The following is a 288,358-nucleotide window of genomic DNA, read 5'->3' as shown; positions in this document are numbered from 1 at the left end:
CTCATGCGACGAGTTGACTCACTGGAAAAGACTCTGATGCTGGGAAAGGTTGGGGGCGGGAGGAGAAGGGGACGACGGAGAATGAGATGGCTGGATGGCATCACCGACTCTGTGGACATGAGTTTGAGTGAACTCCGGGAGTTGGTGATGGACAGGGAGGCCTGGCGTGCTGTGATTCATGGGGTAGCGGAGAGTCGGACACGACTGAGCGACTGAACTGAACTGAACTGAATGAAGAAAGAGAAATATATAATGGTAAGTCACAGATATAATAGTAAATTCACAGAGGAAAAAAGAGAGATGTCCAAGAAATATATGCAAAGATGTCCAACATCTTTAGTAATTAAGACATGTACATTAAAATGAAGACATACATTTTATATTAATAGATCTAGTAATATAATGTCAACTGTGAGTGATAAGGTAGGGAAAAAATAACTTTAATACTTGGCTGAGGGAAGGGACTCCAAATAGGAAAAGGAGTACGTCAAGGTGGAATATTGTCACCTTGCTTATTTAACTTATATGCAGAGTACATCATGAGGAACGCTGGGCTGGAAGAAGCACAAGCTGGAATCAAGATTGCTGGGAGAAATATCAAGAACCTCAGATATGCAGATGACACTACCCTTATGGCAGAAAGTGAAGAGGAACTCAAAAGCCTCTTGATGAAAGTGAAAGAGGAGAGTGAAAAGGTTGGCTTGAAGCTCAACATTCAGAAAACAAAGATCATGGCATCTGGTCCCATCACTTCATGGGAAATAGATGGAAAAACAGTGGAAACAGTGTCAGACTTTGTTTTTTTGGGTTCCAAAATCACTGCAGATGCTGATTGCAGCCAGGAAATTAAAAGACGCTTACTCCTTGGAAGGAAAGTTATGACCAACCTAGATAGTACATTAAAAAGCAGAGACATTGCCAACCAAGGTCCGTCTAGTCAAGGCTATGGTTTTTCTAGTAGTCATGTATGGATGTGAGAGTTGGACTGTGAAGAAAGCTGATCACCGAAGAATTGATGCTTTTGAACTGTGGTGCTGGAGAAGACTCTTGAGAGTCCCTTGGACTGCAAGGAGATCCAACCAGTCCATTCTAAAGGAGATCGATCCTGGGTGTTCATTGGAAGGACTGATGCTAAAGCTGAAACTGCAATACTTTGGCCACCTCATGAGACGAGTTGGCTAACTGGAAAAGACTCTGATGCTGGGAAAGGTTGGGGGCAGGAGGAGAAGGGGACGACAGAGAATGAGATGGCTGGATGGCATCACCGACTCTGTGGACATGAGTTTGAGTGAACTCCGGGAGTTGGTGATAGACAGGGAGGCCTGGCGTGCTGTGATTCATGGGGTCGCAGAAAGTCGGACACGACTAAGCGACTGAACTGAACTGAACTGAGGGAAGAGAAAATGGGTATGACCACTTTGGAAAACTGTAGAATTAGCATGTAAAGTTGACAGCAGATATTCTCTGTAACTCAAGTTTTACTTCTGGACCTTGTTTATCAGGGAGAAATTTTTAGTGGGCATGTACAAAGATACTAATTTCTGAATTGTTTGTTGCAAGGCTAAGAAATCCTGACAGACAATAAGAGAATCAAAAAATACATTGTGGTTTGTTGGTCCCATGAAAAGCTTAAGAATGAAAATGAATGAACTAGATTTGAATATATCAACACAGATAAGTCTTATAAACATAATGTTGTAAGTAAAAAGAAATGTTGAGTATAGATATAGTGACAGATATTGAGGAAGTTTACTCAAAGAAGGACCTGAGTTTGAGCATCTCTGGGAGATGGTGAAGGACAGGGAAGCTGGTGTGCTGCAGTCCATGGGGTCACAAAGAGTTGAGCAACTGAACAGCAACTCAAAGGAGAACAAAACATGTATGAGTATGATAGCATTTATTTCAGAGAAGGTAGATAGGGGTGAACAGGTGCTGGAGTTTGGCTCTGTAGCTGTATATATAATATTTTGTTTCATTCCACGGGGATTTTCCAGGCGAGAATACTAGAGTGGATTGCCATGCCCTCCTCCAGAAGATCTTCCTAACCCAGAGATCCAACCCAGGTCTCCTGCATTGCAGGCGGATTCTTTACCATCTGAGCCACCAGGGAAGCCTGAAAATAAAGTAACCTAAAGAAAATGAATCAAAATACTAATACAGATTTAATTGCAGTAGAGAGTGTCTTGAATTTCATACATTCCCTGTAATTTTCTGTTGGGCATAAATATAATCAGATGTAAAAATTATGATATGGAAAATTAGAATGAACAATGAAAATAATAAAGCTTATAAAGAATGCTTAAATTGTTTGTGTTAACATGACTGTAGAACACCAACTAAAATTTTGTTGACGGAAAAGACACTTGATGTAAAGAATTAATATATAGCTTGATTGCCTGAACTCCCCCTCTACCAAAATCACATATATTGACCTTCCCCCACTATCTCTTTGGAACAGTTTCTTGGAGCTATCTGAGGTGCTGTCTTCTGGGCCGCAGTCTTCACTTTACCCCACATAAAACTTAGCTTGCAAAAAAAGGAAAGAATTTATGTATATAGTCTGGGTCTTAAATCATTTTTCCTCAAAGTGAAACATCCTCGTGGTGTTTTCATACTACAAGAACTCCCCTGGGGATGAGGCTGAGGGACGGTTATACCTGTAATCGCTTGGGACAAATATATTAATACCTTGTCCTGTATGATATTCTGTATCTATATGGTCCAACATGATCTACACTGCCACCCTGGTTATTGAACACTTGGATGTGGCTTGTGCAACTGAAGGATTGCATTTTAAATTTTATTGAATATTTAAAATTTTCAATGTATATAGACACATGTGGCAAGTGGTGACTGTAGAAGACAGAGCAGATCCTGACTATCAGGGATCAGCAGTGGCCCTCGGGTTAGACACTCTTTTCAGTATTCTTTTACCTTTTGAGATGAACATTTCTGCTTTACCCTTTTGGTTTCTGGGATTTAAAAACAAAATCTCCATTAAATTATGATTAAAAATATTTTAAATTCAAATTGATCCTTGAATAACATGGGTTTGAACAGTGTGTCTCTTTTTTTATGTGGATTTGTATTTTTTCGATCAATATTATGTTACTATAGCTTCTGAGGTTTGTTGAATCCTCAGGATGCAGAATCAGGAATAAGAAGGAATCAGGGCTACAGACTAAGGACTTGAGAATCTGCAGATTTTGATATCTATGGCAGGTCCTAGGACTAATCACCTGTAGATCCGAGGGATGTCTGTGTTTTATAGCATTTTAGCTAGATAATATATTTTTAGAATATTATAAATGTAATATTTAGTATTTATAATTATATACATATTATCTAGCTAATATAAATATTAAATATACTATCTATAAAATAGAAAATTAATTTTTTCTTGATAAAAATTTCTTCATTAAAATAATTTTAAAATATATTGCTTAGCATTTTTAGCTAAACCAGAAAGGTTCTTTTCCAAGATACTAGGCTGCGCCATTGCTGGAAATGGAAGTTGGAGGTGATACATATGCAGATAACTTAAATGTGGAAAGGAAACAGTCTATGCAAAAATGAGTTCCAGGGGAAGAACTGTGGCAGGAGTAGCTTAGAGTATTCAAGGACTTTCAATACAGCAAGTATAACTAGCCTGAAGCAGCAAGGGAGAAGCGTAGGGGACTTTGTCAGAGAGGCTGGAGGTAAGTTCTGTTGGAGTCCCTTAGGGCATTGTAAGGATTTTCGATGATTCCAGTGTTGGTGGAAATCCATTAAGTAATTTGATTGGGGAAGGCTGTGATTTGATGTTACATTTTTCAAAGATTATTCTGTTTGTTCTATGGGCTATAGTAGGGGGATCAATTGGGTTTTGAAGTGGTGTGGGTGGGAGATGATAAAGACTATGTGGATTATCATCTCTGTTCTTAAAACAAACATGAAAGCACTGAACACCTTGGTACAGGAATATTATTACCATGTCTTTTATTGCCAGCATCTTCCATGCCACAGTGCTCTCTTCTCTTCTACAGCAGCTGTGAGTCAGGCCACTTGGAAGGTGAATTATTGTAATGGGAATTTTTAATGCCATAATTTTACTTCTGAAAACTCTGCTTCCAGTAATTATTTTCAACATGGTATATTTTAGTAAATTCCAGTTAGTCTTCTCGGTTAAGGTAATTTCTCATCTAGTTCCACAAATTACCTGGAATATATTATTGAATTAAATAGAGTATCTGGGTGGAAAGGCTGTTTATGGGCAGGGCATCAGTTATTGCACATAAGTACCATTATTCATCATTATGCTCATTACAGTACAAAGGCTTTATCTGCTTTTGACATCTTGCCCTTTAAAGCAACCCTATTTTGGCTGTATGTGGAAGGTTAAAAAGAAGAAGTACAGCCCATTTCTCTAATGATGGTGCTGTAGAAGCTAATGGCAGTATAAGCCATTTTAGACGACTAAGAACAACTTGAGTAGTACTTTTAAATACTTTCAAAGAAAAAAATGAAAACCTTTCAAGAAGGAAAAAAATGTAAGTTTACTTTATAATCAAAGAGCTTCTACTTCTTCTTTTTACTGTCATAGAAGGAGAGAAAAGGAAGCACACCTTGATATGGATAGAATATGCATGTGTGTGAAAGAGAGAGAAAGAAAGAAGAAAGAGGGAGAGGAAGAATGGGTAATCTTCCTTAGAGAGACCTTGATAGCAGAAATTTTGTATTTTAAGGACTCAGAAGTTGGATTCAAGTATGAGTTCAAGTACTGATTGGCCTTTGTTGAGTGATCTTAGGCCAATCAGTTTATCTCTTGGGCTTTATGCCTTAATATGTCACAGTTCTGCAAGCTGTCTTTCCTTAAAGAAGGGAGGTGATCCTTTCCCACTGGAGAAGTGTCTCAGTTGTGGATAAATACTTGACAACTGTGATGTTTGCCTCTGCAACTATGATCCCCAGAGGCACTGGCCACAAAATTTTCTGTCTCCTGCTCATGGTATGTCATACGCTATAATCACAACTCTTGGAGATGAAGGTGGTACTAATAGTGAGGTTGAGAGTGCATGAGCTTTAATGTTTATCGTATTTTAAATCTCTTTATTAGGGGACCTTCTAAGAATGTCTTAAGAAATAATTTTATTATAAGATATTTGCAACTGATATCTCTGATAAGGGGTTAATATCTAAAATATACAAATAACTCTTACAATTCAACAACATACAAAACCAAACACCTGATTAAAAATGGACAGAGGACATGAATAAACACTTTCCCAAAGAGATATACAGGTGACCAATAAATACGTGAAGATATGTTCAATCTCATTATTTACCAGGGAAATTCAAATCACAACCAAAATGAGATATCATCTCACTCCTGTTCAGTTCAGTTCAGTAGCTCAGTCCTGTCTGACTCTTTGCAACCACATGGACTGTAGCACACCAGCATCCACTGTCCATCACCAACTCCCGGAGCTTGCTCAAACTCACGTCCATTGAGTCGGTGATGCCATCCAACCATCTCATCCTCTGTTGTCCTCTTCTCCTCCTGCCCTCAATCTTTCCCAGCATCAGGGTCTTTTCCAGTGAGTCAGTTCTTCATATCAGGTGGTCAAAGTATTGGGAGCTTCAGCTTCAACATCAGTCCTTCCAATGAATATTCAGGACTGATTTCCTTTAGGATGGACTGGTTTGATCTCCTTGCAGTCCAAGGGACTGTCATGTCAAGAGTCTTCTCTAGCACCACAGTTCAAAAGCATCAATTCTGCAGTGCTTAGCTTTCTTTATGGTCCAACTCTCACATCCATAAGGACTACTGGAAAAACCATAGCTTTGAGTAGATGGACCTTTGTCAGTCAAGTAATGTCTCTGCTTTTTAATATACTGTCTAGGTTAGTCATAGCTTTTCTTCCAAGGAGCAAATGTCTTCTAATTTCATGGCTGCAGTCACCATCTGCAGTGATTTTGGAGCCCAAGAAAACAAAGTCTGTCTCTGTTTCCATTGTTTCCCTATCTATTTGCCATGAAGTGATGAGACTGGATGCCATGAGTTTAGTGTTTTGAATGTTGAGTTTTAAGCCAACTTTTTCACTCTCCTCTTTCACTTTCATCAAGAGGTTCTTTAGTTTCTCTTCCCTTTCTGCCATAAGGGTGGTGTCACCTGTGTATCTGAGGTTATTGATATTTCTTCTAGCAATCTTGATTCCAGCTTTTGCTTCATCCAACCTGGCATTTCTCATGATGTACTCTACATGTAAGTTAAATAAGCAGGGTTACAATATGCAGCCTTGACATACTCCTTCTCCAGATTGGAATCTGTCCATTGTTCCATGTCTGGTTCTAACTGTTGCTTCTTGACCTGCATATGTATTTCTCAGGATGCAGGAAGGTGGTCTGGTATTTCCATCTCTTGAAGAATTTTCCATGGTTTATTGTGATCCACACAGTTAAAGGCTTTGGCACAGTCAATAAAGCAGAAAGAAATGTTTTTTTTTCTGGAACTCTCTTGCTTTTTTGGTGATCCAACAGATGTTGGCAATTTAATCTCTGGTTCCTCTGCCTTTTTAAAATCTAGCTTGAACATCTGGAAGTTCTCAGTTCATGTACTGTTGAACACTGGCTTGGAGAATTTTGAGCATTACTTTGCTAGTGTGTGAGATGAGTGCAATTGTGCGGTAGTTTGAACATTCTTTGGCATTGCCTTTCTTTGGGATTGGAATGAAAACTGACCTTTTCCAGTCCTATGGCCACTGCTGAGTTTTCCAAATTTGCTGGCATATTGAGTGCAGCACTTTCACAGCATCATCTTTTAGGATTTGAAATAGCACAATTGGAATTCCATCACCTCCACCTTTGTTCATTATGATGCTTCCTAAGGCCCACTTGACTTTGCACTGCAGGACGTCTGGCTCAAGGTGAGTGATCACACCATCGTGATTATCTGGGTCATGAAGATCTTTCTTGTATAGTTCTTCTGTGTATTCTTGCCATCTCTTCTTAATGTCTTCTGCTTCTGTTAGGTCCTTACCATTTCTATCCTTTATTGTGCCCATCTTTGCATGAAATGTTCCCTTGGTATCTCTAATTTTCTGGAAGAGATCTCTAGTCTTTCCCATTCTGTTGTTTTCCTCTATTTCTTTGCATTGATCACTGAGGAAGTCTTTTTTTTTTTTTTTTAATCTCTCCTTGCTATTCTTTGGAACTCTGCATTCAGATGGGTGTTTCTTTCCTTTTCTCCTTTGCCTTTTGCTTCTCTTCTTTTCATAACTGTTTGTAAGGCCTCCTCAGACAACCATTTTTGCCTTTTTGAATTTTTTTTTCTTGGGGATGGTTTTGATTGCCACCTCCTGTACAATGTTACCACCCTCCATCCATAGTTCTTCAGGCATTCGGTCTTATTAGATATAATCCCTTGAGTCTGTTTTGTCACTTCCACTGTATAATTGTAAGGGATTTGACTTAGGTCATACTTGAATTGTCTAGTGTTTTCCCTGCTTTCTTCAATTTAAGTCTGAATTTTACAATCAGGAGTTCACGATCTGAGCCACAGTCAGCTCCCTGTCTTGTTTTTCCTGATTGTATAGAGCTTCTCCATCTTCGGTTGCAAAGAATATAATCAATCTAATTTTGGTATTGACCATCTGGTGATGTCAGTGTATGGAATTGTCTCTTGTGTTGTTGGAAGAGAGTGTTTGCTATGACCAGTGTGTTCTCTCGGCCAAACTCTGTTATCCTTTGCCCTGCTTCATTTTGTACTCCAGGGTCAAAGTTGCCTATTTGATTCACTCCTGTTAGAATGACTATTATCAAAAGACAAGAAATAAAAGTGTTGGTGATGATGTAGAGAAAAGGCAACTATCATGTACTATTGTTAGGAATGTAAGTTGGTAGAGTCATTATATAAAACAATAGGAAGGTGCCTCAAAAAAATTGAAATTACAACCACCATGTAATCCCGTAATCCCACTTCTGGCTAATTTTCCAAAGGAAAAAAAAAGCACTAATTTGAAAAGGTATATGTACCCCTATGTTCATCGCAGCTTTATTTACAGTATCCAATATATGGAAGCAATCTAAGGGTCCACTGATAGATGAAGGGATAAAGAAGATGTGCTATACACAGTGGAATATTACTCAGCCATAAAAGGAATGAAATCTTACCATTTGCAACAAGATATATGGACCTAGATGGTGGTATGCTAAATGAAATAAGACAGGGAAAGAAAAACACTGTATGGTTTCACTCTTATGTGAATTCCAAAAACAAACGAAATAAACATAACAAAACTAAACACACTCATATATATGGAGAACAATCTGATGATTACCAGAGGGGTGGAAGGTGGGAAGATGAATGAAATGGGTGAGGAAGATTAAGAGGCACAAACCTCTAGTTATAAAATAAAGAAGTCATGGGACGTAATGTACAGCATAAGGAAATTATCAATAATATTGTAAGAACTTTGGTGACAGTAACTAGATTTTTCCTGGTGATCATTTCGTAATGTATAAAAATACTGAATCACTATGATGTACACCTGAAACTAATATAATTTTGTAAGTCAATTATACTTCAGTTACAAAAGAAAGACTTACTGCTACTGGGAGACAACCTATACTCACTCACTGTCTTTGTCTCCAATTTTTTTGGTGACATACTTCTGCAGAATATTGTCTCCTTACAGAAAGGACAGGGTAAAGATGAACTCTTAGATAGTTAATTTCAGTGCTGTTTTAAGCTTTCTATTTGTACTTTAGAAATCAGTTCCTGTGATTGCTTTTTTAGGATTAATAAGAGGCAGGAGTGGAAGTTGTGATTATAAGAAGGTGTGGGTAAAGGAGAGGGTAACAATAAGTTTCAAGGTTCAGGTGGGGGTGTTTGGAAGAAGAATGAGAGTCGACAGTGTGAATGGGAGAGGGGAGGACTCATTCTATTTATGCAATAACTGTCTTCTTAATACATACTTATGTCAAGTCATTCATTCATTTGTTCATCAAATATTTATTAAATTATATTATGCTAGGTGTCAGGGAATCAAATACAAATAGTATATCATCAAATAGTGAAAAGAGATCATAGGTGTTCTAGAAGAGATTAAAATAAAATTCTCTGCGAGTCCAGAGAAAGAGGAAAGTTCTTTGTTATTTTGGAGTAGGTCAGGAAAGATTCTGGGAAGGGGTCGTAAAGGATGCATACAAGTTTTTTTCCACTGGCCAACAAATATTAAGTGAATTCCTACTCTATGTCAGGCTTTCTTCTTGTGCCAGAAATATGACATTAAAAGTTTAAAGTTTTTGCGCTTGAGGAGCTTTCATTCTGGAAGAGGAAGACAGGAGATTAGCATACAGTGTTTCCTTTTCCTTGGTAAGTGTTGTAGAGAAAAGTAAAGCAGAATAACACGAGTTGAAAATAACAGATAGTGCTATTTTATATGAAGTGTAGAAAATGATGGCTTCATAAAGAAGACGATATGTGAGCAGAAAAATGACAAGATGAGGGTGTAAGCCATATGGATATCTGGGGTTTGAGCACTGCAGACAGAGGAGACAACAAGTACAAAGACTCAGAATAAGGTGCCTGCTTGTCATGTATTGTGTACGTGAAGGAGACCCGTATGGCTGAAGCAAACAAACATGAGGGAGAGTGATAGGATATGAGGTCATAGTGATATCAAGGGGTATATGATGAAAGGTCTTGTAGGTCATGTAAGAATTTTGGATTTTATTCTAAGCAAGACGAGAAATCACTGGAAAGTTTTGAAGAGTGACATGATGATTATGTTGCTGAGTAAAGAATAGCTTGTGGGTGAATTGGAAAGGGAGGCGAGTGATGATGGAAGGTAGGGTAGGTCAGGAGACTCTCATGATAATCCAGTTAAAGGATGATTGTGGCTTAGATCTGAGTGGTGGCAGCAAACATAATGCAACGTGGTTAGATTTTGGATGTAGTGTAAAATTGGAGCCCCAGGGGTTTGCAGTTGGATTGGGTACAGGATGTGAGAAAAAGAGAGAAGTCAAAGATGAATCCTAGGTTTCTGACATGGATCAACTGTAAGGCTGATGTGTAATCTTATGGTGAAGATGCAGAAAGAGCATGTATGGAAGGGAGACATGGAAATTAATACTTGTATCTTAATATGTTGCGGTTTAGATGTCTATTTATTAGGCATCCATGTGGAGAGGGTGAGTGCTTATTGGCCCTATGAACATGGAGCTCAGGGCAGAAATTAGCCAGTGGCTCTGGATTTTAGATCAACAAATTCCAGCTCCAGCTCTTGGACGAGGGTAATCTGTTGAATCACTTTAGAGAATATGAAGCCTTTAAACAAAATTTTATAAAGTTCTTCTTGAAGCAGAATTTTGAAATGGTTAGTACAGAAATGTGATAAAGGATATTTGGCATGGAGAATAGAGAAGTGGTTAATAGCAGAAGAACCATTAGAAAAACTGAGATTTAGAGATCTAATAGGTGAAAAACTAGAAACTTTTTTATTAATGGAAAGGAGACAGGATCTGTTTAAAAGATTGTAGGTGACAGTACAATTATGCTACAATATCTGCTTTGGAATTCCATTCTCAGTTCTGCTTTTTATGAAATATTATGTAAAAATGGTGCTCTCTTTCCAAATGTCTTTTAAGTATTTGACAAAATAGTTGAGCAAAGTCTTATATTTTAAACCTCCTAGAGTTATTTAAAAAAATTAACTTTTAACCCCTTGAGAGTTTTTTTTTTAAATTTTATTTTAAATCTGCGCTTCCATGGTGGCTCAGACGGTAAAGAATCTGCCTGCAATGCAGGAGACCTGGGTTCTATACCTGGGTCGGGAAGATCCCCTGGAGAAGGGACTGGCTATCCACTCCAGTATTCATGCCTGGAGAATTCTGTGAACAGAGGAACCGGTGGGTTACTGCCTATGGGTTGCAATGAGTAGGACATGACTGAGCAACTAACACTCTAATTCACTTTTTCATGAGCATTTTACTTCCAGGGTTGATTTGCCTTGCCCAGTCCATAAGGAGATATGTGACATAAAGTAAGAATAACATAGTAATGTTTCAGTTAGTAAGTGGATGATTTTTATCTCCTTTAAAATGATAATTTATATTATAATGCTTGGAAATATTTTTCGGCATTAACAATGTTAAATACAGACTTCATTATGTTATAAAGATTCAGTTCAGTTCAGTTCAGTCACTCAGTTGTGTCTGACTCTTTGTGACCCCATGAATCATAGCACGCCAGGCCTCCCTGTCCATCACCAACTCCTGGAGTTCATCCAAACTCATATTCATTGAGTCAGTGATGCCATCCAGCCATCTCATTCTCTGTTGTTCCCTTCTCCTCCCACCTTCAATCTTTCCCAGCATCAGAGTCTTTTCCAGAGAGATAACTCATCGCATGAGGTGGCCGAAGTATTGGAGTTTCAGCTTTAGCATCAGTCCTTCCAATGAACACTCAGGATTGATCTCCTTTAGAATAGACTGGTTGGATCTCCTTGCAGTCCAAAGGACTCTCAAGAGTCTTCTCCAGCACCACAGTTCAAAAGCATCAATTCTTCGGCGATCAGCTTTCTTCACAGTCCAACTCTCACATCCATACATGACCATGGGAAAAACCATAGTCTTGACTAGACGGACCTTGGTTGGCAAAGTAACGTCTCTGCTTTTTAATGTACTATCTAGGTTGGTCAAAACTTTCCTTCCAAGGAGTAAGCGTCTTTTAATTTCCTGGCTGCAATCAGCTTCTGCTGTGATTTTGGAGCCCAAAAAATAAAGTCTGACACTGTTTCCACTGTTTCCCCATGTATTTCCCATGAAGTGATGGGACCAGATGCTATGATCTTTGTTTTCTGAATGTTGAGCTTCAAGCCAACCTTTTCACTCTCCTCTTTCACTTTCATCAAGAGGCTTTTTAGTTCCTCTTCACTTTCTGCCATAAGAGTGGTATCATCTGCACATCTGAGGTTATTGATATTTCTCCCGGAAATCTTGATTCCAGCTTGTGCTTCTTCCAGCCCAGCATTCCTCATGATGTACTCTGCAAATAAGTTAAATAAGCAGGGTGACAATATACAGCCTTGATATAATCCTTTCCCTATTTGGAACCAGTCTGTTGTTCCACGTCCAGTTCTAACTGTTGCTTCCTGACCTGCATACAGGTTTCTCAAGAGGCAGGTCAGGTGGTCTGGTATTCCCATCTCTTTCAGAATTTTCCACAGTTTATTGTGATCCACACAGTCAAAGGCTTTGGCATAGTCAATGAAGCAGAAATAGATGGTTTTCTGGAACTCTCTCGCTTTCTCCATGATCCAGCAGATGTTGGCAATTTGATCTCTGGTGCCTCTGCCTTTTCTAAAACCTGCTTGAACATCTGGAAGTTCACAGTTCACTTATTGGTGAAGCCTGGCTTGGAGAATTTTGAGCATGACTTTACTAGCGTGTGAGATGAGTACAATTGTGCAGTAGTTTGAGCATTCTTTGGCATTGCCTTTCTTTGGGATTGGAATGAAGACTGACCTCTTCCAGTCCTGTGGCCACTGCTGAGTTTTCCAAATGTGCTGGCATATTGAGTGCAGCACTTTCACAGCATCATCTTTCAGGATTTGAAATAGCTCAACTGGAATTCCATCACCTCCACTAGCTTTGTTCGTAGCGATGCTTTCTAAGGCCCACTTGACTTCACATACCAAGATGAGGAATTGCAAATATGCAGTAGATTCCATTTTATGTTGGGTTTGTTCTGACTGCATGTTTTTGGAGCTCATCCATGTTGTTTCATGTACCAGTAGTTTTTTTTTGTAGTTGCTCAGTAGTGTTATATAATGGATATTCCACATTTAACTTGCTTTGGGTTATTTCCAAAGTATACATATACCTCCTCCCTCTTGAGCCACCCTCTCACCCTCCATCTCTCCCAGCTAGGTTAGCACAGAGCACCAGGCTGAGCTCCCTGTTATACAGAAGCTTACCACTAGCCATCTGTTTTACCCACAGTAGTGTATAAGTGTCAATGCTACTCTCTCAATTCATCCCACTCTCTCCTTCCACAGCTATGGCCACAAGTCCATTCTCTACATCTGTGTCTCTATTCCTGCCCTGCCCGTTTTCCTAGATTTCATATCATTGATGTGATACTTGTTTTTCTTTTCCTGACCTGTTTCATTCTGTATAACAGGTTCTAGGTTCATCCACCTCACTAAACCCGACTCAGTTTCATTCCTTTTTATGGCTGATTAATATCTATTTTATATATGTACCACACCTTCTTTATCCGTTCATCTGCCCGTGGACATCTAGGTTGCTTTCATGTCCTGGCTATTGTAAATAGTGTTGCAATGAACACTGGAGTACATGCATCTTTTTGAATTGTGGTTTCCTCAAGATATATGCCCAGTAGTGGGATTTCTGGGTCTTATGGTAGTTTTATGCCTAGTTTTTTTTTTTTTTAAGGAATCTCCATAATGTTTTCCAGAGGTACTCTTTTTTTTTAAATATATTTTTTATTTTTATTGGAGGCTAATTATTTTACAATATTATATTGGTTGGTTTTGGCATACATTGACATGAATCCGCCCCAGGTGTACATGAGTTCCCCCTACCAAACCCCCCTCCCACCTCCCTCCTCCCCTTATCCTACCAGAGGTACTCTTAAGAAGGCCTTTTAAGAAATGCTTTTAAGGAAATTTAATTTATAATTAAAAGCTTTTCAACAAAGAACCCACAGGTCCAGATGGCTAATTGTTCAAAATATTTATGAAAAAAACCCCAAAACTTTTATAAAAATATTCAAGAGAATACTCCCTATTATTTCATGTATTCTGCATTACTTTAATACAAGTATCTCCAAAAACATTATAGAAAAAGAGTAAGTAAAATAGACTGCTGGAACTGGAGGAGTACAGAGTTTCATGTATATGTGACACTTGTCACTTGTTTCATTATAAATGTCCCCTACTGTAATGCTTAGTAAATCTAACATGATATATACAATTCCATGTAGACAAAATGTTTAATAAATTTTATATTTTAGAGCAGCTTTAAGTTTACAGAAAAATTGAACAGATTGTATAGCGTGCTTGTAATACCCTATCATCCCTGCTCAGTTTCCCCTAGTGTTAGCATCTTGCATTAGTATGATAATTTTTTACAATTGATAAACCATCGTTGATACATTATTATCAACCAAAGTCCCTAGTTTACATTAGAATTCTCTTTGTGCTGTGCAATTCTATGGTTTCAACAATGTGACAGATAACGTAATGTCCCATATGCACCTTTACAATATCATACAGAATAGTTTCACTACTCTGAAGTTTCCCTGTATTTCAATTGTCCATCTCTTCCATCCCACTCCATAAATCCATGGCAACCACTGTTCTTTTTTTTTTTTTTGTCCCTGTAGATTTGCCTTTTCCAGAATGTCATGTAGTTGAAATGAGTGTGTAACCTTTAAGACTGGCTTCTTTTATTTAGCAATATTCATTTGAGGTTCTTCCTTGCCTTTTTATTGTTTGATAATTCATTTATTTTTAGTGCTGAATAAATTTCCACTGTGTGGATGTGCTTTGTTTTATCCATTTATCAATTGAGGGACATCTTGGTTGTTTCCAGCTTCAGTTCAGTTCAGTTCAGTCGCTCAGTCGTGTCTGACTCTCTGCGACCCCATGAATCACAGCACGCCAGGCTTCCCTGTCCATCACCAACTCCCGGAGTTCACTCAAACTCATGTCCATAGAGTTGGCGATGCCATCCAGCCATCTCATTCTCTGTCGTCCCCTTCTCCTCCCGCCCCCAACCTTTCCCAGCATCAGAGTCTTTTCCAGTGAGTCAACTCGTCGCATGAGGTGGCCAAAGTATTGGGCAATTATGAATAAAGCTGCTATAAACATTTATGTGAACATAAGTTTTTAACTCCTTAGGGTAAGTACCTAGGAACACATTGGCATTTGTATGATATGTCTATCTTTGTGTGTGTGTTAGTTGTGCAGTAATGTCTGACTCTTTGTGACCCCATGGACTGTAGCCCACCAGGCCCCTCTGTCCATGGGATTCTCCAGGCAAGAATACTGGAGTGGGTAGCCATTCGCTTCTCCAGGGGATCTTCCTGACCCAGGGATCAAACCCAGGTCTCCTGCATTGCAGGCAGATTATTTACTATTTGAGCCACCAGAGAACCTCCAAGTCTATCTTTAGCTTTGTAAACAAAACTACCAAAGTGTCTTCCAAAATGACTGTACCATTTTGGATTCCCTGCAGGAATGATTGAGAGTCCCTGTTTCTCCATATTCAGCATTTGGTGTTATTGTTTTAGATTTTGGCCATAGACATGAGTTTGAGCAACTCTGGGAGTTGGTGATGGACAAGGAGGCCTGGAGGCTGTGATTCATGGGGTCACAAAGAGTTGGACACGACTGAGCGACTGAACTGAACTGAGTGACATCTCATTGCTTGAATTTGCAACTCCCTAATGCCACCTCATGAGACGAGTTGACTCACTGGAAAAGACTCTGATGCTAGGAAAGGTTGGGGGCAGGAGGAGAAGGGGATGACAGAGAATGAGATGGCTGGATGGCATCACCGACTCTGTGGACATGAGTTTGAGTGAACTCCGGGAGTTGGTGATGGACAGGGAGGCCTGGCGTGCTGTGATTCATGGGGTCGCGGAGAGTCGGACACAACTGAGTGACTGAACTGAACTGAACTGAATGACATATGACATTGAACATCTTTTCATGTTTACTTGCCATCTATATATCTTTGGTAAGGTGTCCATATTTTTTGTCCATTCTTTAATTGAATTGTTAGGTTTTTTTGTTGTTGAATTTTAAGAGTTCTTAGTACATTCTGCATACAAGTCCTTTATCAAATAAGTGCTTAGAAAATATTTTTTTCCAAGTTTGTGGCTTATATTTTCATTCTGTTAATAGTGTCACAGAGCAGAAAAGTCACAGAGCAGAAAATTCTGATTTTAACAAAGTTCAAATATTTCCTTCATGAATTATGCTTTTGAGTTGTATCTAAAAGCTCATTGTCAAGTTCAAGGCCATCTAGATTTTCTCCTATGTCATCTTCTAGAAGTTTTATAGTTTTGTGTTTTACTGTTAGATGTATGATCAAATTTTAGTTAAATTTTGTGAAAAGTGTAGGGCTGCGTTTAGATTATTATTATTACTTTTTGCATCTGGATGTCCAGTGGTTCTGTAACCATTTATTGAAAAGACTATCCTTCCTCCATTGGGTTGCTTTTGCTCCTCTAATTTTCCTCTCTTGTAATATCTATGTCTTTGTGTGTCACTTCAGTCATGTCTGACTCTTTGTGATGCTATGGACTGTAGCCCACCAAGCTCCTCTGTCCATGGGATTCTCAAGAAAGGAATACTGGAGTGGGTTGCCATTTCCTTCTCCAGGAGATCTTCCCAACCCAGGAATCAAACTTTTGTCTCCTACAGCTCCCTCGTTGCATATAGATTCTTTACCACTGAGCCACCAAGGAAGCCCAATGTCTGGTTTTGGTATTTGGGTAATGCTAGCCTAGTAGAGCAAGCCACTCCAGTACTATTGCCTAGAAAATCCCATGGATGGAGGAGCCTGATAGGCTGCAGTCCGTGGGGTCACTAAGGGTCGGACACGACTGAGCGGCTTCACTTTCACTTTTCACTTTCCACTTTCACACATTGGAGAAAGAAATGGCAACCCACTCCAGTGTTCTTGCCTGGAGAATCCCAGGGACGGGGGAGCCTGGTGGGCTTCCGTCTATGGGGTCACACAGAGTCGGACACGACTGAAGTGACTTAGCAGCAGCAGCAGCAGCAGCCTAGTAGAATGAGTTAGGAAGTGTCCCCTCTGCTGCTTATTTCTGGAAGATATAGTGGTGAATCACTATCATTTCTTCCTTAAAAGTGTGGAAGAATTCACCAGTAAAGCCATTTTGGCCAGGTTCTTTCTGTTTTGAAAGGTTATCATTTGTTGATTCAATTTTAAAAAAATACGTATAAACCTGTTTTGGAGAGGGAAATGGCAACCCACTCCAGTATTCTTGGCAATTATGAATTGCCAGTATTTTAAATATGTTATTTAGAAGTATGTTATCTAACCTCCAAATATGAATTTTTTCCCCGGTATCTATTACTGATTTCTGTTTTAATTCATTTGTGGCTGAGAACATACTTTCTATGATTTCTAATCTTTTTAAATATGTACAGATGTATTTGATGGCCAAGAATGTAGTCTATCATGGTGACTATTCCACATGAGCTTAAGAATAATGTTGTTTTGTTGTTGGATGAAGTATTTATTTTATAATATTTTTGGTTTCTAGCATTTTCTTTTGTTTTTTCCTTAGAGTTTCCATCTCTCTGCTTACATTAACCTTTAAGTTGTTCACGTTGTCCATTTTTCCTATTAGAGCTCTTAGCATACTAATTGTAGTTATTTTAAATTCCTGGCTTGATAATTTTAAAATCATGTCATATCTGAATTTGGTTGTGGACCTTGATTTGTCTCTTCAGACAAATACAGACATAACGTATTGGGAAATAGAAACTGAGATAAATAGACCTTTAAGTGTGAGATATTGTTTATTTGGCTAGAAGATGGAATGTGTTTACTGTGTTTAGCTGTAGGTATCAGAAGCTTCAAGTTATTCTAGTATCTTTATTTTTGCACCTCTGTCATGTTCAGGTTTTCCTAGAAACTTCTTAAATTGTCAGTGTCTTGCAGCTCTCTTAGTTGTAATCCTGTTATTATCCTGGAGCTTTGTCGATAGGTGGTAAGATGTTGGGAAGGGAAAATGTTCTATTATCTTATGCTTAGATAGCCTTTTAACTTTTTTTTTAATGGTGAAAGTGCCAGGGCTGTGACTTTCAGAATTTCTTAAGCTTTTTTCCCCTCTCTCCTGTGACTGAAAGACTAGCAGAGGCTGCTATTGGCTAATTGTTTGTCCTTTTCCTGGGTCAGAAAAAGTTTTAATAATGTAGTTTCCCTTGAGAGCTGGCCTTTTTTTTTTTTACAAAGACTAGAAAGAAGAATAGAATGCCATAAACATATCACAAAAGGGGTAATTTTTCCCTGTGTATATTTCAAAATGATAACTTTTCCTCCTCTCCCTGTTGGAGGCAAAAGGGGAGTTTTCTCAGATCTTCACCAAGACAACCCAATGGGTCTCTTGGAAGTAAAACTCATGAAAGTGTGGGTTCTCTCTGAAACTGGGCCCCCTGGCATTTTTAACTTTCAAAGTCAGTTAACACTGAGTCTCCAGCAACTCATAAATTATAAGTATACCTATGGGTATTGGCTCCAGACATAACTTCTGCTCCTATTGTTGTTCAATCACTAAGTTGTGTCCGACTCTGCAACCCCGTGGACTGCAGCATGCCAGGCTTTCCTGTTGTTCACTGTGTCCTAGAATTTGCCCAATTTCATGTTCATTGAGTCAGTGATTCTACGTAGCCTTCTCATCCTCTGTCGCCCCCTTCTCCTTTTGCTTTCAGTCTTTCCCAGCGTCAGGGCCTTTTCCAGAGAATCAGCTCTTCACATCAGGTGGCCAAAGTATTTGAGCTTCAGCTTCAGCATCAGTCCTTCCAATGAATATTCATAGTTGATTTCCTTTAGGATTGACTGGTTTGATCTCCTTGCTGTCCAAGGGACTTTCAAAAGTCTTCTCCAGCACCACAGTTTGAAAGCATCAATTCTTTGGTGCTCAGCCTTCTTTGTGGTCCAAATCTCACATCTGTACATGACTACTGGAAAAACCATAGCTCCTGTCAAGTGGTTATTCTCTGTGTTTGCCTGACTCCAATTTTGAGGTAGTGGTTTGCTGTGCGAATTCAGTTTTCTGATGAATCTAAGAAGAGTTATTGATTTTTAGTTTGTTCAGAGTTTTTCTCCTGGTAAGGAAGGAGTGACTTCAAATCTCTTAACATGTTGGAGTTAAGATACATATTCCACAGGGATTTTAGACCTAAATATGAAAAAAAAAAATAACAGAACTGCTATAATAATCACATACAAATATATCTTCATGACTTGAGATTGACAAATATTCTTAAACAGAAAAAGCACTAAACAGAAAGTAAAAGATGGATAAATTGGACTTCATTAAAATTAAAAACTTCTGTACATCAATACATCATTAAGTTAGTAGAAATACAACCACAAAGCAGGAAAAGATATTGCAGTACAAATAAGGATTAATATCCAGTATGCATATAGAAATCCTACCTCAAAGACTCAAATTCAGAATTTTAGAAGAACTCTTACAAATCAATAGGAAAAAGAACATTCAATTTACAATAATGGCCTAAAGTCTTGACCAGGCACATCCCAAGAGGATATCCAAACAGCCATTGAGTCTATGAAAACAACATTAGGCATTTGAGAATCACAAATTAAAAACACAATAAGCGAACTCTGCATGCCCATTAAAATGGCAGATTTAGAAATAAAAACAACTAAAGCCTACAATGTTGACAGTGATGTTGAGCAATGGAAACTCTCATAAGCTTTTAATAGGAGTTTATTTGTACAACCACCTTGGGACATTGTTGGGCAAACTCTACTAAAGCTAACATATGCACTCTTTGACCTAGTAAATCCACTTCTAACTACCTACCCAACATAAATGTATCCAAATGTGTTTTGGTGTACACCAAAGACACAGGCAAGAATATTCATAGCAGGATTCTTTGTAATAGCTGACAACAGAAACACCAAGATTCCAATAAAAGTAGAATGCATAAATACATTTTCTTATATGTGTGCATGGTATACTCTATTATGAAGATGAGCAAATGACTCCTATAATGTTAAGTGAAAGAAAATAGGAAAGAAAGAAAACATACTGTATGATTCCACATACTTAAATTGAAATGTGTGTACAAAAATAATGTTAGAATAGTGGTTACCAGAGGTATTGAGAGGGAGAGGACAAGAGAAGGGCTTCTAGTGAGTGAGTAATCTATGTCCTGATCTAGGCGGTAAACACTTGTATTCATTTTGTAAAAATTGATCAAGCTGTTAAATTAGACTTTGTATGTGTGTCATTCTTCAGTATGAAATTTACTTTAAAAAACCAATTATATAATAATACGTAAAGTGTTCTCCAAAACTGCACATACACAAGCACAGGCACACTGGAAAATTACACACCAAAATGTTAACAGTAAGTATTGATGCATGGTAGGATTTTCATTTTTGTGAGATTTTTGTTGTTGGTGGTGGTGCATTTTACAAATTTACTCCAATGAACCAAATTTCTTTTGTGGTCAGAACATATTATAACTATTACTGAAGAAGCTGTGCAGGATGAGTTGGGCAGTGGAGATCAGAAGGCATTAGTAATAGCCTTTCGACATGTGAAATGGCCTTGAACTGGATGGGAAACGAGTTCAAGAGGAATATCAGGAGTTCAAACTATAAAGAGTTTCAGTTTGAAACATGTTGGGTTGAATTCTCTTTGGCGCAACCAGTTAGGGATGTCTTGTAAACAGTTCAAGCTGTTACCTAAGATGTCCATTTTCAATGTTTTCCACGGTTATCATTTGATAGTTGACTCTAATTGAATAAAAAGTGAGTCAGCAAGTGGAATAATTTTACGTGTAACAAATTCCTTCACTTCCTGGCCCTTTGCATTTACAAATAAGGGTTTTTTTATATCATATAAATGAGAATCAAGAAACTTAATGAGCATCATGCTCTTTACCGGTGCTTTATCCCCCTTAAGGTTAATTTTCATGGCATAAATTACCCCTCAGAAAAAAAGCACATATTCTTGCAAGAACTATAGAACTACAGGAAATGAAGATTAATTGGCTGAGAGGTATAAGTGCATCATCATTAAAGAATCTGGAGTTCAAAAACAAAAGAATTGTACTATTGGAGTTCCAAGGTAATTATATAACTAAGAAATACTTTCCCTCCTTATCTATATGTACACCCAATGTGAATCAAGAAAAAAGATGCTGAGATAGAAGAAAGAGGCCTTAATAACATTTTTGAGGTTACACAGTAAAAACCTCTCTTTATCAAGAAAACCTAACTAGGTGATTATATATGAGCTACTTTAGGTGTGTGAGTAGCTACAGAACTCCCCAGGAGTTCATGAGTGACTCTTTAACACATACATTATTTTTTTATATAACATTAGTCTTTAAATAACAGTCATTTGCAGCGTAAGAAGCAATCTGAATAGACCATTGTCCTTAAATGTCACATGAATAAAGAATGTATTAATAATAAAAGTCCAAATATTAATTCATTGCACAGTTGAGTGTGCCAAGTCTTATTGCTAGATTTGCTTGATTGAAAATCTATTCCTCTTTCTTAGTGTCCCGTACAATTTCACAACATAATCCCTAGACTTGATGACCAGAATGGTGGCAGGGTCAGTTAGGATTTGGTTGTTAAGTTTGAATTTATGACCAAATTGTTGGTGAAAGCATTTTGTATTTCTAGTTAGTCAGTACACAACTGATCACCTTGTACTTTTTTTGGTTAAGATGTTATCACTGTCCCTGCTTTAGGCAGAAAAACTAACAAAGAAATTAAGTAGTTTCTAAAACCATGTTATGAGTTATTCAGTGATGGAGTTTGGACTGGTACCGGGAACTTCTAGGTTTTGATTCAAGACATGTTGTTCTCTAATAGAAATATTTTTAAGTTTTTCAAAATTGCAATGAAGTGGAAACAATGGCAGACTTTTTCTTTTTGAAGAAAACTTCAATAGTCTTTACATAAATAGCTGACAACTTAAAAATGAAACCAGGCTGAAACCTAGAGCAAGAGTGCATGTCCAGGTTTGTTGTACAAATTGAGTGAAATGCAAATAAAAGTAAGCATAAAAATAAAGCATTAAAAAATAAGCATAAGCAGGGAGAAATTAAATGGGGATACTAAAGAATATGTCACTAACCCCCACATCTTTCCTGCTCTTCTACTCAGCTTGTAATTTTCAACTCCTTTTTCCCTTTTACCTGATGAAATTCAGCCTCAACAATGGGAATGGAAGAATCAATCAATCAGTTAAAGAAAGACATGGAGAAGGAAATGGCAACCCACTCCAGTATTCTTGCCTGAAGAATATCATGGACAAAGGAGCCTGTGGGCTATAGTCCATGGGTTTGTGAAGAGCCGGACATGACTGAGCAACTAACACACATACACAGGAAGGAAGAACAAGCAAATTAAGTAATTAAGGAAGAAAGGAAGGAAGAAAACGGAAGGGGGGAAGCAAACAAAAAAGGAAAGAAGGGAGAGAGGGGAGGAAGAAAGGAAAATCCGGATATAACAGATCTGATATAATAGAAGTGGACTAACTTCCAGAGGTCGAGGTCACATGGACTGAAAATCTATTTGGGTCCTGATTTTAGAGGAATTTCGTCCACTCCTTGAGAGGATTTTGACTAAAAAGTATAAAGCTTAACATTCTATTGTGACTGTTCAATGATGCAAAGGAGTTTTAGCAATGTATTAAAGGTCAAAAATGTTTCTTTTAAAAATATAAGGATATGACTCCTTCTTTGTCAAGCTCATTAACAGAAAATGATATCTTTATTATTTGTCAGGGAGTTTCCAATCAATTACCATCTAATGCAAAAATAATTCCAGGAGCTAAGATTAAGTATTGTTTAAATTATGGAACGAAGCCTTATAGTCAGACATGACCTCAATAATGCAAATTTATTTGTGAATAGCTGGGAACACTGATTCATTTATAACAAAAGACAGTGTCAGGAGAAGATTAAAATATATATGCACCACATAGATGAAATAATTGTAATCAGGACAGTGGAATTACCACAATCGGAGAATTTCACTGAATAGCTGAATTTCGTGTATAACACAATCAAATCTTCTGTCTCATTCAGTCTCACCAGTGATCATTTCCTGGATGTTCTGATTAATTTAAACTATGGTTAATTGAACACTGAAATATTCGGGTAACTATAGACAGGAACAACTTACTATGGACAATTTCCACCTATATTCTAAAGACTCAGACACCATGTAGATAGAATAAGACAGGTGAGGTGAATTGTGCTTTTACTAAATGTCTGTCATGGAAGTAGAGATTTTATCTGTGAAGATGTCAAAGCAGGAGCTTAAAAAACACTAAGGTTAAAGCATTCGTTTGAAAAAAAGAAATATAAGTAGTTATGAATGACCTTTAGTGTTCTTTGGTAGAAACGATTTTAAACAATTTTCAAGTTGCCATCCTGAACTAGGTTTTCATTCATGTATTATTTTTTATAAATGGAATTTGCCTATTCAAGTGCACTTTAAAAATGAGTCATTCTTTTCATCATGCTAAATTAGAACATTTTCCAGTAAAAGGTTTTAAATTAGAAATTTTTATAAAATAAGTATCCATACTTAGGCGTTTGTAGATTTATTGATTCTCAGTTTTCAGATGGAGACAGATAATTAAAACACTGGTGACTTCAACTCCCACATTCTCCCACATGTGGACCCCATGTCCATAACTCCTTTCACTAAATTGCTCAGTAGTTCTACTTTGCTCACGGAGACATCAGACAATATTTTCATTGTGTAAATAACTGGAATGTTGATATTCCCATAGTGTTAGCATTTAATGTTGATGAAGTTAGTGGCATAGGGCAAGTTATTTCTTCAAGTAACATATCTTCCTTTGACCAAAATGTAAAAGCCAGTCCCAGCCAGCTCCCTCTATTACTGGAGCAATATATTGAAAGTCATGGAATGACAACCCCTAAGGATCTATTAATTAAAGCTGTCTTACATGAATTCACACAATTCTGAGCCTACATAATGTTTAGCAACCCTTTACAGGGTTTAAAAAAAACTAAAACCCTTTACTGTTTAAATGGTGATGTAACTAATGTAAACATTTATCAATAATATCAATGTGTTATAACATGCTCACATATATTATGCTTTCATCCTTGTGAACATAAGCCAGTGGCATGTTTTCCTGATTGGAGTCAACCATCATTGGATACTCCAGAACATCTGAAATCGTTAAGACAGGATTTATTGAGGACTCTGAGGTCTGCCAGTAGTTATTAAGGAGGTTATCAGCAAGATGAGAGATAGGGCACTAAACAGCGGTAAGTCTTGCTGTTTAACTGAAAATAATAATTCTACAAAAGGCATGAAAATATCGAATGTGAGAGCTGGAAGTAACCTTGGTCTATCCAGGCTAATATGCCTATTTTACAGGCAAGGAGCCAGAGTGTTTCGTTGACTACTGCACAGTCACGCAACCAGTGAGGGAATGGTCTCTAGGATCCCAAGTCAAAAACAACATGGCTGAAAATAGAGGGAGTGAGAAGTAGATGAACCAGTTCTCAAGACTATAAGAAGGCTATGATGAAAGGACATTAGAAGAGCTGTGAAAAAGTAACAATATGTGGCACTCAGCGGAGGTTGTCGGAGGGTGGGGTCTTTTTTATATCTGCATGCTTTCCCTACCACATCAAGCATGGCTGTCTCTCCGCAGTATTAGCATCTGGCCATGTGTTTGTCTCAAGTCCTGCAGTCTTTCTGTCTTTAGGACCTCTCTGGTCACTTACGGGCCATGTGTGTGTGTGTATGTATGTGTGGTTATTTTTATTTTGACCATTGCCCTTCTTTACTTACCTCCAGCATAAGAGCACTGGGGCTTCCCACGTGGCACTAGTGGTAAAGAACCCACCTGCCAATGTAGGAGATGTAAGAGGTGCAGGTTCCATCTGGTGGGGAAGATCCCCTGGGGGAGGGCATGGCCACTCACTCCAGTATTCTTGCCTGGAGAATTCCATGGACAGAGGAGCCCAGTGGACTACAATCTACAGAGTCACAAAGAATCAGACACTACTTAGCAACTAAGCACATATGCACAGCATAAGGGCAACAGATTGAGAGTTTAAAAAAAATCCTGTAACATGCAACAACTTGGGTGAACCTAGAGAATATGATGCTAAGTGAAATAAGCCAGTCACAGAAGCACAAATATTTCCGAATTCCCCTTCTATGAGGTATAATATCTAAAATAGTCAAACTCATAGAAGCGGAGTAGAATGGTGGTTTCTAGAAACTTGGATATAAAGTTTGTCATGCAAGATGAATAAATTCTACAACTGTGTACAACATGTGCTCCTAGTTGACAACCTTTTATTATACACTTAAAAGTCTGTGTAAGAAAGTAGGTCTCATTTATTTACCACAATAAAGTTTAAAATAAATAAATATACAAGCAAGTAAATACATAAATTTCTTCTAATCTCAAAGAAAGTATTCAAATTTAAGGATGGATCAAAAAGAATACTACCACCATTATTTAAAGAAAAAGTAAAATATTTTAGATATTTTGCTGATTATCTTTCCATTAACTTAACCAGGGTTTGAGCTGAGGAGGTTAATGAAATATTTATACAGTGTTCCCTAATCTGTTTATTTCCTGTTTTTGTTTTTGTTTTGTAGGAACTAATGGAATCTTTGAATAGCTGCTTCAGGAAGATAATGAAACTCATGATTTAGGGTTGCAGAAGAACCCACGAGAGGAAGTTTCACTTTTGGTGAGTCAAATAAAATTTTTGCAGGGCTTTCTGCTTTCAAAAACCCCTGAAATTTGCTTATTGGTTTTGTGATTCAGAGGCATATAAAATATTGAAAAGCTCCCAGTGAACAGAATGGTAATTTCTCTCTCAAAGGCAGTCGGAGGCCCTCTAAAAACTTGGTATTCTAAACCTACTGCAAAATCAAAATTGCTCAAAAGAACAACCATTCCCAAATGTTTGTTTCTCTTGTTAGTGAGCCAAGATGAATGGTAAGTTAAAAAGGTCTTAGTGTTATTGCTTTGTCCATCCATCCGTTTATCCGTTCATCCAGCCACAGTCTATTTTCAGCATGATTTGAGGCTGAGTGGTATCCTGGAATATTCTAGACACAGTAAAGCAACAGAATGCTCACAAATTTCCTTTGACTTAAGACTGCCTAAGTCTTTGATGCCTTTTCAATAAAATATGCTGTAGAGAATACAATGACTAAACATAGTCCTGCTAAAGCAGAGCAAAATAGGTATGAGTTATTAAGTCTTGGCTGTCTCTGAATTTTTAGTGCCATATGTTGTTGTTTTGTTTCAATGCAAGTGACTACATTGTTTGTTAAAAATTTATATTTTTCTGACAAACCAGAAGTACCCTTTCCAAGTCCGAGTGTTTGGTGCATATTCTTCCCAATGGAAATATATACCTTGTCATAGTTTTTATGTCCATAGGGTCATAATTCATGTTGTTCTGTATGTGGCTTTTTTCACTTACTATATTCAGCTGATACTTCCTTGATCATGGTAGTTATTCCCCAAATCTCTCTGTGATTAATAAGGGATATACTTTTATCTTTGGTTTAATAATCACATTCATACATTAGGCAGAAAGAGGAACTATATTAATATTCATTTTGTCATAATAGTGAATATTGTGAGGCAATTGTGGAGGGATTGCCAAATTGCCACCCTTTACTGAAGAGTGGAAGAAGTAACATAGGCAAAAATGTCAACCTCATTGTCTGTGCTGAGAAGTTAAAATGGCAGTTCTCCTGTTAGAATTGTCACTGGGGAAAACACTCTCTGAACTTTATAGTGACTGACACGTGGGATTGAGACAGACAATTCAGATCCTCTTGTGGGCTAACTTTCAGGTCTGATTAGTTCCGTGGCTGAGAGGGTTAACCTTTACTGAGAACAAATGCCTCAGTAAAAGAGAGACCATTTGAAACACAGCAATGCTGAGTGCAGTTATTTCAGTACTTTTCCTCCTCTTTTCAGCATGATTAATCCTGTTGTTATTTCACCCATATATTTTATATTGAAATCTTAATAGTTTTCTAATAGATTGCCAAGAATGAAAGAAACTAGCTGACCTGTTTCCTTCGTTTTGTTAATTCTCTTGCCTGCTTTGCACTCTGGTGAAAAGATGTTGATGCCTAACCTCTCCAGATGCCCTGATGAATTATGTCATTATAAATGGCATATTATAACTGGGCCTCTGAAACCACAGGGGGAAGAATTCAATTTCATTCACAAAGAACCCTGAGGCAGTTTTAACTCTTGCCTCAAATGCTTGGAGTTGGTTGACTTCACCAGTTGTGATCAGTCCTGGTTGGAATGCAGTCTCATTACGCAACTTCAGGACCAAATACTGGCTTCTCAGTGTTAACCAAAGCTGCCCTCTTCCTCAGAGACCTGAACCCCCTCCCACAACCCAGGGGAGTGTAAACAAATCCCTCTCTCTCAGAGTTGCATGAAAAGCCAAGTCATCGTCTGACACAATAAAAATAAGCCAGTGAAGGAAAGAACCAATCAAACCACTTTGATTTCTGCGACTTAAGGAAAGCACTTAGGAAACCTCATAGTCTGCCCATCAGAGGGGAAAAAAAGGCTCCAATTAAATGGGAAGAGTACTCATTTTAAGCACTCTAAAATGTTAAGATTTTTAAAATACAGTGCTTAGCGTTCTGTAGAGCTACAACAAAGAATACACTAACCTTAGTATTACACGCCGTTTCTGCTAAACCATTTTGTAACATACCTTAGAAAAATGTCATGCTTTCTCACAATAAAGTGCCCCCACCTCCCTTTCTGATGGCCCACACATTCCCAGGCATGTGAATTGTTTAAGTTTGAAGTTTCAGTGAGGCTGGGAGCTTGAAGGTAAAGCTCATGCCAATAATGTTGTTGCATGATGCTCAGAACTATTACTACTGAAAGGCTTATTTTCTATCAGGATATTTTCTCTGTACGACTTTGGCAGAATAGACCACTTTTTGTCAGGTCACTTTCATCTATGTTATCTATGTTCTGGAAAGTAGGATTAATCACCTGTTGGTCCTTTTTCTTCTGTTTTTAGCCATACAACATGATGTTTCTTCTTTAATAAACCATCATGCCCTTGCCTTCCTTCCATTGAAACCTGTTATTGGTAGTTTAATCTATTTATTCTGGCATTTCACTATATTAATTTTTTCTACTTTTTACATGGCTGTGGAAATTCTTTGCTATTCCCTTCCTCATACATTGAAGCTAGAACCCTTCCAAAACTCTTGAATAGAATAACGAGAGCACTGTCCACTGGAATGAAATGTTAGGAAAAAAGCCAGAGATATTTTTTAAAAAAGAAAGAAGAGAGGTTTTAAGAATAGTTTAGGACTGTAGGAAAAAAAATACGATTACCATAGCTACATTGGAATTATAAAACTTTAGAGGTAAAACAGGAACCCGAGAGACAATATATATTTAACCCTTCGTTTTACATGTTAAGAGATAGAAGCATAAAGAAAGAAGTCTGCTAAATCATATACCTAATGAATATCAGAGGGACTGAACCTGCTGTTTGGTTGAGTCAGATATCTTCCAATTTTACATGTTGAATTTGGGGTGTGGCATTCTAAAACTCAGCTGTGGGTCAAGCATAGTGTTTTAAAGTATATATTTTGGGGTTTTTTTAAATCTGTGGGTAATGTGTCCTAAATACATAATTGTAATATAAATTTAGAAAAGCACTCAAAGGACTATTTATGCCGATCGCATAAATGATCTACTCTAAAAAATTTATGAATATGTATTACCATTATTAATGGTGTCATAGGTCTCTAACGAGAATTGTTTTTTGTGTGTGTAAGTACACAAATTCCTTTGTGAGAGACCATGAAGCAAATGGATTTAGATACAATCAAAATCTCGCTCTTTTGTCTATTTCTGGCGTTGGCTTTGACCAGAATAGCTTTTTGAAGTTTAGAAGTGTTTGCTCTCTTTGCCTAGTTGGTGATTATGTATCCAATGACAGTTTAAACTGAAGTAGGAATGTGGGGCAGGTTAATTGGTCTGTTTGGGCTGTCCATCTTTCTACCTACAGATCTGCTCGGGTTTGAGGGAGTAATAAATAGCACCAGCACCTGTTGTCCTCCCCAGTTTCTGTACAAAATAAATAAGCAGAAGAGCCAGAGCCTTCCTCCTTTCTGAGGGACAGGAAAAGTGCCCAGGAGCACTAGAGCTAGTGGAGCTCTACGCTTTTGGCAGGAAACTTACAGTTTGGGAAAGTGTTGCCACTTCTCAGTTAATTGACCTCCTACTCTGGCCCAGGCACTATGCAAGGCACTGAAGACTACAATAAGTAAAACACAGTCCTTGTTCTTTGAGAGCTCGTAGGCAAGTGGATGCAATAGATTTAAAACAAGTATTTATCATATTATGCATTAACTGCTATAAGAGAAATATGCAAAATCTAGGACCATAATGTCTAGAATGTTAACTGTTCCTGGAAATGATGATGCATATGCTGGGGAATCAGTTCAGTTCAGTCGCTCAGTCGTGTCCGACTCTCCGCGACCCCATGAATCACTGCACGCCAGGCCTCAAGGAAGTGTCATTTGAGATGCTCAGCTTTATGCTTGTGTCTTCAAAATGCTGGAGATTTTCTGATGCCTGGACTGGTATTATCTATGCTTACTCATTTTGAAAATGTATCTTTTTTGCAGTTAGAAGGCTTTCAAATACATACTGAATGACTGATAGTTTGAGTTCGGCCAAATTGTCAGCAGTGACAAGCAAAGAATAGCCTAAGTTCAGTGTTCTGAACAAAAATTCCAATTAGTCTCACAATTGTTTGAACCAGTTTCTTTTAATTAGATTTTCATTTGCTCATTGGAGTTGATGGAAGTAGACATTAATTTTGATACCCTTTAAACAACCCTAATCCTACTATTTTATATACTACAATATATATATATATTTTATGTTTTGCATTAAATTATAAGTTGTTAGATCTCAAAATTAATATATTTAATATCTGTTCAGTACAGTGGCACCTGTCATGTTGTATGCACTCAATATATTTTTATCAAAATCTTGAGTTTAATCAGCTGGAAAGAGGCCATTGGAATCAGAAACTAGTCCTTTGTTTGAAGTGAGAAAGAGAGCTTCCACTGGGATCCTGGATTGAAGATTTTTCGATACCAAGATGCCTTTTTGCAGGCTGCCCCATGTCTATTGAGGTCTATTGAAGACTTCCCTGGTGGCTCAGATGGTAAAGCATCTGTCTACAGTGCGGGAGACCTGGGTTCGATCCCTGGGTTGGGAAGATCCCCTGGAGAAAGAAATGGCAATCCACTCCAGTACTATTTCCTGGAAAATCCCATGGACAGAGGAGTCTGGTAGGCTACAGTCCATGGGATTGCAAAGAGTCGGACATGACTGAGCAACTTCACTTTCACTTTCCATGTCTATTGTGGTTTTTGGGAAATAAAGGAGAAAATTGCCTATGTAGTGGGTTGCCAGTCAGTTCCTTCTGAGGGTCCTGTGTTTTTGAATTTGTAAGGTTTGTGATTGTGAGTTTCCTAGATCTTGGAGTGGTTGCCATGGAATTGTTAAGTGTTACCAATGTCCTGAGTACTGAGTTGGGGCTATGAAGAGAGATTTGGCTAATAGGTTATCCTATAAAAGTTTATTTACCCTACTATGTAGTTAAAATACCATATATTTCCAACTGAATAGTTTCTGGCACTGTAATTTCTGTAGTTCTTGTATTTTCAACTATATAAATAAATAAGCTATAATGGGCTAGCCTAGGAACCTAACCATCAATTATAATAGTGTGTTTCTATGGAAATGTAGATTTATGTGTTCCACAAAATAGCCCAATAAATGAACTTTTGGATCACAGCTTTTTTGTAGGTGAGGAATTTCCTATGTTTGCGTTTTTATTTCTTTTTGCCTTCATTCCTATCATCTCTTTTCAGGATTGAGGTCTGATGGTGTTAGAGTGTGATTATAAAGACACTACCCAGCTACCCTTCTTTAAAGGTAGTGAATACTAAAATAGCATGGTGTGATATAATAGGAAATGGAAATGATAAGAGCTATACATTTCCTATTTTTCAGCAATGATAGAAAAATAATTGAGGTGATATTTGTGAATACTAGGAAGCAATGTGCTGTATAGAAATCTGAATGTCTTTATTCCTCCACATGCTGTATGAGAAAGAAAAATGTAGACATCATTATTGTTCACCTCACTCCTTTTATTCCAGACTGAGTGACCTCTCAGAGTCCTTTATTTTGAACAATCTAATGGGCATTTCTCAAATACCTATGGATTGCTCCTATAATCCCATTGCTTTCACACATGAAATATATAATATCACAACCAATCCCCAATATGATTTTTATTTGTAAATTTAACAGGGTGGAAAAATCAGTTTCCACTCCTAGGGAAATAACTTTTAAAGGCAAGAAAACCGCATTCTTGGACAAGAAGCTGGCGAAAGCAGGAAGGTCACTGTTCAAGGACTATTAACCTGAGAGGGAAGACCTGTCACCATGTGGTATTTTAATGGCCAACATTAAACATGTACTATTTTGCTGTAATTTCACTGTAAAACACACCTTGGTAGAGAAACCTTGATTGTATTTTAGAAGTTAAGTCTCTTTCTTATGAAATAAAATAGTAACAACATTTTAGGAAGAGAAACACTAATACGGATTTCTTTTTCAGAAACTATTCAATTCAGTAAATGTTTAAACAAGCTCTTGCTGAGTTCGTGGCACTGTACTAGGTACCAAGGGGGTATAAAGAGGAATTAAACGTAGCCTTTGATCTCCAAAAAAAAAAAAAAGAAAAATGTTTTGTCACGTCAAGAGGCCGGCTAGGTGGTGGGGTGGGCAGGATCAGAGAACTCTTGACTTTTCCAGTAAACTCCTGACGTGCACACTGAGGGAATATGAACAAGTGTGGGGTATTTAACATGCTCCCTCTGCCTGTTCTTCCTCTATAACTAGAAGCAATAGGAGAAAAATAAAAGCTGAAAGTTCTAATCAAAACTCTAATCAGAAAAATGACAACTGGTGAAGATTATTAAATTTTCTTTGCTCCCTTGATGAATTTAATAAAGAACTAATCAAAGATCATTAGAAGGCTTTTGTGCCTGGCTTGCATTGTAACTGGATTGCAATCTGAATTTGTTTTAGTGGGTTTCCAAGGTTGAATTGAACGTGTAAATACATGTATAAGTATAGGTGGTTAGACAATATTTTTTTTAGTATTTTTTAGTTAAGATACAAACCTATGAAAATGTATAAGCTGTTTATTGTGCTCATCTACTATGCCAACTAAAAATATAGAGGATTTTGATTTGATCTTTAGTAATTAGAATTTTAAAAATTTGTATCAGTGTCTAGCTCAAAAAATTTCTAATGATCTTTGATTAGTTCTTTTCTTAAATTAACAGGAAAATAAAAAATGGTATCATTTAATTTCTAGAGCATAAAAATATGTAAATAACTCTAACTACCAGAGCCACTAGAAATTTATAGAAAATTATGGTAATATCTAAAGAGCTTTCTCACTCTCCCTCCACCCATTCCTGAACATTTGCTTAATGTTCCTTGTTTTCAAATGATCTTCTCGTAGTCTTCCAACTCCATTTTAAGTACGGCATTTATAGTATCTCATAAAATCTGCATTTTAACTTATTTCTTTTTGACATTGTGCCCCTTTCATTTCTGGTGCTCATTTTTTCATGGCTCACAATCTGTTAAGTCTAATGCAGTCTGCACCCCAACCCTCAATACCACAGTAACTCAGGAACTTAAGATTCCTGTCAATTCTTATGTTCTCCCAGGTCAAGAAGCCTGCTAGTTATCTGAATCTATGACATTTGATTTCGATTTGTCTTAGCTGCAGAATACCTCTATGCTTATCATAAAATAGTCAGCTTACGTTACTATTAAAAGAGCTTAAGCTGTGCTTTGAGCTTTTTTATTTAAGTCTGGTTATATCCTTAGTAAAGTAGTTCTTGGGCTTCTACCATTCTATTTGCCAGAATAGTAAAAGTATTCTGAAATTACCAGGGTGAGTAAAGAAAACAAAAAAAATAGTAGGTGCTTTCAAAAATGAAATAAAAATACTAGACTCTTACAATGTACCTTTTATTAGATTCTACAGTTAAACTTGATGAATTTTATGTTTTTTATTTACAGCAAAATTAGGTATTTAAAGGGGTAACTCAACTCTGAGTGTATATTAGAGAAAAACCTGTTTCTGTACTAGTTCTTACCTTTCTTTTCTAAGTTAAAATATCTTATGACTATTTCAAGCTTATAGAAGAATTTTAAAAACTGTATGAGATGGGTAATATAAAACTCTACATCCATTACATGCATGAAGCTCATTGACTAAGTATTTGTAGAAGCAGTCAGCAATTTAAATCTGGGTTAGAGCCCCTGTTTCAAAGGAAAGTAGATGGAAATGTGAAACTAGACTCTGAACTCTTTATATTCAATGTTAAATGAAATTAAATGATAAATTCCCAGACAGCACTGGAATGGAGAAGAATGCTTTATTTAAAAATCACCAGCTACCTTCTAGCATCATCCTGATTACAAGGGCCATGTATTATGATAGTTAACCCGTCAGTAGAAGTAACATGAAATGATGTCTGTGGGAACTGCAATTACATAATTATCTCTTTCTTTAGCATGGTTCTGAGGAAGTTTGTCTATCTCTTCATGTTTTAGCTGCCCGCGTTCTCTTATTTACTCCTTCTATTCTCTTATAAACCCAAGTTTCTTTGGTCTGAAAGCCATCCTTTAGGTAGTATAGGCTTGCTTCAAATAAATCCTCTCAGCTTTTAATCTTTAGTAAGTGTTTTTATTTATTTTTTGTTTGTTAAGGCTATTTTTGCTGCATATGAAATTCTGAGTTGACAGTTTTTTTCCTTTCAGCACTTTCAAGAAGTCATTTCATTGTCTTCTGGCTACTATTATTTCTGATAAGAAGTCAGTGATAATTTCTATTTTTGTTCCCCAGTATAGAAACTGCCTCTTTTTCTATATGAAAGTGACTGCTTTCAAGATTTTCTCTTTATCTTTGGTTTTCAGTAGTTTGGCTGTGGTGTGCATTGGGGTGATTTTCTTTATTTTATATGGATTCACTGAAATTCTTGTATCAATATGTACATGTTTTGCTTGATGTATGTGGAGTTTTGGCCATTATTTCTTCAAATTTTCTTGTCCCTATATTATTCTCTTTTTCTGAGACTCAATTACTCTCTTCCTAGGTTGCTTGATATTGTCTCATGGGTTGCTCAGCCTCTTTTTATTTTTATTTTTTCAGTAGACTATTTTAAGAGCCATTTTAGGTTCACTCAAATTTAGAAGGTACAAAGATTTCCCTTATGTTCTCTGCTCCCAACCCAATAAAGACTTGGGCATTACATAAGTTCTGAATGTTAGATAATAACTTTCTGTTGAGCATTTTTTTAAATTGATAACTGGAAAAAAATGCACAACCTAAAAGTTGAGAGTTATGTTTCATTTGGTGGACAAAACTAGAGTCCTTAAGCCCAGGACACAGCATCTCAGATAACTCTGAAAGACAGTTCACAAAAGGCAAGTGGGGAGCCAAGATATATAGAAGCTTTTGCAACAAAGACCAGGTAGATGGAACATTTTAAAATATTACCGTTAATTAGAGAAAGCCAGATATCTTTAAGGAATGTAGCGTTTTTCTATATATTGGCAGATTAAGAGTCCAGGTTCACCAAAATCATTCCTTTGATGTGGATATCTGGGGCCAGCATCCTGTGCTTTCTCATCCTGTGTCTCCTCAGGGTTCACGGAGTGGGTATGTGTGTGTGGGAGCTGCAGCAGTTGACTGTTAGATGCGGGGCATTTGTTTCTGTCCTCATCTGTCTCAGGGCTCACCATTGGAGCAGCTACAATGTGATGGCTTGTTGCCTGAAACATCCTTTGTTTTATTTTTTTCATTTATATTACATATGTAAAGCTTCCTGCCCTCACTGTCATAGTATAATGGGACAGGCTACAAGCATAAAGCCCCTCCTCACTTTCTGTGCCCATTTATCTGGGCTGGGTCGTTATCAGTGAATACTCAAGCCTATTGTTTTTGTGAAAATTTGTGTTCCATATAATGAATTTCCATGTACCCCAAAGTCCTTAACTTCTCTATCCTTCTGAGCCACCCTTTTATTTACTAACCATTCTATATATTGTGGAAAGCCCAACATATTCTGTGATTCCTCTGCAGATTCTGGAGTTGAAACTTAGTTGAAAACTAGTTCTTCCTAGTTTTTCTTGCTCCAAACTCTTGCTCCTGACTTTTCTTGATTTCTTCTCTCCCTCAGCTGTGACTCCTACATGCTGACCCAGGTTATTCTAGTGGCTTTTAGCTTCAAAATAGGGACTCACTGCTCTCTTCTTCATGATGATTGCTTTGTGACTAGCAGGGTTTTATTACGTTTTGTTGTTTTGTAAGCATAATACAGGGGAATTCTAGTACAAGATAGGGAACGATTTAAAGTTGAACATACAGTGGCACTATTGCTAAAGTTACCTGAAATCTCTGGCTGGAGGAGCCCCTTATCAGCAACCCTCTCACTACATTTCTGAGACCTGCTGTCTAGACTCTTAAGAAAGCTTTCTGTTTTCAATCCCTCTTTCAAGGTCTGAGCCTCCTTAGCTCTGCAGTGGTGGGAGGAACCCACTCCAAAATTCCCAAAACTTTGTGATGCGGAGAAATCTGGCTCTCCCTCAGGCTCACCCTCTCCAGCTGGGCTCTCCTAGAGTCCTTAAAAAAGCACACTGGATGCTTTCCCAAACCAAAGAGCAGTTTTTCTCTTCAAGAGGAATTCTGTTGTTCTCCTAGAGTAACCAGTGAAAATAGCTGTCAGCTTAAAAATTTTTTAAGTTATAGCCATAATTTCTCTGAAAATGAGTTTACATAATATTTTAAATAAAATGAATTTATGGCAGATTTCATAATGTGATGGATAAGGATGAATGGCCCAGTTGAGGGAGGGTGATTCTGAGGCAGGAAAAGTCATAGGTAGAAGAAGAGAAAGAGTTAGTGATTTCTCTCTTTTCTCCAGCCATCGATGGAAGAAGATGGGTTAGACAGGTGGTGATAGTTGTCTTCCTGTGTGCAGTTTCTCAGTCCAGAAGCTAAAGCAATCACAAAGTTGTCACTGTGGAACCAGTGTCCATAAAGAAAAGATGAAGCTTCAACTGAGGCTAGGGAGGCTGAGAAGGAATTTCTGGTGACTTCTCATATCCAGGAATGCAGTTGAGGCCTAGGGAGCTGAAAGGCTGCTTTCAGAGGTAAGTACATCCCCAGTATCACTTTAGGACTCCACTCAGGACAATGATGGCCTTCAGCGGGCAGGGGATTGGGTTTTGTAGGCTGAGGTTTGGCTGCAGGTCATCTGCATCTTCAGTATTATTTAGTAAAGATACTGAATTCTGTTTATCACGTTGATTAAAATATCTGTGAAGGGTGCTCTGTAGTTTAGGGATTTCTGGGAATGTTGGGAAAGGGAAACATATCCCATTGCAACAGTCTACTAAATAAATTACCATCAGAAACTTATGAAAATTTACAGTGATGCTTATAGAAGGCATATAACTGTTACAGAAATATAAATAATATATGACTACTTTTAGGTATAATTTTCTAACAAATTTCAACATTGTAACTACATGCTTTGTATATAATGCTTCATTTAAAAATAGATATTAAATAGAGTGTAATGGTTTGTAAAAAGACTTTTTGGAGTCAGAATAAGAAAGCTATTCTCTTAGGATAAGCTGTTCAGTAACAGTAAAGTGATATGCACGGTTTTTTATTTTTTTCCCAATTTCTCATATCACTGATAGCAAAACTTTCTACTTATAACTTCACTTTCATACACATTGTTAGCTGAGTTACTTTTCTGTATATTTCTACAAAGGGGTAAGTATTCTTTAGATTTTAAAGAAGCCCAACAAAGCTCAAATTTTTCAAAAAGTCTGTTCATAGCACATATTTATTCTAGTTGCCATTTCTATAACATATTACAATGTAACATGGTATATGGATATCATTATTTTAGCTAGGTGGTATTGCATAATGGCAAAAAATTGGCCAAGAGACATACACCAGATGTTTATAGTAATATCTTTGGGCGATGCATTGCCAGTGATTATTTTTCTTTGTTCTGTTGTCCTTTGTTTTCCAAGTTTTGCACATTGGTCATTGACTTAGGTTCAAGTATAGAAAGTAAAATCATAAAAGTACTAGAGGGGGTCGGGAGGAACAAGATGGCGGAGGAATAGGACGGCGAGACCACTCTCTCCTCCACAAATTCATCAAAAGAACATTTGAACGCGAGTAAAGTCCACAAAACAACTTCTGAATGCTGGCAGAGGACGTCAGGCACCCAGAAAAGCAGCCCATTGTCTTCGAAAGGAGGTAGGAAAAAACATAAAAGATAAAAAGCAAGACAAAAGAAGTAAGGACGGAGCTCCGTCCCGGGAAGGGAGGCTTTAAAAAGAGAGAAGTTTCCAAACACCAGGAAACATTCTCACTGGCGAATCTGTGGCGAGCCTTGGAAGCTCAGAGGGCCACATAACCCTCTTTTTTTTTTTAAGATTTTTTTAAAACCCACAGATTACCCGCCAAACGGTAACTCCCAGCGAAGAAGCAGCGCAGACGCCTGCATACGCCATTAGCAGCGGGGGCTGGGCAGGGAGGAGCCGGCTGAACTGCTTAGAGAGAGGACTGGGCTTGAATGCCGCGAGAATAATATGAGAGAACTGGGGAGAGCAAAGCAGACTGTGGGACAGCTTCCCCACGAAAAGGCGGAAAGCTCTAACCTATGACTCGGCCAGCCCCGCTCACAGAATAAAGGACTGAGCAGAGTGAGCCGGCTGCGGTCGGCCCATCCCCCATCCCCCGCCGAGACAGGCAGGGAGCGCAGCCAGAGCCGGAGCGGGCAACTGCGGCCCCAGAAAGGCATCTGATACAATCTGCACACAGGCTTGTTGCTAATTAGGACTTCTTGGGCTCGGGCCGGTCGATATCCCCCTGAGAAGGTACGCCAGTTGTACACCCAGAAAACTGAGTGGCAGGGACTGCGGAGGCGATAAGTCTCAGAGACTGCGCTCGCCAAACACCTGGTCCCCTGAGCTGCTCGGACCGGGGAAGGCACAAAACGCAGGCCCAACCAAGTCTGCGCCTTTGTGGAGTACCTGAGAACCTGAACTTGAGCCGCTCAGACCTGGGAAGTGCATACAACCCGGTGCTGGCCTCGGACAGTTCCCGGCAGAGCAACCTAGAGCCTGTGCAGTATAGACTGGAACAGCATACGTGCTGTGAGCGGGGGCAAACCCAGTGTGGCCGAGACGCTGCGAGCACTCCCCACAGACGCCAGAGATATTCGACTGCAGCGTTCCTCCCTTCCCAGAACAGGACTGAACAACTGAGCCTTAAAAAGTGTCCACCCACCCCCTAGTATCAGGGCGGAAATTAGACACTGAAGAGACCAGCAGACAGAAGCTAAAACAGAGGGAACCACCTTGGAAATGACAGATAGAGATGTCTAGAGACTACTCCAAGAATAAGACCAAAAACCAGAGGCAAGAGGCTTAAGCCCGAATCCTGAGAACACCAGAGAAGTCCTGACTCCAGGGAACATTAATCGATAGGAGCTCATCAAACGTCTCCATACCTACGCTAAACCCAAGGGTCAACAAGTTCCAGAGCAAGACATACCACGCAAATTCTCCAGTAACACAGGAAACTAGCCCTGAGCTTCAATATACAGGCTGCCCAAAGTCACTCCAAACCCACTGACATCTCATAACTCATTACTGGACACTTCATTGCACTCCAGAGAGAACAAATCCAGCTCCACCCACCAGAACACCGACACAGGCTTCCATAACCAGGGAACCTTGACGAGTCACCTGTCCAACCCCACACACAGCAAGGAAACTACATAATAAAGAGAACTCCACAAACGGCCAGAAGAGGGAAAGGCCACCCCAAGCAAAGCATTATAAGCAAGATGAAGAAGCAGAGAAATACCCAGCAAGTAAAGGAACAAGATAAATGCCCACCAACACAAACAAAAGAAGAAGATATAGGGAATCTACCTGATAAAGAATTTCGAATTTTGGTGGTGAAAATGATACAAAATCTTGAAAGCAAAATGGAGTTACAGATAAATAACCTGGAGAAAAGGATTGAGAAGATGGAAGAAAGGTTTAATAAGGACTTAGAGGAAATAAAAAAGAGTCAATATACAATGAATAATACAATAGATGAGATCAGAAACACTCTGGAGGGAACAAACAGTAGAATAATAGAGGCAGAAGACAGGATAAGCGAGCTAGAAGATAGAATTGTAGAAACAAATGAAACAGAGAGGAAAAAAGAAAAACAAATTAAAAGAAATGAGAACAATATTAGAGACCTCTGGGACAATGTTAAACGTTCCAACATTCGAATCATAGGAATCCCAGAAGAAGAAGACAAAAAGAAAGACCATGAAAGAATACTTGAGGATATAATAGTTGAAAACTTCCCTAAAATAGGGAAAGAAATAATCACCCAAGTCCAAGAAACCCAGAGAGTCCCCAACAGGATAAACCCAAGGCGAAATACTCCTAGACACATATTAATCAAATTAACAAAGATCAAACACAAAGAACAAATATTAAAAGCAGCAAGGGAAAAACAGCAAATAACACACAAGGGGATTCCCATAAGGATAACAGCTGATCTTTCAACAGAAACTCTTCAGGCCAGGAGGGAATGGCAAGACATACTTAAAGTGATGAAAGAAAATAACCTACAACCCAGACTACTGTACCCAGCAAGGATCTCATTCAAATATGAAGGAGAAATCAAAAGCTTTACAGACAAGCAAAAGCTGAGGGAATTCAGCATCACCAAACCAGCTCTCCAACAAATGCTAAAGGATCTTTTCTAGACAGGAAACACAGAAAGGGTGTATAAACTCGAACCCAAAGCAATAAAGAAAATGGCTATGGGATCGTACTTATCAATAATTACCTTAAACGTAAATGGGTTGAATGCCCCAACCAAAAGACAAAGGCTTGCTGAATGGATACAAAAACAAGACCCCCATATATGTTGTCTGCAAGAGACCCACCTCAAAACGAGGGACACATACAGACTGAAAGTGAAGGGCTGGAAAAAGATATTCCATGCAAATAGAGACCAAAAGAAAGCAGGAGTAGCAATACTCATATCAGATAAAATAGACTTTAAAACAAAGGCTGTGAAAAGAGACAAAGAAGGAAACTACATAATGATCAAAGGATCAATCCAAGATGAAGATATAACAATTATAAATATTTATGCACCCAACATAGGAGCACCGCAATATGTAAGACAATTACTAACAAGTATGAAAGGGGAAATTAACAATAATGCAATAATAGTGGGAGATTTTAATACCCCACTTACATCTATGGATAGATCAACTAAACAGAAAATTAACAAGGAAACACAATCTTTAAATGATACAATAGACCAGTTAGACCTAATTGATATCTATATGACATTTCACCCCCAAACAATGAATTTCACCTTTTTCTCAAGTGCACATGGAACCTTTTCCAGGATAGATCACATCCTGGGCCATAAATCTAGCCTTGGTAAATTCGAAAAAGTTGAAATCATTCCATGCATCTTTTCTGACCACAATGCAGTAAAATTAGATCTCAATTATGGGAGAAAAACTATTAAACATGCCAACATATGGAGGCTGAACAACACGCTGCTGAACAACGAACAAATCATAGAAGAAATCAAAAGAGACATCAAAATATGCATAGAAATGAATGAAAATGAAAACACAACAACCCAAAACCTCTGGGACACTGTAAAAGCAGTGCTAAGGGGGAAGTTCATAGCAATACAGGCACACCTCAAGAAACAAGAAAAAAGTCAACTAAATAACCTAACTCTACATCTAAAGCAACTAGAAAAGGAAGAAATGAAGAACCCCAGGGTCAGTAGAAGGAAAGAAATTGTAAAAATTAGGGCAGAGATAAATGCAAAAGAAACAAAAGAGACTATAGCAAAAATCAACAAAGCCAAAAGCTGGTTCTTTGAGAAGGTAAATAAAATTGACAAACCACTAGCCAGACTTATCAAGAAACAAAGGGAGAAGAACCAAATCAATAAAATTAGAAATGAAAATGGAGAGATCACAACTGACAACACAGAAATACAAAGGATTATTAGAGAATACTATCAGCAATTATATGGCAATAAAATGAATAACCTGGAAGAAATGGACAAATTCCTAGAAAAATACAACTTTCCAAAACTGAACCAGGAAGAAATAGAAAATCTGAACAGACCCATCACAAGCACGGAAATTGAAACTGTAATCAAAAATCTCCCAGCAAACAAAAGCCCAGGTCCAGACGGCTTCACAGCTGAATTCTACCAAAAATTTAGAGAAGAGCTAACACCTATTCTACTCAAACTCTTCCAGAAAATTGCTGAGGAAGGGAAACTTCCAAACTCATTCTATGAGGCCACCATCACCCTAATCCCAAAACCTGGTAAAGACCCCACAAAAAAAGAAAACTACAGGCCAATATCACTGATGAACATAGATGCAAAAATCCTTAACAAAATTCTAGCAATCAGAATCCAACAGCATATTAAGAAGATCATACATCATGACCAAGTGGGCTTTATCCCAGGAATGCAAGGATTCTTCAATATCCGCAAATCAGTCAACGTAATACACCACATTAACAAACTGAAAAATAAAAATCATATGATTATCTCAATAGATGCAGAGAAAGCCTTCGACAAAATTCAACATCCATTTATGATAAAAACCCTCCAGAAAGTGGGAATAGAAGGGACATACCTCAACATAATAAAAGCTATATATGACAAACCCACAGCAAACATTATCCTCAATGGTGAAAAACTGAAAGCATTTCCCCTAAAGTCAGGAACAAGACAAGGGTGCCCACTCTCCCCACTACTATTCAACATAGTTCTGGAAGTTTTGGCTACAGCAATCAGAGCAGAAAAAGACATAAAAGGAATACAAATTGGAAAAGAAGAAGTAAAACTTTCACTGTTCGCTGATGACATGATCCTCTACACAGAAAACCCTAGAGACTCTACCAGAAAACTACTAGAGCTAATCAATGATTACAGTAACGTTGCAGGATATAAAATCAACACACAGAAATCCCTTGCATTCCTATACACTAATAATGAGAAAATAGAAAGAGAAATTAAGGAAACTATTCCATTCACTGTTGCAATGAAAAGAATTAAATACTTAGGAATATATCTACCTAAGGAAACAAAAGACTTGTACATAGAAAACTATAAAACACTACTGAAAGCAATCAAAGAGGACACTAATAGATGGAGAAATATACCATGTTCATGGATTAGAAGAATAAATATTGTAAAAATGAGTATACTACCCAAAGTAATTTATACATTCAATGCAATCCCTATCAAGCTACCAACGATATTTTTCACAGAACTAGAACAAATAATCTCACAATTTGTATGGAAATACAAAAAACCTCGAATAGCCAAAGCAATCTTGAGGAAGAAAAATAGAACTGGGGGAATTAACCTGCCGGACTTCAGGCTCTACTACAAAGCCACAATCATCAAGACAGTATGGTACTGGCATAAAGACAGAAATATAGATCAATGGAACAAAATAGAAAGCCCAGAGATAAATCCACACATCTATGGACACCTCATCTTTGACAAAGGAGGCAAGAATATCAAATGGAGAAAAAACAGTCTCTTTAACAAGTGGTGCTGGGAAAACTGGTCAGCCACTTGTAAAAGAATGAAACTAGAACACTTCCTAACACCATACACCAAAATAAACTCAAAATGGATTAGAGAGCTAAATGTAAGACCAGAAACTATAAAACTCCTAGAGGAGAACGTAGGCAAAACACTCTCCGACATAAATCACAGCAGGATCCTCCATGACCCACCTCCCAGAATACTGGAAATAAAAGCAAAAATAAACAAATGGGACCTAATTAAAATCAAAAGCTTCTGCACAGCAAAGGAAACTATAAGTAAGGTGAAAAGACAGCCTTCAGAATGGGAGAAAATAATAGCAAATGAAGCAACTGATAAAGGATTAATCTCCAAATTATACAAGCAGCTCCTGAAGCTCAATTCCAGAAAAATAAATGACCCAATCAAAAAATGGGCCAAAGAACTAAACAGACATTTCTCCAAAGAAGACATAAAGATGGCTAACAAACACATGAAAAAATGCTCAACATCCCTCATCATCAGAGAGATGCAAATCAAAACCACAATGAGATACCATTTCACACCTGTCAGAATGGCTGCTATCCAAAAGTCTACATGCAATAAATGCTGGAGAGGATGTGGAGAGAAAGGAACCCTCTTACACTGTTGGTGGGAATGCAAACTAGTACAGCCACTATGGAGAACAGTGTGGAGATTCCTCAAAAAATTGGAAATAGAACTGCCATATGATCCAGCAATCGCACTCCTGGGCATACACACCGAGGAAACCAGAATTGAAAGAGACACGTGTACTCCAATGTTCATTGCAGCACTGTTTATAATAGCCAGGACATGGAAACAACCTAGATGTTCATCTGCAGACGAATGGATAAGAAAGCTTTGGTACATATACACAATGGAGTATTATTCAGCCATTAAAAAGAATACATTTGAATCAGTTCTAATGAGGTGGATGAAACTGGAGCCTATTATACAGAGTGAAGTAAGCCAGAAAGAAAAACACCAATACAGTATACTAACACATATATATGGAATTTAGAAAGATGCAAATGATAACCCTGTATACGAGACAGCAAAAGAGACACAGATGTATAGAACAGTCTTTGGGACTCTATGGGAGAGGGTGAGGGTGGGATGATTTGGGAGAATGGCATTGAAACATGTATGTTGTCATATGTGAGACGAATCAATAGTTCAGGGTCAATGCATGTTATAGGATGCTCGGGGCTGGCATGCGGGGATGACCCAGAGGGAGGATAAAGGGAGGAGGGAGGTGGGAGGGGGGTTCAGGAGGGGGAAGTTATGTAAACCTGGGGCAAATTCATATCAATGTATGGCAAAACCAACCAATATAATATTGTAAAATAATTTGCCTCCAATAAAAAATAAATTAATTACCTAAAAAAAAAAAGTACTAGAGGGAAATACTAGTGAGTACTTTTATAATCTTTTGTTTAGGAAGGTCTTTCAAAGTATTACAGTGAAGTCAGAAACCATAAACGGAAAACTCACACTTTAGACTTCATGTACAATATTAATTCAACATGTTAAGTGATCACATAAAGTTAATATAACTAATAACTGTTGTGGAAATATTTGTAAGATATATGACAAAAGTTGGTATAATTCCTAAATAGTTACTATAAAACAGCAAATAAGATGAATAATCCAATTGAAGAATGCCAAAGGATAGAAATACACATTTAGCAAAAGATATGTAAGTGACTTAAAACATATGAAAAGATACATGCCCTCTCTGATAAATAGTATATGCAAAGGAAAACTCCAAGATACTACTTTTCATCTTTAAATTGACAAATTCTTATAGAAATGAAAATGCGCAGTATGAGATAGTCTTAACATCACTATAGGTAGAGTATTAGTTGGTTCAATTTTCATAGATAATAGTTTGGCATCAAAGTGTTCATAACATTTGAATCTGCCTTTTCTAAAACCAGCTTGAACATCTGGAAGTTCACGGTTCACACATTGCTGATTCCTGGCTTGGAGAAATTTGAGCATTACTTTACTAGCATGTGAGATGAGTGCAATTGTGCGGTAGTTTGAGCATTCTTTGGCATTGCCTTTCTTTGGGATTGGAATGAAAACTGACCTTTTCCAGTCTTGTGGCCACTGCTGAATTTTCCAAATTTGCTGGCATATAGAGTGCAGCACTTTCACAGCATCATCTTTTAGGATTTGAAATAGCTCAACTGGAATTCCATCACCTCCACTAGCTTTGTTTGTAGTGATGCTTCCTAAGGCCCACGTGATTTCACATTCAAGGATGTCTGACTCTAGGTGAGGGATCACACCATTGTGATTATCTGGGTGGTGAAGATCGTTTTTGTATAGTTCTTCTGTGTATTCTTGCCACCTCTTCTTAATATCTTCTGCTTCTGTTAGGTCCATACAATTTCTGTCCTTTATTGAGCCCATCTTTGCATGAAATATTCCCTTGGTATCTCCAGTTTTCTTGAAGAGCTCTCTAGTCCTTCCCATTATATTGTTTTCCTCTATTTCTTTGCATTGATCACTGAGGAAGGCTTTCTTATCTCTCCTTGTTTTTCTTTGGAACTCTGCATTCAGATGCTTGCTTATATCTTTCCTTTTCTCCTTTGCTTTTCACTTCTCTTCTTTTCACAGCTATTTGTAAGGCCTCAGACAGCCATTTTGCTTTTTTGCATTTCTTTTCCATGGGGATGGTCTTGATCCCTGTCTCTTGTACAGTGTCGCAAACCTCCGTCCATAGTTCATCAGGCACTCTGTCTATCAGATACAGTCCCTTAAATCTATTTCTCACTTCCACTGTATAATCATAAGGTATTTGATTAAGGTCATACCTGAATGGTCTAGTGGTTTTCCCCACTTTCTTCAATTTAAGTCTGAATTTTGCAATAAGGGGCTCATGATCTGAGCCACTGTCAGCTCCTGGTCTTGTCTTTGCTGACTGTATAGCGCTTCCCCATTTTTGGCTGCAAAGAATATAATCAGTCTGATTTCCGTGTTAGCCATCTGGTGATGTCCATGTGTAGAGTCTTCTGTTGTGTTGTTGGAAGAGGGTGTTTGCTATGACCAGTATGTTCTCTTGGCAAAACTCTATTATCCTTTGCCCTGCTTCATTCTGTACTCCAAGGCCAAAATTGACTGTTACTCCAGGTATTTCTTGACTTCCTACTTTTGCATTCCAGTCCCCCATAATGAAAAGGACATCTTTTTGGGATGTTAGTTCTAGAAGGTCTTGTAGGACTTTATAGAACTGTTCAACTTCTTCACTATTACTGATCGGGGCATAGGCTTGGATTACCATGATATTGAATGGTTTGCCTTGGAAACAAACAGAGATCATTCTGTCTTTATTGAGATTGTACTGAAGCGCTGCATTTTGGACTGTTTGGTTGACAATGATGGCTACTTCTAAGGGATTCCTGCCCACAGTAGTAGATATAATGGTCATCTGAGTTAAATTCACCCATTTCAGTCCATTTTAGTTCGCTGATTCCTAGAATGTTGATGTTCAATCTTGCCATCTCCTATATGAGCACTTCCAATTTGCCTTAATTCATGGACCTAACATTCCAGGTTCCTATGCAATATGGCTTTTTACAGCATTGGACCTAACTTCTATCACCAGTCACATCCACAGCTGGGTGTTGTTTTTGCTTTGGCTCCATCTCTTCATTCTTTCTGGAGTTATTTCTCCACTCTTCTCCAGTAGCATACTGGGCACCTACCGATCCGGGGAATTCATCTTTCAGTGTCCTATATTTTTGCCTTTTCATACTGCTCTGGGTTTCTCAAGGAAAGAATACCGACGTGGTTTGCCATCCCCTTCTCCAGTGGACCACATTCTGTCAGACCTCTCCACCATGACCCGTCTGTCTTGGATGGTCCCACATGGCATGGCTTAGTTTCATTGAGTTAGACAAGGTTGTGGTCCATGTGATCAGATTGGCTAGTTGTCTGTAATTGTGGTTTCAGTCTGTCTGCCCTCTGATACCCTCTCTCAGCGCCTACCATCTTACTTGGGTTTCTCTTACCTTGGACGTGGGGTATCTCTTCACAGCCGCTTCAGCAAAGTGAACATCAAATCGCCAACATCCGCTGGATCATCAAAAAAACAAAAGAGTTCCAGAAAAATATCCATTTCTGCTTTATTGACTATGCCAAAGTCTTTGACTGTGTGGATCACAATAAACTGTGGAACATTCTGAAAGAGATGGGAATACTAGATCACCTGACCTGCCTCTTGAGACACCTGTATGCAGGTCAGGAAGCAACAGTTAGAACTGGACATGGAACAACAGACTGGTTCCAAATAGGAAAAGGAGTACATCAAGGTTGTATATTGTCACCTTGTTTATTTAACGTATATGCAGAGTACATCATGAGAAATGCTGGGCTGGAGAAAGCACAAGCTGGAATCAAGATTTCTGGGAGAAATATCAATAACCTCAGATATGCAAATGACACCACCCTTATGTCAGAAAGTGAAGAAGAACTAAAGAGCTGCTTGATGAAAGTGAAAGAGGAGAGTGAAAAGGTTGGCTTAAGACTCAACATTCAGAAAACTAAGATCATGGCATCCAGTCCCATCACTGCATGGCAAATAGATGGGGAAACAGTGGAAGCAGTGTCACACTTTATTTTTTGGGGCTCCAAAATCACTGTAGATGGTGACTGCAGCCATGAAATTAAAAGACGCTTACTCCTTGGAAGGAAAGTTATGACCAACATAGACAACATATTGAAAAGCAGAGACATTACTTTGCCAACAAAGGTCCATCTAGTCAAGGCTATGGTTTTTCCAGTGGTCATGTATGGATGTGAGAGTTGGACTATATAGAAAGCTGAGTGCTGAAGAATTGATGTTTTGAACTGTGGTGTTGGAGAAGACTCTTGAGAGTCTCTTGGACTTCAAGGAGATCCAACCAGTCCATTCTAAAGGAGATCAATCCTGGGTGTTCATTGGAAGGACTGATTTTGAAGCTGAAACTCCAATACTTTGGCCACCTGATGTGGAGAGCTGAGTCATTTGAAAAGACCCTGATGCTGGGGAAGGTTGACGGCAGGAGGAGAAGGAGATGACAGAGGATGAGATGGTTGGATGCCATCACCAACTCAATGGACATGAGTTTGGATGAATTCTGGGATTTGGTGATAGACAGGGAGGTCTGGTGTGCTGTGGTTCATGGGGTCGCAGAGAGTCGGACACAACTGAGCAACTGAACTGAACCTTTAACTCAGCAATTCCATCTTTATGAATTTATCCTATGGTGTAAGTTTATAGGCTTCCCTGGTGGTGCAGATGGTAGAGTCTGCCTGCAGTGCCAGAGAGTGGGGTTAGATATCTGGGTTGGGAAGACCCCCTGTAAAAGAGAATTGCAATCCACTCCAGTATTCTTGCCTGGAGAATTCCATGGACAGAGGAGACTGATAGGCTACAGTCCATGGGCTCATAAAGAGTTGAACACGACTGAGTGACTAACACTTTCAAACTTTCAAGTTCCCAGGTGGCGCTAGTGGTAAAGAACTCGCCTGCCAATGCAAGAGACATAGAGATTTGGGTTTGATTTCGGGGTTGGGAAGATCCCCTGGAGGAGTGAATGGCAATCCACTCCAGTATTCTTGCCTAGAGAATCCCTTGGACAGAGAAGTCTGGCGGGCTACAGACCATAGGGTTGCAAAGAGTTGGGCACGACTGAAGTGACTTAGCATACAATCATGCACATGTAAGTTTAGTAAACATGTCGTGAGAGCTATTAGGGATAGCCAATGCCTGTGCTCTTTTTCTTTCCTGGTTTTTGCCTGGACTGCGTGTAGATAGAGCCATGTGGCTAGTTAATCCAGTGGAATATGAATGAAAGTGATGTAGGTCACCTCTAGGCTTAGGTGATTGTGAGGGGATGTGTGAGCTTTTTGAGAGTCTCTTGATTTCCCCACCCGTAGGCAGAATGCAGAGGAGGGCAAGGACCAACAAAAGAGCGGAGTCATAAGATGAAGGATGTTGAGGCCCTGAATGAACAGAGCCCATCACCAACCTGTGTGAGGCTATGATGTGAACAAGCAATTACTTATTTTGACTTAAATACCTGAGATGTTGAGATTGATTGTTACACAGATATCCTACTCAGACTAACTTACATGCAATTTAATTCTGTTGAAATATAGCCATTGCATAATTAAATATAATAGCCAGGAATTTAAAAACAATCTGGTGGTTTTAGTTATTCAGTTGTGTCTGACTCTTGCAATCCATGGACTGTAGCCCACCAGTCTCCCCTGTCCATGGGATTTTCCAGGCAAGAATACTGGAGTGGTTTGCCATTTCCTTCTCCAGGGGATCTTTCCGACCCAGGGATTGAACCCAGGTCTCATGCATTGCAGGCAGATTCTTTACTGACTGAGCTACCAGGGAAGCCCAATAATCTAAATGTCTACTAATAAATGAATTATAGAGCAATATGTATAGTATAGTCTAACTTTTTATAAAAATTATACCTGTCTAATAAGTAGAAAGGGATAATTGAAAAGATATGTCAGTCTACTAATGATGATATTGCTGTACAGTGGGACTATAAGAACTATGCTTTTCCCGCTAAGTATATTTTTAATTATTTGAATATTTTACAGAGCTTCTTATTAGTTTTATTATCTATGAAAAATAGTATTTCATAAAAACATCATGAATGTAGTTAGAGACTTAAGTTGCCTTGAACACTTCCTGAAATAGGAACATAATATAAGTAATATAATATCACATAGAAATATATAAAATAAAAGCAAATAATAATTATTATGTGTAAAAGTGGGTTTCAGATAGAGGTAACTGAAACACAGCAAACAAAAACAACATATATCGAAAAAGCAATAGCATTTGTCTCCAGTGGTGGAATGATAGGTGAATTTTGTTATTTTCATTCTATGATTTTCTGTGTTTTCCAAATGTTCTGCATTAAGTATGCAAATTACTTTTGTAATACGTTGAAAAGTCAAAGTGTAAATCTTGCAAATATAAGCATAAAATGAGAAAGCTTTCAAATAAGACTACCCTTTTTTCTGTGCTAACCTGTCCTAAACCAGTGATACATCTTCCAAAGATTTAAAAGCATGAACTTGATCTTCAGCAGTCCCACCCACTAGAATAATCTTTTAGCTCATAATGATAGATCAGGACCTCAAGTAAACAACAGACCTAACTGTCTCCATACAGGAAGAAGTGATTCTTACAGGATTTCAGGAACCCTTTTTGCTTAATGGATTACTATAATGTGTTTGTTACAGAATAGAATATGGCAGACTGATAATTGTTAGTATCTTCCTGCCAATTGCTTGCTAATTAATTATGCCTGATCTGAAGGAGAGAAACCAGGTAAGTAAGGTAAATCACATGCTCAATCGCTTTAATTGTGCCCAACTCTTTGCTACTCCATGGACATTAGCCCACAGGCTCCTCTATCCATGGGATTTTCTGGCAAGAATACTGAAGTGGGTTGCCATGCCCTTCTCCAGGAGATCTTCCCAACTCAGAGATCAAACTCATGTCTCCTGCATTTCCCGCATTGCAGGCAGATTCTTTACTTACTGAGCCATCAGGGAAGTTCAAAATCACAAACAGAAGTTAAAAAGCAAACTCTCATCTCCTGTGTTCAGCAGAGTGTGTCTAGTACAGAGGCTGGTTCACCAAAGTCATTCCCTGAGAGAGTTATGAAAGAGTGTAATGTTGAGAACCCAAGAGTTAAGAGCTGTTGCAGTGTGAGCTATTAGTTGTCTCTCCGAAGCAAGCACCATTCAGATGTGTGTTAAATGAAGGCTGGTCACCATGCTAAAGGTGAAGTTTTAAGTGTTTGAAGAACCCTATTCTCTGTCATGTCTTAGACAAGCAGAAAAAACATGTTTCTCAGTAGAAAACAAAATGAAGTGCAAAAAGTTTACAGCAATAAGGAAAAGGAGATCAAAGTTGGTGTTCAGGAGCGGGTGAAAGGACAACTGGAACAAGGACAGTCTTTCCATTGAGGGTAAGTCTGAGCATCCCTGTTCCATGTGGGAACCTTGAGGTGCTGAGGGCAATCAGAATGACTCCTTTCTCCTTGGTGGTATTGGCGAGAGGTACCTGAAGATGCAGATAGAAGAAACCTCTTCAAAATTAGGCCCCAGTCAGAAAACTGTGGTTCCCCTAGGTCAGTGATTTTTTTTTCATCCAGTATTTAATTTTTAAAAATACCAAACATAAAGAAGGTAGAAGAAGTTCAGACTCTCATATAGCCACTGTCTAGGTCTTACCATTAACATTTTACTGTGATGTTTTATCGTGTGTCCAACCTTCTATTCACCTAAAATTTGGGGATGCATTTCAAAGTAGTTTCAAACTATACTCTTTAGTATACTCTTTAATATTTCAGCATAATACATCATAAAGTAGAATTGAATATTGCTTTGCATGTTTTCTTTTCAGGTGAAATTTTACAAAAAATAAGATGTGCAACTCTTCAGTATACTATTCAACAAACTTTGACAAGCTTTCATCTTAGTAACTCAAATGCTTAGCAAGAAACAGAACATTACCATCGCACCAGAAAGTTCTGTCATACCCCTTGTCACTTAACCCCCACCTCCTTTCTGACAGAGAAAAGCACTGTTTCAGTTTTTTCACCATAGAGCAGCTCTTGTTCTAGAACTCCAAATAAATGAAATCATACAGTGTATACGCTTGTGTGTAAGACTTCTTTCTCTGAGTGTGTTTTTGAGGTTCATCGTGTTGTTGTCTGCATCAATGCTTCATTCCCTTTGATTGCCAGATTATATTGCCAGTGAATAAATGCATGATGGTTGGTTGGTCCCCGTTCTGCTATTGACAAATACCTGGGCTGTTTTCACTTTGGGATATTATGAGTAAAGTTGCTGTAAGCATTCTTGTACAAGTCTTCATGTGAACAGAAAATTTTCATTTCTCTTGGCTGAATACTTGAGTGGAATTGCCAAGTGGTAGGGTAGGTGTCCGTCTAGTCAAGGCTATGGTTTTTCCCATGGTCTTGTATGGATGTGAGAGTTGGACTGTGAAGAAAGCTGATCGCTGAAGAATTGATGCTTTTGAACTGTGGTGCTGGAGAAGACTCTTGAGAGTCCCTTGTACTGCAAGGAGATCCAACCAGTCCATTCTAAAGGAGATCAATCCTGGGTGTTCATTGGAAGGACTGATGCTAAAGCTGAAACTCCAATACTTTGGCCACCTCATGCGACGAGTTGACTCACTGGGAAAGACTCTGATGCTGGGAAAGTTTGGGGGCAGGAGGAGACGGGGACGACAGAGAATGAGATGGCTGGATGGCATCACTGACTCTGTGGACATGAGTCTGAGTGAACTCCGGGAGCTGGTGATGGACAGGGAGGCCTGGCGTGCTGTGATTCATGGGGTCGCAAAGAGTCGGACATGACTGAGCGACTGAACAGACTGAACTGAACTGAGGGTAGGTGTATTTTTTTTTTAATGTTTAGTTTTATAAGACACTGTCAGGCCTTTTCCCAAAGGCCTTTTGCACCATTTTGTACTCTCATAACCAGTGTGTGAAAATTCCACTTGCTCTGCATCCTCAGCAGCATTTAGTGTTGTCAGTCCTTTTTAATTTTAGCTACTTTAGAGGGTGTATAGTGATATTTCATTGTGAATTCTAATCTGTATCTCCTTGGCCAGTGGCTTTCAAACTTTGGTGTGCTTAAGACACACCTGTGGGCTCCTGAGCCCCAATTGGGGCAATTTTATTTGTATATTTTGTATTTGTATTTTTATTTTTAAATCAGGCCAGCCAAACCCCAACACGGTTTTGAACTCAATGGGTCTAGGCTGGGGCTGAGGTGCTGCTGTGCATGCTAAGTCACTTCAGTCATGTCTGACTCTTTGTGACTGCATGGACTGTTGCCCGCCAGGTTCCTCTGTCCATGGGGATTTTCCAGGCAATAATGTTGCCATTTCCTTCTCCAGGGGATCTTCCTGACCCAGAGATTGAACCCACATTTATTGTGTCTCCTGCATTGGCAGGTGGGTTCTTTGCCACTAGTGCCATCTGGGAAGCCCAAGGTCTAAGGTATCTGCCTCTTAACAAGTTCCCTGGAGATTCTGGTGAATGTGGTTCATTGATCATCTGTGAGGAATTAGCCCCCTGGGAACTGAAATTTTACATTTGATATCTGATGTCAATGTACCTTCATTTCTCTCTGGCAACTAGAATTCATTTAATTCCTTCCAGTGGAAGTGTTTGTGGACTTTTCATACTTAATAAAACATTTAATCTATTTACTAAAGTTTTAATCTTAAAAAATTGAGTGTTCTATTGTTTTATGTAAAATAAGAAAATCTAGATGATCTGAACCAAATTCCAGAAGAATGATTATTTGAGAAACTGCTCCAAAAGGGAAAAAATTCATATTTTCAGGTGTCTACGATCAACATAGTACTGTCAAAAATTACCTTATGGATCAAAAATTAAGAAAATAAATAGTATAATTTTATTTTCATTAGTGGATTAATGTATTTGCCAGTTCTGTGTTATACTAATATTGTTGTATGTCATCTAGCGAATAAAATATAGGCCTGAAATAGCCTACTGGTAATTGGAAGGGAAAATGTTGAAAATACATAAACATTTTATCATTACTGCATTGGATGTTAACAGCGAGGGGGAAAAGGACAAAGCTGCTATTAACCTAAGGAGACAATAATAACATGTTATATGTAGACCTTCGCCAAAGGATAGGTGTGAATAATGAAAATAATAACTGTAATATTGAATTTATCTAGCGCCTTTTTATCAAGAGCTCAAATGCTTTCTTCAATAATAGCTCTAATAATCTTGCAACATCTCTGTAAGTTAGCCAGGGGAGAGCATTGCACAATATATATATATATATTTTCCAGTGGAGAAATTAAGGGATAGAGCCTTTAATGTGAGAATTGGCATAAAGACAGAACAAAAGACAAGAACAGAACTAAGGATAGCCACAGGGCTCATAAGTTTATCTAAGTTCCAGTTCCCAAGACCTGCTTGGCAAATTCATTTATTCCCACAGTACATCTTGGATTGAAGAACAGACACATTGAACACACAGATAGGATTCTTAGATTCAACTGGCCATAGGAAAACAATAGCACTGGTCTTCATTTGAAGAATGTTGACAGACACAACTCTTCTCTTGAATTATTTAGTTAATTTTCTTTTTCTTTAAATAAGCTCTTAACTTAAGATGCTTACCCCTTGGAAGGAAAGTTATGACCAACCTAGACAGCATATTAAAGAGCAGAGACATTTCTTTGTCAACAAAGGTCCGTCTAGTCAAGGCTATGGTTTTTCCAGTGGTCATGTATGGATGTGAGAGTTGGACTGTGAAGAAAGCTGAGAGCTGAAGAATTGATGCTTTCGAACTGTGGTGTTGGAGAAGACTCTTGCGAGTCCCTTGTACTGCAAGGAGATCCAACCAGTCCATTCTAAAGGAGATCAATCCTAGGTGTTCATTGGAAGGACTGATGCTAAAGCTGAAACTGCAATACTTTGGCCACCTCATGCGAAGAGTTGACTCATTGGAAAAGACCCTGAATCTGGGAGGGATTGGGGGCAGGAGGAGAAGGGGATGACAGAGAATGAGATGGCTGGATGGCATCACCGACTCAATGGACGTGAGTTTGGGTAAACTCCGGGAGTTGGTGATGGACAGGAAGGCCTGGCGTGCTGTGATTCATGGGGTTGCAAAGAGTCAGACATGACTGAGTGACTTAACTGAACTGAACTAAAGAGTAAGGAGTCAGACACGACTTAGCAAGTAAACAACATCAAAAAAGTGTAAGATGAGTAAAGCAAAAGCAACAGACGATGACATGGTTGGATGACATCACCAACTGAATGGACATGAGTTTGAGTAAGTGATGGTGATGGACAGGGAAGCTTGGTATGCTGCAGTCTATGGAGTCACAAAGAGTTGGAGATGACTGAACTGAATTGAATTGAATCTTGGTTCAGTTCTCAGGGCTTTACAGATAAGTGTCTTAACTAAACGGGAAGTCAGACTCTCCATTTCTGCCCTGAGGGATTTCTTCCTCTTCCCCCTACAATGAACCCCTGTGTGTCTCTTTAAGAATTTGTCTGCCTGGTGGATAACATGGCCATTGAAGACTGCAAATCAGCATAGCTGCCTTTTTTTTTTTAATTGGAGGATAATTGCTTTACAATGTTGTGTTGGTTTCTGCCACACATCAACATGAATCAGCCATAGGTATGTATATGTTCTTTCTCTCCTGAACCTCCCTTCCACCTCCCCCCCCACCCCACCCCTCCAGGTTGTCACAGAGCACCAAGTTGAGCTCCCTGTGTTATATAGCAACTTCCTGTTAGCTATCTATTTTACATATGGTAATGTATGTATTTCAATGCTACTCTCTCATTTGTTCCACCCTCTCCTGCCCCTGCTTTGTCCATAAGTCTATTCTCTATGTCTAAGACACCCTTGCTGCCCTGCAAATAGAGCACTGCTGTCTTTGCTAAGGCACTCAGCCTGCTTCTTGTAGCCTCCTTGGCTCTTAGACACCTGCAGTTCTGGCTTGGTTATCCCTAGACATTCCACCAAGAATTCCCTCTAGATCTCCAAGAAGAGAAATCCTTTTAAGGTGTTTGATTTGGCAAGACATCATTTTACAGAGAGGCTGTATTTATAGCTATCTGTGGAAATGTTTGTCTTGATTCTGAAAATTCCATTCAGCAGGTGGGCAAGTGTGTGTGGTTTAAAGATAAACGTCTCTCTTGTTTGAAAACCTTGATAGCACCTCTTCTTCCAATAGGAATATCTAACTCTCTATCTTTTTTTTAACCTCATTCCATCTTTTTTATTACCTTGCTACTCCTTTCTTTTCTTGAATCAGATTTATACTTCTCTATTCTTTTAATTTAGTCAGTTTTTCCAACCAAGTTTCGGAAACACCATGTTAACTCTGGGCCATGCTATTTCCTTTCCTAAGTAGAAAGAGGAGCATTGAATCTCTATCTTCATTATAAAGCCTCTTGGGTCTCTTGCTTTTTTTCTATGCTTAAATTATCTTTGTTGCTCTGTATCGAACCTCTCCCAGGTCCCCCTGACCCCCTTAAGACAAAAACTAGAAAGATTATATCTCCCTTGTCAGGGTCTGTTTTCCATTATTATATGTTGATATTGATTTTGGTTCAGAGATTACTAGTCACAAGTCAATTAATCTTCCCCCAGATGGAAAACATTTTAAGGTACATCCCAGTGCCTCCTCCTCCTCCATGTCACCTAATTTAGTTTTGCTGTCTATTGGTCATTAACCCTTTAAGAAAGAATACTGAGTCAGTGTTTCTTGTTCAATTATATTTGACTCGCAATGGAAAAAGAACCATTTAGTGAACAAATGGGGAGGGAAACATTAAAAGCAAGAGCTATTAAAGAATTATAGACTTAAGAAGCCTCACAGTACCTGTGCATTTTGCCCTGTAGTCAAGGAAAATTGTGCACTCACGAGGAGAAAAGTTTTCACCCAGCATGCATTGATTTAACGTTTTAACTCACAGTAATGTAAAGTATGGACCTTGATTCTTAGGGCACATTTTGTTGTTATTGTCTCTTTCTCAATAGGACAGGGTTTAAAAATATGCTACTGTGCATACACAATAGCTGCTTTTCACTTATGCTTTTATCTATGCAGGAATTATTCTCTGGGCAAGATATTAAAATAAATGCATAACAACTTTTTAGAATTACTAATCCAGAAAAACTCCTCAGAGAAAATTCAGCCTTAAAAAAAAGTCATCTCAAACCTTGACATAAACAAGGAACACTAATAAAATTTATTTCTTCCTACAGTGGACACGATGAAAATTAGATAGACATATGATTTTCTTCCTTAGGGAGCCAGGTTGGCACTGAGAGAAGCCAATGTATGCATTACTGTTTTATATGGTACCGATACTTTTGTTTCTAAGCCAAAACAGGGATCAGATAAGGAAGATGTTTTGACATAAATGGATAATAGGAAGATGGATGTAGGTTGGTACTGTTGGAAAGGAGTTCTTTGAGCCCTGAGGCTGGCATTGGGTCCTGGTTCTGACTGTGACCTTGGACAAGTCACTTGTGGAGGAGTTGGATGGGAAGCAGAGAAAGGGGATACTTTGTGCAAGGAAATGTGTCAGAGACTTCAGCTGTGTCACCTCCTTTTGATCTTGACTTAGCATTTTTTGAGAGGAAAAAACCCAGGCTCAGGACACATGTGAATTGTTCTGAGTTGCTCAGCAGAAAGCTGTTTGCTTTGCTAGGACTGATATAGTTAATGCTTGATTTTTTGTGCTTTTTCACTTCGCTCTGTTGCACCTCTCCTGCTCCTTCAGCCTTCTGCAATGCAGGAGACACAGGTTGGATCCCTGAATTGGGAAGATCCCCTGGAGGAAGGCATGGCAACACACTCTGGTATTCCTGACTGGGAAATCCCATGTACAGAGGAGAGTTGGACATAACTGAAGCAACCAAGCACACCCTCACGCATCTTCACCCAGACTTATTCACTCAGGAGTTGAAGCTCTAGCTGTAAAGCCTGGACTGGGATTTCTTCTGTCCGCAAGTTCCTTTTTCTCTTTCCTCTAGTCCTTGCCAGAACTTGCCTAACAATACAGGTCATCTCCAGTCTTTCCTTTCCTGATGCTACATGTCTTGGTTTTTAAAAATGCTCTTTTCTGAGAGTCATGACTTCCTATAAAAGGAGCTCTTTCCAGTCCATGCCCTGATGACCACCTGGTAGGCTCCATCCCCTATTTAAAACCTCAAAATCTGAAGGGTAGAGGAGGTCAGGGTAGTTTTAGGTCCATTTCAAGGAGATCCAACCAGTCCATTCTAAAGGAGATCAGTCCTGACTGTTCATTGGAAGGACTGTTGTTGAAGCTGAAACTACAATACTTTGGCCACCTGACGCGAAAAGCTAACTCATTTGAAAAGACCCTGATGCTGGGAAAAATTGAAGGCAGGAGGAGAAGGGGATGACAGAGGATGAGATGGTTGGATGGGATCACCGACTCAATGGACATGGGTTTGGGTGGATTCCGGGAGTTGGTGATGGACAGGGAGGCCTGGCATGCTGTGGTTCATGGGGTCACAAAGAGTTGGACATGACTGAGCACCTGAACTGAACTGAACAAAGAGTCTCATAGGATAACAGAGTATTTGTAGAACTAGATGTGATGTGGAGAAGATGTAATTACCACTCATTTTTTAAATGAAGAAACTGAGGTCCTGACTTGCTCAAGGTCATAAAATAACTGACCAGCAAAGCTGAGACTTGAACTCCAGTCCTCTGGTTTCCAATCTGGGGCCCTTTCTACCACACCAGAGAGTAATTAAAGCATTAATGACAGCTTCTATAGTCCCTTAAAAACCCCAGTATGATCCTTTTACAAATTTAAAAACTGAGAATCCCAGGGACGGGGGAGCCTGGTGGGCTTCCGTCTATGGGGTCACACAGAGTCGGACACGACTGAAGTGACTTAGCAGCAGCAGCAGCAGCCTCTGACTAATCCGGAGGAAGTCATAAGAGAAGGGATTAGTAAATGATCAGTAAGAGGAGAGTAGGATCTAGATACCAAGAGAAATGTTGAGAAAGAGAGAGAGCAAGTGCATCTGAGGGGCTTTCATGAAACAAATGAACCCACACTACCTAGAAATGATAATTATCATTTTTCAGGATAATGTTGTTAGTTCTCTGCACTGTATAGTTGGAGCTGTTGGAACCCACGAAGGACTGGGTTCTTTAAGGAATCTTTTTCACTTCTACTCTTCTTTTTCACTCTTACTATGAAAGCAGGAGAAACACAGCATGGGTTCTAAGAGCCCTGCTATAGGATTTACATATAGGAAGGACTTTAGGGTGAGAGTCTGAATAGAACTGGGACAACCAGATGGACTTGCTGTGAAGTATTTGCTTAGAAAGAGACCTTTTATTTTGATTGTTTGCCTAATAGGTGTGACTTAGAAGTGCTGATGGAAATTACAGGTGGATGGATAAAGGAGTCCCAGTTGACACCTGGTCACTACCATTTGTTTTTAGTAGGGAAAGCAGCTTCAAATGTCTCCCCTTGCCTTTTCTGTTCCTGCAGATCTTATGCTGTCATCCCACACCAGGGTCCTTCGACTTCAGAGGCCCTGCACGGGCTCCCTGTGACGTGCCTCTTCTGAAGGCAAACAATATGAATAGCCCTGTTGTTATTGAGGACTTTATTTTTAATGGATCTTTAGGGGCAGATATAATGTCATAATTCTCTTGGACATTCTAGTTCTTTTCTCACACAGGGATGACCAGGTTATTATGATGAAATTTCCACCAATGATGGTGATCTTGAAGATTTAAAAAAGAGACTCAGTCGGCAATAATGGTTAAAGTACAGTGAGACAGGGACCACTGTCACATTCTGAGATGGTCCACATTCTGTCTATGGGATGGGCTTTAAATAAACTTGCTTTCACTTAAAAAGATATGGTGAGATAAGCACTTTGACATCTTTCTTATAAGGTGGCATGACTTTCCTGGAAATCAATCTGGCAATCAGTTCAGTCACTCAGTCATGTCCGACTCTTTGTGACCCCATGGACTCCAGCATGCCTTACTTCCCTGTCCATCACCAGCTCCCAGATCTTACTCAAACTCATGTCCATTGAGTCAGGGATGCCATCCAGCCATCTCATTCTCTGTCGTCCCCTTCTCCTCCCATGTTCAATCTTTCCCAGCACCAGGGTCTTTTCAAATAAGTCAGTTCTTCACATCAGGTGGCCAAAGTATTGGAACTTCAGCTTCAGCATCAGCCTTTCCATTGAATATTCAGGACCAATTTCCTTTAGGATGGACTGGTTGGATCTCCTTGCATTCCAAGGGATTCTCAAGAGTCTTCTCCAACACCGCAGTTCAAAAGCATCAATTCTTCGGTGCTCAGCTTTCTTTATAGTGCCATTCTCACATTCATACATGACCACTGGAAAAACCATAGCTTTGACTAGACAGACCTTTGTTGGAAAGTAATGTCTCTGCTTTTTAACATGCTGTCTAGGTTGGTCATAGTTTTCCTTCCAAGGAGCAAGCATTTTTTTAATTTCATGGCTACAGTCCCCATCTGCAGTGATTTTGGAGCCCAAAACTATAAAGTCTGTCACTGTTTCCATTGTTTCCCCATCTATTTGCCATGAAGTGATGGGACCGGATGCCATGATCTTAGTTTTCTGGAAGTTGAGTTTTAAGCCAACTTTTTCACTTTCCTCTTTCACTTTCATCAAAAGGCTCTTTAGTTCTTCTTCGCTTTCTACCATAAGGGTGGTATCATCTGTATATCTGAGGTTATTGTTATTTCTCCTGTCAATCTTGATTCCAGTTTGTGCTTCATCCAGCCCAGCATTTCACATGATGTGCTCTGCATATAAATTAAATAAGCAGGGTGAAAATATGCAGCCTACTCCTTTTCCTATTTGGAACCAGTCTAATGTTCCATGTCCAGTTCTAACTGTTGCTTCCTGACCTGCATACAGATTTCTCATGAAGCAGGTAAGGTGGTCTGGTATTCCCATCTCCTGAAGAATTTTCCACAGTTTATTGTGATCCATACAAAGGCTTTGGCAAAGTCAATAAAGCAGAAATAGGTTTTTTTCTGGAACTCTCTTGCTTTTTTAATGATCCAGCAAATATTGGCAATTTGATCTCTGGTTCCTCTACCTTTTCTAAAGCCAGCTTGAACATCTGGAAGTTCACACTTCACATACTGTTGAAAACTGGCTTGGAGAATTTTTAATATTGCTTTGCTAGCATGTGAGATGACTGCAATAGTGTGGTAGTTTGAACCTTCTTTGGCACTGCCTTTCTTTGGGATTGGAATGAAAACTGAGCATTTCCAGTCCTGTGGCCACGGCTGAGTTTTCCAAATTTGCTGGCATGTTGAGTGCAGCACTTTCACAGCATCATCTTTAAGGATTTGAAATAATGCAACTGGAATTCCATCACCTCCGCTAGCTTTGTTCATAGTGATGCTTCCTAAGGCCCACTTGACTTCACATTCCAGAATGTCTGGCTCTAGGTGAGTGATCACACTATCGTGATTATGTGGGTTGTGAATATCTTTTTTGTATAGTTCTTCGGAGTATTCTTGCCACCTCTTCTTCTTAATATCTTCTTCTTCTGTTAGGTCCATACCTTTTCTGTCCTTTATCGTGCCCATCTTTGCATGAAATGTTCCCTTGGTATCTCTAATTTTCTCCAGGAGATCTCTAGTCTTTCTCACTCTATTGTTTTCCTCTATTTCTTTGCATTGATCACTGAGGAAGGCTTTCTTATCTCTCCTTGCTATTCTTTGGAACCCTGCAGTCATGTGGGTATTTTTCTTTTTCTCCCTTGCCTTTTACTTCTCTTCTTTTCTCAACTCTTTGTAAGGCCTCCTTAGACAACCATTTTGCCTTTTTGCAATCCTTTTTCTTGGGGACGGTCTTGATCACTGCCTCCTGTACAAATGTCATGAACATCTGTTCATAGTTCTTCAGGCACTCTGTCTATCAGTTCTAATCCCTAGAGCTACCAGAATTTACACAGGATTGGGGAAACAGACTCTTGGAGGGCAGAAACAAAACCTTGTGTGCACTAGGACCCAGGAGAAAGGAGCAGTGACCCCACAAGAGACTTCCCCAGAGTTTCCTGTGAGTTTCCAGGAGTCTCTTGTGGAGGCATGGGTTGGCAGTAGCCTGCTGTAGGGTCAGGGGCACTTTGTGCAACAGTGCATGCATGGAACCTTTTGAAGGAAGTCACCATTATCTTCATTACCTCCACCATAGTTTGGCCTCAGGTGAAATAACAGGGAGGGAACACAGCCCATCAACAGAAAATTGAACTAAAGATTTACTGAGCATGGCCCCGCCCATCAGAACAATTTGGTAGTATATACTATCAAAAGTCTAAAAATTTCTGTTCTTTGATTTAATAATATCACTTCCAGGAATCTACCCTAAGGAGGTAAACAGTGATTCAGACAAAGATTCTTGTCACTGCCTTATAGACAACAGTTGTGGTAGACTTAGTGGTTAGGGCTCAGTGTCCTTCCAACCTTGTTTTCATTGGCCCCTCTGCTCTGCAGAGACTGAAGGCTAAAACCAGCAGGAGTCTAATATCCCTTACATAGAGGATCCACATGCAAATCAGGTGGATGCACTTATATAGAGAGGGTGAAAGTGAAGCAGAGTTCATCTTCCTGTTGACCCTGGGTGGTGGTGTTTGCTTGCTTTTCTGTCAACACACATGGTGGGAACGTTGAGATTTCCTGAAGAAGCACCCAATGTCCATCACTCATGTGGGGAGTCTCAGGAAAGGCAGTGGCAGTGGTCCTGCTTCCTGGATCACAACCAGAGTGGTGTGAGGTCAGCAACCCCAGCAGGGCTCCCCTGATTTCCACATGTGTTTCCAGAGTTCTAGGAATCATTCCTGGGATCTATCTTAGAGTCCACTCTTTCATACCTACAATTTTACAAGCAACTAGTTCCCTGTTCAGTTCAGTTCTGTTCAGTCACTCAGTCGTGTCCAACTCTTTGCGACCCCATGAATCACAGCACGCCAGGCCTCCCTGTCCATCACCAACTCCCAGAGTTCACTCAAACTCATGTCCATCGAGTCGGTGATGCCATCCAGCCATCTCATTCTCTGTCGTCCCCTTCTCCTCCTGCCCCCAATCCTTCCCAGCATCAGAGTCTTTTCCAGTGAGTCAACTTGTCGCATGAGGTGGCCAAAGTATTGGAGTTTCAGCTTTAGCATCAGTCCTTCCAATGAACACCCAGGATTGATCTCCTTTAGAATGGTATCAAGTGCCTTTTTGCATAACAGAGGCTTCTGGTTCTTGACTCTTGATTAGGATTAGGATTGACTGAAATCTCTAGTAATAATAAAAGGTTAGATATCTTGCAGTGTATCCATTTGATAAAATATATTAATATGCAGATATTAAAAACAATATTTTTAAAGGAAGTGTAATGATAAGGGTTTTTTTCCCTTGGGGGAAAAAGAAAGGAATGAAATTTTAAAAGGGAAAGAACACCTGCTGATGAAACATGATCCCAAAGATGGAGAGGAAATTGACTCAAAATCGTTAGTAGTAGTTACCTGAGGGTAATAGGAATATAGATGATTTTTATTTTATTTGTTATAATTTCTTCTGTTTTCTAATTTTAACAATAAAGCTTATTATGAAATGGTTTTAGTAAGCACATTTTGTGAAATATAAGGAGTAAATCAGTATAGGAAAGAAATGATGGTTGTTATAAAACTAGTGTAACCAGAAGGAAATGGAAATAATAAATAGACAATTTGCTAACTCATAATAATGTTCATTTTTAAAGTGTCACATACACTTGTTGACCAAGCTTATTTAGAAGCTATTAATTGGAACATTTTTGTACACTGGTTTTATAGCAACCATCTTTTCTTTTCTGTACTGATTTCCTCCTTACATTTCCCTGGGGGCTCAGACAGTAAAGAATCTGCCTGCAAGGCAGGAAACCCTGGTTCAATCCCTGGAGTAGGGAATGGCTACCCACTCTAGTAGTCTTGCCTGGAGAATTCCATGGACAGGAGCCTGGCGGGCTGTAGTCCGTGGGGTTGCAAAGAGTCAGAAACAACTGAGCAACTAACGCTTTTTCATGAAATGTGCTTATTAAGATCATGTTACAATACATTTCATTGTTTTTTGAAAGTGGTATTTGGCTGATATCCAAAAGGACTTCATATCATTATATTTAAAGTATTTTCCTTTGCTTTCTATCCTGTATAAAAGATTAAAAAAAAAAGAGGTACTAGGTGACAGATAATAGAAGGTACTAGTATTCCACTTAATAAAGATAGAATCAGTTGACAGTCTCATTTATATCAAAGCTGTAACTGTACTATACAGACTATCTCAATTTTGGAGGAAAGTAATTATGCTTTTATTTATTATCTCAGTTTTAGAATTAATGTTGTGATCATGATACGTTGAATTAGACATTAAAGTTCTGATTAGTCTGTCATCGGAGAATCATAGATTTTTAATCTTAAAGTTTTGTCTTGCATATTGCCCAGCTCTATTTAAACTATTTCCAGCAGATGAAAACTCACCCTGTTGAACACCAACAATGAAGAACATTCTACCTTCTGGGTAATTTATTTCTATTACAGTTAAGAAAATTACTTCTCGAAGTTTAATTTCTTACTCCACTGTTTCAGCTTATTTCTTTTGGATCCAGTTTTAATATTGATGGCGAGTAATGGTCTAAATGCACTTCTTTAATAGTTAGCATTTATTTTTCTATTATTCCTGACTTTTCACACCCCAGGCTAGGAAATCTCACTTTCTACCATTGTTTCTGTTACCGACCCTCTCGGATCTAGTAAACCCCAAACGGGTCCTTGCCTTGCCTGGTGATGTTCAAGACAATTGAACAAGACCAGGTTCAGCAAAGCAGAGGAGAAAATTTATTCATTGATCAAGGAATGGAAAAGGGAGAGCTTATGCTTTAAGACAACTTCTCCTCAAAGGGAGGAAAGTGGGGGACTCTTAAGGGGTAAGAGGCATCATCAGCAACTGGGGAAAGGGTCGGAGATTTCTAAGAACAGCTGGGACACGCACAGCCTCTCAGGCTCTTTGCACAGGGCACTAACTGTGCCTAGCAAGGTGTCAGTCCCTCCTTGGGGTGGAGATCTTAGCATGGTAATGAAGCTGAGGCAACTTTCAAACACTTGGGTTTCCTTTGCCAGGCACTGCTCTTACAGTTTGGCTGGAACTGGTTCACAGCAGTTAACTGTCACATTTCCTTCAAAGGGTAACTGAAAAACATCTTTGACAAACATCAGGTGTTTTGAAATAAAAGTAGAAATTAATTAAAGTGGAGATTATTTTTTCTACTCCCTGGGATACTTATGGGTGACATTTTCACTTTTTTTCCCCATTGCTATCACAGTCCATGGGATATGCCCCTATAGGATGATCCCCACCAGAAAAATACATGAAGGTCTGAAGGACCAGGTTCCTTCTATCAATCAGTGTCTGAGAAGACCTAAACTCTTTGTGGATCTGAAGAGGAGGAATCGGTGCTGGGAACTCTTTCTTTGTATTCTTCCTTGGAGATGAAATAAAGTGAGAACTGATAAGGGAGAATGTAAGATTTCCAAGTACACCAGAAAAAGAGCTATCTTTTGCAGGCTAGAGGAGAGGCAAAGAAACCAAGTCAGCTGTGAAGGTGGTAGTTGGTGGTTTAGTCACTAAGTCACGTCCGACTCTTGCAACCCCACAGTTTATAGCCCACCAGGGTCCTCTGTCCATGTAATTCCCCAGGCAAGAATACTGGAGTGGGTTGCCATTTCTTTCTCAAGGGGGTCTTCTTGACCTTGGGATTGAACCCTGGTCTCCTACATTGCAGGCGGATTCTTTATTGACTGAGCCACCAGGGAAGCCCCTCAGCCTTGTAGATCCATAGCTAAACCATGGTTGTCGTGGGTTTACAAATGTGTGCCTTGTGAATAGGCCTAGTTCACAGTTTTCTGTTCTCCAGAGTGGAGGCTTGACTTTTAGGATTTAAAGTGAGGATGTAGGGACTTCCCTGGTGGTCCAGTGGTTAAAAAAGTGCCTTGCAATGCAGGGGACACAGGTTTGGTCTCTGGCTAGGAAACTAGGACCCCACATGCTGCCGAGCAGCTAAGCCTGCACCACAGCTATTGAGCCCATGCATTCCAGAGTCCACACGCCACAACCGAGGCCCAGTGCAGCCAAGTAAACAAATGTTTTTAAAAAGTAAATAAAATGATGGCATATTTTGAGGCAGTTTTTGCTGGGAGTGGGGACCTCTCTGCAGCCATCTTTCTTCCTGGAGTGACTTCTCACAGATTCTTCACTGTTGGTCTCCTGTATACCTGTACCAAGTATGGCAACAGTTTGCTGATTGGTGCTGATAAAACTGACTGCTAAGGAGGGAGAAGGCATGTTGCCTGGGTTAATCAAGGGAAGTGTCACGGAAAAGGAGAATTTGAGTTGGGCTCCTAGCTAATGGGTATGATTTGACTGGGGAAGATAGTGACTTGCCTGAGCAAGACAATTATATTCCTCACGTTGGCCATGAGCAATGAATAATGCTAGAGACAGACTCTAGGTCATGTCTTCCTGGGTGTGTATGTGAGGACCCCACCAGAGTTTGTGGCTGAGGGATCTCAATCATATCTTTAATTGGTTAATTAAACTGTCAGCTTCTTTCATTTTTCAGATAAAAATTTTAGAAATCTCATTTTGTTAACATGACGAGAAAACACTCTCTAAATGTGGAAATGCAATCCTATAATTTTATTGGCTTATCTCTAAAATCCTACTTTTATACTCATGAAACAAGATCGTCTACTATGAAAAATAATCCCAGTAAATGCCTTTTGTTTTTGCTGTTTTTCAGTCATTCAGTTGTGTCCAAGTCCTTGTGACCCAAGGACTGCAGCACACCAGGCTTCCTTGTCCTTCACTATCTTCCTGAGTTGTTCAAACTCATGTCCACTGAGTCAGTGATGCCATCCAACCATCTCATCCTGTGTCACCCCCTGCTTCTGTGCCTTAGTGTCATTAAGAAACGAGCGTGGGAGGGAGGTTCAAAGGAGACATGTGTATACCTGTGGCTGATTCATGTTGATGTATGGCAGAGATCAACACAATATTGTAAAGCAATTATTCTCCAACTAAAAGTAAATAGATTTAAAAAAAAAGGAAATGAGCAAACTGAGATGGTGAAATGAAGGTGAAATCTATCCCTTAAAGAGGAATAATGAGACCAGGAGAACAAATACAACTGGAGCTGCCATACATGGAGAAATGGTTCTGTGACAGACTATGTGGCGATGAGAGTAAGCAATGGCTGCCCGTTTTTACAGAGGAAAACATGAAACTGATGTCAGGTAAAGATTGATCCAACCAGTCCATTCTAAAGGAGATCAGTCCTGGGTATTCATTGGAAGGACTGATGCTAAAGCTGAAACTCCAATACTTGGGCCACCTCATGCGACGAGTTGACTCACTGGAAAAGACTCTGGTGCTGGGAAGGATTGGGGGCGGGAGGAGAAGGGTACGACAGAGAATGAGATGGCTGGATGGCATCACCGACTCGATGGACATGAGTTTGAGTGAACTCCGGGAGTTGGTGATGGACAGGGAGGCCTGGTGTGCTGTGATTCATGGGGTCGCAAAGAGTCGGACACGACTGAGCGACTGAACTGAACTGAACTGAAAGATTGATCCATGAATTTGGAAGAGGTAAAAAGCCATGAACTTAATTCAGAGCTCAAGGGTGGTCTGGATTATAAATACCACCTGACAGAATTATTTGGTAACTAAACACAGAGACAGGCTTTTCTTACATACTCTTTAACCCTCTTATTTCCAACAAGAGTTAGTGCAGCATGCCCTTGCTAGTAATTCCAGAGCAAATTTGTCAGAAGAGTTCAGAAATTGAGACGGGGAGAAATGGCACCTCTCTGATGTGTTTTCTAAAATTTATGAACTTTGACTTACCTAAACTGTAGCTTCTGCTTTTTATTGAAAGGCAGAGTGTGTTTTAGCAACACTGGTGATTTTCAGTGACAGCTAAAAATACAGCTGAAAAAGGAGATAGGAAAAAGTACTTAATGTTTGTGGTAAATGGAATCTAAATCATCCTTTCAATGAAAGCACCACAATTTCATGTTTTTGAAAGAACGAACACAATGCACTCTAAGCTCAGACAAATGAGTTTACCTAGGGGAAATCACAAGCAAGCAGTCAAAGCCTGATATCATTTATTTCTTGTAGACTGAGCAAACTATTCTCTAAAAACAAGTTAGACTTGCCCTTGGCAAGCACTTAGAGTGCTTGGGGTCTATATCATGTCAATATTAGGTGTCCCTCCAAACATCCCTTGGTGCCACTGTCAGAATTGGAAGTTGGGGCTGGATAGACTATTGTTTCTAGTTAATAAGAATGGTCTCATGAATCTTTGTTTGAATGAGGGAAATCCAGCAGGAGAATCTGGCCAAAGTTTGGAAAGGACAGACATGACAGCACAGCCCCATTGGAGTTCTGTCCTCATTTTTGCTGGAGGGTGCTGGCAGCAGATCCCACTATAGCCTCTGAAGTTGCAGGAGTAAACCCTCCATGCAGCACTAGGTATCTCTGTTCTCTTTCCTTCACAATTAGGGAGAAAGGATGAGAACCCACCAGAGAGTACATATTATTACAACAGATCTGGATTTCAGTTCTGCAATACTTCCTTTTAAAATATTCTATCTACTGTTCTAGCAGCTTCTCTGATGATTCAGAAAGTGAAAAATCTGCTTGCAATTCAGGATACCCGGGTTTGTTCCCTGGGTTGGGAAGATCCCCTGGAAAAGGGAATGGCTACCCACTCCAGTATTCTTGCCTGGAGAATTCCATGGACAGAGGAGCCTGGCGGGCTACAGACTATGGGTCGCAAAGAATTGGACATGACTGAACAATTAACTCTTTCTTCTCACTGTTATATTCATCACCCCACTATGCTCACAAACTTCTCATATAGAACTGAAGTTGCATTTATAAATGTGGTGGCAGACGGACTGGATCAAAAAATTTAAGAATCCGCCATCTGCAAGATTATTACCTCGCACACAGGTGATGCTTAAGAAACACTTATGGAATGAATGAATGAACCCTATTTGCATGACACGTGAAATGTGCCCCTGAGAAGCCAGAAACCAGGCTTCTGGGTTTCTGCAGTTCATGTAACTCTATTACTTTCTGGTGGGGATTGGCAGCCTCACATTCCTTAGAGTAGCTTTGCTACATTGAGGAAGAATTTCATTTCGAGCAGTAAACACCAACTATTAATATAACCCAGTACAGAGCTCTGCAGAAATAGATTTATCTGATGTTTTTGACTGATCTAGCATCTAAATATTGGCCAGCCAGGGCACCATTTTTAGGTTTGGGTACACTACATATATTCTTTGGCAAGGATGGTTTATTTGTGTTTTACCTTCTTATCATGCATTATGGTTTGTGAGACAGTAAATTAAAATTATAAGTGAGCAAAATAAATGAAACATTATAAGTGAATAACACTGTGGTTCTCCCAACTCCTGGATGAAATGTTAAATGTGGCGTCCAGGGCCCTATATTCCCCAGCCCCTGACCCAAAATTCTTATTCAGCCTGGGGTTAAGGCCTAGGAATCTTCATTTTAACAAATGCAAGAACTCAATGCGAAAGGTCTATGGATCTTACTTTAAGAAGCATCGGTTGTGTGAATCTTGTAAAACATGTGCAAAAGAAAACTTTAATTGTTAGTAAATTTTGCATAGAAATAGCAAACAGTTATTGACCAGCTTCTGTGCTCTAGTCTCCTGATCTAGCTAGGTCACCTTGTTTCCCCTCTTTCCAGATGAGGAAACCAAGACATGGAGAGATGAGCAGACAGCTGAGTGGCACAAGGTGGTCTGACCCACTGTCCACTCTCTTGACCTTGTGTCAAACTGCCTCTCCCATTACTGAATGCCTTTCAGTAAATGCCTGAGAAGTGACCCCTTGATTCTTCCAGGAATTCTACCTACTACTGTTCTCTCTGTTATTATTCAGGTTTCAATAGTCATGGATGGAAAGTCCTCAAAGTGAAGAGAAGTTGTGATGTCAGGACCCTGCGGGGTACCAATCGGCAGGTCCACAACATAGCATGTGCTTCTAGGTTATAAGCTGACCCTCGGCTGGTGGAAACATGGGTTTGATCCAGTCTAATGCTTTTACATTTTGAAAAATCTATACATTGGTTAAAGTTTTTGCCTGTTCAGGAGGAAATAAATCTCTTGCCTGAGGTGTTATCTCTAAAATTGTTTGGAATTAGGTGGCTTTGAACATTAGTGCTGCTGAAACAAATATAGATTAAATTTCGGTTGACAGAATTTTGACTAAATCAGACATTTAAGCATTATGAAAACAGCTATTTTCCTTTAACAGTCAAGTATTGCCCTTAAAATGGGTAAACTAATGTGAAAGTAACAACTGAGATTTCATGAAAGACTGTGATAGGTAACGCAAATACATATGCTATTATGGTCCAGACAAAAAGAATGACCAGTTTACACATAAAAGGATTTTATCAATTTACTTGTAATTCACTCTTTAATCTGTAAGTTTTTAAAAAATTAAAGTATATGGATTACTTCAAGGAAGTCTCAGACTTCTCCCTTATTTCTTGATGTATTTTTCTCCTCTTTCTTTTCCCCCTCTCTTTTCTTTCTCTGTAACTGCTGGCACTTTAATGTAGAAAATAGGCTCATTCATCTTATCTTCTAACGAGCTTTGATTGTACAGTGTAAGAAAACCTACAGTCTGGAGAGGCATGTTAATGTTGGATTCTAAGAGCCCCAGCATTTGTACTTTTGACTCTATCATCTTTTATCACGTAACAAAAGGCATAAAAACCAACAGAACACGCTATCTACAGAAAATACCTGTAATTGTTTTGTTAACCCAAGAGTTGACCCCTTAGCATGTAATTTCAGGTTTAAAATAAGATCAAAGGCCACAGTTTGGGTTATGTCTGCACTGTGACCTGCCCCACCATCTGAATTCCCTACAGAAAGCATCAGTTTTTTTCATTACCATCTCCTCATGCCCGGCAAGCTGGGGCACAGAGTATTTGAGGATGAATTGTTTGCTCTATGAGGAATTTGGGAGGTGTGCACAGCACTATCTTAGCTACCTGATATGGCACTTTGGAACCTGTGATGTGTGATCTTTTCAGAGTCACTGTGGTTTGTTGAAAGGATACTGGATGGTGAGTCAGGAAATAGGAGTTCTTTCATTGCTTCTGGGATTTTAAACAGTTTTCCTCGGCACTTTAGGCTACAGTTTCCTCATAGATAAAGTAAAATGGTTGGGCTAAATGGTTTTTTTCTGTCTCTTCTGGCTTTAAAATTTATGTTTTAAAATGTTTCTACCATTATTTATTTCTTTTTTATCTTTAAATTTTGAAATAAATCTTCCCGAAAAGTAGCAAGAACAGTACCAGACAACTCCTGTTTACCCTTGACTCAGTTTCACCAATTGTTAATGTTTTGGTTCGCCTTTCATATGTCTGTGCTGTGCTGTGCTGAGTCACTTCACTTGTGTCTGACTCTTTGGGACCCTGTGGACTGTAGCCCTCCAGGCTCCTCTGTCCTTGGGATTCTCCAGGCAAGAATGCTGGAGTGGGTTGCAATGCCCTCCTCCAAGGGATCTTTCCAACCCAGGGACTGAACCCGCATCTCTTATGTTTCATGCATTGGCAGGTGGGTTCTTTACCACTAGTGCCACCTGGGAAGTCCTCATATATCTATACGTATATATATTTTTAAATATTAGTTGAGAATTCCTTCAGAAATACATTTCCAGGTACAACGATGCTTTCTTACATAACCATGATAAAGTTATCCAACTCTAGAGAGTTAACCTTTATTCAGTACTATGATCTAACAAGTAGCCCATATTTAAATTTTGTCAATTGTCTGATGATATTTTCTATGTCAGTTTTTCCCCTATTCCAGGCTGACACATTGCATTTAGTTGTCATGTCTCTTTGAATCTGGAACAGTCCTTTCTTTGTCATGTAGGGCTTTGACATTTTCAAAAATTACTGGCCAGTTTTTTTGTAGAAAGTCTTTTAACCTTTTTTTTTTTCTGATATTTCCTCATAATTAGATTCAGGCTATGTCTCTTTAGCAGGAATACTGTATTCAGTAATATTGTGCTCTTCTCAGTACATCACATCAGGAGGTACATAATGCCATGAAGTTAAAAATATTTTTGAGATATAAATTTATGGAGGAGTGTAGTTTTTCCATTCTCATTGGTTTGGGGATCTATCTAAAAGACTATTAACAAACAGAAATCAGTTCAGTTCAGTTCAGTTCAGTCGCTCAGTCGTGTCCGACTCTCCGCGACCCCATGAATCACAGCACGCCAGGCCTCCCTATCCATCACCAACTCTCTGAGTTCACTCAAACTCATGTCCACAGAGTCGGTGATACCATCCAGCCATCTCATTCTCGGTTGTCCCCTTCTCCTCCCGCCCCCAACCTTTCCCAGCATCAGAGTCTTTTCCAGTGATTCAACTTGTCGCATGAGGTGGCCAAAGTATTGCAGTTTCAGCCTCAGCATCAGTCTTTCCAATGAACACCCTCAGTTCAGTTCAGTTCAGTTCAGTCGCTCAGTCGTGTCCGACTCTCCGCGACCCCATGAATCACAGCACGCCAGGCCTCCCTGTCCATCACTAACTCCCGGAGTACACTCAAACTCATGTCCACAGAATCGGTGACGCCATCCAGCCATCTCATTCTCCGTCGTCCCCTTCTCCTCCCGCCCCCAACCTTTCCCAGCATCACCCTAGCAGTTACTAAATTACCCAAATTCTGGAATTCTTTAGATTAAATAAGCTGGTTGCCTATATTTTTTAGTTTTCATTGAAATAATTTTATTTGCATGTTAGAGAACCTTAAGATAACTATTTCTACTCTCACCTAAAGAAATCTTGTAAGCTTGAAAAGCGTTTTGAAGAAGATTCAGATACCTTTATGCAGGAGCCCACATGATGTGTTTATTATCTTGAAAGAAAGAAATCCTCAGGACCATCTTGCTAACATTACGCCAGATAGGCTTGTGAAGGCTAACCAGAAGATGAAGTCACACAGTAGAACAAGAAGAACAAGAACTGTGTTCTCTTGACCTTCACTCTAATACTTTTTCACTACATTGTTGTTCCCATTAATCTTTCTTTGGAAGCAAGTCTGGCTAAAAGAAGGAAAAAGAAAGTGGTTAGTCAATGACTATCTAACATATTTCACAGTGCCCCCAGAGTAGCACCATGGACCAGTTCTAGTGATGTCCCTGATGAAAAAGTAGCCACCTTGGATTCACTGGGTCATTTTGGGACAGTGTAGTGTTACTGCCCAGCAGTAGATGGCATTGTTAAGATACATTGATTTCATTATGAAATCTGGAAAAGGGAGGTAGTACTCCAGAGAATTACTATGCGGTTGTTCCAACTAAGGGACTTCCCTGGTGGTTCAGATAGTAAAGAGTTTGCTTATGACGTGGCAGACCTGGGTTTGATGGCACCTGTGAGGCTGAGGGTTGCTGAGTATTAGTCTCCTATTACACAAGCTCCAACCTGGCTTGTTCCTGGGGTTGACAAGGTCTATAGGGTTTATGTTTAAGATCATGGATTTGGAATCAGATCTGGATTCCAATCTACACTGTGTAGGAGACTTGCTTTCTCTGAGCCTCTGTTTTTTTCAACTGTAAGTTAGAAATACTTCATTCACTTGGTAAAGTTCCAGCAATTCTATCATCTCTCTGATGTTTGTTTTATTCTCCTCTAACATGATTTAACTGTGGTTTTAGATATTTTTGTTTGTTTGTTTTTTGCAAATAATGTAAATCTTAAACTTTGCTTCAAGTGTTTGGTAATCCATTTAGCATTGGGAAAGCATTTATTATTTACCTCACTCTTAATACTGGCAACTTGGGAATATATATGATCTTTCTTTATATTTCTTAGCTAAAGAAACCTTTATATTTCTTAGCTAAATATAGCCTTTTATTTCTTAGCTAAAGAAATATATTTTAGAGCATTTCTTACCTTTGATCTGTTTATATGATGTTTACATAAGAAAAAAATATCATGCATTCAATTTTTCTGATGTCTAATTTAGTTTAAATATTTGATTTTTAGTTTAAAGTAACTAGATAGTTGGTAGTTTTCATTTAGATAGAAAATATCATGAAAATATAAGTGTCTTATTTCATGAACCCGTTTTTTGTTTTCTTAGAATGAGTAGGTAAGATAATTTATAAATCACATACCTAAGAAGCCTCAAAAAATCTGGAAATAGCATCATCTCCATAATCCTTGATGAATTCAGGCCTTGATTATTTGCATTGAATGCAAACTTTACTGGCTCATCATAATACTGTTTAAACACCTCACTTAAATTATGCAGATAAAAATTGTATTCTGTCCCTTTACTTTAAAAAAGCCTTAAAGAGATAATTAAAACTATGTTTAACGAAATGCTTTAGATGAGAAAAATCATAAATAAGGGAATTTAATTCATCTTTGCTTCTTTTAAAAAAGAAAATAATTTACTTTTCTATCTTGGGACAGAAGTTTGTACCTTGTAGAACCGTGACATCACATGAAATGTTGACATCTGTTATCAACCTAATTAACTATTTGCTGTTCAAATTGTGGTGAAAGTACATTGAGACTTCTTTTGTACTCTTATCGGTTGTTTAATACCAAATTGCCTGGCATCTGTGTATCAAGGCTTTGATCTAATACTCTCTCAGTTGTTGGCTCAGGCACAAGAGACTACAGAGTACACAAAACTGTCGCTGCAGACTCCAGGGAGAAAAGAAGCCTGGATATACAGCCCTGATTAGTTAAGTCAGTCAATATTTGCATGATGCAATGATAATGCCTTCTTTATGTTAGACTGTTATTTTACTGAAGCAAGTAGGAAACTTCTTTTCAAGAACTTAGTGTAGTTTTTAGAAATTCTCTGCTCCCTCCCATCAGGTACATATGTGGCATATTTTCTTTCATCTCTGTCCATTTTCCTTCCTGCCTTCAACATTTGACCATATACAAATTCAACCCAATACCTATCCTTGAGGAGTCTACATTATTTTTTAAGATTTATATATAAAAGAATTTTGATGAAGTTTGGATCATGCCTGCAATATGTCAGAATCTTAAAATCAGATTTATTTAATACCTTAAATACAGAAACTGCTTATTTTATTCCTATTCTCTAATCTTCAATTAGTTGATTTGTAAACTCAAAACTCTGGTGTATTGATTCTGCCTTCTAGAATAGCCCCCAGGCTTCTACGTATTTTAATATTACTCAAAGGATACGAGAAATAAATCTTATAAAATTGATATTTGAATGAAGGGAATAGAAAGCTGTAATATGTTGAGCTCTAAGCAAAAGTCAAAATTTTCCTTATCATCTCCTTTGTCTTACATTATTTTAGAATTCTTGGCCTTGACAGTGAGGATTTGATACTATGAGGTTGTGTTTATACCCAGCAAATTCTGTTATCTGAGATATTCTTTCTCTTTCTATCCTTCTTTCCATTTTTCCCCTGTTTTTAATATACGAAAAGGAGTCAATGGTGATAAAACCACCAGACTGGTATTCCCTTTAAAGTCTTTCAATTAACAACTATGGAATAATCTGAGGGAACAAGCACTGTGCCGTTTGCTGGAAGGGAATGAAATGAGATACAGTCCCTACCCTCAGAGAGTGTATAGTTCAGAACATGAGTTGACCTGCAACTTCAAGTAAGGAGCATGAAGGAATATAGGGATTATGATCAAGTTCTGTATAATGTACTATGGATGTTGAGGAAGAAGTGATCAATTCTGCCTGGGCTGGATGGTCTGATGGGCTTGGAGGCAAAGGGAGCACAGGAAAGGCTTTGTGAAGGAGCATCCAGGCAGAGAAAGCAATATGAGCAAAGGTAAAGAAGTAGAACAATAGGGACAATTGAAGTATTAAAATTTTATCATGAGTTGGGATGTAAGGAGGAAGAAAATTGAGATACAAATGGCTGTAGAAGTCAGTAGAAACTAGATCATGGAAGGCCTTGCAAATGAGTTTGCGTTTTATCTTAAAATGGTAAGATATCGTAACATTTGTATAGCAGGCCATGATTGGATTTATAATAGAAAAACATTATGGAAGTAGGATGAAGGATAAGCCAGAAGGGTGAGATGAGAAGCAGGAAGAATAATAACTAGGAGACTATAGGAGCAATTAGCCTGTTCTGGGACCTCTGGTCCCTCTTCAGAATAATGTGTGTACACAGACAGGCTTTCCAGGTGGTGCTAGTGGTAAAGAATCTGCCTGCCAATGCAGGAGACATCAGAGACAAGGGTTCAGTCCCTGGGTTGGGAAGATTCCCTGGAGGAGGGCATGGGAACCCACTCCAGTATTCTTGCCTGGAGAATCCCATGGACAGGGGAACCCGGTAGGCCACTGTCCACAGGGTTGGAAAGAGTCAAACATGATTGAAGTGACTTAGCATGCACACACACGTGTACAATCACACATACACTGTACATGAAACATCAGTGGCTCACAAATCTCTTGAAATCTATTCATGGATTCATGCAGATTCCATGTTAAGAACTTTAATAGATGATAAGGGAATAAATGAATGCAGTAGCATGAAGATAGAAACCGCTGGACGGGAGAGGTATAACTATGAATTTCTAGAACTTGTTTGACAGATTGAATATGAGAGTAAAGGATAGCAAGGAGTCTCAGATAACTCCCAGGATTCTAACTATGGTTACTGGATGGACAATAGAGCTTTGATCAAGAAAAAATACATATAGAGAGAGGAATGTTTGGGGGATTATTGGAATATTTGTGGAATATCCTGGTGGAGATATTAGAAGGTAGGTATAAATAAGGATCTTGAGTTTAGTAAGAGGGGAGGGTTAGACTAAAGATACTGATATTCTAGAATCTCAAATCGGTAAATAGAGATTAAACCCATATGTTGAGGGAAGAGCATGGAGATCACATAGAGTAAGGAAGAAAGGCCAGGCAATAGTCTGTGGGGAGCACCAATTTTGAAGGATCTATCAAAGAAAGAGGAGTGAGTGAAGGAGACTGAGAGGCAGAAGGAAAAGATAGAGTGAAGAGTCTTAGAAGCTAAAGGAAGAAATAACATAAAGGAAAGAATGGTTCACAACATCAAATTTTTCAAGGACAAAGACAGTAAAGTTTTCATTATACATGACAACTAGGTAGTTAGTTATGACTCCTGTCAGAAGAGTTCCAATGGAATTGGGGGTGGGTGAAGGTAATAAGCCAAGCTATTGAAAGTCACAGTAAAGGGGAGATGAGAAAGTGGCTCTGGACTATTCCTCCAAGGACATTGACTGTGATGGTAAGGTGAATGATGAGTTTACAGTTTTTCTGGATCAAAATACATGTCCATTTTCGGTGTAGAGAGATATAACTGATTCAGTTCAGTTCAGTCTCTCAGTCATGTCCGACTCTTTGTGAGCCCATGGACTGTAGCACACCAGGCTTCCCTGTCCATCACTCCAACCATCTCATCCTCTGTCATTCCCTTCTCCTCCTGCCCTCAATCTTTCCCAGCATCAGGGTCTTTTCAAATGAGTCAGCTCTCTGCATCAGGTGGTCACAGTATTGGAGTTTCAGCTTCAACATCAGTTCTTCCAATGAACACCTAGGACTGATCGCCTTTAGGGTGGACTGGTGGGATCTCCTTACAGTCCAAGGGACTCTGAAGAGTCTTCTCCAACATCACAGTCCAAAAGCATCAATTCTTCGGTGCTCAGCTTTTGTTATAGTCAAACTCTCACATACATACATGACCACTGGAAAAACCATAGCCTTGACTACATGGACCTTTGTTGGCCAAGTAATGTCTCTGCTTTTTAATATGCTGTCTAGGTTGTCATAACTTTCCTTCCAAGGAGTAAGTGTCTTTAAATTTCATGGCTGAAGTCACCATCTGCAGTGATTTTGGAGCCCCCCAAAATAAAGTTTGTCACTGTTTCCATTGTTGCCCCATCTGTTTGCCATGAAGTGATGGGACCGGATGCCATGATCTTAGTTTTCTGAATGTTGAGTTTTAAGCCAGCTTTTTCACTCTCCTCTTTCACTTTCATCAAGAGGCTCTTTAGTTCTTTTTCACTTTCTGCCATAAGGGTGGTGTCATTTGCATATCTGAGGTTATTGATATTTCTCCTGGCAATCTTGATTCCAGTTTGTGCTTCATCCAATCCAGCATTTTGCATGATGTACTCTGCATATAAATTAAATAAGCAGGATGACAATATACTGCCTTGATGTACTCCTTTTCCTATTTGGAACTCAGTCTGATGTTCCATGTCCAGTTCTAACTGTTGCTTCCTGACCTGCATACAGATTTCTCAGGAGGCAGGTCAGGTGATCTGGTATTCCTATCTCTTGAAGAATTTTTCACAGTTCGTTGTGATCCACACAGTCAAAGGCTTTGATATAGTCAATAAAGCAGAAATAGATGTTTTTCTGGAACTCTCTTGCTTTTTCGATGATCCAACAAATGTTGGCAATTTGATCTCTGTATCCGCTGCCTTTTCTAAAACCAGCTTGAACATCTGGAAGTTCACAGTTCACGTACTGTTGAAGCCTGGCTTGGAGAATTTTGAGCATTACTTTACTAGTGTGTGCTGCTGCTGCTGCTAAGTCGCTTCAGTCATGTCCGACTCTGTGCTATCCCACAGACAGCAACCCACCAGGCTCCTCTGTCCGTGGGATTCTCCAGGCAAGAATACTGTGTGTGAGATGAGTGCAATTGTGTGGTAGTTTGAGCATTCTTTGGCATTGCCTTTCTTTGGGATTGGAATGAAAACTGACCTTTTTCAGACCTGTGGCTGCTGCTGAGTTTTCCAAATTTGATTGCCTCTCCTCAAAATTATTATATTTTTGAAGTATTATATTACTATAATATTACCCACTTCTACAATTGTGTAATAGAATAAGCAATTTTCTACCCTTTCACAACTGCATGTTAACATGCTTTCTACCTTTTGCTCATTTGGTGGCAAAAAGTAACTTTTAGTTTGCAATTTCATGTTTTTAAATAAGGTTAAACAACTTTCCATATATACCTTTTTAGCTATTTGTATTTCTTCACTCTTGTTTAAAATGTTTGTCCATTCTACTATTGAGTTTGTCACTTCATTAATTTGTAAGAATTCTTTATACTTACTCATATGGATCCTTAAGTTCTATATATTGAAAACACTTTCTTCTTGGCTGTAGTTTGTGGGTTTATTTTTTAGCATGTTTCTTTTCTTTTTTAATGAATTTATTTTAATTTTAGGCTAATTATTTTACAATATTGTGGTAACTTTTGCCATACTTTGACATGAATCAACCATATGTGTGCATGTGTCACACTGTCCTGAAAAGCCCCCCGCCACTTCCGTTCCCATCCCATCCCTCTTGGTTGTTGCAGTGCATGAACTTTGAGTGTCCTGCTTCATGCATTGAACTTGGACTGGTTATCTATTTCATATATGGTAATATACATGTTTCAATGGTAGTCTTTCAAATCATCCCACCCTCGCCTTCTCCCACCGAGTCCAAAAGTCTGTTCTTAACGTCTGTGTCTCTTTTGCTATCTTGTATATAGGGTTGTCATTACCGTCTTTCTAAATTCCATATATATGCATTAATATACTGTACTTGTATTTTTCTTTCTGACTTACTTCAGTCTGTATAATAGGCTTCAGTTTCATCCACCTCATTAGACTGACTCAAATGCATTCTTTACTATAGCTGAGTAATATTCTATTGTGTATATGTACCACAGCTTTCTTATCCATTCATCTGCTGATGGACATCTAGGTTGCTTCAATGTCCTGGCTATTGTAAACAGTGCTGTAATGAACATTGGGGTACACGTGTCTCTTTCAATTCTGGTTTCCTTGGTGTGTATGCCCAGTAGTGGGGTCATATGGCAATTCTAGTTCCAATTTTTAAAGAAATCTCCACACTGTTCTCCAGAGGGGCTGTACTAGTTTGCATTCCCACCCACATTGTAAGAGGGTTCCCTTTTCTCCACACCCTCTCCAGCATTTATTGCTTGTAGACATTTGGATAGCAGCCATTCTGACTGGCGTGAAATGGTACCTTATGGTGGTTTTAATTTGCATTTCTTTGATAATGAGTGATGTTGAGCATCTTCTCATGTGTTTGTTAGTCATCTGTATGTCTTCTTTGGAGAAAAGTCTATTTAGTTATTTGGCCCCTTTTTTGATCGGGTCATTTATTTTTCTGATATTGAGCTGCATGAGCTGCTTGTATATTTTGGAGATTAATTCTTTGTCAGTTGTTTCATTTGCTATTATTTTTTCCCATTCTGAAGGCTACCTTTTCACCTTACTTACAGTTTCCTTTGTTGTGCAAAAGTTTTAAGTTTAATTAGGTACCATTTGTTTATTTTTGCTTATATTTCCATTACTCTGGGAGGTGGGCCATAGAGGATCTTGCTGTAATTTATGTCAGAGAGTGTTCTGCCTATGTTTTCCTCTGGGGGTCTTATAGTTTCTGGTCTTACATTTAGATCTTTAATCCATTTTGAGTTTATTTTTGTGTATGGTGTTAGAAAGTGTTCTAGTTTCATTCTTTTACAAGAGGTTGACCATTTTCCCAGGACCACTTGTTAAAGAGATTGTCTTTTCTCCATTGTATATTTTTGCCTCATTTGTCAAAGATAAGGTGTCCATAGGTGTGTGGATTTATCTCTGGGCTTTCTATTTTGTTCCATTGATCTATTTTTCTGTCTTTGTGCCAGTACCATACTGTCTTGATGACTGTAGCTTTGTAGTATAGTCTGATGTCAGGCAGGTTGATTCCTCCAGCTCCATTGTTCTTTCTCAAGATTGCTTTGGCTCTTTGAGGTTTTTTGTGTTTCCATACAAATTGTGAAATTATTTCTTCTAGTTGTGTGAAAAATACCATTGGTAGCTTGATAGGGATTGCATTGAATCTGTAGATTGCTTTGGGTAATACTCATTTTCACTATATTGATTCTTCTGATCCATGGAAATGGTATATTTCTTCATAAATTTGTGTCATCTTCGATTTCTTTCATCAGTGTTTTATAGCTTTCTCTATATCAGTCCTTTGTTTCTTTAGGTAAATTTATTCCTAAAGTATTCCTTTAGGAATTCCTAAATTTATTTAGGAATTATTTATCCTAAATAAATTCCTAAATTTATTCCTAAAGTGTTCCTTTAAGTATTTTATTCTTTTTGTTGCAATAGTGAATGGGATTGTTTCTTTAAAAATGTAGTTTGTGTTTTAACTTTGTTTATGGTGTCTTTATGACAATCACATATGTCAGTCTTTATGGAATTTTTTAAATGTTCTCCTTTATTTTGATCCAATATTTTAAAGATTTTGTTTATTATCTACGGCTCTTTATTCCATCTGGAATTTGTTTATATATGTGACATAGTGCCCACATTTTATTCTTGTAAAATGGATACTTTCCAGTATCATTATTAAACATTCCTTCTTTTTTCTGATGGTTTGAAGTGCCACCTTTATTATATTCCAAATTACATGTATACAAGAGTATTTCAGATTTTTTTTTGCTTCTTTGATATATTTGCCTATTCCTGCACTGAGTTTATACTCTTAGAATAGAATTTCATAGTATGCTTGATATCTGATAGAAGAAATATTCTTTATTTTTTACTCTTTTTTTTAAAAGAGTGTTAAATTCAATTTTTGCTCACTTTATTCTTCACATGAATTTTAGGATCAGCTGGTAAAGTTCCATTTCAACTGATATTACAGTAGCTCATAGAGTAAAATATTTATAGGAAGTCTTCCCAATCCAAAGCTGTTCCTTCCATTTTCTTGAGGCCTTTTTAAAAATAGTTTTCTTTATATGGGTCTTGGAAATTTCTTGTATTTATTTCTAATGTCATAGTTTTTATTTCTTCTGGGTTTGAAAATATTTTTCCATTGCACTGTTAGACTGTACCAGTTAGGAAAGTATATGGCTACAAACAACAGAAAGCCAACTGCAGCTTAAAGAAACTGGAGTGTATTTTTGTCACATAACAAAAAGCCAGATGTAAGCAGTTGCCAGGGGATCTGTCTCTTTTGCATCTTGTATCCTTATCTTCAAAAAGATGCCCACTGCACCACTAGCCCCCAGTTAGCATTCAGACCAGAAAGAGAAGGGAGGGGAAAGTTGAAAAGTCTGTACCAAGAAGGCACAAGCTTCTCTAGAGACATGGCCCACCTCTCAGTAGCTTGTCACTCCACCACCTCCAGGTGGCAAGGGAGGCAGCAGGGGTGAAGAGGGATGAGCGTGGGGGTTAGGTCGGCCAAACAGCAGTTACTCCACACCTGGCTTGTACTATAGCTACTGATTTGTGTCTGTTGATCTTCCATCACCTGCCATCCTAAGCATTCTCATTAATTTGAGGAACATTTCAATTGACTCCCTTGCATTGTCCAGGTATATGTCTACAAATAATGACTGTGTCTCTTCCTTTCAGGAGCTGTACCTCCTTTTTTCAGAATATTTTTTATTTTTGGTCTAATTGCACTGGGTAGTAGCTTATTTTGGTCTTAGGATGCAATTGCCTTTTATGTCTTTTTGAAGATATTCATCAGAATAAATTTTTTTTCTTTCATTCACTTAATGACCTTTAATTCTCAGGGAAGCTCTTCATTATTGTTTCCGTTGTTAAATGCTGCTAGTTTTCCTTCAGTATCTGGTAAGCCTCAGTTGTTTGTTTAACATAAATAATGATAAAAAGACTATCATTAATATAAGCAGCTCATATAGATCTCTGAGGCAGAATCCACCTGTTTCCCCTGCCTGAGGGGGCTGACAGACCAGCAGGCTTTGTTTGAAGTGTACAGGCTTGGAGCAGCCGGCTACAGGAGGGTGGCACCTTCAACCACTCCCCATGCCTAAGAGAGGGGGGTGGGCCACGTTCTGATGCTGAGGGGGGCAGTGCATTTGCCTCCAGGCAGAGGCCCTTCCCCATCATATCTTCCCCTTCCCTGTCTGTCCTAATGGTCTGGAGTTACTTATATTCCACCTTTCTCCTTTTTCAGTGCCTTGCACCCACATGGGACACCCATAGATAGGATATTTCTTGAGAGAGATGTTCTGAGGGTTTAGCCGGGAGGTTAAAAGCAGCTCCTGCCAGTAGCTCTGCATAAACAGGAGAAAAGGGACACCTGCCAAGGGCAGTTCTTTAGTGGACTCTCAAGTTCTCTCCAGGGCCTCCTCTTAAGAGTGAGACTTCTCTGAATTTGTACTTCTCTCCAGCTCCTGATTTGGACTGTTGGTTTCCCTTGGATCCTGTTCTCAGTCAATACCATGCATCCCCTTTGCCTTTCTATCTTCTAGGGATTCTTCGGAATTTCTTATCTGCCGACAAAATTTTTATTTTATTGTTTTTAGCATGCTCATGAATATATTCTTTTAAAATATCTGTCTTTTTAGATATTTCAGGGATTGTGGCCAGGAGTAGATGTGTGCCTTTTGTCCTCCACCTTGATCCACACTTCTCTGGAGAGATACTTACAAAATCATTTACATGTGACCAATTGACTGTCCCTCCCAAAGCAAACAAAATGCAGCTGTGTGGTGATTAATTGTTAAGTAACCATTCTGTATGCTGTAAGTCTTTCAGTAATAAAAACACTGTTCATTCAGATTAGCATATACACACTACTACATGTAAAATAGATAACTAGCAAGGACCTACTATATAGGACGGGGAACTATACTCAATATTTTATAATAACCTAAAAGGGAAAAGAATCTGAAAAAAAGGATATATATGTATGTATAACCGAATGGCTTTGCTGTATACCTGAAACTAACACAACATTGTAAATCAACTCTCCTTCAACTTCTTAAAAAAGAATCTGAGTTTATCTCCAATATTCTAAGATCTCACTGATCCTCTAAAATTCAGCTGTCAGCCAATTTTTTTCTTAAAACCCCCCACAAAAACAACAAAAAACCCGCTGTCAGTTTGATGTACAGTGATGAATTTTTAAGCTTCTTTTCTTTTAAGAAATAAATGTTGATACTTTAAAACGCTGATTCAATATTTCTCAAAATGCCACCCCTCCCCCCGCCCCCCAATTTATCTTTATTCTGTGTGCTTGTCTCACCTTGGGGACAATTTTTTCCTAAAAAAATTTTTTTTTAAGTAGGCATTTTCTGACAATACAAAATTTCCCAATGTGATGTTTAAATAACATTGATGCCAGGGAATTATTAAAAGAAGTTTGGTTCTCTGTATTTTGTTATTGTTTTTTCTTTTCCTTTCTTTTGGATGGGGTAGAAGAATCTTCTGCTTTCTTCAGAAATGAAGTGGTCCATTAAAGGAAGCTGTTGTATTACCATAGCAATATAGTTTTATTTATGTTCAGTTCATTTCCAGAAGTGACTGTCTGTCCAGCAGGAAAGCCCTGGAAGCTCATCTAATGACCAGATTGAAAAATTTCACTGCAAGATGAGGACTAACTTCCTTGTTGACTATGGGGATGTAGGATCAAGTTTTCATCCCCATAAACTCATGGCAGAATCTGTAGAGTTATATTTGAAAATAAAAAGGAATGGAACGTGCTTGTTTCAGTGATGGTCTCTGGTTTCTCATCCTCAAAAACATGATGCTCAAAAAATGCTAAAAAATTATGCCACATGAAACAAGCATCCAAAGATTCTAAGCAGAACACCATACCCTGAAATTAATAAAATTAAATGGCAGCTATAATTCAAAGCTTTCTAGTATAATTTTGCCAAAGATTCTACACCACCTTCTTAATTCTCTCTATTTTATTTGGAATGGGCAGTAGCAGTATAACCTATGGTATAGATGCGACTCAGCTGGTAAAGAATCCACCTGCAAAGCAGAAGACCCTGGTTTGATTCCTGGGTTGGGAAAATCCCCTGGAGAAAGGATAGGGTACTCACACCAGTTTTCTTGGGCTTCCCTAGTGGCTCAGATGGTAAAGAATCCACTTGCAATGCGGGAAACCTGGGTTCAATCCCTGGGTTGGGAAGATCCCCTGGAAGAGGGCATGGCAACCCACTCCAGTATTCTTGCCTGGAGAATCCCATGGACAGAGAAGCCTGACAGGCTACAGTCCATGGTGTTGAGAAGAGTCGGACATGACTGAGGGACTAAGCACACAGAAATTATTAAATAGCTTAGTACAACAGACTTACAAATAGTAACAAGTATCCCTTAGCTTTTACTTCCAGGACCTATTAGTTTACCATTAGTGAGTTAGAAATATATTTCTAACACTTTCCTAAGAGGAAGGGAAGTTATTAAATACATGAGTATGACTCAGCTCATGTTGGCCCATTTTGTAAGCTAGAGTTTGGAGGGAGAATAAATTGAACTATTTGCTAAATGGGGTTTTAGAATTGTTCTAGAGGAAACAATAATTTCACATGTGGTTTTCACTCTGATAAATTTTCGATTATGGATTCTACATTTATTACCAAGGGTTTTGTATACTTAGAACTGGACACCCCAGTGGCCAAGAGAGAATGAGTGTTTGGACAAACACTCTTATTGGGTCAGATATACTGTCAGAATTTCCTTAAAAAAGCAATCTGAATGTTTGTCTTTATTCTAATTTAAATCACATGGTGATTTGCTAAGGCTTTAAAAATGCAATTTAATCCTGTTCAATTTCCAAAGAGGGGTGAACATGTAATGAAATGAATTAACTAGGCCAATCATAATGAAACACTGGAGAAAACCAGACTCACTCACCATATGTCAAGGGTTTTGCAAATAGATCTCATCCTGCCTGATCTGTGTGTAGGGGCGGGGGTGGGGAGGTGGTAACTGGGGGAGGTAAGATATCATTTAAAGAAGGAGCATTACTCCTTTTAGGAGATCTGTTCATATGACTTTCAACAAAGCATCAACCCAAGATGTTGTATTGTGTGAGTAGCTAAATTTTTCGGGGAGCTGAGGACAAAATTTGAAGCCACAATACAGAAGCCTCTTCTCATCTCATACTTGGCTAGAGGTGACATTGTTATTCTCTCGGGGAATAATTTGTTCATCTGGAAAAAAACAAAACAAAACAGCATTGTATCTGGAACAATCACTGAGCATCCTCTAAACTCAAGTTAAGAAATGCTGCTTTGAAGCAGGGTGATAAGAAAGCATTAAAATGAGAGGATCCAGAGTAAGCCATCATAGCTCTAAAGGCTGGCTTTGCTACTGATTACTCATGTGGCCTTGGAGCTAAGTGAAGTTATGAGTGACTTAACTTCAACAAACTTTGGTTTTTCTCATCTGTAAAATGGGGATAATAACCTCACGCTGTTGAGGTCACCCTGACCTCATAGCGCACTGCATGATCCATGGTTAATGTTTGGTGAACATTAACAATTTTTAGTCTTGTTCTTAAAGTCATCAAAAATACTACAGTTTTCTTCATGCAACAAATACTGTGCATTCACTATGTGTGAAACCTTGCTAGAGACTGGGAATCAAGACTTCCATCTCTGTTGGCTACAGATGTCAATTTCTGCTCGCTGATCTTACCTTAAAGACGGCACTTTACGGTGCATCGTTCACTTTTACAGATCAGCCCATTGCCACATCGGAAAAAATGTGAAGACTCATGCATTTTAGTTATGCTTAATGAACGACTGAGCGACTGAACTGAACTGAATGAACGATTACAGCAACAACCGAGAAACTGAAGTCCACTTTGACTGACTTCTGTCTTTTATAAAATATGGGTAGCTGGGTTTCAGTCAGCATTGTGAAACGAAGAAAGGGACTGGTGTCACATGCTTCTGTGATTTTTTTGCACAGATTAGGACTTTTATTTTTGTTCCCCTCGCCCTTTTAAACATGATATGCACTAAGATTTTCATGTACATAGCTCCACCTTCTAAGACGCAGGGCTTGCCTCCATATGAACGTGGAATCCCCTTGCCAGTTATGTTTGCTCATGCATCTCTAGCAGCTGGAGGAAGAATCTGATCAGGCTCTGGGGGGCAAGCTATGTCCCACTCATGCCCCCCAAGAGACTGCACTTTGAGGTCCACCTTCCCACAGAATGTGCTTTAGAGCACGGTGACTGTGGGCTGGGGACTTGTCTCGGCTTCCCATTAATCTCTGAAGATGGAAGGGTAATCCTTTCACAAATATGGGAATGGGGGCTGCTCTGAGGCTGGCAAATAATAAACAATGAGGGTTGTTTTTTTTTTTTTTTTGTCCTGGATTCCTCCAGCCCTCCTCTCTGCAGTCCTTAGCCCTCGTCTTCCTCTCTGAAGGATTTAAATGGAATGACCTTAATTCTCGCTTTGTTTGCACTCTATCTTTTAAGGAGCTGCAGTGAAGACCAAATCAAACAGTAGATTAACAGTGGTACCTTTTATAAAGCTGATTAGTTCCTAAAATATGCTGAAAGGAAACAAAACCAGAAAGGAAAAAAAAAAAGAGAGAGAAAGTGGAATGGGGGCTGAGACAGAAGCCTTTGTCGGTGAGTTTGAAATAGCTCCGTTCTTTTCTGTGGCTACAGATATTGACCTTCCAGTAAAATATTTCCTTTGTATGCGAAGGCTTTGCTAGGATAGAATTTATAGTACTAAGCAGGTGCCTGGTAAGTGTTTCTAAACAAATATTACTTCACTGCCTAATTTTGGTTTAAGGGGAGACTGGTACTAGGGATGAATTCAGAAAACATTTGATGATGGCTCATCTGCTGCTCCTGGTTAGCAGGGCCTATCAAGTGGCTGACAGCATGAAATCAGAATTCCAAAGTTGCTGTTCCATGTGGAGGCATTAAGAGGAATACGGCCTCCTAAAATCTCCTTCAGCCCCTCTGGATTTGAAGGAATTTACAGAGAAACTTCCCAGACACCTCAGCTATATCCAGATGAAAGCCAAAGCAGAGTATGGCAGATTTGAAAGTGGGTCTCTGGAAAGAAAAAGACTATACAAAGCTATGCAGAAAATATTTTAGGGCTTCAGCTTCTGTTTCCTTTAAGGGATGAGAGAATGTTACTGAAATTGTTCGATTTAATTTAAAGTTAAATAAAACTGTGAAAGGCTCGGGTGCATTAATAAGATGATCCATCTGCTTATAATAATAGGATAATTCACATCTTCATTGTCAGAGCAGAAAGCCTCTGATAAGGTCAATCATTAAACTCAATATGTTTCATTCGTTGGTGCTGTGTCACTTAGATTCTCAGTGCCACTTGTCTGCCCTTCTTTTCCACTATGCACCTATATTGGAAATTTAGCTCCATTAGGTAGATGCTTGCACCATTATGAAGCCTGATTCCATCATTTTCCAAGTGCCAAGCCATTTAAATACGGTGCAGTCTTTGGTCATATTTAATCCAAACATTTACACACATCCAGCTCCTTCTTATCTTTTTAAATAGAATGCAGGGCTTATTTTTAAATTACATCCTCATTCATGTTCTATGAAAGCCTCAAGAGAAACCATCCATGGGATTTAAATTCTGGTCTACAGGTGCTGCTTCCTGTTCCTGGCCTTTAAATCCTGGCGCCAGCATAATTCTGGGCATGACTCCCCTGTGATGAGGTAGAAAAGATATAACAGAAACAGCCATTTTTTCCCCTTCTCCAAGAAATTATACTACACTGAGGTATACTGTAGCTTTTGCTTTCTTCTCTATTTATACCCAATTTTAAAAACATTTAAAAATAAGAGTCCCCAGAAAAGGGACATCAGTGGGAAGTTAGGATGCTTGAAATGAGGCAAGTGCTCACCCAAAACTGAGGTGTGCATGATTTCTTTTACCACGTGGGGTCAGTGAGACTTCTATGTGTTGGAGGTTTCTGATGTTACAGTGAGTCCCTCCATGACTTGTGTGCTATGACTAATACCAACCTGTCCCACACTCCTGAATCATCTATGGTTCCCTTTAGGCCCTTGAGACTATCTTTTCCACCAGTTTCCTCTCCTGCTGGTTTCTAGTATCAGCTGTTCAATTCAGCTCTCGTAACCAATGCAGAGATGCCCCGAAGGAATAGACACTAGCTTTTTTCAACTATTACTCTCAGATACTCGTTCAATAAAAAATAATCTTTTGCCAATTTGGAAAAGCAGTTGGACCAAATGACTTTTTGCCTAAACAACTTGCTCTCAACCTACTTTATCTTGCTCTGTACTTTAAAAAAAAAATCCCTGACAACACAGTAAGATTCCCCAAATGATCAAAACGGTGTGCTTGTGTTGGGTGCACATCTTGGCTAGGCCCTCGCTTGTTCCCACTCACCTAGAGACCTCATGGCTAAGCCTGAGAGGTTGGTGTGCGTGTGCGCGTTTTAACAAATTTTCAAAAGTTGCCATGGGGAGAGAACAGAAAGAAAGCCCTTCAGAAAGAAAATTATTTTCACAGCATCGTCACCAGAAAAACACCCCCCGCAATGGATATCTCTGAAGGTCGGCTGCCCTCTGAACTAATTGGGGGAGGAGGCGGGGAGCGCTTTGAGATTTGCTCACCTTTTATAATGGGTCTCAGAGAAGTGATCAGTAGCCAAACGCTTCCTGCCATGAGTGGTTTGGGCACTCTCTAAGCAAAGGAAAAGGCTCCTCCAGTTTCTTCTTGTTCATGTCCCTGAGAGAGGTCACCACCTTCCCTCTTTTACTTGCCACTTCTGATTATTGGGTAGGTTCTGCTCCAAAAGTCATCTTTTGTTGCAAGGACATTCATCTTCTCCCCTGTGATGAAATGCTCGCTGAGAAGGAGGGGTGGAAGCAGGAAAACTGATCTCAAAAGCCTCAAGATCACGGGCGAAGAGCATTATTTATAGACCTGTACTGAAAATCAACTTCAATCTGTGTGAATGCACTACATTAAACCAATAACAGACAACAAGCTTGTGAATATTTGGCAGGATGATGAAATCGGCCACAGCCCGTGTGCAGAGGGGAATCGGGGGGAGCACTGTCTGGGAAGGGCTGGTGCTCTTCCTTTGGAGTGTGTTGTGATTGCTAGTTGGTTTCCACAGATCCTTACTGAATATTATGCCATTAAACAGTATGACAGAAAATCAAAATATATGTTTACAGGGGTACTAAATAGTAAGTGCCCTTTCAAATGCTCTTTAATGGCTAGGCTTTAAAGTCGTCCTGGAGCACCCTCAAAAAGCGAGAGCAGCAGGTTTTGCAGATTTCTGTGGCTGTAAACCACGAGATGCTGAATGAAAGTGTGCTGGGATTTATGAACACCCGCACTCTGTATCCTTAAAGGCATATTCCCAAAGACAAAACAGCCCTCTGCCCTGTCTGTTCTTTTTATTACTATTATTGAAGTGTAGTTGATTTACAATGTTGCATTAGTTTCAAGTGTACAGCAAAGTGATTCAGTTATATACACATACATTTTTTCAGATTATTTTCCCTTGTAGATTATTACAAATACTGAGTATAGTTCCCTGTAGTAGGTCCTTGTTGGTTATCTGTTTTAAATACAGCAGTGTGTTTTATATACAGTATATAAATTCTTGAATTTTAGTTTTTAGCTTTCATTGAAAAACAGTGATTTCTCACTCTATTTCTCTGTGTATTTTTCTGAGCTGTATTTTTCTCAGAACTTGAGTAACAATTGATGTTTGGCTTGACATAATAGTGAATATACTTCCTGGGGCAATCAAAGAAGGAATATATGTTTGGATAGCAATAGATTAAAGCAATTTCTAAATAAGAAAATATATTTTGCCATGTAAAAATATAGATATAATTAAGAGCATTTCTAGACTAAGTGCAATTCTTGTAGTATATTGTAGATTGTATATTTGTTATGTTAAATGTACTGGGGCTCCATATATGAACCCACACCCAGGCCAAGATAACAGAAAAGGAAGTCCAGAAATAAACCAAAAACGTAATGTACTTTAACATCTGGAAAGGAAACATCTCAAACCAGTGTAGGGGAGGGCAAGGGAGAGATTTTTTATTCTATAACTAGTATAGGATAATTGGATAGCCATCAGAAAAAAAAAATCAAAAGTTGCATCTGTCCCTCATACCATGCTCAAGGATAAAGTTAAGAAAAGGTAAAGATTTTTTTTAAATGAAGAAAAGGAAAGAAACCAGACAAGCACTACAGAAAATGCATGGGAGAGCTTCTTTGTTGGAGTTTTCTTCTTGGCATGGGGATGGGAGAGAAGAGACAGGCAGAAACCATAAAAGATTTGTATGACCACATTAAAGCCAGAACTTCTGCGCAGAAAAGTCCTTATGCAAAATCAAAAGACAATGAATTGGGGGAAATATTTGCAACCCATAACACAACATAGCATACATTTTTCAAAAACATAAAGAGCGCGTAGAAATCAATAAGAAAATATCAATACCTGAAATATGGGCAAAATATCTCAAGTGAGGATTAACAGGGAAATAAATGCAGTTGGCTTTGAAACATATGAAAGATATTTGACTTCACTAATAACAGAAATTTAAATTAAAACTGTAGGGTTGCCCTGGTTTTTTTACCTATCAGATTGGCAGAATTTCAAAAGTTTAATATTACCCTTTGTTGGGAAGGTATGAGGAAATGCGTACTTTTGTACACTGTTGATGGGAGTGTAAATTGGAATTGCTCCTATAAAGTCAATTTGACAATATTCATCAAAATTACAAATGCAAATTTTTTTAACCTAGAAATTTCACCTCTGGGATTCTATCACTTATAAATATTTGCATACATATAAAATGACATACACAAGGTTATAAAAGCAAAATAATGAGAATAACCTGAGTATCCATCAAGAGATTGATTAAATGAATTACAGAACATAAGGGAAATCAGTCCTGAATATTCATTAAAAGGACTGGTGCTGAAGCTCCAATACTTTGGCCACATGATGCAAAGAGATCACTCATTGAAAAAGACCCTCATGCTGAGAAAGAGAAGGGGGCAACAGAGGCTGAGATGGTTGGATGGCATTACTGACTCAAGGAACATGAGTTTGAGCAAACTCTGGGAAATAGTGAAGGGGACAAGGAGGCCTGGCATGCTGCAGTTCATGGGGTCACAAAGAGTCGGACGCGACTTAGCGGCTGAACAACAACAATGGAATATTATACTATTATAAAAAGAAAAAGGAGGAGGAAGGTCTCTATGTTCTGATACAGAAAGACAACCAGATACAGTGTCAAGTGAAAAGTGCACAGCAGTGTGAATAGCAAGCTAACATTTGTGAATGCAAGAGGTAAGAGAAGAATCTCTGTCAGTATTTTCTAATATTTGCATAAAGAAATTCCAGAAAACTACAAAAGAATCTAATAATAATGACAGTGGAGGATTAAGAGAGAACTACATTTCAAGGGTGGGAGGGAAATTGGTCATAGTAAACCTTTTAATCTTTTTAAATTTTCAAATTATATTTTACCAAGTATTCCTACTTAAAATTTTGTATCATTAAGAACTAAATTAAACAGTTAAATAAAAATTAAATTAGATAATTTCAAGTTCAAATAAAACAAATGAAAAAGTTCACAGGAAAATTGTACCAATACTAATGAAAGTAATTGTTGATTTGGGCAGATATATGTCTAGCAATGCAATGATGAACAAAGATTAAGAGTGGGTTGTTTTTTTTTTAATAGAAACTGTTATTAATTTGGTCCCTGTCTATAATGTATCCCTTTATTTATATGCTATATCTCTCCATTTTCTGGTTAAAAATCTAGAAAATTAAAAATTAAGGAATGATTGTATTTATATTGGTTAGCTTCAAAAAACCATTTAAATAAAAAGTTCTCCTCTTTAGTAATCCCTCATCTTTAAAAACTTATATCCGCATTCCAAAGTAGAAATTGACCCCAACACTATCTCACCACCAAAAGAAAATTTGCCCAACTCTTCCATTTGGCTTCAGTCCTAACTTCCACCATGCTATCTTTGGGTTAAACAGAACGTAAGGTTAAAGTAGCAGAGCCTCGAGAATCAAAGAGTTGATGCTACAATTGTATAGTTAAAAACTATATTTACTCTAAATTGCAAAATGGTAGGTATTGTATGTGATGTTTAAGTTGCAGCGATTGTTCTAGTAATAAATGTAATATTCAGCAGCATTTTTCATAGATTACTCAGTTCATCATTAGTGCCATTTTGCCTCTTTATAATAATGTGCACTTTCCTTTAGAAAGAGCTTGGTTATTTCTTTGGTTGGGCCTATTTGCTCCTTTTTTATGTGAGATTTTTCAATACTATGAAATGATGCAGAGCAAAAAAGGTCCATCCACTTCACTTGTGTTGCCTCCTGCGTTACCTAAACCACAACAGAACAATGACAGACAACAGAGCCTTTCTCCTCGCTAACAATTCAGTCACCATGACAACCAGCAGAAGAACGTTGGGCCAGAAAAAAGCATTGAGCTTGAGGGACTAGACTAATCAAAAAATGGAATAACATGGCAACAATTACACTGATGAGTGAGAGGGAAGCTACAGATGCATTCAGACACCTATGGCACCACAGACTCAACGCATTCAGCATTTCATGTTTAGTGTCTTGTGTTTCTGAGAGCAGGTAAATAGACAAGATCGAATTGTGTAACAGAATGTCAGTGCTCTAGTTAAATAGAAAATTCCTTTCCTTTGGCTGTGCTACTTCAAGCACATTGAAGAGGGTTTAGGGGAGATGAGGTTTTGAAGTGAAATGTGTAATAGATACAATATGAGTGCCACAAGGCAACATTATTTAGTTTTAAAAAAGTAAACTGGGGTATGTCCCCCCCCACCTCTTTTTTTCAAATATATAGGCACAAATAAAGGGAGAATGCTGCTGGATTGGTGACTGACACTGTCTTAAACTCAGCTTCTTGTCAGGAACATACATGGTTCACCTCCCTTAACATGGTTCTGCGCTATGTTGATTCCTATTGACAAAATCAAGCATCATGATTTTTAAAAAATTGTTTTATTGAAATATTGTTAATTTACAATATTGTGTGAATTTCTTCTGTACAGCAAAGTGATTCACCTCGACATATATATGTGTGTGTGTGTGTGTGTGTATGTATATATATATATTCTTTTTCATATTCTTTTCCATTATGGTTTATCACAGGATATTGAATATAGTTCCCTGTGCTATACTGTAGGACCTGTTGTTTATCCATTCTGTATATAGTAGTTTTCATCTGCTAATCCCAAACTCCCAATCCATTCCTGCACATACCCCCAACCCCCAGCAACCATAAGTCTGTTCTCTGTGTCTGTTAGTTCAAGCACCATGATTTAAGCTGTGCAGTTCTGATGTCTGGAGGAAGTTAAGCTGAAAGGGACAGGATGGTTCTGTGGGTCAGATAACAGGAGCAGAGGTGTATATTCTACTCATGTCCTGCCTTAACCACATTAGAATTCCCTCCATCCTTAGAAGGTTAGTATAATGTATATGTATATTTCTTTTAAAGTATTTACCCTGGCCTCACTTATGCATTGTGTGCAGGTGTAATTGTTGGGTTGTAAATCAGTTTGGCATGCACTGACCTCTGCTTCAGCTTCTCTGATTAAATTTTCTCACAGTATTTGTACTTTTTATTATGTGTTGTGCTTACTTACTTTGGTGGGTGTTTTTTAGTGAATCACATTATCTGGTCTTGATTTATCAAAAGCAAATTTTCCTTCCCCTCTCCTAAGCAGGAAAAGTTCAAATTAGGACAAGTTTATTAAATCATAAATAGTACCCGATAACCTCCTCTCCAAAAAAGGGGGGAAATTTTGAAATATTGTCATTTCCAGAGAGAAATTCCTCATAGAGGAATAAGATCTAACTTTTAAGTTGCTCAGTTTAAGTCATTTGTGTTGTGGTGGGGTTGTAAAGCTCCAGTCTGCAGACATTGAGCTAATTCCATCTCCACAGATTTCATAGACTATAACATTTCCAGTTATCTGTCCTATAACTTAGTATGTTTTCTTAGTCTGACTCCTGTGACTCAGTTTGCCTATCTAAAATGGGCTACTTTTTTGCTTTCTGCTAGTTTTTTGTTTTTTTTTTTAAGTATGGACAGGGGCAGGGTAGAAGAGGCAGCATAATGAATTTGCTTTGAGTCTATAAATGTGTATTAACGAACTTTTCTATATGAATGAACAATTTATCCTCTTTACTTTAGTCTTGGTGAGGCCAAAAGCTTCTAGGTAGAAATCGCTCTTTGGGAAGATGACTCTATTTTTCCTATGGTATTTTTCCTGTTGTTCAGGCGAGAGGATCAGCATGGTTAGAATTGGAATGATGACAGCCCACTTTGAAAATGTTCATTTATTCATAGGTCATCTACTTCTGTGAAGGCAAGTTACACTAGAAATGGAGTTCTGGAAGACAGCAAACAAACATGAAGTGATAGTTGAAGAAAAATTTGTATCAAGGAACCCTGCACCCCCCCACAAAGAAAAAAAAAGGAGTCCAGTTTCCAGCTCTGGGCTTTCCAGCAGCCAGGCAAAGAAACTGTCTGAATTACACAGCCCTCCTTGGCTAATCATAAGCATTGTGTTGGTTCTTTAAGAGGAGCAACCTTTTTCTGTCCCTGAACTCTTCCAGGTGGAATTTGTCCGGGAGATGGTGTGTAGGAGGCAGCCAATGAATTGCCACCAGAAGTGGGCTTGCAGCAGAGGTGGGGACAGTTGCTCTGGAGGAGGGTTTGTCCTTCTGACTTTTGGCTGATGTGCCTTCTGAGTCAGGAGCAGAGAAGGGCCATTCTTTTCCTCTCTGTGATTGGGGAGGGATGAAGAAGTGGAAAGGAGAAAAGAACAATTTCTCCTGAACAGAAAAAAAGAGATCCAGGTCACCCGGAAGGAACTTAGAATAAGGAACTTATTTGGAAAGTACCATGTAGAGAAGGACTTGAATTTGGCTAAAGTGGTACTTGGTTTCACCGACGACCTTGTTTTAAAGGTAAAGCAACAATGACTAGATAGCAGAGGGGCTCAGTCCAGGGAGGGCTTCTTCCTTGAGGAAGTCCAGTAGAGCTGCTGCCAGATTTCTTTCCAATCTTGAATGAAAAGCAAGGGTTTTCTATGAGATTCTTGTGAAAAAGGTGAGAAAACTAAATCAGCATTATAGAAGATAAACAGTGGCATCTTGAGCCGACCACACTTTACAAAAGCCAGATTTTATTTTAGACAACATAAGAGTGTTTGTTCTTTCCATACAGACTGATATTACTGAACTTTGAAGAAAATCTGCTTATCAGTGTTAACAGCCTTGTCTGAGTTGCCAGATAAAAGGCCACAGCAATTGGAAGAAAGTTATCTTTAAAATGTTTCTATTATGCTTAGTGACAATGCTGCCTCCACTGAAGATTTCTCTAGTATGTATTTTTTTTCCCCTTTCCTATGGATGAAGCAAGAATCAAAAAGGACTTTTATCTCTGCCTCGGGAGAACAATACAGGCAAGTAAACACTGAGCCTGGCATTGCATTAAGCTCTGAAGATGCTTTAGGGCACTGGTGACACCATCACGTGTATCAAGGCAAGAGTCTTTATAGTCTAGGAAATTCAACACAGTATGGTAATTCTTGCCTGACTCCCAAACAGAGTTTCTTCCTGTTTAATTCCTGCTCTTTTATTTCTCTCAGTGGCTCACATACTCAGGAGTATGTCTTAAGGGGAGAAATTCACTGAGGTTACAGATTAAGGGAAGACACAGCCCACTGGTTCCATTCACCCTTCCCCATGCCAAGGCTTCATTGTAGGATAAAGGCCAACAGTTAAGGGGTATTTACACTGCACAGGTGCCAGGTGAGTGCCCTCTTTCACATCATGTACCCCTTACTGCAGCCCTATGCCAGAGTTCCTATATTAATATAGCATTCCTTCAACACAGTTTTGGAGGACCTGTGCTACAAGCCAGCTAACATAGTGCTAGATATTGGGGAAGGAAGATATGATACCCTAAGGAAGAAGTAGTATCCGAATGTGAAGTCGCTTGTATATTTCTGAAGGTCGTGCCCTTTCCTTCACATGGTGGTACTTTTCTCAGCTGGTTCCTGCCTTCTGATTTGTGAGTTTCCTGAGGCTAAGAGCACTGATTTGGGGCTCACATCAAAGGTTGCCATATCTTAGCTGAGTGACCTTGGGAAAATCATTTAACCTCTCTAGCCTCAGTAATTTTTATCTAAACAAGAAATCTAATACCAACCCTATCCTTACATTCTGAAGTTTAAATGAGATTTCATGCAAAAAGCCTTTAGCACTGTGCCCAGCACATAGTAAATGCTCAGTAGATGTAAAATTTGATTATTATCTTCTTCTGTATGACTTTTACGCTGAGGGACTTCTGGGACTGTTTACTTTCATCTAGAATTAAAGTCTCTTCCCCTCCTTCCCTGGCTGGCTTTGCCTCATGGCTTGTCAGGGTTTCTGCTCTGTCCTCAGGTGACATTTGTCATGATGTAGCCATTCACACTGGGGTCCACAGGAGCAGAGATAGAGAAATGTACATGTAAGACCTCATAGAATGTTTCCAGGAAGAGAGGAGCTACAGAAGAATTCTGAAGACTTGAATTTTAGCATCTCTGATTCTTGAGACTCACACAGGAGTCCATCACCATGTGTCCATGTCCATCTTTCTCTTTGGGCTGGGTAATACATCGAGGAAATAACAGGCCTTGTCATTTCTCATTGTCTCATCCTTGTCATTTTAGAGTCTGTCATGGTTAGCATACAGTAAGTGCTCATTAAATATTATGGACAGGGGTTCCCTCATAGTCCAGTGGTTAAGACTCCATGCTTATGCTGCAGGGGACGTGGGTTCAATCCCTGGCCAAGGAACTAAGATCTTATATTGTGGGATCAAAAAACAAGTAAATGAATGAAAATTGACCCCAAATTTCCATTTGTTTGTTTGTTGCCTTTAAATGGATGCATTTCTGCTTTTCAAAAGAAACAGAAAACGTCTGTCAAAATGTAATATGAACAATGGTTTTCTCTAGGTGCTGAGATTGGCAGGTGATATTTTTTCACTGTACTTTTAGAAATTTGTGAATTGATAACATTGACAGCAGTTAATGGAAAAGCTTGATATTCCTTGACCAAAGAGTGACATGATGAGAGCTGGAGCCTCCAGAAGTTTAATATGATAGTGGAGTGCAGCATGGTCCTTGCCCTATACTCTCCAGGCACTGAGCAGACTACAGTTAATATCCCTTTGCAGTTCAAATTATATCTGTCTTTCAGGGAACTCTCAGCTCATTGAAGCCATCATGGCATTCAGCCTTCATTTAAGGGGCTGACATGCCAGTCCCATTGGACTGGGATCAAAAAGATTATGCCCTTGACCCAAGTTTAAGGTCCCATATTCTGCTCTCCTGTAATCTAACCTTCTATACCATCGCTCACAGTGATGACTTAATTTTCCCACTCTCCACCACTGGTGCAAATCCTCATTGATAAATGCAATCAGTAGGAGCCAGGATACATAATTATGTTTACAAGCAATGTCATTCTTAATGGCTTAAGAAAGTTTCATTCTTTCTCCTTTCCTCACTGGCAATTGACTCTCTCATAACTGGTGTTTTTAGCAATGATTTGCATACTCTAATCTCTTCTTCAAAATTAGATGGGACATGAAGATACGTTATGTAGACTGAGCTCTGTTGCTTCCAGACTGGGCTGTGGAGTTGCTGTAAAGGTTATGAGACACTGAAGAACAAGTTCAGGCCAATCCTTTCCCCTTTGACCCCACAGGTTATTTTGAAAGCTGCTCGCTAAATCATGCTGTCAGTTGGGTCTACACAGGATAACAGCTGTGCCTCTGAGTGCAGGTTCAATGTCTGGCCAGTAGGTTATTTGGCTTATTGGGGATCAACAGCACAAGGCTTACTCTCTCAGGACACCATGGTTCTTTATCTGGCCAGAACTATTGTTGAGGAGATAGCACTCTAAATTAGGAAGAACAGGGTTGGTCTCACAGGTGTAGCAAATTTATAAATGGAGTTAGTCTTGAGATTTTCAGTTCAATTCAGTCACTTAGTCATATCCCACTCTTTGCGACCCCATGGACTGCAGCATGCCAGGCCTCCCTATCCATCACCAACTCTCGGAGTTTACTCAAACTCATGTCCTTTGAGTCGGTGATGACATCCAATGACCTCATCCTCTGTCGTCCCCTTCTCCTCCCGTCTTCAATTTTTTCCAGCATCAGGATCCTTTCAAATGTGTCAGCTCTTCACATCTGGTGGCTAAAGTATTGGCGTTTCAGCTTCAGCATCAGTCCTTCTAATGAATATTCAGGACTTATTTCCTTTAGGATGGACTAGTTGGATCTCCTTGCAGTCTAAGGAACTCTCAAGAGTCTTCTCTAACACCACAATTCAAAACCATCAATTCCTCGGCACTCAGCTTTCTTTACAGTCCAACTCTCACATCCATACATGACTACTCGAAAGACCATAGCTTTGACTAGACAGAGCTTTGTTGTCAAAGTAATTTCTCTGCTTTTTATTATGCTGTCTAGGTTGGTCATAACTTTTCTTCAAAGGAGCAAGTGTCTTTTAATTTCTTGGGTGCAGTCACCATCTGCAGTGATTTTGGAGCCCCCGAAAATAAAGTCTGTCACTGTTTCCACTATTTCCCCATCTATTTCCCATGAAGTGATGGGACCGGATGCCATGATCTTAGTTTTTCTGAATGTTGACCTTTAAGCCAACTTTTTCCACTCTCCTCTTCCACTTTCATCAAGAGGCTTTTCATTTTCTGCCACAAGGGTGGTGTCATCTGCATATCTGAGGTTATTCATATTTCTCCTGGCAATCTGGAATCCAGCTTGTGCTTCATCCAGTCCAACATTTCTCATGATGTATTCTGCATATAAATTAAATAAGAAGGGTGACAATATCAGTATATTGTCAGTATATTGTCTTGACGTACTCCTTTCCCAATTTAGAACCAGTCTGTTATTCCATGTTGAGTTCTAACTGTTGCTTCTTGACCTGCATACAGATTTCTCAGGAAGCAGGTCAGGAATTCCTATCTCTTTAAGAATTTAACACAGTTTATTGTGATCCACACAGTCAAAGGCTTTGGCATAGTCAATGAAGCAGAAATAGATGTTTTTCTGAAAATCTCTTGCTTTTTTGATGATCCAACTGATGTTGGCAATTTGATCTCTGGCTCCTCTGCCTTTTCTAAATTCAGCTTGACCATCTGGAAGTTCATGGTTCATGTACTGTTGAAGCGTGGCTTGGAGAATTTTAAACATTACTATGTTAGACTGTGAGATGAGTGCAATTGTGCGGTAGTTTGAACATTCTTTGGCATTGCCTTTCTTTGGGATTGGAATGACCTTTTCCATTCCTGTGGCCCCTCCTGAGATTTCCAAATATTCTGGCATATTGAGTGCAGCACTTTCACAGCATCATCTTTCAGGGTTTGAAATAGCTCAACTGGAGTTCCATCACCTCCACTAGCTTTGTTTGCAGTGATGCTTCATAAGGTCCACTTGACTTCACATTCCAGGATGTCTGGCTCTAGGTGAGTGATCACACCATGATTATCTGGGTTGTGAAGATTTTTTTGTATAGTTCTTCTATGTATTCTTGCCACCTCTTCTTAGTATCTTTGGCTTTTGTTGGGTCCATACCATTTCTGTCCTTTATTGAGTCCATCTTTGCATGAAATGTTCCCTTGGTATCTCTAATTTTCTTGAAGAGATCTCTAGTCTTTCCCATTTTATTGCTTTCCTCTATTTCTTTTCACTGATTGCTGAGGAAGGCATTCTTATCTCTCCTTGCTATTTTTTGGAACTCTGCATTCAAATGGGTATATCTTTCCTTTTCTCCTTTGCCTTTCGCTTCTCTTCTTTTCTCAGCTATTTGTAAGGCCTCCTCAGACAACCATTTTGCCTTTTTGCATTTCTTTTTCTTGGGGATGGTCTTGATCACTGCCTCCTGTACAATGTCATGAACCTCCATCCATAGTTCTTCAAGCACTCTATCAGATCTAATCCCTTGAATCTATTTGTCACTTCCACTGTATAATCATAAGGGATTTGATTTAGTTCATACTTGAATGGTCTGATGGTTTTCCCAACTTTCTTCAATTTAAGTCTGAATTTTGCAATAAGGAGTTCATGATCTGAGCCACAGTCAGCTCCCAGTCTTGTTTTTGCTGACTGTATAGAGCTTCTCCATCTTTGGCTGCAAAGAATATAATCAATCTGATTTGGTATTGACCATCTGGTGATGTCCATGTGTAGAGTCTTCTCTTGTGTTGTTGAAAGAGGGTGTTTGCTATGACCAGTGCATTCTCTTGACAAAACTCTATTAGCCTTTGCCCTGTTTCATTCTGTACTCCAAAGCCAAATTTGCCTGTTACTCCAGGTATTTCTTGACTTCCTACTTTGCATTCCAGTCCCCCATAAAGAAAAGGACATCTTTTTGGGGTGTTAGTTCTAGACGGTCTTGTAGGTTTTCATAGAACCGTTCCAATTCAGCTTCTTCAGCATTGCTGGTTGGGGTGCATAGACATGGATTACTGTGATATTGAATGGTTTGCCTTGGAAATGAACAGAGATCATTCTGAGATTGTACCCAAGCACTGCATTTGGACTCCGTTTCTTCTAAGGGATTCTTGCCCATAGTAGTAGATATAAAGGTCATCTGAGTTAAATGCACCCATTCCAGTCCATTTTAGTTCACTGATCCCTAAAAGGTCAATGTTCACTCTTGCCATCTCCTGTTTGACTGCTTTCAATTTGCCTTGATTCATGGACCTAACATTCCAGATTCCTATGCAATATTGCCCTTTACAGCATCAGATTTTATTTCCATCACCAGTCACATCCACAACTGGGTGTTGTTTTTGCTTTGGTTCCATCCCTTCATTCTTTCTGGAGTTATTTCCCCACTCTTCTCAGTAGCCTATTGGGCACCTACTGACCTAGGGAGTTCATCTTTCAGTGTCCTATCTTTTTGCCTTTTTATACTGTTCATGGGGTTCTCAAGGCAAGAATACTGAAGTGGTTTGCCTTTCCCTTTTCCAGTGGAATACGTTTTGTCAGAACTCTCCACCATGACCCGCCCATCTTGGGTGGCCCTACTTGGCATGGCTCATAGTTTCATTGAATTAGACAAGGCTGTGGTCCATGTGGTCAGATTGGTTAGTTTTCTAACCAGAAATGGATTGTGGTTTTCAGTCTGTCTGCCCTCTGATGGAGAGGCAGAAAAGGCAATGGCAAGCCACTCCATTACTCTTGCCTAGAAAATCCCATGGACGGGGGAGCCTGGTGGGCTGCAGTCCATGGGGTCGCTACGAGTCTGACATGGCTGATCGACTTCACTTTCACTTTTCACTTTCACACATTGGAGAAGGAAATGGCAATCCACTCCAGTGTTCTTGCCTGGAGAATCCCAGGGACAGGAGAGCCTGGTGGGCTGCCGTCTATGGGGTCACACAGAGTCGGACACGACTGAAGTGACTTAGCAGCAGTAGCAGCCCTCTGATGGAGAAGGATAAGAGGCTTATGGAAGCTTCCTGATGGGAGAGACTGACTGAGGGGAAACTGGGTCTTGTTCTGATGGGCAGGGCCATGCTCAAATCTTTAATCCAATTTTCTGTTGAAGGGCAGGGCTGTGTTCCCTCCTTGTTATTTGACCTGAGGCCAAACTACGGTGCAGGTAATGAATATAATTACCTGAGTGACTCAACTCAACTGAACTGAATGAAGATACCTGCCTCCTTCGAAAGGTCCTGTGCAGGCACTGCTACACTCAGTGCAGCAGGCCATCACCAACCCACACCCCAGGCAGAGACTCCTGGACACTCACAGGCAAGTCTGGGTCAGTCTCTTGTAGGGTCACTGCTCCTTTCTCCTGGGTCCTCGTGCCTACAAGATTTTGTTTGTGCCCTCCGAGAGTCTGTTTCCCCAGTCCTGTGTAAGTTCTGGTGGCCCATGGTGGGGTTAATGGCGACCTCCTCCAAGAGGACTTATGCCTTACCCAAGTCTGCTGTACCCAGAGCCCCTGCAGCAATCCATTGCTGACCCATACCTCTTTACGAGACACTCAAACACAGTTTTGTCTCAGTCTCTGTGGGGTCTCTGGGTCCTGATGCACACAAAGTGTGTTTGAGTCCTCTGAGCATCTCTGGCGGATATAGTTTGATTCTAAATGTAATTCCACCTCTCCAACTGTCTTTCTGGGGCTTCTCTTTTGCCCTTGGACATGGGGTATCTCCTCAAAGTTGCTCCAGCACCACAGATTTTACATCTCATTAAAAAATTATTAGTGATAACAAGAACTGGATTGTCCCAAATGTATAGTTTATTGTTTGGTAATAAGTTAGGCAATTTGGGAAGATAAATAAATCAATTAAATTAATCTCCACTATTTTCTCAGTCATGTATTTTTGCTTAGTTTGTGTCTGTACCTAAGGAGACCCTCAAAGAGTGATCCTAATGGTGGACTTCCAAGTCCCTGATCTTTAATCAGAAGGCACTTTGGGAGGCACCAAATCCTACCCTACAAGGAACTCTCTACAAAAACTCCTTACCTGACATCAGAAAATTATCTTTTCTGGCAGGTCTTTCAGAAAGTCCAGAGTCAAGCTCCCTGTTACTTTAGATACTTTTTTCTTTTCCATTATGGTTTATTACAGGATATTGAATATAGTTCCCTCTACTATAGAGTAGGACCTTTTTGTTTATCTATTCTATATGTAATTGCCTCCACTAATCCCAAAATCCCATCTTGGGTGGCCCCACATGGCATGGTTTAGTTTCATTGAGTTAGACAAGGCTGTGGTCTGTGTGATCAGATTGGCTAGTTTTCTGTGATTATGGTTTCAGTGTGTCTACCCTCTGATGCCCTCTCGCAACACCTACCGTCTTACTTGGGTTTCTCTTATCTTGGACATAGGGTATCTCTTCATGGCTGCTCCAGCAAAGCGCAGCCGCTGCTCCTTACCTTGGACGAGGGGTAGATACCTCACGGCTGCCCCTCCTGACCTTGAATGTGGAGTAGCTCCTCTCAGCCCTCCTGCACCTGCGCAGCCACTACTCCATGGACATGGAGTTGCTCTATCGGCCACTGTCCCTGACCTCAGACGTGGGGTTGCGCCTCTCAGCTGCTGCCCCTGACCTCGGACGTGGGTAGCTCCTCTAGGCTGCTCCTGTGCCGTCGCAGCCTGGCACTCTCGGTCGCCGCCCCTGACCTTGGGCGAAGTGTAGCTCCTCTCGGCCATGCTTCTGCAGTCTGCCGCAGCCGGCGCACTTCTGTTCGGTCCTATCTGACAGAATGTGGTCCGCTGGAGAAGGGATTGGCAAACCACTTCAGTATTCTTGCCTTGAGAACCCCATGAACAGTATGAAAAGGCAAAATGATAGGATACTGAAAGAGGAACTGCCTGGGTTGGTAGGTGCCCAATATGCTACTGGAGATCAGTGGAGAAATAACTCCAGAAAGAATGAAGGGATGGAGCCAAAGCAAAAACAATACCCGGGTGTGGATGTGACTGGTGATAGAAGCAAGGTCTGATGCTGTAAGGAGCAATAATTGCAAAGGAAACTGGAATGTCAGGTCCATGAATCAAGCCAAATTGGAAGTAGTCAAACAAGGTGGCAGGAGTGAACATCAACATTCTAGGAATCAGTGAACTAAAATGGACTGGAATGGGTGAATTTAACTCAGATGAACTTTTTATCTACTACTGTGGGCAGGAATCCCTTAGAAGAAATGGAGTAGCCATCATGGTCAACAAAAGAGTCCGAAATGCAGTACTTGGATGAAATCTCAAAAATGACAGAATGATTTATGTTCATTTCCAAGGCAAACCATTCAATATCATGGTAATCCAAGCCTGTGCTCCAACTAGTAATGCTGAAGAAGCTGAAGTTGAATGGTTCTATGAAGACCTACAAGACCTTTTAGAACTAACACCCAAAAAAGATGTCCTTTTCATTATGGGGGACTGGAATGCAAAAGTAGGAAGTCAAGAAATACCTGGAGTAACAGGCAAATTTGGCCTTGGAGCACGGAACGAAGCAGGGCAAAGGCTAATAGAGTTTTGCCAAGAGAACGCACTGGTCATAGCAAACACCCTCTTTCAACAACACAAGAGGAGACTCTACACATGGATATCACCAGATGGTCAACACCGAAATCAGATTGATTATATTCTTTGCAGCCAAAGATGGAGAAGCTCTATACAGTCAGCAAAAATAAGACTGGGAGCTGACTGTGGCTCAGATCATGAACTCCTTATTGCAAAATTCAGACTTAAATTGAAGAAAGTGGGGGAAACCACTAGACCATTCAGATATGACCTAAATCAAATCCCTTATGATTATACAGTGGAAGTGAGAAATAGATTTAAGGGACTGTATCTGATAGACAGAGTGCCTGATGAACTCTGGACGGAGGTTCATGACATTGTTCAGGAGACAGGGATCAAGACCATCCCCATGGAAAAGAAATGCAAAAAAGCAAAATGGCTGTCTGGGGAGGTCTTACAAATAGCTGTGAAAAGAAGAGAAGCGAAAAGCAAAGGAGAAAAGGAAAGATATAAGCATCTGAATGCAGAGTTCCTAAGAATAGCAAGGAGAGATAAGAAAGCCTTCCTCAGCGATCAGTGCAAAGAAATAGAGGAAAACAACAGAATGGGAAAGACTAGAGATCTCTTCAAGAAAATTAGAGATACCAAGGGAACATTTCATGCAAAGATGGGCTCGATAAAGGACAGAAATGGTATGGACCTAACAGAAGCAGAAGATTTTAAGAGGTGGCAAGAATACACTGAAGAACTATACAAAAAAGATCTTCACAACCCAGATAATCGCTATGGTGTGATCACTCACCTAGAGGCAGACATCCTGGAATGTGAAGTCAAGTGGACCTTAGAAAGCATCACTACGAACAAAGCTAGTGGAGGTGATGGAATTCCAGTTGAGCTATTTCAGATCCTGAAAGATGATGCTGTGAAAGTGCTGCACTCAATATGCCAGCAAATTTGGAAACCTCAGCAGTGGCCACAGGACTGGAAAAGGTCAGTCTTCATTCCAATCCAAAGAAAGGCAATGCCAAAGAATGCTCAAACTACCGCACAATTGCACTCATCTCACACGCTAGTAAAGTCATGCTCAAAATTCTCCAAGCCAGGCTTCAGCAATACATGAACCATGAACTTCCAGATGTTCAAGCAGGTTTTAGAAAAGGCAGAGGAACCAGAGATCAAATTGCCAACATCCATTGGATCATAGAAAAAGCAAGAGAGTTCCAGAAAAACATCTATTTCTGCTTAATTGACTATGCCAAAGCCTTTGACTGTGTGGATCACAATAAACTGTGGAAAATTCTGAAAGAGATGGGAATATCAGACCACCTGACCTGCCTCTTGAGAAACCTGTATGCAGGTCAGGAAGCAACAGTTGGAATTGGACATGAAACAACAGACTGGTTCCAAATAGGAAAAGGAGTACATCAAGGCTGCATATTGTCACCCTGCTTCTTTAATGTACATGCAGAGTACATCATGAGAAACACTGGGCTGGAAGAAGCACAAGCTGGCATCAAGATTGCCGGGAGAAATATCAATAACCTCAGATATGCAGATGACACCACCTTTATGGGAGAAAGTGAAGAAGAACTAAAAAGGCTCTTAATGAAAGTGAAAGAGGAGAATGAAAAAGTAGACTTAAAACATTCAGAAAACTATCATTATGGCATCTGGTCCCATCACTTCATGGGAAATAGATGGGGAAACAGTGTCAGACTTTATTTTTGGGGGCTCCAAAATCACTGCAGATGGTGATTGCAGCCATGAAATTTAAAGATGCCTACTCCTTGGAAGGAAAGTTATGACCAACCTTGATAGCATATTAAAAAGCAAAGACATTACTTTGCCAAAAAAAGTCCATCTAGTCCAGGCTATGGTTTTTCCAGTGGTCATGTATGGATGTGAGAGTTGGACTGTGAAGAAAGCTGATCCCCAAAGAATCGATGCTTTTGAACTGTGGTGTTGGAGAAGACTCTTGAGAGTCCCTTGGACTGCAAGGAGATCCAATCAGTCCATTCTAAAGGAGACCAGTCCTGGGTGTTCATTGGAAGGACTGATGTTGAAGCTGAAACTCCAATACTTGGGCCACCTGATGCGAAGAGCTGACTCATTGGAAAAGACTTCATTCTGGGAGGGATTGGGGGCAGGAGGAGAAGGGGATGACAGAGGATGAAATAGCTGGATGGCATCCCCAACTCAATGGACATGAGTTTGAGTGAACCCCGGGAATTGGTGATGGACAGTGAGGCCTGGTGTGCTGTGATTCATGGGGTTGCAAAGAATTGCAAAGAGTCGGATACGACTGAGTGACTGAACTGAACTGAACCCCAAAATTCCAGTCCATCCCTCCCCCACCCCTTTACCATTGGCAACCATAAGCTTGTTCTCTGTGAGTCTGTTTCTGTTTCATAGATAAGTTCATTTGTGTCATATTTTAGATTCCACATATAAGTGATACAATATTTGTCTTTCTCTTTCTGACTTACTTAGTATGATAATTTCTAGTTCTGTCCATGTTGCTGCAAATGGCATTAGTTCATTCTTTTTATGGCTGAGTACTATTTTGTTGTACATATGTACAGTATCTTCTTAATCCATTCATCTGTTGTTGGATATTTAGGTTGTTTCCATGTCTTGGCTATTGTGAATAATGCTGTTATGAACACAGGGGTGCGTGTATCTTTTAAAATTGTAGTTTTGTCTGTGTATATGCCCAGGAGTGTGATTGCTGGGTCATTACTTTAGATAGTTTTAAAATGCATTCTGGAAATACTGTTTTTTTTCCCTTCAATATGGGCATAACTGAGCTTGCTTACTGCATGGGCTCGTAGGAAGTTTCAGTGGTGAGGTGAGTTGGATGGTAAACCCTCCCCCCAGAACCTCTAAAAGTGACCTTACTTGGGATGAAGGTCTTTGCAGACAAGATCTCAAGATAAGATCATCCTGGATCATCCAGGCAGGCTCTGAACCCAATGACAAGTGTCATTATAAAAGACCGAAAGAGAGAAGAAACAGAAATACAGAGGAGAATGCCATGTGCTGACAGAGACAAAGATCGGAATTTTGCTACCACATGCCAGGGATCCCATTAGAATCTGAAAGAGGCAGGGAAAGATTCTCCCCTAATTCCTTCAGAGGAAGCTCCATTCTGCTCACACTCATCAAGTTCAGTCCTTGATTTCAGACTTATGGCCTCCATGATCATTGAATAAATAAATTTCTGTTGATTCGAGCCACACAGTTTGCGATAATTGGTTACAGCAGCCCTAGGAAATGAATGTAAGCACATTCTTTGAGGTTCATGATCACAAGTACTCTAAAGGGTGGCAGAAGGATTTGGGAGTGGGTGTTACCTAGGGTTGTTTTCTGAAGGGTCTGGATTTAGTTCATTTGTTACAATTATATCATATTCTGTCGACATCTGATGAGGCATTAGTATGTTTTAACATAAAATCCAATACACGGTTGTTTTTGGTAAAGAACTGATTAGGAATGCAATATGTTCTTTATGCATTTTTTAAGTAAACAAGTAGTCCCTGACACCTTTTGCTCAGGGAGTTCACCTTCTTGAACAACCTGAGGTTAGAAATACCAAAGGCATGGACAATAATTAACTCCTGATTGCAGTGTACTGCCAAAAAGTCCTGTTTTGTTATCGGTTCTTGAATCTCCAGGAGATCAAACATTTGATTAAACATATTTCAGCAACAGAAACTACTGAAATGGCTTTTGAACTATTTTAGTCACGTAGCTGTGTGTTTACCTTATAAGCAATGAAACAGTATCTTATACTCTGATCATTTGTTTATGTGTTTGAAGGAACACGGCTTCATCTGTTCATTCCACCCTTTAGTGAACAACAAGGTACTGATTCAATTCAAAAAATATTTGTCCAGTGACTCCTATATGCCCTGGACACTTTTAGAACCGGGTGGATTACAACAAAAGTAACAGGCAAAGGCTGCTTCCTTGTTAATCAAGGAGGGAGAATGGATAAGTAGTCCTTGGGTCAGAGATACCTGCAGTAACTAAGAGGCACATGGAGACACCCAAGCAAGGTGTCACTGGGCACTGCTGACTTCCGCTTTTTCTCTGGCAGCCCCTTCTTTTGTTTCTGTACCAGGTCTCTACCTTCTCCACAAGTTTATTAATTGAAGGAGCCCCTCCAGGTTCAAACAGAGGCCCCTTTTATGTTTATTTATTTATATCTTCCTGCTGCTGCTGCTGCTGCTAAGTCACTTCAGTCGTGTCCGACTCTGTGTGACCCCATAGACGGCAGCCCATCAGGCTCCCCCGTCCCTGGGATTCTCCAGGCAAGAACACTGGAGCGGGTTGCCATTTCCTTCTCCAATGTGTGAAAGTGAAAAGGGAAAGTGAAGTCGCTCAGTCATGTCTGACTCGTAGCGACCCCATGGACTGCAGCCTACCAGGCTCCTCCGTCCATGGGATTTTATATCTTCCTATCTTCCTTTATTATGCTTATTTATATCTTCCTCTTTTATATTTCTCCCTGAATAGGAAAGTCCATACACACTAAGTCTTCAGTTACTAATGAGATCCCCCCAAAATATCTCTTCTGCTCAGATATTGTTTCTGAGCTCTGGACCCCTATGCTCAACCACTTGATATCTTTTGTATATCTCAGATTCAACATAGTGGTGCTCAGTTGTGTCCAACACTTTGAGACCCCATGGACTATAGCTGGCCAGACTCCTCTGTCCATGGAACTTTCCGTCAAGAATACTGGAGTGGGTTGCCATTTTCCTCCTCCAGGGGATCTTTCTGACCCAGGGATTGAACCTGCATCTCCTGTGTCTCCTACATTGGCAGGCAGATTCCTTACTACTGAGCCACCTGGGAAAGCTGTGTTCAAACAAAAGTCATGATCTTTGACCCCATATCTCAGATCTGTCTTTCAATGTTACGCATGCCCAAGAATGACCAAGATAGAAACCAAAGAGCTGTTTTCGGTACTTCCCACATTCATACCCTCGTCTCTAAACCATCACAGAGTCCCATACATTTTACCTTCTGAACTTTCTCAAACTCATCTGGTTTTCTTTATTTTCACTGCTCTAATCTATGTTAGAGCTTAATCATAGGACTGCCTTCCCATCACCTCTGCCGCGTTCTATTATAGATTATGAGTGAATCACAGGTTCTGCCCACACTGAAAGGGGAGAGTTTATAAAGACACGACAACAGGAAGCCAAGATCATGGGGCCATCTTTGAATCCTGACTGTCATTAAGATCTCAACTCTACCTCACTTCCTCAGGAAAACCTTCTCCAACCCAAGAATTGGGTCTAATCCCATTCTTACAGGTTCTCATAACACTGTACATCTCTTCTTCACAGAATTTATCATAGTTCTAATTTTAACCTACTTATATGACTATTTGATTACTATCTCCCCCCTACTTGTCAGTCTCATGAAAGGATGTTTTGTTCACCATAACACCAGGCCTGGAACATTATAGAAACTCAAAACTGTCGAATAAGTGGACAGGAAAAACCAAGGAAGCTGTCTGTACTTTGTTGCCTTGATCCCTCTTGCAGAAACCAGAGAAAATCTTGCTTCTGGATTTCATAATCAATGAGTTGCCTTCTACCCTTCCTGCAGGAATGCTGTCTAATGGAAGTTTTACTGAAAAGAGAGACAGACAGACAGAGACATGCTAAGCTTTTATCCACCATCATGGAAACAGGCAAATCGTGGTTTCTCAAAGTCCTAACTATGATAAACATCTCAAATTGACAATAAATGTTCAAGGATTTCAAGGACAGAGCGATGAGCTGGAATCACCAATACAACTCAGTGTTACAGATTTATTTTTGTTTCTTGGAATTTCTGATTAACTTGTGTTCAGAGGATCCATGCTAAACCATTGACAACCACAAGTTGATACGACTGTGTTCCATACAGATTCGTGTTTGAGTAATTTCAGAAAGCAAACAAGCATTTGCTTGGTTACCGTGTGAGGTGCCTGGATAAGAACAGTGTTCTCTCTGGCGGCTTGGTATCATGTGTGTGAGTGTTAGTCACTCAGTCATGTCAGACTCTTTGTTACCCCATGGACTGTAGCCCCCAGGCTCCTCCATCCATGGAATTCTCCAGGCAAGAACACTGGAGTGGGTTGCCATGCCCTTCTCCAGGCCTGGTATCATAGGACCTTCTTAAAGTGTGTTGTGAAGGTGGTTACCACTACCAGCTGCACAGTCATCTCTGGCAATGATGAAGCTCTTAATCTATGCCAAGCCTGCTCCAAACACTTTAGGTGCATTGTTGTGTTTATTTATTACAATCTTCTAAGTATGTAATATCTACCCTGTAACAGTGGTTCTTAAATTCTCTCTAGCAGCAGAAATCACCTGGAAGTCTGTTAAAACAGATTTTTCCACCCTGCCAGCAGAGGTTCTGATGTAGTAAATTTGGTGTGGGGGCCTGAGAATTTGCATTTTTAACAAGTTCCCAGCTGTAGATATGCTGCTGCTGGCCTAGGGACCACAGCTGAAGAACTACTGACCCATGAGACAAGTATTAACTTTCTCCATTTTATTGATAAAGAAACTGAGGCTTTGAGAGGTGAGTGAGGGCATGTGGCCAGTAACTGGTGTAGCCAGGATTCAAGTTCAAGTTTGTTGGCTCCAAACCACTAGGTAACACTGCCAGAATCAAACATTCTTTTACGCCCATGATCAAAGATAATTTCAAACATTCTTGATCACATTGGTTTGGTTTAAGTAACTGCTTATATCATCATGTTCTCAATGCTTATTTCATTACGTTTCAGTACATTAAAATCTAAAATTATTTGAGTTCATTAAAAAGACAGTTTGAAAATCTTGACCAAGAAACAGAAAAGAAAAAAAAAAAGGACAGAATCTGAAAAGAATTTGTATAAGTTGATTCCAAAAGGAAACCTCTCGTTCACTTCTCATGGAAGATAAAAGTGGATTGATTAAAATAAGACACAGGTCTAAACAAGTCCTTTTTTGATGGTTTAAAAGAGGTGGTAAGCAGAGAGAAAAACTCTGTATCACTGTGTCCATTCTTCTGGAAGGTACCAGTTTTGAAGTGATGGACAGTGGAGATCAGAGATAATTTTCAGGTCTGGCTTAAATAAGCCCTGGCATGAAAATGTTTGTATTCAATGACTAGAAGTGGAGTCTCCTTTTTGTTCACGTTTCCATTTCTTTCCTGCTGCTCACCTTATCCCAGAGGCTGCCAGCTGGTTTCCAACCCTAGGCTTACCTCCCTAATGACAACCAATAGAACAGCAACTTCCTCTTTCTTCAAACAGTGTTTTCACAAGTTTCTCCCCAACTTATGAGCTGTCAGAGGCATATTCAAGATTTTTTAAGATATACTCCTTTTTCTTCCTCTCATCCTGCCAACCTTACTTTCCATTAATCCTTAATGAAGTTTTTGCTCCCGTGAGCAAATTTGTTATTCATCAGCCTTTGAACATTTTACTCCTGATTTCTTTTATCCCCTCTCTTTCTATTCATCAGTTACTATAATTCTCCACCTTCAAACCTAGCTCAAAATCCCCTTCCCCTAGCTCATCTTTCATGATTGACTTCATCTAACTCTGCTTTTGCTTAGTGGCCTTACTGGGCCAAGTCGGTACTCAGTTAGTTTATACGTGTTGGAAAGAAAATTGTTCTGAAAGTATTTTTCAGTCATTCAATTAGTGTTTTCTATCTCCTCAAACAGACCACAGCCCTTTGATAGCAGAGATTGTCTGCATTTCTTTTTTAAGTACCTGGTGGATCTCATTTATTCTTTCCACATTCCACATACTTTTTATCAAGTTCCTCATCCATTCCAGACACTGACTCCACCCTGTTGCTTTCAGTGGGAGCTGGATTGCTTTCATAAGCCCTGCACTGCCCAGGAGCTTTCTATCTTTGGATTTGGAGTGGGTAGGTGGGAATTCCTGCCAATGATTTGTCAGGAAGTCTGAAATAGAGGGCAGGAAGGGAAATAGGAGGAGGCTTGCTGGGAAGGCAGAGTATTCTTGCAGTGGGGTCTCAGTTGGAGATGGGTGACTCTGTATAATGTTCCTCTCAGGAATCCTTTTGACAAATATCAAAGAAAAGGGTTCATTTACATTAGTTCTGCCTAAGGCAGGGACAGTTTTATTGTGTTTTCAGTAGGCAGAGGCTAAGTAGGTAATGGAAATCAAAGTGGGTTTCTGAATTTAGCCAACTCGGGAGTTTGATGACTCTGAGTAGCATATCTGTTCCTGAGTTTCTCTCATCTTTTAAAAAGTAGAAATTAGAATTGGCACACAAATGAGCCTAAGCAATTCACAAGAGTAAGTTCCTTACTCTTAGACATTGACATTTTCTATGCATATCTGTATACTTGGCATTGTCTGTAAAAAATAGGTACAAAGGCAACAAAATTAAAAGCTCAGTTAGAAATTAGAATCAGTTAGAAATCTACATTAGAACTGGTATATGTGTTAAGGCTCATATATAGAAAATAGAGGTATAATTCTATATTTTTGCACATTCTAAGCAGTATTTTCGGCAAGCTTAAGGCAAACCATCCCAGTATTAGAGTCCCAAGCACTGCCAGACGATTTCAGCTGCATTGTTTACCTGTCCTGCTGTGTGTCTCAGTCAGGCCACCCCATCTCCCTGAGAGTGGCTGGAGAAGCCAGAGTGAGGCTTCTCTGGGTTTGTTCTACACAAAGGGGATTAACAGAGATCCCTGGGAGGCATCTCGGGAGTCGGAGCCAGGCAGCGTCAGCCCTCGGGGCTGAACTTAGGGCTAAACTGACGACTGATGTTCAACTGAAGGCTGAACATCAGCTACCGAAAGATTAACTTTATATAGAGAGAATTGGGATGTCTCCCCAATGTTTTCTCAGCCTTCTTTTTTCTTTCCTTTGTCTTTTCTGCTCCTATGCTGTTGCCAACTTCACCTCCCTCACCTTGCTTTCACTTGCCCGAAAACCATGCCAAACCACATGGTCACCTCTCCTTCCCTCATTCCATTTCACCTAGAGGAGCTTTCTCAGTGTTAACTCTTTCCTTTCCTAGAACCCATTATTTAAACCCACCAAGAGGCAGTTCTCCTTGGGTTGTCTTCTCCTTCCCTTCCAAGAATGAGGGAAGGAGATAAAAATCCTGGTGCTCACAGAGACATCATGGCCAACCCCAGGGAGGAATGGGCTAAGGGATACAATAGTTTCGCTTTCCCCTCATGGCTCCCAAGCAACAGGGAGATATCTATGGAAGGTTCTCAAACAACCTACACCACAAAGACCCAGGGTCAGTCATTTTACACATAAAGTCAGTTGACATGGTGTAGTATGGGGACAATATATTTTACTTGGTAGATAATCTTGCAAAGAAAATGACATTAGCTACTAAGCCAGCCTTGTATCTCCTTGACAAATACTACCAAAAATACCAAGTAAAACTTGAAATTCTCTTACTTTAATAAATTCCAAGTATGCCTCATCATATTTGATGTAAATATTTTAGGTAATTTATTATTAAGAGGTGAAGAATATATTGCTATTAAAATTACATTGAATTTTAAAAACTTGATGTTGAAAACTAATCTTTGGAGATTGGGGCAGAGGTTAACTAGGAAGGAACATGAAAGAACTTTCTGCAGCAAGGGTCAGTGTCTTAGATCTCGGTAGGGCTTCGGTCTACACATGTGTCTGCATTTGTCAAAATTCAGTGCATGTACATTTAAGATTTGGGCATTTGGCCATGTATAAATTTAATTCAAGAGAAAAAACATAAATATTGAACTTCAGTTAATGATATGCATGCTGAAGTATTTAGAGGCAAATGTACTAATGTCTGCAATTTACTTTGAAATGCTTCAGAAAGGTAAAATGGATTGAGGAATGGGTAATAAATTGATATGTGATCAAGAATGTGTAGAAATATATTAATGGCAAAATCCAGATGGTGGGTAGATGGGTGTTCATTATAAACATTTTAAAGCTTTGCTTTATGTTTGAAAATTCTAGTAATGAAACATTGGAAAAATTATTGTTAAAATAAATTTATATCATCTATCAGCCAACTGTTGTCATTTTAGAATATCCCACTTATTCTGACTGATGAACAAAACCAGCATAATACACAGACCACTAATGTTTTATTTAAGAAATATGAGCTGGCCGTGGATAAAATAATTTGTTTATGGAATTAATGACTTTTCTTCCATTGTTTACATGCTGATGTTGTTGTGGTTTAGTTGCTCAGTCATGTCTGACTCTTTGTGACCCCATGGATGGCAGCACACAGGCTTCCCTGTCCTTCACTATCTCCTGGAGTTTGCTCAAACTCATGTCCATTGAGTCGGTGATGCCATCCAACCATCTCACCCTCTGTCGCTCCCTTCTTCTGCCCTCAATCTTTCCCAGGGGATAGAGAACACTATGAGGAAAGGGAAGCCACATTTAATCATGCACAGTATTAATTATTTCCTATAATCACTGCTACATTAATCATATTATTTTTTCTCTTTAAGATACATCTGTAACTTTCTCCTGTATAATATGAAAAAATTCAAAGGAGGTAACATTTGAATCGAGTCCCAAAGAATGAATAGGAGTTCACCCAGCATCAAAAAGAGGGAAGGAGAATGACTTGTTTCGTTTCTATGTCTCATAATACCTGGCAGAATAAATGCTGCTGCTACTGCTGCTAAGTCACTTCAGTCGTGTCCGACTCTGTGTGACCCCATAGACGGCAGCCCACCAGGCTCCCCCGTCCCAGGGATTCTCCAGGCAAGAACACTGGAGTGGATTGCCACTTCCTTCTCCAATGTGTGAAAGTGAAAAGTGAAAGTGAAGTAGCTCAGTCGTGTCTGACTCATAGTGACCCCATGGACTGCAGCCTACCAGGCTCCTCCGTCCATGGGGTTTTCTAGGCAAGAGTACTGGAGTGGCTTGCCATTGCCTTCTCTAGAATAAATGCTACATGCATGTTTAGTTCAAGTTGCCAAAGTTCAAAGGTCAAGTTCCTAAACAAATTAAAAGTGAGCCCACCTTTTTAGAAATAAACTGCCATTTTACCTGGTCATCAAATTTCAGTGTAAGGAATTCTGAGATGATGAAAAAACTTGGAGGTTTTTCCAAGATGTGTGACCCTCCTGGGAGAAAAGAGTCCCTCTGTCAGGAAATCAAATGTGGTTTGCTTGATTTTTCTAAAATAAATATTCCAGTCTTAATCCAGCCAAATAAATTAAAGCAATATTCCTGGAGACCTACTTGCTGTAAATCTCAGCAAACTTTTGGAATCCCCTTCTTGAAATCAGATCCAAAGCTGATAGTGTTAGAGGAAGCACACTGATAGAAACCGCCCACTCTGGCCAGGCACCATAGTAACCATTTACATGAGTTGTTTTATGACAGAAGATCCTGATAAGGAATATGGAACTAATAAGCCACTCCCAACCAGAAGAGTTCAGGAAAGGTGGAAAGGAGATACTGGGTGTCCGTCCACTTCCCAGAATCCCCGTCGCTAGCATCCATCTTGGCTGAGTGATGCCTGCGCCTCCAGGAAAGACTCTGAATTAAAATGATTGGCCAAAGACCACCTGGAAACTAATCCCATCACCATAAAACCCGAGACCGGGAGCCATGCAGCAGAGCAGTTCTCCTGGGTTGCCTTACCCTACTGCTCTCCACCGGGGTGCCCCTTCCCAATAAAATCTCTTGCTTTGTCAGCATGTGTCTCCTCGGACAATTCTTTTTCGAGTGTTAGACAAGAGCCCAGTTTCGGGCCCTTGAAGGGGTTCCCTTTCCTGCAACAATAGCACTTTTTTTTTAATATCTTCAGAGAAATTAGATTTTATTTATGAACTGAGAAATTCATGCAGAAGCCAGCTCAGTTGAGCAAGACTAGCTTTGTAAAGCGGTACAGCTGTAAACCAATCATGACTTTCTTGACATAAATTTGGTCTCCAAATTACCAAAGAATAATTTCAAAAATGTGCTTGGCATCATGAAAATACACGTATAAACTTCTGCCGTGACTCCTTAAGGGCGAAACTTAGATAAGAATAGACAGAAACACCTGGAAGCATAAAAAAGCATGAAAACACCTTCCCACTGGCCAGCATGGGCTCAGAGAGCAGCAGGGTAACTACATCTATGACCCCATTGGCCCCTGAGAAGCGAGCTTCTGAGGCAGTTCATGGTGGGTTTTCCATGGATTACTCAATGCTGGTTTCTAAGAAAAGCAATTCCTAAAGTGTGTCTGCTTAACATTTTACCTTGTGGTAAAGCTCTGAAAGGAGGCAAGCTGAGCCCAGTGGGAACATTAGAAATGCCCCAGAACTGAGCAAGAAAGAGAAAGCAGTCATGTACCCCGTGACCCTGGTCTCCACCCTGAGCCAGCAGCTGCAGAGGAGCAGGCAGGCGAGGGTCCTCAGGTGGCAAAGGATAAACGTGGAAAATGGAAGCAGCCTGATTCATGTGTGCTAAACTGAAGGCTGAAGTAGTGGCAAGAGTGTATTGTGCGGGGAGGTTCAAGAGCAAAATGAGGTGTAGGATGAGTCACGGCCAGTACATTGAAAATACAAGAGGGGGTGAGAGAGTGTGGGTGGGGAGACTCGAAACTCGTGTTCTGTAGGTAACAAGTTAGGCAACAAAAGAATAGGAGGAAATCGGGGCCTTGAGCCTTCGTGAATTCTCCCTTGCTATCTAAGACACTCCACTCTTACAGAACAACATTTTTCAGGGTCTAATTGCCTTGTGTTTGAGCACTTATATTTATTCTGACTTTTGGTTTATCCAGGCTTATTCTTCTTTAGTGACTGGTTCCTATCTGACTCCTAGACATAGCAATTTACTCAGTGACTCATGTTGAAGAGACATTTTATCACCTACTATTTTCCAGACAACTATCACAGCACCCTAGATACCTTGAAAGACCACCACCACCTCCTCTTTATCACCACACCCTCTTATAACCAAAAATTTGCAACAACAAAAAAGTATTCTCATACTCATTTTTTTTCTTTGCAAGGTCAGCATTTAACATCATTGTATTTAAAACACCAGAGTTTAGTGGATGAACTCCAGAATAATTTGCCCTATTCTTGTCATCCTTCCTTAGAGAATTTTCCTCTTCCTCATTCTTTCCCTCTTTGTTTAAGGGTGTTATTCCTTGCATAGAAGCGATCAGACAGTAAGTGCATGATAAGTGTGTCATGAATGAACAAATGAATTGTCACTTGATAGCACAAATCTTCCCAAGTGGTTCAACCACCATGCTTTCTAGCAGATGATGGATGACTTTCTAAAGTCCCTTTAGTGGCTAGACCTTGAACATTTAAAGACATGCATTCAGAGAACTTTGAAAAAGTGATATTATAATTCACTGAGAGCATCGTCAGATGTGATTTGGAGGAAGAAGGATGGTCTGTGTAAGTGTGTATGTGTGTGTGTGTGCATGTATCTGTTGTGCAATCTACTATACACACACATAAATCTAACCATTCCTCACATTACTATGTTACTTGACATAAATTCTTCAATAACCAATACACATTACATAGCTCTAACGCATCCACATTTCATGGTGAGTTGAATGTTTTTTCATTTGTAAGTGTAATTGCAACTCATGGACAAGATGAAGTCATGGGTTATTTTGTATAGGAAGTAGGGTAATCTGTAGTAGGGCCTTAATTTAGGGATAAGGAAACTCATGCCTGGAAAAGTCCCATAGGCTCCACACAGGAAACTGATGGCAAAAGAGAAACCAGTCTCCCCGGTTCCTGCCTCCCAGGCCAGCCATCAGTGAACAGCTCCTCCCTTCTGGGGGATGGTCACCGTGCTGAGAGCGAGCTGTCTTGGGATGAGCTGCAAGAAACAAAATACCTAATAAACTATTTCCTTTCCACACAAGAGGCTTAGTGACTTAAAAGGGTGAGAGAAAAAATAAAGATAGACTTTCTTTTAAATTATAAATGCAGAACATCTGCCATAAGCAATGTCTGTAAAGACTACACATATCTAAACAGGTGGGTTTTGCTTTGCATTTAAATTAATTAATTAGGTATCAGTTCAGTTCAGTTCAGTCGCTCAGTCGTGTCCGACTCTCCGCGACCCCATGAATCACAGCACGCCAGGCCTCCCTGTCCATCACCAACTCCCGGAGTTCACTCAAACTCATGTCCACAGAGTCGGTGATGCCATCCAGCCAACTCATTCTCTCTCATCCCCTTCTCCTCCCGCCCCCAACCTTTCCCAGCATCAGTGTCTTTTCCAGTGAGTCAACTCGTCGCATGAGGTGGCCAAAGTATTGGAGTTTCAGCTTTAGCATCAGTCCTTCCAATGAACACCCAGGATTGATCTCCTTTAGAATGGACTGGTTGGATCTCCTTGCAGTCCAAGGGACTCTCAAGAGTCTTCTCCAACACCACAGTTCAAAAGCATCAATTAGGTATAGCTTGTGGTTAATTAAGGATTCCCTTTTATATTAAATATTCTTGGGAAATGTCCTTCAGTCATTAGCTCACACAAGGAACAAGAACATGGACTTAATAAAAGTTGGAATTTAGAATATAAGTTGCAAAGGAAAATAAGTTTTAAAAAAATATGTCATCAGCATGAAGAAAAGCAATTTCAAAACTACAGGTTTCAAAGAATAACTTATTTTTTAAAACTTGCTCCTATTTTTACATGTAACTTTTTAATGCATTCTCTTCTAGGTAAACAGTATTATTTTAGTTTCTATTGCTATAATAAAATATTAGAGCTGACCAGTTGGTGGAGCAATTACATTTCTATAGCTCTTAATGGCTATTTTGCTTAGTTACTAGTCACTTAATTAGAATCAAGAAAAAGACTATTAATATTCTAAGGACTAACTAAACTGATCACAAACTTTTGGAAGAAACAATAGAAAAAAATCACTTTAACAACATCCAGCCCATTGAAGACAGGCTATAATTCCACTCATGACTGCTGGAGAGTCCCCTCTTGACTCAAGCTCCTTGCAAAGTCACAGCTAGAAGTAGGTATGGCTAAGGAATGGGAACCTGTCAGCCTTAGTGCTCTAGCTCCTGGAAGTGTGAAGTTAATGCAATTATAATATTTAGTGACAAACCAGATACCCTTTTACAAGACCATCTAGTATGGATTTAAATGTAATTATTGGCATCTTTGACTTAAGCAGATGTCCTAGAAAGATAGCCTCTGGGAAAGTACTTTGTTTGATCCAGATTTCCTCCAAAAGAATGGTTAGCTGACTGTTTGCCAATCTACTGTTTAAGTCCCTCAAAATCTTTGTAGTTACTTTGCAATACTTAGAAAATGTAACCTTCACCTGTGATATATTCAAGTGAAAAATGTAGGAATTAGTACAGATATGGTTACATGAAAAACAAATCCTTTGAGTAGACAAAAGACTGTAAGAGAATATAAAACGCTAACCGTGGTTGCCCTTGCATAGCGAGATTGAGTGATTTTTTTTCTTATTTTTTTTAACTGTCAGAATTTTCTAAAATAAATGTTTATTGGTTTACCTTCTGAAAGTATAAAAGTGTTATTCAAAAAATAGGAAATTAGTGACAGTGAACTTAAAAGAATGATTATGGGTATAAAGGGTACTATTTTAAAAACTATCTAAATATATCCTTGTAACAGAGCCCAGGCAGTACAGAGGCTGGCATCTGCTTTTCACTAAAATCATGGACTAACAGACTAACCTGCACACGTTAAATAAGTTATATTGCCTGGCAAGCTGAAAAGAAAGGGGTCTGACTGATGTTGATTAGGGCAGGGTGGGAAGTTTTATTTTCCTAAAATCCACACTTCTTGCAAACGTGTTTTTAACGTCAGCTTTAAAACAGATATGTATTAAGTACCTATGATATTTACACAGGTCTGTTTTAGATGGTAAAGTTAAAGCAGTAACAGACTAGTGATCCTTGCTCTCTTGGGGCTTACATTTTAGACTACAGTATTTTAGATGCGACAAGAACAACAAAGGAGAATAAAGATGAGAAGAGAGATAAAGAGCATCTGGAAAGGGAAGAGGAAGGTCACTTTCTCAAAAGATGGCCGGGGAAAGTCTCACTCTGATAGTTCAGTTCAGTCCAGTTGCTCAGTCGTGTCCGACTCTTTGCGACCCTATGAATCACAGCACGCCAGGCCTCCCTGCCCATCACCAACTCCCGGAGTTTACCTAAACTCATGCCCATTGAGTTGGTGATGTCATCTAACCATCTCATCCTCTGTCATCCCCTTCTCCTCCTGCCTTCAATCTTTCCCAACATCAGGGTCTTTTCAAATGAGTCAGCTCTTCGCATCAGCTGGCCCAAGTATTGGAGTTTCAGCTTCAACATCAGTCCTTCTAATGAACACCCAGGACTGATCTCCTTTAGGATGGACTGGTTGGATCTCCTTGCAGTCCAAGGGACTCTCAAGAGTCTTCTCCAGAACCACAGTTCAAAAGCATCTATTCTTCTGCTTCTCACTCTGATAAGGTGATATTAAGCCAAGACCTGAAGTTGCCATGATGGTATCTGGGGCAACAATTCCAGGCAGGGGAAACAGCAAGTCCAAATCTGTATGGTGTGTCCCAGGGTCACCCAGGAGGCAAGTGTGGCTGGAGCAGAGTGTGGAAAGGGGGATTTGTTAATTAAATTAGCAATGTAATGGAGTACTGGGCCATGTAAACCTTGCAGACCATTCAAGGAGTTTTGGCTTTTACTGAGAAGGATGGAAAGCCATTGAAAGGTTGAGGACAAAGGAATGAGTTGATATGAATTTGAAAGGGTTGCTCTGGATGTTTATTGAGAATAGATTTTAGAGGGAGAAAGCAAGGGCAGGGGCAGGGAGGTTAGGTAGGAGGCTGTTGAAATACTCAAGACAAAAGATAGTGGTGGCTTGGACCAGAAAGGTAGCATGGAGGTAGTAAAAGTGACAGGATTCTGAATAAGTCCTGGAAATCAGAGTCAACTGATCTGAGTATGAAATAAAAGGAAGAGAGGAAGAGAGGGTAATGTCAAATTTTTGGTCTGAGTAACTGAAAGAACAGAATTGACAGTCATTGAAAAAAGGAAGGCTGGGTGAGGGTGAGGGTAAGGGTGAGGGCTGAGATAAGATTTGGTTTTGAGCATATATGTTAAGTGTGAGTTGTTTGTGTGCTCAGTCGCTCGGGCATGTCTGACTCTTTGCAGCCTCATGGACTATAGCTGCCAGACATCTGTCCATGGAATTTTGCAGACAAGACTACTGGAGTGGGTTGCCATTTCCTACTCCAAGAGGTCTTCCTGACCCAGGGATAGAACCTGTGTCTCTTAAGTCTCCTCAATTGCCAGTCAGATTCTTTACCACTAGCGCCACCCGGGAAGCCTACAAAAATAAAGGGGAAGTTGAAACTGAGCAGCCTGAGTTATTATTAATAGTTATCCAGATGGACGTTTCAAGTAAGCAGCTGGATATACAAGCATCGAATGGAAAGAAGTCTAGGCTGAAGGTGCAAGTTGAGAAGTTGTCACCATGTAGGTAGTGTTTGAAGCCATAAAAGTGGTTGCTACGAACATAGTGAGTGTGGATAGAGAAATTCGAGGACTGACCACTTCTACTCTTGGGTACTTAGAGACTGGAGAGATGAAAAGTAATCACCAAAAGAGACAGAGGAGTGGACAGTGAAGTAGAAGAAAAAACAAAACAACAACAACAGCAATAAAAACAACCCAGAGAAGGTGAATAAAGGCAAAGCTGGAGACTTGTTTGTTCCAGACCCTTAAGGAAATCCCTAACCAGTTATTAGCTTGGCCACTGAGCAAATGAACAGAAACTTCACTGACCACACATGGCAAAGAATACAGACTTTATAAAACTAGTTCATGAAAATCACTAACAAATGTTACATAAATGAGCCAAAAATGACCTCTGTATATTGGCCTCCAGGTTGTTTATCTCAAAATATTGACCTGTTAGCTCAAAGGCCTGGGGAACCAAACTCAGATTTGTATGCATTCAATTGTTTTATTTCTATTTCTTAAATTGAAGATAGTAGATGTATGGTAATATTCTATGCTACAGGTGTACAATATAGTGATCCTCAACTTTTAAAGGTTACATGCCATTTATACTTACTACAAAAATACTGCCCATATTCCCCATGCTGTACAATATATCCTTGTAGCTTATTTTATACCTAATAGTTTTCCCCTCTTAATTCCCTACCCATGTTGCCCCTCCCCTCTCCCCTCTCCCTACTGACAACCGCTAGTCTTTTCTCCGTATTTGTGAATCTGCTTTTCTGTTATGTTTCTAGTTTTTTTTTTATTTTTTGCATTTTTAAGATTCCATATGTAAGTAATTTCATAAAGTATTTATCTATCCCTGTCTGACTTGTTTCATTTAGCTTAATGCCCTTCAATTATTTTAAAAATAGCCAAAACAAGCAAAAATTTAAACCATTTAGAACCTGCCTGCTTCACAACCCTGCAGAGACTCACTTGACGGTTGTTACCAATTGATAAGATAAAGCCTTGTGGTTGTAAGATCTCAAGTTACTATGGCCCTTCAAAGCTCTCTGACACACAGACTCCTTGCCATGCTGCTGAACCATCTTTTTGGAAAAATTTGCTTGAAAATGGACTACAACCAAGAAAATATGATTCAACAATAGCTTAAAAATAGAAATTGTACCATGAAAGCACTAACAGTAAACATCTGAACCATTTAAATAGCGAAGTTTAAATGATTAATGAAAATGTGATTCTTGAAATAAAATACATAGAAGATTTTTGGAAGAAATATTTCAAAAAATAATTTTTAACATCTGGGTCTAAAGCCACAGAAAATACAAACAGCTAAAGCATATACCATTCTAAAGGAGATCAATCCTGGGTGTTCATTGGAAGGGCTGATGCTAAAGCTGAAACTCCAATACTTTGGCCACCTCATGTGACGAGTTGACTCACTGGAAAAGACTCTGATGCTGGGAAAGGTTGGGGGCAGGAGGAGAAGGGGACGACAGAGAATGAGATGGCTGAATGGCATCACCAACTCTGTGGACATGAGTTTGAGTGAACTCCGGGAGTTGGTGATGGACAGGGAGGCCTGGTGTGCTGTGATTCATGGGGTCGTGGAGAGTCGGACACGACTGAGCGACTGAACTGAATTGAACTGAAAGCATATACTGTGCTGTCAATGTAACAAATATCAAATTCTAATTATATGCTTCTTAAAAGACATGTATGTAAAACAAAATCGGTAAACCTCTATAAGAGGATGGATTCACATATAAATATCAAAACAAAAATCCTGACTAAAATACCAGCAAATCAAACCCAGCAGTTTAAGAATTGTTTAATCTGTACTATTTATTTCAAGAATACATGACTAGTCTAATATTAGGAAATTGATCAGGGCTATTTGTCACATGTACAGGTTAAAGAAGAAAATAACATGGTTGTATTAAAAAAAAAACTGATAAAAATCGTCTATTCAAAAAAGTAAATTATTAGAAATAGAAAATTTTGTATTTAATATGATAAAGAATGTCTCTGTCAAACTGAGGGATGTGACAAAAATTCTAGAACTATTTTTATAAAAGTAGGTGTCAGAATACTTACTATTAACAGTGTCCACCAATTTTGATGGTCTTAATATGACCACAAATTCTTTGAGATTTGTCTTAGAAGCAGAGTCTCCAGTCCAGTCAAGCCTTAGGATGACTTGCAGCCCCAGCTGACATTTCAACTGCAAACTCTGAGATACCTGGGTCACAACTAACCAACTATTTGCTCCCAGATTCCTGACCCTCAAAAACTGTGCAATAATAAATGTTTGTTGCTTTAAGTTCCTAGGTTTGGGGGTAATTTGTTACACAGAAATGCTTGACTAATATGCTGTTGTTCAGACTGTTCTAGTCAATCAATATCAAAATCAATTAAATAATTCACAAAATGACCTATGACGGTGGAAATGGAGAAGACAAAAACAATAGTTTTTGAAGATTTTATGAAGTGGGTTGGATGAGTTAAAATTTTTTAAGTAAAAATCTAGAAGATGTAAGTGAATATTTCCTTGATCTTGGAATTGGTAAAACTAACAAATGAAAAACTTAAAAAATACAGTATCAAGGTACCTTGATAAGGATTTGGGTTACACAGGTGTTGCATTTGTCAAAACTCAATGCATGTGCACTTGAGTTTTATGTATTTCATTGTATTTAAATTTTACCTTGAAAGAAAAGTGTTAACTAGTGCAAAACTTTAGTTGAAAATAGGAATGTTGAAGTATTTTTCAGAAGAAAATGTTTGAAATGCATCAAAAAGATAAAATGAATTAATGGATGGTTGGAGGGGTGAGTAGACAGGTAAATATGTGATTTAAAAAGAAAAAAACAGTGAAGTGTTAATGGTAGAATCCTTGTAGTAGGTTTATGGCTGTCTACCAAAAAATTCTTCCAATTTTCAATTTCCAGTGAAATGTTTTGTAGTAATATGTTTAATTCGCTAAGAGTCGGACACGACTGAGCAACTGAACTGAATATGTTTAAAAAAATCACATTTTCAAAGAAATTACTTCAGATACCTTGTCAGATGTTTTGAAAAGCAGGATTGAATGTTGCATATGTAAGATGCTGTCATTTAGCAAGAGTGTGAAAGAGCATACCAAAATAGAGAAAAGCAAAGCGGTTATGCTGGTGGCTCAGAGGGTAAACCGTCTGCCCGCAATGTGGGAGACCCAGGTTCGATCCCTGTTTCAGGAAGATCCCCTGGCGAAGGCAATAGCAACCCACTCCAGTACTTTTGCCTGGAAAACCCCATGGACAGAGGAGCCTGGCGGGCTATATATAGTCCATGGGGTCACAAAGAGTCAGATACAACTGAGCGACTTCACTTTCTTTCTTTATGCTGGAGTGTTGAGATAACAGGTGATTTCTATTTTCTGTTTTAAAATTTTCTTTACATTTTCAAAACTTTTAACAGGAAGTGTGAATGACTGTTATTATTACAAAATATATGTTTTACCCTTTAGCATAGTTAAAAATAGTTTCAAGAAGGCAGGTTTTAACTTAGAACACAGAACAACAATTTCTGACAGAGTTACATTTAGATGAATAGACCACTCAAATGGTGAGATTGCCCATCTCTCAAGAACTAGTGTTCAGGCTGCTGCTGCTGCTGCTAAGTCACCTCAGTCGTGTCTGACTCTGTGCGACCCCATAGACGGCAGCCCACCAGGCTCCCCCATCCCTGGGATTCTCCAGGCAAGAACACTGGAGTAGGGTGCCATTGCCTTCTCCAATGCGTGAAAGTGAAAAGTGAAAGTGAAGTAGCTCAGTCATGTTCGACTCTCAGCGACCCCATGGTCTGCAGCCTACCAGGCTCCTCCGCCTGTGGGATTTTCCAGGCAAGAGTACTGGAGTGGGTCGCCAGTGCCTTCTCCGTGTTCAGGCTAGAAGACCACAAGTAAAAATATTTTTGAAAGGGTTTAATAAGATATGGGGGGATTATAGGGCATCCTCAAATTCTGAGACCTACATGTGAAACAGAAAATACTAAAGAAATGAGAAGACCTCTGGCATTTTCCTAATCTACTGCAAACTGTACTGTGTGTATATGTTCAGTTGCCAACTCGTGTCCTACTCTTCATGACCCCATGGACTGTGGCACACCAGGTCTCCCTGTCCTTCACCATTTCCTGGAGTTTACGCAGTTTCATGTCCATTGAATCCATGATACCATCCAACCATCTCTTCCTCTGCCGTCTCCTTTTCCTCCTGCCTTCAATCTTTCCCAGCATCAGAGTCTTATGCAGTGAGTCAGCTGTTCACATCAAATGGTCAAAGTATTCGACCTTCAGCTTTAGCATCAGTTTAGTTCAGTTCAGTCGCTCAGTCGTGTCTGACTCTTTGCGACCCCATGAATTGCAGCACACCAGGCCTCCCTGTCCACCACAAACTCCTGGAGTCCACCTAAACCCGTGTCCATCGAGTTGGTGATGCCATCCAGCCATCTCATTCACTGTCGTCCCCTTCTCCTCCTGCCCCCAATCCCTCCCAGGATCAGGGTCTTTTCCAGTGAGTCAACTCTGCATGAGGTGGCCAAAGTATTGGAGTTTCAGCTTCAACATCAGTCCTTTTAATGAACACCCAGGACTGATCTCCTTTAGGATGGACTGGTTGGATCTCCTTGCAGTCCAAGGGACTCTCAAAAGTCTTCTCCAACACCACAGTTAAAAAACATCAATTCTTCGGCACTCAGCTTTCTCTATAGTCCAACTCTCACATCCATACATGACCACTGGATAAACCATAGCCTTGACTAGATGGACCTTTGTTGGCAAAGTAACATCTCTGCTTTTTAATATGCTGTCTAGGTTGGTCATAACTTTCCTTCCAAGGAGTAAGCGTCTTTTAATTTCATTGCTGCAATCACCATCTGCAGTGACTGCATCAGTCCTTCCAATGAGTATTCAGGGTTGATATCCTTTAGGATTAATTGGTTTGATCTCCTTGCTGTCCAAGGGCCTTTCAAGAGTCTTCTCCAGCACCACAGTTTGAAAGCATCAGTTCTTTGGTGCTCTGCCTTCTTTTATGGTCCAACTCTCACATCTGTACATGACTACTGGAAAAACCATAGCTTTGACTATATGGACCTTTGTCGGCAAAGTGATGTCTTTGCTTTTTCGTATGCTGTCTAGGTTTGTCATAGCTTTTCTTCCAAGGAGGAAGCATCTTTTAATTTCATGGCTGCAGTGACTGTCTGCAGTGATTTTAGAGTCCAAGAAAAGAAAATCTGTCACTGCTTTCACTTTTTCCCCATTTATTTGCTATGAAGTGTGATGGGACCAGATGCCATGATCTTTGTTTTTTGAATGTTGACTCTTAAGCCAGCTTTTTCACTCTCCTCTTTCACCCTCATCAAGAGGCTCTTTAGTTCCTCTTTGCTTTCTGCCATGAGGGTGTTACCTTTTGCGTATCTGAGGTTGTTGATATTTCTTCTGGCAGTCTTGATTCCAGCTTGTAACTCATCTAGGCCTGCATTTCGTGTGCTGTGCTCAAACTCAGTACTACTCCATGAAAAAAAAAAAATGCTAATCCAAGACTTTGTGTATCACCATATACACAAATTTATTTGAATATGCCACAGGAAAGTCATTCTAGGCACCAAATGAGAGTTGTTTCAAGATCTTAGCTGTGCTATAAGCATTGTGGAGTCCTAAGCAACATTTTATATTTATGAAGTGAGAGTGAGCAGAGTGCTTCAGTATATATTAATATTATTTCATCCAAGTCTGTGACAAGCCTGAGATGCAGTAGGTGGAGACGGACTTTGCAGAGCTGAAGGCAGCCAGATGTCTCAGGGGTACCTGGGCATGGACTCTGCTTTCTTCCCTCTTTTGTGGATGTGCTACAGTTATTTTAAGAACTAAGAGAGCCTGGTGTTTCTAAACATTTCCTTAAAGAGATGCACCGAGTTAGTTCAAGTACTTTTTCCAGTTAAGTAGTATAATCACAACTGAGTTTCTCTTATAATCCTTTCGTATCCTATCTGGCAGGTATGCTGCCTTCACTCCTGTCTGGATGAGTCTCTCTTCCATGGCTATGTGAAAGCAGTTGGGCATGTTGGTGTGAAGAGGCTTAGGAGTTTATCTTCAATGATGTGGGGCTTCTCTGGTGGCTCAGTGGTAAAGAATCTGTCTGCCAAGGCAGGAGACACTGGTTCAACCCCTGGGTTGGGAAGATGCCCTGGAGAAGGAAATAGCAATCTGCTCCAGTATTCTTGCTTGGGAAATCCCATGGACAGAGGAGCCTGGTGGGGTCACAAAAGTATCAGACACAACTTAGCAACCAACAACAGCTTCGATCATGCATAATCATACAGTGGCCTCTGTTTTTCTGTTGTTTTTTTTGTAAACAAAGAAACTGAAGTTCAGAGAGATTAGGTAGAAGAATTAGACTTTGTGACACCAGAGCTGGTTGGGGGCACCTAGATGAAACTTACATTTTCCGAGCATTACTCAAATGCATTCCCACTCGAACCTCTAAAATCCTTTAGATTTACCAGCAGATGTAAAACAAACAAACCAAAAGAGCACTGATTAGCACCTTGAATTTATTTAAAACTTAAAATTTTTCTGAATGCTATTAACATTTCCCTGAGCATTCTGAAAGCTTTTACCCAGGAGGACAGGACTGCGTGCATCCAAGGTGATACATTAAGTGTTCTCTTTCTCCCAAATGACTGCCGTGGACAACTGGGAGAAAGAGCTTTGACTGTTGCACTTTTGATTGATACTCTGTTTAAACTGGGACTTTTTTCATCTGGGCCACTCTGGCTGCCTGTCCTGTTCATAAGGAGGGACAATTACATCCATGATAAGCCATGCAAGAGAATTTAGAGTGTGTGCACAAATCCATTACCACAAGCCAAATAACAATACAATTACTAATATAGCATTTCTGAAAACGTTTTCCCAATGAATAACCAGAAGGGGTTGGAGGCATAAACATACTTCAGGAATCCAAAATCTGTACTTTGGAAAGAGATTCTACACCAAAATTTGGAGAGCCTTCAACCCGAGCTTTAAAGCTAGGACTAGCAGACAAAGCTTTTCCCAATGCCTTCATGCCTTCAATACAGAAATGAAAAAAATGAGTTGAAATAAGAAAAAGGGTCTGAGAGCCCTCTCCTGTTACTACCAAGCCTGTACTTTCCATGAGGAAAAGACCATGTTTGTCTTGTTTACTCTGTGTGTTCAGCATGAAGGATGATTTTCAACCAGTATCGCCACTGGGATGGTGCCGCAAGTCCCCGCCAATTAGAGTCCATGGTGGTCAGGATGCTGTAGCCGTGGGTTCCAAATGATGACCGAAGTCCAGAGCAGGGCGTGATGTAGGCTACATGCTCTATCAGCAATTTTTGAATGAACAGATGAATATAATATGTGTTTCATAAACAAAAAAGTCCAATATAGCATATTTCTGTTTTTTGACTCAGTTCTGTTAAGTGAAGTAAATCCTGTCTTTACTGAGCCAAAGATCCCTCACATTTTAGCCTTGGAACTACGAGCCCAAGCCCACTGCCTCTTCTTCCATCAACAGTGATTTGAGTATTAAGGGCTTGTACAACTTTTCAGGTTGCCGCAGCCTTCATTAAACATTGCCAAGAAAACTCCAGGGGAGCAATATCATCCCATTTCTCCAAATATTGAAGCCTATCCGGTCACTCCTAGATCTGCATTTCCAGATTATCTATCTAGTAAACTCTTCATGCAACTCTAAGCCAACTTGAGGGAAAGCCTGACTGCTGAGGGCAGAGATGACTGGAAGGAGGATGCCCCTTCCAGAATCTCAGGGCCCTCAGAAGCTGCCTTGCCTCTTTGCATTCACTTGCCCTAAACACTTCTCCAACCCTAGGTTTGCCTGAAATTGTTCAACTAGGAGGTTTATTTCTTTAACTTGGCTTCCCTTAAAATGTGATACCCCTGGGGGAGTTAATAGCACCTTTCAACTCAGTGTGAAGATGTTTATCAGATTCCTGTATGAGGAAGATTGTGATTGAACAGAAAAACCCTCAGTGCCCCTCTGGGAAAGCAGGAAAGCAACAAAGAGGAAAAAATACTTCCCAAAGGGGAGGCTGGGGATACAGGCACCATTGGCTTGCACGGTTTTCTCTGACTGTCCCTGGTCTTAAGTGCTAAAATGCTGTCCATCCCTGTCATGAAATCTTACCTATTTATCTGATAAAATATTGCAATCAAAAAACCACATCAAATTCGTGTGTGCCCAACTTTTCTCTGTCTTGACCAAATACAGGAAATGAATCACTTTGCAAAGCACACGGAGATCAGCCAAAGCAATCTGCAAATTGAGTAACTCTGTACCAGCTCTTAGCTCTCTGGATTCAGTAAGAGCTTCAAGTGAAACCTCATTCCTGTTCACCCTCTCAAATGCACACACCCAGATTTTTTGGGGTAGACTCGTGGGCTTTGATTTTGCAACATCCAGTTTGGGGAACAAGCTGAAAATAGTAACACTCCGTCTGTTCTGTGCTTTTTTCATAGTGTTTTGTCCTCTATTGAGATACACTGAAATAGTGTTTTAACTTGCAAAATATAGAGGGTACCTCCTTTCCTTGTGTACACACACACACACACACACACTTATAAAAACCATGTGACCGTGAATTGATAGCCCATGTAACTCTATTCTGAGCATAGGATGAAAAGCTTTGAAGGACAGAAGAAAGAACACATTTTCCTGAATCACTCAGTCAAGCTATTGTCAAAACTTAGAACTAGACTTCAGTTTCAGATACTCTGTTTTATTCTTGTTTACTGAGTTGTACTAACTATAGAGACTCACCATGCTTTCTATTTCTGAAGCTGTTTTAAAAGCCACCAAAGTAAGCAAGGATATTATCTTTAGGAAGAGATGGTCTGATGTTCTCTCTAACTATACTTATCACTGAATTCAAGTACAGGATCTTTATAAAGTCTCTGTGCCATTATTAAACTTTTAACTTCAAAAGCATATGAGGTAGACATGATAGTAAACTATAAATGGGATTTAAAGGCAAATTCAATTATCTTCTTAGAGCTGTCATGAACTTCAATTCTGCTGGCCATATTTCATTTTTCACAGGATCTGAAATGAGTACATATTGTGTGCAATTGTGTAAGATAGTTGTCCTAAACTTTAATACATTTACTTTTGAGTACCGTTTATAGATTGTTTCTCTAACACGCACAACCTGAGTTATTAAAGTTTAAAAGTGCACAAGGCCCTTATGAAGACCCTGTTTATAGCTCAAGTACAGAGCACAGGAATTCTGGCTAAATTACCTCTTTTTGCTGCCAGTCCGTTCTCCTTCATTTCAGACAGGCCACAGTATCCAGGGAACTGAATGTTCCTCTGTAATGAAAAGGAGATATTCTTAAACTCTAGTATTTAGTGATTAACAGGTGATAAAAGACTTCATTTTTAAATTGCCTTTCTTCTTGGGCTTTGCTTGTGGTTCAGTTGATAAAGAATCCACCTCTTATGTGGGAGACCTGGGTTCAATTCTTGGGTTGGGAAGATCCCCTGGAGAAGGGACAGGCTACCCACTCCAGTATTCTGGCCTGGAGAATTCCATGGACTGTATAGTCCGTGGGGTGGCAAAGAGTCAGACAACCACTGAGCAACTTTCACTTTTCTTCTTAGAATACATAGATAATGATAAAATCTAATGTAGGAAGACTAGGTATTGGCTGAGGAAGATGAATAAGAGCAATAAATCATATAATTAAAAGGCTGACCATCCTGTACATGAATGCCGTTCAGCAGCTACCAATTTAGAGTCGACCATTTCTTCAAGGTCCATGCAAGTGTTCATGTTTCCTGAACACTCCTTGTTCACAAGGATGCAGCTGTTCTCTGCATTCCTAAAGCATCTGTAGAGTGAGCCCGAACTCAGGGAGACCTCAGAATTCATTGGCCAGTTCACTGAAGAACTGGATCTAGAACCCATGACTGTTCTCTTTCCTCCAGATCTTTCCTTAGTCCTGGGATAGGGAGTGTTCATATTTGTAGCTTGGAGGGAAAATCAGATCTGGAAGGTGAAAAAGATTGAAAGATGTCAAAGGCTTTGAACCTGGATTACTTAGAAAATATAAGGAGCTTACACTGAAGAAAGGTAGTCAGTTTCATTTAAAGAGGTTGAGTTTGAAATGATGACAGAACATCCAATCCATGTGGTCTGGATGGATCAGGATTCTTAGAATGATAAAGGCCAGAAACATTGTGTAAAGGCCAGGAATCTCTGTAGAATGATGGAACCTTGTCTGAAGAGAGTGTAAAGCTTAAATTCAGTGGCCTAGACAGGTTTGGACGACATTCCAAACTCTGTTAGAGTGATGAACAGGGCAGCTCTAATGACTCTTTCCTCTGGAGCAGCTACGGCCTTTTCATTTTGGAGCAAGTCTTTTGCTTTCAGCCTTGTTCTATAGGTCAGGCCAAACTTGGCCCACTGCCTGTTTTTGTATGGCCAGTTAGCTAAGAATGTTCCTTCTGACATTAAATGGTTGAAAAAAATCAAAAGAGTAATATTCTGTGACAAGTAAAGATTACATGTAATTCAGGTTTTAACATTCATTGGAATATAGCCACATCCCTTCATCTACATATTTGTGCTACAATAGCAGAGTTAAGTGATTGCATGAAATCATGTAGAAAACAAAGTCTAAAATATTTTCTATGTGATTAAGGAAACTTTTGCTAACCCCTGGCTTAGATCTATAAGAGTTCAGGCATCTGAAGATGGCTTCTGATCCTTAGGATTCCCATCTGTCCATCCATCCAGATCAAGTATATACCACTTGAAGTTCTGAAGGATCCCAAGACCTGATACTTGCCCTGAGTACCAGTGTTATATAGTGGTGTTCAACACCTCCTGTTGAAAGACCTTGGCATTCACTTGGAAGTATTTCATAGGGTAGTTGAGGTCTGAGTTCTCAGTATCTTAGGTTCCTTCTCATTAGAGTCCTATTCTCAGGGTCCAGCTCTTCCTGTGGCTGGAAGAGGACTTGGTCTTTGAAATAGGAGTGGAACCAACTCTTTACAGCTCTTTACCCAGGGAAGAGGAGGATTGCTGAGGGTGGGAACCAGGCTGAGTCTGAGCAGTTAGCTGCAGCTTTTGCCAGGTAGACTAGGCTAGCTCTCCGATGACTGGCATGGACCTTATACACCTTTACTTTAGAGAGAAACTCCTGCCATTAAAATAATAAAAGTTAAAAATGGTATGACTGCATTGGTATTAATATGAATACAAAGCAGTTTGGATTTATTCCTATTACCTTTTTTTTTTTGCTGATTTTTAAAAGGAATTAATGTTTTTGCTGGTACCTAAAGTATGGGGCTTCCCTGGTGGCTCAGAGGTTAAAGCGTCTGCCTCCAATGCGGGAGACCCGGGTTCGATCCCTGGGTCGGGAAGATCCCCTGGAGAAGGAAATGGTAACCCACTCCAGTATTCTTGCCTGGAGAATCCCATGGACGGAGAAGCCTGGTAGGATACAGTCCACGGGGTCGCAAAGAGTCAGACACGACTGAGCGACGGAACGGAACGGAACGGAAAGTATTATGGGCCCAAAGCACTGTGCCTCCTGTGCTGACTGGATAAATCAACCTTGGCTAGGAGCTGTAAAATCTGGTGGAGGGGGACCCCTGCCAGCCAGGGGAGAGCTCAGAAGCACGGATCCAGTGCCTTGGGGGCTCATCCTAAATCCCTCCCATAAAGATTTGATTTATAAGGAGCATTAGCCTGAGCTTCCAAAGAAGGTTCCTCCAGTTTCTTCAGTGGCCCTCAGCACTGGTGAACTACATTATTGTCTTCTGCTTTCATGTATCATCTCTAGCTTGGCTCCTCAGTAGACTTTTTTCAATTCAAATTTTAGAATTTTATTGTTTTTCATCTGTTTAATCATTTGATAGGAATTATGATAGAGTTCATGTGGCTCAGAGGTTAAAGCTTCTGCCTCCAATGTGGGAGACCCGGGTTCGATCCCTGGGTTGGGAAGATCCCCTGGAGAAGGAAACGGTAACCCACTCCAGTATTCTTGCCTGGAGAATCCCATGGATGGAGAAGCTTGGTAGGCTACAGTCCACGGGGTCGCATAGAGTCGGACACGACTGAGCGACGGAACAGAACAGAACATGATAGAGTTCATGTAGGGATTTCTCCCTGATAAAGATGATCCCAGGCACCTATTGTAAAGTGTAATGCATGCTCATAGAATTCGGGATGTGTTACTCCTAAAGCAGCACCTCATTATACCACATCTGGCTCCCTTTCCATCAGTTTCATATATGAACCACAGCTTGGATCTCACTGAGAGTAACTGCATGGACCATAACCTTGTCCCTCTCAGTTTGTATAATTTTGGCATTTCCTTGAAGTGCAGAAATGCTGAGGTTGCTCTTATTTTTTCCTTCTCTGTAGGACATCCTGTCTTTTTTATTTGAGGGCATGGAGGGTGGGAAGAGGGTTTGGGATATCATTCTTCATTCAAAGTTGTGGCCCTATGTTGGCCGTGATATGCTCACAGGCTTCTCCCACCACACTGTAGCCTGATTTGCTGACACTTCACACCCATGATCCCTGCAGACCTCTTCACTGCAGTGAGTTCTGATACGCTTACTTCCCCACTCAGCCCCAGCCTAGACTGCCTGTTGGTAGGGAGTGCCCATACCAGGACCCTGTGTACAACTGCTCCTCCTTTTCAAATCCTCACTTTCCTTCTTATTGGTTTATTGCAAAGACACTTTCTAAATGTGAATAGTTAACAAAATATGGGATCAGTACAGAACAGTATTGGTTTCTTCCAAAGGCATTCCTGTGTCAGGAAAATGGCTACTCTTTTATAGTGTTAGCAGGAGTACAAATCATTACAATGGTTTCAGAAGACCATTTGAAAATACACATTAAAAGTTTAAAAATGTAAATGGTATTTTTGGACCCCAGTAATTTTTTTAGGGAACTACCTTAAAAAAATAATCTTGCACAAATGATTTCATTTGGGGTTGGTGACTGTTTAACAACATAATTGGGACATAGTCCACATGACTAAATAGTAAGATACTGATTAAATAAATGCTAATACCCCTTGATAGTGAAATATCATATAGCCATTAAAATAATGTAATAGATGAATATTTAAATAAATAGAAATAATTATATATATAAAGTATAAAAAGATATCAAACCTATATGTACAGTATTATCCCAAATTTGTTTAAACTTTAAGAAAGATATCTGTGTATTTTTACATAGAAAGGAGCATATATTTATGTTTTTGTCCCAAGGAATACATATATAATCAAATAATATATTTATAACATATGTTGTTATTCAGTTCCTAAGTCATGTCTGACTCTTCGTGACCCATGGACTGCAGCCATGCCAGGCTTCCCTGTCCTCCACTGTCCCCTGGAGTTTGCTCAAGTTCTTGTCCATTGAGTCAGTGATGCTATCTAACCATCTTATCCTCTGCTGCCCTCTTCTTCTTTTGCCTTCAGTCTTTCTCAGCATCAGGGTCTTTTCCAAATGAGTTGGCTCTTTGTATCAGGTGGCCGAAGTATTGGAGCTTCAGCTTTAGCATGAATCCTTCCAATGAATATTCCTTTAGGATTGACTGGTTTGATCTCCTTACAGTCCAAGGGATGCTCAAGAGTCTTCCCCAGCACCACAATTCAAAAAGATTAAACCTTTATAACATTTATATGTAATCAAATGCTAAAAGCTATTTTTAATATCTAAAATTGTAAGTGATAAAATAAATTTTGGTATCAGCATACAATGAAACTCTATACAGTCAAATATATATCCAGCAGATAGATGTTTATTAGCATGGAAATGCATTCAATATATTTTAAAAGTAAAAAATATAATTACATAGATTATATTCTAATGATTCCCTTTTGTAAAATAAACCTATGTACATATTTGTGTATGGTTTACATACCTGTATTTTCATAGGCTAGAAATATATGCTTCTAATGCTTAACAATAAAAAATATATGTACTAAAATATAAAAATAATTGTATTTTTAAAATTATGACTGTGTGGATCACAATAAACTGTGGAACATTCTGAAAGAGATGGGAATCCCAGACCACCTGACCTGCCTCTTGAGAAACCTGTATGCAGGTCAGGAAGCAACAGTCAGAACTGGACATGGAACAACAGACTGGTTCCAAATAGGAAAAGGTGTACGTCAAGGTTGTATATTGTCACCTTGCTTATTTAACTTATATGCAGAGTACATTATGAGGAACGCTGGGCTGGAAGAAGCACAAGCTGGAATCAAGATTGCTGGGAGAAATATCAATAACCTCAAATATGCAGATGACACTACCCTTATGGCAGAAAGTGAAGAGGAACTCAAAAGCCTCTTGATGAAAGTGAAAGAGGAGAGTGAAAAGGTTGGCCTGAAGCTCAACATTCAGAAAACAAAGATCATGGCATCTGGTCCCATCACTTCATGGGAAATAGATGGAAAAACAGTGGAAACAGTGTCAGACTTTATTTTTGGGGGCTCCAAAATCACTGCATATGGTGATTGCAGCCATGAAATTAAAAGACACTTACTCCTTGGAAGGAAAGTTATGACCAACTTTGATAGTATATTAAAAAGCAGAGACATTACTTTGCCAACCAAGGTCCGTCTAGTCAAGGCAATGGTTTTTCCCGTGGTCATGTATGGATGTGAGAGCTGGACTGTGAAGAAAGCTGATCGCCGAAGAATAGATGCTTTTTTTTTTTTTGGTAATTAATTTATTTTTTATTGGAGGCAAATTATTTTACAATATTATATTGGTTGGTTTTGCCATACATTGACATGAATTCACCCCGGGTTTACATATGTTGTCCCTCCTGAACCCCCCTCCCACCTCCCTCCTCCCTTTATCCTCCCTCTGGGTCATCCCCGCATGCCAGCCCCGAGCATCCTATAACATGCATTGACCCTGAACTAGTGATTCGTTTCACATATGACAACATACATGTTTCAATGCCATTCTCCCAAATCATCCCACCCTCACCCTCTCCCACAGAGTCCCAAAGACTGTTCTATACATCTGCGTCTCTTTTGCTGTCTCGTATACAGGGTTATCATTTGCATCTTTCTAAATTCCATATATATGCGTTAGTATGCTGTATTGGTGTTTTTCTTTCTGGCTTACTTCACTCTGTATAATAGGCTCCAGTTTCATCCACCTCATTAGAACTGATTCAAATGTATTCTTTTTAATGGCTGAATAATACTCCATTGTGTATATGTACCAAAGCTTTCTTATCCATTCGTCTGCAGATGGACATCTAGGTTGCTTCCATGTCCTGGCTATTATAAACAGTGCTGCAATGAACATTGGAGTACATGTGTCTCTTTCAATTCTGGTTTCCTCGGTGTGTATGCCCAGGAGTGCGATTGCTGGATCATATGGCAGTTCTATTTCCAGTTTTTTGAGGAATCGCCACACTGTTCTCCATAGTGGCTGTACTAGTTTGCATTCCCACCAACAGTGTAAGAGGGTTCCTTTCTCTCCACATCCTCTCCAGCATTTATTGCATGTAGACTTTTGGATAGCAGCCATTCTGACTGGTGTGAAATGGTATCTCATTGTGGTTTTGATTTGCATCTCTCTGATTATGAGGGATGAATCGATGCTTTTGAACTGTGGTGTTGGAGAAGACTCTTAAGAGTCCCTTATACTGCAAGGAGATTCAACCAGTCCATTCTAAAGGAGATCAGTCCTGGGTGTTCATTGGAAGGACTGATGCTAAAGCTGAAACTCCAATACTTTGGCCACCTCATGCGATGAGTTGACTCACTGGAAAAGACTCTGATGCTGGGAAAGGTTGGGGGCAGGAGGAGAAGGGGACAAGAGAGAATGAGATGGCTGGATGGCATCACCGACTCTGTGGACATGAGTTTGAGTGTACTCCGGGAGTTGGTGATGGACAGGGAGGCCTGGCCTGCTGTGATTCATGGGGTCGCGGAGAGTCGGACACAACTGAGCGACTGAACTGAACTGAACTGATAATATTTATAAAATTAAAATATTCATCTCTAGGTGGTAAGATTTTGGGTGATTTCATCTTTCCTTTATTTCTGAACTTTATTTTCTACAATATACACTAATTACTTTTGTCATCAGAGGATAAAAATGATTTGTGTTAAAATGCAGCATCTGGACCGTAGTGGAAAGCTGCCCAGTTATGTCTTTGTCCTGAGCCAGAGAGGAGAGAGCCATGATGAGACCATGTACTTCCACTTCCCTACCATTTTCTGTGCGATGTTTGAGTTAGGAATGTTTTAGCTGCAAGTAACAGAAAATCTAACAGCTGAATAGACCATAACAGCCTGTATTTACCCGTCATGTTCAGAGGTAGACAATTTCAGGATTGTCCTGGCAGTTCTACTGTTAACAACTTTCTAACTTTCTGCTCTGTTATCCTTTGAGTGTTGGCTTTTTAATCACATGCATGTCCCCATGTGGTCTTAAGATGCCAGCTGTTCCCATTCAAGGCAGGAGGAGGGGGCTGCACTGATATATCTGGAAAGCAGGTCTTTCTGGGGCAAAGGAAAAGGAACTTGGAAATTTAGCTGTTGTGCAAGCCAATCAGAAATGTTGGTCACAGGTAGGAAGGGGCTGTTCTCCTTGTTGAGACATCATATACTTATGATGATTATTATTTATTACAACTTAATCTTATAGTTAAAAAAAATTCCTCCAAGATGCTGGCAATGAGTTTTTCAGCAGTGTGAGTTTTCCTTTCTGTGGCTTGCAGGGCATTGGGAGTAAATAGATCAACATGTACTATTTAGAAGACAATTGAAATGGAATTTCTTGAGTTTTTAAACATTAACATCCTTTATTTCATATAAGCATGGGAGGTATGTAAGTTTGTGTGGTTAAAGAGTAGATATGAAACCATTCTGCAAATTTTATATATGGTGATATGTAAAGAGAGAGACTAAACGATGAAAAAGACAGAAGGTCCTAAATCAGAACATATTTATGATGCTTGAGGATAACTAACAATGAGTTAGACACAGCACCATGGGACCTTAGTCCAGGTCAGACATACTTCATTTTTATTTAGTTTGATTCTACTGGTAAAAGAACATTTCAGAAATAAATGACACATCGTCCATAATACACTTTGGAAACTAAAGAATTTCTTTCATTCCATTGTGACTGTAACCACCCCAATCCTCACCTTTCTCTAGAGTGAATATTGCCTTCAGTTAAGTAATTGTGTCTTACTCTGCTATCTGTAAAATGAAAAATATTTTATATAGAAAATGCCTTGCTAAATGTTCCTTAAATTGGCTTGTTAATGTGCATAAAAGGCTTTGTAAGGTAAAAAGTGATGGGCATCAGTATTAGGTCATCTAATTTGTATTTAGTACACAGTGATTAAATCTCAAAATGAACAAAAAAACCAAAACCAATGGGGGGAAGAAAAAAACCCCTGTTAAAAGATTTGAAATTCTCTGTAATAGGTAGCACTTAGCTGATGATGTTGCTAGCTGAGTGGTTGTGAGTCTATTTTAGTATTTTCCCAAATGAAACGAATCAAGAAAATAAAAATTAGATGAGTTTCACTTAGAAACGAACTGAATTTAGTGATAGTTTAACTGATCAGCAGGCTTTGAATATTCAAGCAGCAATATTTTGTGCTGTGTCAGTGTCACTTTTGTTACACTATTTTAATTCATTATAGCTTAATATTCTTTGTTACTGTTTTCCCATTATTGCCTGCAAATGACCATTATTGAATGAATGAACACTACTCCATTATAGATATGCTTGAATTTTCAACTAAAATGCATCTTCATCATTTATGAACAGCCTCTCTGCACAATATACACTCCTTGTATTCTGCACTGAAATTTCCCCCAGTGGTTGCATATGTGTATGTTTCCTCCCTAACTGTAAGAACAGAAGCTACTCTCTTTACTGTCTTTGGAAATCCTAGTGAAAAGCTTTTTAATATAACATACCTAATACAAACCTTCATGTTTATGTTTACATAATACTACTTCATATCATTTTCAATGTCTTTTTCACATCTATTAGTTCATTTGATCTTCATTGGATATGTGTGTCATTTTTCCTATTGAAAATATCTACATTATTTGTATTTATACCACTTTTCTTTGCCAAATGAAAAAACCCTAGAATCAACTCATGATTTATAAAGTCTTTAAGAAAAGCATAAAATTAATATTTTTTTGTAATAGCACTCTTATTTTTCTCTATGCTCAAAATTTCAAGATAAGAATATTAGGAGAATGCAGGCCAGAGGGGCTAAAGGATATGCTTCAAATTACGTGTTATTAGATCAATGACACGAGACCAGAATTTTGGGAAAGTCACCCTGCATTGGTAGGAATGGCCTGAGGTGGACATTTTTCTTCTGTAGCAAAGAAGCCAGAAGAAGCTGAATAGTATTTAAAACTCACTTTTTTTAAACACAAGAAATCATTCTACTAGCAACTGTTGAGCACATCCCAAGTCAAGGACTCTCTACAAAAATAACTAAGGCCTACTCCCTACCCTCTAGCTGCCCCTGAAAATCCATGGAGACCACCTTTTGGGAAATCATATCAAGTCACATTTCTCTGTGCCTGACTCAGCCTGAAAGATGGCAGTGGCTGGGGGAAAGTAGATGGTGGGAAGGAATAAGGAACGCTTTCCCTTAAAGTAAGTCATTATCAATAAATGGAGAGAAAAGATACCAATAACTTTACATAAACTTTACAGATTCACACTCGTTTCACTTTTGATGTTCTTGTTCAACTGCCAGTTCAGTTTAGTTTAGTTCAGTCACTCAGTCATGTCCGACTCTTTGCGACCCCATGAATCACAGCACGCCAGGCCTCCCTGTCCATCACCAACTCCTGGAGTTCACTCAAACTCATGTCCATCGAGTTGGTGATGCCATCCAGCCATCTCATCCTCTGTCGTCCCCTTCTCCTCCTGCCCCCAATCCCTCCTAGCATCAGAGTCTTTTCCAGTGAGTCAACTTGTCGCATGAGGTGGCCAAAGTATTGGAGTTTCAGCTTTAGCATCAGTCCTTCCAATGAACACCCAGGATTGATCTCCTTTAGAATGTACTGGTTGGATCTCCTTGCAGTCCAAGGGACTCTGAACAGTCTTCTCCAGCAACTGCCAGGTCGTGTCCAATTCTGCAACCCAATGGACTGCAGCATGCCAGGCCTCCCTGTCCTTTTTGCTGTCTTCTGAAGTTTGCTCAAATCCATATCCATTGAGTCAGTGATGCTATCCAACGATTTCATCCTCTGTCATCCTCTTCTCCTTTTGCCTTCAATCTTTCCCAGCTCCAGGGTCTTTGCCAGTGAGTCGGCTCTTCTCATCAGGTAGCCAAGTATTGAAGCTTCAGCTTCAGCATCAGTCCTTCCAATGAATATTCAGGGTTGATTTCCTTTAGATTGACTGTTTGATTGCCTTGCAGTCCAAGGGACTCTCAAGAGTCTTCTCCAGCACCACAGTTCAAAAGCATCCATTCTTCAGCATTTAGCTTTTCTTTTGGTCCAACTCACATCTGTACATGACTACTGGAAAAACCATAGCTTTGACTATACAGACCTTTGTCGGCAAAGTAATTCCTCTTCTTTTTAATACTCTGTCTAGGTTTGTCATAGCTTTTCTTCCAAAGAGCAAGTGTCTTTTAATTTCATGGCTGCAGTCACCATCTGCAGTGATTTTGGAGCCCTCCAAAATAAAATCACTGCTTCTATTTTTTCCCTTTCTGTTTGCCATGAAGTGATGGGACCAGATGCCATGATCTTAGTTTTTTGAATGTTGACTTTTAAGCCAGCTTTTTCACTCTCCTCTTTCAGCTTCATCAAGAGGCTCTTCAGTTCCTCTTCACTTTCTGCCATAAGGGTGATGTCATCTGCATATCCGAGGTTATTGATATTTCTCCCTGCAGTCTTGATTCCAGCTTGTGCTTCATCCAGCCCAGTGTTTCTCATGATGTACTCTGCATATAAGTTAAATAAGCAGGGTGACAATATATAGCCTTGACGTACTCCTTTCCCATTTTTGAAATAGTCAGTTGTTCCATGTTCGGTTCTAATTGTTGCTTCTTGACCTGCATACAGGTTTCTTAGGGGGCAGGTAAGGTGGTCTGGTATTCCCATCTCTTTAAGAATTTTCCATAGTTTGTTGTGAGTCACACAGTCAAAGGCTTTAGCATAGTCAATGAATCAGAAGTAGATGTTTTTCTGGAATTATCTTTTTTTATGATCCAGTGGATATTGGCAATTTGATCTCTTTTTTTCCTCTGCCTTTTCTAAATCCAGCTTGTATATCTGGAAGTTCTCAGTTCATGTACTGTTGAAGCCTAGTTTGAAGGATTTTGAGCATTACCTTGCTAGCATGTGAAATGATTGCAACTGTGCATCTATTTGAACATTCTTTGGCATTGCCATTCTTTGGGATTGGTATTAGTTCTAGAAGGTCTTGTAGGTCTTCATAGAATTGTTCAACTTCAGTTTCTTCGGCATTAATGATTGGGGCAGAGACTTGGATTACTGTGATATTGAATGGTTTGCCTTGGAAACAAACAGAGATCATTCTGTTGTTTTTAAGATTGCACCCAAGTACTGCATTTTGGACTCTTGTTGACTATGAGGGCTACTCCGTTTCTTCTAAGGGATTCTTGCCCACAGTAGTAGATATAGCGGTCATATGAATTAAATTCACCCATTCCTGTCAATTTTAGTTCACTGATTGCTAAATGTTGATGTTCACTCTTGCCATCTCCTGTTTAACTGCTTCTGATTTGCCTTGATTCATGGACCTAACATTCCAGGTTCCTATGCAGTATTGCTCTTTACAGCATCGGACTTTACTTCCATCACCAGTCACATCCACAGCTGGGGTTGTTTTCGCTTTGGCTCTGTCTCTTCATTCTTTCTCCACTGATCTCCAGGAGCATATTGGGCACCTACCGACCTGGGGAGCTCATCTTTCAGTGTCCTATCTTTTTGCCTTTTCATACTGTTCATGGGGTTCTCAAGGCAAGAATGCTGAAGTAGTTTTCATTCCTTTCTCCAGTGGATCACGTTTTGTCAGAATTCTCCACCATGACTCATCCGTTTTGGGTGGCCATACATAGCATGGCTCATAGTTTCATTGAATCAGACAAGGCTGTATCCATGTGATCAGTTTGGTTAGTTTTCTGTGATTGTGGTTTTCATTCTGTCTGCCCTCTGATGGATGAGGATGATGATGATGATGGATGAGCTTGTGGAAGCTTCCTAATGAGGAGGGACTGGCTGTGGGGAAAAGTGGGTCATTTCATTATACCAGAACAATTTATTGGCATGTTTATCACTGCCACTAAGCTTTGAGCTCCTTGTTGCCATTTCATGACAGAAACTGCTGGTTGAACACTAAAATTCATTCTCCCTTTCTCTCTTAGCATCAGAATTCTGACTGTTAAAGAAAAATATTCAACTGAGTAAAATTTAAAGGTCTCAACGACTTTATTCAGTGATTCATGAATTGGGCAGCATCTAATTAAAAAGGAGCTCCAAGGAGCTGTACAGAAAGAAAGACTTTTATAGGCAGAAGGGAGCAGGAATAGGGAAGTCATAGGGGGCAAAAGTGGATTGATTACTGTAAGGTTGCTTTCCTTACATGGAAGAATGAAGTCTTGGAGCTGAGCCTGGTGTCGTGCTGAGAGGTGAGCACTCATTGGTTGACCTAAGTCCTTCTTTTCTGGGAGATCTGAGCAAAGAAATTTAAGTTTTGGTTTGCTTAAATGGGGCTTAGCATGCGTGGCTCCATCTTAGATCTAATCTGGTTACTTTTTTAAATGATTTTTTTTTTAATGTATTTGTTTGGCTGCATCAGGTCTGGCATGGAGGATTTTCATTCCCGTTAAGACATATGGGATGCTTAGTTGTGACATGCAAACTCTTAGTCACACTATGTGGGATCTAGTTCCCTGACCAGGGGTCTAACCCAGGCCCCCAGCATTGAGAGCACAGAAGTCTTAGCTACTGGAATACCAGGGAAGTACTTATTCCAGTTACTTTATACATGACTTTTTGGCTGAACAAGTGACACCAGAATAAAGTCTACATCTCCTAGTCTCCATGTAGCTATCTATGTGACTAACTTCTGGCAAAAAGATGTGAGGAGAATTGTTAAGTGGGAATTCTGTGGAGACTCCTTAAGAGGAAGGAGTTTTTTCTTCCATTTTCATTCAGCTGCTTGGGATACAGTTGTAGTAGCTGATGTTTCAGCAACTATCTTGGACCATGAGATGACCTTGTGGTCACTAAAATAGGAAAGAAAGAAAGATTCTGGGTCCGTGATTTTTTGGAGCTTGCATCCTCTGGACTGCCTAACTGCCTTCTTATTTCACTCAAAATAATAGATCAGAGTGCTAAGAGATGTAGTCAAGTTTCTGTTGATAGCAGCAGAAATAAATCCTAACCAATATTCGTCATATTTCTGTATTCACAGCAGAGAGCATGGTACCTAAATTGATAGGTGGTCAAGATATATGGACTTTCAATGTATTTAATTACTTACACTTGCCTTATTCCAAAAATACTTGAAGATGTGGTGCTAAATAAATGGTTGCTAAAAATTGAAATTATGCCAGTTTACCAAGGAAAAGCATAACAGCCAAATCAGAAACAAATACAAAAATGTAGAGTCAGTCCTAAAGACAAAAAAAATCATTGAAGTTATTCAGAGAAATGTAAATGTGGATGTCATCCCTTTGTTGGGAAGAAAATCTGGCAGTATAATTTTAAATTATTTTAAAACATGAATAGTTAAATAAAAATTCAGAGTAAATAATTGGCTCTAAATATGAATTGATAATATAGTAAAAGATAAAAATCAAACTTAAAATGATAGTGGAGACTTGATCTCCCTTATGATCATATGAAAGTAGAGAAGGGTAGTTGCGTACCTGGTGAGGCAATAAAATGGACAAGCAAAAATATGATAAGAAATAAGCTAGGTCAGAGAACCATGTGCTGAAGTGCTGATAACTGATTTATTTACCGATCACTGATTTAGCAACCCTTTGCGCCAGGCACTATTCTATTCACAATTATTAGTTCATTAAATCTACAAAGAAATCTTATGAGATAGTTATTGGCTTATGTCCACTTTTAGGATGGGAACATTGAAGCCCCAAAAGTCTATGTGTGCCTTGCCCGAGATCACATAGTAAGTGGAGGAGCAAGATTTTACCCAGGCACCATCATTTTAAAGATGAAAAGTGGTAGGCATTATTACTAGTTCTTTTCAAGCATACTTTAAAATACAGTGTTCCAATGGACAGACCAGCTCCTTGATGCATTTATAGCTAGTTCTCATTTTGAAATTGTGGAGAAAGGGAGTCTGGAAAGGGCTCAGAGAAGGGTTAAAAGAAAAAATCCTAAGATTGAAAATTGGAGCCCTGAGGAAAAGCCGAAGATGTTGAAAGCATTTAATTTTAAGAAGAGAAGATACCAATGAATTTTCCAACCTCTGGTGAGAGAGTATAGTCAGATGAAAGGAACAAATAGCTAATTATGATATTAATAGCTTTAAAGGAAGGTGTTGGAATCCCTGATCCTGGTAGTTGTTAAAATGGGAAGAGACAATGTAAAATATAAAGATTAATTATGAAGATTTTATAAGACATTTGTATTGCTTTTTCCATATATATTCTTCTGAACTAACTAATCCTTGCAGTTTCACATGTGAAAGTCTTAGTTGCTTGGTCGTGTTTGACTCTTTACCACCACATGGACTATAGCCCGCCAGGCCCCTCTGTCCATGGGATTCTCCAGGCAAGAATACTGGAATGGGTAGCTATTCCCTTCTCCAAGGGTTCTTCCTGACCCAGGGATCAAATCCAGGTCTCCTGCATTGCAGGCAGATTCTTTTCCATCTGAGCCACCAGGAAGTATACATAATTCTGAATGTCTTCCCTGCTTTCAATTCTCCCTTGTCTGCCTGGAAATTCTTCCTCATCCTCTAAGATTCTGCTCTAGTATCATTCCCTGCTGAAGTTCCCAAACCCTCACTTTGCCCCTTTCTGAGCACAGCCGGTGGAAAAGAGTTTCAAAATTCGTAGCTCTCGTTGACCCTTCTATTTAAGCTCTTTTCCAATGTGTTTGCAGTTATTCGTTCACACACACACCCCCACCTCCCGCAAACAGGCAATGAGCTTTGTGAGTCAAGAACCATCTCTTACTAGTCTTTGGAACCTTGACACCCCACACAGCAGTGGGTAGATACTTGGCACTGATAAAAACTTGAATGAAAAAAAATAAATGACTGATCGGCAAGCTGTATTATTTGTGGGTTTTCTTGTGAGGTTTGTGTCATCTGGAGAGAGCAGTATGGTTTTGCAAGTGCTTCTCAAAATTTGACAAGTGATGTGAAGATGCAGATTCCACTGTCCAGGAACAATATCTGAAGTAGAAGGCAAAGCAAGGGTCTAAGAAAATAGTAGGTGGGGTGTTACCGGTGGGTTGTTTTTGTTTTTTTTTGAGAAATCACCAACTAACCTTGCCATCTATGGCCGGGAGACATCACTGTTAATTTTAAGGCCTTTGGCCTTAAAAAGGTAAACATCCCTAGTGCAGAACTCAGAACAACAGGAAGAGAAAAGAAGGGGGAAATTTGACCCTGTCCTTCATCATCTCCTGGAGAATTTTTAGTCATTTTATTGTGCGGCCTTCATACTCTGGCCGTGACCTCTGTATAACCCAAGGTCAGGTCAGCTTTGCTCATAGCTTACGGGTTAAACTCTTCGAACTATCTCAGAGCCTGAGCTTTAACCACTCTCAGGGACATACAACCATACCTGCATATTCTTTTCTTTGGCTGCTTTTGCTTTTCAGAGAACAGGGTTCCTTTTTAAACCTAAGGTTCAGAAGACAGTAGCTAGAATTTATGCTGAAGTGGAGTAACAGGCTTTGGAGCTGAGCAGTGTCCTAATACAGGTGAAAAGCATGTATTGATTACTTAAAGAAAGTTAAAATAAAAGCAATTTTTCTCCCCATTTCAGCACATTGCAGCTTTTGGCCTATCCACTCATAGCTAAAAAAGCATTCTTTCCTGATAATCAAGCTTCAGCTGTCTGAATTTCAGGCCGAGCCTCTCCTCCTGAGCTCTGTTGAAGAGCTGCTTTAATTAACCATTATACCACAGATGTTATTGATTTTTTTTTTCAAATCTGGTTGAAACATCATTGTGCTGGATCATGGCCAAAACTAAGGCCTGAATTTGTGTGTGTGTGTGCGCTGCTTTTACTCCTTCTGCATACCTTATTAGTCTCCATGTCTGTTAAGTGCAATCCTTCGTATTAACTCGGAAAATATAGAATTGATTTTTAGCCTAGGAGCCGTGATCTAAGGGCTCCTAATTTGAAATCTGTAAACCTCAGTTGCTGAGGAAGTCTTTCTGCTGTGACTCTACACTTCCTTGAAGTAAGCTTTTTATTCTTTAATTTAAAAAAGAAATCTCCTTCTGCCTTTTACTCTGTCTCTCTTTCTCACACACAATTGGAGGTTTTCCAGGAACATGACCCGTTCTTTGCCTTTTGAACATGATCATGAAAGGTTCCCAAAGGCTTACTCTTATCTGTCTAGAACGTGTGACCTGCAACATGGACCTTAGGAAGATTTGAAACTGACCAGTCTCTATACTTTCAGTATTTTGAGGGAAACGTGGAAGAGCTTGAGCCACATTCACTTTGTGCAAATTGCAGGATATTAGAAACAACAGGGCATCTGCATTCCTTTTTTAGTCTGCCTTCCAGTGATGATAAAACTCAAGGACCAAACAATCACAGTGGGTTCCCAAATTCCGATAAGGTTTCTTTGAGTTTAGTGATACGTGCTTTAAACATAATTTGAAGCTTTTAAAATACTGTAATGGCAGCTCTTGACCTTTAAAAAAAAATCACAGGAGCAAGAGGTGGTGAAAAATGTTTATTTACTCTGCATTAGTGGCTAAACTCCCATGCCTTTCTAGAACCGGTAGTTCCTTTATACTTGGGAACTCACGCATGTCGCCCCCATTCTTCCAACACGAACCAGACAGACCCACTTGAGCTGGAGAAACAATGGCCCGCAGTCAGTCCTATGCCTCAGTGAGAAACAACAATGCAGGCCTCTTGACAAATTCTGGCGTCAGGAGTGGAATCTTGCAGTTCAACATGTCTGCTGAACAGAAGTTGGAAAAAAGAAAAGATCATCTTGTAAACAATTAATTAATGTTTGTCATGAATTATCATTTTTACTTCCTTCTCAAGAGGCTCAAAGGGAATCAAAAGGCATTTTTGCAGGTGGTGGCATTCAAAGTAAGGGCAATCAAAGGTTTGAGAGCCGAGGCACAGCACTCTGCGCCTCGAAGGGTGAATGGTGCTAGGATTAGAGCACAGCGGGGGGTTGAGGGCTTCAGGTGTGAAGCTTAATGTTTGTGATCAGCAAAAAAAGTCTTGAATTTATCTAAACTGCTCTTCTGCTAACAGTACTTCTAGCACATAAATGTTCTGAAACTGACAAGTGTTCTCATTGCTCTTCTAATGCAAACATGATCTGCATTTGAAAGATGCATCCTTTTGCCTAATTTAGAATGTGCATTACAAAGAGCATTAGATGATGACCCCACAAAGAGATAGCACACACACATACCACACACACTCAGACACACACACACTCCAGACATGCTCGCTGAGTGCATATGACACACGTCCTACTTGCCTGGATCTTCTCTGGAGCTCCCAGCAAGGATCCTGCTTGTCTAGAGTACTAAACCAGAGGTTGAAAACTAGGAGGCTCAATAGCCATCTGACCAGTGAGTCCCCTGAATTCTCTCCATGAATAATTCCTTTTCATTTGGTTTCAATCATTACCTAGAATGTAGCATGCTGCATTTTAATTTATAGTACTTCTCCTGCCTCCCCCTACCTCTTCTAACAGTAGAAAGGTATCAACACATAAAAAGTTTGAACATGCACATACACACAACCAATGATATTAAAATGTATTGAAGAATTGTTAAGTAATGTTTGCAACCCCTAGAACCAAACACCAAGACAGGCATTGCTGATGGTGAGAAGGTTGCTATCATCTATAGAAATGCATCTGATCGCTTAATGTATCCCCTCCATAAATTACTGCTGAACTCTCAATGCTCATTTTCTCTCTCTTTATGTCATCGATAGGCATCACCTACTAGAAGAGCTCTAAAAAGAAAGACTAAGTGAAAGGTTGATAAGACAGGACGGGGTGAAAGTCAGTCAAAGGCAAAATTTGGAAAGACTAAGGTCAACCTAAGATTGTTGAGTTAATTTTTAATCTAACCTTCCAAAATTCTCTATTATCCCATGGTACCTACCCATTTTCTGTTGTGCATTTATAGTTTATATTCTCTGTAGTATTCATTAACCATAATTTAATAGACACAGCTTCTTGGGGTATCAAGCTGCCTCTTTCCCAGTGGAGTCTGAGGGGCTAAGATGATAAAGGGAAATATAGGCTCACATTTGCCTTCTTTTGCCTTGGCTCCCCTGGAGTGAACAAAACTGAGCACTGCTCTGAGCTTTGAATGGTCACCATCTTTGACTATTTCTAATGATGTTTTCCTTTGAATCCAAATTTGGAACATAAACCTGTGGACTTAAGACCCTCAGTAACTAGAGAAGAGCTTAGGTAAAAGGGCCAAATTGGGGGACAAGGGGTATGAAAGGAATTTTAGGAAATTTAGAAGAGAAAGGGACCCAGAAGGAAAAAAAAAACAGCACAACCTCTGAGACAGTGGAGGTTAAGGAGCCCCTTTCTTCCAATTTCTGGAAACTCTGGTTTAACTTTGAAGAGTGGGTAAAATGACCAGAAAAAGTAAATTAATTGTTCATAATTATCAAAGTTCTTCAAACCTAGAGCCCTTCCTAAGTATTTAGTTGATTCTCCACTTTTTGTGACGATGTTAAAATCCCATTCAAAGCCTAATGCCAACTGCTTTAGAATCATAGATGAAAATAGTAAAAATAGCAATAGTTGTGAATAAACTGAAAAGAGTTCCTGACATTCAGGACCCAGTATAGAAAGGAACATTTTTGACCAGTGTCAGGAACATTACGGTTATTTCCTGGTCCTAGGATCCTGGACCTTTGTCAGAGTCCGTGTCTCTGCCTGGTGGCCTGCCCCATGCCCATACTGCGTCTCTGAACCTATCTCATGTCCCCCCCAGTCCCTTGCTTCATACACTCCATGGGGTGCTGTCTCCAGGACAGATCATTTGTTTGAGGAAGACGGAAGCCCACCTTTATTCCATGCCTGTCCCATACCAGGCTCGAAGCAATGTGCTGTCCTTTCTTCACACTGCTTTGGATGGCTGAGGTGGCACGCACTAGTGGGTATGGGAGGTGGGTGCTGAAAAGTCTGCAAAAGAGTAAAAAAACAAACTCTGTGTGCCTTGTCTTGGTTCAGTTGATCAGGCTCTAACTGGAAAATGTTTTACCAGAGGAGGAGTATTTGCAAAGTTAAGAGCATTCGTCAAAATAAACAACACTGCCTAATCCAACCCTTTAAAAAATGTTCAAAAATGTATTAGCCCAATGCCCTCTCCCTACCAGGAATAACAGATTGAAAAGTAGATGGCAATGATTTTTCATGTTTTTTTTTTTCACTGTAAACAAATACAAGTATTTAGCTGCAAGTTGCATTAACCCAAAGTGACAAAGAATAGTTTAAGGAGCTTTACTAGGAATATATGAACTTCCTCCCATAGCAGAAAAACAGTGTTTTTGAAATAAAGTCCTCCTGGAAATTACTAATAAATGCCCCCCTACCAAAACCACTCAAGAATGAGTTGATGATAAGCGAATTAAAAATTGTCACCACTTGAACAGCTCTCCTGGTTGGATATGTCTTTGCCAAATGGGTTGACCTTTCTAGGACTTCAGTCTGCAGTGAGAGGTCCCACCCACCCTGTTACTATTTTAAGGAGATCTGTAAAAGCTCCTTCTTTGGCTTCTCTCCTCCCCCCACCCCCCTTATGCTACCACTGTGTGCTAGTCCTTGAAATTAATCAAGGGCCCCTTCTGGGGAAGGGATTCCTCTTGGAGAGAGAAACGGAACTGGACACTTCTCTGCCTTCCCACGTCCCCTCGCCCTGCCAGGACCTGCTCCCAAAGCTTCCCAGACAAAGCCCCAAGGACTCTGGAGGTGGGGGTGGGGGGAGGCTGCTAGAAGCTGGAGACCTGTCTTTGCCAGACAGCTGCTGTTTGAACCCAGCTCTGACCGTAAAATCAAAAGCGGGTCCGAGGGAAGCGGTAAACACTGTGCACTGAGCCTTTTGAAGGCAGCTGATGCCTCATTTGGGGTGACTTGTGGCTGATGAGTGTGGATGATGTGGGGTTTTCGATAAGTGCCTCATCAGTACCCTCATCATGCTCGTGTTGCCCCGCCGCGGCGTGTGCCCTGACTTGATTGTAATTGCCCGAATCTGCTCCTGCTGCTCGGGCGCGCACAGTAATATGCAATAAAACAGCAAGAAGTGAATGTTAACCATCTGAGTTCTGACACGGCAGCTCTGCAGTTCAAGATCTCCATTAAGGACCAAGAAAAAAAAATAAAAAATAAAAAACCTGTAAGAAAAGAAGGAATTATTCCCAGGGTCTGCTGCTGTGATCAAAGGGAAAGTCCAGAAATGAAGGTGCTATTTAGCCTTCCTAGGTCCTCCCAGGTAGAGACGAACAGATAGTTTGCTGGTCTTTATTTATAATTTAATTTTTTGATCCCAGGTGTCCCCGCTTTTGCTCATTAGCTCTAATAGCTGTGCTGCCATTTGCCTCTTCCCAGGTGTGGATGGTGGTCTACCTTCGGCAGGGTGAGAAAGCCTCCAGTCTGCCAGTGCCCAGGCTCTGCAGCAGCTTGTTTCAGATGCTGAATTTCTAGGAGCCAATTTTTAGCAACTCCAAGAGGCAGACACCTGAAGCAGGTGCTTGGTCAAGTCACAAACTGCTGCCAGGCTTGGTTGTCAACTTCACTAACACGCAGAGTGACAAAAGTTATCCCCTGTTCTTTTTACCATCGCCACATATACCAATGGAAGCCTCATTCAATACTTTGAAATTAAACCTGATAGTATCCAGGACTCCTAGAAACTGACTTTGAGGAGAAAGGTGGTCCTCAGGACTGGGTTCCATCTTCAGTTTTAAGAAAGTCTCTAATCAAGGAGACCTCAGTCAAGTACACCTGTAGGGAGTGCCTTTCCTTTCTCAGGTGAAATAGGCTGAATGGTGGCAGCGGGGGTGGGGGAGTGGGGTGGTATATTTTTAAAGAATTTTCTTAGTCAAGTTTGGACTTTGTACAAACGTTTCATTTTCAGCTTAGGTCTAGGGATAAATATGCATACTTGAAAATCTAATTTTACATTATAAACCTACTTTTCTTTGCATACTCTTTTTCTTCTACCCTGGAAGGAACAATAATTGCTTATCATTTAGTGGTAAAAGCTACTCTCCAACCTATTGTCTTCTTAGTAGTATTTCTTAAAGTATCTTGAAGAAAATACCATGTTCCTTGCAGTTTCCTGTTAATTGAGTTCTTTGGGAGCCAGTGGCAATGGTAACTTCAAGGATGAGATTTTAATTACATATGGAAACCTTTAGCATTGTTTTTCATTTTAAAGAAAGTAGACTTTGCTTGAAAGCATTTATTCATTTCCCCCCCCCATCTCCTCATTTCCAGTAGCAGTGTCTTTTCAGAACTTTACAATTGCTGTTTGTTTGGACTGTGGGTTTTCTCCTGGCTTTTAAAAAAAAGCTGCACATGTGAAACTAATGAATTCAGCCTGCACTCCCACTTGGAAGCCGCTCTACAGATGGAGTTTCATTAACTGTTTGAATATCTGTATCAGTAACTGCTCCAGAGAAACAATTCCTGCTCACATGGATAATTAACGGAGCACTTCATGGGACAAGACCATCTCTTACTGTCACTACCTGGCCCTTGCTTCGCTAAACCATCAAGGTTCATTCACCCTTCCTGTCTGTGCTTGCCCAGAGCTTATCTTTCTATGAGGTCACTGACTGCTTCCGCACAGCTGCTGCAGCCCACCACCGGCTCTTGCCTATATTCCTGGAGTGATTCAGCTTGGGTCTACACAGAAGATAATCAAATCATCCTGTACTTGGGACCCTCAATAATGCTGTAGGAGGCAGCCTTCCTCTCCACCCCAAAGACATGCCCTCGCCTGGTGTCTGGCAGACCCTCTCTTTGATAATAATGGCCTTATCCATCTTTTATTATGAGGCAAGTTTTAGCTCTTCATTTTGAGTTCAAATTCCCATGTAGGGTCATTACACTCCGACTTTTAAGATTCTCCCCCTCAGCCCTGCAAATTCAGGTAGAAAAGTATTTCAGTTCTCGTCTTCCTTATCCAGGTGTGCAGTGTTAGCAGGGCTGTGCTTTCTCACAGCTGTTGCTTTTTATCCAAGAAGTGGCTGTATTTCAGAGGTGGGTGATTCTGGTGTAGAGTCTGGCTCTTATTATCTTGGGCATTATATTGCATCTTATAAAAGATGTTTCCTTAACAGATGCACATGAAGGAACACTAGGATTTTTAATCTCCTAAAGGCAGACACATTAAATGAATACAATTTGAAAACAGGATTTTTTAAAAAGCTACAAGAGTAATAATAATTGTGTCAGAAAAGCAAAAATGGATAAACTGAGTAAAATACACAATTTTCAATGAAAGTGAGAGCACCCAAAATCAGGAGAATGCTTTGTGAAAAAAGTTAAGCCAGGAAATGGTATGTAGGAATGTAGAAACTGATGTTTGTGTCATTTTTCAAAAACCGATTTTAAAGAATTTGCAAAGAAGCAAATTATAAACAATTTTTCAAATATATTGCTATAAAGGAGGTTTTTAAGTTTCTTTCTTAACTAATATGAATCCAGTTAGTATGGTAGCTCAGAGAAGTAGTAAATTGAAAAGTCACATAGAACTTTGTAGATGTAAAATATGTATGAGGTTTATTTTAGATGTTTTACTTTGTATTGGCAGTATAGCTGACTAACAGTGTTGTGACACTGGTAGTTTCAGGTGGACTGCTAAGGGACTTAGCCATACATATACATGTGTCCATTCTGAGCCTACCTTCCCTCCCATCCAGGGTGCCACATAACTTTGAGCAGAGTTCCCTTGTTGGTTATCCATTTAAGATATAGCAGTGTGTACATGTCCATCCCACAGTCCCTGACCATCCCTCCCCCCACCAACCAGCAACCATAAGTTCATTCTCTAAGTCTATGAGCTTTTAAATGCATATTCCTTCAAGCATTGCGTGTTCGCACACACACGGTGCACTGTGTGTGTGTATTCACTTAAATTTAGAGTTTGCAAGAGAGTTTCTTCTCAAAAGTAGTTCTCTGCTATAGCAATTAAGAGAAAATCGTGAAAGGAGGAAAATGAATTCCGAAATGCAAAAGGCTTTTATTAAATGGCAGGTTTAATCAGTAAGAATGCATAAGTCAGCTCTTAGATGGTGTGTCTTAGAGGACCTGATTGGACTCAGGCTGGTAAGTCCCGGCTGTGAATTCTGCACAAGTTGAAGGATGTGCAAAAACTGCAGCATCAACAGTTCATTTCAAAAAGGTTCCAGAAAAAAAAAAAAAAAACAACAACCCTGCAGACACATTTCAGCATTAATAGATGGGGTTGCCATGGGCACCAGAGAGAAGCTGGGGATAAGGAGTGCGGTCTGAAGTTCCTCATGGGGGATGGGTGAGAGCAGGAGGCACATATGTAGGGCTGGGCATCAGGAGCTGAAGCGTAGAATCATCATTGGACCTCCCCAAATGTTGTATACTATTGCCCAGTGGAAGAGAATGGGTGTGTACACTTGTGACATGCCCGTGAAGTGAGAACTAACTGGTACCCTGGAATTTATAAACAGAGAAACGGAAGCTCCTAACTCTGGGATTATGACTAGGGTGAGGGAAACAGTTGGTGATCTGATGCACTTGCCCAGGTGCTAGTCCTGCCCCCACGTGCTGTTGTTTAGGGAAGTGACTGGCTAGTCACTGTCATATCCTTCTGGATTGCTGATTAACTAAAGTCAGAATGAACCCTCAAGCTGGAAATACAGACAGAATTTGGTAAGCTCGTGTGGCCCTAGACCTAAACCAACAAAAAGCATCAGGGAAGAATGTAGTTTCTTCCAGAGCCAAATAACAGAACGTGAATTTGTTCAAGGAGAAGTTTGCTGCTGCTGCTGCTGCTGCTGCTAAGTCACTTCAGTTGTGTCCGACTCTGTGTGACCCTATAGACGGAAGCCCACCAGGCTCCCCCGTCCCTGGGATTCACCAGGCAAGAACACTGGAGTGGGTTGCCATTTCCTTCTCCAATGTGTGAAAGTGAAAAGTGAAAGTGAAGTTGCTCAGTCATGTCCGACCCTTAGCGACCCCACCGACTGCAGCCCACCAGGCTCCTCCATCCATGGGATTTTCTAGGCAAGAGTACTGGAGTGGCTTGCCATTGCCTGCTCCGAAGGAGAAGTTTAGGGTAGTCCAAATAAATCAGCTATCCTGTTGAAGGTCCCGATTGCCTGCCACAGCCTAGACAGACCCCAGAGGGCCAGCAATAACATGGACCCTCAGCTGAGAATCACTGTCGTCTTATCTTCCATTCCATGAACATATAGAAGGAGCTTTATTGATTAATGGTAAATTCACAGTGTAGAGTCTGTATTAGCCTTGTAAGGAGAATGTCTTAAAGAAAATGAAAACAGTAGGGAAAATGGCATAGGAGCGAAAAGGAGCAAATATCTGAACATCAATAAGACATTCCCATCTTTCCTACCTAAACCTGGGACAAAAGCGACTAGTCAGGGATCTGAGTTTTATTCCTTTTCTTTTAGCTGATGGAGAGAACTTTTCAAGAAAAAGAAATCCATGGAATAAACTAGAAATGTGCCTCAAGACAGACAAAGGGAATGCAAAATTAAATTCTTGATGTGAAAGGAAAGGCACAATGAAGGCTTCTAGATGAGATACCTTTGGAGAAAATTTCAATTTCACTGTTTCTTTTCTTGCTTGCTTGCTTTATTTTTTTCACAGATATGCTCTGTGGAACGCCTGAAAGGCTTTGTGTTATTCCTTATTTTCTTTCTCTTTTAGTACGTGGTATACATTCTTTTTTTTTTTATCTTCCTTCTGATGTTGAAGCGGTTCCCATTTTTCTAGTTTTGTTTCTGACACCTAACTGTGCCCAACAATACCTTCCATTGAATTTTTTCTTTCATCTGTTCCATTTCTCTTATTTCCTTCATCCCTCCTCTTCCTTCACCTCCTATTTACCTCTTATTAACCCTTGGCATTCCAGGTATATTGTGACTCTAATAATGCTACTTTCCTGTTTTCTTTTTCAAAGTCTAACCTATTTTTCTACATAAGTTCAAGTTTCTCACCGTGATTTTATGTAACCAGGTCCGTGGACTGTCTTAGCAAACAGGGAACTCATATTAATTTACTATATGTTATATAGTTTTGCCTATATTTTGAGGTGTTTATGAGATGTTATTCTCCTTGGGAGAATGAAGTTTACTTTAATCTGGGTGTAGAACAACTCTACAAACTTTGTATTGTATTAATATAAGCTTTATATTGTATTAATTTTCTAAGTCAGTGACTTCCAGGGGTCTCTGACCCTAGATTATGATGTGGCTTGGATATGGACATAATGTCTTCTGCCAATTTTTCATATCATTTTTCTTATGGAAGAATAATCAGTATTTCATTGAGTGACATTTATGTCTGGAAAACAGATCTTTAGGAAGCTAAATTTATGAAATATCAACTAAAATTTTAAATTGCCACTTTTCAGTATCAGAGCTCTTCCAGACACATACATATCCATGACATTTGGGTGCATTCACAGTTTTTCACCATGAAAATCCCAAATTTATGAATGAGAGTTATCTCATTATAGTACCTCCCTATTCATGAATATTTGTTTTTTGCTATATTCTTCCACATGTTTATTTTTTGATGTTATATTCTTCTTTTTAATGCTCTGAAACAAAGGGAAAAGTATTGTTTTAGAAAAACTGGGATTATGTTTGCTTGTGAATGTGGAAGATGTAAGTAAGCTTTTCTTTAATATCATCTATCATAAAGTCAGAGAAGATGTAAAATTCAAACGTGCTTATTTATCAGACAGAAGTCTTCCTTTAAATCTACCCAGGAATTTTTCTTTTAACTCTTAAATTAAATATTCTGAGTTTATACCTCACAAAAATCTCTGTGAGTTAAGGAACTTATTGGAAAATTGATTAATGTGATATATTTTGCATGAATCAGCGAAATTTTTAAAAACATAATCAACTTGGAAATTGCTTTTTTTTGGTGGTCTTTTCTACTTTGGAAATAAGCCTTAAGGAAAGCACCTTTATATTTTTCCTTTAGAAGAAAAAGTTATTTTATAATACAAGATAGAAATAAGTTTTTACTTTATAAAACATTTATAAACGTAAAGCCTTGAATGAATAGACACTTTGAAAAACTTAGGGAAGGACATTTTGGCTGCATCTCAATGGTAAAGATGTGTTGTTTTTGTGACAATACACTCACGCGTTCCACCCAACTTACTCTAGGTCATTAAGCAGAGAAAATTTTAAACAAATGATCTTGAGGAAAAGTATATATTCTGAATTAATGTGAAATGTGAAATATCTAGGAAATCTTAGAAACTTTTTAAAGTAAAATTTTATAAATGATAATGTTTTTCAAATTCAGAAACTCCATTAACTCCACAGGCTCCTGTACCATTAAAAATTATGGAATAGAGAATTGATCCTCACCACACTAAGGTAGCCACAAAACTGAAATAGTCATGTTTTTCAAAATATTTGTTCATGCAACACAAATTATTTTTTTGCAATATAAGTAGTCACGTTTAATGGCAAAATGCATATTTCTAAAAACTTATAAGAAAGTTTTATGGGAAATGATTTTCTGTCTTGGGAAAAGTTTCTTTTCCCTTTAGGATTCTCTTCCTGTATTTTCTTAGTTGTCATTTGCATCATAAACTTTCATCAGTTGGACTTAATATTTTTACTTCCACTGTGCTCTAGGAGAGAGTTTTAGTAGAAATGTATTGCAGAGCCAGTGAGTTTGAGGCATGGCTTTTCTTTTATTCATGAATTCGGAGGTATTGTTCCAGTAAAATATGCTTTCAGGATTGCTGAGGGGATCATATTCTTTTAATAGGCAACAGTAATTTTCTCCAACTACATTATGCCTCTCTGTGTCAGTCTAATAATTATATGCTATCAGTTTTGTGTCATTTCCTCGGGGACTCCCTGTCTGCTATCCACCACTTTTGACTGTTTTACTTCATTCAGCATACTCTCTAATTGCCATATCAAAGGTTTACTTGAACTCATTTTTAAGGATAATGCATTTGATCATAAAATCAAGCATTTGCAGTTGAATATGCATTTATGTCAAACTTATAGCTTTAAATTTCACTTAGGGGAAAAGCCTCATATTTTAATGCAGGTTTTGAATGCAGATTCACTATAAAATAAGTGAATAATAATGCCGGGTTATTTTGGAAAGTGTTCTTTTATGCAAGCGCTGCATTTAATACAGTCACAAAATGGCAGCCCAACAGGTGGTCTTTTCAGAGTGTTAAGCCACAACAATCAGGACAAAAAGGACACCAGAATCTAATGTTCTTCAGAATTTAAAAAGCTGTTCACTTTCTTTTGTTAATTTTCAGATTTAGCCATGTTCATTATTGTCGGGTCCCAAATGCAGGACATTCTTTTTTGACATTTTGCCCTAAATAGACACTGACCGAGGCTGACTCTCCAGCTAGCTGTTTTGTCACATGCAAGCGGAAACTAGTCATGAACAAGGAGTGGGCATTCTTGGTTCTTAAATGGCTAAGGAAAGGACCAGTTTTGACACATTGCAAATCTGGCAAAGTCTGGGTTAACAAAAGTGTGTTTGACAAAAGATGAAGTTTCTTTTCCTATATTTTCCCCCAAAGTATTTAATTATGTGGTAATGCATTTTCTTCTTCTTCGCCTGGAGGATTATATGCCCCAGTGACAGGTCCATTCACTCTCTGAGGTTATCGTGTAGAATCATGGACCATACCATTCAAAAGCCTTCTTAAGCAAGAAACTATTCTTTAACTAATAATTATTCACTAAAGGGAGAAGGACTCCAAAAAAATATAATTTTATTTTGGCATTATTGTTACTTTATAATATAATTTTGTAAGGTAAAGTTGTTTGAGAAACTTTTCAGAAAATTGATAAATATGGCAATATATCTTTCTAAGCCAAAGAGCAGGCTACATTAAATAACACTGTGAAGTATTTGAGTTTATAAATGCTCAAGTGAATGAAAGAGGGATAAAAGAAAACAACTTTTATACTTAAGTGCAAGACTTAAAGTATACTTTAGTCAGTTGTGAATATCTTCTTCACTGGAAAGTCCTTTCAAATTGAGGCTTTAAATACTAATATATATAAAGCATGGCATTGTTTGTATTTCCATAAAGCTAAATAATTCTCCACTTAGAGAAAGAGGCAAGTGATAGGTATTTGTGGGAAGAATATGTAGATCTTATGATATGAATAAATTAGCATATTTGTAATAAATTGACATTCATTTGCCATAAATAAATAAGTTAAATAGCTGAAATGGCTTTATCTGGGTAGTGTCATAGAAAGAAAGAAGCAATAATAACATCTTACTCTTCAGGGTTTTAAGTTTTATTTAAAAACACAACCTAAGGAGTGTTCTGGGCTGTGCCAGATTCAGCCAAATCACCCTCGTCTTCTTCATCAGCTGTTCAAAGAACACTGATGCTCAGAAGGGTGAACCTGAAGCTTCTGGACTTCTGACTTATCTGCACAATCATCAGAAAAAGATTTCATTACATCTGGCAGAATTTTTTAAAATCTCTTTTAATAATATAAATTAAATATTTATATTATTTATGGGCATCACAATAAACTCCATTTTAAAATGACTGTGTGTCTCTATATGGAGAACAGTACGGAGGTTCCTCAAAATACTGGGTAGTGTCAGTTTGTGTATTGTAAGTGGGACTTTTACAGACAGTTTTATTTTCCCATGGTTTGTTTTTTAAAAAGTTATTTTGGCGTATAGATGCTTTACAATATTGTGTTATTTTCTGCTGTACCACAAACTGAATCAGTTATACATATACATATATCCCCTCTTTTCTAGATTTCCTTCCCATTTCGGTCACCACAGAGCATTGAGTAGAGTTCCCTTTGACATACAGTAGATTTTTATTAGTGATCTATTTTATACACTAGTAGTGTATGTATGGAGAAGGAAATGGCAACCCACTCCAGTGTTCTTGCCTGGAAAATCCCAGGGACAGGGGAGCCTGGTGGGCTCCCGTCTATGGGGTCACACAGAGTCGGACACGACTGAAGTGACTTAGCAGTAGCAGAAGCAGTGTATGTATGTCAATGTGCTTTTTGGCTCAGTCGTGTCCAACTTGTTGCAACCACGTGGACTGCAGCCCACCAGGCTCCTCTATCCATGGGATTCTCTAGGCAAGAATACTGAAGTGGGTTGCCATGCCCTCCTCCAGGGGATCGTCCCAACCCAGGGATAGAACCCAGATCTTCCGCATTGCAGGCAGATTCTTTATTGTCTGAGCCACCAGGGGAGCCCATATACGTCAATACCAATCTCCCAATTCCTCACACCCACTTCCCACACTTGGTATCCATAAGTTTGTTCTCTTCACTTATGTCTCTCTTTCTGCTTTACAAGTAAGTCCATCTGTACCATTTTTCTAAATTCCACAGAAAAGTGATTTTATTCAATTTTTGTTTTTTCTCTAACTTCTTTCACTCTGTGTGACAGTCTCCATGTCTGTCCATGTCTCTAAAAATGGCACCATTTCTTTCGTTGTTATGGCTGAGAATGAAAAAGTTGGCTTAAAGCTCAACATTTAGAAGACTAAGATCATGGCATCCAGTCCCATCACTTCATGGCAAATAGATGGGGAAGCAGTGGCTGACTTAATTTTTGGGGGCCCCAAAATCACTGCAGATGGTGACTGCAGCCATGATTTTAAAAGACACTTACTCCTTAGAAGGAAAGTTATGACCAACATAGACAGTATATTAAAAAGCAGAGACATTACTTTACCAACAAAGGTCTAGTCAACACTATGGTTTTTCCAGTAATCATGTATGGATGTGAGAGTTGGACTATAAAGAAGGCTGAGAGCCAAAGAATTGATGCTTTTGAACTGTGGTGTTGGAGAAGACTCTTGAGAGTCCCTTGGATTGCAAGGAGATCTAACCAATCCATCCTAAAGGAGATCAGTCCTGGGTGTTCATTGGAAGGACTGATGTTGAAGCTGAAATTCCAGTACTTTGGCCACCTGATGTGAAGAGCTGACTCATTTGAAAAGACCCTGATGCTGGGAAAGATTGAAGGCAGGAGGAGAAGGGGACGACAGAGGATGAGATGGTTGGGTGGCATCACTGACTCAATGGACATGAGTTTGTGTAAACTCCAGGAGTTGGTGACGGACAGGGAGGCCTGGCGTGCTCAGGTCCATGGGGTCGTAAAGAGTCGGACACGACTGAGCAACTGCACTGAATTGAATTGAATATTCCATTGTATATATATGTACCATGTTTTCTATATCCATTCCTCTGTTCATGGACACTTAGATTGCTTTCCTATCCTGGATATTATAAATAGTGCTGCAATGAACATTGGGGTATATATATCTTTTTGAAATATGGTTTTCTTTGTGTATATGCTGAGGAGTGGGGTTACTGGGTCATCTTGAAATTCTGTTTTTAGTTTTTTGAGGAACCTCCGTACTGTTCTCCATATAGAGACACACAGTCATTTTAAAATGGAGTTTATTGTGATGCCCATAGCTTTTGTTAGCCTGGCCTAAACAACTTTTATTCTTCAAGGATTCCAAAGCTTTCTGGTTTAGAGAATTTCAACCTAAAATTCTATCTGATTTTTACAGTAGACATAAGTTTTCCCATGTAAATTTGGACTGACCTCAAAGAAGATCTGGCATGAAGAGACCAAATGGGTTATGGCCAGTCCAGAAAGTGGTTTACATTATGTCTATAGCTTATATCACTTCCACCCACATTCCGTTGGCCAGATCTTGGTTACATGGTCCCTATCTAACTTCAAAGGAGGTTGAGAAGTGTAGTGTTCCTTTATGTCTAGAGAAACAAAAGGATATTGGTGAATCTCTAATAGATCTCAGTCACAGTAATTTTACTCCAGATTAGAGATCATTTGCTTTTCCTTCCAATCACTCAGGTATCCACATTTCCAAGCTTGGTCTTCTTTTGCGCGCATCTGAAGTGTCTTGACCTCTCTGGTCTGCATTATAGAGTTGGTTGTTAGCACTTAGAATAAAAATGAAAATGTCTTTCCAGTCTTTCCAAAGCATTTATAACTGATCTGGATTTTGGTGAAACAGCTTTAATTAGCTGCTTCTGGCATAAATAAAGGGAAGAATGTCTCAGTATTTATGTGTGAAAATTCTGGCCCTTAAACTTCTGCGTGTGTGTGTGTGTGTGTATGCGCTCAGTTGCTCAGTTGTGTCCAACTCTTTGCGACCTCACAGACTGTAGCCCACCAGACTCCTCTGTCCGTGGGGTATTCCAGGCAAGAATACTGGAGTGGGTTGCCATTTCCTCCTATAGGGGATCTTCAACCCAGGGATTGAAACCATGTCTCTTGCATCTCCTGCACTGGTAGGTGGATTCTTTACCACTGAGCCATCTGGGAAGCCCTTAAACATGTTTCAGTTCAGTTCTGTTCAGTCGCTCAGTCGTGTCTGACTCTGTGACCCCATGAATCGCAGCACGCCAGGCCTCCCTGTCCATCACCAACTCCCGGAATTCACCCAAACTCATGTGCATCGAGTCAGTGATGCCATCCAGCCATCTCATCCTCTGTTGTCCCCTTCTTCTCCTGCCCCCAATCCCTCCCAGCATAAGGGTCTTTTCCAATGAGCCCTTTCACATGAGGTGGCCAAAGTATTGGAGTTTCAGCTTTAGCATCAGTCCTTCCAATGAACACCCAGGACTGATCTCCTTTAGGATGGACTGGTTGGATCTCCTTGCAGTCCAAGGGACTCTCAAGAGTCTTCTTCAGCACCACAGTTCAAAAGCATCAATTCTTCGGCGATCAGCTTTCTTCACAGTCCAACTCTCACATCCATACATGACCACGGGAAAAACCATAGCCTTGACTAGACGGACCTTTGTTGGCAAAGTAATGTCTCTGCTTTTTAATATACTATCAAGGTTGTTTAGGTTCATCCAAATGTCAAATCTAAACACACATACACACACTATACATACATATATATATGTATTTATGTATATATACATTGTGAATTTCTAAGAAAGAAAACTGAAAGATTCTGAACAGACATTGCAGTATCAATGGTGCTGCTATGTTAAGTCGCTTCAGTCATGTCCTACTCTTTGCAACCCTATGGACCATAGAGTGCCAGGCTCCTCTGTCCAAGGGATTCTCCAGGCAAGAATACTGAAGTGGGTTGCCAGGCCCTCCTCCAAGGGATCTTCCCACTTTAATGGTACTAATTATAAATCAAAGCAAGATAATAAAGCTGTGAGATTCAATATAGTATATTACTAAAGTGGAAAATATATGTTTATTGAAAAAAATTAAAATCAGTGCTATCCATGAACTAATTTGAGTGGATGATGGCTCTCTGGGTTATCAAACATTTATCTATTTACTTACTTTTAACAGATGGTTATAATTTTTTATCTTTGATTCAAAGTGTAAGAATTCTTCACTGTGAAATTTAACATCAAATAGCATTGGAGATGACTGTCCTTTTATTGTGTTCTTGGAGAGTTTGCAATATATTGTGAAGCTAGAACACTGTGCCATAATTAATTTGGGTAGCTAGTCTACCACATGGACAGAAGCAATTCACTTGCACTTATGAAACTGATTGATAGGGAGACTCTATTTTACTGCTGAGACCAAATAGATTTTTCATGATATTGTTATGCTAAGTTGAATATCACACCTTTTATGTTTTCTCCATTTGGCCTTGAATAAACATCAGTACAGTAATAACCTAAATGGCTTGCAAGTGATCAGGAGCAGTTGCCCATCTGCTTGGACAGTATTATACAAATCAATTACATGGACATAAAAGCCAAACAAATATGAGTGAATCAGCAACAGAAATGAAATGGATGAACTCTTAAGTTTTGTTCATCATATATACCCCCTTTAGTAACCAAAGATGGGTAAATTACACTCATTATCCTTGAAAAAATTAGATGATTTGTGCATAATAGGTTTGAAACAATACCTTTCTGTTCCCAGTTGTGATGAGTATTTTGTTCAGCACAGGCATAGTTTAATTAAAGGTCTACAATGGAGATCGTTTTGATATGGTTTGTTCCTTTCTAGAGAGATTATGTCATAAAATTAGCATGTATTTGTTTTCACTCTCTAAAAATCCAATTGCTCAGTTATGCCAGATAAACGTGAACATTGACTATCCCAAGAACAAAGTAAGTATTGATTTAGTTTTAAAAAATCAGTGCTGAACCGGTGGGTAGGGCCTTAGCTTGAGAGAGGCCAAGAGAAACATTGTTTAAGCTTTCTAATGGGTATTTGTCAAGAGAGTCTTAAGCTAGTCATCACTGCCATGAAAAACCTATTAATAGGGAATTCCCTGGTGGTCTGGTGGTTAGGACTCCATGCTTTCAGTGCTGAGGGCCTGTGTTCAATCCCTGGTCAGGGAACTAAGACCCGACATACTGTGCATAGCCAAAAAACAAACAAAAACTTACCGAAGAAACCTTGCATGTTGAGATAAAATTAAGGCAAAATCTGAGACACTTAGTTTTTCTGAGGATATTCTTCTCCCATAACAGGAGGACTTATTGAGATTACTTTTGCAGCCATGAGACAGTTGGAGAGATCATTACTGGGAAATCCTGAGAGATGAATTTTGGGTCCTGGTTCTGTTTCTTATAAGACACTTCAATATCATGAATACATGGTGGTTGTTCCCTCCGCTAATAGGGAAACCTTCGATTTACAGGATCTGGGCTGAAAATCCAGTTATATCCTCTCAGAACTGCTTTGGAGAAAGTCACTGGCCACGAGTTCTCTGAACTGAGGAACGTCTATGCATGAATTAGCAGGTTTATATTACAGAAAGGGAACATTATATTGGTGTAGGAATGAGTTGATTGCTTGGATTAAAAAGTGGGCTGTGTAAGTGGAGAGTTATACCCTAGATGATGGTTAAATTTTTGTGTCAGATTGACTGGGCTGTATTTCTGGGTGTGTCTGTGAGGGTGTTTCTGGAAGAGATTACTGTGTGAATCAGAAATTTGCTTTCACCATTACAGGTGGGCATCATTTGATCTGTTGAGGGCCCAAATAGAACAGAAAGGTGTAGGAATGGCAATTTGTTCTCTGTTGAACTGTGGGACATCCATCTCCTGCCCTTAGACCTGCATCCTCATGGTTTTTCAGTCCTTTGGGTTTGGACTGAAGATAAACCACCAGTGAAGCTTTTCTAGGCCTCTGACTTACAGATGGCAGATTATTGGACTTCATTCTCCTGAATCATGTGAGCCAATCTCTCTTGATATTGGAATGGTCCAAAAGTTCATTTGGGTTTTTCCATAAGATGTTTTCCACATCTTATGACGTTCATTTCCCAAATGAAATTTTTGGCTAACCCAATATCTATCTGCCTGTCTGCCTATCTCTCTGTCTATGCTATTGACTCTGTTTCTCTGGAAAATACTAATATGTTCTGATATAGACTAATATGTATACCTAAGACACCTCATCAGATGTTACCAGCCTGGACAAAAGATATCTTGAATCCCCTTTCTGTGCTGTAAAACTACCTAAAATGATCACAGAAAAACTATTTTCTTTCCATCCCTATTTTTTGTCAATGTTTTCCATTTATCTCATGCTTTTTTTTTGAGGACTAAGTCTGTGCTAGGCGCTCTGCTAAAAACCTTGCATCTTTCATGTTCTTCATACCTCCCTTCCTCCCACAGCAGCTTCTGGCATGTGATGTGATGTAAATCTAACATGTTCAAAGCCTTAGATTTTTAGCTTGTTCTGACAGTATGTCTGGGCTATCTTTCTAATTCCCATTTGCCATCTTTCAGTGCATTTTTTTTAAATGAGCACCTGCACACATCTTGATTCCTTAATCACTCTGGGTTGTTGCTTACCATTGTTATGTTTTCAAAGCTCTTCATGAATCAGGATTAATCCAGAGGACTTAAGCTTGGCACTGGGGGAGTTAAAACACTTGAGAAGTAGTGTACGTTCTTAATTAATACAGAAAGAAGAATCACTTATAATTTACTAAAAAAAATATCCAATGCTGATCTAAATAACATTTTGGAGTAAATGCATATGGAGTGAACTGTCTTTTATGGTTCCTCATCCACTGATTCTTCCTGCTGGTGTGAGGGCTGTTCAAAATAGCACTTCACTTTTTGGTTTATTTATTAAGATCCTGCACTCAACTATAAGAAATTAGCCTCCTAGAGATGAATCGCTTTCTATACAGCAAAGAAGAAATCTGTTCCTAACGCAAAGATGAGAACCCTGCATACATTCCCTAGGCAGACAATAAAGGATCAGATAGATTTATTGCATAGCCTACTCCCCGTGTGAAATAGGGCAGCTGGGTGTTTAAGTAATGTGCACTGTAGCATCTGAAAGAGTGATCTCCTGGCTACCCGTTAGACATGGGGGACGCCTGAGACGGAAACATGATGGGTTTGGGGGTGAACGTTTAAACTCAAAGCTCTTTAGTAATTGAGAAATGGAATGGATTGAAGAAAAGTGTCCCCGCCTCATGCAGGATATTCTGAAAGCTGATAGCATAACTGCAAAGGAAGAGACATTCAGAGACCCTAGTCAAGCCTTGTTTCAGATATGTTAAAATCACCCTGCTGCGAGTCACAGCCTTCACTTTATTTATCTGCAGAATGCTCTGGCAGTGGGAACATCTCTCTTCCCTCGTGTTCTCCTCCAGGGTACTGGCAGCAGCTTTACTGCATCGGAATGTTCAAAGACCTCCCTGCCCCCTACCCATTCCATTTCTAGGGAGCAAATACTAGTCAGACTTTAAGTGTTTAAACAAAAATAAACTCCTCAGTAAAGGCTGCCTCAAGGACACAGGTGTACTGATTTATGGTTGGCTGGCTTGCCTAAGTGATGCTGTCTATAAGCCCCAAGGGGCCAGATAGGGGCAAAGAGAACTGGCCTTGCCTCTCTACCCTCTCATTCGCTTTTTCATCTTTTTTCTTAGCTGCTTTATTAACTGAGTAGAAAGGCACAAAAGCATCTACCCATATTTAGAAAAGCTCATACATGGTTCACATTATGCCCCATGAGGAGGGTGTACCTGTATGTGTATATATTAACGTGAGTGTGTGCTTAGTCACAGTCACGTCCAAATCTTTGCAACCCCATGGAACACAGCACACCAGGCTTCCCTGTCCTTCTCTATCTCCCAGAATTTGTTCAAACTCATGCCCTTTGAGTCAATGAAGCCATCCAACCATCTCATTCTCTGTCACCCCCTTCTCCTCCTGCCCTCAATCTTTCCCAGCATCAGGATCTTTTCCAATGAATCGGCTCTTCGCATCAGGTGGCCAAAGTATTGGAGCTTCAGCTTCAGCAACAGTCCTTCCAGTGGATATTCAGAGTTGATTTGCTTTAGGATTGACTGGTTTGACCTCCTTACAGTCCAAGGGACTCTCAAGAGTCATCTGCAGCCTCATTGTCTGGAAACATCAATTCTTCAGCACTCAGCCTACTTTATGGTCCAACTTGCACATTTGTACATGACTACTGGAAAAACCATACCTTTGATTATGCGGACCTTTGTCAGCAAAGTGATATCTCTATTTTTTAATACACTGTCTAGATTTGTCATAGCTTTTCCTCAAGCAGCAAGCATCTTTTAATTTCATGTCTGCAGTCACCATCTGCAGTGATTTTGGAGTCCAAAAAGAATGAAGTTTCTCACTGTTTCCATTGTTTCCCCATCTATTTGCCATTAAGTGATGGGACCGAATGCCATGATCTTAGTTTTCTGAGTGTTGAGTTTTAAGCCAGCTCTTTCACACTTTCACTCTGCTCTTTCACTTTTTTTTTAAATAAAGAGACTGTTTAGTTCCTCTTTATTTTCTGCCGTTAGAGGGGTATCATCTGCAATCTGAAGTTAGTGATATTTCTCCTGGACATCTTGATTCCTGCTTGAGCTTCATCCAGCCCAGCATTTCTCATGATGTACTCTGCATATAAGTTAAATAAGCCAGATAACAATATACAGCCTTGACATACTCTTTTCCCAATTTTGAACCAATTCATTGTTCTGTGTCCAAGTAACTGTTGCTACTTGGCCTGCATACAGGCTTCTCAGGAGGCAGGTAAGGTGGTCTGGTAGTCTCTTCTGTTTAAGAATTTTCCAAAGCTTATTGTGATCCACACAGTCAAAGGCTTTAACATAGTCAATGAAGCAGAAGTAGATGTTTTTCTGGAATTCTCTAGCTTTTTCTATGATCCAACAGATGTTGACAGTTTGATCTCCGGTTCTTCTGCCTTTTCTAAATCCAGCCTGTACATCTGGAAGTACATGTTGAAGCCTAGCTTGGAGGATTTTGAGCATGTGAAATAAGTACAATTGTGCAGTATGAATATATGTATAATCACTTCATTCACCTAAGCGGTTTTTAATCTGTTCACATACAGTCAGGGGAAAACTTGTTAAGTAAGCATTAGTTTTGGGCCTGACTCCTAATACCTACTTTTCATAATACCGCAACAATTCTTTGAGAAACGCTGAGCAGTGACTATGGTCACAAAACTCTTTGGTCTCTTAGTATACAGCCCCATCCTCTTAACCTGAATAGATTCACCTGCTTCCTTACCCTTAAGTAGCCTTTTCCCCTCTTACCTTCCCTGTTGAATCTCAACAAATTTGTGATCCATTGCTAGAGGTTTGGTAGCTGACTGGCCAGTTCATGAGGTGAGTGAGTTATGAAGCAACCACACATATTAATGCAAGATCTCCACCAGGTAGTGGGGAGGCTGGTTCAAGAAGTTGCCATTTCCTGTGCTCATGGAATTTCAATATGTGAGTTACCATCAGCTGCGCCCCAGACCTGGATTAACCTGTGTCTTTGAAAGGGCATGAAGTGATTTTTCAGAGTGACTGGCTCTCCAACCAAAGAGAGTCTGTATTCTAGAATTTTTGTCACAAACCTAGATGAAAGCTCCTCTTGGAGACAGAAGACCCTCTGTTTCCTGTAGCAAGTAATGTTATCCTGCTGGGCAGCCAATACACCCAGCGGACTTTCAGAGGATCTGAATGCTCATCAAACCTCCTTGACCAGTGACAAATACCAGGCTATGTGAGAGAGGTTATGTTAAATGATTTAATAAGTGGATTTCTTCTCTGTAGCATTTTATTTTTAATAGTAGTACCTCAGCAAGAAGAACATCTCCTGAATTCTGTAGTTCAATAGAAACTATATTTATGACTGTACTTGTCAAACTCCAAAAATATTCAAAATTGATGCTCTCCATCACTCTTCATTTGAGATGAAAATTTGCCTTTCTTTGCTCTTATCAAAAGGATAATTCCTCATATTTTTTTTTCCAATTAAGTTTTTGCCTTTACTCTAGCTGAACATCTTCCCCCTTTTATTCTGTTATTATTCAAGGTTACCTCAGCCTTTCCTCAACCCATCTTCTGCCTAACTTAACTGTGCTGTGAATGTATTTGCAGCTTTTTGTAAAGAAAAGAACGTGGGCTTAGAGAGAGAGTGAGGGCAGGTTAGCCAATTCTGCCCCGTTCAGAGGGCAAGACTCACCTTTCTCAGTCTCAGATCCATTATCTGCAAATAAGGGTAATAATCCAAGACTTTCTCAGCCTGTTTTAAGGATTAAATGAGATAATGCATAAGGCCTTCATCCTTTGTCTGATTCGAGTAGATCCTCCCTATTTTTAGTTCACATCAGCTCTTTTTTCCTTTTTCTCCATTTTAGATTAGACTTTTCTCCATTAGTTGAAATTCACAGAATCGAATATAATTGCAGATTTTGCTATTTATATAACTTTAAATAAACTATATTTGAATAGACTGTGGTATTTAAAACAGATCTACTGTAGTTTCTTCAAAGCATCCCTTTTCTGAAATTTTTTCTTGGAAGCCTAGAGGTGTAAGGTTAAGATCCTGTTTATAATAATAACTTCTTAGTCAAGTGTGATGCAGTTAATAACTATAGTAATCTACTCTCTGCACTGTGGTCAGAAACCAGAGTAATTTTTCTAAGGAGTGAGTCTGACAGGGCCATTTCCCTCCTCCTTCTCCTGGCTCCTTAAGCTGATTTCCCAGGTCTTTCAGACTTGGGTCCTTCTCTCTCCACTGTCTTCCTCCCACTCCCCTCTCCCCATCGCCTAACACAGGGCTCTACACACAGCAGGTAAACCACAGCTGTAAGCTGAATGAATAAGTACATGAAGGAATCACGAAGAACAAGGAGGTCTCATATTCCATAGCTTTTATTAAGCTGTAGGGTTCAACAGGTGATGGCCATGTTGCTGCAAAAAAATTCATTTATTAATTTAAAATATATATCTCTATTTCGCTGCCATCAAAGAAAGACGTAATTGGGAAATTCAATCACAGTGTTTGGATTTTTTAAAATATTTATTCTGCTGCATTGGGTCTTAGCTGTGGCACATGGGATCTTCAGTTGTGGCCTGTGAACTTCCTAGTTGCAGCATGTGGGATCTAGTTCCCTGACCAGGGGTGGGACCTGGGTCTCCTGCATTGGGAGTGTGGAGGCTTAGCCACTGAATTTTTTTTTTTTTAGGTAATTTTTTTCCCCATGGGAATTTTCAATTTTGTTACTTATGTGTCTGGTGTATTTTTTTGGAAGACAAACCTCTTTTCTATAGTTTACAGCAGATGTCAGTGTTAAGTGGAAATCAATTATGTTAACATATGTGCATATGTATTAAACGTGTGAAAATAGTAAGGATGGAGAGAGAGCAGTGCCTCTGTTTTCTCAAGTGTTTTCATAAACTTCCGACCCTTCAAAACAGTGGAAAAGAAATGTGCTGAGAAATAAAAATTTTTGATCACAAATTAAATTTGCTTTTATGCTGGAACTGCTCACATGTAGATCATTTTTCCGGAGGAGGGGGCAGACAATAAATGTGATATTTAAGTAAATTATGTAGTTTGTAAGAAGAAACAGACTTAGGAATGGGAGAAAAGAACAAAGCAGGTGAGAAGAAATCCGGAATGGGGGGGTAGAGGGAAGGCAGGATGTACTTGGGTCAGGGTAGGACCCGTTTGTAGGGTTGCCAGATTTAAAAGAAAATAAAACAAAAGGATATACAGTTAAATGTGAATTTCAGATAAACATGGAAGTATTGGGTACTTAAGAGGCTATTTATTACTTACCTGAAATTAACATTTAAATGCTTCCTGGTGTTTTTTCTGGCATGTCAGTGTCCTTGAGAGTGAGGTTTGAGCAAATAGGGGCAGGGCATGTGGGACAGTCATCTGAAGAATGTTCTAGGCCGGGAGGTAGGCGTTTGGTGAGTGTACTGGGGCAGCGAGGCAGCAGGTGTGTTTGGACCAAGGGGTGGAGCGGAGATGGTCAGAGAAGGAAGAAGGCAGGCAGATCCTGCAGATTCTCCCTTGAGTGAACTAAGAATCCACTGTAGGGCTCTAAGCAAAGAAGTGGCTTATGTGAACTGATGTGGTCACCCTGCTGATGTGATCACTCTGGTGATGTGATCTGAGTGATCACTCTGGCTGCTGGGTTGAAAACAGAAACTGAAGTGCTGGGGCAGAGGCAGGGAGACCCCCCAGGGGGTTTCGCTGTTAGCCAGGGGCTCGGTGCGATGGTGGCTCAGGCTGGGGTGTACTGGTGAAGTGAAGGGAAATGGTTGGATCTTGAATATGTTGTGAAGAAGCAACAGAATTTTCGACAAACTGAATGTGGGAGATTAAAAAAGAAAAAAAGAGTTAAAGGTGGTTTTTGAGCTGAGGGCCTGGAAAGGCGGGAGTGGCCACTGCTGAGATGGGAAGGATGTGATGGAAGGGGTCAGAGGAAAAGATCAGGAGTCTAGTTTCTGAGTCTGGTGAGAGACTCAGGACGGCTAAGCAGTGGGACTGGTGGGACTCGATCACGCCATGGGCAGAGGAGTCTGGTCTGGGCAGGTGATGTCAATTTTGCACTCTGTATAATCTCTGTGTATAATAAATCAGCATTTCCAAGGAAAAATGGCTTGTCACCATCCTCTTGAGGAAATTTGTCTTCCTTCCTTGTAGTTTTAGTTAGGAAATATCTTGTTTTCTGAACCCGTTGCTTTCTTTAGTTCCTATCACCCAACCTTCACTTTTGAAAAAGAGGAGTCAAGTGTGACAGATTTAAAACATTTTATCACTTTTTACCCTCCTAAAATCCAGGAAAGTAGGAAGAGTCGTTTTTCCTATACAGTGAGCCTTCCAGTGAGATTTTTGTCAAATGTGTCCTCTAGGATCCCATTAAGGTTTTCTTGTTTTTTCTTTATTTGACTTTTGGGTCTTTCTGAATCAAGATGTAACCAGTGAACCAGTGAAGTTTCTCAGTCAAGTCTGACTTTTTGCAATCCCATGGACTGTAGCCTACCAGGCTCCTCCATCCATGGAATTTTCCAGGCAAGAGTACTGGAATGGGTTGCCATTTCCTTCTCCAGGGGATCTTCCTGACCTAGGGAAAGAACCCAGGTCTCCCACATTGCAGGCAGACACTTTACCATCTGAGCCACCAGGGAAGCCTAGATATAACTGGGATTTAAATTCACACACATACCTAGGCCAAGGCTTGCTGCATTCCGAGTTTATATGGAATATGTAGCAACTTCTAATAAGGAGAAGGTGATAGCAACATTTGAAAAGGAAGCATTTTGAACCTAATATATACAAAGTACCTAGGTTTCAGGGATCTAATAGCTGGGGCTAGATTGGAGAGGATATGGCCTTAAAGAAGACACTATATTAGAATTTATTCAGAAGAGAAATTCTGAATTTTTTTTAATCAATCTTTTAAAGGGTTTCTAGAGTGTCATAATTTTAAGTTGCATGAAACTTTGTTCAATTACTCTAAAACCTTTGGATTAGGAATGAATTAATTTGGTTTTAATCTTGATTCTGTGACTACTTGGTTATGAAATCCTTGGGGCAAATCTTTTAACTTTCAACAATCCCAGTTCTAAAAAATGAAGAATCAAACCTCATGTTATTCCTTTCTAGAGTAAGAATGTGGTACAATTCAGATTACTGTATGAGAAGGTACTTTAAAAACATAAATTAATGGGATTACTTCCCTCATGTCAGCAGTATTATTTAATATAAGAATAATCCTTTCTATTCGATCATTGACATAAACTTAAAATTTGGCTTGTTGACACAATATAAAACAGAGTCAGGGACATATTTTTATTTCTTGAGGGAAGAAAATGTTCCTTCAGTAATGGTGTTTAACTGATGAAATGAATAAGAGTTTAAAATCTTATTATTTCCCACTTAAAGTTTCAGGTTTGAAATTATTTTTCTGAGAGCAAGCAATTGTAAGAAAGACTTAATGGAGACATAGGCACCTCCCAACACTGATCTTGTTTTCCAGCATAGTCACATGGAAACATTAAAAACAAATTTCTTGATCAATTTGTTTAACACAGGGATTTTAATTTCCCATTTACGTCACTGCCTGTATGTCCCTGAGCTTTACACAATACTTGTTGTCTATTTGGTTTGTTCATTTATTTTTTTTTTAGCTAAGAGTAGAGAACATTTGGCATGTGGGTGCTCAGTATTTTAAATTGAACTAAATTAGTCTAAGCCAGTTGTGCAAATGTAATTCCTTTTGCGAGTGATGGGTTTAGGAAGGTGTCTGTGTTGCAGTTCTGGTCAATGAAATGGAAAAAAGAGGAAGTCTCAGAAAAAAGAGACACTTGAGTGTCAGAAGACAACATCTTCTGCTGTCCTACCTACATTGTTTTTCCTGGATGTGATGCCTGTAAGTGTGGCAGCCTTCTTGCCCCCGTGAAGGCTTATGGATGACAGAGCAGAAAGATGGGAAGAACCTGTCCCTTTAATGAAACTAATGGATTAACCAATCTTGGACTTCTCTTTTTGTGCAATAACAAATGTCTCATTGTTTAAGCCAGTTGAGTAAAAGTTTTCTGTAATTTGTATACAAAAGCAGCATAATAGATACACAAATCCTAACGATTAGCTTTTCTGGTTATTTTCATTCTCTTGATCATGTTAGTTATGCTTCTTGGCATTCCAGATCCCCTCAGTTTTCTTGAAAAGAAGTAACTGGGCTGTTGTTGATGCAGTGTATAAGGACATATACTGCTTAAGGCTTCTGAGGGCAGCAGTTCTACCTGTTTTGTGCCTCACTATAAACCCAGGCCCTTTTTAGTGCTTGTTTTTTAATACAAGTTGAGTGAATAAATGAATTTTCCACAGTTCCTTTTATATCATAATGTTATATTAGGCTGATCATCTCAGGCAAGAGAATAAAGTGAACACAATGTCTTTTCAATTCCTTCTTTTTCTGATTTTGTTTATAAAGGCAAATAAAAGTAGAGGCCATGACTTTTCAAGCATCAGTCATGGTTTCCCACCCCCCCACCAGATTTGTTAATTGGCACAAGAGGTCATCTATACTTGTCTTTCTATTGAAACAGATAAAATGAGATCACAATTCCAAGAACAAGGGATAAAAAAGAGGTGGTAATAGAAGCTGTTTAATAGGCTGCCATATGAAGGCTGAAGTTCTTTAGCAACAGTGAATTTAAAAGGATATTTCCCATGCCGTTAAGCTCTAAATGTTTAAATTGACTAGAGTGGTACAAGAAGAAACAGAATTTTCACAGTTAAAAATTGAGCGTATGTTTTATGCTTGGTTAAACTTTCCTGTAAACCACTTGAAATATCTGGTTCTACCTATATTAGATAACTGGTTAACTTACATCCCTCTTTTAAAATTATATTCCAGCGTATCTCTAGGGTAGCTTGTTTTCCAAAGTTGGAAGCTATGTGTTTTGGAAACCTACCCATGCCAGAGGCTGCCACACATAATTCAGGGTATCAGCCAAGACACGAAAAGAGCGGAAGCAATTTCAGTTCATTTCAGTTCAGACACTTTAACCTTTGAGCCACCAGGGAAGCCCCTTTTTCACTTTTCACTTTCAGTTCAGTCAGTCAGTCGTGTCTGACTCTGCGACCCCATGAATCACAGCACGCCAGGCCTCCCTGTATATCACCAACTCCCAGAGTTCACTCAAACTCATGTCCATCGAGTTGGTGATGCCATCCAGCCATCTCATTCTCTGTCGTCCCCTTCTCCTCCTGCCCCCAATCTCTCCCAACATCAGAGTCTTTTTCCAGTGAGTCAACTCTTCGCATGAGGTGGCCAAAGTATTCAGCTTTAGCATCAGTCCTTCCATTGAGCACCCAGGACTGATCTCCTTTAGGATGGACTGGTTGGATCTCCTTGCAGTATAAGGGACTCTCAAGAGTCTTCTCCAGCACTACAGCATCAATTCTTCGGCGATCAGCTTTCTTCACAGTCCTTCTCTCACATCCATACATGACCACTGGAAAAATGATAGCCTTGACTAGATGGACCTTTGTTGGCAAAGTAATGTCTCTGCTTTTTAATATGTTATCTAGGTTGGTCATAACTTTCCTTCCAAGGAGTAAGCATCTTTTAATTTCATGGCTGCAATCAGCATCCGCAGTGATGGGAAATGAACATATAAACTCCAGTCTATTCATATATTTGAAATGTTAATTAACAGTTAAAATAGATAAAGTAGTACTCTTGCCTAGAAAATCCCATGGACGGAGGAGCCTGGTAGGCTGCAGTCCATGGGGTCGCTATGAGTCAGACATGACTGAACGACTTCACTTTCATTTTTCACTTTCACACATTGGAGAAGGAAATGGCAACCCACTCCAGTGTTCTTGCCTGGAGAATCCCAGGGACAGGGAAGCCTTGTGGGCTGCCGTCTATGGGGTCACACAGAGTCGGACACAACTGAAGTGACTTAGCAGCAGCAGCAGCAGATATGCATTAGTCAATATGGTTAAAGCTCAAAACTGTGTTCAGTGAAAACTAGCAAGTTTTAAGTAGGATACGATTAACATAACATGCTAAAAACAAATCAGTATTTTTAAAATATCATGAAAATGATGCATACCAACTTTAGGATTGTGGCACCCTCTGTGAGAGAGAGAGATTGATTTGATTTTCACTATATCTCTACCTGGCCTTTTCCTTTAAAAGTAAAAACTTTAAGTAAGTATGGCAAATGTTAACTCCTGTTAATTCTGAGTAGTGGGAAATGATTCATATATTATTGTCTGTATTTTTCTGTATGTTTGAAATAGTTCATACTTTTTTTTAAAAAAGTGGTTAATTTCACAATTTTGGAATGACAAAGAACTATTATTATCTTAACCCCTTCTGTTTGATAGTCTAAACTTATATCAATATTAAAACTTTCTTGTAACTTAGAAAATTTTTTCTAATGGTTTGTAGCAGTGTAGATTAAGGCCATCCCAGAAAGGCCACTTAAAGACACGAAAATAGTACTTAGAATAAATCAAACTTCTCAGCCAGTTCTGTGCTTACCAGGAAGTACAAGTTATAAAAAATAAGTAAAGAACATTTGAAGTGTTTTGTCCTACAAGGATGGGTTGTTTTTTAAAGTATCCCAGCTTTTTCCACAGAGAAAGCAGTTTGCCAGCAACTTAAATGTTTACTTTTTTTAAAAAACAGAAGCATGTCAGTACTTTGCAGTCCAAGGATTTTCTCATGGTTTTATTCATTCCTCTTGACTAAAGTTTCCTAGAGAAAGTATGTGGGAAAGTGACCTCATGTGTTTAAATTTCTTGGAACCATTTAAAAAACAATCTTGTAAAGTGATTTTATATTCTTATCTAAATATATGATTACTTTTTTTGCTTTGGTACTATTATAAAGTTACCATTAGGCATATGAATTTTACAAAGCCCTTCATATTTGAAAAATATATCTTAACCAGGAAAAATACCATTTGCATTGATTAATCTTAAAATTTAACAATATATATTTACATCACTTTATGAATAATTTTACAGAAGTATAAAGGCATGGCCTAATTAGAACTTTGAAAATTTAAGCATAGTGAACACAATTTTTCTTTCTTTTCTTTTTTTTGGCTTTGGAGTTATAGACCCTTAAAATGGACAGTATCAGTTGAAGGTAACTGACTGGTCATTACCTGCCATGCATGAATCTGGAAAATACCCATCTTATAAATAGTGACTCTAGATTTCAAATACATTTCAATTAGATGCTGGCTGATTGTTACTCTGATTCTTCTTGCATGTGTACTACCAAAATGCAATACATTAAAAAAACCTTGACATAATTTTTTGAAGAAGGATGGCAATTATTGGAAAGAAAAATTAATTTTTAGATTTATAGGTATGAATCATTAGAATGACAAGTCCAGTAATTTTTCATTTCTACATCATTTATTTATTTTTAGTCACATCTGTGTTGTTCTTCAGTCACTCAGTCACGTCCAGTTCTTTGCAACCCCATGGACTGCACCACGCCAGGCTTCCCCGTCCTTCACTATCTCCAGGAGTTTGCTCAGACTCATGTCCGTGGAGTCGATGATGCCATCCAACCATCTCATCCTCTGTTTTCTGTTACCCCTTCTTCTCCTGCCCTCAGTATTTCCCAGCATCAGAGTCTTTTCCAGTGAGTCAGGTCTGCATCAGGTGGCCAAAGTATTGGAGCTTTAGATTCAGCACCAGTCCTTCCAATGAATATTCAGGGTTGATTTCCTTTAGGATTGACTGGTTTGATCTCCTTGTTGTCCAAGGGACTCTCAACAGTCTTCTCCAGCACCACAATTCGAAAGCATTAATTCTTTGGTGCTCAGCTTTTTTTATGCCAACTCTCATATCTGTACATGACTACTGGAAAAACCATAGCTTTAACTATACGGACCTTTATCGGCAAAGTGATGTCTTTGCTTTTTAATATGCAGGATTAATAATCTGTCTGGGTTTGTCATAGCTTTTTTTCCAAGAACAAGCGTCTTTTGATTTCATGGGTGCAGTCACTGTCCAGTGATTTTGGAGCCCAAGAAAATGAAGTCTGTGTCTGTGTTTAGCATTTTTCACCTGGGAGCTATATCAAGTAAATTTTGGTGGCTAAACATCAAAAACGGTGGATGAATACTCCCAAACTACCCACTTAGCAAAATTAGATGCTCCAAGTCCTTGTCTTAAATTATTGCATAATGAAGCCCTTCCTGTTGAGTAAGTGGGTGAGAATACCATATTTCCTTGTTGTTCTTAGAAATATCTGACTCACTCATCTATTCTTGAGTTTGAGAAAACTTATTTAGAATAGGCACCTGAAGGCTCATAGTCTGAGGTTTTGCCTCAATGATCACTTTCATCAACATCATTAAGATCTAGATAACCCTCTGTCTCTTTGCATCCACCTCTGATCCTCTTAATAACTGAAGATTCCTCTGTTGATTTTCTCCTATTCATATTTGTCATCATAGTCAAAATGAAATATTATAAACTCTCAACTGTGTTCTAGGCCATACCACCCTAAATGTGCCCAATCTCATCTAAACTCTCAACTGAATTCACTGAAGGCCTTAAAAAAAAAAAACTCAAAAGATGGTATCTTTCTAGAATTTTATATCTTCTTAAAAGATGATGTTAATACTGGGGGAAATGCAATATGGAAGCTAAGGATGATGTAATAGTGATCATCATTTACTGTAAAATAGTTACATGGGAATAATTGATTAGTAATAATTAATTCCTGAGATAATGAAAAAGTAAAATATTTTAAATGATGTAAGAAAAATTGAATAAAATTAAAGCACTGAGATCCCATAATGTATCTTAGAGTAATAAAAGGGTCCAGTGGATTCTCATGGGGACTGAAAGATATAATGGATTGTATCCTATTTATAAAAAATAAATTTTCTCTTTATCCCTGGGAGAAAAATTAAGAAAAACTAAAAGTCATGAAATATCAATCCTTACAAATAGTTGCTCAAAAGAAACCAAAAAGCTACATTTTTGTCTGGTGACCCCAACTAGTATCTCTAGGATTAACAATCATAAAATGTTTTCAGTTAGATAAGAAATATCTCTTAAAGAGCTAAAAACTTTATAATGTGGCAGAAATCACAGGTGCAGAGTTCTGAGTCCATGTTTTCTTTCCCCATAAGGCCTGGCAAGTGTGTTTGTTCTTAGAGATCCTAATACTCAAACCAAAAAAAAACTGGTCCAGGGTGGATAGCTGACCAACTTGAGAATGTGAACTCCTTTTTTTCCCAGGTTTTGAATCATAAGAAACAAACCCAGGACACTGGAACCAAAGGGCTGGGTCAAAGCTAACAGCACCATGGAGCTCAAAGACTCGAACAAATCCAGTTTGCAAAGACATCTTTGAAGCCAAACTTCAAACGGAGCAAAGCCGGTATGCAGAATCCAGAGAACAGGCCCCTGTGAGGAAGAGAGGGTGACCAATCCTGGGTGGACTTCCTGCAGTTTGAATTATTCACATTCTTTATAACCACACCCTTTTACTTAAGTCAGAATTGGTTTTCTGTTTCTTGGAAACAACGAAATCCCTAAAACAGAAATCAGTGCCAGGAATAGGATTGTATTAGGCTCTGAGTGAAAAATGTAGAACTATCTGTGGAGTGGAGGCAGAAGGGTGGGGTAAAGGCACGGGTGCAGAGATTCCCCAGTCCCATAGAAATTGGGTGGCATAGAGGTAAGAGGTGGTGAGATGCCTTAACAACTGCCCCAACTCTCTTGAGCCCAAGCCACATGTCACTAAAGCCAAAGCCTCAGATCTAAGTTCTTGGATGTTGAAATGTGGGAATGTGTTAATTCCCTATGGATGTAAAAGTCAGTGGCAAGGAGTTCTCAGTACCAGGTTGTTTGGCTAAAAGTATATTGAAAAAAGCAGGTAATTATGTATCTATATTTCATCTTATTTGCTGCTTAGATTGTTAAAGATAAGATCCAGATATTATTCATTAATTTGGAAAAACTCAGGGCTCGAGAGACTGGCAGTTGAAAGGACAAAAGCTAGCAATAGCTAGACTGGTTGAAGAAGCTTAGCCTTTTTCCACAGGATGAGCTTGCCTATCAACCCCACGGCCCCCGTTCCCAATCTCCAGTAAAACATGTTCCTAGACTGGAATGTAACTGTGGAGGGGGTTTTAAGGGTAGACTAGGGAAGAAGTGCTTCCTGTCCTATAGTCCTTTCAGGTCACTTTTCCTCCTTTATTCTCTTGAGGACAGAGCCATTAAGAATAATGGGGTCTAAGAAGAGCTGAATAGCAAAAATCCTGAAGGAATGGTCATTAGGTGGCCTGGTGATTAAGGGTGCAAGCTTACTCTACCCCCTAGTCCCCTCAGAAATTCCTGGCATCACCTTTTAGTCAGTGACACACTCAAGAAAGACAATGATTAAAAGCCCACTAACTAACATACTGGGCTGTTACCACCAGAACTGTAGTCTTAAGCAGTTATACCAACTCATACCAACATGGTGCATCCTGGCCTCTTCTGGAGGCTCCAACTCAAGTAGAAAAGCATGCTGGCACCAGACAATACTTACTGGAGAGAGGAGGACTCTCTAAAGTCCTTCTGAAGAGCAGGTCTGAAGGACAATTGAAAAAGGAAATCCTTCTAATGGCCAGATCCTAGGACTGGCAGGTGTGAGTTAGGAACTTACTTTGCTAAGAGCCAAGAAACAGATTTAGGGTATTTATTTTAGGGGCAGACCAGTGATCAGTATATGACCCTATTTTCTAAGTTTCTTCCCCACCTCTTAAGTCATCCTCCTTTTTAAACTGATCCTTCTTGTTGAGGTTTCTCCTATTGTATTGCTGATGTAATGGTAGTAAAACGTTCCAATAAACCCAGAGGTGGTCATTCTGGCAGGATGGTGATTACGAACACCAGATAGAGACGGAAGGGCAGGCATTTGTTGCTGTTCCTGTAATACTGGATCACATTAGGCAAGATTATAGACATTAGTGGAAACAGCTCATCCACGTGCCATTCTTGGGAATGGTTTTAAAACCCCATTTTTTTTAACCAGGTGACCCCATTTTCAAGGCTTCCGCAAATGGTAGTGCAAGGTTGTGTGTACATGGCATATTCCTATGAAGAGGTCCTGCCCCATCGACCTGGCCACGACTGACTGAGACCCCTGATCCCTCTGACATTCAGCCCCTAAAGGACTTAAAGGTAAGAAACACAGAGCCAGGTAAGCAAGCAGCAGTCCATGGAATTGTGAGGCTCTATAGAGCTGGGCAGATGCTGATTGCAGCCATGAAATTAAAAGACGCTTACTTCTTGGAAGGAAAGTTATGACCAACCTTGATAATATATTAAAAAGGAGAGACATTACTTTGCCAACAAAGGTCCGTCTAGTCAAGGCTATGGTTTTTCCCGTGGTCATGTATGGATGTGAGAGTTGGACTGTGAAGAAAGCTGATCGCCGAAGAATTGATGCTTTTGAACTGTGGTGCTGGAGAAGACTCTTGAGAGTCCCTTGTACCGCAAGGAGATCCAACCAGTCCATTCTAAGGGAGATCAATCCTGGGTGTTTATTGGAAGGACTGATGCTAAAGCTGAAACTCCAATACTTTGGCCACCTCACGCGGCGAGTTGACTCACTGGAAAAGACTCTGATGCTGGGAGGGATTGGGGGCGGGAGGAGAAATGGACGACCGAGAATGAGATGGCTGGATGGCATCACTGACTCTGTGGACATGAGTCTGAGTGAACTCCGGGAGTTGGTGATGGACAGGGAGGCCTGGCGTGCTGTGATTCATGGGGTCGCGGAGAGTCGGACACGACTGAGTGACTGAACTGAACTGATAGAGCTGGGCTCAGAACATGCACCATGGAAGTTCAAAGGTCATGGGGACAGGCCTAACAGGTCACCCGTGTGAGGAAGCAGAAATGAAGAGGCCTTCAGGGGAACCAGTTTACAGAGAGAATAAAACAGATGCATAGGTGATTATGAGTAAGAGAATAGGAATGAGGAGGAGGAAAACAGAGGACAAGAGACAGAGTGGGAGAGCAAAGAGCAAGGAGGGCAGAGCCAGAGGCAGAACTAGACAAAGCCAGAGGCACAGTGAAAGAGATGAACGGATCCGCTGGTGGCTTTCTGGATGCCACAATGTCGAGCTATACTTCCTGTAATAAATTCCATATTTCTGATCCCTTTTAATAATTTTGCTTTACAAGCTTTTTTAGGCAGATTTCTGATTCTTAAACAACCAAACGATTCTTGAGCGAAGTATCTGCTCCTTGATTATAGCTGCTTAAAAAAAATTTTTTTTTAATTGAAGTATAGTGGATTTACAACATTGTATTCTGGGTGTACAGAATAGTGATCATCTGCAAATTATATTTCATTATAGGTTATCCTCAGATATGCAGATGACACCACCCTATGGCAGAAAGTGAAGAGTAACGCAAAAGCCTGTTGATGAAAGTGAAAGAGGAGAGTGAAAAGGTTGGCTTGAAGCTCAACATTCAGAAAACTAAGATCATGGCATCTAGTCCCATCACTTCATGGGAAATAGATGGGGGAACAGTGGAAACAGTGTCAGACTTTATTTTTTGGGGCTCCAAAATCACTGCGGATGCTGATTGCAGCCATGAAATTAAAAGACGCTTACTCCTTGGAAGGAAAGTTATGACCAACCTAGATAGCATATTAAGAAGCAGAGACATTACTTTGCCAACAAAGGTCCATCTAGTCAAGGCTATGGTTTTTCCCGTGGTCATGTATGGATGTGAGAGTTGGACTGTGAAGAAAGCTGAGCGCCGAAGAATTGATGCTTTTGAACTGTGGTGCTGGAGAAGACTCTTGAGAGTCCCTTGTACTGCAAGGAGATCCAACCAGTCCATCCTAAAGGAGATCAGTCCTGGGTGTTCATTGGAAGGACTGATGCTCAAGCTGAAACTCCAATACTTTGGCCACCTCATGCGACGAGTTGACTCACTGGAAAAGAGTCTGATGCTGGGAGGGATTGGGGGCGGGAGGAGAAGGGGACGACAGAGAATGAGATAGCTGAATGGCATCACCGACTCTGTGTACATGAGTTTGAGTGAACTCCGGGAGTTGGTGATGGACAGGGAGGCCTGGCGTGCTGTGATTCATGGGGTAGCAAAGAGTCGGACATGACTGAGTGACTGAACTGAACAGGTAATGGGTCTAGTTTCCCATGCTGTACAGGGAACTTATCCTTACTGCTTCTCTGTTTTACACATAGTAGTTCCCATCTGTTGTTAATCCCATAGCCTTAAATTGTCCCTTCTCACATCCCTCTCACCTTTGATAACTGCAGGTTTGTTTTCTAGGTCCATGAGTCTATATTCATTTATATATTTTTTAGATTTCATGTAAGTGATATAATAAGTATTTGTCTGTGTTTGACTTCACTGAGCATAATATTCTCTAGGTCTACTCATGTTGCTGCAAATGGCAGTTACTCCATTTTCTTAGGGCTAAGGAATATTCCACTGTATCCACACATCGTCCTCAGCACTCTTGATGGGCACTTAGATTGCTTCCATTTCTTGGCTATTGTATATAATGCTGCTGTAAACACTAGGGTGCATGTACCTTTTTTTGGTGTTTTCTCTCTGGAAATATACCCAGGAAAGGAGTTACAGGATCATATGGTAGTTCTATTTTTAGTTTTTTTTTAAGGAACCTCCACAGTACCACACCAATTTACATTCCAAACAACAGTGTATGAAGGTTCTCTTTTCTCCACAGCCTCTCCAGTATCTGTTTTTTGCAGACAGCCATTCCGACAGGAAGATTATCGCACTGTGGTTCTGATTTGCAGTTTGCTAATTAGTTAAAAAATAACAATGTTGAGTATCTTTCCATGCACCTGTTGGCTATCTACCTTCTTCAGAAAAATGTCTGTTCAAGTTGCTTGCCCATTTTTTGACTGGATATTTTGATAAGGTTCTATGAGCAGTTTAGATATTTTGAATATTAACCCGTGTCAGTCACATCCTTTCGCAAATGTCTTCTCCTATTCCATGTTTTTTTGTTGATGGTTTTCTTTGCTGTGCAAAAACTTGTAGTTTAACTAGGTTCCATCTGTTTGTTTCTTCATTTCTCTTGTATTGGGAGATTGATCCAAGAAAATATTGCTACGGCTTAAGTGAAAGACTGTTTCGCCTATGTTCTCAGAGTTTTATGGTTTCATGTCTTATATTTAGGCCTTTTAACCATTTTTATTTTTGTATACTGTATGAGGGAATATTCCAGTTGAAGAGACTGGCTTTTCTCCACTGTATATTCTTGCCTTCTGTGTCATTAATTGATCATAGGTATGTGGGCATTTAAATGTTTAATTTGCAACTATGGAAATATATGTACTGCCTAATATAAAACTGGGGCAGTCCAAAGAGGGGAGGTGCTCAAGGAAAAGGGGCTATGTAAGTTGCAACATCTTAACTACTTTCCAAAGACTTACTTTTAGTAAGACTCTTGAGAGTCCGTTGGACTGCAAGGAGATCCAACCAGTCCATTCTAAAGGAGATCAATCCTGGGTGTTCATTGGAAGGACTGATGCTAAAGTTGAAACTCCAATACTTTGGCCACCTTATGCGACGAGTTGACTCACTGGAAAAGACTCTGATGCTGGGAGGGATTGGGGGTGGGAGGAGACATGGATGACAGAGAATGAGATGGCTGGATGGCATCACCGACTCGATGGACATGAGTTTGAGTGAACTCCGGGAGTTGGTGATGGACAGGGAGGCCTGGCATGCTGTGATTCATGGGGTTGCAAAGAGTCCGACACGACTGAGCGACTGAACTGAACTGAATAACACTTACTAAGCACTTCCTTTATGTCAGACAGGTTCAAAAGCTGTTGCATATCTCAACTATTGTTCATTACAAATGTAGGATATATCCTAACATTTTACAGATAAGGAAATTAAGGCCCAGTGAGAGATTAAGTAACTTGCTTAAGGTCACATAGTCAATAAGAGGATAAAAGGTATGTGTGTGTGCTGTGCTCACTCACGTCTGACTCTTTGAGACCCATGAACTGTAGTCTGCCAGGCTCTTCTGTCCATGGAATTTTCTAGGCAAGAATAGTGGAGTGGGTTGCCATCTCCTTCCCCAGGGGATATTCCTGACCCAGGGATGGAACCTACCTCTCTTGAGCCTCCTGCATTGACAGGCAGATTCTTTACCACTGTACCACCTGGGAAGCCCCTAAAAGGTATGATCTATTTATATAGATTAAATTGACACTTGAAAAAAGAATATATGCGCTTAAAATTCATTTCAAACTTTTATTGAATGCCTATTATGTACAAAGTACCATTTTAAACTAAAACTGGTTAACATCAATGTTAAAAATATAAAGTCTTCTTAAACATCACTATTCAGAATAACTCTTCCTTTCTGTGATAAACACACATACACACAAAGATGTACTTTCTAATTAAGGTTTTCAATTTTCAAAATACCTCCTTTAAAACAGAAGGGAATAAATTCCAACAATGCTACTTTCAACGCATTAACTATCTTGAAGTATACTGGAATATTTAAAGACTGCTTGCTGCAAAGTGGACTCACATGAAAATAAACCTTGATTTCAGAGGTAAGTCTACTATTAATAAAAACACTGCAATTAATTAAATGGATATGTAAGTTACACACACATATCTAAAAAAACAAAATGACAATGAGAACAATGAGAGGAGTTTTTCATGGAAGGTGATGTGTCGCCATGGATTCTGTTTCTCTTGATTTTCTGAGCAGAGCCTGTTTGAGGGCACTAATTTTCTCATCAAGTTCAGCCAGTGAATAGTTCTGCTGTAAACAATAACACAAATTGCTGAGTAAGACTTTTAATGCAGGTAAAGTGCTAAATGTACTATAAATACATAAAACATCCAAAAGCATGGTAAATAACTTTTCTCATGAGAATAATTTTTAAATTGAACCACATTGTTGACTATGCTATAAATTTAAAGACATAACAAGGCTTAAGTATTCTTACTTTTGATTTTCTAATGACTAAGCTATCTTGGACCTTTTATACTTTGAAAGGGTCATAAAAACATTTTTTCAACTGCCTATTCTCATAATCAGTAAAAAAAAAAAATTTTTTTAGTTTAATTGCTTAAAATAACTGGGAATTCTCTTTTGATAGCCAAGGTAGTTGATTGCAGTTAATCTAAAAAAAAAAAAGTGGACACTCAAATTTCAAAGTTTTACAATTAAAACTAGAAGGGGATAAAGGTTGCAAAGGATGTGGAGCTCACCTCCGCAAACAATCAAAATATCCATGAGGAACAGCTATCACAGAAAATTAAATGGAAACAGCAGAATTACAACCAAAGCTGCAAGAAAGGTCTCTACGGAACCAGGTAACACAGAAAAACCAAACATCAGGCCAGGAACTGCGCCCCTGGGATGGATATGTAAGGAAGAGAAGGTTTCCAAGGAAGGAACACTGGCACTGGGGAGGGAGCAAGCAGGCTAAGCCATAACCTGGGAAATCCAGTCCTGGGGCCCTGCACAGGGGCGATAAGCCCTGTCACCTGCTGGGAAATCCACTGTGACAGACAGAAGGGCTGCTGAAGCCTAGACTCGATGGGGAAGAGCGCTTGTGCTGGCTTCCCAATAATCATGGTGCAGAGAGCCTTGCACTGGCAGATGCTGCCTTGCTAGATCTCTCAATCTAAAGGGGTGAACACTGCCAGCCTTGTTCACTCCATACCAGAGCCTGCGAGATCTGGGCCAAACAAACACTGGGAAAAGACTCTGTTCAGCTATGCAGAAACAGAAAAGAGTGCCAAGAGTATGATTGGGGTGGGAAGGAGGTGGCCACTGTCAGAGCACTCAGGAATACAGTGGTTTGTCTCCCAGCATGAGTGCCCCAGCATGTCCACTCCACACTGCAGCTTAGAGTTGAGCTTTGGGCACTAAGAGAACTCCAAATCCCAGACGGCAGAGCAGCCACCTCAGTTCCTACAATCACCGTGCTCCAGCTTCCTCCATACCTTTGCACTAGATCTGGGACAAATATAAAAATAAGCCACAATAAAGGAATGAAATTTTGCCATTTGCAACAATACAGATGGACCCGGAGGGTGATATGCTAAGTGGAGTAAGACAGAAAAAGACAACTGCTGTATGATACCACTTATATGTGGAATCTAAGAAAATAAAACTAGTGTATATAACAAAAAAGAAACAGACTTACAGACAAAGAGAACGAACTACCAGTGGGGAGAGGGAAGGTGCAAGATATGAGTAGGAGCCTAACAGGTACAGGCTTCTATGTATGAAATAAGCTACACTGATACACTGCACAGCAGTGTATTGGAATATAACCAATATTTTATAATAACTAAGTGGAGTATAACCTGTAAAAAATAATTTATTAAATATTGAAATGATAATACTGGATAAACATAAAATGTTTAAGATTCAATTAATAAAATAGTACTGCGAACAGGGGTGGACTAAGGTCAACTTTGCCAGACACCTTTCTTGACTCAGATGCTAATTAGCAATGTCTGCAGAAGGAAAGCGGATGAGATTTAAATTGAACATTTACTATTTTTCAGCATTTTGTAATTGATACTTTCTTCTACAGTTAACATCAGGATAGATTTTAACAGTTATTTGACCCTTCTGAGTCATTCCTTAAAATAACACATTAATGTTAACTTTTTCCAGTCCTAAATCCCAGGATATGACCTAAAAGCAACCGTAGTAGAAACTTTTATTAATAAGAAAGTTATAAAAGTAAACTATTTCAGAAACCAAAATAAAAATGTAGTAACTTACTTGAGGTGGTTGAACTTTTCTTCTTTTTCCAGAAAAGTTCTAGATTAAAAGTAAAAAAAAAAGTAATCAATACTTAGAAAATCTAAATTTTTCTTTATAGAAGAGTGAACAAAATAAGGAGAACCCTGGCAGAAATAAAGCCCACAAACTCACTGAGCACTATCTGTAACTGACACCTGCTTATTTCTACTTTGGAAGTTACCCTCCAGAGATGGTATTAAAAGTATAAGTGGTAATGTCAGAACAACATGCTTGTCCCTGGCTATACACAACTATACTTTTGCCGTTAATTTCCACGTTCTACTGTGGCTTCGTGATTGTGGTAAGAGGAGCTCTGTGGATCTTCTACTTAGTTTCCCTTCTTAGAACATTCCTATCGCAGGATATTGAACAGGTGAAGCAGCAACAGTCAGAGGGAAACAGAATGAAATACCCGGCAGCGGGGTGAAAACAGTCCTACACACCCTACACTGACTGTAATGGGCACTGTCTGTGGGACTCAGGGGACTGCTGTTTCCACCCCACTGGTCATCAGTGACCACAACAGGCAAGGCCCCAATTCTGGCCAGCAATTAAGGAGAGGTCAGCTGAGAATTAGGGAAGAGCTTCTGGGAAAAACTTCACTTCTAAGAGAAAGCCATCTAGGAGGCAGTTCTTCCGGACACTGCTGTTGTTGGGATAGGACACCAGAAAGCACGGTAGCTATCTTACCATCTGCCTGAGGAAAAAGTCAACACCAAGCAGAGCTCAGGGGGGAAAGAGCTCAGCCCTTTGACAGTCATGATTTAGCCCAATAAATCAATTTACCGGGAAGACTGCATTACTGTTGGACCTCCTGTGTTATAAGATTATTTCCATACTGTTTAAGTCAGTTTGAGTATAAATTTCTATTACGTGAAGCTAGTAACATTTCCACTAACATACTGCTGTGTGTTTTTTAAACCCTGATCTAATAAATTATTGCTTGACTTTGTTCTTAGTTTCACAGACCTACAAGACCTCGAGTGGCAAAGTACATTAGTACATCTGACAAAGAAACTGTCAACTCATGCAGTAAAATTTTCTCATGAACATCTGCAACCACGAAGATTTAAAGCTGTTTTCAAAGAATACTGAGGTATGCCTCTTATCAGTAGTTTCCATGAAGTGGGAAATCGGTAAGTGCTGGAATAATTAAATATGGAAGTGCCTATATAAACATGCTTCTTCCTGTGCCAAACTGAGCAGGAGACTGTGGTGGAGCCTATGGGAGGGAAGGGCTTAATGTTTAATTTGGTCACCACTCAGTCTCCTAGCTTCCCAAGAGGTGTCTTTTTACACAGCGATGAAAACACACTTCCCCTTGTTTTCCCAACAGCTTAATCTGTAAAATATGGCCAGTTTCCATGTCATTGAGCAATCAGATTAATGTATCATGAAACTAAAGTGAAAAGTATCAGAATAAGGACATCAGTGGTTCAATGACTTAAAAGAAACCCATGCTCTGAGGAAACTTAGTGGTAAGGAGACCTCTTTCATGACCAATTCCTTTACTTCTGATCAGTTGTAAAGGGTAACCAATTGTCAAGGGTGACGGGGGACTGCCTTAAATGTTTTGTCCCTTCTAGTCCCACTGCCCTGTTTCAGACCTTCATTTCTCCCTGGCATGGGCAATGATATGTTTCTGAACTTTAAAATGACTCCAAACTCTAACTCACGCTTTCACAAAGCCACCAGTCAGAAACCCATTCAAGGTTTCTCTTTCTCAAAAACTTAATTAACTCAGTGTTCCCTTCTCCCCACACTTCCCTTTAGAACCAGGACTTAACCATTACGGACTAGAGTTACGATTCTATCTAATCAGTGCTTTCAGACAAAGTCAACGTACCTTTAAAAATCCAATAGTTAACTATCGGCCAAGTCCTATCCATTCATTTGCACATTTATGTAATGCCTGCTACATTCTGTGTTCAGAGATGAACAAGATAGTTCCTGCCCTTCAGAGGCTAAAAATTTAGTGTGAAAAACAGACACGTAAGCATGTAAGTGGTAAATGCTATCAAATGAACAAAGTGCTGTGGAAAAATACCCGTGAAGAATGTTATACTGTTTTCCAGGGTCATAATTTAAAAATCAGTAAGTAATTCTCTGGAAATACTCATAAAGATTGTATCTTTTAAATGGTCTGTAATGTACTCAAAATTTTTAAAACATTACTACATTCAAATTTTTCCATGTTGAATGTGAAGGGTAAAGATCTTTAGAACTACCACGTTTAAAAAGTTTAAACAAATACTAATGCTGGAGAAGACTCTTGAGAGTCCCTTGGACTGCAAGGAGATCCAACCAGTCCATTCTAAAGGAGATCAATCCTGGGTGTTCATTGGAAGGACTGATGCTAAAGCTGAAACTGCAATACTTTGGCCACCTCATGCGACGAGTTGACTCACTGGAAAAGAGTCTGATGCTGGGAGGGATTGAGGGTGGGAGGAGACGGGGACGACAGAGAATGAGATGGCTGGATGGCATCACCGACTCGATGGACATGAGTTTGAGTGAACTCCGGGAGTTGGTGATGGACAGGGAGGCCTGGCGTGCTGTGATTCATGGGGTCGCAAAGAGTCGGACACGACTGAGCGACTGAACTGAACTGAATCTTTGTTGTAATTCCTGCTTTATGTATAACTTTTTGGGAGTTTTATGTCTGTTTCATAAATGAAAAGAACTTTACATATGCTAGTTTTTTTTAGGAACCAAATATATAATTTTTCTGTTTATGTTTCCCTTTTCATATGCTGTGCTGCACGGTTATCCATGATACTCTCTATCCAACTGTGTTTAGAATTTACCTACATTTGAATCTGGATTAGATATATTTCATTTAAAAACTTTTCATAAATTTGATTTCTAACAAAAGTTCAATCCTTAGGAAATTTAATGCGTTCATCCTTTACTTCCTACCTTTGGAAGCTAGAAGACTGTGTTACATATCTAATCTATTCTTCAAGAGTCTACAGAAAAGACATGTGAAATTATGCAATTGCCATTATGAGTACTCTCAGCAAGAGGAAAGTAAGAGTGGTGAATAATGTGCGATGTCATCTGCAGGGTATGTATGAATCTTCTCTCACACACAACGACAGCTCTAGAGTTGGATCCATTCTGAGAAAGGAATGCAGCTCCTACAGCCAGGACATTCCTCTGTTATGGGAGGGTGAGTATGAAATCTTTGCCTTTGAGTCTGTACCATACATGTTCAGAGGCCTTAACGACAAAACCAGTTTATTTAAACATTTCAGTGTTTTGTGCTTGCAGCTATTAACTTGGATATATCATTTCAAATACTAATCCAGAAATGATCCTTCTAATCAAATATATGTTGTTTAATATATTTGGAAAAAAAAAACTTTTAAGCACTAGTTTTATTACAAGTGTGACAACCCAACACATACAGGCAATCCTGTTTACATTTATAACACTTCCTGCCTCTGAAGTTAGTTTCAGACCTCAGGCCTCTGACAGTCTCAATGTTCTTACCCATTCTATCTATCACGTCTATATTGTCTCTCCCAATTATATCAAGTGTAAGTCCTACCTACATCTTCAAAAGCTTACCTGATACTTCTAACTGCATATCCTGCTGACTCTAAGTCCACATTTCCTCCCAAAATATCTCCTCCTCCAGATTTTATTTCTACCAATGATAGTATTATTTTTCCAACCAAAGACTGGACTCCTTCTTGCTATACAATCAACTATCAATATTTGCCAACTTTTCTTTCCTACTGTCCAATGGCACTAATCTTTTCTATTCTCACCCTCATGTCCTCGTTTCAGGATCACATTTCACATTTAAGCTAGTATAACACTGTCTTCTTTTTTAGTCTCTTCCTTTTCATGATTAGATGAATCTTCTACCATTTTCACAAGTCATTTCCCTGCATTTAAACCTTAAATTTCTGGTGACATCTTTTAAGGTCTTCTATAATCTATTTCTACCTCTTTAACCAAACACTCTATCCTGTGTATACAGAATCCCCCTACATAAGATTATGATTTGAAGGGGTTGTTCTTTTGTTAATTAAATTTAGTAATAGAGATATGTTAAGCTTTTAAAATCCGAATCAGAGAGAAAAAAGAAAGATGAAAGGCCAAGATCCACTGAAGGTATGTAATACAATACTCTTTTTTAAGATGAGTTCTATTGTTAACAAGAATTGTATTAACAAGACATGAAACTGAACTAGAAAAAATAACCTGCCTAAGGATTTCTTAATGAAGGCAGCTTGAATGGGAAAAACTTATGGTGTGTTACTATAAAAGGCATACAATCTCTATGAAGTTTCCTAGGAAGAGGCAAAGGAAAATCCTCAAGATGGAAAGGCCTTTGCAATTATGTAGAACAACCAACAAATCTCAAATTAGAGAAGGCCAGAGGAGCTGTATGACTTACCCATGCTTATACAGCTACCTCTAAATGGTTTCTGAAATTAAATAAATGCTAATGTTTACTGAGGTTTTACCTTGCGCAACACAGCTAGGTGTAGGTGCTAGGTACCTGACTGGCATTATCTCATTTAATCCTTGCTTAAGCCCTCAGTACTTTAATAAGCCTCATTTTATATTGGAGGGAAGTAAGTCTAAAACTCTAAATTATTGAGCTTTAAGATTCACTGCTCACTTTGGTTATCTGACTTACCTTCTTCATATGGAAATATTCCTTTTTTGTACCTTACTCTAATACCAATTTGAAACTGCAAAGTTCGCTGTTATTCCTAAAATAATCCTGTTTTCACCAGTGACTTATAATGATCCATGCTAGTTATTTTACATAACATTTCAGAAATAGGAGTTTTAGTAAATTTCATTAAAAATTTAGTCAATTTAAAATTTTAGTTCACTTTTACTTTAGTTCTTTTGAATATGGCATTGCTTTAAAACACACACACACAAAACCCCAGAAAAGGCAGGTGTTATGTATAATCACCCCAGAAGACTGAGGAAAATAACACAACGAGCCCAGGATCAGTTGTCTGAAACATGTTAATATGACAAAGACACTTATCAGCACAGATTGTTTTTTAATGTTCTCGGAAAAGGAGAAAAATGAAGACTAGCCTTTCAGAAAGTCTGCAGAGAGAAGCATTAAAGAGGCAGAAGGGATAACAGAGAGTAAGGCCCCAGAGGAAGCCTCTGTTTTACAAGACAGCAAGTTCAGAGCAATAGGGCTATAAGGCTGATTTATTATGCCACAAAAAATGGCTTAAATTTGAGAATTTGGGTAATGGACCATGACGTAACTCTTCAAAAAAATTATGTCTATAATACAACATTAAAAATCTCAATCTTTAAAGAACTAGGTAACTCTTTATTCAGAGCTATGTTCATTCATCACTGACTGAACTATTAAAACAGTTTTTTGCACACAGCAGATCTATGAGTGAATTGTTATGTGACAAAGAATCCTAAAATAACATTTATTTTTTCTTAAAGACACTTATACTTACTACAGGTTGAAAATATTCAGGAGAGATGCCTTCCAATTCAAGGATTTTGTCCTCAAGTTTTTTAATTCTCTGATAAATGTCTCTTGGCACTGGTCCACCTAAATACATTAAAAGAAACTGATATATTATTGGATAATTCTTCTTACAGTTTTATCCTTAAAATACCATGCAAAGACACTTATGCAAAAGAATGGGAACTATTTAAACTTAAGAAAATAAATTAACAGGAGTAAAATAGAATGAAATCTTTAGCAAACATTTTCATATTATACACTATGGGGTATATTATTGTACCATGCTTCTCCCCAAGCCCCATTTATGTTTCCTATGTTGCTGGGCATGCTGTTTTATGTTAAGTTCATTTGATAAGACATTTAATAGTTCCCATACAGAACAACTTGCATCTCTGACAGACTCTGATACTTACTGATACCTAAGTAGAAAAATGCATAGTGACAACTGACAATTCAGTGGTTGTGATATGTCAAATTTTCCTCAATTTAAACTTCTCCTTACCTGCCGTATTTTCTCTTAACTCAGAACTTTTTATAAAAAGGAGCTTTACCATAATTCTTAACTAACTTTCTAGGGAGGGGATTGGTAAAATTAAGGTTACTCAGATTTCAAAGCTATGATTATATCCCAAGTTCCTCCGTTCCTCAGCACCCCCCAATGCAAAAATTCTGGTCAAAAGCACCACCTCTCCCTGGATTATCATAACCTCCAAATTGGTCTTGTTGATTCTGCCTTGCATGCCTAAAGCCTGTTCACAACACAGCTGCCAATGATCCTTTAAAAATGTAATTCAGATAGTTCTCCGCTCAATACCTTCCAACACCTTCACACCTCACTCACATTAAAAACCAAAACCTTTACAGCAGTCTACAAGGTCCCACACAATTTGGACATTGTCTCCACATACCATTTCAGCTATTTGATCCCTTTTTTCTGTTATTCAACTAGGTCAAATACTCTTACAACTTTAGCACTTGTGGTTCTCTCTACCTCTAATTAACAGGGTTAATTAGCTCTTGTCAACTTCAGGTCTTGCCTCAAAAGTTACCAACCGCTCTTTTATAAAAATACCAGAGCTACCACCTCCCCCTACCCAACAATCCCTCCCTTATTTTTCTCAAAACCCACTGACATTCTGTATATTTTGCTTATATATTTCCTGTTTCTCCACTCTAATAATATAAGCTCTAAGAAGGCAAAAGTTTTTGTTTTGTTCATTGGGTATGGCTGTGCAGCCTGTACACTGCACAAACCTAGGAAGCATCAGTTCACAGACTGCACAGGTACTCAGTATGTAGTGAATGAATACATACATTCGATAATCATTATGCAATTAAGAATATTCACATCCAGAGTATCAACTTGCTAAATACAAAAACTCTAGAAATATGTTTCTTTCTGAAAAACTTCTAATTTTCAGGAGCTTGGTTTTTTCTGCTCTTGAATAAAGGAAAATGAATAACTTATCTGACTTTGCTCTTGCTGCTCCCTTTACCTAGAATGTCCTCTGCTGTACCTCTGTAGCTTTCAAGAACCAGTTCAAGCTTCACTGGGTCAACAGAGCACTGCCTGAATCTCTTCACAAAGAGGCTCCTTGAGCCCCACCATACCCTTCCTTCACAATCCCTTTAACATCCCCCGTCACTATTAATCTTTCTTCCATAGATTATGAAGTTCTCAAAGCCAGGAACTGTGATTACATCATCTTAGTATCCCTCCTGTCTAAAACATGCTTTGCATATAGTAGGCATTCAACAGGTACTTCTCAAAATTAGCTACTGGATACTACTAGATTTAATAAACCAGTCAATCCTATTATACAGTTGTAGTTTAAATTAGTTCTGGGAGAATTAATGTTAATGCTAATCTCTTATTATCTTCAATGGTTTACTCATTCTCTTATTATCTTCTACCTCCATCCAAAGATACACCAGCTTCTACCTCCATCCAAAGATACACCAGCTAGACTGGATTTAGAAATTCTCTGAACCATATTTTGTGCCTCTGTGCATAATGATATTTATAAGATAGAACTGACAGGCTCTGATGACTAAATGGGGAAAGATACTGAAGTTTTATAGCCAGTTAAGTTCTAGGTTTGATTTCTAGTTTCCACTTACTACATTGGGCATGCTGCTTGAGTTCCCAGAACTTCCGTTTCTTTATCTGACAAGGGTAACAGCACCAACACCTCACAAGGTAGTTAAATATTAAGTGAATTGATATACGTATAACACTTTCAGAGTGACTGGCACTTAATAAATGTTAGTCACTTCCCCAATGGCATGTCTTTATATGCTTGTCTTCACTGGAAAATCTTAAAGGACTAGATACTTTGTACCCAGCACAGCGCGTGATAAGAATGAGACAGATGGTCATGGTTAAGTTATGAAATTGATGAAAGTGTAAGGGGAGGAAGAGGAACACAACCACATGAACTGTAAATTCCTCAGGAGCAGGGACTATGCTTTCTTCATTTTTCTACCAATCAGAACAATGTTTTGTACATGACAAGCCCTCAATGAAAATCTGGTGAATAAATGAATTGGAATTTCTTTAACCACTTGCAAAGGTACACTACAGGGCACTGCCAAGCACTCTGCTTACCTGTTTGCAATCGCAAGTGAGCCTCGATATTCTGTAGTCGTTCTTCTACAGCCTGATTACCACAATCTCGGAGCATGCTGTTAGATTTATGGCCAGACCCTTGAATTCCTTCAGATCTAGTCTGTGGTCCATATGTATTCACAACTCTAGAAACTAAGTTCAAAAACTTTGAGTCTATTAAATTTACATTTCAAAACTCATAAATTCTCTCTTCCTAATAGTACTGTATGTTCTTTTCATATCACAAATCCAAGTAGGAAGAAAGGCAAGATTTTTTTTTTAATAAAGTAAATAAAATTTAGAAAGGAAAGTGATTTCTATTCCACTTTGCTTATAATTAAGAATAAGCTTCTGTCAATGACGAAAATATTATATGGTGGATACTCACCTTTTACATGACTTTTAAACCCAGGGTAAGGAGTAAAAATCGCATCAGTTCTTGCACAACTATTTTCTAAGAAGAATTTAGATGAGTATAAGTTTAAGTATATTCTTAACTTCAAATGTACATTTTGATAACCCTTCAATAATGCATATATTACTCATAATCAGAGAACATCTAATCTAATGTCCGATTTATATACAGAAAAGTCCTCAACATTCAGTGGCATAATTTAATTTTTAACAAGTACCAACATTCCTAAAGACCATCTGTGTCTTTGGAGAAAATAATTTATATATTATAGAAAGTTAAAAATGTCTAATCTAAAGAGATATTATTCAATTTCAACATAGAAATAAGCAAAGCTCAGTATTTTTACTGAAATATAAAAAAATACAGCATTTGTGACATTGCTTGCTCATCTAATTAGGGAACATCAAATATGAAAGATTATGCATTTAATAATATATTTGTATTTCAGAATACCACACAAAAAAGACCTTGAAACCTACAACACATACTTTTACACTTGCCTAGATGTTCAATGCTCATTTTTTAAAAAGTCCTAAACACAAAAGCTATCTATATCTTTCTAGACTATCCCTTTCAGAAAACGCAATTTTAAGAAGGAAACCATGTGAAAATTTGTTGCAAATTTTTGTAAGCGGAATAGTGTAATTTCTTTCAAGTTAGATATCAACAAATAAATTAGGGGGAAAGTTGGAATGATGTTAATATATAAACATAAAATAATATTTAAAATGATGTTAAGTAAACCAGGTGCTACAGTAAATTTCCTAAAAAATTCCACTTATTTTATAATAAAAATGGATGGTAAAAGATACTGAAAGAAAGTTATTTTCCCTAGGGAATATGACTTTTAAAAAAACCTATTGTATGTATTTTGGTCAACTGAGAGGTCCTGAAAGGAACACCTTACGATACATCTGAATTTTTTCAGTCTAAGTTTCCTTGAGATAGTTCTGCTGACACAAACTGTGGGAATAAAATTCCAAATTTGCTTATCTTTTATATATAGATACCAGACAGAGTCATTTTCTTTTTCTTTTTGAAACCTCAAAATATGTTTAAAGGGCCATCACCCCTCCATTCTCTTTCTACCATTTCACGGGGCTAAGGGTTAAAAAAAGAAGCTATCATCCATTCCAGAGCTATATTCCAAATACACAGATTAACTGACCCATTAGAGAGAAATTCAGCATGGTGTGAAGACATTGAATGTGTGAGTGCTAGTCACTCTCCACGGCAATTCTTCCCAGCACTGTTTGGAAGCCAGCAAGGGACTGAATGGGCCAAGGAATCCTGCTGAGCATTTCAATTCTTGTCAATTTCTATCCCCTGGTGGTTTATAATAATAGAGTTAGCAGGGAGAACAGAGGAATAACATTAGTGACACATGTGCTTGCTCCCTCAACAAACCCTTTCTCATGGGTTGCTTGCAGTTTGATTGTATTACCTGAGATTTTGCCACTGCTGCACCTGTTCTGAAAAGCTAACAGTAAAATATACCAAATCTAGAGATACGCGTGTATAATGTTAATAATAGGAAAGGCTGAATTTAGGACCCACCTTGAGCCTGTTATTACTTCATTATGAAGAGAATCAGTGCACCAATGTGGTATGAGTCAATTCTAGGTTCATCTGACAATTCAGTATTCATAATAATTAGTCAAGAGATATTAGAGGCAACAGGAAAATGCCTCATCCCAATTAGGAACGCTTCTCCATAATTTTTTCTAAGAACTACTTGTTCTGATTATTACTGTGATGCCTGAATATGATCTATGCCAGCGCTTTGCAATTTTGTATTCTGCAGCATACCTGCAGATCTGTAAATACACTATAGCATCATGTGAAGAGGAAAGGAGATTCTGATGAAAAATAGCAAATGTATGCACAGTATGAAAGAAACGAAAGAAGCATAAGATACCACAGTCTTGATGACAAATTGGTTTTACCATGACATAAAACCTTTCAAACAGCTAAGGAGCAGTGAGAAAACTGCTCCCTCTTGAGGAGTATCAACTTTACTAAGTTTAACTTCATGTATTAATATAATTTCATAAGTACCTTTAGACTTAAATTTTATATAGCTCAGCTCCTTCTTACTAGTGTGACTGAGCAACCCTGTCATCCATACGTTATCTTCATTTTCTAAAGGAACTTTAAAACAATCTCTTCACCTATGGTAAACATTTGCCTTTATACGTTAGCATCTGATTTCTGTATAACCAAAATGAAAACCATTTTGCAATACACTCTATTATTAAACAGAAGAAAATTCTGCTGTCTTAGTTTCCAAATTAACCTGTGAAATAATTAAACCGTGTTCTTAATGTTATCCTTTTTTTAAAAAACAAAAGAAAGATCATTAAAATCCTAAAAAAAATTAACTTCTTCTAGGTAGTTACCTTGATTACAGTCAATAACATTGCAAAATTCCCTGACATTGTTTTCATTGATTTCAGCTTGCTTTCTTTCAATAAATGCAGATATTCGTCTGTCAATCTGCAAACAATAAGTATATGCATCTTAATTCAAACATAGTAAAATTTTAAAAAATACTCCCTTTGCCCCCCCAAAACCCAACTTCTTACTTCTGCTTTCCCAGCCTTTATCTGAACTACTTCTGGATCAAAATGGATCTGTGTCTTTTTCACATCTCCTAAATCATAGTCTTTGTGCTTTTCTTCCTCTTCCAGGTCTCCAATGGGAAAGTTGGCATTTACTTCATTCTTGTTCCCTGTTTCTATTTTTCCTGTTTCTTCAACAGTTGTATTCTCCTCTTTAATCAGAGGCTGAAGTTTTGCTAAAAAAGGCTGAGAAGAACACAATTCCATCTGCTGAGGTTCAAACTGATCAAAATTAATCACGTTTACCATATTTATATAAATTTCAGCTAAGTAAAAGCAATATTCAGTATCAATTACCTAAATATAAAAGGTTGGCACCATACATAGATCTGACCACATGTAAGTATTTTTGCTGTTCTCTATTATTGTGACCAATATCATTTGCTATAAATCTATTTAAAGAAAATAGGAAAGAAGAGAAAGAAAACCTGAGGACGTTTAAAATTTTCTTTGAGGGAATTATTCTGTCACTCATCTTTTATTTTGTGCCAAATCAAAGCCTCAGCCTCTGGCACCAATGCCACTTAATTAACATGTCATTCAAATGCCTCCTCAGAACACTAAGGCTTAGTATTTTTCCTCCTTAACACAAGAGCCAGTGCTCTCACTCAGCAAAGCCCTGCATTAGCACTGTTATCACTGGAGATTCTCCACTTGAAACTGCAGTTGGCCAAAGTGAATGAGAGAGCATAGACATGAAATATATAGGTGTTATGCTGAGTGAAAACTCAGGCTTTTCCTGACATGACAAGATATCTTCTTGGGTCATGAATTTAAATTTTAAAAAAGAAAATGAACAAGAAAGAAAAAAAAACCTACCAAGAGCCATAGCTGAAAGAGGTAGATGCCTACAATACTAGTGAGGAATACAACTCTATTCTATCATGTAAATTATACTGCCACCCCCTCCAACACACTCACACAAAATTAGGCCTCAACTGAGTCCTATAGCTCATCGCTTCCACCCTTCAAAACTATAGTTAACTGCTGCTGCTGCTGCTGCTAAGTCACTTCAGTCGTGTCCGACTCTGTGTGACCCCATAGACGGAAGCCCACCAGGCTCCCCTGTCCCTGGGATTCTCCAGGCAAGAACACTGGAGTGGGTTGCCATTTCCTTCTCCAATGTGTGAAAGTGAAGTCGCTCAGTCGTGTCCGACCCTTAGCGACCCCACGGACTGCAGCCCACCAGGCTCCTCCATCCATGGGATTTTCTAGGCAAGAGTACTGGAGTGGCTTGCCATTGCCTTCTCCAGAATAGTTAACTATTAAACATGAAACAGTTAAAATTCCCCATAAAGTCACTGAATAGAGGGCTGAAAATTGTCTACTCCACTAATCAAAACACACCAACACTTGTCAAAGTTCCAATTATTTTTTCATACCTACAATTTTGCTTCCGTTGTCTGCTATACCAAAAACTCTTCTGAATCCTTATAATATCTTAATGGCACTAAACTGACCAATCCAAAACTTTATGACACTTCGTATTTTATACTTTGATTAGAGATAAAATGTAAACTTCTATCAATTATAACTGCAAATATGTTCAGTTGGAAACTAGCAAGGTCATAATACTGTTTGGTTATTGAACTATTAAAAAAATATAGCAATACTATTATAGATTAACAATTCAGTGTTGGCTTTTAATATAAAGAATGAATTATTTCAAACTCTTAAGACGATAGTGACTGGCTACTTACTAATATGAGACATTAATGTCACAGAAATTACTTTCTTTTTTAAAACTATGCTGAAACTGTTTAATTGCAACAGACACTCCAGGATGTGTCATGCTGGGATAATGCCACTTCTTGAACCACTGAAAGCACTCCATGAGCCTCCAAACTCACCCAAGGCATGGAATCATTATCATAGCATGACACACACCTGCCGTGTCTTATTGCTTAATTATAACCCACCATAGATGCAACTGTATTGAATTTTCAGTGCAAGTCTGGAATCGAATGGAATTGCATTCATTCAGTCGTCACACCCACATCAGCCCATTCGGCTGTACTCCTGTAACTGTCCTGATCACTATGTAAATGAACAAATTTGGATCCAATCTGGCTGAAGGAAACTTTTATTAATAACAGTATTAATAAGGTGTTAAGACAGAACCTACAAATACTCCAATGTACAATTTAGCTACAATTAATTTCTAGTCTCAATATCGAGTTAACATTTTTAACAAGAAATTTACCTGTAAATATAAAACGTGTTGCTCAAGTGCACTAAAGAGAAAAGCAGGCTGGAGTGCCGAGAGGCTCTGGAGCTTGTTCCAATCAATTGTAATTTTCACCACATCATCTCTGAGGTTAAGCTTCAAAGGGGCAAACCAGCAATATCACAAAAATTACATGATTAAGCTGTACATATGGGATTGTCACAAAAGTAAGATTTCTATAGAATAACATGCCATTTAGCTCAAAGTTCTAAAGTTTTTAATGATACATAAAAGCGCTCTACCTAGTTACCACTCCAAAAAGGCAAGAAAGGTCCAATTCTCAGAAAAAAGCAGACGACATCTCTAATTCTTTTCTTGGGTCTGTGTAATGGGACCATCTCACAGGTAAAACTATCCAGGAAAGGTGAAAAGATGAGGTTTTTTGTTTTTGTTTTTTTTGATAATTCAGTATCTAAAAACTTTGGGACAGGGGCCAACAAATGCTCACCCTATTCAAAATCCTACTGCTTCTAGCTAAGAGCATTAAATACAGGGGGGAGGTACATTTATGAAAGTTCTGATTTCATAATTTCTGCATTTATTTTTGTTAAATGTGCACATAAATACGTAACAAATATATCATTCCTCTGATGTCTTCTGAATCACATTTTCATTGTTTTCAATTTTAACCAATTTTTTTAAATTTAAAAATCAACTCATACATTCATATTCATATATATTATAAAATCTGCAGATACATGGCGGCATATGTTTACTTCAAATAAAAATTAAACTATTATTTAGCTGTGGAAATCTGAAATTTAAAAACAAATGCTTTTCCACAATAGTGAAATAAACAGCCGGAGACTGGATGGAAAGGTCAGACTCATTGCTAAATGGTATTTTCAAGTATAAGAGTTCATCATATGAAAATTTCTCATAAATTGGCTATGTATGACCTATTACAATAAAATTATATATAGAAAACTACCATAAACCTGAATATAAAATTAATATCAAGATGAGTGAACATTTTAGAGGGAAAGCCTCCATCTTCAGTATCTCAAGTGAATAAAAGTGAATCAGTGTAAACATTTTTAGGGACACATGTGTTATGGCATATAGCCTGCATCGCAGGATCAAATTAACTATTATTTTTTCAGAAATCATTTATTTAAAATTAGTTATGTTTTCTACAAAATAAGGACAAGTGTTCTATTAGTTAAGATCTTAAGAACTGTGATAATAAAACAAAAAATGAACTGTTGTACCAAAGAGATCCAAAGTTCCCCAAAAGGCACTATAAGAATGAACGCTGTATGACAGAAATTTACCACCCTTTGACCAGAAATATTTAAAGTCCGTATTAGACAAGTGTAAAGAAGTTTTGTGTAGGATGCACTGTCAAAAATTAGTTTGTTATTTTAACTAAGGTTTTATATATTAAGATAACCATATTAATCTTAATTTCTATTTTTTAATGCTTATAAAGGTTTCCTTAGACAACAACTTATGCATGGAAGTAACCCATCACTACACTTTTACAGTTCTAAAGGAATCTATAGTTGACTGTAACAAATTTACAAATACAGTTTGGGGATAACACAGGGAAATCCTCAACCAAAGCAAAGCATCAAATTTTCTAGAGAAAATAACTTACAGAAATTAAATTGAATGTCTGGATCATATTCTCATTTCAATTTAGCAGAATTACGTAAGCTTTCAGGTACAAGATACTTGGTCTTTGAAGAAATCATGTAAAAATGTCACAAATTAAAACTATCCCCAATACATCCAACTATTATTCAACAAATTCCCTATTAGTAATATATGAATTCTGTGCATTTTTACCTTGTAAACCATTCAGAACTTGTAAACCATTCAGTCAAAAAGGTATTAGTCTGTCATTAATATGGACTATTTAAAATACACATTTCAGTAAAAACTTTATTACACTAATGTAAAAATCCAAGTTAACAATAAATATTTCTTCAGCTTGGTAAAACACAGCAACCAGAGGCAAAATCAGTATTCAATAAATTCAAAGTCTGGGCTAGAAAAAATTTTTTTAACATCTGATTTTATGTTTCCTATTGAGGAGAGCTAATAACACAATGATACTATATAGAAGGAACTAGGCATTTTACAACATAGATTTTTAAAAATTCCTTAATCTTGTTTCAAAAGGAAATAGTTATTTCCACCAGGAACAATTTTATAAGTATAGTACTCTGGCTTTCATTATCTTTAACAGTACATCTCAAAGTATAAAGAGTATCACCAAATTGGCTAGCATTTAATTGATGAGACAATCTTACTTTTTGACAATCTTATATAGTTTTATTTACAGTCCCTTTATTCTGTCATGAAAACTAACCAAATATTACTCTAAATATTTCTGACAGGTGACATAAGTAAATTTTAACCACATCACTATTTTTACCTACAGACTTGTCAGAATGTTTAAAATTTTTAAATGAGTTTTAAAAATTCAGTATGCAAACTATTTCAAAAGATAGGTTTAAATTAATGTTTTTAAAAAGTATCTCATCAGTGGTGGGGGGGTACTTTTGTAAACTATAGGTGAGTATAAACTTTTTTCATCTTGATATTAGGATTAAAAAAAAAATTCCAATGTCCACGCCATAGAAAGTTCTCAAACTTTTAAACCATTTACAGGTCTTGAGTCTTCAGACTGAAATAACTACCTTAAGTCTTAAAAAATAAATAAAAGTTCTAAGTCCTTGACAAACGAATGAGTTTAAAAGTTATAACTTTTAGCTGATTCTATTAATAATCATCCCATTACTCCAAAATGAATGTTTAACTAAGACCAATGCTCTCTGTAAGTCAGGACAAATATTGAAATTTTTTTAAATACTGAAATAACCTTTTTAAAGACTGATTCACCATCTACCCAAGGCTTTTAAAACTAATTTTCACAAATCACTCTGTTTTCATAAAGGAAGTTACCGTTATCTTCAACACAAATGCCTAAGTCCAAGATACTTTTTTATAAAGATTTCTTTTTGAAAGCATATAAACGTATTTTCATGCTGTTTCTCATTTAAAATTTGCTTTGCATTTACATCAGTAAACAGTGCCTTCAGTGTAAGGAGTGCCTTTATTTAAGCTCCATTTTATTATGACATTTCTACAAAAGCTATTTATTTACCAGCCAGTTAAACTAATAAATAGTTGAATTACGAGTTAAAAAGTTGTGATGCAAGCTGTATCGACCAAGGCTAACTCAGCCAACTTTACGCTAGAAACAGTTTAGATTAATTCTTTTTCTCTTCCTCCTCGTTTTAAAGGGGAAGAGATGCAAGTTACGGCCAGAAGGAAAAAAGTAAACAAAAGCAAGTGACTAAAGAGGCGGAGAGAGCGCTTTTCCAGAAATCTCAGGCCACACGAACCTATCAATTTCTACAATGAATGAACTGGAAGTAAAACGATCCCGAGGCTCCAGGCGCCTCCCAAACCATCAGAGAAGCGCTTTCGTATCCATTCTCTCCAAGCCTGTTTCTCACCGAGCCGCGTTTTCACTACACTAGCCTCATTCACTCTTGGTGAGAAGAGCTGCACATCGAGCCTGTCACCAGTCATGATCTAACCCGCGCGGCCATCCTCACTCGGCCCACAGGCTACCCGGCCCACGCTCCCGCCCGGCCTCTGCTACTCCAGCCGGGCCCCACACCCTGCAGGCCTCCGGAGCCCCTGCCTCCGCGCAAGGGAACACGGGGGGAGGGGCAGGCCGGTTCCCAGACCCCTACTCCACGGAACAGCACTCACCTGTCCAGCCAGGTTATGCAAGGAGCGAAAGACTTCGCAGACTATCTCTCGGGAGAGGCTGGGGCTGCAGCTCCGCTCCAGGCTCCTGTCACCGCTGGTCGGGCGACTAAGCTCAGCGGCAGCGGCCATGACACTTTCTGAGGCTGCCCCCGCCAGCACCAAAGTGCGCTCACAACGCACCCCTCCCTCCATCGCCTCTGTCGCTCCGCGATGATGTCAAAGCACTGCGCCTCTTTTAGACCAAGGCTTTGAGGACCCACTGTGTGACTGACAAGCACCTGCGCCAATCAGGTTTCGCTGAGGACCGCGAGCGGATGACTGCCAACCTACGTGAGGCTGGCCACAGTATTTCCACCGGAGATTGGAATCGGTATCTAAAGAGGGTTAGCCTCGTGAAGTCTGCCTGGACTCAGATGTTAGTGAGAGTATTGCTAGAGAAGACTTATAGTTAAATGTTAGTGGTTTCAGTCAGTCAGTCAGTTCAGTCGCTCAGTCGTGTCCGACTCTTTGTTAGTGGTTTAGTCCCATATTAAAAGTTAAAATTTTAACACAGCCCTGTGGAGTGGTCTGGAGAAAGATCGCTCATCAGGGATGCAGTGCTGCCAACGCTTGTTTGTAAATATTGAGAACTTTTCCACACAGAATTGTCGTAACTGGATAGAATATTTTCACCCGTATTCAAATTAACATCACTAATTTTTCACTAGAGGAAGAAGATATAAAACAAAAAATGTTTATGCCTCATTTACTATCAAGGAAATTTTATTAGATCTGCAAAATAATTCTGTCAAGTTTTAAAACTGATGAATCAATTGTTTTTCTCTGGGTAATACAATAGAGACACTCATCCTAAAATTGTTTCAATAAAGGGAAACGCTGTCAGGATGTTCCCAACAGGAATTCAACCCGAGTAAGCAATCGCATGCAACACAATCTCTGAAATCAGAATATACAAATCCGAATTGAAAATTGACAAAATATTATTTATTAGATAACTTTGGTAAAAGATGCTTAGTTTGTAGTGTTACAGAGTCTAACATTAAAAATTCTGTCCTGTGCAATTGAAGAAAAAAGTTTAGAGAGTTTTTAGTGTTAAAAATCTGTTCATAAACACTTGAACAATAAACATTGTCAGTTTAGAGATAAAGGGAGGAAGGATTTAATGTTCTAATAATCTAATGCCTTTAGAAGAAGCAGAGGTGGAAACTTGCACAAAGTGTATTCTTCAGTTTTCTGTTCCGTCGCTCAGTCGTGTCCGACTCTTTGCGACCCCGTGGACTGTAGCCTACCAGGCTTTTCCGTCCATGGGATTCTCCAGGCAAGAATACTGGAGTGGGTCACCGTTTCCTTCTCCAGGGGAAGTCTGAATGAAAGGAAAGGAATAAGGCACCAAGGAACTAGGATTATTTCTAAAAAGCCTTTGACCTCTCCCTAGGGAGGCTCTTAATTCAGTTCAGTTCAGTCGCTCAGTCGTGTCCGACTCTCCGCGACCCCATGAATCACAGCATGCCAGGCCTCCCTGTCCATCACCAACTCCCGGAGTACACTCAAACTCATGTCCACAGAGTCGGTGATGCCATCCAGCCATCTCATTCTCCGTCGTCCCCTTCTCCTCCCGCCCCCAACCTTTCCCAGCATCAGAGTCTTTTCCAGTGAGTCAACTCGTCGCATGAGGTGGCCAAAGTATTGCAGTCTCAGCTTTAGCATCAGTCCCTCCAATGAACACCCAGGATTGATCTCCTTTAGAATGGACTGGTTGGATCTCCTTGCAGTATAAGGGACTCTCAAGAGTCTTCTCCAACACCACAGTTCAAAAGCATCAATTCTTCGGCGATCAGCTTTCTTCACAGTCCAACTCTCACATCCATACATGACCACGGGAAAAACCATTGCCTTGACTAGACGGACCTTGGTTGGCAAAGTAATGTCTCTGCTTTTTAATATACTATCAAGGTTGGTCATAACTTTCCTTCCAAGGAGCAAACGTCTTTTAATTTCATGGCTGCAATCAGCATCTGCAGTGATTTTGGAGCCCAAAAAAATAAAGTCTGACACTGTTTCCACTGTTTTTCCATCTATTTCCCATGAAGTGATGGGACCGGATGCCATGATCTTTGTTTTCTGAATGTTGAGCTTCAAGCCAACCTTTTCACTCTCCTCTTTCACTTTCATCAAGAGGCTTTTGAGTTCCTCTTCACTTTCTGCCATAAGGGTAGTGTCATCTGCATATCTGAGGTTATTGATATTTCTCCCAGCAATCTTAATTCCAGCTTGTGCTTCTTCCAGCCCAGCGTTCCTCATGATGTACTCTGCATAGAAGTTAAATAAGCAAGGTGACAATATACAACCTTGACGTACACCTTTTCCTATTTGGAACCAGTCTGTTGCTCTTAATTAGGCTTTCATTTTCAAAGATCATCAGGCTTGATAGGATCTTCAGTAATCTTGTCTGGTCCCTGTTCACAGCAAGATATACAGTTTATAATTCAGCCTATGTCTAGAGATGTCAGATAAAAAGATCTCACAATATCTAATCCCAAATTAAGCAACCTTCTCATTCAAGCCACTCACCCTCATATTTAACCTAAATTCAGGATTCTTTGCAATGTTAGCATATTTTCTCTGCCTTTGGTTCTCTCGTTAGAGAATAATTCTAATGAGGTAACTAGTTTTTGTTTGGTAACATATTAGCAACCAATTCCAGATCATTTGCTTTCATCTAGATGTGAGGTCTTTCTTTTATTCCCCCAAATATTCAGGACACTGGTATGAAACACATTTGGGAACTTGATTTGTATAAGAATACCATCTTTAATAAGATACTGCTCATCCTTTTCTTTTGGAGAAGGAAATGGCAACCCATTCCAGTATTCTTGCCTAGAGAATCCTGTGGACAGAGGATCCTGGAGGCTGCTGTCCATAGGGTCGCACAGAGTCAGACACGACTGAAGTGACTTAGCATTCATGCATTGGAGAAGGAAATGGCAACCCACTCCAGTATTCTTGCCTGGAGAATCCCAGGGACAGAGGAGCCTGATGGGCTGCCGTCTATGGGGTCACACAGAGTTGGACACGACTGAGTGACTTAACAGCAGCAGCAGCAGCAGCAGCAGCAGCATCCCTTTCTTTGCCATCACTGATTTTGAAATTCAGCGTTTTACTTTTTCCCTTGAACTGCTAATATAGAATTGATTGATGGCCATTGGATCTGTATATAAATTTTCTATTTCAATATGTAGACTTCCACTTATAGTATTGATTACTTAGCTAATACCTGAAAATTAACTCTCTCGTTCATTATTTCTTCTTTCCAGGAACTTTTCTTACTCCTTCCTGAAGCCTATTATCAGGAGGCTTCTTGAAGCCTACAATCCTGAAGCTATTCCTGAAGCTCAGTATATATATGCTTGTTGAGTTGAATTTATTTGCCTAAGTTGAACAGATTTGTAAAATGGAAAAACAAAAGCTCCTACTTTTGAGGGGAAATTGTACAACATAGTAAGAATACTATAAACCATTCATTTCAAATAATGAAGCATGTCTGTTTAGTCTCCCCTGGAACAGCAAATTCAAAGTGCTCAAATTTTCTTTAATGAATAATCACAGCTAGCCTCCATAACCTTCTCATGAAAGACACACATAAACTTAATTGTACCAGCTGTATTCCAGGTACCCTGACCAGGTTTGAAAGCACAAAGATGAATCAGGCAAGGACTGTCTTTCAAAAAGTTCCAGTTCTCATGGGTGAGGCATATATGTAAACAAACAACTATGATATATTATGACAACAATCATATTGGAGGTATGTATAAAGCAATACAACCAATTAGAGGTGTTTGGATTCATTATCAGGAAAAGCTCTAAACACTTGATATAAAACATGGATTTTGAGGCTCAAATGAGGAGTACAAATTCTCAATTTAGGTAAAACAGCAGCAGCAACTTTAACATGCCATGATATGTTTAGGGAGGATACACCGGATAGAGAAGTATGGTGAAGGCAGCATTTCCCAAAGTTTGCTCTCCTGAATACCAGTCTTACAAGATGCTTCTTTTCAATAAAAGTTTCCATGATCAAAGAAGTTGGGGGTAAAGTTGACTGTGTTGCCATAGCATGCAACAGATCACAACATTCCACTTTCTATTAGCAAGCAGCTCAGCACTACAGTCAAGTCCAAGGACACAGCTAAACCAATTTCAAAATGCCAGCTTTGAGGATTGGTTTACTAGGACTTCCCATACTGATGTGTGAGTCATTCAAGGTTAAGAAAACATACTGCTACTTCAACAGAGAAAATTGTAATAGAAATTGTTATGTATGATAAGTTAATTAACTGAAAAGATAACAAGAAAACAATAATCTATCACACTGTTAGGAAATTCGGGAAATAGCTAACCCCTCTGGAGCTATGGGAACAAAGAGAAAAGTTTGAAATTATTAAAATTTAGGAGCTTAGAAGTACATCCCTGTGGAGTCCCTCAGAGAAGGGGGTGCTGCTCAGCTTGGATTGGTGACTTAAGGATGGTATGATGAGGCCGATTTTGCAAGTTTTTAAAACTGAAAATAGAGCATCCAACCACCATAGAACAATATCATGCAGTCTAACATACATGTAATTGGAACCCCTAAAGAAGAAGAGAGAGAGACTGGGGAAAAAGAAACATTTCAAAAGATGATGACCAAGAAATTTCCAAAACTAGTGAAAGCATCAAACTGCTATCAAATAGTGAAAGCATCAGATCCAGGAAACCCTGAGAACTCCACTATTATATATGGCTGCTTAACAAATATCCCCAAATTTAGTGACTTAAAACAACGAATATTTCCTATCACCAAATTTCTGTATGAGAAATTCAGGTGACCTTGCATGGTGCTTCTGTCACCCACTTTGGAGAAAGACAGTGAAAAAGTCACAGTGACTTTATGATGGAGTCAAGTCACAGGCTTCCCTGGTGGTTCTGTGGCAAAGAATCTGCCTGCCAAGCAGGAGACGTGGGTTCGATCCCTGGGTCGGAAAGATCACCTAGAGAAGGAAATGGCAACCCACTCCAGTATTCTTGCCTGGGAAATCCCATGAACAGATGAGAGTGGCAGGCTACAGTCCATGGGGTCACAAAAGAGTCAGACACGATGAAGCAACTAAACAACAACTCTCAAGTCACACACTGTCATTTCCATCTGATTCTACTTGTTAGTAGCAAGTTACTCTGTGTGGCCCATACCCAAGAAGAAGGAAATTAAACTCCATATCTCCATTTCAAAGTTGAGGGAGAAATAAATTTTTTCAAGGTAAACAAAATGAAGATAATTCACTATGGCAGACCTGCACGATAAGAAATGTTAAAGGAAATTTTTTAGGCGAAAGGACTATGACAGCAGAAAAATATTGGTATCTACACAACAAAATATGTTAAGAAATGGTTAAAATAAAGTGATATAGGAGACATTTTTCTTTTATTTGTTCTGAAGATAATTAACTGTATAAAGTAAAAATAATAGCACATTACTGTGGGTTTATAGCATACAGAAAGGAAATGTGTGACCAAAATAGCACAAAACTTGGGAGGGAAGTATTGTAAATATTCAGTTGTAAGATTTTTACCTTGCACATGAAGCAAGCAGCATAATATTTGAAGGTAGACTATGAAAAACTAAAGGTGTAAATTATAAACCCTAGGTTAACTAACAAAGTGTTTTTTAAAATAAGTATAAATAATAAGCTAACAATAGAGATAGGAAGGAATCATAAAAATATTTAATGAGAAAATAACAAGGTAATAAATTGTAATCCAACAATATCAGTAATTAAATGTGAATGATCTAAACACAGATTTAAAGACTGATTAAAAATTAATATCTAACTATATGCTGATTAAAGGAAACCCACTTTAAATATAAAGACAGAGACAGCTTAAAAGTTAAAGACGGAAAAAATATACACTGTGCAAGTACCAATAAAAATAAATCCATCAATTCTCCATCAGCTATTCACCTGCATGGTATGCCCTTGTTCTTTTCCTAATATCTGCAACCTGTCCCAAATCCAAAAACCAAATATTTCACTCTAATAGCCACTTCATATATTTCCACCGTACTGCCTCTAGTGCCTTAATTCCAGTAATCCTCTCCACACACAAAAAAGAAATAAAGCCAGAATGACTATTTTACTATCAGACAGTGTGGATATCACAAGAGAAGCTGCTGCTGTTGTTGTTCAGTCACTAAGTCGTGTCCAACTCTTTGCAAGCCCATGGTCTGTAGCCCACCAGGTTACTCTGTCCATGGGATTCTCCAGGCAAGAATACTGGAGTGGGTGCCATTTCCTCCTCCAGGGGATCTTCCCCACCCAAGGATCAAACCCACGTCTCCTGCCTGATAGGCAGATTCTTTACCACTGAGCCACCTGGGAAGCCCACAAGAGTAGTAGGTAATGTTGGAAGGGTCAGTTCATCAAAAAAGACTTAACAATATTGTTTGTACACCAAAAACAGATCTTGAAAATATTTGAGGCAAAAACTGATAGGACTGAAAGGAGAAAGATGCAAACCACAATTATATCTGGAGACTTCAACATCGTTCTCTCAGTGGTAGATAAAGTAGAAAAATGGTCAAAGTTGCTAATATTAGTAGAAAAAAGACCAACTAAAAGAAAATGGCTCATTCAAAGTTATAAAGTACATTTTACATTTCTTCTATTTTATTATAGCTGTTAATCGTCTCATTTATCTTTATAAATGCTCACCTTATATTAAAAACATTTTTTTTCTTTGAAAAATCATGTAAATCAAGCTTTATAAAATTAACCCCACTTTTCCCCTTTGATTTGTATTTTATTTTCAGAGGTAGTTGGTCTACATTTCCAATTCATTTTCATAAGTCAGTAGTTCATAATATTTAAGATTTAGGTTTCCAAACTGATGTACAAAAATCTACCTAAACAAAACTATGTCACTTCTGAGAAACACAGAGTAGACTTGAAAAAACTGAAAGACCTCCTACATTCTTAGCTAAGAATTAAATATCGTAAAGATGATTCAGTTCAGTTCAGTTCAGTCGCTCAGTCATGTCCGACTCTCTGCGACCCCATGAATCACAGCACGCCAGGCCTCCCTGTCCAACACCAACTCCCGGAGTTCACTCAAACTCATGTCCACAGAGTCGGTGATGCCATCCAGCCATCTCATTCTCGGTCATCCCCTTCTCCTCCCGCCCTCAACCTTTCCTAGCATCAGAGTCTTTTCCAGTGAGTCAACTCGTCGCATGAGGTGGCCAAAGTATTGGATGATAGTTCTCCCCATATTAATGTACAGAGTTAATATGCTTTGAATAAAATACCAATAAATATTTTTTTTATAGATCTGGAAAGTTCATTTTAAAAGTTAATATGGAAACATAAACAAAACATCTACAGGAAAATCTACACGTGTTATGTGCTTTTTCTTAGTTGCTCAGTTGTATCCAACTCATTGAGACCCCATGGACTGTAGTCAGGCCAGGCTCCTCTGCCCATGGGGATTCTCCAGGCAAGAATACTGGAGTGGGTTACCATGCCCTCCTCCAGGGGATCTTCCCAATTCAGGGATCAAACCCAGGTCTCTGGAATTGCGGGCAGATTCTTTAACATTTGAGCCACCATGGAAGCCCTAGAATACTGGGGTGGGTAGCCTATCCCTTGTCCAGGGGAACTTCCTAACTCAGGAATCGAACCTGGGTCTCCTGCATTGCAGGTGGATTCTTTATCAGCTGAGCTACGAGGGAAGCCCACAGACATTACATCTTCCCACAAACAATGATTATTATTTAGCCTTAAACCAACCATTATTTTGTAAGCCAAAAATATGAAAAAATGTATTTTCCATTAACTCATTTATTCAACATTTCTGGTGCCCTTCATTTCTCTGGGTAGATCCAAATTTCCATCTACTATCTAGTATTTCCCCTTTGGTTGAAGAGCTTCTTCCTTTAACTCTTTCTGTAGTGAAGATCTGTTGGTAATGACCTCTCTTAATTTTTATTTTTCTGAAAATTTATTTTGGTTTCAGTTTTTAATGTTTGCTGGGTAAAGAAATCTGCTATCTTTTTCTTTCAGTACTTTAAAGATGTGTCTCCATTATCTTCTGGCTTGCATAGTTTATTGAGATGTGTGCTGTATTGAGAAGTGTGTAGCCTTATTTCTCTACGTCTCTGTTAACTGCTTTAAAATTTTTTATTTTTATTGTTGGTTTTCAGCAATTTTGATTATACTGTGCCTTGGCATTACCCACTTGAGCACTTTGCACTCCATTTCCTCATGTCTTTTTTTTTTTCCTTTTTGGTTCAGTAAGTTACTTCTTACCAAGAGGCAATCTTGAGAGTCCCTTGGACTGCAAGGAGATCAAACCAGTCAATCCTAAAGGAAATCAACCCTGACTATTCATTGGAAGGACTGATGCTGAAGCTCTAATACTGTGGCCACCTAATGTGAGAGCCAACTCTTTGGAAAAGACCCTAATGTTGGGAAAAATTGAGGGCAGGGGGAGAAGGGGATGACAGAGGATAAGATGGTTGTATGGCATAACTGACTCAACGGACAGGAGTTTGAGCAAACTCCGCGAGACAGTGATGGACAGGGATGCCTTGGGTTGCAAACAGTTGGACACGACTTAGTGACTGACCAACAAGTCTCGTCTGAGATTTAAGCTCCCTCATTTTAGTAAAGCTCGCCAACTTTAATTCAGTGTCTGTTTTTGGTTTGATCGAAGCATCATTCTTTGGTAAGTATACATTTGTTTTCTGAACCACAGGCTTTAAAGTATGGAATCCCAATTTTCTAAATTCTCTCAAGAGCATCTTCCTTCTGGGACCCCCGCTAATTTAGTCTCTCCTTGTGTACATTTTTAGTTAAATGGACTAACCAAAAATAATTTAGAACTCCAATGGCCATTATGGGGAAATTTCAACATCCTCAAACTTGTTTTTCTCAGCACTAAATTAGAAGACTGCAGCTCTAAAATTAAGCAGACTGAATGGGATCCCTACCAAATTGGAAACCGGAGGTTTATGAATGCATTCAATACTAAAATCTCCTCTTGCCAAAATACCATTTCTAAAGAAACCAACACAAGCCTACATTTGAAAGCAAACAAGAAAGCTTCTGAGGCCTCTTTTCCTCCTCGCCCACCTTTTGTCTCTGGTGCCATCTCCCTCTTTCCCTTCTGTGCCATCCCCACCTCCTCGATACCCTTTGGTTCTCTGTTCTAAATCTCTCATTGAACTTTGATTTTTCCTTGAACCTCTCCTGACTTTTTCCTTCCCTGGATCTATAAAAATATGTCCCTTTAAAACCAGACCTTCTAAGGATCCAAATGTTTCTTATGTTCCCTAATATGTTCCCTGAACTAAAACTATGAGCCATAGTCAAAAATTTTCTTAGAGTATCTAAGTATCCCCACAGATTTGATGAGGAATATAACATAGTCATTTAAACATATCAGTTTCATTTCTCTGACTTATATCAGCTAGTTCCCATGCTTGTTCAGTGAAGGCTAGATCCAACACTGATTGGAAATTGCTAATTGTGATGATCTCAGGAAGTCCTTAAAATTACCATCTGGGGAAAAACCACTGTTGTTTTATTATATGATTAGAACCAGGGAATTGCCAGATAACTCCATTTCCCAAAGCCAGCTGATAGAAACAAAATTCAAGCTTGTACCCAGAAGACCAATGAGCTGTTCATGGTTGTTACTGCCAGCTCCCAACTGTCTTAAAACAAAACAAAAAAATTCTAGTCTTCCTTTGAATGTTGAATCCATTCAGGTGGCCTTTAACACTAGGTAGGTTCATGGGCTGAACCAGGATCTTTCTCTTCAAGTTAAAAGGATCAGAATGAATGGAAAATTACATCTTATCCATACTTAATTAATTTAGCCAACCAGCTCACTCACACCCCGGATGATTCAACTAAAAGTCCACTAAAATCCTCAATTTTCAACTCTAGCAAATAGAGGTCCCGAAACAAACTTTAAACCTTCTTTGTCATTATTACAAAGAGCAAGGATGTTAGAAGAAAGCCTATTACAAGCTGAAGTGCCAAGGTGCCTTCAGCCTTCTAACCAGCCTTTCAAATGCCCTCCTAACCCCCAATGATAGGACTCAGAAATTACAGAGGCTTTCTCAAGACTTCCATTTAGTCAACTTGAAGAAACCACTTTCCAGATTGGGAATGAATCTCTCTGTTATTTTACTGACTCTGGAGCTACGCTCTTGGTGCTCAAACACTAAGATTTCTTACAAAAATATCATGCTGGAATTTCTTTCTCCAAAAAGGGGAAATAATTCTAGAATTTGATAGCAGCAAGCAAAATGGACAACTAGCCAAAACAAATGATCCTTCAACATCTTTTATTTGTTCTGTTTCTGATGACTCTAGAGCTAATTCTAAGGATACTAGTTATTTGTCTCTATTGATCCACTACCACCCTCCTTAAGGCCAACATCCTTAATAACATTAGTACAATCCAAGGTGCAACTTCTCCTAAGTTGATCCCTCAAAGCCTCTCCCCAGAATTAACAGTGATAAATATTCTATAAATATGGAGGCCCTACATAACACTAAGCCAAAATCAGAATACTAGAAGGCCAGGGCCTCATTTTTCCCCACACTAGTTCCTGCAGCACCCCTATTTTACCTGTCAAGGAACTCAATGACTGAGAACAGAGATTTTTTTCAAGACTTCTGAGCCATAAACAATATTACTACCCTTCATCACCTTGTTCCAGATACCCATACTTTACTAGCCTCTATCCTCACTGCAAGCACATTTTTCACTGTGACTGATTAATGCAGTGCTTTCTTTAGCATCTCCATGGATAAAGATAAGTCAATATCTCTTTGCCTCTATTTGGGAATGACAATAACAGGCACGGATGGTAACATCCAGGGTTTTACTCAAAGTCCTTCTTCTCAAACCTTAAAAACTGATTGAGATGATGTAAAACTTCCTAGAAGCTCTCCTTTATTACAATATGTGGACAATTTGCTTCTCTACCCAGCTTCCCTGTTGGCTCAGATGGTAAAGAATCTGCCCGCAATGTCAGAGACCTGGGTTCGATCCTTGGGTTGAGAAGATCCCCTGGAGAACGGAATGGCTACCCATTCCAGTATTCTGGCCTGGAGAATTCCATGGAAAGAGGGGCCTGGCAGGCAGGCTACAGTGCATGGGGTTGCAAAGAGGTGGACACGATTTGGCAACTTTCACTTTCACCCTATTTCCCAGGTCTCCTCTTCAGAAGATTGTAGTCACCTGTTAAAATTTTTAGCCTCAAAGGAACATAAAGTTTCTAGGGAGAAACAGCAGTTTATTCAGACCCAAGTTTAGCGTTTGGGGCCCTAGCCTCAGAAAAGAAGAGAAACAAAAGGCAAAGGGGAAAGGGAAAGATACACCAAACTGAATGTAAATTTCCAAAGAAAAGCAAGGAGAGATGAGAAAGGCTTCCTAAGTGAACAATGAAAAAAAAAAAAAAAGAGGAAAACCAATAGAATGGGAAAGACTAGAGATATCTTCAAGAAAATCAGAGATATCAAGTGAATATTTCATGCAAAGATAGGCACAATAAAGGCAGAAATGGCCAGGACGTAACAGAAGCAGAAGAGATTAAGAAGGGGTGGCAAAAATACACAGAAGAACTGTACAAAAAAAGGTCTTAATGACCCAGATAAACACGATGGTGTGATCACTCACCTAGAGTCAGACATCCTGGAATGCAAAGTCAAGTGGGCCTTAGGAAGCATTACTACAAACAAAGCTAGTGGAGGCGATAGAATTCCAGTTGAGCTATTTCAAATCCTAAAAGATGATGCTGTGAAAGTGCTGCACTCAATATGCCAGCAAATTTGGAAAACTCAGCAGTGGCCATAGGACTGGAAAAGGTCAGTTTTCATTCCAATCCCAAAGAAGGGTGATGCCAAAGAATGTTCAAACTATTGCACAGTTGCACTCATTCCACATGCTAGCAAGGTCATGCTCAAAATCCTTCAAGCTAGGCTTCAATGGAATATGAACTGAGAACTTCCAGATGTATAAGCTGGGTTTAGAAAAGGCAGGGGAACCAGAGATCGAATTGCCAACATCCATTGAATCATAGAAAAAGCAAGAAAATTCCAGAAAAACATCTACTTCTGTTTCATTGACTACGTTAAAACCTTTGCCTGTGTGGACAAAACAAATGGTGGAAAATTCTTAAAGAAATGAGAATACCAGGCCATCTTACCTACCTCCTGAGAAACCTGTATGCCAGTCAAGAAGCAACAGTTAGAACCAGACATGGAACAATGGACTGGTTTAAAATTGGGAAAGGAGTACATCAAGGAGTATATATTGTCACCCTGCTTATACCTGTGCAGAATATATCATGTGAAATGCTGGGCTGGAAGAAGCACAGGCTGGAATCAAAACTGCTGGGAGAAATATCAATAACTTCAGATATGCAGAGGACACCACCCTTATGGCAGAAAGTGAAGAAGAACTAAAGAGCCTCTCGATGAAGGTGAAAGAGGAGAGTGAAAAAGCTGGCTTAAAACTCAACATTCAGAAAACTAAGATCAAGGCATCTGGTCCCATCACTTCATGGGAAATAGATGGGGAAACAATGATAATTTATTTTGGGGGGGGGCTCCAAAATCACTGCAGATGGTGACTGCAGCCATGAAATTAAAAGATGCTTGCTCCTTGGAAGAAAAACTATGACAAACCTAGACATCATATTAAAAAGCAGAGAAATTACTTTGCTGACAAAGGTCTGTCTAGTCAAAGCTATGGTTTTTCCAGTAGTCATGTATGGGTATGAGAGTTGGACCATTAAAAAAGGCTGAGCCCTGAAGAATTGATGCTTCAAGCTGTGGTGTTAGAGAAGACTCTTAAGAGTCCCTTGGACAGCAAGGATATCAAACCAGTCAGCCCTGGTTTGATCAGGAAACCAACCCTGAAGATTCATAGGAAGGACTGACTTTGAAGCTGAAGCTCCAGTACTTTGGCCACCTGATACAAAGAGCTGATTCCCTGGAAAAGACCCTGATGCTGGGAAAGACTGAAGCTAGGAGGAGAAGAGGATGACAGAGGATGAGATGGTTGGATGGTATCACTGACTCAGGGGGTATGAGTTTGAGCAAACTTGGGGAGATAGTGAAGGACAGGGGAGCCTAGCATGCTGCAGTCCATGGGGTCAAAAAGAGTCGGTCATGACTTAGCGACTGAACAACCACTCAGAACAAGGGCTGAACTGAGATCCAGATATGCATCATGGCATCCTGAATCTCCCAAAACCCCAAATCAAACCCCAACTACAAAGTTTTTTCAGATTGGCTGACTATAGGCAGAACCAATTTCTGAACTTTTCTCTCCTGGCCCAACCTTTATGTACATTACTAAAGAACACCAAACTTGACCATATTGACTGAAAAGATGAAAATTACCTAGCTTTTAATACCAGAAAGAAAAGCCTGATAAAAATTTCCCTGCCCTTGAACACCTTAATTATTAACTTCCCCCTTTCCTCTTCGTATATGAGAAGGATGGAAGCACCCTTGGAGTACTTACCCAAAAACATGGGGGTTACCATTGCCCCACAGAGTACTACAGTCAGCAATTAAGTACTGCTCTTAAGTACACTATTAAGTACTAGAGTATAGCATTGGTTCAAGGATACCCCCTTCATTTCAGTCATTCCTGCCACTGTCCTTTTAGTTAAGGCCACTGAAGAAATAGCCATGGGATCCTCTCTAACCATCTTCATATCACATGTGGTAGAAGCCCTCCTGAATTCTCAGCACACTCAACACCTTTCAGCCAGCTGTCTCACCTCTTGCTAACCGCTCCTCATGGAACTCACTGTAATACTTTAACCCTGCCACCCTTCATCCCTCCTCTAAAAATGATATTCCTTGTGACTGGTAGACTCTGACAGATCACTTTTTGACTCCTCACAATGATTTACAGCAAACGTGGTTAACCAATGCTGAGTTCTCATGGTTTACCAATGTTCTGTATTTAAAGGATAAAAAGGGTGAACTTTGAGCTGGATATGTTGATGCAATTACTTTTGAAGTCACAGAGGCAGCATCTTTGCCTTTGGCTATCTCGGCCCAATAGGCTGAATCATATATTCTCACTTGAGCTTGTATTGTAGCCCTGGGCAAAGACACGTTTATTCCAGTAGTCTGTATGCCTTTGGAGTAGCCCATGGCTTCACAATGCTATGGAAACAGGTTTCAACCTCATTTCTAATGGGAATAAAATGAAAAAAAAAATGCTCTTGTGTCCAAAACTTACTAGATGCCACTATCTTACTAGGCATTTTGGCTATTATTAAGGTCCCTAGGCATTCCAAACTTAACTCTCTGGAAGCTAAAGGAAACCACCTCACTGATATTTCCACCAAGCATTCTGCTTTCAAAGGAACCAACAACCAAACTCTATTATGGTCCAAAGGGATGTTTCTAGATAATCTAGAAAATTTGATTAGGGGCTTCCCTAGTGACTCAGACAGTAAAGAATCTGCCTGTAATTCAGGAGACCTGGGTGAGATCCCTGGATCCCTGGATCAGGAAGATCCCCTGGAAGAGGCACTGGCTACCCACTTCAGTATTCTTGCCTGGAGAATTCCATGGAAAGAGGTGCATGGCAGGCGACAGTCCATGGAATCACAGAGTCGGACACAACTGAGCGACTAACACTTCACTTTCACACCCAAAAGTCAGCCCCAGAAAAGAAAAAAAATTTATTGGAATTTATTGGAAATCTAATAAAAAGAGAACTCCGATTTGAGGCAAATACTAACCCAGTCCTTCCAGAGACTCTAAGATTCTCATTACTGACCATTGCACATACATTAAACCATTAGTGGATAAAGTGATGACATTTATGAATCAATACTGGTGGGGAAATATTAATAAGGCTGGAAGGAGTGTCTACTTTACTTGCTCTGCCTGCCCAAAATATAATCCAGGGAAACATGTCCACACTGCTGCTGAGTAAATTGCCAAATGGACCATTTGAATGGATTTTATTCAGCTTCTTTGTCTCAGGGATATAAATATATGATTTAGTCATGGTTTATTTTTCCACTTGGTGTTAATCTTTCCATGTAGATAAGCTACTACCACTTTGGTGGCTAAAATACTATCATAAAAGATTATCCCTAGCTGGGGAACCCTTCTTGAGCGCCATAGTGACTGGGGAATCAATTTTACTGGTCAAATATTATTTCAAGTCTGTGTTGTTTGGCCAGTTCTATAGCACTTTCCACTGAGCTTATCATCATTCTTAAATTAGTCTTTAGGACTAGATGAAAGAACTAACGATGTCATCAAAACGCAGTTGGCAAAATTTGTAGAAACCCTCCAAACACGTTGACCAAAGGGATTGCTACTGGTCCTTCTAAATCTCAGATCTAACCTCTTTGGAACTCATAAACTCCCACACTTTGAGATAATTGCTGGGTGCCCCATGCATCTAGCTCCTGCCTTTTTTGGTCCACAACTAATAAGAGGAGATAGACTTCAATATTGAAAGGGTCTAATTACATGCACTAAAAATAACCAGGTTTTAGCAGAACAATCTCTCTACAGCATGCTCCCAAAAGATGAAGACCTCAAATACCACATTTTGCAGCCTAAAGGTTTCATCTACCAGAAAAGACACCTCCAGAAAAATTCTCTTCAATTTTCCCAGTGGAAAGACCCCTGTGGGATACTGATAACAAATCCTTATGCTGGTACACTCCTGGGAGTGGACTCATGTGTCACATCTAAAGAGAACAAACCTCGACTGAACCTGTATACCAATTGCTGACCTGAAAATAAAGATTTCTGGGAATCGAAGCAGACGACAGCTGAAGGAGGTGGCTCTTCCAAGGTAACCGTACCAGATCTGCATATATTTTTTCCTCACTATTGCTTCTTACTTAGCTTATTTTCTCCCTTTCTTTCTTGGAAAGACAATGCTCTTATCCACATTTTCCCAATCTGCTGCAAAAGGGAGCAATCTTCCTGAATGTTAGATCAGTCACCAGAAACTCTGTTCACTATGGCATAGACCATTTGGTCTTACATGTAGCCAATTTCTCTTTAGTCCCAAATGCCATTGCCAATTATACCTGTGAGCCTATGGATGTTAGCTACTGGGTTAGGCTGTTATGATCAAAGCTTGTTTTAATCTTTCCCTAGTCATAACCATACTAGCTCAACTAAACACCTCCACCCTTGTTAATTACACAACTGTTGTTCCCCCACATCTCTCCTTTATCTAAACATGATGTGTCCCCCCTGCATGCAAGGGAAATACAAACAGGCTAACTTCTTTACAAGGCTTCCAGAAAGGATCTTTTAGGATGGAATGCCATCTTACAGAATGTCATCCCATTTCCTCTGATCTTTGGCTTAAAAGGTTAATCGAGAAATTCCAGCTAATGGATCTATCAATAACTAGATCTTAGCTAGGGTTCTCTGAACTCCAGCTGGTTTCATTTTTGTCTTCAGTGAACAGCATTTCCTATGGGCATATGAATGTTTATATAACTGGTGAACTGGAGGCCAGTGCTTAGTAGGACATTTAATTGTCTCTGTTAACATACATAACAAGTCAGAAGTCTCTTACCGTCCCACCCTATTAAGCCTCTGTGGCTCCCTTAAATGGAAACTTCTAGGAGGCTTCATGACTCCAGATTGCCTCTGGAGGGAGAGTATTTCTCCCTTGGGTTGCAGTAAGTACCAGTGAAAGTATTATCAGAAATCTTTCCCTAACATTAGGAGAGCTGTCTGATTCCCTAGTCAAAGCAAAAATGACCCAACAAAAATTACTTGACTTGTTGGCTAAAATATTTTTAGATGATCACACAGCTCTTGATTACCTGCTTTGTGAACAAGGAAGCATTTGTGTAATAACAAATACTACCTGTAGCACATGGATAGATGCCCCTGCAGGGGCAGAAACCCAGGATCAGAGAATATCGCACAGGTTACAAAAAATACAACCCAACTCTCCGTGGTCCTCTGATTTTTTTCAGTTTTCAGTTGGCTACCTTCAAGTGTAGAGTCCTGGTTTAAAATCATAATATACTCTGGATTTGTTATAAACTTTTAATTTTGCTTTGCATAATTGTTTTTAAGTTTTGTACCTGCTGCTGCTGCTGCTAAGTCACTTCAGTCGTGTCCTACTCTGTGCGACCCATAGACAGCAGCCCACCAGGCTCCCCCATCCCTGGGATTCTCCAGGCAAGAACACTGGAGTGGGTTGCCATTTCCTTCTCCAATGCAAGAAAGTGAAAAGTGAAAGTGAAGTTGCTCAGTTTTCCGACTCCTAGCGACCCCATGGACTGCAGCCTACCAGGCTCCTCTGTCCATGGGATTTTCCAGGCAAGAGTACTGGAGTGGGGTGCCATTGCCTTCTCCAGAGTTTTGTACCTACTGCTTGTCAAACCCTTATAGAAACAATGTACTAATAAGGTGATGCTAGCTCAGTGCTTCAAGATGATCTCCAACATGACTTCTATAAGATACAGACTTTTGATATGAAATGCCTGAGAGTTCTCTCTCCTACCCTTTCTTGCTACTCAAGTGTGGAGGGTATCCTTTCCCTCAAAAGTAGGATATGACAACCAGGAAAGGTTCTTTCTGGCATCAAATGAATAAAACCACTAAATATGAAAAACCTGACTCTTGATCAGTGATGCTTTAGAGGAAAGATCAAAAGGGTGAAATATGAAAATGAATAAAGGGAAACCTCATTCAGAATTGAGTCAGGAAACCCTGAATGGGGAGCTCTCACACAGATACCACTCCTTGCAGCATACCTTGCAGCAGGAAGCTTACTTCACATACCCCAACAGAAAGAAGGAAGATATTCTCCTTGCCCAGCAACAGCCAGCCAATAAAATCCCCGGCAACTCAACCAGTAAGATGCTGCCACAATCCTGAACTTTCATTCTCCTCCAATGAGCTTTAACTCAAAACAGCCCCTCCCATCTTCCTCCTTTCCCATATAAAAGAGGATGCTTTTTCTTTGTTCTCTGGACTTGCCTATGAATTGCCATGTCCCGAACTGCAATTTCTCTGTTATTCCCAAATAGACTTTGTTAGTTAAACCACTTACTTTTATGTTTTAAAAGTTGACATTATTTTAATATCTTCGTTGGTTAGTTACATCATCTCTTATTTCTGAGTATGTTCCTACTGAATGAGTTTTATTATGGCTATGGGTCATATTTTCCTGATTTTTTGATTGCCATACACTGTAGATTTTACACTGTTGGTTTCTGGATTTTGAAGCATCCATTTAATTAGGATTTGATGTGCAGTTGAGGTACATATAACAAGTTGAATGTTTTTGAGGCTTGTCTTTAAACTGTCTTGGCATGTCCAGAGCGGCCTTAGGCCAGGGCTAACTTAGCCCACAACTAAGGTGATACCCATTCTGAGTATTCTAATCAAGACCTCTTACACTGCAAGAGTTTTCCACTCATGCTGTGAGAACACAAACTATTGTATTTACATTCCTGTGTGAGCCCTGTGTTCTATTACTGTATATCCTGTGCTCTGTTACTTTAAAAACTTGGGTAGTTCTCTCTCACATGTAGCTGGATCAATACTCAGCCAAAGATCTGTAGATCTCCAGAATTCTCCTCTGCAGAACTCCCTTTTCTCTGGTTCTCCATCATCCAAACTCTAGCTTCCTTTCCTCCCCAAATGCTGCTCATTGTCTCTTCAACCCAGTGAAATAATCAAACTTATTTGCATTCCACCTTCCTATGCTGCAGACTAGAAACTGTCTAGGGCTTTCCTGGTGGCTCAGTGGGAAAGAATCCACTTGCTAATGCAGCAGACACAAGTTTGATCCTTGGTCCAGGAAGATCTCACATACCATGGAGCAACTAAGCCCCTGCACCACCAACTACTGAACTTGTTCTCCAGAGCCCGAAAGTTGCAACTACCGAGCCCATGTGCTACAGCTATAGAAACCAGCATGTCCTTACCACAAGAGGCCACCACATTGAGAAGCTGGAGCACGCAACTAGAGAGGAGCCCCCGTCGCCACAATTAGAGAAAAGCCCATGACGCAATAAACACCCAGCACAGCCAAAAATGAAGTAAAAATTATTTTAAAAAAATATACAGAAACTATCTAGTTACTGCCTAGTAAACTGGTGCAATTGTAGGGCTCAACTTGCTTCCTTTCTTTCATGGATCACAATCCTATGATTCCTACTGTCCAACATCTGAAAGTATCTGCTTCTTTATTCTGCTTTTTGTTTCTTTTCTAGGTATTTACTTGGCAGGATAGATCTGAACCCTGTTACTCCATCTTGGTCAGAAGTAGAGACCTATCACAGCTTTTATTGACCTTTTGGTTCTCTTAGCAGTCAGGCAGTGGTTCGACATTCTCAAGTAACATCCTCCAGAATGCAGAAAGCTAAATTCCAGCTCAGCCAATAGAACCAGTAGGGCTACATTCTCCTAAGAGTAGGAAGAGGGTGTTGGGCAAAACACAGACAGTTCTTGGATGTCCCAGACAACAGCTCTGCCTCTAATTTCCTACTATTCTAAAAAGTTCATTCCCTGACTTTGATTTTGTTGTTGTTGTTCAATTGCTAAGTCATGTCCGTTTCTTTGCAGCTCCATCAGCTCAGTTCAGTCGCTCAGTCGTGTCCGACTCTTTGCGACCCCATGAATCACAGCACGCCAGGCCTCTCTGTCCATCACCAACTCCCGGAGTTCACTCAAACTCGCCTCCATCAAGTCGGTGATGCAATCCAGCCATCTCATTCTCTGTCGTCCCCTTCTCCTCCTGCCCCCAATCCCTCCCAGCATCAGGGTCTTTTCCAATGAGTCAACTCTTTGCATGAGGTAGCCAAAGTATTGGAGTTTCATCTTCAGCATCAGTCCTTCCAATGAATATTTAGGACTGATTTCCTTTAGGATGGACTGGTTGGATCTCCTTGCAGTCCAAGGGACTCTCAAGAGTCTTCTCCAACACCACAGTTCAAAACCATCAATTCTTCGGCAATCAGCTTTCTTCACAGTCCAACTCTCACATCCATACATGACCACGGGAAAAACCATAGCCTTGACCAGACGGACCTTTGTTGGCAAAGTAATATCTCTGCTTTTTAACATGCTATCTAGGTTGGTCATAACTTTCCTTCCAAGGAGTAAGCGTCTTTTAATTTCATGACTGCAATCACCATCTGCAGTGATAATAATTTTGGAGCCCAGAAAAATAAAGTCAGCCATTGTTTCCACTGTTTCCCCATCTATTTCCCATGAAGTGATGGTACTGGATGCCATGATCTTAGTTTTCTGAATGTTGAGCTTCAAGCCAACTTTTTCACTCTCCTCTTTCACTTTCACCAAAAGGCTTTTTAGTTCCTCTTCAATTTCTGCCATAAGGGTGGTGTCATCTGCATATCTGAGGTTATCGATATTTCTCCCAGCAATCTTGATTCCAGCTTGTGCTTCCTCCAGCCCAGCATTTCTCATTATATACTCTGTGTATAAGTTAATGGACTGCAGCAAATCAGGCTTCTCTGTCCTCCACTCTCTCCTGGAGTTTGCTCAAATTCATGTCCAAGTTCATGCCTTTGATTTAACACCATTTAAAAGGGCGATTCTGATACCAAGTTTGCTTCAACTACAAGTCCACTTCTCCAAATATCTTAAAGCAAGGCTCTGTGAGGGTTAAAGCTTCTATACTCTTATATCTGAAAATGTCATCACTCTTGACTGACAGTTTGAATTATCAGATTTCTATGTTCAAAGGTTTTTTTTCCCCCTAAGTGCTTTGAAAGTATTTTTTTTTTTGGACTTTTTTCTAGAACTATTGTTATGGATGAGAAATCTAACAACAATATTTTCTCATTCCTTATAGTGTTCTGTGTTTTCTTTATGGAAGCTTAATGATTTATTTTACTTTTCACAAGTTTCATCATGAGTTTTTATATGAGTTTTTTTTTTTTAATTAATGTTGTTTAGCATTAGATAACGGAGAAGGCAATGGCAAGCCACTCCAGTACTCTTGCCTAGAAAATCCCATGGATGGAGGAGCCTGGTAGGCTGCAGTCCTTGGGGTCGCTAAGGGTCGGACACGACTGAGTGACTTCACTTTCACTTTTCACTTTCACACATTGGAGAAGGAAATGGCAACCCGCTCCAGTGTTCTTGCCTGGAGAATCCCAGGGACAGGGGAGCCTGGTGGGCTTCCATCTATGGGATCACACAGAGTCGGACACGACTGAAGTGACTTAGCAGCAGCAGCAGCATTAGATAAACTTTTAAAATATGAAGACATAGGTCTTTAAAAAAAATTTTCTCCCACATTGATAGTTACTTTCTGTTCAGAAAATGCCCATTTTCTCTAGTCTTTCTTCCTGAAAATATGTGTCCTAAGTGTCTTTTAAAATTTCTTGTATATTTTATGTCTTTTAATAGCTTGGTTCTGGGAGTTTTCCTCAGTTCCATCTTCCTGTTCATTAATTTGCTTTTCATCTATATTTTGTCTGCCATTTAGCCCATCTGCTGAGGTTTTTAAATTTAAAATGTAGTTTTTATTTCTAAGATTTTTTTTGGTTATTTTGCTCTACTAGGTTAATGTGTGTGTTTCAACACCTACTTTTTGTTGATTTTTTTTTCTCTTTGAAAATATTAAATGTATTTATTTGACTGAGCGACTTCACTTTCACTTTTCACTTACACACATTGGAGAAGGAAATGGCAACCCACTCCAATGTTCTTGCCTGGAGAATCCCAGGGACGGGGGAGCCTGGTGGGCTGCCGTCTATGGGGTCACACAGAGTCGGACACGACTGAAGTGACTTAGCAGCAGCAGCAGCAGCAACCTAGGCTTCTATATTCTGTCAAGCATTTGCTGGTTAGTTTCTCCCTTGGATTGTATGGGGATAATTTCACCTACTTTATAGTTGTGAGCATGAAATTAGATAATATAAAAATTTTGTCAGGCAAGTGGCTAGTACATACAATCAGTCTACTATGTTCTTTTAAACATTTTTCTCAAGCTATGTGACTATATTCCTTTCTTTGATTCTCACTAGTATTCACATCCTAATCTTTCTTTTTCAGCCATCTATTACTTTATAAAGAAAGAAATGAAAAGTACACATCACTCATTCCTCCTCCCAATTGTTTCCCCTCTTCCATTTTTAATTGCCTCTGAGAGATTCTACCACATTTCTCAAGATCAGAAAGTGTCTATTGGTATATCTATTGACTGACTAGCAGCAGTTTTTCTTATACTCTACATTTATTTAAGAGAAACCTAAACCTACTTACCATGTTAATAAACTGGTTTCTCATGCCTAGTTGAAATGAATTACTTTTCTTTTTTCTCAATCATGCAATTATCTTATATTGAATGAATGCATGTAAAATGCTAGAACACTATGCCATGCACATAGTGAGTTCTCAGTAAAGTTGGCTGTTATTATTAACATCTTCATCTTTTTAAAGGGAATGATACTCAAAATTAATAATATTCTTTAAATAACTCATTCTACTAACATAACAACTTAGATTTTTTTTTCTTCATCAGAGAACATAATGAAAAGGGTGATTTGAGGGCTTCTGGCTCTGACATTTAAAAAAGATGCAAAGAAAACTTTCTACAGATTTTTAAGGATTGTAAAATTAGAATTGTTCTCAAAGGCAGTAAGATTAACTACATCAAATCAAACCCCTTCTGATCTTGTGCCTGCTTCTAGTATTTGATAAATGTAATCTTGTAATCTGCCCTGAGAAAGTACCCTGAAACACACAAAAAAATGTTTTGAGCATAAAGATATCCAAAATATCATATATATATGTTTAAAAATTAGAATTATCTTATGCAATTGTTCAAATGATATTTAAAGACTCAGACGAAATGGGAAATGGCTGTTGCAATGTCAAAAGAAAACAGAATAATAAACTAGTCGCTAAGAGTCGGACATGACTGAGTGACTTCACTTTCACTCTTCACTTTCATGCATTGGGGAAGGAAATGGCAACCCACTCCAGTGTTCTTGCCTGGAGAATCCCAGGGATGGGGGAGTTTGATGGGCTGCCATCTATGGGGTCGCACAGAGTAGGACACAACTGAAGCGACTTAGCAGCAGCAACATGGAATGTTAGCTTAAATACTGGAATAGCACATAGAAAAAAAAGACTGAAAGGAAATTCACCAAAATATTGACTATGATTGGTTTAGAGTGATCTTTTCTATATATTTTCCTGTATTTAAATTCTCTACAATGACTATGAATTGCTTGAATAATCAAAGAAATAGAAAAAAATCAATGGGCTAGTGTTTGCTGCATGACTTAACTTACAAGTTGCTCAAATCAATTGAGACAAAGTATGTGAAAGTACATTGTAAACAATAAAGTAGTAAGGTAAATTATCGTTATTATCAATAAGTGAAGGGTCATATAATTCATCTTTTGAACTCTCATTTGGAGAGCTCTCTTTTTGGTCAATTTCATCTAATTTATATTTGTCAATACAGATGGGGTTCCAAAACACTTGAAAAATCTCCCTGAAGATAATAAAAATAGTATCTTCTTAGTTTTGCTTTGAACTATTACAGTGATGATAATAAACGAAACTCTTTAACCTGGTTTTATTTCCTCTTCTTACACCCCGGAAGGAAGCAGCATCATTCCCTGCCCCCCTCCCCCAAAAACCTAAAACTATTGAGATTTAAAATACAGTTTTACAACAGCTTTCTTTAAAAGGTGAGTTAGTTAAATCATGGGCAAAGAAAATACCAAAATTTACATGAAGAAACATATGCCTATTAAGCAACACATTAAATGCAAGTGATTTCCTATGTAGATTGCCTATAATTTGAATGCAATTTTCTAAATTTTTTTAATGCGAGTAGTTCCAAAAGTTCTTTGGTGTTTAATAACATGCGCTATTATTAAGATAGTTGTTAAAGTGCAGATGTTTTGTTCAGTGCTTGATCAATTAAGATACTGCCTAAGAGAATGGTATTACTTACAATTGAAAGTAACCATCTCTGGACCATTTCTGAGATGGGTGGATGGCATCACTGACTCAATGGACATGAGTTTGAGCAAGCTCTGGGAGTTGGTGATGGACAGGGAAGCCTGGCGTGCTGCAGTCCATGGAGTCACAAGGAGTTGGACACGACTGAGTGACTGAACTGATTCCTGGACCTCCTGGCTTCCTTCCTTCTCAACACCAATTGTATGTCTGATACTTTGGTAGGTAATGGAGATGTAGCTGAGAACAAGCCAGATACAGACTCCTTGGGTTGCATGGACCATAGTCACACAGATATTTGAGTGTCTGGTATGAGTCCAGTCCTATCTTGAGAATTTGAGGGTTCCCAATGGAAAAGATACTCCCTATACTTGAAGTGTTTCATGAGTTCTTATCCTTATGAATGTTATTTTCTTGACTACTACATAACAGTTTATATTAACCACTGACCTGGCTTCCTTAAGACAGGAATTGAAAACAACCAGAGTCAGTCAACTTCTTTCCATCAAAGACTAAGAACCCATCTAAACTGAGGAAAATCCTGGTGTCAGAAAATTGGCTTAAAGATACTGATTCTGCCATGGGCTTTAGAACAGTGATGTATTCAATCATATTTTTTAATAAGCTAATGAATACCATTTTGTCATATTTTCTTAGAGTCACTTCAAATATTCAGACACTTATATGCTATGCTTAGTTGCTCAGTCATGTCTGACTCTTTGCGACCCCTTGGATTGTAGCCCACCAGGCTCCTCTGTTCATGGGGATTCTTCAGGCAAGAACACTGGAGTAGGTTGCCATGCCCTCTTCCAGGGGATCTTCCTGACCCAGGAATCGCACCAGGGTCTCCTGCATTGCAAGCTGATTTCTTACCAGCTGAGCTACCAGGGAAGCCTGATTCAGATACATGGAATACATAAATTTGACTAGATGACAAGCAACATAAATGAACATGATAGCAGCTAAATCAGTAGAGGCTGTTCTTTCATTTGAACAGATTTAATGTCCTCTGAAATGGTCTCCCATTTATTCAAAAGAAGGATTTATAGGATTTATTGTATGGGATTTCCAAAATCTCACAATGGAAAGGTAAATATTTTTATTTAATATTAATTTTAAAACATCGTGCATTCAACTTCATTCACAGTTTTATGAAACTTTAAGATAGGAAGAATCTATCATAAGAGGATACTTCTATGGACAGTCTGATATAAAGAAAACAATTCTAAAACAGGTTTACTGATGGTACAACTATTTTAAAAGTCATGTTGGAGGGAAATTTTAGAGTAGTCAGTTTAGAATAAAGCAATTGTTTATGGTTTAAGAATACGAGGGAAATGTCATGTGATACCAAATCAAGTTGTGTGGAGGAGAGGGAGCCTGCCTTTGGCAAAATGAGAAACTCTACTTTGCATTCCTTAAATTCCTATCTTTATGTCATGCCAGTCCTCACCATCAGTCAACACCCTGTGTGTTTCCCTGAGTCTTCTCCTATACTACAGAGAATTTTGTTAAAATAGTATTCTTGGAGAGAGTCATACCATGATGTATACCCCTGGCCCACTGCAAAATCAATCCGTGCTACTCCAACTGGCTTCTCACTGCTGCTTGACAGTCTTGATATTGATCTCCTATTTATTCCCCAGCACACTTCCCTTAGCAGGTGCTTCCCATCTCTCTGCTCACACATCTCATTCGCTGCTTATCCATTCCATTATCACCAGATAATAACTATCCTACTTTACAGAGAAATTTATAGATAATCGATTGTGCTTTCTCAGTTTTCCTTATTCCCACCTTAAAGCAGCAAAATTGTATTGAGTATCAACCATGTGCCAGGCACTGTGCTTGGGCAATCATATGCCAAAAATGATGTAGTTGGCTGATCTTTGTATGCACCATGCCCAGCACAGTTCCCAGCACATAGTAGGTGCTCAGAAAATCTCTAAATGAATGTATGTATTGATGGAAAGATAGGTCTAAAGGCTAAGATACTATAGGATGTATTTCCTAAAGAAAACACCATTCAAGAAGAGAGGGGAAATACAGAATAGATATTATGACCCTAGGAATTCTTTCTTAGACAGAGGAGCCTGGCGTGCTGCAGTCCATGGGGTTGCAAAGAGTTGGACACAACAGTTACTGGACAACAACAACAAAAGAAAAATTATTCCTATTTCAAAGGGAAAGGTATTTTTTTATTTCCAAGTCTAAACTCCTCATATCATTTCTTTCTGCTTCCTCTGTGAACTTGATTCAACACTCAAAGGAGGACAACTTCACTCTACTGAAATACACCTCTCCCCGCCGAAACCTTCATCAGAATCATTAACAAATGCTAAAATTCTGACACTGCTCACTACAAACATCCTATATTCATACTTGAAGAAGTGGTCTACAATTACTACAGTATACTCAGTTTCTTGCCACCCATACTGCTCCCTTGCATTCATTTTGTCTATTTGACTAGTCTTATCTATACCAATTGAAATCTCACCTATTTTTCAAGACTCAGCTTAAGACTCATTTTTCCTATTAAGCCTTCTCTGCCCTGTTAACTGACAGCTTCCTTGAATGAGCCAGAATTGCCAGTGCTGACCCTATGACATACATCCTAACCTGCCCCTCCTTCCAGTTCTGTGCAATGCCATGGTGGCAAAAGGAGTAAAATAGTTAAAGTTATCATTTTACAAAATGAACTTTTTTTCTATAATCACTCTAACAAACAATTCATGTTAATGTTAATTCTATTCATGTCTTGCTACTCAAATGAATAAAATGATCAGCAATTTGGCAAGCTTCAATCTTTAACTAGCAGGATATTGTTAGAAATAGTGATGTTAGAACATAGCCTTCGTTCCCTCCCTCTACTATGGGAGGAAACTAATGCCTTAATGTTATACGTGTTATTAAAGTCTCGATTTCTCCAATGAAACATCAAGGGAATTGCAAACTACCTCTGAAACTCTGGTTTCTGAGATCATTCTAAAGTGGATTAGTTAGACTACAAATGGGGATTTCTGGTTTGCTTGTAAATAGTTCTATTTTTCATTTTGTATGTTTTTCAGCTGGTACTGGTTATCACTGTACTTTATCAAATAGAATCCTTATTTCAACAGAGAAAGAAGAGATTCTTAGATAAAAATTTGTAAAATTTGGGTACATAATAAAATCATGGATGGTTCTTAGAACTTGCTAAAATGAAAGGCTGCATCTAAGTGCGACATAAGTGTAACATCTTAGCCATATAAGATCATTATCATAAAGTAATCATCATGATTAAAAAAACTCTAATTGAATCATTATTCTTACCAAAAGATCGGAATTCTAAGAATACTTCTCAGAAGCTCTCATGGAGCAGGAAATATTGCAATGAGTCCTCAAGAGTGAGAAATAAAAAACAGTTGTACTGTTCTTTCATTATACTTTTTAATCATTTCATTATTCATAACTATACAGTACTTATGTGTGGTGAAGAATGTATTCATAGGAGAATGTATCTGTCAGTATATTGGTATATAAAAAAGAATAAAAGTAAAAACAAAATAAGACTCAGTATGTTCTCATACTTCATATTTGAGACTTTTTATATATTTTCCTTTTTTGAAACAAACATAAGAAAACAATAAATATTTTTAAATGTGTATTTATGCCATAACTAGGTGAAAGCTACTCTTAAGTCGATTAGTAAAGCCAGATCTGTGATTTCTTATTTTGACTCTCTGGACAACACCAACAGCAAAATAATGCCAAAATATGCATATCATTTTGTAGCTAGATAGACCTACAAGGACACTAATGATATTTTAATATTCAATCAGAATAATTATATACATAAAAGTTATAGAAATCTATCACTGAACTTTGTGATGATTAAGATTTTAGTGGACTCAGTGATTTCAAAATTATGTGCAGAGTCCAAAGGCAAAATGGATACCAAAGAGGAGAAAGGAAAAAAACTGTAAACAATGCAACAGCAAGATGTTTAAGGATCTATTGAACTTGATTCTTCACCCATCAGTTTAAGAAATGAAATGACTAATCTTACATACTTCTGGTTCTTTATAGATGCTTTAATTTAGACACTCATTCTGTTCTTTCAATCTTATTCTCATCATGACATTCTGAGCCACATATTGACCTTAATAAGCTGTTACATCAGGGAGCAAAGAGTAAGCTATGCTGCAATAATAAAACTTAGTTGTTTAAAACAAGACAAGTGTGTTTAGTCTCTTGTTGCATGAGTTGGCTGGAGACTCTGCTACATATTATCCTCATTTAGAGACCCCGGCTGAGGGAAGGGCTCTACCTCCATTCTTTCACAATCACTGCAGAAAAAATAAAATGGCAAATAGCACAAGCTATTGAAGCTTCTCCCTATAAGTGATATTTGTCACTTCTATTCACATTTGTTGACAAAAGCAAACCACATGGCTATCCTAACTTCAAATAGGGTCATGGGTAATCCTCTCACATGCTCAGAAGGAGAAAAACCAAAAATACTTCAGCACATTCAGTAGTTCTATAGCTTCCTATAAAAGATTGGAGATGGCAACTCTTCTAACTCATTCTCTGTTCAAGCCAGATTGGAGGGTGGATTCCTTTCTCAGCTGTAGAACTAGGAGCAGTATCAATGGATGACAACTTTCTTTGAAGACTAAATGTGAGAGAATATTATATGGAGTATTAGGATAAGCTGTTTTACTCTTCATTCATTTGTTTATGGATTTATAGTCTTCTTTTGCCCCCAAGGAGGTTATCATTTGGTGGAAAAAGGAAAAAATTATAGGTCTAGTGTCCATGAAACAAATGGAGGATGAGGCATTCTATCATATCATTCAAGCAAATGGTGACAAGCCACATAATAATGTAATGGGGCAGATGGAATTAATTTAAAGATCAGTGCTGAGTGGAGTGAGTTGAGAAAATTTCCTTAGAGAATATCTAACATCAGATGGACATGGAATATTAGGTCTAGATTGACAGAAAGAAGGAAAGAGGGTGTTTTTAGTAAGAAACAAAGCAACAAAGCAAAGAGGCCAGAGGAAAGAAGTAGAGATGAGATTTGCTCAGCTGGAATGAAGGGTGGGATTAGGGGTTGGGACTGGTTTTCTATGAATTTGAACATCAAGCTAAAACGTTTATATTTGACCTGATGGGTAGCATCAGGTGGCTTAAACCAAAGAATAAAAGTGCTTTAAGTTGTTGGAATTTTTAGGATATACCTAAAGAAGAAATTCCTAAGAGGTTATGTTTTGTCACAAAAACATCTTGAGGAAGCTGACAACCCACAGAGTTCCTCTTAAACCTTTAAGGCATTTCTACATGGTTGGGGAGATAGACAGTGATTGAGGTAAAAGCAGTCTTTGGTTCAATTTTTCAAGTATAAATTTGGTTATTGATGGAAATTCTTTCCCAAGATAAAACAATAAATAATATTCTAATTCAACTATCCAAAAAGTTTTGGTGATTCTACTTGAAGACAAGAAGTTGATTTAACTTAGAATGATTAAACATGTGCATGTATAATAAGATATAAATATATATATGCTATCTAATAAAAGAACGTATTGTGTTCTCAAATCATGACTAAGTAAAAAATATCATGCTCTACTAGTTAAAACATGAACCAGGGCTTCAAAGAGTTGAGACAAAACTGAAATGACTTAGCATGCAAGCACAGGGCTTCATAGAAAAAGAATGATCTTTAGAAGGAGACAGATCTGTGTTTCAATTCAAGCTCTACAACTTAGTAGAGAAACACAGAAGGTTAAACTATCGTATCTTGCAGCCTCAATGGTGAAGATGACTATATCTGCCTCAGAGAATTGTTATGAAGATTAAATAGTAAAACACATATAATGTCCCTAGCATATAATAGGCAGGATAGCAATAGTGGCAATGATTGCATATAAGCAGTTACTAAATACTGAATTGAATTAAATTTAAGGAAAGCTTGTCTTTACATTTGTAAGGATTATAAAACTAATAAATCAATGCATTAACTACTAACTAAAGTCAACTTCCTAATTTTATTTGTATTCTAGAAATTAAAAAAAGAAATGAAAATAAATGTTAATTCAGAGAATGCAGTGTTATATTTCTAAAGTGTTCATTATCCTTGGTTGGTTTTATTCCACTTAGTGGAAGTTCTCTCTTCCTACCCTAAGGGTAAAAACTATCAACAATAACTACTTCCCCAAACTGTCTGTGGTGCATGATGCACTCTATTTAAGAAGCAGCAGCAGTAAACATAATAAATAGCACTCAAGAAGTTAGTTGAAAAATTAGTACTTTAACTCAAAGCATTTTGTTTACAGATTTTGTTGTTTCCCAGGAGTTTTATAGTACCTGGACTTTCAGTGGAAAAGTTATGGTCATCAGTATGTCCATCTTCAAACTGTATTCCCAAGGGCCATATTTAGTCAATCTAAAGTCCCTGAGGATTTAATTACTTTGTTGTGTTCCTAGTTTTTTCACCATAGTTGCTCCATACTTTCAGTATAGATGTGAGAATATGGAAGTGAAAACAAGGAAATAAAATAGAAATTCATATTTAACAACCTTAAGGCAGTAATCACAAAATTTAATTTAAAATGTTTTGCTAAATTTCAATTTAATTTACTTTGAAAATGTCCTATATATATGATAACGGGGCCATTGACTTAATGGAGTATTGAGGTCTGATACTTCCTCTAACTGGATAGATCAGCACAGTGTGGAGTTAATGTTAGTTGAAGTAGTTATGAAGAAATGAGCAATGGTAATCATTCTCTTGAAGTATTTATCTTGGTGGTTTCTCAGGAGTTGGTCCAGAGTTTCTACTTTACTGGTAAATCATATAGCCAATAACTACTTTTGAGTTATTGATCACAGACCTTAAAATGGAATGTGTATGTGTGTGTGTGTGTGTGTGTAAAAAAAAATGTTTCAGGTGATAAAGTAAATTATTTGTGACTCTATGGTACCAGGTAAGTATTTCAGCATTGATGTGTGAGGGGGCTTTGGGGCAAATACATTTAATAAGTTAGTGATGAAAAAAGACCTTTGTAATTAGACATGAGTGCTGCTATGTCATACAAACAAACAAAAAAAATCTACACCCCCCCACCAAAAAAAAAAAGTCAAGAGAAAAGGGAAAAAAAAACACCACAGCTTCAATGATAGATTTTGTAAATGTTCCTCTGTTTTATATTTTTTAGTTGGAACTACAGTTTCCTTTTTCTTCTTTCTACTTTTATACACACAGCCCAGAAGATGGACATTTGGCAAGCCATAATAGACTGCTCCTTTCCCAGGTATCTCCTGCTTGTTTCCTTTATCTATGAATAGGAAATGGCTTAAAGGCACCTGTGTGATGAAGGTCCCAGGGGCAGCTGCCTGACTAGTGAATGCCTGATTATGTGTTAACATGCTTTGTCAGATATTGGCAGAATCTGTTCTCTTCTTTTGCCTTTTCAGCCAGGGTACCATTGACAGCCTGGCTACCCATTTATAGAAATGTTGTCCATCAAACTGTGAGGAGGGACAATAGTGTTTTTCTGTGGCCAGTGACTGTGGGAAACTTTTCTTTGGCTATTCAGGCAATTTTTGTAGCTTGCTCTGAAGAGGAGAGACTGATGAGTGCAAAAAGTACAATTAAGCAAAGCCAGACTTCCATTGAAGGCTCTAGTGTAGTCTGCTGTTCTCATTTTTTTTTTCCTTTTTTTTAATTTAGAGGAGGAAAAAACCCTATGGGTTTTCACGTTGCTGTGTGGCATTCAGCAGGGGGCTATTACAATCCTAAATTTTTTTTCTAGACCACCTAATTCTAAGTTAAAATTAAATGTAATGAGAGCCACTTGGAGTTCTGAATATTTTAAAGCATAATTCCCACAGAAGGGATTCGACCTAAACTGCAGTGCGCATCAGTTGGCTAATTATAGCTGCATTTTATATTACAGCAGGTGTCAGATGCAGTCATCTCAATAAAGTCCACATAATACTCTGGAAATAACAAAGACTTTTCTTTGAATGTGGGTACTAATTTCTGCTAGGTGTCATATGAGCCTTGATACTTCTTATTGGCATTAACAAGAGCACTGCTGCACTCAGAAATGCTTTTTGCTTGGGATGAATTGATACTGTTAAGCACTTACCAGTCAGACTTGGCAGATGTCAGTAGTTAATACTAATGTTGCAGAGGTCAGAATATAATGCAAAGAGTCTTATGTAAATACTCTTAGATGATGGACTGGTTTTGAGAAGGCGCCAGAGCACTGCACCAACTCCCTTAATGAAAGTTAAATAGATAGCAGTGGGGTATCTGCATTTACTTGGGCTCCTGCTTTATTGCAAGTCCTCCAGAAGTGAAGGGCAGATGGTAAGGCAGTAAACTAGGTGAACAAAATACACTGGACTTGGATAAGGACTTGCTGTGTTCACAGGACTTTCCCTGAATTTGTGTGGGTGGTTCAAATTACTAACAGGATGGAGAGAGCAAAAGCATGCCTGAGGATAAGGACTCTTGCACATATCCAACAGATAAAAAGTAAATTTAATTTAGAAAATATGTCCACAGTTGACATATAATTGGACAGTAATATAGGCGAAAGGGATGTCACTTTGAAATCATCACAATTGTCCTGCACTGTTCCATTCTTCTAGGAGATTTACAGTTTATCCAGCCTTTTGTTGTCCCACAGGATCATAGCAAATCAGATTGAAATGGAGGACCCATTAAAATCTTATTACAAAATACCAAGTAAGATATGACAAATGTGAACTCTTTATATGCATTCCACTTTGGAATCAACACTGTTTACTTTAAATCTAATTCAGAGCTAACAAAGCAAAGACAGTGTCCTTAGTTATAATCCCCTAAATCAGCTCCTGGTTCTCATGTTGGCAGGTTACAGTTTATGTATATCTCATAGCAGACCCTACCAGTGCACTGTCGGCAATTAGGCAGGACTTCAAGGAGTTTAACTGTTCAGTCAACATTGATTCAATCAACACCTGAGCACTGGTATGGGCAAAGCTTTGGTAAGCCCAGCAGTGGAATCTACAATCAAAAAGAGGACACAGAGTCTGTCCCCAGAGTGCTAACCATCTATTCACAAAAACAATGTCCCTTAAGGCTCTTCTGAAAATTTCTGCTAATTTTCGTTTAGATCAGATATGTCCAAGAATTTGATACAGTCCAGAACAAAATTATTAAATAATGTTACCGAGAAATCACTACAAGGAGCACAGGTAATCTGCTCATTGACAGTTGTTTTCTAATAGTACTCAATGCAGCCCCAATTAATTTCTATTTTACATAAATATAGCATTTATAATAGAAAATTTAGGAAAGGCTTAAAAGATACACAAAGAAAGTGATCCATAATTCTACTACCTAGACTTAGATAAGACTACTAATATTTTGGTGTGTATCATGTATCTTCTCCATTCTTCACTTACATACATATACAGTATATACGTACATTTTAAATAATGGAATTGTACTATTTTGTAAATATTATTTAAAGCAAACCATATATTTAGCATATCTCTTTATATTATTATATGTTCTTCCCAAGATAATTTTTACTGATTACATAATATTCTAGTTCATGAGTATGCCACACTTTATTTTTAAATTTACTATGATTATAGATTTAGCTTATTTCTAATTTTTTGCTAGTATAAACCAACACTGTAACACACACTCTTGTGGCTAGATTAATTTTTTTCTAAGTCCATGACAATTTGCTTATTCCTGGTAGTGGGAATGCTGGCTCAAATGCAGTTTTAATTAAAGATACAGATTTTAAGACACTTGTCATAAAAAAGAAAAATGTATTTCATATGAAATTCCTTATTGCTTTCCATCCAGGTATGAGATTTTAATTGTTGAGAGAATTTAAAATAAAAATCAAGCATTTAGATTAAATACTAAATTGCAAATAAAAGCTATTTCTGCCTTACTGGGAAATTGATCAGCTATTATCCAATTAGTAAATAGGTCACCATAATGTAGCTTCTGTAAGCCATGAGATTCTCAGTTATAAAGGATCTATAAACTGACCTATAAACACACAGTGCCTGGCAGCACAATTTGAGTATCCAAGGTACTAGGGACATTATTTAAACCTTTACGTGGAAAGAGTTATGGTATATACTGGTCTGGCCCAGAAGTTCGTTTTCCAGAACATGTTATCGAAGAACCAGAACTAACTTTTGGGCCAACGCAATACTTAAACATTATATATACGAGAGATTTGGTGAAAATTGAAATATTATGTATATACACATTAATTAGTACTATGACTATAATATCATGAATTTAATAAAGAGTGAAAAGGCCATTAGTCTGGGATTGCCTCCAATTTAAGTGCTCCAATTTCAAATGGCTTTCACTGTAACTCGGAACCTTTTGATACATCATTTTTTCACCATGCTTCCCATAACAACTATTCCAAACCTTTTTTCTCCCCCAGGCTAATAAGAACTAGAGAAATTTAAATGCACTAATTTCTGTTTTGCATTGATGGCAAAATAATGCATATTTTACTTTTTAATAGAAAATTAGGGATAGTAGGTGATCTCGGAAACACTGTTGGGCTCTGTTTTCCAAGTAGGGTACTGTAATTTTAATCATTGAAACTAAAGAAGTGAGAGAAGTTAGATGATCACATTAATCCATCTAACCTCACTGACGGCTGAGATATCCTGCTTTGGAATATTTTCAATTAAATATCTATGTCCTACCTTAGTGTTGCATTCCATAATTTAAGGAGCCTTTTAAGCCCCTTAAGTTATTTCACAAAGTAGACACGAACTGAGATAGTTGCCAATGCTTATCATTTCTACAGCAGTCTGTCTTGGCTGCCTGTCTACTTGCTTTTGAGGAACCAGTTCTCTTTCACCCCTAGACATTTGTGGATTTTAATAGCTGATTGTAATCATGGAGAGAGTAACGGTGCACATACCCTGAAACATACTTCTTGAAGAGCAACATCAGAAGCTAACACTGTAAAGGAATATAGACTTTACTAAAATAATCCAGCTATCCAAATAGAAGGAGACCAGTCCCTGCAATACATACTCCTCCTTCCTGACGTGATGATTGATTCAGGGGTGGGCAAAATACCTAAGCGGATGCAGAAAGCCATCCCTAGCATTTTTTATAATGGGAGATACTGGGTAAGATTTCTCTACACTCTAACAAGACCTGAGGTTGTAAGCTTAAAACTGCTGGCAGTCATGTCTCCTACCTACACAGAAACTGCCTACAACCGGAGAGAATGAACCCAGTATGGAAGAGAGAAAGAGAACAAGAGGCAAAGAGCAAGGGATGTGACCAAGGGAGAAAATGAATGCGAGAACAGCTGGGGAGACAGATGGACCCATCTGATTCTAGGTATCCTGAAGCCAGCTTCAGTGCCTCTTTTCTGGTGGTATAGCTATATAAGCACTTACATTTCCCTTTTTCCTTTTACATGAAATATTTAGAATTGGGGTTCCATTATTTTTGTAACAGAGCAGGATTCTATGGGGCCTTCCTAGGACAGAACCCCTCACCCCCAATATCTTCCACCTGCCCCCTTTCTGTAGAAAAACTTTAGCCAAAGAATAAATTTAATCAGAGAAGTGAGAAAACACAGAAGCAAAGAAAAGCAGTCAAACGTAACAAAATAATAATAGTTTAGCCATTAAACAAAGTCAAGGACCTTTAGTTCCTCCTCAGGGACTACAGATGATATTTTGGGCTATTTTGAAGATACTGAAAGTCCCACCAGGTGGAAGAAGTTAACTACATGATGACCAGATTGTAGCTACAACATAAGCTGCTGGATCTCACACAAATCCAAGAACTGTACTCAAAGAAACAGGAACAAATCATCCCTAGAACTAACGATTAACTGTACTTAAAAAAATCAAGGTCACACCACTGGTTGCCCAATTTCAAGATGACTGTCAGAGCTGACTGTGCTGTCTCCATGTAGCCCCCTCCATCCACCTGTACATCCCTAAAACTCCCCTTTAAAAGCTCTTGCTCCCTAACAGTGAGAAGTTGGCTTTTGGACATGAGTCTGCCTTCTCCCCAGGTTCCTGGTCTCCTGAATAAAGCAAGCTTTCCTTTCCTACCAACACTTGTCTCTCATATATTGGCTTTAGAGCAGTAAGCAGCCAAACCTGAGTTTGTAACACTTTCAAACAGGGTCCTGGCTAATATACATTCTAAGTTTGTTGCTTACTTGTGTGCCCTCAGTAAAACTTCTAGAGTTTACAGTAAAAAAATTAGAAGTGGATTCCCTTCCCCAGAGCTCTTAGTAGAGAACCAAAGAGAAATAACGACAGAAATTTTACACTTGACAATACACAAAATCTTCCAACTTTTTATTTAGTCACCATGTAGTTCTCATTTCAATTTTAGTCCTCAGATTAGTTAATCCTATTATTCATTCTATAATCATTTACTGATGCTTTTCTATGTGCACAAGGTAGTGGTCAAGAAGCTACCATAAAGAAGCTTCCAACTTGGTAATAATCATGATAGCAAATACTTACATAACTGGGCATAGTTCTAAGTGCTTGACACATTTAATCCATACCACAACCCTATGAAGCAGGAGTTATTATCACATTTATTAGGAGTTATTATCCATTTATGGATAAGGAGGCTGAACTATAGAGGTTATGATTAACTTGTACACTGTCTCATAGCTACTAAGGGATAGAGCTGGGGTTTGAAACTGAGCTGTGTGGCCTGAGCCCAAGCTCCTAAACTCTACTCTGCCATCTCTTCTAGTAGTAAAGACTAAAACTATCACCATAAGTCTTTACGTAAGAAAGAAAGGTATAGTCATCCAGGCACATTAAGTTCTCTATGTAATAAGTTTCAGATGTAGCAGATGATAATTGTACCTTATAAAATGAATCTCTAAGTTGTTAAGGTAGTTACATATGCAGAAACACCTATAACATGGAGATAAACAGCTTTATTTACATGTTTAGCAATTAAGGTTTCTCCATATGAACACAGGCTTCTCTATATGAACACAGGCTTCTCTAGTGCTAACATTTAACCACTCTTCTTCTGACTCCAAAAAAGATACATTTATTTCAAATATATAGAAAATCTTAGAAGTCAGCCCTAATTTCACCACCAATATATGTACTCAGTGATAATACTTATTATGTAGTTCATGGTATAATCTTATCATTTTTATTTCTACTAGGTAGGACAGTAATACCAGTACATGCTATTTCTCTATTTCACTAAGTATGGTTCCAGTATGTATCATGAAATTTCTACTGCAATTTGGCTTTAAAGGGATGCTTTTCAGTATTGGGTTTTTTTTTTATAATGCATTGAGATTGGTTGATGTAACACCCAGCTACATTACCATAATTCCTAGAAATTAAGAGTGTGCACTAATTGTACATTTCACAGCTATTATACCTCATTTAATTCAGAGCATGTTGCCCATAAGCAGGGCAGATAGGCCATTCTTTGAGAGGCACCAAATTTCTTTTCTTTAAGAAATAATTCTCTCTACCTTCTGTTAGAAATGTTACTTTAAAAAAAACCTGAAGGCATTTGATTTTTAAGATTTAATCATGAAAATGTGAATATTATAGAATCTTAATAAACTTAATAAGTGTCAACAAATGTCTTTTTAACATGTTAAGTGGAAGTAGTTAAATTAATGCTCTGGAAAGCAAACCAGTATCTGGAAGTGAGAAGAATGGAAATTTAATCTAATAGTCAAGTGGGCCTGGGTTCAAATCCTGTCTCTATTATAAGCTGACTGCATTCAACTTCTCTGTACCTCAGTATCCATGTCTAAAGATAGGAAGCATTGCTATTAGTTGTTATTATTATTATTATTGATTCTATATCTACTTTAGATGATTTAACACACTGAACTGACTGAAGGTACCAAGAAGATATTTTAACAAAAAAATTTTGGTGCCTACTTTGTTCAGGACACTTGAAGTTCTAAGGATTCAGCAGTGAACAGAAGAGGTTTTCTTGTTGAAGTCCCTGACCAAATAATAATAATGCAAAAGGCGAATAAGATTGGGGTGGAGAAGTCAATGTTAAATAGGGTGGTGAAAGAAAGCCTTGCTAAGAAGATGATTCTTGAGCAATCATCTGAAGGAGGAAAGGGAGTACATTATGCAAATATCTGGGGAAAGGGTTTTCTTTCCAGGCAGAAAGAACAGATAGTACAAAGGCCCTGAGGAAAGTTGCAATAATGGATAATGTAAAACAACTTTGATGGGTAGAAAATCTGAGCTATGCATCATGCTTATACAAAAACAATGCAGCTAGTTAAGAAGTTGAAATTCAGTTTAAAATTTTGAAGATTTCTGAGATTAATTTCTGGTATGATAGCATGAGATGCTCTGTTGACTTGTTCCCCAGTGAAATGGTCAATACTGTTTATAATCACAAACAACAAAGAAACAAACCAAAATAGACCATTCAAAACCTTTGGAAATGATCCTAACGGCAAATGGCAAACGGGAAAAAAAAAAAAAAACCTATTCAAGAAAATCTAGATTAGGGACTTCCCTAGTGGCTTAGTAGTAAATAGTCCATCTGCCAACGCAGGAGACGTAGGTCCGATCCCTGATCCAGGGATGGTTCCAAGATCCCACATGCCACAGAGCAACTGAGCCTATGTGCCACAACTATTGAGCCTGTGCTCTAGAACCTGGAAGCCGTAATGACCGAGTCCATGTGCCACAACTATTGCAGCCCAACTCCAAGAGAAACCGCTGCAACGAGAAGCCTGAGCTCAACCAGAGAGTGGTCCCCACTCGCCACAGCTAGAGAAAAGCCCAGACAGCAACAGACTCAGCACAGCCAACAATAATAATGAATTCATAAAAAATCAATTAAAAAAAGAAAATCTAAGTTAAAAAAAATTAGGGGAGAGGGGAGGAGAAGGTGAGATGTATGGAAAGAGTAACACGGAAACTTACACTACTATATGTAAAATAAATTGCCAGCAGGAATTTGCTGTATGGCTCAGGAAACTCAAACAGGGGCTTTGTGTCAACCTAGAGGGGAGGGAGATGGGAGGGAGATTCAAAAGGGAGAAGATATATGTATACCTGTGGCTGATTCATGTTGAGGTTTGACAGAAAACAGCAAAATTCTGTAAAGCAATTATACTTCAATTAAAAAATTAATTAATTTTTTTAAAAAAAGAAAGGCAAGTCTGTGGTATTTGAACCAGACAAACCCTTCTGCTCTCTCCCCAAATCAGTGATGCAGAGACTCCACTCCAGCCCAGAAGACAAGGCTTCCTCTCTTCACAGGTCCTCAGACTGGCAGGACTTCAGCATTTTCACTCTGCCCTTATCTGCCTATGGGCTTCCCTTGTGGCTCAATTGGTAAAGAATCTGCTTGCAATGCAGAAGACCTGGGTTCAATCCCTGGGTTGGGAAGATCCCCTGGAGAAGGGAAAGGCTACCCACTCCAGTATTCTGGCCTGGAGAATTCCATGGACTGTCTAGTCCTTGGGGTCACAAAGAGTCGGACACGACTGAGTGACTTTCACTTCACTTCACTTATCTGCCTATTGCTGAGGCTAAGTCCTGAGTCAGTGCAGTCAAGAGGTAAGGGATCCCTTCTGCCCAACCCGCATTTGTGGAGCAGAAGCTCTACCTTGGGACTGGCATGCTGGAAATATTAGGGCCCTGATAAGCCTTCCCCCAGTTACCCAGAAGAAGCAAGTTAAGAAGACCTCATTGTCCCTATGCCCAAATTCAGTGTCCTGACTCAGAGAGTTTGCCTAGCGGGAGAGGCAGGCGATGAACCAGATAGCTCCTAACCTCTTCTCAAAGGAACAGACTTCATTTGCAACAGAAAATGAAAAAGTTAAGCCTAAAGGTACTCTTAGGAATAGCAGACAGGTAGTGAAAGGCTGAGAAAGATTAAGGGCAGGAGGAGAAGGGTGCGACAGAGGATGAGATGGTTGGATGGCATCACTGACTCAATGGACATGAGTTTGAGTGAACTCTGGGAGACAGTGAAGGACAGGGAAGCTAGCCTGCTGCAGTCCATGGGGTCACAAAGAGTCAGACATGACTGAGTGACGGAACAACAGCAGCAGTAAAAGGCAACTGGTAGGAGATCTGATTTATAAATCTAATGAAGACACAGCCAAGACTGAGGCTGGCCAGTTTTCAGGAGAAAAGAGAGTAAAACAGGAGCCCTCCTGGAGTCAAAACAAGTATCAGACACTGACAGCAGAAACTACCCCTTCAAAGGAGACAAAATTCATTTTCACTTCCCTGGAGGCTCAGTGGTAAAGAATCTACCTGCCAATGTAGGAGACACAGATTCAATCCCTGGGTCAGGAAGATCCCCTGGAGAAGGAAACAGCAACCCATTCCAGTATTCTTGCCTGGAGAAGCCCATGGACAGAGGAGCCTGGTGGGTTACAGTCCATGGGGTTGCAAAGAGTCAGACATGACTGAGCAACTAACACATTTGTACAGAAACTAGTTCCCCAGGGCAATTGTTGAAAATAATAATCAGTCAGCAATTAGTAGAGTTTAACAGCCGCGTGTACTCAGAGAAAGAGTGACTCTGAGTGTCCCCAAAGTTGTACCTCCTTGAGGGGCAACATCAGCAGCGTAACACTGGGGGATAAAATCGTTGTTGTTTAGGCGCTAAGCCATGTCCGACTCTTTTGTGAACTCATGGACTGTAGCCCATCAAGCTCCCTTGTGCAAGAATACTAGAATGGGTTGCCATTTCCTTCTCCAGGGGATTTTCCCAACCCAGGGATCAAACCTGAGTCTCTTGCATTGCAGATAGATTCTTTATCACTGTGTCACCAGGGAAGTTTAGGATAAAAGCAGACTTCATTAAAATAATCCAGCCTACCAATAAACAAACAGATAAGCAAGTGACAAGCATAGGTGGTGGGAGTGGGGACCTACAGCACCCAGTTGCTGCAATATATCATCCAAAATTTACAGTTTCCAACAAAAAATTACGAGACATACAGAGATTCGGGAATATATGACTCAGGAAAAAAAGCAGGCACCATAAACTATAAAAGCAACTAGATGTCAGATTTTTTTAAAAAAAATTTCAAAGTAGCCATTACATACATGTTGACAGAACTAAAGGAAAGAATGACTAAAAAACTAAAGGAAGGTATGATGACAATGCATATCAAATGTGAAATAGCAAGAAAGAAATTATAAAGACAGAAGCAAATGGAAATTCTGAGGTTGAAAACTATAACAAAAAAAACATTCACTAAAGGTGCTCAGAAGATTTAAATTGGCAGAAGAAAGAATTAGTGACCTTGAGGATAGACTGACAGAGATTATGGAAACTGAAAAACAGAAAAAAAGAATGAAGAAAAATAACAGAACCTCCAAGATGTGGGACACCATTAGTGTAATGGAAGTGTCAGAATGAGAGGAGAGAAGAAAAAAATTCAAAACAAATGACTGAAAACTTCCCAAATTTATTGAGAAACAATAACCTACACATCCAGGAAGCTCAACAAACTCCAAGTATTATAGGATAAATTCAAAGAGACCCACAGATACAGCCCAGCACAAATGCTTAAAGTCAAAGACAAGGAGAAAATCTTGAAAGCAGCAAGATAAAAGAGATGAGTCAGACATAAGGGAACCTCAATAACATTATTAGCTAATTTCTCAGCAGAAACTAAGGAGGTCAGAAGACAGTGGGATAAAACAGGTAAAGTACTAAAATGCTAAAAATAAAGCTCAACCAGAAAGTCTATATCTAGCAATGCTATCTTTCAAAAATGAAGATAAAACAAAGACTTTCTCAGATAAACTAAAAGTGTATATTTTTCTCAAAGATCCAGGTGTAATGGAGCCACCTTTGCCCAGCAACCACCTTGATATAACACAACTTATTGCCATCTTTTCCTTTCCAGTTCCACTCCCACTACTCCTTCCCAGAATTATTTCCCAAGTACCTGCAGATAATTTCTTGTCTTATCTCGGGGGGCACCAGATCTAAGACAAAGGCATTCCCCAGAACTGAGGATATTCAGTTCAAATACTCCTCCTTCAAATCAACATGAGTTTGCATATGGCAGGGGAGATTATTAGAATGGCAAGACTGGAGCCCAGTGGGTATGACTCTCCTGTTTTCTTACTTGGATCACATTGCCAGATGGTCAGTTGGCACCAAGAATGCACTAGTTTAACAGACTGATCTTGAAGAGCTCTCCAGCTCCATTTCCAGTTACTGGTACCTGCTCGCCTTTGTTTTACTGTGTGGACATATAGCTAGGACTCCTTACAGTAGTAATGAGGAAAGATCTCTAGTGCTTAAATTCTCAGTCTGTGACTCACTAGATAACTCTGGACCTGCCTCAGTTTCCACATCTAGAAAGAGAGAATAATAATTCCAACCTCAGTAAGTTACTGTAAAAACAAAATGAACGTCATATAAATAAAAGTACTTTATAGATTGTAAAAGACTTAAAACATTGGAGCTGCCACAGTACATTCATTAAGGGTATTATGAGTAAAGCAACCTGAGTCCAACTTACTAGATGTATAACTTTGGCTAAATCACTCTTTATGCCTCAAATTCCTCATCCTTTAACAGGGACAATAATAATACCTACTCCAGAGGGTACTTTAGAAGATAAAATGAGGTGATGGGCATAAAGAATTAAAACAGCACCTGAATCACAGCAGTTAATACATGTTAAATATTAATAGTACTACTACTAGATATTTGTATAATGAAACAAGTTATTAAGTACCTAAAAATAAGCAAAGCTCTACACAGAAAGGATTGGGTCATTGTATTATAAGCTGCTAACGTTACCTATCCTGGTGCATACAGCCATATACTTGATATGTATGATACCAAGCAGTATGTACAAAATGTTGGTGGAGAGTTGGAGTTGAGCTGGGCAGGCACTGAGGGATGGTTACTGTCTTGGTATATGAAGACGCAGAGGGTAAGTATTTTAGTTTGTGAGAGGTACATAAGCAAAGTCACAGATACGGGAGTGTCTTGGGATTTAAGGCTAGACTAATGTGTTGGATTCAGGTTGTGAAGAGTCCAGAATGACAGGACCTAGGTCTGGATTCTCTCTGGAGTGCAGGAGAGAGCCACTGAAGGACTTTTGAGCCAAGTGATGTGAACAGAGCACCACACTAGGAAAATTAATGTGATGGCGGTTTGTGTAAAACAACAACAGTGGGCAGCCTTAGATACCAAAATATGATTGGGAGGAAAAGTGTGGTACTCCAGTAGTGAAGGGGTAAGGGCCTGAATCAAAGTGGGGAAGTGGGACCAGAAAAGTCAAGACAGATGTGAGAAGCATTTTGTCGAACAAGTCAAGAGGGTGAGTGGTTCTTTATGTTTCACTCATAGAAAAGAGCTTACCTACCTGTTTCACTTCAACACATAGCAACCAATATACAAATGACCAGAGATTTGTACCCAGCTACACAAAACATTTATCCCTTATGGAACACTTTTGTGGGGGTTGCAAAAGGTTACCTTTCCACTAAAAGGCTGATGCTTTATCTTTCTAAAGTGCTTTGAAAGGCGACCCAGAAACATGAACAATGAGTTAATAATAGCTAGCGGCAAGTGTACACATTCCTGGAGAAGTAACTATTATTTATGAACTATCCATGAAGTTAGGTTGATCCTGTAAACATTACTACAGAAGAGTCTGTGAGAAGTACCATTATCCCTGTTTTACAAACGAGAATATAAAGACACAAAGTGAGAGTTTTACAAGCTCCCTTTAGAGATCCTATCCATCCTTCCAGTCTGAGCTGGCACATCATCTCTCCCTGAGAACTTTACAGAGTCGAGAAGCAATGTGAACTCCTGAACACTTGTTTAGAGTCTTTCATGGTATTTAGAGTTTGTATTAGATTCATTTGTGTGTATGTTTGATCTCATTTATTAGACCGTAAGTTTCTTTAAGATAGAGGCTATTGTAGTCACCTCTGTATTCCCCATAGAGCACAGTCCTAGTGCTAGACACATAGTAGGGGGCTCAATAAATGTTTGTCGAATTGATTGAAGTATGAACACTAATAAGCCCTTGTCTGCTATGGGTATGTTTATCTGAATGTGTAATTGGTAGTTTCCCCATGGATCCCTTGAAGAGTGTGTTGATACCTTAGCCGCTCTTTAAAGTTCTGGTGCATTTAATTAAATGTATAAACTTTATCATACATTTAATTAAATGTATTTAATGTATTATACATTTAACAGAGGATAAGATGGTTGGATGGCATCACTGACTAGATGGCAGAAAGTGAAGAAGAACTAAAGAGTCTCTTGATGAAAGTGAAAGAGGAGAGTGAAAAAGCTGGCTTAAACCTCAACATTCAAAAAACGAAGATCATGACATCTGGTCCCATCACTTCATGGCAAATATATGGGGAAACAATAGAAACAGTGACAGACTTTATTTTCTTAGGCTCCAAATTCACTGCAGATGATGACTACAGCCATGAAATTAAAAGATGCTTGCTCCTTGAAAGAAAAGCTATTACCAACCTAGACAGCATATTAAAAAGCAGAGACATTACTTTGCCAACAAAGATCCATCTAGTCAAAGCTATGGTTTTTCCAGTGGTTACATATGGATGTGAGAGTTGGACTACAAAGAAAGTTGAGCACCGAAGAATTGATGCTTTTAACTGTGGTGCTGGAGAAGACTCTTGAGAGTCCCTTGGACTGCAAGCAGACCAAACCAGTCCATCCTAAAGGAGATCAGTCCTGAATGGTTATTGGAAGGACTGATGCTGAAGCTGAAGCTCTCATACTTTGGCCATTTGATGTGAAGAACTGACTCATTGGAAAAGATCCTGATGCTGGGAAAGATTGAAGGCAGGAGGAGAAGGGGATGATAGAGGATGAGATGGTTGAATGGCATCATCAACTTGATGGATATGAGTTTGAGCAAGCTCTGGGAATTGGTGATGGACAGGTAAGCCAGGCGTGCTGCAGTCCATGGGTTTGCAAAGAGTCGGACATGACTGAACTATTGAACTGAACTGAATGATATGTCTTTTCATGGCAATTTTTTCTCCTCTGCCCAAAGAGATGCATGAATGCATGTCCTGAATTTTAAATACCAACGTATTTTCCTCATTACTAGTGACAGTGAACCTTCATAAATTTTGTTATACATTTGCCTAGTTTTCTATTTACATGAATCAATGTTGCCTCTATTAGACTGCATATTCCTGAAATTCAGAGATTTCCATTTTTTTGCCTTGTCTTACAGAAAAATGCTGCACAAATGCATATTAAATGCATGAAAAATATGATGCTGATGTTGGTGGTAAATACAACAGAACTGACAGGCTATTATATTGTCTTTGTTTCAATAAAATTTTCTTGATCCTGAGGTATATCTGCCTGATTCTTTTTCACTTCAGAAACAATTTAATGTACAATCTTTATCTCTGCATTTCAATTTTCAGAACTTTCTGTGTGCTAATTTATCAGGCAAAACTTTTAACAAACAACTCCTGGAAATTTAGAATACAGAATTTTGAGGCATTCATTTGCTTTTCTTGGCATTTACTTCCTTAAAGAAGTCAAGAAATTATTGAAGCATGACTTTTTCATTCCAGAGACTGCATTGGCTATCCTTAATCAAGCTGTGCTTTTCTCAATGTTCCCCATTTAATCTCTTAAAATACTTCCTAAGACTTTGCCCCCCACAATGGAATCAAAACTAAATGGTCTGTAATTTCCTCAAGTGTTCCCAGATCCTGTTGTAAATAATGACATTGTGCTGGCCACTTTCCAGTCTGAATGAAGTGACCTTGTAAAAATGTCTGCTCACTCTTCTATAATGTCTTTTTCTACTTTCTGTAGGGCTCTTGGATACGGCTTGGCAAACAATACCTATTCCAAGAAACACCATTCTTCACCTCAGTCATGTTATTTCCTTCATATAGGCAGTGCTGTATCCAGAGCTAAAGGACTATGTTTAAAAGTTAATTAATATTTTAAAATAAGGAATTATAGGTGCACTGTGGCAGAGGGCCAGACCAGACGACCTATGAAAATCTGAATTGACAGAAAGAAAATCTATTGTTGTTTTGTAAACTCTAAGAAACTGCTGAACTTTCATTCAGATAGCTTTTATTGTAATCATATTCAATACCTCTTTTTTTTTTAAGGAAAGAAACCATTTCCTACTTTATAATACAAATGCATTTAAAATTATTTATTTCAGGCTAACGAAAAAGGAGTGTTTCATCTTATTAGTAAAGATATTCTGAACAATTATGTTGCATTCAAATGAGAAATACACGATGTTCTGGTCATCCCAATGCTTGCCCTCTGCAACCCGCATAGGTCAAAAAAAGAAAAAGAATTAGGACATCTGGCAAGGCCCAGGGAAAAGCAGCTAAACTCACTGAAGGGACAGGGTACTTCTCACATGAAGACAGACTAAAAGTACAAAAACCTATTAGTGTGAAATAACAAAAGCTGAAAGGGGAAGAGGTAACTGGGACCTCTGCTGAATTCCCAGCTATGCCGGACCACCAGCTCAATGAGCTAATTAAAATCAGAAACCCCATTTTTTGTTTATGACCTACATGTATACAAGTTTTATAAATTACCTACAAGTCCTGCAACTAAAAGTAGTTTAATAGATAAAGATACTGGGAATTTTCAACCAGATGGCAGTGATTTTTTTATTATTTTAAGAAAAACTAAGGGGTAATCAACCTGGGAGAGTGTTCTGAACTTCAGAAATCAAACAAAATTTAAGGACATTTTTAAAGAAGAATTTGTAGAGCTACCAGATAAGACAGCAAAATTTTTTCCTTTTAACATAGGAGCAAAGTAACAATTATTCTAAAACGTGGTTGTTCGGTTTTGATTTTGAGTAAAGCAATTGCTTCTGCTTGTGCTTTCATAACTAAAAACATCACATGCACTGGTGGGGGGTCGGTGTGCACACATTTACCGTCCCTGGCGTTGTTCAGCTCTAGCAAACACCTACAACACAGTATGCTCCGTTGTAGGAGACTGGCAGCGAGGTCCCATTTAATTAACTAATTAGATGGCTACATCTAAATTAGCATTATTAGATCTTTTATAATGCTTGTTGAAACATTGCAAATTAATTTTCTTACTGGCTATGACCATCATTTGCTGCTATCACAGTATTAAGAGATAATGCCATGCACAGTAGGAAATCTCTATCGGCAGAAAATGAACATGGTCATCCTTGGATCACCAATTAGGAAACCTATTGTGTAGCAAAAACATCATTTTCTATGCTGTAATATGATCAAATAACCATTAATTACCTTCACTAGTGAGAATTACCTTCTTTGTTGGAGAAGTATTGCATTCCATATTATAGTTCAAAAATGTCAGGAGAAACCAGCAACAAAAACATCAATTTCTAAAAATGATACATGTAATCCAAATCATATTAACCTAACATACTCCATGTCAGGTTAAATTAACATAAGCTTTGTTACTGAGCCTGAATAATATAGCTTACCTCTTAGCCTTAGATGTATTGATTAAATAGGTCATCCTCACCTGCCTACAAATACAAATATAATCAAACTTTACTGTTCTCCAGGGAACGGAATGGCAAAAAAAACCCTAATAAATATTGAATCCAGATTCATGATAACTGAGAGCCTGTTACAAAGATGACAGAATGAAGATAAGCAAGTCCCTGGAGCATGCATGTGTGTGTCCATGTGTGTGAATATACATGCTTCCAATGACCAGATCCCAAGAACTTTCATGAGATTCTCAAGTCAACCTATGCCAGACTCCCCACGGCTCCCATCCCCGGCAAAGTGCATGGCTTTAGAAGGCTTATGTGTAAGCAGTCACTACTTGGGTACGATTGCACTACTTAGCACCATGAATGAACCTGAGTGCTGATGAAGTTAGGCCTCAGCCTTGTACAGCATGGTTGTTACAGCTGCAGTGGGTCGGGGCATGATGTGATAGTCAGGAAAGGCAGCCCTGGATTAGGTTGCCAGGGTTTGGTATGGTGTGATAGTCAGAAGAAGCAGCCTTGGATTAGACTGCCAAGGTTTGGTTCCAAGTTCTACCCTTTACAAGCTGTATCCCCTGAGCAAAATGCCCAAACTTCTTTGTGGCTCAATCTCACTCATCTGTAAAATATCACTCACTTGAAAGTTTGCTGTACCTACGTATATTCTCAGGAGTTTCTGAGATGGTAAAACCCCTGTTGTGTTGATGATCTACACAACAGAAACCATAAAATGAAAGACTAATAAATTTGTCTACAAAAAAATTAGTCACTGTAGGACTAAATTATCAAAGCAAAAGAAAAAAATAACATAAAATGATACCTTTACTTAAAAATAATCCTGCAGGGCAGAGGGACAGCAGTAATGCAGGAAGAGCTGGTAGTAAGTGAATTCAGTTTGTCTATATATTGATAATGCTGGGTATTCGGCCCATAAAAACTTATTAATCTATCCTATTTTTGTATGTGTTTGAAATTTTCTGAGATAAAACATCTAAAAAAAATTAAAACATTAAAACACCACAGACAGTATCAGAAAAAATGATGACAAAGCAAAGGGAAAATGTTTGTAAGGCATATAATACTAATGGGTTAATCCCCCTAACATATAAAGAGCTCAAACAAATTCATTTTAAAAGGTGAAAAAGCCAACATAGAAATAGAACCAAAATAGAAAATAAGCCCAATTACAAAAAAAGGGGAAACTATATATAATAATAATATATATATATCATTTTATCTTTATAAAATATTTAATAGTATTTAAACTATTTAAACTTTAAATTAAATTTTAATTAATTTAAATATTATGTCATTTATATTTTATGAAATAAAATTTGATTATATTTAAAGTTATCAAGTAATGCTCATTTTATTCAAAATAGGAGAATTACAAATTAAAACAACAGCAAAAATCCATTTTTGACCTATCAAATTGGCCAGGACCAGAAAGCTTCATAATACATTGTGGGTGGTGCTGGAGAAGACTCTTGAGAGTCCCTTGGACTGCAAGGAGATCCAACCAGTCCATTCTAAAGGAGATCAATCCTGGGTTTTCATTGGAAGGACTGATGCTAAAGCTGAAACTGCAATACTTTGGCCACCTCATGTGAAAGGGCTCATTGGAAAAGACCCTTATGCTGGGAGGGATTACTCCTTGGAAGGAAAGTTATGACCAACCTAGGTAGCATATTAAAAAGCAGAGACATTGCCAACCAAGGTCTGTCTAGTCAAGGCTATGGTTTTTCCAGTGGTCATGTATGGATGTGAGAGTTGGACTGTGAAGAAAGCTGAGCGCTGAAGAATGGATGCTTTTGAACTGTGGTGCTGGAGAAGACTCTTGAGAGTCCCTTGGACTGCAAGGAGATCCAACCAGTCCATTCTAAAGGAGATCAGTCCTGGGTGTTCATTGGAAGGACTGATGCTAAAGCTGAAACTGCAATACTTTGGCCACCTCATGCGGCGAGTTGACTCACTGGAAAAGACTCTGATGCTGGGAAAGGTTGGGGGCGGGAGGAGAAGGGGACGACAGAGAATGAGATGGCTGGATGGCATCACCGACTCTGTGGACATGAGTTTAAGTGAACTCTGGGAGTTGGTGATGGACAGGGAGGCCTGGTGTGCTGTGATTCATGGGGTCGCAGAGAGTCGGACACGACTGAGCGACTGAACTGAACTGAACTGAATAGTAAAAGATTTGCAACATCCTCAATGTCTATTGGGAAGGAACTGGTTAGATAGATTACAGCACATCCATATAATGGAATATAAGGAGACAGTTTAAAACAAAGAGACAGTCCCGGAATATGAGTTGATCTTTAACACATTAAAAATGGAAAAAAAAAGGAGTAGAATAGCATATTAGTACATGACCAGTTGTGTAAATATATATATATATATTTATAAATACATATGCTTCCATATTGGAAAAGGGAATGGCAACCCACTCCAGTATTCTTGCCTGGAGAATTCCATGGACAGAGAAATCTGGCAGGCTACAGTCCATGGGGTCACAAAGAGTCAGACATGACTAAGTGACTTTCACACACACACACACACACACACACGCTTCCATATACACAGAATAGGGCTGTCTAGAAGGATATAAAAAACAACGGTAGCAGTGGTTGCTTCAGGAGAGGAGAAAGCGGGTAGACAAAAATACAGGCAGGGAAGAAGTCCTACCTTCACTGCACACCCTTCTGTTACTTTCAACTTTGTTACCATGTATTAGCTATAAACATTTATAAATGTATATTTTTGCAATTAAGTGTTTAAAATTGAGTTGGCATGTACTAAATGCTCTGTCAATGTTATTTGCTTTTATTATTGTTACTTCACTTTTACTCTGGCCTCCATTTCAGGCCTTACCTTCCACTGCACCATTGCGCACACCTTTTTACAACACCAAAGTCAACAATAATTAGTCCCCAAATATGCCTGTTTTGCTATTTCCCTACTTATATTCATGTGCTTACCTCCTCTTTGAAATTCCCTTTTCATCTTGTCGAAATTCTTCTTACCCTTCAACTCAAATACTGCCTCCTCCTGAATTATATAATGGCTGTGTAATCTTGAGAAATGTATGTAACTGCTTAAGCTTTGGTTTTCACATCTGTTAAATGGAAGGTAATAGAAATCGTAAGGATTAAATGTGATAAGACAAGTAAATCTGCTTATGTGTTCATCCAACATATAGTTCTTGATCACCTATTTTGTGCAGGCATTGTGTATGCACTAGGGCTAGAACTGTGGGGAAAAAAAAATTGACAATATCTTTGTCTTTGTGAAGCTCATAGTCCAGAAAAGAAATTTCCACTCTTAATAGATGCTATGGGACAGGGTATGAAAGTACAGGGGAGAGGCACCTACTGAAAAAAGTCAAACCTGCAGGGGAGAAAGAGTTGAGTTGGAAGACCTGACAGCTTGATGAAAGCCACCACCTAAACTAGTTGGAAGAATGGATACTAGTTCCAATAAAAGCCAATAAGAACCTTTTGACTCTAGAAATCCTTCTGATGGAGATTAGAGGAAGGTTTTGCTGGTTCACACAGCCACAAGTTGAATCATTTCTCTATCAAGAATTTGTTTGCCTTTCCCCCCCCCACAGTAAACAAATAAACAAAAAGTAAACAAACAAAAAACCCACTTCTGAGCCAAAAATGAAAGTCTGTGATTCTCCAAGGAAACCAGGAGTAAGCCTAGAGGTCTCCACATGACATCCATAACCACGCCCTGCTGAAACAACAGACGAGAGGCTTTCATTCGTTTTGACAAGCAGCATGAACTGGAGATATGATCAGGTTTCACAACACAGAGAATCGTATCTTGTCCCAGTGACCCCTGCCTGGGTAGGTGAGGAGACACCAGGAGGCCTCAGTCTGCCTTTGGAGAAAGGGGCTGCCCAAAGCCTCTCTGAGCATGTGCAAGGCAGCAGATTTATGCTGCCCTCTGCTGGTGAGCAGCTTTACTGCAATTTTTTTTTTTTTTTTAACAAGGGGACTAGGACCTGAGTAGGTAGACTATTGCCACATTCCCAGAAACCTGAAAGAGAAATAATCTGCTAAGTTTAGAAGATGAGGAGGGTGGAGCTTAGGTGAGAGTGGAGTGACAGACAAAACAGGCCAGGAGAAGCAGGAAGGAAGACCACACACCGGGGATATGTCACGATTAGAATCCAATATAGCTCATAGAGTTATCTGTATATTTGCTTTGTGGAGAGAAATTTTCATTTGAACTCTTGTGACATTCGAGTTGCTTAGTACTGAATGCATTCTATGATGTATTTAGAAAATGCATTTCACTAATGCTTCCCTAATTCATGGAGGCTGCTGTTTTACCAGTCACCGTGATCCTTAATCAGTAGAGTTGTATAGCATGTAGATAGTTTGTAAAAGTGCTTAATAAAAATCATTTAATTCTAAATTACATGAGTGCACTTAACCCTAAAGATATTAAAACTGATTGTTTGATGTATTGCCATGAGTAGGTAGAAATTCAAAAATAAAAGCTTCCTGCACTTAAATCAAAGAGCACCAAGCTCATAGCCACTCGGTACAAGCACATGCATCAGTGTCATGAAGCGGGGCTATGATAAACTCGCCCATTTTAGGCTTTTAAACTGTAAATATGAAGTACTTGAATTTGATCAGTGATGAGATACATAAGTGAGTTTTTCCCGAGCAAAGTACTGTACGTGACCTGATAGCCTGTTAGAACCCTGTGGAGATCACCTGTCGCTTATTTGCAGTGTTGTTGAGGGCAGCAGTGGTGGGACCAGCCGTTGGTGTATGGCAGGGCTAATATGAGATGCTTGTCCACACTCTAGCCTAGAGGCAGGTCTAGTCTAAGACAGTAGGAAGCAGGTATTTTCACTGACTTCATTTTTCCCCTTGGGATTTCACCATAACTACATTCATATTTGCTTGATGCCTTTAGTACAGCCCTCAGCACAAGACTATGCCGGTGAGAAAACTTAATTATGGGCTTGATTATGGGTCAAAAATAAGTTTTGGAGGGATATGCCTACCCAATTTACATTCGTCTTAACTAATCCTCCAATGATTTGCTACTTTTTTTCTCAAGTTGTCTGGTTAATATGATGTCATCAATATAGTGAACCAACATGATGGGTGGTATATCCTCATTTTCTAGGAACCTTCAGATTACATATGACAAAGAGTGGAAGAGTTAGCATAAGTCTTGACCAAGAAGGTAAATGTACACCATTATCTGTCCCACACGAATGCACACCACTTTGATCTCACTCACCAGATCACTGGGTTCATACCATGTACAAGGCTGTGCTAATCTCCCCTAGCAAGGATACCACACCAGGCATAGCAGCTGCAGTTGACACTACTTGATTTTGTCATAGTCCACTGTCATCTTCTAGAATTCAACTATTTTTTGTATTGAGCCATACTTGGGAATTAAATGGAGATATGATGAGGACTGGGCTTCCCAGGTAGCTTTGTGGTAAAGAATCCGCCTGCCAATATAGGAGATGTGGGTTTGATCTCTGAGTCGGGAAGATTCCCTGGAGAATGGAGTGGCAACCCACTCCAGTATTCTTACTTGGGAAATCCCATGGATAGAGGAGCCTGGCAGGCTATAGTTCATGGGGTTGCAAAGAATAAGACACAACTCAATGATTAAACAACAACAACAAATGATGAGGACCACTGCCCCTGCATCCATTATATCTCTAAGCGTGACATTAATCTCTGTCATTCTTTCCAGGATGTGATGATACTGTTGACTTATAGCTTGGTAGGGGAGGACACAGGTTCAGAGGCTTCCTCTTGGCTTTTCCAACTATGACAGATCTTACTCCACAGAAGAATGAACCAAAATGAAGGTTCCCAAACATGTTCGTTACAAATATACATTCAATGACTAGCAAAATGACCACTGGCTAGATCTCTGTTCTTGGTCAGGACCTATTCTTTGTCTGGTTTTAACACAATCTCCACTAATAAGAGACATTCAAATAGTTCAGGTATTAGTATCAGCTGAAATCTTGTGTCCAATTGTCATCAAAATGGGAGTGGGGAATTCCCTGACAGTCCAATCACTAAGACGCCATGCTGCCAATACAAGGGGCAAGGCTTTGATTCCTGGTCAGGGAACTAAGATCCCACATGCTGTGCAGCACGACCAAAAGATTTTAAAAGAAATACCTGGATGTTCCCTATTATCCATTCTACAATTACCTTAGTGAATTGCCACTGGTCTCCCTGGGGAGACGGATCATTATTCTATGTACCAGTCATGGTGATATAGGGTCGTAGCCTCTGGTTCAATGAATGGATTCAGGATCTGAGAACTGGCTCAGGTCCAGAAAGTAGGCAGAGGATCACAGCTTTCTGTTTTTTATTTGGGTGGCTTCTCTTAGCCTCTGGATTATTCATCCTTGATTTAAGTGTATAAACCAAGAACTATCTTTGTCAGCTGCCCATCCACCCTTCCTCTTGGGAACACCATGTTCTGTGAACCATCTTTCTAGCTCTCCGAACGTCAGACCATGCTGGCTGCCAATCCAACCTGACTGCTCATTACAAGAACTATGGTCATCTTGCCATTGACAGTTAAGTGCCACCATCTTGCCTCTGTATTTGCAGGATATGATCAATCCCATTCTACTATGGCCAGTTTTATAATAAATTTTCTACCATGAGCCATAGCCTACAGAGGACAGCCATCCCTGAGCTTCTCAAAAATGCCAGTGGCCTCCCCACCAGCACATAGCTTTATCACTTTGATAAATAGTGTCCCCCAGACCCCATCCATGACTGCTTATTTCCAGTCTTACTTAGCATATCTGTTCTAGCATGCCCATTTGATTCCATCTGTCATGGACTTCTCATTTAAATGTGGGCTCTTGCTTTTTCCAGGCTTCCCTTGTGGCTCAACTGGTAAAGAATCTGCCTGCAGTGCAGGAGACCTGCGTTTGATCCCTGGATTGGGAAGATCCCTTGGAGAATGGAAAGGCTACCCACTCCTGTATTCTGACCTAGAGAATTCCATGAACTGTACAGTCCATGGGGTCGCAAAGTGTTGGACACAACTGAGCAACTTTCACTTTCACACTCTTTCCAAGCTTCCTAGATCACACTAGCACTGTCTCCTGGGGTCCCTGCCAGGAACAAAAATCTGTGTCCCTGGTGAGTGTCCTTTCATTGACAAATTCTTTATACAACTTTACATTCCACCCCACCTTTTATCCAGACTCTTTAGGCTCCAATCTCACAAAACTACCCCGGCTAGGTCCCAAAGATCCTTCTGCATCTAATCCCTTTCCTCCCTTCCAGGCCTAGCACTTCCCCAGCACTTGGGTTGTGCTGTGACTTGATCCTAGTGATTGGTCTGGTGGCCAGGAGGGAAAATGAGCATAGATCCCAAGTAGGATTTCTGAGATCTAGCAGGCAGAGACCTCTGTATAATCTTTGGGGGATTGTGGGAAGGAATACTAGCCTTTAGCAGTAAGGAGTGGCTCCCCTCTGCAGTCTAGAGGGTTCAGACTCCTCTGTGTATTAAAAGTTCTTGAGTACAGTGACCCAGGTGTCTCCATCTCAAGTCCCAGGATCCCAGTCCTTCTCCACCAGGACCCTGACCTTAGCATAGGAGACTTGCTGTGGTTAAGAAGTCAACCTTCTTCTTTTACCCTTAAAATTAAATCCTGGATCTGATCCTCAGCATTTTCTGCCCTCCAGCTATAAGAACAGTCAAGGAGGCCCTCTGACTTTCACAATTTGCCTTTAATTGGTGATAATTTATCTGTCTGCCTTTCATCATCTTTCTCTAAAGTACTGATAATAGCCAGCAATAATCATCCAATTCTATAGTCTTTGTAAGGAGCACTTTTCCTATTCCTCGACAATACCTAAGATTTTGTACCTGGCAGTACATCCCCTTCCACTGGCACCTGCTCCAGTTCATTACCTGTAAAAGTTCTAACAATCGCATTAGTATCATGCCAGGCCTATCTGTCCTTCACTTAGCCCCAGTCATGGGATCCTAATTACCAGTTGGACAGTGCATAAACCAACCTCAAAATCCTACTGCAGTTTTCTAGGACCATTCCTGGTGCCAACTCTCTTGGGTTCCTGAGAAATAAACCCTGAGGTAGAGATTTGCTTGCAGGATGTTTATTGGGGAATTTATCAAAACAACACCTATAAGAAAGTGAGGGAAGCAGGATTGGGCAGAAGAGAAATTAAACTGCAACAAATGTGCCACAGAGACTTCAGTCAATCCTGTAAGATGCGCTGGTGTGGGCCAGGCCCTTCTGAGTTATTCCAAATCAAGGTAAAGGGGCCAGGGTTTTGTAGAACTGCACTGGGTGTGGACTGGCCCTGGGAAGGAGGTGGAACACGGGGCAAGACAGCTTCCTTTGGCCAGGTCAGGATTTCTCCACAGTGACACTATTGCATTTTGTACCAGATAATTCCTGTTGAAGGGACGAGCTGTCCTGTGTATTATAGGATGGCTAGCAACCGTCCTGGCCTCTACCTACTAAATGCCAGTAACATTCTCCTCCTCACCACAGGTCAATCAAAATGCCTCCAGACATTGCCCATGTCTCCTAGGGGCATAAATACTCCCAGTTCAGAGCCACTGAACTGAGGGCATTTTACACAAGGAATGCAGCTGTGAGCCACTGGCAGTCAACACCCCAGAAAGTGGGGAAACAGTATCTGGGTCCTGAAGCAGGCAGCATCCACCCCACGCCCCATGCTAAACCAATCAACCAATAAACGCAGGAGGAAAATACAAATTTCAAATAATGTAAAGTTCCAACACTTTAATAACTAAATCTTTAATCCATTTGTAATTTATTAGGGTATGACGTGAGGCAGAACATTAATTTCATTTAAAAAAATTTTCAATTAATTATGTAATAATTTTAATTGACTAGGTCATCACTTCCTGGCTTATTTGAAATGTTCCTCATCATATTGTAATATCCAGCATTCTCGTGGGTCTGTTTTTTAACTTCTTATTCAGTTCTGAAGATCATGTATCTATCTTGTTACCAATACCCTGCTATTCTGAAATTATGAAGTTAGTTTTCTTTTCAATGTAAGTATTGTTCTTCTTCAGAATTTCTTGGCTTTATCACCTATTTATTCTTCCAAATAAAACTTAACATTAACTCATAAATACCCTAATCTCCAAAAACAATGATTTGAATGTTTATGAAAATTGTATTACATTTATAGGCTATTTCAGAGAGCGTTGACATATTCACAATATGAAGTTTTCCCTCTAGGAACCTACTATTTCGGTCCAATTACTCAATTTTTACTTTGTGTACTTCAGTAAAGTTCTATAGTTTTCTTCAATACAAATTCTGGTGTCCATTCTTGCTTGGGATGGTGGCTACTGTGGGTGAGTTTTCTCTTACGTACAATCAGTTCAGTTCAGTTGCTCAGTCGGGTCTGACTCTTTGCGACCCCATGAATCACAGCACGCCAGGCCTCCCTGTCCATCACCAACTCCCAGAGTTCACTCAAACTCACCTCCATTGAGTCGGTGATGCCATCCAGCCATCTCATCCTCTGCTGTCCCCTTCTTCTCCTGACCCCAATCCCTCCTAGCATCAGAGTCTTTTCCAATGAGTCAACTCTTCGCATGAGGTGGCCAAAGTATTGGAGCTTCAGCTTTAGCATCAGTCCTTCCAATGAACACCCAGGATTGATCTCCTTTAGAATGGACTGGTTGGATCTCCTTGCAGTCCAAGGGACTCTCAAGAGTCCTAGCCTCCACTTATTTTTTGACATTTTTGATGTTTTACCAAAAATGATTGATTTTTATATTTGTATTGTTTATCTGTTCCTCTTACTGAATTTATTAGTCTAATTGCCTTTAGTTGATTCTTTCAGGCTAAATAAAAATATCATCCTTCCCTTTGCAAACTTTATACATCTTTTTTTTTTATTCCCTTGTGCATTGCCTGGATTCTCCAGAAGTGCACCACCTTTGTTTCCTTCCTGTTTAAAAAGAAGGCCTCTAACATTCTTTTATCATTAAGTTTGATACTTGTAGTCTCTTCCTGATAAATACATTACATCATTTTGTCAACATTTTCATCTCTTTCTAGCTTATTATGAGTTTTAATTAGCATGCATATTAAATTTGATCAATTGCCACTGGGGTATTAATAAACTCATTATTGACCTAGAAGGTGACTGGCAGAGTACCACTCATACCAGAAGTATATATACTGAGCATTATGTTGGGAAAGTAATTACCTTTCTGTCTTTCTCAAATGCCTACCAGATATAAACCCCAAAATACGAAAGAGATGTACTCCAACTGAACACTAGTAGGAACAAACTTGTAAGGAACATGCTTGGGAAGGATGGAGAAAGTCGACTGTGCAACCACAGCCCCATTTGAGGGCAAAGGAACACCAAGAGATACAGGCAGCAGTAACAGCAGCCAGAGATGAAGAAAAGAGGCCAAGTTGCAAGAATATTATTTTGTGAGCACACTGGACGCCTGGTCAGAGAAAGGGCCCTGGGACTAGTTGGGGAGAGAACCTGCGTGCATTTATCATGGTGTTAGATGATACTATGGCAGCCACACATAGCGCAAGTCCCCAAATACCTGGTAAATTTCAAAACTCCAGTTCCCCTCCTTAGACTTAGAGTCCATTGTCTGCAGAAAACAAACTTAGAAATTGAGACTAAAGACAGCCTTCTCAAGGAAATAGCAAATGAAAAGTGAACTTTCAAGGAAACAATGTAAATAAAATACATGTGGGCACCGCTCTAAATAAAATACATGTGGGCACTGCTAAAGCATCTTTAGCTGAAGCTCACTTGAAACTTAGGTCTGTATTATCTTGCTAACATTTCCATTTACTGTTTATACTTAACTTTTCCATATACTATCAGTACTTAATGAACTTGTACCTTTCTGTGACTAGGTTATGCAATCTTATGAGTTTCCACAAATAAAGAAAGAAAAACTGTTATGTTTGCAGAGTGAACAAATATCATTTTTACCTCTTCTATTAAAAATAAGCCCTAAAAATCAGCAAATAAATGAATTATGAAAATAATAAGTCCCATACTAACTAAGCAATCTACAGATTCAGTGCAATCCCTACCAAATTACCAATGTTTGTTTTATTCCCCCCACAGAATTAGAACAAAAAAATGTTACAATTTGTTTGGAAACACAAAAGACCCTGAATGGCCAAAGCGATCTTGAGAAAGAAAAACAGAACTGAAGGAATTAGACTCCCTGACTTCAAACTATACTATAAACTATACTACAGTATTCAAAATAATGTGGTACTGGCATACAAAGAAAGAAACTTAGATCAATGGAACAGAATAGAAAGTCTAGGGACAAACCCACACAACTATTAGTTGACCCACCGTAAGTCAACTAATCTATGACAAAAGAGGCAAGAATATACAGTGGAGAAAAGACAAGCTCTTCAATAAGTGAAAAACTGGAAGTATTTTACATTACTGTAAAATAATGAAATATTGAACACGCCCTAACTCCATACACAAAAATAAACTCAAAATGGAATAAAAATATAAACGTAAGGCCAGACACTATAAAACTCTTAGAAGAAAATAAAGCAAAACCCTCTGATACAAATCACAGCAATATCTTTTTTGACCCACCTCCTAGAGTGATGGAAATTAAAACAAAAATAAACAAACAGAATCTAATTAAACTTAAAAGTTCTTGCACAGCAAAGGAAATCATAAAGAAAACAAAAAGACACCTCCCAGAATGGGAGAAAATGTGTGCAAATGAAGCAAGCGACAGGGCTTAATCTCCAAAATATGCAAACAGCTCGTGTAGTTCAACATCAAAAAATCCAGTCAAAAAATGGGCAGAAGATCTAAATAGACATTTCTCCAAAGAAGACATACAGATGGCCAACAGGCACATGGAAAGGTGCTTGAAATCACTGCTTATTAGGGAAATGCAAATCAAAGCTATAATGAACTCACACCTGTCAGAATGGCCATCAGCAAAAAAATCTACAAATAATAAATACCAAAGAGGGTGTGGAGAAAAAGGAATCCTTCTACACTGGGAATGTAAATTGGTACAGCCATTATGGAGAATAGTATGGAGATTCCTTAAAAAACTGAAAATATAACTACAATATGATCCAGCAATCCCACTCCTGGACAAATAGAACCATAATTTGAAAAAAAAATACATGCACCCCAATTTCACTGCAGCATTATTTACAATAGCAAGATATAAAAACAACCTAAATGTCCATCGACAGGAGTGAATAAAGAAGATATGGTACATAGGCGGGAGGAGAAGGGGACGACCAAGAATGAGATGGCTGGATGGCATCACCGACATGAGTTTGAGTGAACTCCGGGAGTTGGTGATGGACAGGGAGGCCTGGCGTGCTGTGATTCATGGGGTCGCAGAGAGTCGGACATGACTGAGCAACTGAACTGAACTGATTCAGCCATTAAAAAGAATGAAATAGTGCCATTTGCAGCAACAAGGATGGATCTAGTGGTTATCATATTAAGTGAAGTCAGACAGAGAAAAACAAATATCATATGATATCACCTATGTGGAATCTTAAAAAATGGTACAAATGAACTTATTTATAAAACAGAAATCAAGTCACAGATGTAGAAAACAAATGTATGGTTATTAAAGGTGAAGGGAGGGGTCTAGAGATAAATTAGGAGACTGGGGTTAACACAGACATACTAACACATGTGAAAAAGATAACCAATAAGTGTAGGGTAAGGGAGTTAGAGAACCCAAGAAAAGAGTAAGTATATACAGGCTTATATGTGGAAAGTTACTGTCTTAAGGGGGCCTGTTCCTCTCCAAGGTTGTTCGGAGTCAGTTCAGTTCAGTTGTCTCTCAGTCATGTCCAACTCTTTGCGACCCCATGAATCGCAGCACGCCAGGCCTCCCTGTCCATCACCAACTCCCGGAGTTCACCCAACCTCATGTCCATTGAGTCGGTGATGCCATCCAACATCTCATCCTCTGTCGTCCCCTTCTCCTCCTGCCCCCAGTCCCTCCCAGCATCAGAGTCTTTTCCAATGAGTCAGCTCTTCTCATGAGGTGGCCATAGTATTGGAGTTTCAGCCTCAGCATCAGTTCTTCCAATGAACACTCAGGACTGGTCTCCTTTAGGATGGACTGGTTGGATCTCCTTGCGGTCCAAGGGACTCTCAAGAGTCTTCTCCAACACCACAGTTCAAAAGCATCAATTCTTCAGCGCTCAGCTGTTCGGAGTAGTTATCTCTCAAACGGCTGGGGCAAGGAATTCTGGAGATCGGCCAGAGGCTGAACCGGCTGGGAGCTGGGCATAATCAACCTTAATATCCATTTTTTTTTCCCTTCAAGTGAGAGTGCTCTTTGTTTTGTATAGAATGGTGGGGAGGACCTGAAGGGGAGTTTTAACTCCAGGCTATTTTGAGCCATGTAACTTTCCTTCAATAAGGACCTACTGTATAGCACAGGGAACTCTACTCAATATTCTGTGAAAACCTATATGGGAAAAGAATCTAAAAAAGAATTGATATGTATAACTGATTCATTCTGCTGTACACCTGAAACTAACACAACACTGAAAATCAACTATACTCCAATTTTTAAAACAATGTAAGCCAGCCTGGTCTTTTCCTCACTTGGTGAGGACTCAAGGCAGCCAGGAAGCTCTGGGAAGGCTGGGACACCTCCAATCTGGTTCTGTTCATTTTACGCAACTGTGGTCAGGAATGCAAGAGGGAACTTAGGAAAGGTAGTGGAGGAAGGTTAGCTTTAGAGTCCCTAAAAATACCTTTAATAGAAGGAAATTGAAGCCTCTCAGAAACAGAACCCTTTATCAACTCTGCTTTGGAAGTCCTCATAAGAAGACTTTTTGTGTTCGAAAGTGGGGGACAATAAGCAAACAAGAAAACCAGTGCTCCAGCTATGATCCTGGGGCAAGAAACAAGGGTCATGGAAGAACCAAGTCAGTCAGCAAGGCCTGATAATTTTCCTCTCTAAATATCTCTAGCAATCATCTCCCCTCCCATCTGAATTTCCACCACCCTACTTCAGACCGTCCTCACTTCTTACCTTGCTTATTGAACAGTCAACACTGTACAGGCTCAGAAGACCTTTCCCTGTCCACCTGCCTTGGGTTCTACCAGTATCTTCCTTCAGTACAGACATGATCAGGTCACTGCTTAACGAACCCCACCCCCTTACCTGCAGTATCATTTTCCCAAGTAGGGTCTGCATTAGTCACCAGGGGTGCTGATTTTAAATGCTGATTCCAAGGCTTCGCACATCAGGATCAAAGTCTCTGGGTGTGTGATATTTTGGAAAGCTCCCCAAGTGATTCTTCAGCACATTATGATGAGAGAATTCCTGAACGACAGTCTAAGTGCAGACGCCTCAGGGCAGGAGAGACCCATCCTCAGAGTCTCATCTCCTCCACCCACTCCCCATTTTTCTTGTTAGAGCTGCAGGCAGCTGAATTACATGTGTCGTGTTGAAGCAGGCCAGGCATGCCCCACATCTATCCTCTTCATAATCACTGCTTTCTTTTCCTCGGACTGCTAAGACCCCTGTGTATCCCACTCCCTCCTCCTTGAAGCCTTCCCTGATGATGCCTCCACCTGGATGTCTTTCTTTCCTTGGGACTCCTGCAGCACTGTGCACACTCTCCTCTTTCAGGACTCACCCCAGGCTGCTGCTGTATAAATACCTGCCTCTCCCCTGGGCTGGGAGTGTCTGAGCTGAGTTTGGGTCTTATCTATTTCAGCACATTAGCTGCTCACTGACTATAATGGTACTCACTCCAGACTACTGATGTCCAACTGAAGCATACATGCAGGCATGAATATAATTTTTAATTTTCTAGTAGCCATCATGAAAAGATTAAAAAGAAACAAATGAAATTAATTCTAATGATATTTTAAAACTATCTAAAACATTACCATGTTAACATATGATCCACATAAAAAACTATTGAGGTAGTTCACATTTTTTTTCTTATACTACATCACTGTGTATTTTTTTACTTCAGTTCAGTTCAGTTCAGTTCAGTCGCTCAGTCGTGTCCGACTCTCTGCGACCCCATGAATTACAGCACACCAGGCCTCCCTGTCCATCACCAACTCCCTGAGTTCACTCAAACTCATATATCTCAAAACAGGCCAGCCACATTTCAAGCATTCAATTGGTACATGTGACTAATGGTTCCCATTTTGGACAGCACAATTCTGCAAGGAGATGAAACCAGTCAATCCCAAAGGAAATCAGTCCTGAATATTCATTGGAAGGACTGATGTCAAAGCTGAAGCTCCAATATTTTGGCCACCTGATGCAAAGAACTTACTCACTGGAAAAGACCCTGATGCTGGGAAAGATTGAGGGCAGGAGGGAAGCAGGTGACAGAGGATAAGATGGTTGGATGGCATCACCGACTTGATGGACATAAGTTTGTGCAAGCTCTGGCAGTTGGCGATGGACAGGAAAACCTGGCGTGCTACAGTCCAAGGGGTTGCAAAGAGTCAGACACAACTGAGCGACTAAACAACAAGACTAGAAAGGGTGCTTATCAACATCTATGTGGGAACCGCTGCACATAAAGAAAGCTACAGTCAAGTCCAGGGTTCATCCTTGGTGGCTACACGGCACTGGAATGGTTTTTACCAGGACCTGCTTACCCTTGGTTTCCCTGTGTGCTGCACAGAGCTGTGAGACCAGGTCTGGCCATGAGGGTCCTGCATGTGAGCTGTGCCCGGCCAGCAAGGAGGCTTCAGGATTATCAGCAGCTAACAAACCTATGCAATGAGGCATTGAGCTGAAATGCACTGCAAGGTGCTCCTTTCGGGAACATTAAAGGCATTAAGTGAGAATGCTGCATTCTTTGGCGTGCAAAGCCACACCCTCCATGCCATCATCAGGGAGGTTTGGGTCACCAAAAGAAAAAGCCACAGAAGAGTAAATACAGCTCATTTGTAGTTGCCTGGGTAGAGGTAAGCTCCAGATATCCACGCCCTCTAGGGACATCATTCCATCTGAGGGAGGAGACTTTCAAAAAAATGTCTTAAGCAGGAAACTTAGAACACTTCAAGACGTGAGCTGTTTGTCTTGCTCAGGCCTGTCTGCTGGCTCCTTCTAACTCAGACGCAGGGAGTGTTTGCTGGGCCCAACCTCTACTCTCTTGGGGTCAGAAATAAGAAAACGAGTCTCTGTCTCCTGGCCCCACACTCTGGTGACCTCGATTGAGAAGCCTAGTGCCAGCTGGCACCCAGAGTAGGGTAGAGCCAAGTCGACTTGGCACTCCCAGCCTGGCACCCTCTTGGTGGGCAATAACCCAAAGCAGTATTTTCCTCTGCTCCCCCTCCTATAGCCCCCACTTTCAATTAAAACAGTCAGGTACACAAATTAGCATCAGAACCAAAATGGTTTCCTGGGAAACTAATGACAAAAATCCCAGTTTTAAAACATTTTCTTTACAACCTAGAGAGCAAAGCCATGCCTTTCACGAAAACAAAAGCCCTGAGCCAAAGAACTCCATCTCATAAAGAAGTGTCATTGACCAAAGATTCTGGAATAGATGAAAAGTGCTATTGGAAGCTTTCAGGACATGCTTTATGTCATTTCCTATACCTTGCTCCCAAATAATCCCTGCCCACCATTCACTCATGCCTATTTTTCCTGAAGTGAAACATTTCCTTGTTAATTTCTTTTCCCAGCAGTTCTTCTTGCAAGAAGCTGAACTCTTTAGAATGTAAGCAGATGAGGATGGTCAGACATTTTTGCCCTCATCAGGTAGAGAAGATTCAATATCATACCTCTAACCATTAAAATATACCCCTAGAAAATTATCCGTGAAAAATTTGCCAGTAATAATACTAAGGTGCATTCATGTAGTGTTAATAGTTTATAAAATGCCTTCACATATATTTCCTCAATTCAATTTCGCGACAGTTGCAGTAGAAACAATATGTTCAGCCTTTATGTGAGGTCTTTCCTAGGAGGGTTCATTCAATTGATGAACAAGCTGAGAGCTTTCTAGGTGCAGACTTGTGGGATGAATAGAAAATATACAATTAAAATTCATGTAAACTTCTGACAGAGGTACACATCATGCTATGTGAACACATTAAGAAGGGCCCACAGTGAAGAATTTTAATATCAGATAATCTCTTAATCTGAAGAAATTAAACTCCTTTATAATGGGATTTCTGGAATCCTAACAAGCTAGTAAGGGAGGTATTGGTAGAGAAGCACACCCAAGGACCCCTGAATCGCACCGTGCTGGCTGTGTCTTACCTAGAAGGTATAACTATAGTATGCATGTAATATGTATGTATTATACATGGAGTGACAGCATGAAACTAGAGTAGTGTGGCAGTCATAACATCAGGTATGGCTTGAAATGGACAGGCTTGATTCTTTCACATTATACCACGATCCATGTGCTCTTAGTTAGATTCCCACAGTCTAGTGGTAACTTCTGAATGTAGCTACTGCATAAAATATTTTTATAATTTCCCTTTACTGACCTTTTCTCCATATGTCCTTCATCTTTCCTCTTGTTATCTAATTATAAAAGTAACACCCATACATACTCATGGTAAGCAATTCCGTATTACACAAATATGAAATTTCAAAATGAAAGTCTTCCACAGTCACCCACCCCAAATATTGCTTATACTTTGGGGGAATATCCTTCCAAGGTTTTTAAAATGTATGTATTTACATATATATTTTAATAGGAATGGGACCATATTATGCATAGTATTTAACGACTTGCTTGAGAAATAGCTCTTTTAGATATTGTTCCATGTTTGTACAGACTTAACATCATTTCCCCTTTATGGATCACAGCTTTGTCATGGCAAAGGGGCTTGTGTAACTCAATGAAGCTATGAGCCATGACATGTAGGGCCACCCAAGATGGACGGGTCATGGTAGAGAGTTCTGACAAAAGGTGGTCCACTGGAGGAGGGAAGGGCAAACCACTTCAGTATTCTTGTTGCAAGGACCTCATGAACAGTATAAAAAGGCAAAAATACATGACACTGGAAGTTGAGCTCCCCCAGGTCAGAAAGTGTCCAATATGCTACTGGGAACATCGACATCTTAGGAGTCAGTGAACTAAAATGGACAAGAATGGGTGAATTTAACTCAGATGACCATTATATCTACTACTGTGGGCAAGAATCCCTTAGAAGAAATAGAGCAGCCCTCACAGTCAAAAAGAGAGTCTGAAATGCACTACTTGGGCGCAATCTCAAAAGTGATAGAATGATCTCTGTTCATTTCCAAGGCAAAGCAATCAACATCACAGTAATCCAAGTTTATGTCCCAACCACTGATGCTGAAGAAGCTGAAGTTGATGGGTTCTATGAAGACCTACAAGACCTTCTGGAACTAACACCAAAAAAAGATGTCCTTTTCACCATAGGGGACTGGAATGTAAAAGTAGGAAGTCAAGAGATACCTGGAGTAACAGGCAAGTTTGGCCTTGGAGTTCAAAATAAAGCAGGGCAAAGGCTAACAGAGTTTTGTCACAAGAAGAGGTCTCCCTCATTCAAGGTGGATTCTTTACCATCTGAGCCACCAAAAAAGCCCAAGAATACCAGAGTGGGCAGCCTATCCCTTCTCCAGTGGATCTACCCAACCCACGGATCAAACCGGGTCTCCTGCATTACAGGAGTATTCTTAACCAGCTGAGCTACCAGGGAAGCCCACGTTATTTCATAACTCTTAGAAATTCTGAACACTTGACATTATTATTCTTATTTTAGAGAAGAGGAAGGTGCAGTACAGAGGCTGAACTTTTCCAAGGTACAGTCAGCAAATGGCAGAACCAGAATTGGAACTTGGGTCTTTCTGATTCTTTCTACTTTCTACCACTGCCTCTAAGTAGTATAAAATCACATTGCTGGCTTCTTGGTTTAAAGTTCAGTTGACTCTGGAAAAAAAATCTCAAAAATATTTTAAGCAGTTTCAGAACTGCTGAAATAAATATATATCTTCTCAAACTTATATTTCAAAGACATTACTCCTCTGAAATGTACATTTTTCACATTAATTATAAAATATCTCATTAATTTAGTCTCCTTTTTCCTTTTCTTAATGAGTAACACTGCTCTACATAAAAATAATGCATCCAAAATTACATACATTTCTTTGTCCTTAAATCCTTCTGCTTGGGTTTATGCAAATTCTATTGTTTAAAATAACAGTAAGGAAGCAAACTCGTTATGAAGCCAATTTGGCTACATGCTTCATTGTACTTGAGAACTAACTTGTCATCTAAAGGGTCTATTCTTTGCTTATTAATTACTACCTCTCTTTTTTAACCTGCTTTTGAAAAACAGGACTTCCCTGGTGGCTCAGTGGTAAAGAATCCACCTGCCAATGCAGGGGACATGGGTTCGATCTCTGCTGTGAGATCACAAATGCCTCGGAGCAACTAAGCCCATGCCTGCAACTATTGAGCCTGTGCTCTGGAGCCCTCATGCCATAACTCCTGAAGCCCCTTTGCCTAGAGCCCATGCTCCACGAGCTCCACAAGAGAAGCCACTACAATGAGAAGGCCATGCCCTGAAAGGAAGAGTAGTCCCTTCTCCCCAAATCTCTGCAATTAGAGATAGCCCGCACACAGCAATGAAGACTCAGCAACCACAGATAAATAAGTAATAATAAAAAGAAAGAAAAAAGAAAACCCACAAGTTCTATACTGTTTTTCAGTTGTTTTTTTGTTTGTTTGTTTTTTTTCTGGGGCATTTTCTTCTGGAAACAAAATACAGAAACCATGAGACAAGATGGTTGGGGAAAAAGTGAAACCAGGAGGCCAAAAAAAAAAAAAAAATTCAGATACTCCTCTCTAAATAGTAGCGTCTCAATTGCTTCATTTTGGATTGTCAACTCACCAGGCAATACCTATATTTTCCATTGTAATATTTTACTCATAAATGATTTGCTCATCAGCACTGGGTTTGCCCTTTGGTCCAGACACCATCCTTCTGTACTCCCAGAGCACCTTCTGCATACTCCCATCATTTCACTTGTCACACTGTTTCCCAGGCTTCTTCCCCAGCAGACTGAAGGTTTTTGATAACACAGACCAGATCTCTGTTATCACTGTGCCCTTGGTTCCTGGCAGAGGACCCAGCACATGTAAATGCTCAATAAATATCTGTTGCTTGAATGAATAACCTCAAAAGATTCGCTTTCCCTAAACTTTCTACATGACACAACTTCAGTCAAAGAAGCAGACTCTCAGGGTGGCCTGATTTAAGGCAGGGATGTACAGTCACAACAGAGAATTTCAGGAAACTCAATGGCAGCTTCTCCAGATGCAGCCTTTGTTTTCATCTTTCACCAATAATAACCCAGAGCTCAGCTCTTCACAGTCCCCCTAAAGAGATTCATTCACACCACAAGCATTAGAAGTCAAAGTTGACTTCACTGAAGATTCTGTATCAGTATTAGGGAAGGGCGGATTCCTTAAAAATCCTGATCAAACACCTCTGTTCCCAAAGGTTCTTTCTTCCCCAGCATGCTTCAACCTCACAAGCCTCTTCCCTGTATCACACAGAAAGAAGCCGTTCCCCTGCTTCTTTCTCCAAACTTCCATGCTTACACCTATCAGAGCCCACAGTAGACACAAACCTTTCAAAGACAGTGGGTGAGTATGTGTGTGTGTTAAAAATAACATTTTCCTCTTACATTAGCATTTGCAGTTGTTAGTATTTAAATTTGATTTTCATATCATTTTAAGCAACCTAGATCAGTCCTGGGTGTTCATTGGAAGGACTGATGCTAAAGCTGAAACTCCAATACTTCGGCCACCGCATGCAAAGAGTTAGCTCACTGGAAAAGACTCTGATGCTGGGAGGGATTGGGGGCAGGAGGAGAAGGGAACAATGGAGAATGAGATGGCTGGATGGCATCACTGACTCGATGGACATGAGTTTGAGTGAACTCCGGGAGTTGGTGATGGACGGGGAGGCCTGGCGTGCTGTGATTCATGGGGTCGCAAAGAGTCGGACACGACTGAGCGACTGAACTGACTGAACTGAACATAAGCAAAAGTCACGCCTTTTCCAAATGTACCATTTTAAAAGTTATCTTCTACCTTGTCACTCCAAGGAAGAATTAGTAGTTCCTTGTTGGTGATTCCAGCTCATGCATCAAGCAAGGCCCTTCCCACCTGGCTGTTAGGCTGAACTCACCCCATCATCTCTTGGTGCTTCATGGTTCCTAGTCTTTGGTAAAAGGCTAAGGCCCAAGGCCCTGAGGTCACCACTCCAGCTGAGGCAGAAACTTTTTTCACCTGACAGCTGGCATCTCCCCCACTGTGGTCTCCAGGAAATTGTCTTCTCCCTTATTAACCTTGATGATTATAATGCAATTATCATGCAATTTATTGACCCACTACTGTGTGCCAGGAACTGTGCTGAGCACTTCTTATGTGTTACCTCATTTAATCTCTAGGACCACCCTATAAATGATGTTGATGGTTATTTTTATTTCACAGATAAGAAAACTCAGGTTAATAGAAATTAAGTAATTTGTCTAAACGTGAACTCACAAGGGGCTTGAATGCAGCATGACTCTAAAGCCTGTGCATCAGCTTTGTTTCCATGCTCTCTTGATCCAGTGTTACCTCCTTACAACCAGGGCAATCTGAACATCCCCTCCTACCTTTCTCTCTTGTGTTGATATCGGCTACTTAGAAGTTTTAACCTCACCCTGGCCCTATAGACCACTTATAATCTGGTTGACTGTCTTGCTCTTAACTCAAGCTGTGTAGTTTCCACCCTAGCCATTGGCACAGTTGACTCTGGACCCTCCTTGTTTTCCTCCTTTTCTTCCTTGCTGTGGCCTTGGTTGGTTTTCTCCCATTTTTTTTCTTCCTCTTTTGTATTCTTCAGTTCAGTTCAGTTCAGTCACTCAGTCATGTCCGACTCTTTGCGACCCCATGAATCACAGCACGCCAGGCCTCCCCATCCATCACCAACTCCCGGAGTTCACTCAAACTCACATCCATCGAGTCGGTGATGCCATCCAGCCATCTCATTCTCCATCGTCCCCTTCTCCTCCCGCCCCCATTCCCTCCCAACATCAGAGTCTTTTCCAGTGAGTCAACTTGTCACATGAGGTGGCCAAAGTATTGGAGTTTGTATTCTTACAGTTACTAAATCTCTACTGAGAAACATAAGGTACCATAACTTCATCTATGTCCAACCTAAACCTAATAAATGTCCTATTTTTCCTTATTATGCCATCTTTGACAGTTCCCAGCAATTCCTGAATGTCCCCCAGTACATTTAGCTATTCTTAAAAATCAATAATTTTTATTGAACATTAAGTTATTAAGAAAAGATCTCTAAGTCATATTGTTACATGAAAAAGGCAAAGTGCAGAGAAGTGTACATGCTATCATCAGTTCAGTTCAGTTCAGTTCAGTCGCTCAGTCGTGTCCGACTCTCCGCGACCCCATGAATCACAGCACGCCAGGCCTCCCTGTCCATCACCAACCCCCGGAGTACACTCATCATACTAGCATGTAAAAAGGATTTTAAAAACGACTTGGTTTTGGTCATTTGGGGGTGAAATGAAGATTTTTACTGGGCAGATGAGGCACCAGGGTGGGAAGACATTTCACTATATATCTTTTAGAGTTTGTGGTGTTTAAACCATAAGAATTACCAATTTTAAAAACAGATGAGTGATTTAAAAAAAAAATGCAAGCAGCCTTTCTGGTGGGCAGGAGGGGGTGTTATCTACAGTTGCAGGTAAGCAATAATAAAAAAATAATAAAATAGTTTTGAGAAAGAACACAAAGAACCTGTTCCAGAAGAATGTCCAGTGTAACCCAAAACACCCAGCATTATTGGCAATCTGGGCGATGGTCTGAAAGTAATTAGTTGGTAAACAGAAAGTACCGATACAGCTGTATGTGTCCTGTTTCTTGCACTGCACATGCCTATAGGTCAGAACTTTCTCACTCAGGTAGAACTCCATAATGCTTAGCAGTGATAGGTAAAGATTGCCACATGGAGTCACTTTAACTCTAAGAGGAGCAAGAAGCTATTTCAGCATGATTTGTTGAGTCCTAAAAACTCACAGGATCTTTTGAGGCACAGTTGAGTTGATATCAACTCAATCTCTTCTTAATAGCATGAGACAGAGTCTGTGCCCTCATCCACATTCCTAGGCTTAGTCTTAGAGAACAGATAACCTGCCCCAGGCCAGCTCTACCCAGCTCCCAACATAAGTGACGAGGAAGCTAGACTTGTTAGCTTTGTAACGTCTTCAGGTCAGTTCAGTTCAGTTCAGTCGCTCAGTCGTGTCCGACTCTTTGTGACCCCATGAATCACAGCACGCCAGGCCTCCCTGTCTATCACCAACTCCCGGAGTTCACCCAACCTCATGTCCATTGAGTTGGTGATGCCATCCAGCCATCTCATTCTCTGTCGTCCCCGTCTCCTCCCACCCCCAATCCCTCCCAGCATCAGAGTCTTTTCCAGTGAGTCAACTCGTCGCATGAGGTGGCCAAAGTATTGCAGTTTCAGCTTTAGCATCAGTCCTTCCAATGAAAACCCAGGATTAATCTCCTTTAGAATGGACTGGTTGGATCTCCTTGCAGTCCAAGGGACTCGCAAGAGTCTTCTCCAACACCACAGTTCAAAAGCATCAATTCTTTGGTGATCAGCTTTCTTCACAGTCCAACTCTCACATCCATACATGACCACGGGAAAAACCATAGCCTTGACTAGACGGACCTTGGCTGGTAAAGTAATGTCTCTGCTTTTTAATATGCTATCTAGGCTGGTCATAACTTTCCTTCCAAGGAGTAAGCGTCTTTTAATTTCATGGCTGCAGTCAGCATCTGCAGTGATTTTGGAACCCAAAAAAATAAAGTCTGACACTGTTTCAAATGTTTCCCCATCTATTTCCCATGAAGTGATGGGACCAGATGCCATGATCTTCGTTTTCTGAATGTTGAGCTTCAAGCCAAACTTTTCACACTCCTCTTTCACTTTCATCAAGAGGCCTTTGAGTTCCTCTTCACTTTCTGCCATGAGGGTGGTGTCATCTGCATATCTGAGGTTATTGATATTTCTCCCGGCAATCTTGATTCCAGCTTGTGCTTCCTCCAGCCCAGGGTTTCTCATGATGTACTCTGCATATAAATTAAATAAGCAGGGTGACAATATACAGCCTTGACGTACTCCTTCTCCTATTTGAAACCAGTCTGTTGTTCCATGTCCAGTTCTAACTGTTGCTTCCTTGTAACGTCTTCAGTTCAGTTCAGTTCAGTTCAGTCGCTCAGTCGTGTCCAACTCTCCGCGACCCCACGAATCACAGCACGCCAGGCCTCCCTATCCATCACCAACTCCCGGAGTTCACTCAAACTCACGTCCACAGAGTCGGTGATGCCATCCAGCCATCTCATTCTCGGTCGTCCCCTTCTCCTCCCGCCCCCAACCGTCTTAGGGTAGAATAAATTTCCCAAGGCCATATTTAGAAGTGGCTGGGCTTCTTAGTTTTCTTTGGCTTGGAAATAACCAAGGGCGGACACCCCCTGTCCCCTACCCTGAGATCAGAATGGGTTGCACATGACTTCAGGCTTCTCGGCATTCAGATCCATGTCCCTGGTGACCAGGGCAACCTGAACATCCCCTTCTACCTTTAGCTCTTGTGTTGATTTCGGGTTACTAAGAGGCTTTAACCTTACCCTTGCCTTACAGGCCACCTATGCCCTGGTCTACTGTCTTGCCCTAACGCAGTCTGTGTGGTTTCTACCCTAGACATTCACATGGTTGACTCTGGACCCTTCTTTTTCCTCCTTCTTGGGAGCAGGATAAATGGCAGCTCTTATAGCAGTTTATGTCATGTGACACTCATAGCAGATGGGATTTCATCTGGATAGTATTTTAAGCCTGATTTTAGAATCTTAAGGTGACTAAAAACAATGGGAGCAATGTGAAGCTAACTTTCAGCTTTTGCCAATTCTAAGAGCTGTAGACAACCTCCAGTGGATTCAGTGAGTCCCAAGTTATTCCAGAGTGGGATCACATGGAGATCTGATCTGGGCCCTTTCATTCCAGGAGCCTAAGTCTGAGATAATTATTACAATATCTGATCATCAGTCTGACTTTTTATGTTTTTCTTTTAAGAAACATATTAAACACACGCACACAAAAAGTCTTCTAAATCTACCTTGGGTGGCAGGCAGGTAGTTTATCTGGAGAATGCTATCAGTAACAAAACCTGTAAGGGAGTAAGGGAGGCAGAACAGGGCAAAAGGTGAGGCTGAACTTAACTCAGTCACAACAGACTTCAGCTGACTTCACCCGGGGAGCTTTGAACCTGGGGTGGTTTTTCAGAGCTTTTTAGAACTGAGATAAGAGGGTCTTCTATCTCTGCATAGACCAGTCACTGGATACAGGCCACCAGAGGGAGGGATTGTGAGCTGCTCAAGTAGCTCCCTTAGGCTGCAGGCAACTCCTGATGAAAGATTCATCTACAGGTAGTCAGCAAGGCACAGTCCTAGCAGCTGAGAGAATAACTACCTCAGACCTCCCAGGGGACCTGGGTGGTGCGAAGTAACATCTACTACATAATCAAACACCAAAATGAATACGAAAAAATGCATCACAGCTCTGAAAGTAGCATGCGGTTAGTCCCAGTGAATAAGGTAGTATGAAATTTGATGGAGCCGTGTCCTGGCTGAATATGTTAGGAAAGTTCTTGAAGCCATAATCGTCTGTGTATGATTACCTTCTGACTCTGAAATTGCCAGTTCAGTAAGCAAAAGGAGGCTGATTAAAAGTCATATATATTCTAAAGCCCTTTGAGGCAGGGCCTCTTGGGGCAAATTCAGGGAATTCTTACTACAAATTCTTCGGTATTTTTTCCATTTCTGTGCATTCCCTGAGCAGGTGGCCACTACCTGCAGCTGATAATTACAGGCTTTATGTATGCTGCACTGTGAAAGGAACCTGTCTGTGGTGCCAGGGCTGATGGGGAAGTACACAGTATATGTTTGACCCTATGAAAAGGGGAAAATATCCTATTGTTATGGGCTATAGGGTTTTCAAGGCTGCTATCCATGGCAAATGTTCACCATGTTTAAAGGCTAAGGGCCAAGCATACAACCTTTCAAGAGCCTGTCAGCAGAAAGTCCATTCATTGAAAGCCTTGGCTGTCCCATGCGACCGGCGGGTAATCAAAGCCACATTGTGTTCTCCCTTTGTAAAAAGGTAAAAGTTCTATGGCTTCCACCACTGAAAATATTTAATATTGGACCTTTGTTTTCCAATGATAATAGTAATAATAATAGAGACAATCTGGCCATGGACTTTGTAGATTAAAAATGGATATTTGGATCTTTGGTAAAACATTTTCTCTTCTGCAATTGAGCAAGGCAGCCATTTTGGCAACAGCTAGGAAAACGACCCAGCAGTTCTGGGCAGGAATATTGCAAAAGTTCGACTGAAATTACAAGAAGAGTTGAAACAAGAGATTGGCCCCAAGCTGGGTACTTATGTCCCTCCCCCTTTATTCCACTCCCAATTCACATCCCCTGACAGCTGGCAAACAGATGTTTACTTGATGATCATGAGGATTGAACCATATCGCAGCATGTTATTACTATCACTATAATTTTATTCAGTATTATTGGTCACTTAGATCATTTATAACAAGATGCTCATAATCTAAAAATTGGCTCACAAAGTGATAGTAGGAGACAGCAGAGTGACTGTTTTCCATTATGACGGCAATAGTTTTGGTCCTCCGGATTTCAAAAATGATTACTTGAAAATAAGATTAAAAAAATCACAACTTATTTGTTCAATCATATGAATATTTTGGTATTAGAGATAAAACTATAGAAATAGAGGTTACCTCTGAGGTTACTGATTACAAGTTCAACTTTTACAAATGCGGAAGAGGCCAAGAGAGACAGAATTTGGCAGGGTCTTACCTTCAGAACAAAGATCCAAGCCTCCTGAACCCCTGCAGTCTTCTTTCCACTAGAAGAAACACATGCTCTGGTTACTATTGCATGTCTATGTTAGTGGCAATTTTTTATTGACTAGAAGAAAAGGAAGGCCTAGATGCCTTCTGACTAGAGCAAGTTCAGGACTGTTTCCTATGTCCCAGAGAAAACTGGATTTAAGACTGTGAAACCCAGCTTGACTTGAGCTGATTATATAGCAACTTATGAAGCTTGTCAGCATATAATCAGCCAGGCTGGGAGTTCCAGCATTCTGGGTTTTAATATCACTGTGTCCAGAACCCTTGTAGACCTTAGAGGGTGGTATGACAGCGGTACCCGGTGAGAACTCTAAAACCCATTAATAAATACGGATACACTTGAGGATTCCAGTGTCCCATTTGTTCAGATTCCCACATAATGGCACACATTCACAAACTGATGACTTGGAGACATTCTCCTACAAAGAAGAGTGGAATCATTGTGTTCTGCTAAAGCTAAGCCAACAGATCTGGCCCTAAATACTCCAAGGTCCTAGAAGAGTGGAAAAAGCCACTAGAGAAGTCAGAAGGCAAGTCACTTGTGTGAAAAAGCTTCAATTTTATAAATGTAGCCTTGCAAGTGGTATAGAGCTCTTCAAAAATAAAGCACCAACCTTTCTTACTTTTATTTCACAGGGCTTTTCCATGACTGCTGATTGCTGGGGATAGAAATCTATCTCGCAATTCTTTACATGTCTTGAAAGTTTTAAGTGTGGGTGTGGAGGTGTGAATGTAGATCAGAGATCTCCTTTAGGATGACTTGCAGCTCATCCTAACTAGTCCAATGCAGGACATCAATATGTGTTGATTTGTAAACAATGCGTTTATTTCTTAAAATGAGGGTGTTGCAGATCTGTGATGCCAGGACCTACCAGCTGATGGCTGGCACAATACCAGCTGAGTTCATGTTAAGTCTGAAAATGCTGCCTTCATGTGCACCTCCTTTCTGAAAGGCTGTATGTAGACCCTCACAAATATCCCTTCATCTCCCTTCCCTTCTTGCTTAGAGATCTTTATCATGGTGGGCCTCCATATGGAAAAAAAGAGATCCCCAAGAGAGTTTCATGACTTGTAAGCATGAACCACAGCCCCAGACCTTTCAGCTGTACCTGAGTTCGGGATGGAGTTGGGATCTTGGCATTAGGTTTCGTATTAGTTATCTAAGCCCACTGTAACAAAGTACCACACACTAGGTGGCTTAAAAAACAGAAGTTTATTGTCTTACAGTTCTGGGGTTCAGATCAGTTCAGTTCAGTCGCTCAGTTGTGTCTGACTCTTTGCAACCCCATGAATCACAGCACGCCAGGCCTCCCTGTCCATCACCAACTCCCAGAGTTCACTCAAACTCAGGTCCATCGAGTCAGTGATGTCATCCAGCCATCTCATTCTCCATCGTCCCCTTCTCCTCCTGCCCCCAATCCCTCCCAGCATCAGAGTCTTTTCCAGTGGGTCAACTCTTCGCATGAGGTGGCCAAAGTATTGGAGCTTCAGCTTTAGCATCAGTCCTACCAATGAACACCCATGATTGATCTCCTTTAGTAAGGACTGGTTGGATCTCCTTGCAGTACAAGGGACTCTCAAGAGTCTTCTCCAACACCACAGTTCAAAAGCATCAATTCTTTGGTGATCAGCTTTCTTCACAGTCCAACTCTCACATTCATACATGACCATGGGAAAAACCATAGCCTTCACTAGACAGACTTTTGTCAGACAAGTAATGTCTCTGCTTTTTAATATGCTATCTAGGTTGGTCATAACTTTCCTTCCAAGGACCAAGCGTATTTTAATTTCATGGCTGCAATCAGCATCTGCAGTGATTTTGGAACCCCAAAAAATAAAGTCTGACACTGTTTCCACTGTTTTCCTATTTCCCATGAAGTGATGGGACCAGATGCCATGATCTTCGTTTTCTGAATGTTGAGCTTTAAGCCAACTTTTTCACTCTCCTCTTTCACTTTCATCAAGAGGCTTTTGAGTCCCTCTTCACTTTATGCCATAAGGATGGTGTCATCTGCATATCTGAGGTTATTAATATTTCTCCTGGCAATCTTGATTCCAGCCTGTGCTTCTTCCAGCCCAGCATTCCTCATGATGTACTCTGCATATAAGTTCAATAAGCAGGGTGACAATATATAGCCTTGACGTACTCCTTTTCCTATTTGGAACCAGTCTGTTGTTCCATGTCCAGTTCTAACTGTTGCTTCCTGACCTGCATACAGGTTTCTCAAGAGGCAGGTCTGGTGGTCTGGTATTCCCATCTCTTTCAGAATTTTCCACATTTTATTGTGATCAACAGTCAAAGGCTTTAGCATAGTCAATGAAGCAGAAAGAGATGTTTTTCTGGAACTCTCTTGCTTTTTGCATGATCCAGTGGATGTTGGCAATTTTATCTCTGGTTCCTCTGCTTTTTCTAAAACCACCTTGAACATCTGGAAGTTCATGGTTCACGAATTGCTGAAGCCTGGCTTGGAGAATTTTGAGCATGACTTTACTAGCGTGTGAGATGAGTGCAATTGTGTGGTAGTTTGAGCATTCTTTGGCATTGCCTTTCTTTGGGATTGGGATGAAGACTGACCTTTTCCAGTCCTGTGGCCACTGCTGAGTTTAGAAATCTAATATTAAGAAGCAGGATTGACTTCTTCTGAGGGTTGTGAGGACGAAATGGTTGCATGGGTTCTCTCCCAGCTTCTGCTGGGTTGCTTGCCATCTTTGGCTTTCCTTGGTTTGTAGGAATATCACCCCACTCTCTGCTTTCATCTTCACGTAGAGTTTTCTTTGTGTGTGTGTCTGTCTCTGGGTCTAAACTTCCCCTTTTTCAAGGGACAAGGTCATTTTGGATTGGGGCCTACTCTAATAACCTCAGGGGCTTCCCAGGTGGCTCAGTGATAAAGAACCTGCCTGCCAATTCAGGAGACGTAGGAGATGTTGGTTTGATCACTGGGTTCGAAAGATCCCCGGGTTCGAAAGATCCCCTGGAGAAGGAAATGGCAATCCAGTCTAGTATTCTCATCTGGAAAACTCCACATAGATAGAAGATCCTGGTGGGTTGTAGTCCATGGGGTCGCAAAGAGTCAGACATGACTGAGCACACAGAAGTCTGTGACCCAATAATCTCATTCTAGCTTGATCATATGCAAAGATCTTATTTTTCAAATAAGGTCACACAGGTACTGGGGCCTAGAACTTTAACATCTTTGGGGAGGGTCATAATTCAGCTCATAATCGGGCTTCTAATGGAGATCCAAGCATTTGATTTGGTATATATAGTGCTAATCTCTCTTTATGCTATCCCACTGGGAGCTTCTTCATTTTTCAGCCCTGTCTAACTGTCCCCTGGATGGACTTTCTTTTGGAAAGCAAAGCTTAGCCCTATTGGCCTAGGCTGGAGTGGAGCTTCCCTCTGTCTACTGAGCTCTTGGGCCTGCTGCTCAGAGTATAGGGCTGTATTTCAGTGCTTCTAATACCCAGCATCCGCTTGGGCTTCTGATCCCAAATTTAGATAAACTGTCTGTGCTCCTGGTCCTTTACATCTAAATTTGTAGACGAGGCAATATTATGTAAGGGTTAACAGCATAGGCTCTGGGACTTCCCTGGTGGCACAGTGGATAAGAATCCTCCTACCAATGCAGGGGAAAAAGGTTCCATCTCTGGTCCAGGAAGATTCCATATGCCATGGAGCAACGAAGCCCATGGGTCAAACTACTAAGCCCGAACTCTAGGGCCCACAAGCCACAACTACTGAAGCCCAGGTGCCCAAGAGCCCATGCTCTGACACCAGAGGAGCCACCACAATGAGAAGCACACATAAAAGAGCAACCCCCACTCACTGCAACTAGAGAAAGCCTTCACAAAGCCCCAAAGACCCCATTCAGCCAAGAAAAAAAGAAAATCTAGGCTCTGAAGTGAGACTCCCAGCTCTGAAGCTTAGATGTGTCTCCTGGACAAGCTGCTTAAACTGTCTGTGCCTGTTTCCTCATCTATAGCCCCATCACTCAAAGGGATGTGAAGATGATAACATGCCTGGCACATATGCTCACAGAAGGGAGCTGCCATTATTATTAGCATACCCCTGGCACAATAAGCTAGTCTTGATTCTTGGAGAGGAAGGGAGGGCAAGGGTGATGGGTCAAGTGGTAAATAGGGAACTGAGCTCCAAGGACAAGCAATGGAGGAATCAAGCCCTTGAAGGGCAAACATCTATAGGAAGGATGCGAGGAAGCCAGGACTCATCAATAAAGGAGTAGATGAGAGGGCAGCAAGGGGTCCGGAGTTGTCTGGGCAGCAGACTCTGAGGGGCAGTCAGGCAAAGAATCTAGAGAAATAGGTCAGTGTCTCTTGTTTCTATCCTCCACTGGAAGCAGAGTGATCTCAGAGTGTGGGCAGGCTTAAGTCTTAAGTCTCAGCAGGCACAACACACACATGGAGGTAGACCAGTAGGACAGGATGGGTGGGTGGGGGGGGGTGTATGTGGTGTGGGAGTGTGTGTGTGTGGGAGTGTGTGTGTGTGGGAGTGTGTGTGTGTGTGTGTGTGTATAGAAGTCACCAAGAAGTTCCTCGTCCTCTCCTTTCAAGCCTCTCCTCTGGTTTCCCAGTATCAAGTCCATGCCTTTCATCCAGAGCAGCTGCTGCCACCAGTAGAGGTGCTCTGCTTGCAAAATTCTCTGTTTGGTTGTCACTGTTTGGCTATTACCCCACTGCAAAGGAACAGCTCAACAAATGAGTTTAAACTATTCGCTTTTCAAATATTAGGTTAAGGCTATCTGAAGTTTGATCAAGATATGGTGGATAAGAAATCACTGCCCCTCCTAAAAATTTAGGTTATGATTCAAGTGCTCTTTCAAGCAGCGTTTCAGAATGTTGACTGTATGCATTATCCCAGTGCCCAGCAACCGCAGCATAACTGCATTTCGTCAGTCTTTAGTGATGAAAGATGTGTATGGGTGAAGCATTTGGTCATTCAAAAAAGCACCAACCTTCTCCTGACCCTGCTATTCCCTTAAGGAACCACCCCACCTCTCGCTTTCCTTCTACTCCCAAATTGTTAAAGAGCCAGCCCCTACTTGTTTCCACTGCCTCACCACCCAAATCACACTGGACTGTAAAATCCTTAGCTCTCTGCATCCTCACCACTCAGCTAAAATTGCTCATTGCAGGCTGTCATTACCAGTCATATCACCAAATCCAATGGCTGCATAACAACCTTTCGCCTCCCTGCATTCTCTGTAGCGCTGGGTATATTTAAGAATTTTCTCCTCCACGCTTCCGTGACCCTGAGCTGCCCTGTGCTTCCCGTCTCTGTAATGGCTATTCCTCTGGATCCCTCTTTAACTAATTTTCCTGTCTTCTCGCCCTTCTCCTCCCTCTTGTATCCTCTCTTTGGCTATGTCTAGTTCATTGGATACTGAAGGGCCTCCAGACAGTGGGTTGTTGGAAACAGAATATCCAAGGCTAGGTATGTTTAGCCACGGGATTTTGCAGAATCTCCTAGCAGGAAATGAGAGCAGGCAATAGTCCAAGCACCAAAACAGGAGGAACCAGCATAGCAATGAAGTGATGGGGTGCCACACCTGGATGCAAGGTAAGACAGGGGATGGGCACCAGGGTATTTGACCACAGGACAAAGGAAGGGTTCAAAGCAGTTTTAAGCTAGCATGATTGAAGAAGCTTATTTCTGATGGTTGTATGTAGTAGCTTTAATGGTGTTTCTGATCTCTCCATAGGGGTTAGATATCCCTCTTATACATCCCCCATCAAGACCATATGGCGTTGGATATGGTGTATTGTATATTTAGTAGTCTACATCCTCCTGTGGGCTTCCTGGATGGCTCAGCAGTAAAGTATCAACCTGCAATGCAGGAGACACAGGAGACTTGGGTTCAGAAAGATTCCGGGTCAGAAAGATTCCCTGGAATAGGAAATGGCAACCCACTCCAGTATTCTTGCCTGAGAAATGCCATGGACAGAGAAGTTTGGCGAGCTACAGTTCATGGGGTCTCAAGAGTCGGACACGACTGAGCACAGCATGCACACTCACACACACATCATCCTCTGGTAGACTGAAAGATCTGAAGAGCAAAGACCATAGATGCTTTTACCATTGTATTTCTAACGCCCAGACCAGTGCTTGTCCCATCAGTTCAGTTCAGTTCAGTCGCTCAGTCGTGTCCGACTCTCCGCGACCCCATGAATCACAGCACGCCAGGCCTCCCTGTCCATCACCAACTCCCGGAGTTCACTCAGATTCATGTCCATCGAGTCAGTGATGCCATCCAGCCATCTCATTCTCTGTTGTCCCCGTCTTCTCCCACCCCCAATCCCTCCCAGCATCAGACTCTTTTCTAGTGAGTCAACTCGTCGCATGAGGTGGCCAAAGTATTGGAGTTTCAGCTTTAGCATAAGTCCTTCCAATGAACACCCAGGATTGATCTCCTTTAGAATGGACTAGCTGGACCTCCCTGCATTCCAAGGGACTCTCAAGAGTCTTCTCCAGCACCACAGTTCAAAAGCGTCAATTCTTCGGCGATCAGCTTTCTTCACAGTCCAACTCTCACATCCATGCGTGACCATGGGAAAAACCATAGCTTTGACTAGACGGACCTTGGTTGGCAAAGTAATGTCTCTGTTTTTTAATATGCTATCTAGGTTGGTCATAACTTTCCTTCCAAGGAGTAAGCGTCTTTTAATTTCCTGGCTGCAATCAGCATCTGCTAGGGCCAAATAAATATCTGTTGAAAAGAGAATGAACTGAATTTTTAAACTTGGAAATAAGTGGAAATTATGGGAAAGAAGTCATATGTAAACCAAGAAAAATCTGTACAAAGTACATACCATATAGTCACACAGCATCGTTAGCAGTAGGTTGCAAATTCCATTCTGAACTACCTAGCAGTCAAAGCAAATTAAAAAAAAAAAAACTCAAGTTAAAAATTCGATAGTACCTACAGGATTTAAAAAGAAAAGTTGCCCAGATGAAGCATAATCATCCCTGTGTTGGCTTAAAAGAAATGTCCCCATGACGTCTCCCAAAGGGTTGCTGTCTGAGCTACAGACAGTGTGTTCCAGGATATACCCGGATTAGATACAACAGTAAAATCTTTAGGTCTATTTTTATAATGTCCTTCAATATAAACTAATTAAAGTAATTCTATGACAGAGAGACTAGAATAATGTAGCCAAGTACCCAGAACACCGACAAACTGACTTGATCCAAGGATAAAATTTAGAATATCTAGAATAAGGTATGTTCTGAGGAACATGAGTAGTCCTTGTAATATGATTAAAACAAGGATCTCTGTGGCCAAGAACATTTGGGTAATGTTGCATATTCTTATCAGACCTACCCTTACAGATATTTATAAGTACATTAACATATGCTAAATGCTCTAAGAAGTCCTCCAGTAAAGAAACTTTAATCCAGAGTTTTACCAAAATAATAATTTGGTCCTTTCATTATATAATACCTGTTTACATTTAAGGGAAATGTAAAGATGACACTTTGGAAAATAATCATATAAGGAAATGATAGACTACATGTTTCCAGGCAACTCTATGTGAATATTGTTTTTCATTTCTTAAAAAAATTCTATTTTATCAAAGTGTAGTTGATTTACAATGTTGTATGAATTTCTGCTGTTACAGCAAAGTGACTCAGTTATACATATATAGTTCTTCATCTTCTTTTCCATTCTGCTTTATCACAGGCTATTGAGTATAGTTCCCTGTGCTATACAGTAGGACCTTGTTGTTTATCCATCCTATATGAAATAACTTGCATATGTTAACCCCTAACTTCATCTGTCCCCCTGCCTCCTCCCCACTTGGCAACCACAAGCCTGTTCTCTATGCTTATGAGTATTTCTGTTTTGTGGATAAGTTCATTATTGATGTCATATTTTAGATTCCACATGTGTTATCACATGGTATTTGCCTTTCTCTTTTTCACTTACTTCATTTTATGATAATTTCTAGATCTATCCATGTTGCTGCAAATGGCATTATTTCATTATTTTTTATGGCTGAGTAGTACTCCACTGCCTATATGTACCACACTTTCTTTTTCCATTAATCTGTCAGTAGACATTGAGGTTGCTTTCCTGTCTTGATTACTGTGAACAATGCTGCTATGAACACTGAGGTGCATGTATCTTTTCAAATTATAATTTTGTCTGGAAATATGCCCAGAAATGCGATTGCTGAATCATATTATAATTCTAAGTTTTTTAAGGAATTTCTATACTGTTCTCCATAGTGGCTGCACCAATTTACATTCCCACCAATAGTGTAGGAGGGTTCCCTTTTCACCATACCCTCTCTAACATTTGTTACTTGTGGACTTTTTAATAATGGCCATTCTGATCAGCAAAGTGGTACCTCATTGTAGTTCTGATTTGCATTTTTCTAATAGTTTGTGATGTCAAGCTTCTTTCATGTGCCTGTTGTCTTCTTTGGAGAAATACCTATTTAGATCTTCTGCCCATTTTCTGATTGCATTGTTTTTTGTTATGAATATTGTTTTTCAGCACTGAATTCTTAAATAAGAATCTGTCCACAGAGTGTTCTAAGTTATTTCACCTGGCAAGAACATGGGAGTACAGATATTTTGTACTGTCAGATACAAATGGACATTTTGCTTTGACAGTCATCTAAATGACAGGTCATCCCAGGAAAGTAATAGCTCCTAATCAATTTCTGTGCCCACACCCTCCCCAGGGAGGGCCCAAAGGCAGGATAAATATTGTCTTCAGAAACAGTAATGACTCCCATCTATTTTAAAAACCAGCGACA

At 39.5% G+C, this 288,358-nt stretch overlaps 1 protein-coding gene and 3 long non-coding RNA genes across 7 annotated transcripts; 2 read left to right on the top strand and 2 right to left on the bottom strand.

The window, feature by feature from the left end:
- Nucleotides 1–50,463: 50,463 nt before the first annotated feature.
- On the bottom strand, nt 50,464–89,023 carry LOC129550528 (uncharacterized). The gene is made up of 3 exons (XR_008684851.2): nt 88,761–89,023; nt 67,175–67,258; nt 50,464–50,715 (listed from the first exon to the last, which is right to left on the bottom strand). It is a non-coding gene; the product is annotated as an uncharacterized LOC129550528 (long non-coding RNA).
- Nucleotides 72,886–182,934, top strand: LOC129550525 (uncharacterized). 2 transcript variants are annotated; one of them, XR_008684849.2, is made up of 4 exons: nt 72,886–72,947; nt 179,334–179,475; nt 181,117–181,265; nt 182,450–182,934. It is a non-coding gene; the product is annotated as an uncharacterized LOC129550525 (long non-coding RNA). The 2 variants fall into 2 exon arrangements; XR_008684848.2 differs by lacking the exon at nt 72,886–72,947 and adding an exon at nt 86,684–86,762.
- A 2,415-nt stretch (nt 182,935–185,349) lies between these two features.
- On the bottom strand, nt 185,350–205,327 carry MBIP (MAP3K12 binding inhibitory protein 1). Of its 3 annotated transcripts, none has more exons than XM_055418258.2 (9): nt 204,979–205,318; nt 201,223–201,342; nt 198,984–199,205; nt 198,798–198,894; nt 196,372–196,437; nt 195,984–196,136; nt 193,362–193,459; nt 187,876–187,914; nt 185,350–185,886 (listed from the first exon to the last, which is right to left on the bottom strand). In XM_055418258.2, exons 1-9 carry the CDS (start codon nt 205,168–205,170, stop codon nt 185,782–185,784), a joined length of 1,092 nt encoding a protein of 363 aa, XP_055274233.2. In that variant the 5' UTR covers nt 205,171–205,318; the 3' UTR covers nt 185,350–185,781. The 3 variants fall into 3 exon arrangements, with proteins under 3 accessions (XP_055274233.2, XP_055274232.2, XP_055274234.2); XM_055418257.2 differs by having other exon boundaries at nt 185,350–185,889; nt 204,979–205,259; XM_055418259.2 differs by lacking the exon at nt 201,223–201,342 and having other exon boundaries at nt 185,350–185,889; nt 204,979–205,327.
- LOC129550526 (uncharacterized) lies at nt 188,854–204,628 on the top strand. Its single transcript, XR_008684850.2, has 3 exons — nt 188,854–188,992; nt 190,963–191,068; nt 204,501–204,628. It is a non-coding gene; the product is annotated as an uncharacterized LOC129550526 (long non-coding RNA).
- Nucleotides 205,328–288,358: the final 83,031 nt, after the last annotated feature.

This window comes from Moschus berezovskii, chromosome 21, assembly GCF_049115385.1.
Source record: "Moschus berezovskii isolate FMDL1 chromosome 21, NW_MosBer_1.0, whole genome shotgun sequence".
NCBI lineage: Eukaryota > Metazoa > Chordata > Mammalia > Artiodactyla > Moschidae > Moschus > Moschus berezovskii.
This window is presented reverse-complemented; position numbering and strand designations above follow the sequence as displayed.

Bases quoted from the DNA above. Each gene is read 5' to 3' on its own strand.
- MBIP (XM_055418257.2), bottom strand. From the start codon at position 205,170: ATGGAGGGAGGGGTGCGTTGTGAGCGCACTTTGGTGCTGGCGGGGGCA. The intron at 199,206-201,222 runs GTAAATTTCTTG...TGTTCTTCTCAG, and splicing joins AACACGTTTTATATTTACAG to CCTTTTTTAGCAAAACTTCA. The intron at 187,915-193,361 runs GTAAGTATAAGT...CTTTTAATCTAG, and splicing joins CTGAATATTTTCAACCTGTA to AACTTTTCTGGAAAAAGAAG.